At 44.1% G+C, this 277556-nt stretch overlaps 78 protein-coding genes and 3 non-coding genes across 81 annotated transcripts; 31 read left to right on the top strand and 50 right to left on the bottom strand.

Annotated features, from left to right (window-relative positions):
* Positions 1–16329: 16329 nt before the first annotated feature.
* Positions 16330–16461, bottom strand: CLUP02_15837 (uncharacterized protein; the record flags this gene model as incomplete). Its single annotated transcript, XM_049294761.1, has 1 exon — positions 16330–16461. The coding sequence occupies one exon, from the start codon at positions 16459–16461 to the stop codon at positions 16330–16332; it is 132 nt and encodes a 43-aa protein (XP_049151908.1).
* A 766-nt stretch (positions 16462–17227) lies between these two features.
* CLUP02_15836 (uncharacterized protein) lies at positions 17228–18105 on the bottom strand (the record flags this gene model as incomplete). The annotated part of the gene is made up of 4 exons (XM_049294760.1): positions 17228–17255; positions 17311–17486; positions 17543–17955; positions 18012–18105. The coding sequence occupies 4 exons, from the start codon at positions 18103–18105 to the stop codon at positions 17228–17230; spliced, it is 711 nt and encodes a 236-aa protein (XP_049151907.1).
* A 1116-nt stretch (positions 18106–19221) lies between these two features.
* CLUP02_15835 (5'-nucleotidase) lies at positions 19222–23960 on the top strand (the record flags this gene model as incomplete). The annotated part of the gene is made up of 16 exons (XM_049294759.1): positions 19222–19269; positions 19330–19515; positions 19615–19806; positions 19884–20204; positions 20269–20325; positions 20624–20718; positions 20778–20868; positions 20939–21003; positions 21077–21138; positions 21186–21378; positions 21461–21615; positions 21716–22099; positions 22158–22213; positions 22268–23174; positions 23231–23383; positions 23431–23960. The coding sequence occupies 16 exons, from the start codon at positions 19222–19224 to the stop codon at positions 23958–23960; spliced, it is 3495 nt and encodes a 1164-aa protein (XP_049151906.1).
* Positions 23961–24615: 655 nt separating this feature from the next.
* On the bottom strand, positions 24616–25965 carry CLUP02_15834 (glycerate kinase; the record flags this gene model as incomplete). The annotated part of the gene is made up of 1 exon (XM_049294758.1): positions 24616–25965. The coding sequence occupies one exon, from the start codon at positions 25963–25965 to the stop codon at positions 24616–24618; it is 1350 nt and encodes a 449-aa protein (XP_049151905.1).
* A 1420-nt stretch (positions 25966–27385) lies between these two features.
* On the top strand, positions 27386–29651 carry CLUP02_15833 (MFS multidrug transporter; the record flags this gene model as incomplete). Its single annotated transcript, XM_049294757.1, has 7 exons — positions 27386–27754; positions 27837–28226; positions 28278–28383; positions 28445–28763; positions 28819–28948; positions 29006–29447; positions 29575–29651. 7 exons carry the CDS (start codon positions 27386–27388, stop codon positions 29649–29651), a joined length of 1833 nt encoding a protein of 610 aa, XP_049151904.1.
* Positions 29652–30169: 518 nt separating this feature from the next.
* CLUP02_15832 (uncharacterized protein) lies at positions 30170–30751 on the top strand (the record flags this gene model as incomplete). Its single annotated transcript, XM_049294756.1, has 1 exon — positions 30170–30751. The coding sequence occupies one exon, from the start codon at positions 30170–30172 to the stop codon at positions 30749–30751; it is 582 nt and encodes a 193-aa protein (XP_049151903.1).
* Positions 30752–31042: 291 nt separating this feature from the next.
* CLUP02_15831 (uncharacterized protein) lies at positions 31043–32182 on the bottom strand (the record flags this gene model as incomplete). The annotated part of the gene is made up of 1 exon (XM_049294755.1): positions 31043–32182. The coding sequence occupies one exon, from the start codon at positions 32180–32182 to the stop codon at positions 31043–31045; it is 1140 nt and encodes a 379-aa protein (XP_049151902.1).
* Positions 32183–34119: 1937 nt separating this feature from the next.
* CLUP02_15830 (cytochrome P450) lies at positions 34120–36106 on the bottom strand (the record flags this gene model as incomplete). The annotated part of the gene is made up of 6 exons (XM_049294754.1): positions 34120–34285; positions 34373–34998; positions 35063–35105; positions 35168–35587; positions 35652–35778; positions 35848–36106. 6 exons carry the CDS (start codon positions 36104–36106, stop codon positions 34120–34122), a joined length of 1641 nt encoding a protein of 546 aa, XP_049151901.1.
* Positions 36107–36994: 888 nt separating this feature from the next.
* On the bottom strand, positions 36995–37933 carry CLUP02_15829 (dihydrodipicolinate synthetase; the record flags this gene model as incomplete). Its single annotated transcript, XM_049294753.1, has 1 exon — positions 36995–37933. The coding sequence occupies one exon, from the start codon at positions 37931–37933 to the stop codon at positions 36995–36997; it is 939 nt and encodes a 312-aa protein (XP_049151900.1).
* A 1007-nt stretch (positions 37934–38940) lies between these two features.
* CLUP02_15828 (major facilitator superfamily transporter) lies at positions 38941–40808 on the top strand (the record flags this gene model as incomplete). The annotated part of the gene is made up of 5 exons (XM_049294752.1): positions 38941–39171; positions 39253–39569; positions 39622–39805; positions 39857–40386; positions 40460–40808. 5 exons carry the CDS (start codon positions 38941–38943, stop codon positions 40806–40808), a joined length of 1611 nt encoding a protein of 536 aa, XP_049151899.1.
* Positions 40809–41190: 382 nt separating this feature from the next.
* On the top strand, positions 41191–41273 carry CLUP02_tRNA276. Its single transcript has one exon. It is a non-coding gene; the product is annotated as a tRNA-Arg (tRNA).
* A 189-nt stretch (positions 41274–41462) lies between these two features.
* Positions 41463–42308, bottom strand: CLUP02_15827 (glutathione S-transferase; the record flags this gene model as incomplete). The annotated part of the gene is made up of 3 exons (XM_049294751.1): positions 41463–42056; positions 42112–42192; positions 42246–42308. 3 exons carry the CDS (start codon positions 42306–42308, stop codon positions 41463–41465), a joined length of 738 nt encoding a protein of 245 aa, XP_049151898.1.
* Positions 42309–43800: 1492 nt separating this feature from the next.
* Positions 43801–48853, top strand: CLUP02_15826 (fungal specific transcription factor domain-containing protein; the record flags this gene model as incomplete). The annotated part of the gene is made up of 12 exons (XM_049294750.1): positions 43801–44252; positions 44316–46170; positions 46225–46278; positions 46332–46359; positions 46415–46482; positions 46540–46667; positions 46740–46901; positions 47002–47097; positions 47290–47731; positions 47789–48228; positions 48448–48727; positions 48791–48853. 12 exons carry the CDS (start codon positions 43801–43803, stop codon positions 48851–48853), a joined length of 4068 nt encoding a protein of 1355 aa, XP_049151897.1.
* A 26-nt stretch (positions 48854–48879) lies between these two features.
* On the bottom strand, positions 48880–53280 carry CLUP02_15825 (glycosyl hydrolase family 10; the record flags this gene model as incomplete). Its single annotated transcript, XM_049294749.1, has 11 exons — positions 48880–49619; positions 49692–49812; positions 49862–50991; positions 51067–51376; positions 51665–51731; positions 51848–51865; positions 51918–51987; positions 52068–52159; positions 52221–52455; positions 52527–52761; positions 52831–53280. 11 exons carry the CDS (start codon positions 53278–53280, stop codon positions 48880–48882), a joined length of 3468 nt encoding a protein of 1155 aa, XP_049151896.1.
* Positions 53281–54335: 1055 nt separating this feature from the next.
* Positions 54336–55607, bottom strand: CLUP02_15824 (uncharacterized protein; the record flags this gene model as incomplete). Its single annotated transcript, XM_049294748.1, has 1 exon — positions 54336–55607. One exon carries the CDS (start codon positions 55605–55607, stop codon positions 54336–54338), a length of 1272 nt encoding a protein of 423 aa, XP_049151895.1.
* A 1198-nt stretch (positions 55608–56805) lies between these two features.
* Positions 56806–57818, bottom strand: CLUP02_15823 (siroheme synthase; the record flags this gene model as incomplete). The annotated part of the gene is made up of 3 exons (XM_049294747.1): positions 56806–57001; positions 57074–57555; positions 57708–57818. The coding sequence occupies 3 exons, from the start codon at positions 57816–57818 to the stop codon at positions 56806–56808; spliced, it is 789 nt and encodes a 262-aa protein (XP_049151894.1).
* Positions 57819–58642: 824 nt separating this feature from the next.
* On the top strand, positions 58643–60829 carry CLUP02_15822 (FYVE zinc finger; the record flags this gene model as incomplete). The annotated part of the gene is made up of 3 exons (XM_049294746.1): positions 58643–58921; positions 58976–58998; positions 59059–60829. The coding sequence occupies 3 exons, from the start codon at positions 58643–58645 to the stop codon at positions 60827–60829; spliced, it is 2073 nt and encodes a 690-aa protein (XP_049151893.1).
* Positions 60830–61455: 626 nt separating this feature from the next.
* Positions 61456–64161, bottom strand: CLUP02_15821 (uncharacterized protein; the record flags this gene model as incomplete). Its single annotated transcript, XM_049294745.1, has 3 exons — positions 61456–62060; positions 62112–63828; positions 63913–64161. 3 exons carry the CDS (start codon positions 64159–64161, stop codon positions 61456–61458), a joined length of 2571 nt encoding a protein of 856 aa, XP_049151892.1.
* A 2022-nt stretch (positions 64162–66183) lies between these two features.
* On the top strand, positions 66184–67845 carry CLUP02_15820 (uncharacterized protein; the record flags this gene model as incomplete). The annotated part of the gene is made up of 1 exon (XM_049294744.1): positions 66184–67845. One exon carries the CDS (start codon positions 66184–66186, stop codon positions 67843–67845), a length of 1662 nt encoding a protein of 553 aa, XP_049151891.1.
* A 28-nt stretch (positions 67846–67873) lies between these two features.
* Positions 67874–68730, bottom strand: CLUP02_15819 (acetyltransferase; the record flags this gene model as incomplete). The annotated part of the gene is made up of 4 exons (XM_049294743.1): positions 67874–67951; positions 67979–68030; positions 68124–68640; positions 68700–68730. 4 exons carry the CDS (start codon positions 68728–68730, stop codon positions 67874–67876), a joined length of 678 nt encoding a protein of 225 aa, XP_049151890.1.
* Positions 68731–69995: 1265 nt separating this feature from the next.
* Positions 69996–71263, top strand: CLUP02_15818 (D-isomer specific 2-hydroxyacid dehydrogenase; the record flags this gene model as incomplete). Its single annotated transcript, XM_049294742.1, has 4 exons — positions 69996–70348; positions 70407–70459; positions 70524–70605; positions 70663–71263. 4 exons carry the CDS (start codon positions 69996–69998, stop codon positions 71261–71263), a joined length of 1089 nt encoding a protein of 362 aa, XP_049151889.1.
* A 465-nt stretch (positions 71264–71728) lies between these two features.
* On the bottom strand, positions 71729–72846 carry CLUP02_15817 (uncharacterized protein; the record flags this gene model as incomplete). Its single annotated transcript, XM_049294741.1, has 2 exons — positions 71729–71852; positions 71906–72846. Coding segments are annotated over 2 exons (1065 nt in total), but the record flags the coding sequence as incomplete, so codon positions are not given.
* A 3202-nt stretch (positions 72847–76048) lies between these two features.
* On the bottom strand, positions 76049–76282 carry CLUP02_15816 (uncharacterized protein; the record flags this gene model as incomplete). Its single annotated transcript, XM_049294740.1, has 1 exon — positions 76049–76282. A coding segment is annotated over one exon (234 nt), but the record flags the coding sequence as incomplete, so codon positions are not given.
* Positions 76283–80078: 3796 nt separating this feature from the next.
* On the bottom strand, positions 80079–80842 carry CLUP02_15815 (uncharacterized protein; the record flags this gene model as incomplete). The annotated part of the gene is made up of 3 exons (XM_049294739.1): positions 80079–80087; positions 80326–80605; positions 80733–80842. 3 exons carry the CDS (start codon positions 80840–80842, stop codon positions 80079–80081), a joined length of 399 nt encoding a protein of 132 aa, XP_049151886.1.
* A 1029-nt stretch (positions 80843–81871) lies between these two features.
* Positions 81872–82343, bottom strand: CLUP02_15814 (uncharacterized protein; the record flags this gene model as incomplete). Its single annotated transcript, XM_049294738.1, has 3 exons — positions 81872–82030; positions 82093–82168; positions 82288–82343. The coding sequence occupies 3 exons, from the start codon at positions 82341–82343 to the stop codon at positions 81872–81874; spliced, it is 291 nt and encodes a 96-aa protein (XP_049151885.1).
* Positions 82344–85940: 3597 nt separating this feature from the next.
* CLUP02_15813 (uncharacterized protein) lies at positions 85941–86168 on the bottom strand (the record flags this gene model as incomplete). Its single annotated transcript, XM_049294737.1, has 1 exon — positions 85941–86168. A coding segment is annotated over one exon (228 nt), but the record flags the coding sequence as incomplete, so codon positions are not given.
* Positions 86169–90659: 4491 nt separating this feature from the next.
* On the bottom strand, positions 90660–92084 carry CLUP02_15812 (pectin lyase; the record flags this gene model as incomplete). The annotated part of the gene is made up of 2 exons (XM_049294736.1): positions 90660–91475; positions 91539–92084. 2 exons carry the CDS (start codon positions 92082–92084, stop codon positions 90660–90662), a joined length of 1362 nt encoding a protein of 453 aa, XP_049151883.1.
* A 3093-nt stretch (positions 92085–95177) lies between these two features.
* CLUP02_15811 (uncharacterized protein) lies at positions 95178–95733 on the bottom strand (the record flags this gene model as incomplete). The annotated part of the gene is made up of 2 exons (XM_049294735.1): positions 95178–95387; positions 95629–95733. 2 exons carry the CDS (start codon positions 95731–95733, stop codon positions 95178–95180), a joined length of 315 nt encoding a protein of 104 aa, XP_049151882.1.
* An 11870-nt stretch (positions 95734–107603) lies between these two features.
* Positions 107604–108665, top strand: CLUP02_15810 (uncharacterized protein; the record flags this gene model as incomplete). The annotated part of the gene is made up of 1 exon (XM_049294734.1): positions 107604–108665. One exon carries the CDS (start codon positions 107604–107606, stop codon positions 108663–108665), a length of 1062 nt encoding a protein of 353 aa, XP_049151881.1.
* An 8718-nt stretch (positions 108666–117383) lies between these two features.
* On the top strand, positions 117384–119349 carry CLUP02_15809 (acetyltransferase; the record flags this gene model as incomplete). Its single annotated transcript, XM_049294733.1, has 3 exons — positions 117384–117549; positions 117619–117753; positions 118523–119349. The coding sequence occupies 3 exons, from the start codon at positions 117384–117386 to the stop codon at positions 119347–119349; spliced, it is 1128 nt and encodes a 375-aa protein (XP_049151880.1).
* A 238-nt stretch (positions 119350–119587) lies between these two features.
* CLUP02_15808 (uncharacterized protein) lies at positions 119588–121406 on the bottom strand (the record flags this gene model as incomplete). The annotated part of the gene is made up of 4 exons (XM_049294732.1): positions 119588–120043; positions 120100–120397; positions 120457–121335; positions 121390–121406. 4 exons carry the CDS (start codon positions 121404–121406, stop codon positions 119588–119590), a joined length of 1650 nt encoding a protein of 549 aa, XP_049151879.1.
* Positions 121407–123903: 2497 nt separating this feature from the next.
* On the bottom strand, positions 123904–124365 carry CLUP02_15807 (calcineurin-like phosphoesterase; the record flags this gene model as incomplete). The annotated part of the gene is made up of 1 exon (XM_049294731.1): positions 123904–124365. One exon carries the CDS (start codon positions 124363–124365, stop codon positions 123904–123906), a length of 462 nt encoding a protein of 153 aa, XP_049151878.1.
* Positions 124366–124702: 337 nt separating this feature from the next.
* On the bottom strand, positions 124703–125574 carry CLUP02_15806 (short-chain dehydrogenase; the record flags this gene model as incomplete). The annotated part of the gene is made up of 2 exons (XM_049294730.1): positions 124703–124920; positions 124977–125574. The coding sequence occupies 2 exons, from the start codon at positions 125572–125574 to the stop codon at positions 124703–124705; spliced, it is 816 nt and encodes a 271-aa protein (XP_049151877.1).
* A 42-nt stretch (positions 125575–125616) lies between these two features.
* On the bottom strand, positions 125617–126380 carry CLUP02_15805 (uncharacterized protein; the record flags this gene model as incomplete). The annotated part of the gene is made up of 4 exons (XM_049294729.1): positions 125617–125880; positions 125947–126087; positions 126185–126276; positions 126353–126380. 4 exons carry the CDS (start codon positions 126378–126380, stop codon positions 125617–125619), a joined length of 525 nt encoding a protein of 174 aa, XP_049151876.1.
* Positions 126381–126734: 354 nt separating this feature from the next.
* On the bottom strand, positions 126735–128540 carry CLUP02_15804 (uncharacterized protein; the record flags this gene model as incomplete). Its single annotated transcript, XM_049294728.1, has 5 exons — positions 126735–127071; positions 127142–127488; positions 127570–127633; positions 127690–128236; positions 128315–128540. 5 exons carry the CDS (start codon positions 128538–128540, stop codon positions 126735–126737), a joined length of 1521 nt encoding a protein of 506 aa, XP_049151875.1.
* A 9866-nt stretch (positions 128541–138406) lies between these two features.
* On the top strand, positions 138407–138802 carry CLUP02_15803 (uncharacterized protein; the record flags this gene model as incomplete). The annotated part of the gene is made up of 2 exons (XM_049294727.1): positions 138407–138471; positions 138712–138802. The coding sequence occupies 2 exons, from the start codon at positions 138407–138409 to the stop codon at positions 138800–138802; spliced, it is 156 nt and encodes a 51-aa protein (XP_049151874.1).
* Positions 138803–139715: 913 nt separating this feature from the next.
* Positions 139716–141228, top strand: CLUP02_15802 (uncharacterized protein; the record flags this gene model as incomplete). Its single annotated transcript, XM_049294726.1, has 8 exons — positions 139716–139799; positions 139853–139885; positions 139948–140038; positions 140135–140343; positions 140394–140431; positions 140521–140658; positions 140724–141119; positions 141195–141228. 8 exons carry the CDS (start codon positions 139716–139718, stop codon positions 141226–141228), a joined length of 1023 nt encoding a protein of 340 aa, XP_049151873.1.
* Positions 141229–141879: 651 nt separating this feature from the next.
* On the top strand, positions 141880–142362 carry CLUP02_15801 (uncharacterized protein; the record flags this gene model as incomplete). The annotated part of the gene is made up of 1 exon (XM_049294725.1): positions 141880–142362. One exon carries the CDS (start codon positions 141880–141882, stop codon positions 142360–142362), a length of 483 nt encoding a protein of 160 aa, XP_049151872.1.
* Positions 142363–142388: 26 nt separating this feature from the next.
* On the bottom strand, positions 142389–142598 carry CLUP02_15800 (uncharacterized protein; the record flags this gene model as incomplete). The annotated part of the gene is made up of 1 exon (XM_049294724.1): positions 142389–142598. One exon carries the CDS (start codon positions 142596–142598, stop codon positions 142389–142391), a length of 210 nt encoding a protein of 69 aa, XP_049151871.1.
* Positions 142599–143097: 499 nt separating this feature from the next.
* CLUP02_tRNA274 lies at positions 143098–143198 on the bottom strand. Its single transcript has one exon. It is a non-coding gene; the product is annotated as a tRNA-Pro (tRNA).
* Positions 143199–143455: 257 nt separating this feature from the next.
* On the bottom strand, positions 143456–144275 carry CLUP02_15799 (nucleoside-diphosphate-sugar epimerase; the record flags this gene model as incomplete). Its single annotated transcript, XM_049294723.1, has 2 exons — positions 143456–143963; positions 144016–144275. The coding sequence occupies 2 exons, from the start codon at positions 144273–144275 to the stop codon at positions 143456–143458; spliced, it is 768 nt and encodes a 255-aa protein (XP_049151870.1).
* A 1453-nt stretch (positions 144276–145728) lies between these two features.
* On the bottom strand, positions 145729–148433 carry CLUP02_15798 (fungal specific transcription factor domain-containing protein; the record flags this gene model as incomplete). Its single annotated transcript, XM_049294722.1, has 2 exons — positions 145729–147378; positions 147600–148433. 2 exons carry the CDS (start codon positions 148431–148433, stop codon positions 145729–145731), a joined length of 2484 nt encoding a protein of 827 aa, XP_049151869.1.
* A 1951-nt stretch (positions 148434–150384) lies between these two features.
* CLUP02_15797 (dihydrolipoyllysine-residue acetyltransferase component- pyruvate dehydrogenase complex) lies at positions 150385–151883 on the bottom strand (the record flags this gene model as incomplete). Its single annotated transcript, XM_049294721.1, has 2 exons — positions 150385–151443; positions 151572–151883. 2 exons carry the CDS (start codon positions 151881–151883, stop codon positions 150385–150387), a joined length of 1371 nt encoding a protein of 456 aa, XP_049151868.1.
* A 1910-nt stretch (positions 151884–153793) lies between these two features.
* On the top strand, positions 153794–159428 carry CLUP02_15796 (Sec7 domain-containing protein; the record flags this gene model as incomplete). The annotated part of the gene is made up of 2 exons (XM_049294720.1): positions 153794–155092; positions 155148–159428. 2 exons carry the CDS (start codon positions 153794–153796, stop codon positions 159426–159428), a joined length of 5580 nt encoding a protein of 1859 aa, XP_049151867.1.
* Positions 159429–159778: 350 nt separating this feature from the next.
* CLUP02_15795 (uncharacterized protein) lies at positions 159779–160952 on the bottom strand (the record flags this gene model as incomplete). The annotated part of the gene is made up of 2 exons (XM_049294719.1): positions 159779–160719; positions 160802–160952. The coding sequence occupies 2 exons, from the start codon at positions 160950–160952 to the stop codon at positions 159779–159781; spliced, it is 1092 nt and encodes a 363-aa protein (XP_049151866.1).
* A 1578-nt stretch (positions 160953–162530) lies between these two features.
* CLUP02_15794 (uncharacterized protein) lies at positions 162531–163412 on the top strand (the record flags this gene model as incomplete). The annotated part of the gene is made up of 2 exons (XM_049294718.1): positions 162531–162647; positions 162717–163412. 2 exons carry the CDS (start codon positions 162531–162533, stop codon positions 163410–163412), a joined length of 813 nt encoding a protein of 270 aa, XP_049151865.1.
* Positions 163413–164341: 929 nt separating this feature from the next.
* Positions 164342–166460, bottom strand: CLUP02_15793 (nucleoporin NUP49/NSP49; the record flags this gene model as incomplete). The annotated part of the gene is made up of 3 exons (XM_049294717.1): positions 164342–165113; positions 165166–165711; positions 165787–166460. 3 exons carry the CDS (start codon positions 166458–166460, stop codon positions 164342–164344), a joined length of 1992 nt encoding a protein of 663 aa, XP_049151864.1.
* A 35-nt stretch (positions 166461–166495) lies between these two features.
* CLUP02_15792 (Fip1 domain-containing protein) lies at positions 166496–167740 on the top strand (the record flags this gene model as incomplete). Its single annotated transcript, XM_049294716.1, has 4 exons — positions 166496–166702; positions 166779–166831; positions 166902–167143; positions 167199–167740. The coding sequence occupies 4 exons, from the start codon at positions 166496–166498 to the stop codon at positions 167738–167740; spliced, it is 1044 nt and encodes a 347-aa protein (XP_049151863.1).
* Positions 167741–168093: 353 nt separating this feature from the next.
* On the bottom strand, positions 168094–169109 carry CLUP02_15791 (uncharacterized protein; the record flags this gene model as incomplete). Its single annotated transcript, XM_049294715.1, has 5 exons — positions 168094–168317; positions 168375–168465; positions 168528–168661; positions 168714–168732; positions 168795–169109. The coding sequence occupies 5 exons, from the start codon at positions 169107–169109 to the stop codon at positions 168094–168096; spliced, it is 783 nt and encodes a 260-aa protein (XP_049151862.1).
* An 8864-nt stretch (positions 169110–177973) lies between these two features.
* CLUP02_15790 (uncharacterized protein) lies at positions 177974–179008 on the top strand (the record flags this gene model as incomplete). Its single annotated transcript, XM_049294714.1, has 4 exons — positions 177974–178223; positions 178286–178390; positions 178447–178574; positions 178625–179008. The coding sequence occupies 4 exons, from the start codon at positions 177974–177976 to the stop codon at positions 179006–179008; spliced, it is 867 nt and encodes a 288-aa protein (XP_049151861.1).
* Positions 179009–179805: 797 nt separating this feature from the next.
* CLUP02_15789 (uncharacterized protein) lies at positions 179806–180305 on the bottom strand (the record flags this gene model as incomplete). Its single annotated transcript, XM_049294713.1, has 2 exons — positions 179806–180070; positions 180301–180305. The coding sequence occupies 2 exons, from the start codon at positions 180303–180305 to the stop codon at positions 179806–179808; spliced, it is 270 nt and encodes an 89-aa protein (XP_049151860.1).
* A 327-nt stretch (positions 180306–180632) lies between these two features.
* On the top strand, positions 180633–181787 carry CLUP02_15788 (uncharacterized protein; the record flags this gene model as incomplete). The annotated part of the gene is made up of 6 exons (XM_049294712.1): positions 180633–180691; positions 180746–180794; positions 180883–181060; positions 181116–181161; positions 181194–181264; positions 181300–181787. The coding sequence occupies 6 exons, from the start codon at positions 180633–180635 to the stop codon at positions 181785–181787; spliced, it is 891 nt and encodes a 296-aa protein (XP_049151859.1).
* A 1909-nt stretch (positions 181788–183696) lies between these two features.
* On the top strand, positions 183697–185524 carry CLUP02_15787 (uncharacterized protein; the record flags this gene model as incomplete). The annotated part of the gene is made up of 5 exons (XM_049294711.1): positions 183697–183979; positions 184040–184920; positions 184982–185110; positions 185174–185254; positions 185306–185524. The coding sequence occupies 5 exons, from the start codon at positions 183697–183699 to the stop codon at positions 185522–185524; spliced, it is 1593 nt and encodes a 530-aa protein (XP_049151858.1).
* Positions 185525–186103: 579 nt separating this feature from the next.
* On the bottom strand, positions 186104–188053 carry CLUP02_15786 (uncharacterized protein; the record flags this gene model as incomplete). The annotated part of the gene is made up of 7 exons (XM_049294710.1): positions 186104–186274; positions 186331–186441; positions 186536–187155; positions 187217–187602; positions 187663–187703; positions 187768–187818; positions 187883–188053. The coding sequence occupies 7 exons, from the start codon at positions 188051–188053 to the stop codon at positions 186104–186106; spliced, it is 1551 nt and encodes a 516-aa protein (XP_049151857.1).
* A 2820-nt stretch (positions 188054–190873) lies between these two features.
* CLUP02_15785 (uncharacterized protein) lies at positions 190874–191308 on the top strand (the record flags this gene model as incomplete). Its single annotated transcript, XM_049294709.1, has 3 exons — positions 190874–191062; positions 191147–191194; positions 191249–191308. The coding sequence occupies 3 exons, from the start codon at positions 190874–190876 to the stop codon at positions 191306–191308; spliced, it is 297 nt and encodes a 98-aa protein (XP_049151856.1).
* Positions 191309–191493: 185 nt separating this feature from the next.
* CLUP02_15784 (CMGC protein kinase) lies at positions 191494–193492 on the bottom strand (the record flags this gene model as incomplete). The annotated part of the gene is made up of 3 exons (XM_049294708.1): positions 191494–191841; positions 191899–192651; positions 192704–193492. The coding sequence occupies 3 exons, from the start codon at positions 193490–193492 to the stop codon at positions 191494–191496; spliced, it is 1890 nt and encodes a 629-aa protein (XP_049151855.1).
* A 303-nt stretch (positions 193493–193795) lies between these two features.
* On the bottom strand, positions 193796–194702 carry CLUP02_15783 (uncharacterized protein; the record flags this gene model as incomplete). The annotated part of the gene is made up of 6 exons (XM_049294707.1): positions 193796–193824; positions 193896–193921; positions 194103–194188; positions 194283–194354; positions 194419–194475; positions 194583–194702. 6 exons carry the CDS (start codon positions 194700–194702, stop codon positions 193796–193798), a joined length of 390 nt encoding a protein of 129 aa, XP_049151854.1.
* A 474-nt stretch (positions 194703–195176) lies between these two features.
* On the top strand, positions 195177–198522 carry CLUP02_15782 (protein kinase; the record flags this gene model as incomplete). Its single annotated transcript, XM_049294706.1, has 10 exons — positions 195177–195247; positions 195306–195391; positions 195451–195533; positions 195604–195703; positions 195744–195823; positions 195902–196084; positions 196140–197912; positions 197975–198245; positions 198303–198411; positions 198480–198522. 10 exons carry the CDS (start codon positions 195177–195179, stop codon positions 198520–198522), a joined length of 2799 nt encoding a protein of 932 aa, XP_049151853.1.
* A 498-nt stretch (positions 198523–199020) lies between these two features.
* CLUP02_15781 (L-amino-acid oxidase) lies at positions 199021–201142 on the bottom strand (the record flags this gene model as incomplete). Its single annotated transcript, XM_049294705.1, has 2 exons — positions 199021–200520; positions 200573–201142. The coding sequence occupies 2 exons, from the start codon at positions 201140–201142 to the stop codon at positions 199021–199023; spliced, it is 2070 nt and encodes a 689-aa protein (XP_049151852.1).
* Positions 201143–204590: 3448 nt separating this feature from the next.
* On the bottom strand, positions 204591–205375 carry CLUP02_15780 (uncharacterized protein; the record flags this gene model as incomplete). Its single annotated transcript, XM_049294704.1, has 2 exons — positions 204591–204878; positions 204929–205375. The coding sequence occupies 2 exons, from the start codon at positions 205373–205375 to the stop codon at positions 204591–204593; spliced, it is 735 nt and encodes a 244-aa protein (XP_049151851.1).
* A 9634-nt stretch (positions 205376–215009) lies between these two features.
* CLUP02_15779 (uncharacterized protein) lies at positions 215010–215383 on the bottom strand (the record flags this gene model as incomplete). The annotated part of the gene is made up of 2 exons (XM_049294703.1): positions 215010–215153; positions 215276–215383. 2 exons carry the CDS (start codon positions 215381–215383, stop codon positions 215010–215012), a joined length of 252 nt encoding a protein of 83 aa, XP_049151850.1.
* An 8834-nt stretch (positions 215384–224217) lies between these two features.
* On the bottom strand, positions 224218–227794 carry CLUP02_15778 (uncharacterized protein; the record flags this gene model as incomplete). Its single annotated transcript, XM_049294702.1, has 8 exons — positions 224218–224230; positions 224314–224411; positions 224582–226443; positions 226666–226724; positions 226766–226821; positions 226854–226997; positions 227055–227462; positions 227516–227794. The coding sequence occupies 8 exons, from the start codon at positions 227792–227794 to the stop codon at positions 224218–224220; spliced, it is 2919 nt and encodes a 972-aa protein (XP_049151849.1).
* Positions 227795–229399: 1605 nt separating this feature from the next.
* On the top strand, positions 229400–230055 carry CLUP02_15777 (uncharacterized protein; the record flags this gene model as incomplete). The annotated part of the gene is made up of 2 exons (XM_049294701.1): positions 229400–229422; positions 229494–230055. 2 exons carry the CDS (start codon positions 229400–229402, stop codon positions 230053–230055), a joined length of 585 nt encoding a protein of 194 aa, XP_049151848.1.
* A 1495-nt stretch (positions 230056–231550) lies between these two features.
* On the top strand, positions 231551–233438 carry CLUP02_15776 (uncharacterized protein; the record flags this gene model as incomplete). The annotated part of the gene is made up of 2 exons (XM_049294700.1): positions 231551–231671; positions 231742–233438. The coding sequence occupies 2 exons, from the start codon at positions 231551–231553 to the stop codon at positions 233436–233438; spliced, it is 1818 nt and encodes a 605-aa protein (XP_049151847.1).
* A 425-nt stretch (positions 233439–233863) lies between these two features.
* On the bottom strand, positions 233864–234904 carry CLUP02_15775 (metallo-beta-lactamase family protein; the record flags this gene model as incomplete). The annotated part of the gene is made up of 2 exons (XM_049294699.1): positions 233864–234484; positions 234536–234904. The coding sequence occupies 2 exons, from the start codon at positions 234902–234904 to the stop codon at positions 233864–233866; spliced, it is 990 nt and encodes a 329-aa protein (XP_049151846.1).
* Positions 234905–235454: 550 nt separating this feature from the next.
* CLUP02_15774 (uncharacterized protein) lies at positions 235455–235995 on the top strand (the record flags this gene model as incomplete). Its single annotated transcript, XM_049294698.1, has 3 exons — positions 235455–235538; positions 235668–235757; positions 235819–235995. The coding sequence occupies 3 exons, from the start codon at positions 235455–235457 to the stop codon at positions 235993–235995; spliced, it is 351 nt and encodes a 116-aa protein (XP_049151845.1).
* A 32-nt stretch (positions 235996–236027) lies between these two features.
* On the top strand, positions 236028–236579 carry CLUP02_15773 (uncharacterized protein; the record flags this gene model as incomplete). Its single annotated transcript, XM_049294697.1, has 1 exon — positions 236028–236579. The coding sequence occupies one exon, from the start codon at positions 236028–236030 to the stop codon at positions 236577–236579; it is 552 nt and encodes a 183-aa protein (XP_049151844.1).
* Positions 236580–236750: 171 nt separating this feature from the next.
* On the bottom strand, positions 236751–240548 carry CLUP02_15772 (male sterility protein; the record flags this gene model as incomplete). The annotated part of the gene is made up of 3 exons (XM_049294696.1): positions 236751–238406; positions 238463–239850; positions 239900–240548. 3 exons carry the CDS (start codon positions 240546–240548, stop codon positions 236751–236753), a joined length of 3693 nt encoding a protein of 1230 aa, XP_049151843.1.
* Positions 240549–241223: 675 nt separating this feature from the next.
* On the top strand, positions 241224–242275 carry CLUP02_15771 (GCY; the record flags this gene model as incomplete). The annotated part of the gene is made up of 2 exons (XM_049294695.1): positions 241224–241558; positions 241639–242275. The coding sequence occupies 2 exons, from the start codon at positions 241224–241226 to the stop codon at positions 242273–242275; spliced, it is 972 nt and encodes a 323-aa protein (XP_049151842.1).
* Positions 242276–242324: 49 nt separating this feature from the next.
* CLUP02_15770 (fungal specific transcription factor domain-containing protein) lies at positions 242325–245581 on the bottom strand (the record flags this gene model as incomplete). The annotated part of the gene is made up of 3 exons (XM_049294694.1): positions 242325–243249; positions 243307–244882; positions 245572–245581. 3 exons carry the CDS (start codon positions 245579–245581, stop codon positions 242325–242327), a joined length of 2511 nt encoding a protein of 836 aa, XP_049151841.1.
* An 818-nt stretch (positions 245582–246399) lies between these two features.
* Positions 246400–248181, bottom strand: CLUP02_15769 (inner membrane transport protein yfaV; the record flags this gene model as incomplete). Its single annotated transcript, XM_049294693.1, has 4 exons — positions 246400–247397; positions 247467–247667; positions 247732–247900; positions 247996–248181. 4 exons carry the CDS (start codon positions 248179–248181, stop codon positions 246400–246402), a joined length of 1554 nt encoding a protein of 517 aa, XP_049151840.1.
* Positions 248182–249772: 1591 nt separating this feature from the next.
* Positions 249773–251607, bottom strand: CLUP02_15768 (sugar porter family MFS transporter; the record flags this gene model as incomplete). The annotated part of the gene is made up of 3 exons (XM_049294692.1): positions 249773–250091; positions 250156–250515; positions 250589–251607. 3 exons carry the CDS (start codon positions 251605–251607, stop codon positions 249773–249775), a joined length of 1698 nt encoding a protein of 565 aa, XP_049151839.1.
* Positions 251608–251663: 56 nt separating this feature from the next.
* Positions 251664–253177, bottom strand: CLUP02_15767 (uncharacterized protein; the record flags this gene model as incomplete). Its single annotated transcript, XM_049294691.1, has 6 exons — positions 251664–251858; positions 251946–252167; positions 252227–252455; positions 252482–252606; positions 252642–253099; positions 253168–253177. 6 exons carry the CDS (start codon positions 253175–253177, stop codon positions 251664–251666), a joined length of 1239 nt encoding a protein of 412 aa, XP_049151838.1.
* Positions 253178–253346: 169 nt separating this feature from the next.
* On the top strand, positions 253347–255858 carry CLUP02_15766 (uncharacterized protein; the record flags this gene model as incomplete). Its single annotated transcript, XM_049294690.1, has 6 exons — positions 253347–253390; positions 253502–253648; positions 253764–254466; positions 254539–255229; positions 255384–255590; positions 255704–255858. The coding sequence occupies 6 exons, from the start codon at positions 253347–253349 to the stop codon at positions 255856–255858; spliced, it is 1947 nt and encodes a 648-aa protein (XP_049151837.1).
* Positions 255859–255888: 30 nt separating this feature from the next.
* CLUP02_15765 (uncharacterized protein) lies at positions 255889–257798 on the bottom strand (the record flags this gene model as incomplete). The annotated part of the gene is made up of 7 exons (XM_049294689.1): positions 255889–256045; positions 256098–256198; positions 256260–256346; positions 256406–256751; positions 256821–257295; positions 257368–257585; positions 257662–257798. The coding sequence occupies 7 exons, from the start codon at positions 257796–257798 to the stop codon at positions 255889–255891; spliced, it is 1521 nt and encodes a 506-aa protein (XP_049151836.1).
* Positions 257799–258073: 275 nt separating this feature from the next.
* On the top strand, positions 258074–259084 carry CLUP02_15764 (uncharacterized protein; the record flags this gene model as incomplete). Its single annotated transcript, XM_049294688.1, has 2 exons — positions 258074–258967; positions 259028–259084. The coding sequence occupies 2 exons, from the start codon at positions 258074–258076 to the stop codon at positions 259082–259084; spliced, it is 951 nt and encodes a 316-aa protein (XP_049151835.1).
* Positions 259085–260405: 1321 nt separating this feature from the next.
* CLUP02_tRNA277 lies at positions 260406–260477 on the top strand. The gene has a single exon. It is a non-coding gene; the product is annotated as a tRNA-Met (tRNA).
* Positions 260478–262835: 2358 nt separating this feature from the next.
* CLUP02_15763 (multicopper oxidase) lies at positions 262836–264958 on the top strand (the record flags this gene model as incomplete). Its single annotated transcript, XM_049294687.1, has 6 exons — positions 262836–263087; positions 263140–263218; positions 263277–263358; positions 263423–264407; positions 264460–264877; positions 264936–264958. 6 exons carry the CDS (start codon positions 262836–262838, stop codon positions 264956–264958), a joined length of 1839 nt encoding a protein of 612 aa, XP_049151834.1.
* A 384-nt stretch (positions 264959–265342) lies between these two features.
* CLUP02_15762 (male sterility protein) lies at positions 265343–268981 on the bottom strand (the record flags this gene model as incomplete). Its single annotated transcript, XM_049294686.1, has 6 exons — positions 265343–267057; positions 267143–267627; positions 267681–267756; positions 267810–268497; positions 268558–268593; positions 268655–268981. 6 exons carry the CDS (start codon positions 268979–268981, stop codon positions 265343–265345), a joined length of 3327 nt encoding a protein of 1108 aa, XP_049151833.1.
* Positions 268982–270786: 1805 nt separating this feature from the next.
* CLUP02_15761 (cytochrome P450) lies at positions 270787–274211 on the bottom strand (the record flags this gene model as incomplete). Its single annotated transcript, XM_049294685.1, has 4 exons — positions 270787–271659; positions 271713–273818; positions 273891–274027; positions 274097–274211. 4 exons carry the CDS (start codon positions 274209–274211, stop codon positions 270787–270789), a joined length of 3231 nt encoding a protein of 1076 aa, XP_049151832.1.
* A 1890-nt stretch (positions 274212–276101) lies between these two features.
* On the bottom strand, positions 276102–277008 carry CLUP02_15760 (uncharacterized protein; the record flags this gene model as incomplete). Its single annotated transcript, XM_049294684.1, has 2 exons — positions 276102–276812; positions 276886–277008. The coding sequence occupies 2 exons, from the start codon at positions 277006–277008 to the stop codon at positions 276102–276104; spliced, it is 834 nt and encodes a 277-aa protein (XP_049151831.1).
* Between the last annotated feature and the right edge of the window lie 548 nt (positions 277009–277556).

Below are 277556 nucleotides of genomic sequence, written 5' to 3'. Positions count from 1 at the left end.
TAAATTTTTATAGCTTTTTTAATTACCCCTCGGGTATTATTTAGAAATATAGTATAGGGGACGGTTTAATAAAAAAAGAGGAAATTTAAAATTTTTAATAATATCGAGTTAAGAATATTATAAATCTTAGAAATTAATTTAAAAAGAAAGCGGCTATTTTAAAATAGTCCTACGACCTCCCGCTAAAGTTATTATTAGCCTAAAAAAAGGCTAAAAAAACGAGGATTTAAAAAGAAAAAAAAAGAATTTTCTAAAGGGCCGCTTAAGGGCTTTTTTTTATATTAGCTCTTAGCGCGAGATTACTAATTTTAAAAAATTAACTAAGTAATAAAAGGGATTATTAATAAGTAATAATTACTTAATTATAATTAAGTTATAAAAAAGACTACTTAAAAAATATAAAATAGGGTACTAAGAGGTTATAGAAAATAAGATTTTTAAAATATTTAACCTTACTACGTATGAGCAATAAGTAAGTATTTTTAATAAATCTTTAAAATATATAATTTTATAAAAAAAAGGGCTTAATTTTATTAATTATATTTAATAGTTTATATAGCTCCTTTACGAGCCGCCCGGCGTTTATTTTTACCTATTTTTATAAAATATTATTTTAAAAGAAGTAAGTTAAAAAAAGAAGCTATTTAGAAATTATAAAGAGTACGAGGCTTAAGAGGCTAGAAGTATATAGGATAGTAGAAATTAATAACTAATAAAGATCTCGAAACTAATTATTATATTTTTTTATAGTAATATAAACGTTTATTATTATTATTATAAAAAAAAACTATTAAAACTTACCCTTTTATATTAAATAAAAAAGAGGATTTTAGTAAGTATAATAGCTAACGATTTAAAATAATAATAATAATTATTAAAAATAATAGAAACGAGAGTAGTAATAAGATAATAAGAGAAAGCGGGAATTTCTTAAACTTTAATAAATTTATTAAGTAGTAAAAGCACGGATTTATTATAACTAACGCGCAAATTAAATATATCCTTATTAAAATTAAATACGCTAATAATTATTAATATAAGTATAAGCTAGAGTACGACCCTTAGTAAGTTAAAGTAAAAAAAAAGAGGATAAAACCCGATTTTAAATAAAATCCTAATCCTTTATAAATAGGTAAATATTAACTTAGATTATTAGAGGACGTAAATATATAGAATCGTAAATTAGCTTAATAATAAGTAAATTAATACGGTATTAATCTATTTAACTAAGGTTTATAAAAAAAAGGGGCTATAGAGGTAACCCCTATTTTATAAAATTATAAACGACCTTAGTTACTAGCTAGATAAATAGTTTATAAGTATAAGCCTAGGAATTATAAAAATAGTTAATAGATTCCTCTATAGGCGAGGGGTATTACTAACGTAATTATAATTATAAGAGCTATATAAAATACTAATAGTAATAATTATAAAGGAGGAATTTATATTATAAAACTAGGCCTAGGTTAATAGAGCGTATAATTACTTTAACGAATTTAGAAAAAGGGTAAATAACTTAGATTTCCTTTTTATAATTACTAATAAAAATCTGTTATTATAAAAGGATATACCGGGGTAGAATATAGTATTAGAAGTACGATAATTAATAATTTTACTTATTTCGATTTATAACTTATTATTATTATTAATACGAGATTCGGTACCGATTAGTTAATAAAAAAGGAGGTAAACGATTTAAAGTTATTAATAATATATAGTAATATAAGGATCGTATATAAATACCGAAAATTTAGTAATAAATACGAAGTAATTTATAAACCTTAAAAAGATCTTTTTAAAAGAGAAATTATATTCTAAGGGGAAGTATAAAGTTTTATAAGAAACCTTAATAATATTTTATAATTACTACGAAAAAGTTAGAATTAGGGAATATTAGTATTATTTAGTAATTAATATCGTATTTATAAGTAAAGCCTTTAATTATTATTATAAAGCAATACGTAATTTCGATTAAAACGACTTTTTTAATATAATTAACGTAATTTAAAGCCGCTTCGAGACTTATAATAAGAACTTAGAGCTCCTATTTAAGTTATAAGCGATTTTTTTTATATTTATAGCTAAGATAATAAAGGGTAAATTACGAATAGAGATCCTTAAAAAGGTTATTAATTAAATTAATAAGTCTGGCACGGATAGCTTTAACGAGGTAATGCGGGATATTCTTATACAGAATATAAAAAGTGAATATTCATATAGAAGCAAGAATATATGAATATAGGGGAAATAAGCGTATATAAAAGAGGTTTTTATAGTAAAGAGAGTAATATAGTTGAATTACTATATGAGAAGTTGCTTGCTTAACGAAAGGTCTAGGTAGGCAAATACACGCCTATATATAGGCATAAAAACCTCCTACTAGAATATTCCATTGCTTATTAATTATGATATAATTAATAAGCGTATACGTAAGTGAATGCGTAATCGTAGTACGTAATTCCGCCTCGAGTAAATTCCAGATTATTCAGTTACCTTCCAGTACTTTCCATTGCTTACGTAAGCTTATATAAGCAGTATTGCTTACATAATCAATACCTATAATAATCTACAGAAATCGTAGATTAATATGGTATATAGTTTGCTTACGTAATATTGATAATAAGGCGAATAATAAGGTAAACAAAGTTACCTTCGTAACATATACCCTAATTACGAAATAAGGTCGTTATTATTTATAAATAACCTATTAATAAAAACGTAGAGCTTACTAATTATAAAATCGATCGGGTAGTAAACGAGACCTCGATTAAAATTCGTTTATTATTATTTAAGCCGCTTATTAAGTACCTTAATATCTTATTTAGTTAGATTTATAATCTATACTACTTTAATATAATTAAAAGTCGCCTCGGGCTAATAAATACTTATAATATATACCCCTTGCGTAAGCTTAGCCTTATACTACTTCTTAATATTAATTATATTTAAATTAACGAGGTTAATCTTCTTACCTTACCCCTTTTACTAAAAAATAACGGTTTCCCCTTCGATTATAAAAATCTTATTATTAAATACTAGGGGGGTATTTATTATAAGGACCTCTTTTAGCTTCGCTACGAAACCCGCTTTTTAGAGCTCCTTATCCTCTTTTTTTATAAAATTAATATTAAATAGGCCTAATATATTATTAGTTTATATTTTAATAATCCTAAATTAGTTACTTTCGTGCTCTATAACTAATAAGTACGAGTTATATATAAAAATAACTATTAATAGTTAATTAATATAAAAATCGTAATAAGTAGCTTATTAATAAGTACCTAATTCTACGAGCCTATATAATAGCTTAAGTACTTTAATAATTATACTTTCTAAGTACTTACTAGCTATTTCCTTTAATAAATAGGCTAGGATTTTCCTTATAAGCCCTATAGCTAATTAGGTATATACTTAAGTAATATCACGGCTCTAAATCTCATATCTCTTCTTCTATAGCGATATTATTAATACTATTATTAATCATTAGCTATAGCGCTATATAGTGGGCAATTATATAAGTAGCGTCGCTTTTTTAACGTCGCCGTATTCCTAAATTACGTATTTAGACTTCTCGTATAGCTAAAGTATTCCTTTCCCTTTAATCTTACGAACTATTTATAATTTAAATATATAGAGGTTTATATATTTTTCTAAGTTATATAAGATAAATTAATAAACCCCTCGATTGTAAAGAGTATCTATTTTAATAAGATCTAATCCCTTATACGGCTTTTTAGTAATTATAATTATGCTTTTTTTATATAGTTTAATTACTAGCTCGAAATCGGCTTTCTTTTTTATTATATAAAAAGTATTAATTACCTCGTCGCTAGTAATAAATTACTATATTAGGGCTTACTATCGTAGTCTTTTATAACGTCTCGCTAGTAATATTAATACCCTTTTAATAATTTCCTCTTCCTCGTCATTTATTAGTACTACTACGATAATTTCGTTAAGGATAATTTCCTATACTTTTACTACGGGTTATATAGTTTCCTCTAGCTCTTCTTTTTTTTATAAGTTAGAAATTACTTTATTAAGATCTATATAGTATAGTCTAACTATTATAATTAATATTTCGAGAGGCTAATTATAATCTCTTATAACTATATAAGAGCGCTTATTAATAAAAATTAACTTATATAGCCTAGCCTATTATTAAGTAATTTCGCGCTATACTCGTATATCCGAATTTAGTAATATATCTAAATTATCCCTTATATCGGGCTTATTACGCGTAGTAATTACCTCGTTAATTTACTTTTTTATACTTACCTCGCGCAATACCTATATTATTTTTTTAATTACTCGGGCTTATTAGCTTATACTTAGTAATAATAGCGAGGCTAAGGTCGTTCTTAAATATACTCTAAATACTAATAGTATTAGTATAAGTCCGTTAGGCCCTATAGTATTGTTATAGTATTTAAGTACTATTTAGAGGTATTCGTTATTAGTAAAATCCGGATTTTCCTTTTTAATAATTCTAAACGCCCTTTTTAATTACTAATATACCCTTTTTACTTTTCTAATACTATAGTACGCTTTAACGAGTACGACTTTTAGCTATATATTATAAACCGTCGTATTATCCCTAAATTCTACCGACTTAAAACTAGTATTAGCGTCGGTTCTAATACTATTTAGCAGTCCTTAGTATATATTAATTTAGTTTTTTCGTAAGGCTACCTATACTATTTTTACTTATAAATCCTAGAGGAATTACCTTACTTAGAAAAATATAACTACGTTAATTATATATAGTACTAGCCGACTATTTAAATAGAAAATATTAATAACGATTTCTTAGTTAAAGTTAAGCTTATTACGTAATTTAAACTTAAATCTGCATAGGCTCTGCGCATTTATTTAGTATTAATAATATACTTTTATTAACTACTCTAGCGCCCCTATTTCGATATTATTATTATTTAATTATTTTAAAAAGTTATATAGCCTCGTAACTAACGGGTACCTAAATCTCTAGTATAGTTTTCTAAGCTCACTTTCTATTAAGTAATTAATTAACTTCGTATTATTAATAAGTTTTATAAACGTATACCCCTATCGTCGTTTAACTATTTTAAAATACTTACTACTAGAAATTCTGTTCTTCGTATTATTAAATATAATACCTAGTCGATCTATATTTTTTAAATATAAGAGAAATAGGGTATTAATAAGTAAAATATAAAAAGTTATCGTTCCGAAATATATCTCTACTTCTACTATACTTAGGGTAACGATTTCCTTACTTAGGCCGAAACTAATCCTTATAATACCCGCTATTAACGTATTAAACGTTATTAATATAATTTTTTATAATACCTAAAATTACCCTTTTCCTCTAGTTAACTATTATAATACCTTAGTATTTAAGATAATCCTATAAAAATCGTCTAGGCCGTACTTTTTGTTTACGTAAAATACTTATACGAGCTTAGTATTTAAAGGATCTAAATAGTATAAAAAGGACCCCTCTAGCTACCCTTAAATTTACTTAGTACTATATTCTTTTTTTTTAAATATTAAAAAAGATAGCGTCTTTTCCGTAATTATTAAAAAAATAGGCTTCGGCCTTATTAAATTCGCCCTTTTAGCCGCCTTTATATCTGTTATCTAAGGGACCTTCCCTTACTATCTATAAATAAAAGCCTACTTATTAAGAGCTTTTATTACCCTCTATTCGTTTAGCTTTATATATCCTTTAAAAGCTAACGGGGTAAAAAAAGAATAATTAATATCGTCGATTTTGTTATAATCTAATTCGTTAGTATAGGGGGTAAGATTTTCCTTATTTTCTAAATCTTTTATAAATAGTATATACTTTAAGCCGCTACTTTAGCTATTATTACTAAGTTCTATACCCCCAGATCTGCCCTTATATATAATAAAGAATTAATTAAACTAACGAGGGTTAGTTTTACTATTTACTACCCTCGACTTTTTATATTATTTATATAATTTAATATGCTCCTCTTTGGAGTAATTACTTAACTAATATTTTTTTTTTTATCAATATAGTATTACTTCTTCTATTACCCTACTTATAAGTTAAATCTCTACCTATTTAATAAATCTAGGCCTCTTTACTAACGATTACTATATCTAGCCTCTTTTCCTTTTTTATTATACGTTCGATTAACTTAATATTACTAATAAGAGCTGTCGTATACTTAGAAATAGGTTTAATACGGTATTCTTATTTTAATATTAAAACTAAATCTTAGCCTCGAGTAAAGTATCTCATAGTCTTTAGGTACTTAGTATAGGATTATTTTTATTTTTAGTATATACTAAATTATAATATAAAAATATCCGACTTTTTACTCGTTTATCCCCTTATTTAGCTAGGTTTTCGCTAGCTTATTAATTTAATTAATAAGCTTTTCGAAGATCTCTACTCGTAATTTACCCTTTATTATCCTAGTTATAAATATATAAAAAATCGCTCGTAGCTTAGATAGGAGCTCTAGGTTCTTATTATAGGTCTCGAAATAGCTTCGGATTATATTAATTATACTAAAAAAGTCGTTTTAATCGAGATTACGCACCGCTTCGTAATAATAATTAGAGGCTTTACTTACGAGTACGATATTAATTACTAAATAGTACTAGTATTCCCTAATTCCGACTTTTTTATAATAATTATAAAATATTATTAGGGTTTTTTATAAGACCTTATACTTCTCCCTAAAGTATAATTTCTTTTTTAAAAAGATCTTTTTAAAATCTATAAATTACTTCGTATTTATTATTAGATTTTTAATATTTATATACGATCCCTACGTTGCTACGTATTATTAATAACTTCGGGTCGTTTACCTCCTTTCTTATTAGCTAATCGGTGCCAAATTTCGTATTAATAGTAGTAACGAGTTATAAATTAAAATAAGTAAAATTATTAATTATCGTACTTCTAATACTATATTTTGCCCCGGTATATCTTTTTATAATAATAGATTTCCGTTAGTAATTATAGAGAGGAAATTTAGGTCGTTTACCCTTTTTCTAAATTCGTTAAAGCGATTATACGCTCTATTAACTTATACTTAGTTCTATAGTACGAATTCCTCTTCTATAATTATTATTATTAGTATTTCGTATAGCTCTTACGATTATAATTACGCTAATAATACCCCTCGCCCGTAAAGGAATTTATTAACTACTTTTATAATTCCTAAGCTTATACTCGTAAACTATTTATTTAGCTAGTAGCTAAAGTTATTTATAATTTTATAGAATAGGGGTTACCCCTATAGCCCCTTTTTTTATAGACCTTAGTTAAATAGATTAATACTATATTAATTTGCTCGCCGTTAGGCTAATTTATAATTTTATATATTTACGTCCCCTAATAGTCCGGGTTAATATTTACTTACTTATAAAGGATTAGGATTCTATTTAAGATCGGGTTTCGTCCTCTTCTTCCTTATCTTAACTTACTAAGGGTCGTACTCTAGTTTATACTCGTATTAATAATCGCTAGCGTATTTAATTTTAATAAGGATATATTTAATCTGCGCACTAATCGTAATAAATCCGTACTTTTACTATTTAATAAATTTATTAAGGTTTAGGAAATTCCCGCTTCTTCTTATTATCTCGCTATTACTCTCGTTTTTACTATTTCTAACGATTATTACTACCCTTTTAAATCGCTAGTTATTATACTTACTAAAATCCTCTTTTTTATTTAATATAAAAAGGTAGGTTTTAGTAGTTCTTTTTAATAATAATAATAATAGACGTTTATATTACTATAAGAAAATATAGTAATTAGTCTTAGGATTTTTATTAGTTACCGATTTCTATTATTCCGTATATTTCTAGCTTCCTAAGCCTCGTACTCTCTATAATCTCTAAATAGCTTCCTTAATTAATTTTTTAAAATTAATAATCTCGTACTAAGAGCTAATATAAAAAAAAAGCCTTTTAGCGGCCCTCTAAAGGATTCTTTTTTTTTTTTTTTAAATCCTCGTCTTTTTAGCCTTTTTTTAAGTTAATAATAACTTTAATAAGAGGTCGTAAGACTACTTTAGGGTAGCCGCTTTTTTTTTAAATTAATATTTAAAATCCGTAATACTCTTAACTCGATATTATTAGGACCTCTAAATCCCCTCTTTTTTTATTAAACCGTCCCCTATACTATATTTTTAAGTAATACCCGGGGGGTAGTTAAAAGAGCTATAAAGAGGTTATTTAAATTACGGGCTTAAAGTCGTACTTATAAGATCTTTATAATAATAAACTTTTCTATATACTATAAATCTCTTAGCTTAATAACTTTTATAGGGTCACTTTTATTACTAAATAAGAATATTTACGTTTAGAGATCCCCTTTTTTAATTATATAGTACTTTTTTATACTATATTATTAAGCTCGTTCGTTATATTAATTAATTAAGTAAATAGTTATTACGTAAGTATTTCTTTTTATTAATTTAACTAGTTAATTTTTAATTACGGGCCGGCTATAGAAAAATCGTTTAATAAAAAAGCTACTCGGGGTAATAGTAAAAAGCTGGTTACTTAAATAGTTCCGTTAATTAACGTAGTTTAACGTAATAAACGTCGACCTCTCGTAGGTAATAAAGGGCTACGATTACTTAATTCTATATAGTATTTAAGAATCGCCTCTTTTTTTATTTATTTTTATAAAGTTAATTAATACGAATCTCTTATCCCGTATAGTATTAAAAAGTCGTTTTTTTTATATAATAAGATACCTTATTAATTTATAATAATAGAATTTAATTACTAATTAGTATTAGTATCCTTATTATAGGGTAGTTAGTTCGAACCGTAATTAATAAAGAGATTAATTAAACTATTTAAATATTTACGTAGTAAGTATAAAAAGGAGGTTTTAACTATAGGTTAGGCTAGCTATAATAATCGTAAATAGGGCCCCTAATTAGCCCCTGCGCAGTCGGCTATATACCGCGGTTAAATTAGACTTCTAATCCGATAAATAGAGACCGGTCACTACGTTCAATCTAATACAAAAGCTTAAAGAGGGCGCAAACGCAGCCGTATATAATTACGTATCCCCCAACTTCGCCTAGACGAACTAAGGAGAGACTTGTCATTTTACTGAACCTTTCGTTGTCGTGTACTATGTCCGACATTAACCAAACACGCAACGCTGGGCAAAGCCTAAAATCGGCTGCGTCCCGAAGCACGTCACCTCACAACGCAAATAATATCACAACGCAAATCACGCTAGCACTAGATGCTAAAGAGGTAACAACACTATTTACCACCTTTAACTAGATTTCATTGCCTAACGAACTTGTCCATTAAAAAGCTCAGCGGAGATAACCTTTCTATCAGAGGCGAGGTAAGTGCTAGTTCCTTCCTTCTTCCCTATATCAACCGAATAGTAAAAAACCACGAGCCATTTTACTAAGAACTTCTGTTAGTATCCTTATTATAGGGTAGTTAGTTCGAACCGTAGTTAACAAAGAGATTAATTAAACTATATAAATATTTGCGCAATAAGTATAAAAAGGAGGTTCTAATTATAAGTTAAGCTAGCTATAATAATTATAAATAAGGCCCCTAATTAGCCCCTATATAGTTAGCTATATACTACGGTTAAATTAAACTTTTAATTTAATATTAACTTTTTTTTTTTTTTATTAATTTAATTATTACGGTTAGAAGTATAATTTAACCTCGGGCCCGTTTATTAAGTCGTCTCCCTTTCCCCTTTTTTTTTACTCTTTTTATATAACCTATTTTTCTATTTATATAATAGCTTTTTTATTATTTATAAATTATTTAATCCCTTATTTAGTACTACTTTTATAAAAATATCTACGAGGTTATTTTTATTATTAATCTAACGGATCTTAAGTATTTCGTACTTTTTATATAATTACTTAAGGGCTATAATATTAATTATAAGCCTCTTTTCCTTTATTATTCTTAATTTAATAAGGTATTTATATAGTAAGTAAGAATTAGTATAAATAACCGTTAGAATAAATAAAAAGCTAATTTAATTAGTAATCTTCTTTAGCATTATTAAAATTATATAAGAGAGGTTAACGCTATTAATTATATTATATACTTCTAACGCTAGTATATTTCTTATTACTTACTTATTTTTAGTTAACGAATAGTAGATTATATTATTATATATAATAAATTCGCTCTTACTTATACTCTTATTAACTAGGATAATAATATACCCTAATTATAAAATAAAGTTATTATTATTTATAAATAACTTATTAATAAAGACGTAAAGCTTACTAATCGCAAAGTTAATTAAGTAATAAATAAGACCTCGATTAAGATTCGTTTATTACTACTTAAGCTACTTATTAAGTACTTTAACGTTTTATTTAGTTAAATTTATAGCTTATACTACCTTAATATAGTTAAAAGTCGCCTTAAGCTAATAAATACTTATAATATATACCCCTTGCGCAAGCTTAGCCTTATACCGCTTTTTAATATCGGTTATATTTAGATTAACGAGGTTAATCTTCTCGCCCTACCCCTTTTATTAAAAAACGACGGTTTCCTTTTTAATTATAAGAATCTTATTATTAAATACTAGGGGGGTATTTATTATAAAGACCTTTTTTAGCTTTATTATAAAGCCCGCTTTTTAAAGCTCTTTATCCTCTTTTTTTATAAAATTAATATTAAATAAGCCTAATATATTGTTAGTTTATATTTTAATAATCTTAAATTAATTACCTTTATACTTTATAATTAATAAGTATAGGTTATATATAGAAATAATTATTAATAATTAATTAATATAAAAATCGTAGTAAGTAGCTTATTAATAAGTACCCAATTCTACGAGCCTATATAATAGCTTAAGCACTTTAATAATCGTACTTTCTAAGTACTTATTAGCTATTCTTTTTAGTAAATAGGCTAGGATTTTCCTTATAAGCCCTATAGCTGATTAAGTATAGGCCTAGGTAATATTACGGCTTTAAATCTTATATCCCTTTTTCTATAGTAATACTATTAGTATTATTATTAATCGTTAGCTATAGCACTATATAATAAGTAATTATATAAGTAGCGTCGCCTTTTTAATATTACTATATTTCTAAATTATATATTTAAACTTCTTATATAGCTAGGGTATTCCTTTCTTTTTAATCTTACGAACTATTTATAATTTAAATATATAGAAGTTTATATATTTTTTTAAGTTATATAAAGTAAATTAATAAACCCTTTAATCGCGAAGAGTATTTATTTTAATAAGATTTAATCCCTTATATAGTTTTTTAATAATTATAATTACGCTTTTTTTACGTAGTTTAACTACTAGTTCGAAATTGGCTTTCTTTTTTATTATATAAAAAGTATTAAATACCTCGTCGTTAGTAATAAATTACCGCATTAGGGCTTATTATCGTAATTTTTTATAACGTCTTACTAATAATATTAGTACCTTTTTAGTAATTTCCTTTTCCTCGTCGTTTATTAATATTATTATAATAATTTCGTCGAGGATAATTTCCTATACCTCTACTACGGGTTATATAGTTTCCCCTAGCTTTTCTTTTTTTTATAAGTTAAAAATTACCTCGTTAAGATCTATATAGTACGGTTTAATTATTATAATTAATACTTTAAGTAGCTAATTATAATCTCTTATAACTATATAAGAGCGCTCGTTAATAGAAATTAACTTATATAGCCTAGCCTATTATTAAGTAATTTTATACTATATTTATATATCCGAATTTAATAATATATTTAGATTATCCTCTATATTAAGCCTATTATATATAATAATTACTTCGTTAACTTACTTTTTTACGCTTATTTTATATAATACCCGTATTATTTTTTTAACTATTTAAGCTCGTTAACTTACGCTTAGTAATAGTAACAAGGCTAAGGTCGTTCTTAAATATACTCTAAATACTAATAGTATTAATATAAGTCCGTTAAGCCCTATAGTATCGTTATAATATTTAAGTACTATCTAGAGGCATTCGTCGTTAATAAAATCCGGATTTTCCTTTTTAATAATTCTAAACGCCCTTTTTAATTATTAATATACCCTCTTTACTTTTTTAATACTATAGTACGCTTTAATAAGTACGATTTTTAGCTATATACTATAAACCGTCGTATTATTCCTAAATTCTACTAACTTAAAGCTAGTATTAGCGTTAGTTTTAATACTATTTAATAGTCCTTAGTATATATCGATTTAGCTTTTTTATAAAGCTACTTATACTATTTTTATTTATAAATCCCGGAGGAATTACCCTATTTAAAAAAATATAGCTACGTCGATTATATATAATACTAGCCGACTATTTAAATAAAAAATATTAATAATAATTTCCTAGTTAAAGTTAAGCTTATTACGTAATTTAAACTTAAATCTACGTAGGCTTTACGTATTTATCTAGTATTAGTAATATACTTTTATTAACTACTTTAGTACCCCTATTTTAATATTATTATTACCTAATTACTTTAAGAGGTTATATAGCCTCGTAACTAACGGGTACTTAAATCTCTAGTATAATCTTCTAAGCTCACTCTTTATTAAATAATTAATTAACTTCGTATTATTAATAAGCTTTATAAATATATACCCCTATTATCGTTTAATTATTTCGAAGTACTTATTACTAAAAATTCTATTCTTTATATTATTAAATATAATACTTAGTTAATCTATATCTTTTAGATATAGGAGAAATAGGATATTAATAAATAAAATATAAAAAGTTATTATTCTAAAATACGTCTCTACTTTTATTATACTTAGGGTAACGATTTCCTTACTTAGGTTAAAACTAATCTTTATAATACCCGCTATTAATATATTAAACGTTATTAGCGCAATCTTTTATAATATTTAGAATTACCCTTTTCTTTTAGTTAACTATTATAATACCCTAGTATTTAGGATAATCCTATAGAAATTATCTAAGCTATACCTTTTACTCGTATAAAATACTTATATAAGCTTAGTATTCGAGGGATCTAGGTAGTATAAAAAGGACCCCTCTAGCTACCCCTAGATTTACTTAGTACTATATTCCTTTTTTTTAAATATTAAAAAAAATAGCGTCTTCTTTTTAATTATTAAAATAATAGGCTTCGGCCCTATTAAATTCGCCCTTTTAGCTATTTCTATATTTATTATTTAAAAAACCTTCTCTTACTATCCGTAAATAAAAGCCTACTTATTAAGAGCTTTTACTATTCTCTATTCGTTTAGCCTTATATATTCTCTAAAAACTAACGGGGCAAAAGAAAAGTAGTTAATATTATTAATTTTATTATAATCTAATTCGTTAGTATAGAGGGTAAGATCTTTTTTATTTTCTAAATCTTTTATAGGGGATATATATTTTAAGCCGCTATTTTAATTACTATTACTAAGTTCTATATCCCCAGATTTACTTTTATATATAATAAAGAATTAGTTAAACCGACGAAGGTTAGTTTTACTATTTACTACCCTTAACTTTTTATATTATTCGTACAATTTAGCACGCTCTTTTTTAAAATAATTACTTAATTAATATCTATTTTTTTTATAAATATAATATAACTTCTTTTATTACCCTGTTTATAAGTTAAATCTTTATTTATTTAATAAATCTGGGCCTCCTTATTAGCAATTATTATATTTAGCCTCTTTTTCTTTATTATTATATATTTAATTGACTTAATATTATTAATAAAGGCCGTCGTATACTTAGAAGTAAGTTTAGTATAGTATTCTCGCTTTAATATTAAAACTAAATCTTAGCCTTAAGTAGAGCGTTTCGTAATCTTTAAGTACTTAGTATAGGGTTATTTTTACCTCTAGTATATACTAAACTACGGTATAAAAATATCTGACTTTCTACTTATTTATCCCCTTATTTAGCTAGGTTTTTACTAGCTTATTGTTACGAAGGTAACTTTGTTTACCTTATTATTCGCCTTATTATCAATATTACGTAAGCAAACTATATACCATATTCATCTACGATTTCTGTAGATTATTATAGGTATTGATTATGTAAGCAATACTGCTTATATAAGCTTACGTAAGCAATGGAAAGTACTGGAAGGTAACTGAATAATCTGGAATTTACTCGAGGCGGAATTACGTACTACGATTACGCATTCACTTACGTATACGCTTATTAATTATATCATAATTAATAAGCAATGGAATATTCTAGTAGGAGGTTTTTATGCCTATATATAGGCGTGTATTTGCCTACCTAGACCTTTCGTTAAGCAAGCAACTTCTCATATAGTAATTCAACTATATTACTCTCTTTACTATAAAAACCTCTTTTATATACGCTTATTTCCCCTATATTCATATATTCTTGCTTCTATATGAATATTCACTTTTTATATTCTGTATAAGAATATCCCGCATTACCTCGTTAAAGCTATCCGTGCCAGAGTATATTATTATCCTAGTTAACGAGAGTATAAATAAGAGCGAATTTATTATATATAGTAATATAATCTATTACTTATTAATTAAAAATAAATAAGTAATAAGAAGTATATTAGCGTTAGAGGTTTATGGTATAGTTAACGGCGTTAACCTCTCTTATACGATTTTAATAACGCTAAAGAAGATTACTAATTAAATTAGCCTTTTATTTATTTTAATAGTTATTTATACTAATTCTTACTTATTATACGAATACCTTATTAAATTAGGAATAATAAAAGAAAAGAGGCTTATAATCGATATTATAGCCCTTAGGTAATTATACGAAAGGCGCGAGATACTCGAGATCTGTTAAATTGATAATAAAAATAACCTCGTAAATACTTTTATAAAAATAGTACTAAATAAAGGATTAAAATAATTTATAAATAGCGGAAAAGTTATTATACGAATAGAGGGATAAGTTATATAAAAAGAGTAGAGAAAAGGGAGAAAAAGAAACGACTTAGTAAACGGGCCCGAGGTCGAATTATACCTCTGACTATAGTAGTTAAATTAATAAAAAAAAGAGAAAGTTAGTATCGGATTAGAAGTCTAATTCGACTACGGTATATAGCCGACTATATAGGGGCTAATTAGGGGCCCTATTTATAATTATTATAGCTAGCTTAACTTATAATTAGAACCTCCTTTTTATACTTATTACGTAAATATTTAGATAGTTTAATTAATCTCTTTATTAACTACGGTTCGAACTAACTACCCTATAATAGGGATACTAACACTGTTAGTTCTATTACTTGCAAACCTATCGTTCGATGGTAGGCTACCCCACTCCTACGATGTGATACTCACGCACGTCTGCGGCGACCATGCCGGAGATGGCGGTTGTACTTCCTGATGAAGAAAACTGCCAGTAGTCTTTCATCCCGGTTACATCTCGCATGCAAACCTATTATATTGGAGCGGAAAGTCGGCAAATGATGCCTAAGCATGTGCCTCGTGTGGATTAGGCGGGCCAATACTGCTAAGTGGCACCCTGCGGCCCTTTCCATATGGGGCACGTAAATGCCCCGTAAGTAGAACGCATAACCGCTTACTATGAGAGCGTCTGGGTGCAAGGAGAGAATTCACACGCCTTGATATAGATAAATAAGAGGAATCGCTAATCCATCCTCACAACAATGAGAAACAACAAGGGCCTATAGTTCCCATGTCGAGAAGCGTTCTAATTTCAGAAACATCTCAAGAACCCCGTCTTTCGATGAATGACAAACATAGTATCCTTCCATATATTCTTTGATCCGGTATGGAACAACCTGAACGTACTTCTCCATGTCCCAACTAGGCTGAGCAACCAATTGTCTATAGCAACTCAACGCGTGTATCAGTGAAGTGACTTCTCGACCCTGCATCTCGGCGAAGTCAAGTCGCAACGTAAGGATCCACAGCTAGATCATGACTTACGTGGACTGAACGACCCTCTTGGGGAATATTGTGTTGCCATGATATCGGATATTCAACATCTGAGGCCAAGACTCTTCCCTGACCCAATGATCCGGGGTCGCTGCCTACGGCTTTCTTGCGTAGATCGACCAACTAGATCTCGTCAGTAGTGCGACGTCAACCGGGCTTGGTCATGTAAGCTTACATGGAAGAGTAGGAATGAACGTTCGGGTTGTTCATTACCTTCCGCACTTCCATACACAGCACTGTCACCTCTTGGGGTGTCCAATTGTGTGCTCTTGTGAAGGGTGCCATGACAAAGCCTTCCAGACCAGCCGCAAAATTCTCGTAAATTCAGTACCCTAGCTCACGATGTTTCTTATCTTTTGGCCAAGGATCACTTAGCCATTTGAATCTTTGAATGTGGACGTCTTTGAATCCTACTTCGACCAGAACATCTTTCAAACCTTTGATGTCTTGGAAAGGTCTCCCCAAAGCTGCGGCAGCTTCTCCCCACAGGCGAACGACCTTGTAGAGAACGGATTTTTGCTTGAGGGTGTCGTCATCACAGCCGGAATTGGGATTGATCTCATTGAGTTCCACGGTCTTGGGTTTCTGCTGACATGATTGGAAACGAGGTTGTAGCCTGTATTACAGATCATATGCTTGGCAAAGAATGAGAAATATTGAAGCAACCACGATACTACAGATCTAATCGCAATGATTTATCAGAATTTCGTGAATGCTTTGACTCATGTTACCCCTCTCCTCGGCCGGGGATAATCATGCATGTTGGTTCCGGCCGCATCTCCTAATGCGATTTTTGTGGGTTCCCCGCATAGAAAGATTATCATTTCCGGAGGTCCTATCGGATTGAGGTGGAAAGGCAGCCGGTGAACCCCTGATAAATATCAGGTGCATATCGTGTCATGCCGCGGCTGTTAACTGTCCCTTGTTAGTTTGGTTCAGAGCAAAACCCCTTCTATGTTGGGAAGGAAATTCTCTCAACTTAGGCACTTCAATTGTCACAACATACTTTTTTCAAAATGAGGTGGATCATCCCGAAGGATTTTCTGCACTCCCAAGTCCAAACATTGCGGCTCGCGAGGCATAACGTCAATCTAATAAGGCCAGGGCTTATGCCTCGACGGCTACCTACAGGGTACGTGACCCGAGCAAAGGGCACACCAACAGACCTTGGCATGCGCAAACTTGAATGTGCCGCCTGCAGGATCATCATTCGGACCGCATTTCTCCATCCATTACTACACTGGGGGATTCTTGCCCTGCTCCCACAAGCTTGTTCCAAATTCTTAGATTTTCCCATGAACATAATGTCGCGAAGAATTCCCCTCGCACCTAGTTGTAGCTCACATGAACATGATCCCTGTCAAATTGTATGAGCACGGATTTCTGGGTCTTCCTTCAGCACCTAAACTCACCAGTGATTCGCGGTAAAGTCGCCGCGATCATCCATACTTCGCCAACTGGACCAAGACTTGACCGAGTCTTGAGAAGGATTCCAGATCTTCTGACCCCAAATAACGTACTTGAGGTTGAGCGTCTCACGGTTGTTCATAACCCACTCAGCAATCTCCTTGCCAGAAATAGTGGGGACCTGCAGAGGGATTAGTCGCGACGTTGAGGTAAATAATCAACGCGAGCTTGACTCACACCACCAGCATCAGAGCACATCATGTCTGTCGCTTTGCCGCAGCAGTGATCCGAGTCGCCAGGGCATGTGCAGTCGCGAGTGCAGTAGATTTGCCTGACCCTCCCGGGAAATGCTGCGACGATCTTCTTTGCGCCGCTGACTGCAACCTGCTTACAGGCACCGACAGATGGAACAGTTGGGTCGCCGTAGACACCGAATCCGGTAGCAGTGGAGGAGCAGCATTTGAAGCCACTTGGTCCTGGACACTGATTGGAAGCAGATGTTCCTGCACAGTCGCTTGTCCAACGACAATTGCCCCCGCTTCCGCAGGAAGCTTTGGTGCAGCACTTGATGTTGGAAGCATCGGCCGGACAAGCGCCGTCAATCGTTGTACCTCCGTTCGAAGAGCACGAACTTGTAGTTACGCAGACACCTGAGAGAAATATCAGTCAAAAGTCTTTCATCCAGGCAAAGGTGAAGTCATCATACCGGCTCTACCACCAGAGCCATAGCAGGGCTCATTGAGCGCCGCCAGTGCGACCTGCACTGAGATGGAGGAGACGAAGAGAGATTGGTATCTCATGATGAATGTGGAAAGAATCGACTCTGGGAGACTATGCTCTAGAAATGTTTTGTTGTGTTGCTGATTCTATTCTGGCTGTCACAGACCGTGAAGCCCTGGGTTTATATACTTCGATGTTGATACTTTTCTTGCTTCTTACAGCAGCTTCTTCCCTTCCATGAGTTTGCCCGAGCTTATGCGACATAGGACATCAGCAAGGCAGCCGTAGCTGAAGGTATGTGCACGCCATTGCAGCATCCCGAGCTGAACATGAAGCTTGGCACTCGTCACTGAGCCTTACATCTGATGGATTGAAAGCCGATATAACGCCCGTCTCATCGAGATGTGTCCATTCTTGTAAATACCTCTGACCTGTTTGGTGGCGTCTAGTCCGGGGTTCGCCTCAGCCATCATTGATTAGTTCCAAATGATTAGCCATTCGCACTGTTGTTTCCCTGCAGGGATGCAGCGGGATGACCCTATAGAGCTACCTTAGCGGCCGAAACTAAGGTCTCACTAGCCTATGATAATGGGGCAGAAACGAACATGGGACCAAAGGGCAAAGGCAGGATCTTGGACGTAAAGATAGGCTGATCTTCATCAGGCCACACTCATCATAGTCAGCACGAATACTGCTCCCCGGCGTCGATGGCCATCTTGAGGAACAGAACTCGGTTGAGTATGCGAAAATATCATGAGGGCTGATTTGGTTCTTACTTTCCTTGGACTCCGTCTTTGCTGGCACTTCCAGTCTATCCAGACCCCATAGCGCAAAGTACGCACATAAGAAACAAGTCTTGAAATCCCTTGAAGATCCTGCAGATCTCGAGCCCTATAGAATGGCGTCATCTGTCACTTAGCTGGGGAAGCGAACTTGGCATTGTGAGACACTTTTATAAGACACTTTCTAAGCTGGTCCCTTGATTCGTCTTGGACCCTGTCGTGCCTGTCCCGGCACTCCTTGGAAGAAGCTACTCTAGCTGGTCAGACGGGGAGACAGATTCCCCGCTTCGTGGCGTCTATGTACCAATGTGCCATGCTGCCATGCCTTATTGAAATCTTCAGCTGGACACATGAAAAGCTTGATTATGACGTAGAACGAAGTCATCTTCAACCCTTCTAGAGACGGTGTGGAAGATGAAGATTTGGGGTTGTCTTAGCTTTACGGGAGTCGACACCTTCACTGTTTCATACCTCGCAGCTCAGAAGATTTTGTATGAGGATCCGAGGCTGTCACACTGTTAGGATCCCTTTCGCAGGGGCTGTGTTAGAAGAGTTTGCAACGGAGCAAAGCGTCTTGAGGTCGGTATCGAGATCTGGCCTGTGACTTGGGAAATCATCGTTATGTTAACCGGTGTGGCCTGTAGACTCGCCCAGCAGCACGTTGTGAAACGTTTCGCTCCGGATGCAAAGGACGAGCCCGACCTACTTGTGAGCCAAACTGAGAAAACATCGTTAACACCTTTAGATCGTTAATAAGTTGAATAGGGATCTTTCATTCGCCATGGGCTTGACCAACGTTCCGCGCAGTCTGAAATCATGTTTCCCATGGTCGCTGGCTCGGATACAGCCGCAAAGGCCATCAAGTGGACAATGCAATACCTACTAAGCAATCCTTCCACTTTCGAAAGGCTTGAAGAGGAAATTATGACAGCGATTTCAGACGGATCAATCTCTGAGCCCATCACCAACCCAGAAGCTCTGAAGCTACCCTTTCTTCAGGTAAGCCCAGGCCGCATATGACGAGTTGATAGAAGCGATAAAGCTCCTCGGCTTCGCGCTAACACTGGTCTGCTCAGGCAGTCATTTTCGAGTCCCTCCGCGTTCATCCGCCATTCACTGGGTTGCTCATGAAACAGGTCGGGCCTGAAGGCGATGTGCACGAGGGCAAATTCTTACCTGCAGGTACAAGAGTCGCACACGACACGTGGTCAGTTACGCATGATAAAGAGCTATTTGGACACGACGCCGACGAGTTCCGGCCCCAGAGATGGCTCGAAGCCGCTGACGCCACGGTTAAAGAATGGAAAAAACGAACCGAGTTGGTTTTCGGTGCTGGCAGGTGGCAGTGTGCGGGCAAAGCGGTGGCCATGATAGAGCTGAACAAGATATTTGTCACGGTGAGTGTCCCAAGCATCGTGGAAAATGATTCGAAGTATAGATAACTAAGACTTTTGATCCTAGCTCATTCGTAACTTCGAGTTCCTGCCGACGACTGCCCCTATGTCGATTGTCATTCGAGTTCGTGAGACGTAGGAGACATAACGATGGGGGCAGAAAACCTATTCTTGGAGATATGAAATGGGAGCACGGCGATATGGGCCAGCAACCAGGTATTGAAGTTAGACGGACTTAAACAGATGCGACAGCTTCTCATCAATCCTTGAAATAAAGAAAATGCATAAGGTGCCTAAACATGCTGCTCCTTTAGGTCATGAGTGACGCTGCTTCGGACATAGCGCAAGTAAATAAGCGCTCCCCCCCCCCCTTACACCGTTACGTCATGAGATACTTTAATGGCTCTTTCAACACTTCTCAGTCTGTGGCATCCTCGAGTACCGGCTTATCTAACTCTACTCTCCAGCATCGGCTGGAAAACGGAAGAATTCACCACATGTACAAGGACGGGAGTGTGTGACCTGACATGGTGACGCAAGGCGATCTTCGCTCTCGAATAAGTGTGGTCTCTCAAGATCCGGTTCTGGTGCCGGAAACTGTTCGTTTGATATCGATCCTTTCTGCGTCGTCTCGAATGACAGAGAGATTTCGCAAGTTTTAGAGAAGGTTGGGCACCGAGATATTGTTTCGAGATAGGGGGGAATGAATAAGTATATTGACTCTGCTGTGTGGTCAGCGAGTCAGTAATAGAGCCAAGTTGCGGAAGTCCAAGGTTTTGTTACTGGAAGAGGCGATGAGCAAGTAAGTTATGTTCTTTGGCGGATGGATTTTTGTTTGAAAAAAAAAACGGTTGGACCTGGCTAACATGTTGCAGCGTTGATGCTGCGACTGATTCTAGGATGCAGAATGCAACAGACAATGAGTTCGCTTGGCAGTGTTGGTGGTGATGCATCGACTTGGGCATGTGGGTCTTTACGACACAGTCGCTTTACTCGGAGATGGAAAGGTTCTGGACTTTGGTGCACCACATTCGGAGATGACCGACTTTTCTGGACTGTATGGTCAGGGTAGCAACTTATTTGAGCGGTGTAAGAGAGAATTACCTTTGAATCAATTTACCCACGTTCAACAAATTAAAGAAAGGCGCTGGCGGAATTCCCTGCAGAGAAACAGCAAGTGCTGGCCCCTGTTCTGGTGGGGCATTGGTTATAATTAGCAGCAACCTTATCCTTATCAGATGGAGTCTGTGCTCGAAAAGACGTATCTTGCCCCACTATGGCGCAGCAACTGCATCACGTGCCTCTGACCTGGCATTGGTAATTGTCTCTTTTGGTTGGTTCCTGCGTCCCCGTTGCTCCTGCACCAATCAATCGTGGTCCAATTCACTGCCCCTGCCCCGCCCCCGCCCCCGCAGTACTCAGCTCACCGCACCGTAAGGACGACGGTTGACGGACGGCACGGCACCTCGCCTTCACTCCAAAACCTAACTTTACCTCACTCACACTATCCTTAGCTCCAGCTCACGAGCAACGCTCGTTTGCGTTGCAATTCTTAATCAGTCTTCCGACTGATTCCGACTACATTGCTATTCCTAGACCACTTCTATTTCCCTCCCTCTCCATAGTACCCACCATGCCCAAAAACACCCCAGCGCCCGATGAGCCCGTCGTCACTTTCAGCTCGGGCTCCAACGCACCGGTTGCCCTGCGTCTTCTTCACCTCAACGATGTTTACCACTTGGAACCCGCGAGCGCTGAGCCGGTGGGTGGTGTTGCTCGCTTCATCACTGCCGTCAACGAGTACCGAAGCCACGAACGCTACCAGGGCCAGCCCGAGCTAGTGACTCTATTTTCAGGAGATGTCTTCAACCCCAGTCTCGAGAGTTCAGTCACAAAAGGTACAGCGCATCCCCATCACGTCTCACTTGTCTGTCACTTGTACTCATTGCGCCCCAGGTGAGCACATGGTCCCAGTGCTCAACAAGATCGGCGTTGACTGCACTTGCGTTGGTGTAAGTGGGCCTCAAACTTTACTGCTGCTTTCTCGGAACTTACATGCTTCACAGAACCATGACTTCGACTTTGGAGTCAAGCAATTCGAGCACTTGACTGCTAAGTGCAACTTTCCCTGGCTTCTCGCCAATGTCCTGGACCCGGCCCTGGGCGAGAATGTACCTCTCGGACATGCCAAGCACACGCACATGATCACATCGTCCAATGGTATCAAGATCGGTCTCCTCGGTCTCGGCGAAAGAGAATGGCTAGAAACGATCAACAGCTTGCCGCCCAACATCATCTACAAGTCGGCCAGCGAGACAGCCAAGGAACTGGTCCCGCAGCTCCGGGCTCAGGGTGCCGACATCATCATCTGTCTCAGCCATCAGCGCGAGCCAAACGACAACAAGCTTGCCGAGAAGACGGAGGGTCTCATCGACATAATCCTGGGCGGACACGACCATTACTACGCTCATAGCTTCGTCAATGGCACGCACGTGCTCCGATCCGGCTCCGACTTTAAACAGCTTAGTTACATCGAGGTTCGGAAAAGGGAGGACGGTTCAGGAAAGTGGGACTTTGACATTCTGCAGCGCGACATCGTCTCCTCTATCGCGGAAGATCAGGAGACACTAAAGCTTACCGAAGACCTGACCTCCAAGCTGAAACACAGCCTGGCCAAGTCCGTAGGCTGGACAGCCTCACCGTTGGATGCGAGATTCAGCACCGTCCGGATGAAGGAGAGCAACATGGGGAATTTCGTTTGCGACGTCATGAGGCATTACCACAACGCCGACTGTGCCCTAATGGCAGCTGGCACAATCCGTGGCGACCAGATTTATCCTCCCGGTGCGATCAGGGTCAGGGATATCACCAATTGCTTTCCTTTTGAGGATCCCGTTATCTTTATCAGAGTGACTGGTCAGCAGCTCTGGGATGCCTTGGAGAACGGCGTCTCCCAGTACCCAGCACAAGAAGGTAATCTCCATATAGCATACTACTCTCAAAGGCCCTGGAAATTGCTGACCCATCAGGCCGATTCCCGCAAGTATCCAACATCGAGTACACGTTCGACCCCAGCAAGCCAGCGGGCTCCCGTATCGTAGCAGCGGCCCTTGGAGGCGGACCGATAGAACCGGAAAAGAAGTATACACTTGCGACCCGAGGGTACATGGGCAGAGGAAAAGGTAATTTTGGAGCTTCCTGCAATCAGATTGTTAGCTGACCAAAGTAGACGGATTTACCAGCCTGCTCGTCGAGCCCGAGGGCGGAACCGCCGAGGAAATCGTTTGCGAAGAGAACGGCATTCTCATCTCCGCCATGTTGCGCCAGTATTTTATGAGCCTTCGCACAGTTGGCCAATGGAAGAACCTCAGCGAACACTGGGTCAAGGTTGCCGAGAAGTGCCACAGCCCGGTCGAGCCCCGGAAAATGTGGGAGACGCCGGCGGAGACGGGCACGTCGGACCCCAAGCCAAAGGTTGAGTCAAAGTCATGGGCTGAGTGGATGGTCAAAAGACATGCCCTAAACGTCAAGCCCCCCAAGGATGACTCCGACGAGGAGGTCGATTCCGAGGATGAAGTGGACAGCGTCGCTCAGATCGACATGGAGATGCTCATTATGCGTAAGTTCTTCGCTAGATGGGCGAGCAAGGCGGGTGTAAAGGCTGAGGTATGTGACCCTCTGCATGAGGGGGAGTTCACGGTCGACTGGACCCGTGTCATTGCACCAGTTCTAGAGGGACGCATCAAGATGATCAGCTAGACAGTTACAAAAGTTTACAAGAATAGACTAAAGTGCATTCAATGGGATTCAAAAGAGATCTGTCAATCCTCAAACGTTGCACCCCGTCTCCTGCATGTTCTGTGAGAGATCGTGGTCCTAAGTCTATCGGTACGTACTTTTGAACGGCTCTTTCCTCCGTCTCATGGTTCCCCCCGCCGCCGCTTCCGTCCCGTTCCGTGGTTTATCAAAACGGCATGACAACTCTCACTCACCTCCATCCCGTCTCGCTTGCCTTTCGGATGAACATCCCTTCAAACCTAAATCGAGTTGATCATCCGATTCTTACATGAGATAATCCTGTTTACTACTACTATTCTTCACTTGATCTCCAATCTTGCCTCTGGATAGCCAACTCACAACTTGCATCGCCACACCAAGCGTCTTGGCTGGTGCATTCTCCCGCCAGTCACATCTCCCTTCTCAGCAGAAATTTCTGATTCATGCCAAGTCTTGAATTTGTCTCCTCCAGGGCTGCTAGCGGTCATTCTTTCATATTCTCATGTCGGTCAAAAAAACTCTAGATCACATCCCTGTTCCCTACTGGCGTACACTAAGCCCATCCAGTCGTGCCAGTCTCCCCATCTACGGTCTTGGCTACATTGCAACTCAAAACAACAATCAATCAGAAACATCTCTAAACCCATGTCGAAGCCGGCTGCTGCGCCATGGGCAAGCCCTTCTTGGACCCCAACGCCTGGCCGACGACAATCATCCGCATGACGCACTCGGCGCTCTCGCGCGTCAGAACCTCCGCGTCTAGGATGGCCTCGTCCAGCGTGGATGGTCGCTGCAGGATACACGTGTACGCATCGATCCCGACGTCGTAGTTGACCCGCGCTCCTGGCCCTATGGTTCCGGCGATTGCGATGACAGGCAGGCCGTGCTTCTTCGCGCGCACGCCAATCTCTGCGGGAATTTTGCCTCGCGGAGTCTGGTCGTCGATGCCCCCTTCGGCCGTGAGCACCAGGTCACAGTCAGTGAAGAGGCCATCGAAATCGACATACTCCGCCACCACCTCATATCTTGGCCGGAGCTTGGCGCCGACCAGCCGCAAACCGGTGCCCAGCCCTCCAGAAGCCCCTCCACCGGGCGAGAGGCCCACGTTGTCGTCGCAGAGGAAGCGACCAGCCACGACGGCGAGGACTTCCATGGCTGCTGAAAGGAGTTCTGTCTGCAATTCGCTAGCGCCTTTTTGCGCGCCAAAGACTCTGGCAACGCCGTCGGGGCCAGAGAGCACGTTGTTCCAGTTGACGGCGACCTCAATGGTGACGTCCCTCACACGCTTGTCGATGCCGCCAAGGTCAATGTTCCTCAAACGCAGAAGGGACTCGCCCCCGGCAGCAATGGGAAGCGAATGCCCATCCTCGTCAATAAGCCGAGCGCCAAGCGCCTGGAGCATTCCCGCACCGCCGTCACAGGTGCCCGAATCACCGCATCCGACGACGATCCGCTTCGCACCAGCGCTCAAAGCAGCGGCGAGGAGTTCGCCGACTCCAAAAGTTGTGGTAAGGCCCGGGTTGCGAAGATGAGCAGGCACGAGACTGAGGCCAGCCGCTGCCGCCATTTCGATGACGGCAGTCTTTGGAGTATCGGGATTGTTGCTACCCAAGATACCGAAGAAGGATGCAATCGGAATGCCAACGGGGCCCGTGACGGTGACTGGGTGAAGCGTACCACCAGTCGCCGATACAAGGGCACGAGTGAAACCCTCGCCTCCGTCGACAAGGGGAACCTTGCGGACGATTGCTTCTGGCATGACAGCCAGAATGCCCGCTTCGATGCAGTCAGCTGCAGCGTCTGGCTGTAAGCTTCCCTTGAATCCCGAAGGACAGACAAGAACTCTCATGCCCTCTGGAACAGGAAGAGAACCCATATCGGCTTGGTGAGTGATGTTTTGGGGTGCGGACTCGGCAAGATCAATGGGAGATGGTGATGACTCTCTAAGATCAGGTGTTGCCGTGATGTTGTTGTGGGCAGAGTTCATTTGTTTGAAATCAAGCGAATGATGTTAGCGAGTGAAGTGGTTGCGAGAAGCGAATGTAAGTGACGTAGATGAAGATGTGAACTGACAGTGGTGTTGATCCATCCCAACGCAATTCTCAGATACAGCAATCTGCTCTCTTTATATCCTGCTGATGATGATCCGCAGTAGGCTTTGAACAAGACGAAACTAACACAACTGTAAATGGCTCTTTGCGACTTGCCCTCGGATACCATCTCTCTGGTCTCAAGCTTGAACATAATCAGCACGGGTAGTCTGGCTTGGAGTGACAAGCGTCCAGCTGCCGAGCCGTGGCGATGAAATGCTCCGCCGGTGCGTATTTTCGCAAATGGGCATGCGATCGTGTGATCTTTGCATACCCAAGGCCAGGGACCATGATGGCTTCTCTCAGCCCTGCACGTGTCCCTTGCCTCGATGGGCTGTCGAATGCAACCAACTCACAAGAGATGGCTGGAAACAAGGTAAGGCTAGGACCTGTCAACGGCTTCCATGGCGTAGCAGGACATCTACGGAGGTTACATCATGGCACAGCCTCTGAAAGCGGCAGAGCAGAATGGCAACTGCGGTGTACCGATTAGACGGTGAACTCTCAAGATTCAACTGGCTAGTATGCGTGGTATCATGATGTCTAATTCCTAGGCGTGATGCCAGGAGTAGTGAGCACGCGACCAGATTGGTTGTCCCAGATCTCGTATCTCATCCGACGACGGACCCCGAAACATCTACTCAAGGTTTCCCGTCTTAAAAGATAGTCTTCCAATCACGTACGGCCGTACCTGAGCTATAAATAAGAATTGCACTTACTTTCAGGGTTATCCTTGGGCTCATGGCATCGCTTGGGCGGAGTCTAGAAAAATGTTACTCCCAAAACGCACTCATCAGCCACAGTTGACGTAGCAATCCAAGAACCCACTCCCACCCCGCCGATCGACTGCCAAGAAAGCTTCGGCTGTCATTCTCACCCGCGACTTGGGTTGAAGATACACTCTGGCATTGCTGGGTTTCCTTGTTGCATCACCTGGCGTGATGAACTTGGGCGAATGAATTTAGGGATGTGTGACCTCTTGAGCTCGGCTGGTTCTACCGCTTACAGGAAGGCTGATTTCCTAAGCCCGAGGATATCACGCCAGAGCCGGGCGATGCTATCATGAGTGCATGAGGCGGTGCTATTTTCCTTGTCGTCTTGTTGCTAGAAGACTGGGCTTATCAGGTTTATTCACGAGATACGCTCGTTTTTTCAGTCTTGAGGAAATTCATATAATATGCTAAATGAAGTTCTATAGCTCCATACCACACACACAGACCTTTCAAAATTACCCACAACATTCGTTCATAACGCACTTTACACACTCGCTTCAAGACTTTCCAACTCTCGCTTCTGCATCTTTATTCCGTTTTTGTCATGTCTGATTCGAAACCACATGCCTACTACTTCGTTCCCCGTAAGCCGGTATCGGCAGACTCCGAAACGGGCTTCAGCCTTCACAGGACTTTAACTCGATCTCGATCTAGCCTATGGCGAGGGTGGAGTCCAGGACTACCTTCTTTCACAGAGTATGAGAGAACAGCATACAAATTTCCCTGGCTTCAAAACCCAGTGGAGGAATCTGGTTGCAGACATCCTGGGATTATCCTGGAGACGTCGGCTCATGACGATCGTTCACACTTACTTTCCCATGACGATACGCAGGCAGGACCCTCTGCAGAGATTCCTCTCGAGGAAAAGCCTGCACAGGATATCAGACCTGATGATCCTGAAGACCCAGACCTGGTATGTGATAAGTAGACCTCATCTATAGGATTTTGTACTCCGACTTGTCAGCCCAGAATTTAGAAAGCTAACCATCCTCTAGGTGACATGGTCTGGGCCTGACGACCCAATGAACCCAAAGAATTGGGCCAGGCACAAAAAATGGACGGCAACCATCTTGGTCTCATGTTTCACGTTCATATCACCAGTCTCCTCAACCATGTTGGCCCCGGCACTGGACACCCTCGCGGACGACTTTGACGTTGAGTCTGACATTGAGACATATCTCCTCATGTCCATATTTCTCCTCGCGTACGCCGTGGGGCCTTTCGTTCTTGCTCCATTGTCAGAGATGTACGGTCGTGTTGTTGTGCTTCAGTCTGCCAACATGTTTTACTTGATCTTCAATACCATCTGCGGCTTCTCTGCTTCAAAGGAACAGATGTTGGCTTTTCGATTCCTCAGCGGCCTTGGTGGAAGTGCTCCTCAGGCTGTAAGTCTCTGGTCTGTCTAGCGTGGAAACTCTTGCTAATATGATCCTCAGCTTGGTGGCGGCGTACTGAGTGATTGCTGGAGAGCCGAAGAGAGAGGCACTGCGACGGCCATTTATAGTCTGGCCCCATTTCTCGGGCCAGCTGTCGGCCCTATCGGTGAGTGTTACTACCTGCATCTTGGGTGCATCTACGGAACATCTTTTTCTTACTATTATAGCTGCCGGGTATCTGACACAGTACCTCTCCTGGCGCTGGATCTTCTGGACCGTCTCCATCGCCGATGCGGTCGTCCAAATTCTTGCCTTTCTTTTCCTTTCCGAGACTTACGCCCCTAAGATTTTGGCAATCAAAGCAAAGATGCTGCGCAAGAAGACGGGTAACGCGAATCTGCGTACAGAGTTTGATCGCCCAGACAGGACTTTCGGACAGACGTTGCGGAAGAATCTTGTCAGACCTTTCAGGATGCTTTTTACTCAGCCAGCACTGCAGATCACTGCTGTGTACAGGGCATACCTGTATGGTCTTATGTATCTTGTGTAAGGTTTCAGTTTCTCAGTATGGTAATATGTATGAAAGCTAACTTATCTTAAGCCTCGCGTCATTCCCTTTTGTGTGGAGTGAGCAGTACGACATGGAGCCCGGACCAGCTAGTCTGAACTACATCTCACTTGGCGTTGGCTTCGTGATCGGGCTACAAGTTTCCGGACCTCTGATTGATAAGGTGAGATGAACATGCACTTGCAGTAACACCTAGATTCCATTGACTCACAAATTGCAGGTCTATCGTAAACTCAAAGCACAGAATAACGATACAGGTCGTCCAGAGTTCAGGATCCCTCTCATGTTCCCCACAGCCATAATCACCCCCATAGGTCTCCTCCTGTATGGGATCGCAGCACACTTTGAAGTCCACTGGATCGTTCCAAACATCGGCGCAGCGATTCTAGCCGCCGGCCTCATCCTGTCTTTTCAGTGCGTGCAGACGTATGTCATCGACTCGTATGAGAGGTATGCGGCCAGCGCAGCAGGTGCGGCGGCCTTTGTGCGGACGATGGCTGGTTTCAGCTTCCCGTTGTTTGCACCGAGATTATATGATGTGTTGGGTATTGCCTGGGGCAATGTGCTGCTTGCTGGTATTGTCTTTGTGATGGGACTTATTGTTCCGTTCATTATGTGGAGATGGGGCGCGTGGCTTAGAAGCAAGAGCCAGTATTGCGCTGGTTGAGTAAATATCATATGTGAGGTGCGTATTGGTCTGGAGAAATGTTAGAATAGAGTTGCGATATCAGGAATGATTTACGATAGATGACTAGAATTATGATAACTCACCTTTTGGCTTCGAAACAGGAAGTATCAAAGAGCTGAGACATCATGATTGGAAACGTGCTGGCAAAGTCACTCAGGACTTGAGGCCGGCTCTATAACATTCCAGTAGTGACTGGCTTGTAGTAAAACTTCAAGGGGACGAAATATGTTATTTGTAAATGCCAAGCTCTTATCATATGAGTTTCAAGACTATCAATATCCAGAACGGACTGGTGGCCACGGTACCATCATCCTGGCTACTCTCATTAGGTTCTGAAACGGCGTGTACCCTTAGACTGAAGATTTATCATCTATCATGTGAACCCTTACGAAGTCTCACGACTACATCGAGGCCAAAAGAGTCTTTGTCGTACTCTTTCAACACGACAGGCAGTCACGAAACCATTTCTCCCAACTAGTCAAGCAGGCTGCAGCGTGGTTGACCAGGAACTTATATCCCAGTTTTTGAGTGTCTGGAAGGTATATGAGTCTCACGAAATCCTACTTTTCACCTCTCGTCCTTACCCACCTTACGACCGCCAAGCAGTCAAACATTACAAGCTCCCATTGAAAATTCTATCTCGACACTTTACTCCACATACTAAGAGTCAATAATTATCTCACTTCAACTATCAACATGCTCAGAATGGACATTCTTGACTGTTCCCGCAGCGACCTGCTCTCGTGGATAGACCTTCGAGCCCAAATCCCCTGTCCCAAGATCATGGTCGGCGCCGCCATCGTCCGCCGTGGACCCTCCGGAGCCGAGACTCTGATCCTCAAGAACAAGCCCGGCCGTGATAATGACAACCTCCACGGGATTCCCGGAGGCGAGATGAAGGATGCTGATTCCACCGTTCGAGATGCCATCATCCGGACGGTCGCTGAGTCGGTCTCTCTTCAAGTGATTGATGTCTGGAATTGCCTTCCACCTATCCTCGACATCCAGGAAGAGACGGTGGAGGATTCGACGGCCAATGGAAAAGAAACCGTGGAGAATGCTGTTGCGGGCTCGTCGTCCCAGGCTGCCCAGCGTGTTGTGATCAGGCGTCCGGTGGTTCATTTCAATTTTGTTGTCAATGCCAGAGGAGATGGAGCTGGCTTCCAGGTCAATGTGGAGGAGCACGAGATGGGGATTTGGATCGATGCTGAGAAGAGTGCCGACATCGAAATGAAAGATGCTATGAGGGACGTTGTGAAGACGGCAGTCAGGCTTTAGATACATGCGACTGTTATCGGGCTGCTGTCAGGTGGCTGCCCCGACGTGGGTGCCTAGCCTAGGTCAGCTATGAGATGAGATGAAATCAATAGACAGATCACGGGTTTGGAAGACACTACAGTTGCGTGTTTTGACTATATTAAGGGTATATGTCCAATGATTAAAAGTTCCGTGTGCTTACACACTATAAGCCATGCAACGACAGTTCGCAACCCGGGATATCAAAGCTGAAGCAAACCCATTACCAATCTTTCTCCATCATCCATCATTCACCCAATTAAGTAGACTTCCTCAAATCGACGCTCTGGCGATGTTTTTGCCTTGGACGAGACCAGGACCCTTCTCGGTGAAGAAGGTCTTGGCCTTGGCGGCGCTGACGATGAAGCCAGGCAGCTTCATCGTGTTGAACTGGCCGGTGGCCTTCTTCTTGCCAATCGTCACAAATACCTGGGGCTTGAGCGTGAGCTTGAGGTCCTTGACCTTGGTCTCGTTGCCGGTGAGGACGGCATCGAGGTTGTCGGCGAGGTGCAGCGCCTGGCCCTCGGCGCGCATAAGCTGCTTCGCCTCGAGGTTACCGATGTCGCCGACGCCCCAGACGTTGGTGAGGCCCTCGACACGGAGGTCGTGCTTGAGCTTCAGGCTGCCCTTGTCATCAAGGAGGTGCTCCGGGATGAAGGAGGAGTTGGGCCGGACGCCAAAGAGAGGCAGGTAGAGATCCGCGGTGAGGGTCTCGCCATTGGATAGCTTGATGGACTTTAGGGCGCCAGAGGTGTTGGCCTCGGTGACGCGGGCGTTGGTGACGAGCTTGACCTTGAGCTGCTGGAGGTTCTTGGCGGCGATCTTGCCGAGCTGGGGCAGGAGGCCGGGGAGCGGCGCGTCGCCCTCGACGATGAGGGTGATTTGCTTGGTAGAGCCGTAGGCGTGGCCGAGCTCACCGGCGGTCTCGACGCCCGTGGTGCCGGCGCCGGAGATGATGATGGAGTTTGCGACCTTGACCTCGGACTGGAGGTTGTGCCATGCGGTAAGGGTCTCTTCGTGGGTGCCGATGGTCTTGAAGGGGACGCCGCTGGCGAGGGATGAGCCGGTGGCGATGATGAGCTGTGCGTACTCAAGTGACTTTAGGCCCTCCTTAGTCTCAATCTGCACTGTGTTGGATGTGGCGTCGAAGGTGGTGGCCTTGCCGAGGACGAACTCGAAGGCATCCCGGGGGTACTTTTCGAAGCCGGGCTTGATTTCGTTGAAGAGAGTGTCGTCGGAGAACTCGCCGGGAATAAGACCGCGCACGGCGGCGCAGTTCCAGTACAGGTGGGTTGAGGGGGAGACGAGGATGACCTTGAGATCCTTGACCTTGGGCTGGGTATACTTGAGCAGCTTATGGGCGACGCCGAGGCCTGCGTAGCCTGCGCCCAGAATCACGACCTGCTTGACCATTTTGTGAGGTTGTTCTGTTTTTCTTGGCAGCGAATGATGAGAGGTATGAGATGTTGTTGAGGAAAAAGGGTTGGCGGTGATGAAGGTGAGATTATGTTCCCCAATCAAGGGAGAAAGTAAGCAAGGTCGCCGGTATTTGGGGGCCGGAGTTGAGATTTGACGGTCCGGGACTGCCGTGGGGGAGTGCGAGAGTGGACACCTGTGAAAGAGCACCCAACGAGGCACAGTTGCTTGGACAAAGAGATCTACGATAGGAAGAGAGGGCTCAAGGCATAGGCGCAGGGTCTCGAGAAAAGGGTGGGAGCGAGGATAATGAATGATTTTTATCGGCACAAAGGTAGAGGATCCGGTGACTTTTTAGCTGACGCCCTGGGCTTCGGCCCAATCCTTCCCATCTCATCCATCCCATCCCCAAAGATGCGAGGTACCACACGCTTGCACGCACGCCGGCATAGTCGCACTGCGGCCCGGCCTTTTCCCTGTGTGCCTGTACCTCTCGCGCTGGATGGAACCATTTGAGAGCCAATCCAATGTTTCAGACGGAGCGGCGCTCGGATTATTCAGCTCTGAGCTTGCGTGTGACAAGCGAAATTGGATTTCGTAAAGCTTGGTGTGCTTCTCTTTTCTTCTGGCACTTGGGATTTGGGATCAGACACATGGAGCGGGTTAACTGCAGTGGTATCCATAGACTGTGATGCTACATGAAAAAGACGTAGGAATAAGCCCTACTGCAGATGTACTCCGTGTCGTCAGACAATGTCCGGAGCTTGCCCAGGGCTCCAACATGCACCAACCAACATGGTAAAGGCAGGGGTCCAGGCCGAGTCAAGGCAACGGCGCGGCGGGTGCCACGGCATTAGTCAGAGGTAGCGCGCGCTCTTGAGGAAGACGGGGACAGAAGATGACTTTTCCTTTTTCTTTTGGATCATATGCTTATTGCTACATTGATTGCGGAGAACTGGCTAGATGGGCGCCTAGTGGCTGTCTACGGGCACTTTGGCTCTTTGTTTCTGTACTGTGCCACTCGGGATGCCGCGCGCCGGAAGCAAAGGTCGTGACCCAATGAATAGGCTTCACCAATCGTTGATTCCCAAGAGTCGCATCGGGTCTAGATTATCCAGCAAAAGTAGTAGATAATTAGAGTGGGAGATCATAAATGGGGACGGCTTGACTTGTCTTTTTCGGCGGTGTCTCTGGATCCTTGGATCGTTAGATTGCCTTAGTCAGGGGGCTGGGCGGCGCATTGGTAATAGTCGCGCGCGCGTCGTCTTACCTAAGCATCCAATGATGGTGAACGAAGTGGAAGCAATGAGTGGAAGCAAATCCAGGTGTGCGTGTGTCCATCCGTACACCGTAAACCCATCATCAAAGGCTTCCATGTGTTGGTTGTGTCGGCGAAGATAGAGTCCGTTCGCCGTATTTTCAGTTCCAAATGGCCCTGGCTTCGGTCCCGGTAGGCGCGGCGCTCGGGACCGAGTGGGGCGCGTTAGGCTAGATGTGGTCACAGTGTGGCCCTAAGCGCCGCACTGATACTTCGGTGGTCTCACTCTCATTCTCACTCTTACTCTCACTCTCTTCCTGTTTACTCACTCGCTCTCACTCACTCACTTAACTTGACTCGTCCCTGGAGAACTTATCATCCAATCTAGATTGCTTAACAATCACTTCAAAGATTTCTCAGGTCGAAGGTGTACTCCAAATTCAGTATGCATTAAGGAAAAATGAAGCATGTCTTCCAGAAAACCATGTCGACCACCGTGTAAGTACATGCGCGCATCAACTCAATGTCACTCTCAAGCTCGGAAGATCCCCTCATGCCGCCAGGAAGCTTTCACTATTGGATCTTCTCAACACCGAGCTTCTCGCATTCAATTGCTCATCAAAGCTTGCCTAGGAGCTATGGCCCCAAGGCGCCTTCGGCGCTAACGCTGCAGTCTTCACACCACCTCCAGACGGATGCCCTTGCTTCCTTTCTTCGGCATTGCAACAGCAAGGTCATAATCATACTCTATATCGGCATCTGTCGTCTCGTACAATCTCAACTTCGGCAGGACGCGCAACGTCATGGCAGCAATGGCCACGTGAAGCTCGCAGTATGCCAGCCTTTTTCGGTCAGCTGTAAACTCAGAAAGTTTGAACCGAAGAACAGATCATGGGGGAGCTACCGCAAAGAAATGGTGAGAAACTTACTGCATGCCCAAACACTGCCGGCTTCCTTTGGAGAATGTCAATAGGTACCGTTCCAAACCCCGCCTCCTCTGTCCGTCTTCATCAAGCCATCTCTCAGGGAGGAATCTATTAGAGTCGGGGAACACCCTCTCGTCGTGATGCATGATCCACGCCGACATACCACTCGCATAGCCTCGTGGAATGACGTGCGTCACCTCCACTGGTGATGAGGCACCTGGTGGTGTCCACGCCCCTTGGTAAACCAAGTCCTCGTCCGGTGCGATCCGTGGTAATCTCGACGGGGAACCATAACCCGTACGCAATGCCTCCATGATGGAGGCACTGAAGTATGGTAGCCTCTCCAGAGTGGCCCAGGTCGGAATCTCCTTGGGGTTCATAGTAACGGAGAGAAGCTCGGCTCTGATCTTCTCAACGACGTCCGGGTTGCGGAGCAAGTGATAGGTGCACACACTGAGGGCTGAAGCCGTCGTCTCAGTGCCAGCGGCGAGCATCACCGTTGCCTCGCCAGTGAGTCGTTTAATCGTCTTCTCTTCAGGCGGCAGGTCCGATTCTAGAAGAGAATGGATCACCGTCGTCCGGTCGCGCTTGATGCCGGCTTCATATGCTGACTTGGTCTGCCTGACCATCTCCGGCATTTTTACCTGCCCTCGTCAGCTTGTCCACCTGTATACATCCATCGACAGCTCTCACCTTGGACTGCTCAGCAAGCGCTCCCATCTTTGACGATAGCTTTCTGATAACGCCCCTGCTCGTCTTTAGCACCCACCAAGAGGCCATGCGAACACTAGTACTCACAATGGTATAGCCTCCATCATCCAGGTCGTCCACGGGAAGTGCCTCATGATGTGGATCAACTGCAACATCGCATACACTGCCTCCTTGAAGTTGGGCTCCCAATCAGCTTGTTGAAGGAACCCGAAAGGCTGTCCGAAGCAGTAATCGCTGACAATGTCGGCTGTGAAGCAGCTGTACGCCGACGCGGCTTCGAATGGTCCACGACCCTGGTACCGAAGGAACTTGTCGCAAAGTCGTTGAGCATCTTGATGGATCACCCACTCCAGTTTGGCAATCTGCGCTCTTGAAAAGTACTTGCTGGCAGCCGCTCTGCGGAGGCGATGATGAGCGTGGTCAACTGTGCCGAATCCTCCCTGGTGACAAAAATTAGCTGACTGATGAGTAACTTCGGGCCGTCTAAGGTCCCTCACATTCTTCAAGCTACACGTCATCTGTTAGCAAACCTGACATGTGTGGAACGAGGTATTGGATGGGGTGAACTCACTCTGCAGCAAACCCCTCTACAAACATTTTGGACTTATTACGCTTTTTACTTCCATTTGCGTAGATAATGTCCACAAACTCTGGATCATTACAGTGAACTTCATCTGGATTGATCCGGACGATAGGACCTAAACGCATCACATGATATCAGCATCTATCAGTCTCAAAGACGCACATGTAGTTGGAAGTTTACGAACCGTAAATCTCATGAAGACGTTTGATCTCATGCGTGAACTTTCCCCAGCGTACCACATCGAACCATATCTCATACCAGTATGTCGCACCGGCGAACTTCGGGCCAGGAAATTTTGCTAACGGGTGGAGGGTGACTCTGTAGATTGCCAGGAACGTTCCGTAGAGCAACCACGCCGCGAGCCCGATTCCAAGGATCTGAGTCCATCGGGATGTGGCCCAGAAAATTCCGGGAAAGAACAAAATATCTTTAGTGGACTCCATACTTCGTCTGTGAGGAAGACTAGACAGCTGATGTCTTTTTGCAGGGACACACTAATGAGGGGATATGGAATGATAAGGTTCTTAAAGGGCGGCCCGCGTTAGAAGGAAACATTCAGGGCTCGAATGTCTGAAAGAAATCCCCGCCGTTTGGTAAAAGGGGACCACGGATCGAGAGGAGGTGTAAGGCGTCTAGACATGTGCTTGGCTCGTGCTATCGAGAGCCACAAAGACACATATTGGCCGTTCCTGGCCATTAGGCTTTCGCCACACAAGCCTGGAGAGCCACAGCTTGAGCCTAGACCATAGCGATCTTCAAGACAAAAGACCTGGGGAGATTGCGACTCTATCACACTGATAGGACCATCTTAAAGGAACCGATGCCGTAGCACAACAACATCAGAATCCCATCAGTGTGCTGTAAGTTCTAGAGACATGAAGACTGTGGTTGGCAAATTCAATTCAATGAAACTTGAGTGTCTGAGGTGTGGGCAGAATGTCTGTCTTGAGTGCCGAGTAGCGCACCGGGTTATGGCCTTATGGATGATGTTGGTGGCTTTTTTGACTGGAATGAAGTGTAGGTACTAGGTATCAGGATGATGTCTCAAGCCACTTAGACCTAAGAGCAGCTAAAAGCGGGCTGAGCTCGCTAATCATCTTAGCTGCCAAAGCTGCTTCCAAAATACTGGCTAGACCTTTACAGGTTTCATCAATGGTGATCGATGGTTGGCATACGAGGGCGTCCATGGCGGATTTCAACTCCCACTGATAGGGTCTAGGAGTGGAAAGTTGTCTGAACGAATGGTTCTCTAGTTTCTACCGTACGTACATGATAGCCCATGGCACTTTCCCAACACAGCATTTTCCGGGGTACCTAGTAACATGCATCGACTATTTCACACGTGAGAGCGAAGCTGCAGAGACAGCTGCGAAAATCTCATTCTCCGCTCCATCCTCCAAAGGCAACAAAGGTGACCTGACAGTCGCATGCTCCAAGATTCCCCTCGCAACCAACGCGTGCTTCAGCGCCACAGTGCCCTCCATGTGCGATCCTCGATGGTACACTGCCTTGGTCACTGGCAACAGCTTGTCGTGGATCTCTCTCGCTCTGGGGTAATCCTTTGCCTTGCCCGCCTTGATCAACTCAATCAGAGCCTCGGGCGCAATATTGCCGTAGCCAACCAGAAAACCATCGACATCAAAGGCGGTGTGCAAAAGATATTCGTCATGGCAGGTGAGAATCTGGAGATCCGGCCTCTCCTTTCTGATGACGGGGATCTCAGTATCCCATCGTCTCATATTTCGGACGCCGTTCTTCATTGCAAAAACGCCAGGTTGCGCCGAAATATCGAGCAGAGTCTGCAAGTTGTACGTCGCCTTTGTTACGTCAGGATATTGGAACAGGATCAGCGGCAGCCCGCTGACCTCAAAGACGCGTTTGTACCGGTCCTGTGGGGCGCCGGGCTGATAGCCGAAGCGGAGCCAGCCGTGAGAAGGGTACAAGAGACCGGCCGAGGCGCCGGCTTCCCGGGCACGCTTAGCCTCTAGGGCCGCTACTTCGGTGCCTTCTCCCGTAATGCCGGCAATGATGGGGATGCGGTTGTCAACGGACTTGACAAAGGCTTTGATGACGGCAAGTTGTTCGTCTTGCGTCAGGAAGGTGCCCTCGCCGGCATGACCGAGAACGACGAGACCCTTGACGCCAGAGATGCTGCCGAGCCAGGAGCCGAGACGGTGAATGGCGTCGTAGTCTACGCTGCCGTCCTTGTTGAAGGGGGTGACGGGGGCAGGGGTGAGACCACGGAGGTCAAGGCCGACATTGGAACCCATGATTCGGTAAGGTTTGTGGGATTGGAAGTTTAAGGTGGTCTGAGAGTGATTACAGAGTTATGAGATTTTGGTGTCTGTATTGAGTGTGGTGAAGGCAAGTCTAAAACTACCTCCTGCAATGAAGTCTTTTATAACCAGATCATGGCAAGTTTCACACACAACTTTTCTTAGAGGCTAGCTGAGCTCGCGTTTGAGAACGTGCCGAAGTCGCGCCTACTTACTCGGATCCATGCACCCTTTCCCATGATTGAAGAAGAATGCCAAATGCTTACAGCGTATGCTTGGAGCTGACTACCAGCCCCGCTCATCCGAACCGGCGTGAGATGGGCGACTTCTTTTCCGGTCAGAATCCGAGAACACAAGTCCGAGCAGGCTCGGAACCACGACTCATGTCCACTAAAAGAGGGTCCAGAACACACACATAACAACCAAGAGAAACAGTAAGGATGATGTGAGTGCCAGGATGGGGCTTGACAAGTCCGGGCTCGTCCAATTGTCACCCCAGCCACATGCCGCAAACGTGTCATAGGTGATGTGCTCCGAACTTTGGCACGGAGAATCGCGGAACGGATACCGCGACTATCTCGCCATCTACGAGAGCAATGCATTGCACATATCCTCCCCGCTCATGGCGTCACCAGAGAGACTGAGACGAAGTTGTTTGATAAACCAAGCAGTCTTCGCACATGCATTTCCGAAATCTTCTAATCCGGGCTGTTTATGGACGCTGACGCTAAGCAGAAGTGGCTTGACGCTACTATCAAGACTGGAAAATATTTGTTTTCCGAGCCACTCGCTGCTTCGAGGACCCCGGCGCCAAGGGCAGTACCCCAGATTCCTGGGAAATTTCCCCCGCAACTCCAGACCTAGCTGTAGGTTTCACGCCGCTTCCCCAGGTTCCATAGTAGTAACTGGATATCAAGGCCTCGTCTCCCGCCTTTCAACTATAAAGCCGAGTCGCGACGACTTTCCAGCTTCAAGCAGCTGCCTAACGATCATTTCATTCTATGGAGAACTCTCTGACAAAGAGAAAGTGCCAACCAATCACATCCGCAACAAGAGAAATGGCTGTCACCAGGGTCTCTTCGGACCGCTCCGACATTGAACACGTCTCTCACGAAAAGGACTCTGTTACCCACCATGAGTATCAACGCAATGGCAACCTGAGCCCTGATGACGTTGCATTCCTCGGCAACTTCCCAGAGGACAAGAAGAAGAAAGCAGTCCGCAAAGTCGACGTGCGTACACTTTAGTTGCAACTGCCCCCTATGATACGTCTTATTGGTGTTACAACATAATCTGACTTGCATCTTCAATAGTACCGACTTATGCCGATGCTGATTCTGCTCTACCTCATGGCGTATCTCGACAAGACCAATATTGGAAACGCCAAAATCGAAGGGTTGTTAGGTAGCCTCCACATGACGGGCGTCGAGTACAACATTGCAGTTTCTGTCTTCTTCATCCCATTCGTCCTAGCCGAAGTCCCGAGCAACATGATTCTACACATGTTTAAGAGACCTTCGCTCTACATTGGTGGCATTGTCACATGCTGGGGCATCATCATGACCTGCAACGGCGTGGTCCAAAGCTATGGTGGCCTGATAGCTGTTCGAATATTCCTTGGCTTGTTTGAGTAAGCAACCACTCCTAACTGGTTGGAGAGACTACAGCAAAGATTAACTTAGGAACAGAGCAGGCTTCCTCCCCGGCGCTATTTTGATCATCTCCAAGTGGTACCTCCCAAACGAGACGCAGACTAGGATAGCTCTTCTCTATACGTCTGCCGCATCTGGTGGAGGCGTCTCTGGCCTTCTAGCATTTGCCATCGCAAAAATGGATGGTGTCGGAGGGTATGAAGGTTGGCGATGGGTGCGTCTGTAAGCCGTGAACTTTTCTTGCATATTTCTAACAACAACTTAGATATTCATCCTCGAAGGTTTGGCTACAGTGGTCATTGGCGTTATGTGCTTCTTCTTCCTCATCGACTCTCCCGCTCTGTCTAAGTGGCTTGACTCCGACGAAAAGCGCTATCTCGAATTACGACAAGAAGCCCGCCGGGTTCATCGACCGAGCGAGTTCCGAGAGAAACACTTTGATAAGCAAGCTTTGATGTCTGTCTTGACAGACTGGAAGATCTATCTCTTGATCTTTGCGAACTGGTCGAATGCGGTCCCGAATTACGCCATGAAGTTCACGATGCCGCAGATTATCAAAAATATGGGCTATACCTCGGCCAACGCGCAGCTTTTGACGATGCCCCCCTATGCGGTGGGCGCTATCTCGGCCTACATATTTTCAGTCTTTGCTGATAGGTATTCGTGGCGAATGCCCTTCATCATTGGCCCTCAGCTTTGCCTCGTGGTTGCATTTAGCATCTTGTTCGCAAAGAGCGCCGATATCAAAGACAACATTGCATTGTGTTATTTCGCCGTATGCCTGGCCTGTTTCGGGTAAGTCTTTTCATCTCAATACACCTGTCGGTCTCATATAGAAGACATTGGGGAACTAACCCAGGATCGCCAGAATGTATCCAATCCTTCCAGGAGTCAATGCCTGGAACGTAGCAAATACGCCGAGCCCAGAGAAACGAGCAATCAGCATCGGCTTCTTGGTCTGTGTCGGAAACATTGGTGGCTTGATCGGCAGCTATATCTACCTCGACAAGGAAGCGCCGACATACCCTACGGGCTTTGGAACATCTTTTGGATTTGCATCGGCCGGTATCATTGCTGTTATTGCTCTCGAAATCCTTCTAAAGAGGCTCAATGAGAAGAAGGCGCTACAGACTGAAGACGAAGTGAGGGAGAGGTATACTGAAGAAGAGCTTGGCCGCATGGGGGAGAAGAGCCCTTTGTTCAAATATGCTCTCTGAAAGAAACTTCAGCTCTTCCGGATACTCTCATAAAGTAATTTACTCAACACTGTGAAGTTTCCCGTACACGCGGCTTCAAATTGCCATAGCCATGCATTTGTGTGTCATCGTCGGACAAGAGACTCTCCTGTGTTCCTCAGAACCACTAGCCAAGCTGGGGTAGAGAACTACTGAAGAGCGCCTGATTTACCAAGTTCCTGGGTCCCATTTTCGATTATCTGACATGAACCACCTCACACGAGACCGGAAGTCTCCAAATTCGGAGTCTACTCGTGAAGCCAACTCGTCACCCACCACGTCGCCCTCAACCTCGACTTCTCAAATTGCCTGAGACTGGGAACCTGCAGCATCCACCGCAGTGGATCAACAACTCGATTATCACGGCCGGTTGGCCCAATGGCAAGGCGTCTGACTACGATTCATCATGTTATCAGGAGATTCTGGGTTCGACCCCCAGGCTGGTCAGTTGAGCATCCTTTTGCCATCCTTGAAGGGTTACTTAGCTTGCGGCAGGAAATTATTCTTTTTGGTCACATAATTCGATACTGCAAGTCATGTCCTCTCGATGATGAGTTTCATTGAGTTATATCGCCTTGTCATATTGATCGTTCATGAATCGTGAGTAGAGTATCTGTCGAAGGCGGCTTAAATTTTCTAGTATCCCAAGGACTCGTAGATGGCACCGAATCCCTTGAATTGCTTGAAAGCCTTAACCTTGGGCCCGTTCATAGGTTCCATGCCCTTGTCGCCCTTCTCCAGCGCCTTGCGATACGCGGGGCGCTCGGCAACATCCTTCAAATACCGCAAAATGTTCTTATGCTCTGACAAGTCCAGGAGAGGATAGAAACCACGCATGGTGGTCAGAGTGAAGACCGTCATGATATCCGCAGCGCTCAGGTTCTCACCGGCAAGCCACTTGTTGTTGGCCAAGCGCTTGTCAATCAGCTTGAGGGCCTGGTGGGACTTTTCTTCCATCCGCTTGCCAAAGTCACTTTGCGAAGCGCCGGCAAACAACAGGGTCATAGCGCGGCCGAGAGTGGGCTGAAGAGTACCGTTGGCGAAGTGAAACCATTCGAGGTAGGCGGCGTAATCGGCGTCATCGGGGGTACGAAGAAGTCTCGGGGCTCCGGAGCCAGCCTTGCTACCGTGGACGTTGAGAATGTACTCTACAGTTGCGCCTGACTCTCCAAGCTGGATTGGCGGTGAAACAGTGCTGTCGCGGAAATACGGTGCGGTTCCGGCGGGGTTCTGACTCGTTCAGCTGTCTATCCACTATTCACAAAATCTGCTGAAAAAGACTCACGATCTCCTTGATTTCTTTGGGCGCGAGTCCTGTGATGGGATCTCTCTGGAAGACATGCAAATCGTATGGTACTTGGAGTTCCTAGTAGAGTCTCAGTAATTACAGACCTAAATGATTGTTTGCGAGTTACCAACCTCCAAAAGCCACACAATTCTCTCTGATTGAGAAAGCCCAAGATGGTAAACTTCGATAGACATGTTGATTGCTTGTTTCGATACGACTCAGAAAGAGATAGATGCTTGAGATCGTTGATTCTGTCTGCCCCGAGGCAACACAATTGAGGGGTTGGCCCGCATCATATAAAGTAACACGTCCGCTAGGGGATCGGCTAGTCTAGAGTCTCGAGTGCCACCATGTTGACGTCAGGGGTCCAGGAGCAGAGTTCACGAGTGCAGCAAGCTGCGACGAAACGAACGGTGCCGCGGTCGGTGGGTCGAAGTTCTGGAGAGCCAGTGCAACTCTGGAAGCCGCCGTCCGCCTCATAGGAGCAGCGGACAGGGACCGACTCGGGTTGTCCGGAGTAGAGCGGGGGATGGCGGGGCAGACGACCGGATTTAGGGAGGATTCTGGTGGGGGTGGATGGACTGACCGTCCGATCGTCCGATAGACAGTCTCCTAGATCTCATCCACATCGGTGCCGAGCTACCTCGAAGAGATGATAGTGGGAGGCCGTGGGCTGCAGGCTGCTGTCTACTCGGATAATGGTTGCTCCAGTGCTTGACTTATCCCCGCGCCATGGTTTCTGAAGATTTCAGCTGCATCGTTTCTGCAGCGCTGGAGTCAATGATGATTTGCAGCAGGGATCAAAGCTCGGGAGTTGGCATACTGCGAATTTGTCATTCCATTGGGAGGGGTCACTAAGGCCAATTTGGGCCACAAGTCCGACTCTTTGTGCAAGTACTGTTGTATTTAGCTCATAAATGATATCATTGCATAATTATTTATCCATACGTCTCTTGCGAGTTTCCTGTGGGCAGAGGAAGAACCCAGGCTGTACTATCTGCCGGCTCGTCATAAGCAGTTTGATTCGTAGGCCAGATCGAGTATACTGGACGAAGTTACAAACTTACACAATCTGATTGTAAGCACAGCAACACGTGGCCAACACATGTAGTGATTGCTCGGCAACAATCCCCATTGGACAAGCGCCTTGTCGAGAGATATTATGCTTTATCAACAGCATGTGAAGCGAGGGGGCATCTTGGAAACAGACTCTGGGAACAGTGAGCCCGGACTTGTGGAGGGTAAGAAGGTTTCGATCCAACCGATTTGCTCATCCTTGCCCCGCATTTCAGCCGAGCTTTGAGCGCCGGCAAGGGGGCCGTTTGTTTGCTGTGCGTTGTGGCCGGTTTGCTTGCTCCCCTTAATAATCAGCTGGCCCCTGACTTTCGCTTTTCCGGACTGCTTTCTGTGCACAAACTCCCAGCCAGATCTGCGTGCCACACCACGCGAGAGGCGTCAGGTATCTTTTTCGATTTGTTCCGATACGAGATATCCTCCGTTATGATCCACCTACGGATTCGTCATATGCCGTAGTAAGACGAAGCGCACACACTCGGAGCGCTGAACCCGGTGTAGGAGCCGTTGTGGGTGCTGGAACCGACGTGGTAGTCCGGAGAATCGGACTTGAGTCAGTGGAGACCATCAGCAAACGCATCGGAGGGTCGGATATTCATGGATGGTGGTAGGATGGCCGACACACCAGCGGAAACAACGGCGAGCACCGACACTGGTATCCGCGATGATGCCCCTCTAACAACATCCGCCCCGACACCTTCGTCAAATATATCACAGCCGTCCCCGTCAACTCTGCCGCCGACTATTGCCGATCGGAGGAAACGCAGCTTGCCCGAGGGTTCGCCCGAGGGCCCCGAAGAGGGCCGTTCGTCATCGGCTGCTGCTGCCGCCGCTAATCGGCGAAGAAGTCACAAAGTCAGTCGCGCATGCGACTTTTGCAAATCCAAGAAGCTGAAATGCTCCGGAACGATCCCATGCGACGTCTGCACCCGGAAACGTCTCTCCTGCATCTACGACGCTACTTACCGCCGAGGTAGACCGCCGACACCTCCGCCAGCATCCAGTTCTGCCCCCGGGTTATTTGAATCCCGACTGGTCCCCTCAACTTCCCTAGAGGTGCACAGGTATGTCTTTGTGAGAACAAGTAGTGTTCGATGATGGTTAAAGTGGTAGTTAACCATTCACAGAAGACCGCTTCCCTCGGCGGCGCCTCTCCCATCCCTAGCACCGCGTGAACCACGTCTTCCCCGCCAGAGTGCGGCTCGGTCGAGAAGCCGTGATCATGTAGCCGACGAGGCGGAGGCTGCAGAGCGCAGCCGGCGCAGCGCTCTGCCAGGCTCACGCGCCTCGCCAGAAGTCGAGATTGCCGAGATCGAAGGGCAGTATGTTGACACCACTTCGAGTCTAACATTCCTGCACCGAGCATGGAAGCGCCTTTCGTCGCAGAGATCTAATACTACTGACGTTCCTGGAAACGCACCGAGCGGCGCCGAACAGCATCAGAGGCTGACGAGGGCAGGAGACAAGCCTTTCGATTCGCAGCCGTTGGACGTATCGACTCTTCCTGACCGGTTGGCCGGCTTGGACATGCTGGATTTCTACTTTGATGTTTGCGTAGTAACCTATCGATGCCTTCATCAAGGTTACGTCGCCCAGTGGTTCGAGATTCTGCTCGCAAATGCGAAAGACAGCCGTCCGCTGCACCACGAAATTGGCCACGCCAAAGCCTCTATCGTTTTGACCATTCTCGCTATCGTCACCCTCCGACAAAGCAAGGTCCGAAATGTCGACGAAGAAAGGTTTTCTCACCTTCTGCGCAGCGACGCTCTCTTTTCTCAGGCTTTGAGTTTAACGGATGCAGAGATCGGGTTGCCGAAGCTAGAGTCCTCGCAGGCACGCCTCTTGCAGGTGTTGTATCTCCTCCAAACATCTCGCATGAATCAAGCATGGTATGTCTTTGGGAGCATTCTTCCCATCATCTCGGCTTTGGGTCTACATCGGAAGTCTGGACGCAACAGGGCCAGCAGCGACAAGGACTACATACTGTCGCAGTGCCGGAAGAGGACTTTCTGGGTGGCATACACCATCGACAAGTATCTCTCTGTTGTATTCGGTCGGCCGAGGATGTACCGCGACGACGATATCGATCAGGACTTCCCTGACTGCGTCAACGATGAGGACATGACACCCCAAGGAAGATCAAGTGACGAGCCAGAGATGGATTGCCATGTTGAGAGTCTCATCTTCCACGCCAAACTCGCTCAAATCATTGACGGTATTTCTCGCGAGGTGTACTCGATTAAACCCGTTCATAAAGATGACCGTCTCATGATTGCACATCGATACGGCAAGGCTCTACACCGGTGGCGCGAGTCCTTGCCACACCATTTGGGTACCGTTCGACCCATGTCCTTAATTCCGTCATTCAGAAGACAGAACACAGCCCTCAAGCTGGCATATTGCCACGCCATTATGCACGCCAACCGACCCTTTCTTCTTGGAACGGGTGGCTCGAGAGGTGGTCAGCAATCGCCTCTAGAAGATAGTATTGATGAATGCATCACTGCAGCCAAGGCCGCACTTGAGACGGTCGACGGCATGGCTAGTGACGGGAAGTTATTCCACGCTTTCTGGTGGACGCCGTACGTCACCTTTTGTGCACTCGCGGTGGTGTACGTCTATGAAATTCAAAGAGGGAGACAGGACCCGGAAAGGGGCCTCTTTGAGCTGGCAGATCGCTGCCAGAATCACCTGGCGAAAGCAACGACTGCCGAGAGCCCAAGCCGCAGATACTCTGTCATTCTCGAAGAGCTTCGGCAAGAGGCTAGTTCTCATTCTGAAGGCCCTTCAGGCCGTGAGAGGAAGCCGACCATTGAGCGTGCTGAGCATGGAGGTGCGGAGCCGATGCAATTGGAAGAGGTTTCGGGCGCTCCAGCACCGCCGGCCGATATGGGTGAAGTGTTCCAGCAGCATGGGTTCGAAGGGATGACGAACCTCCTCAGTGGTTGGGAGACAACGGATTGGCTGGACTTAGACTCTTCGGTACACGATTTCCTCCAGAGTTTTCAACTAGGATGTTGAGCTGATTGTCTTCAGGCCTTTGCTACGTTTCCCAACTTCGAAGGATCGCCAGCTTACTGGATGCCGGATGTTCAGTGATCGCGCATGGAATGAGAGGATCGTGTCGGCTGACGAGGTTATAGCGACGGTGTACTATGATGAAGATACCAGGTGACAAAAGCTATTCGCTGTACAAAATAGTTTCTAGAAAGAAAAACCATTCAAGTCGGGTGCGAGTTGTCGGAAGAAAGGGAAGCAACCAAAGCCTCGATCGGCAACGCGGCAACCCTGATTGTCCGAACCAACCATTCGCCGGAATTAACGGGATAATAATACTGCTTCTTCACCCAGATTGCGGTGAGGTTATCTTGCGCTGTGGGGATGAAGCGGCCTGTCAAGCCGAGCCCCTTCTTTCAAGCTTCGTCCAAACTCCACCAACACTCTTCATCGCCAACTGCTTCGACGTGGGATCCTAGCTTGTTCGGCAACAGAACAGGAACCTGCAGATGCTAAGTCGCGGGAGCATCACCCGTGCCCGGCATGACCGGTAGAAACACCCTGTCGAATTACCCGCACAGATCAGCAATGCGGCATGACACCTCCTCCAAAGGCTCATCAGCCTCCGCGCTGCAAGGCACCCCCTTCGGGAAGGCCGATGCAAGAGCCACTTTGGACAACGGATACCGGCACCCATACTTTTCCAAAAGAGCCGGGTTTCCCTTTCGGAAGCCATGGCAAGTGCCGAATAAAAGCTTTTTAGACAACTCCAGATGAACCAATTTCCTTTCGCTTTCGGATGAGACATGGATCTAGCACGGCCCCCAGCCAACCGGCTAAATTGACGATGATGGCCCCCTTTTCAACACTACCCTACGAGTGGGGTAACGAGATCACCGGGTTTTACACATAGTGCATGCGGCCCCTTTGGTTCTATGCACGAGCGGCTGAAGGGAAGTCTACAAAAGTTGCCAGATGCGTCACAGGGAGCTCTGTCAACAGTTTCGTTCGTTCGACTCCGTCACCTAGGACTATAAGTAGTTGCTCAAGAACGAGCCCAAGATCGTCCTCAAGACACTGAATCGGCATCGCACTTGGTTGTAGCAAGTCCATCGCAGCTATGAAGTTCAGCACAATTCTCTCCGCTCTTGGGCTGGTCGCCTCTGCCAGCGCCGCTTCGCTGCAGCAGGTCACGAACTTTGGCTCAAATCCCAGCGGCGTCAAGATGTACATCTATGTTCCCGACAAGCTGGCGGCGAACCCTCCCGTGGTTGTGGCCATCCACTACTGCACAGGTACCGCTCAAGCCTACTACAACAACAGCCCCTACAAGACACTCGCAGATCAGAAGGGCTTCATCGTCATTTACCCCGAGTCACCATACTCGGGAACCTGCTGGGATGTCTCCTCAAAGGCAACTCTCACCCACAACGGAGGAGCTAACAGCAACTCCATCGCCAACATGGTCTCATACACTCTCAGCAAGTACAACGGCAACAAGTCGAAGGTCTTTGTCACCGGCTCTTCATCCGGCGCCATGATGACTGTGAGTCAACGTCCATAACTCAACAAGACAATGCTTGAGTGACTAATCGCGCAATAGAACGTCCTGGCCGCGACGTATCCCGACGTCTTCGCCGCTGGCATCGTCTACAACGGCGTTCCAGCCGGTTGCTTTTACACCGGTACGGTCAACGGCTGGAATAGCACCTGCTCTTCGGGCCAATCGATTGCCACGCCGGCACGCTGGGCCCAATGGGTCTACGACGCCTACCCCGGCTACACGGGGTCCCGCCCCCGCATGCAGATCTACCACGGCAGCACCGACACCACGCTCAACTACGCCAACTACCAGGAGACCATCAAGCAGTGGTCTGGCGTCTTTGGATACAACCCGGACAAGCCTGTCACTTCCTCTCAGAACACCCCTATTGCCAACTATCGCACTGATGTGTTTGGTGATCACCTGACGGGTGTTTGGGCTGTTGGCGTTGGACACACTGTGCCCATCCGGGGCGACGATGACATGAAGTTTTTCGGCCTGTAGCCGTTCTCAACACGTACAATAATTCATGGATATAGTCTGAAGGAAGCTTCAGCCGCCGCTCTGGCAGTAAATAAATATTGCGTATTGTCATGATACTTCTTCGGTCTTAACATGCATTGTCTCCGACGTGTGAACTTTGGAAGCTCTTTTATAAAGTTTCCCGCGGAGAAACGTAGACCGCGGGGACAATCTATCCCCCGTTGACGGACCGGAAGCATGATTCAGAACCGGGCCGGTATTGATAAAGGATCTCAGACCCGCCGGCTACGAGGCCGGCTCTCTGAAGGAACCGGAGGTTATGACTTCTTGACGCAGCGCTGCGGAAAAGCCAATTCGGGTGTTGCAATTTACTCGCAGATACCCAAGTTGCATATCCGCTGCTTTCCCATCCACGAAGTTGACAGTGTCCAGCTTCACGCATTATGCATTACCTTAGTCCGGACCGAAGAGCTGCAGGAGAAACTTACTGAAGGGTCCGACGTAGCGGCCCTTCTCGTGCCTCCAAGACCTCTTTCAACTTCTCCGCAAACCGCGACACGCTGACCTCGTCCAACATAGAATAGTGTTCACCCGGAACATCATAACACTGCACATCGCTCACAAACTCCCGCCACCGGCTGAGCTTATTCAGAACCCAATCCTTGCGGTCAATAGCTACCTCCTTGTGGAGGATCTGCGACAAATACATCCATGCTGCGTATCGTTCCCCGCGGCTCGTAGTCTCGAGCCAGATGCTGGAGCGAAGATGCCAAAGCTGCCCACTTGACAAACTCCTCTTCGCCGAGGCCTAACTCAAGCCAACGATCCGAGTCGCTGGGGGCTCGGAGGTGGGCGACTGCTTCTTGCTTTGAGAATGTGCGCAACATGGGGATCTGCTGTAAAGCCTGATCCTGTTCGATGAGCTTCGTGAAGTGAAATAAGTTGGCGAGACACTCTACCCAGCCGAACTGTCTCCTGCGGTGCTTTATATGCGGCGGAAGGTTCCAGCAACCGCAGTAAAGAACCTCATCACCTGCTGTCTCGAGTCTCTTACATAATTCGAAGGCAATCATGGAGCCGAACGGATAGCCTGCGATAGCATACGGCCCCTTTGCTTGGACGGCTTTGGGGTGCTGAAAATAGTAATCCGACAACTCATCCAAGGAGGCAAAAGGCGAAACACCGCTATCGAAACCCTCCGCACGGAAGGCATAGACTGGCCGGTCGTTGGTGAGCCTCATGAGGTTCATGAAGACCAGGATTTCTCTGACACCGGGATGTACGAGCCACAGCGGCGTCTTTCTGCCCTTTGACCGGAGGGTAACGACCGGGCTGCCGGCTTCATATTTCCTCTCAGATCCCTCAATTATCATAGCTAGCCGCCGAGACGTCGAATTTTTCAACTTGGCTGAGCGTGAGTCTTTCTGGTAATTGAAGCCAGTCCGAGATTAGACGCGCTATCTTGATGAGGTCCATTGACGTAGCGCCGAGCCAGAATACCGATCCTTCGATGCTGAGATGCGCCCCTTGACTTGGAAATACTCCTGTATTTCGTGGCGAATGAGTCCCTCAAGAGAAGAAACTGTCTCCTCTGCTGCGTCCTATTCTACTCTGTCGGCTTCGCTCGCTTTGCGGAGATGCTGTCTGTACGTGCCCTTCCCGAAAGCCGACTTGATCGCACCTCTTGGGCAGCTTTCCTAGTGCCGATGGCTTGAGATCAGCGGCTGTTAGGGGTAGAACGATGGCAGATGAAGACGTATGTAAGCCGATACTATCGACTAGCCTATTGCGAGTCTTGTTCCGGGCTCGGGTATCATTGTCCTCAACCGATGGTACGTAAGCAACGACAATTTGCTCTGTGTCAGATGACTGTGGCGAAGTTGAGAAGCAACAGAAAGAGCCCGGAACTGCCCCTTGTATCAACTCTTTCTCGAAATGGTGTTCCAGCTCGTCTGGGGCGTACTTCACCTCGTTGATGATAATCGCATCTTTGGAGCGTCCCCAGAGGATTAATTGACCGTTGTGGTTGACACAAGCAACATCGCCAGTAATAAACCAGCCATCACTTTTGAAGGCGGCCGCAGTAAAGTCGCGATCGTTGAAGTAGCCGTCAAATATTACGTCGCCGGAGAGTTCCAGAAGCCCAACCTGGCCGGCGTTTGCGGATGTAGATGGAGAATTGCCATCTAAGAGTCTCACTCGCAGCTGTAGCCCAGGGACGCCTTTGCCAACGTCAAGATGTTGGTGATTTTGTCCTCGATCATACGTCGGGCAATTTGCGTTATTTACACACCCAGCACAAGTTTCTGTGACTCCAAAACCCGGGACGATGATGTCTTTGCGAGCACTGTAGTTCTCGAGTTGTGTCTGGAGTGTCTCGCAGACATCCACTGTGTTTGCTTCCCCACCCGAACCAACCCATTGCAAACATCCGAGATCTAGATCTCCATCCCACGACGATGTTTGTTCCAACACGAGCTCCCTGGATAACTTCGCCAAGAAAGAATGAGGGGTAAAGGTTCGCGAAACCCGGTGGCGGCTGACTATATTCAGTAGCTGTACAGGGTTGGACAGCACCTCGTCCGCGGGGAGATGCACTTGGGAGAGACCCACGTACATCGCGAGGAGATAATTCTCGGCCAGGCACGCTACGTGGTCCATGACGATCCACTTGAGGTAGGGACCGCCGCTGTGTGGTCTTGCAGACTTGGCTTTGCCTCCTAGCGAAACCAGTATTTGATCATGGCTGAGTTGTACCGCCTTGGCTCTCCCAGTCGTACCTAATGTCGGCACCAGAACCGCCGGGTCAGAAGCAGAAGAACTGTCAGGCAAAGGTAGCAGCGGCATCAATCAACTCATCCTAGCAAGACTTTGAGAAGTTGTCTCGGCAACCATTAACTTCTTGGCAAAGTCTTGCAAACAATATGAGCCTGAAAGCGACTGAGGTACTATGCAGAGCGGATCCTTCAACAAGATGGGGAGATATGAGAGGTACTCTGATCGACCAGGCTCAAGAATCGAAGTGGTTGAAATTGCTGGCAATAACCCTGCGATTACAGTCGACCAAAACCAGATGATGGTGTCCAGGATGTTGTCGAGGCACAGCAAATCAACATGGTGTTCTCCGCCGATGCCAACGGATGGTGGGCACAGCCGAAGGAGAACCTGAGCATTTGCACGAGCCAGACAGAGCAAGTCTGAATATAACACGACTGTCGGCACGAGATCTCCAACTGTCTCTTCTGCTCCATAGGCTATAATTCATTGAGATGTAGACTCAGAGGCATTTAGAATGAGGCCGATGAGGGTTGGTCCTTGTCCAGCCCTTTCGGCCCGGTTCAGGGGCTCCATTGCTTCGAGAAATATGGTAAGGAAGTCATGAGTAGAGGCTCAGATAGGAAAGAATGTTGCGGAGAAAATGGCTATCACTCTCAATCTACACCGTCACCTAACGATCCTGCGTGCGATGTTCCAGTCGTCAGCATTCGAAAGCATCAAGGCCAGATTAGAGGGGGAGAGACTTGAACAAGAATAGACGCAAAGACACTTTGGATGCTCTCGGGATCATTTACCCGAGCCTATCTATTATCGATGAACCTCAAAGGATTTGTTTGGCAATTCTGTGTGGGTGACTACCTGTGAATACCCAGCAAACTGCGCGGGGTGAGTGCAATATTAAGCCACCATGCATTCAGCGCAAACAAACTCAAGGTGAATCACGTCGATAGAGTCTTGATTGGATGGCCCGGCTAACCAACGTTCCTCGCCAAGCTGACCTGTTGCAACACAGCCGGATGACTAGTTACTTCCTAAGCAAAGATTGAATTTGTTCATAACACAGTCCTATATACGGCACAGCTGCCAAAAGTTCCAATTTGTACATGAAGACAGAAACCGTACAGGTTACCGAGAAGCACCCGAGCCCCAATTCGCATCGAGGAAGAAGACCTACTGCAAAGCAGTAACGACCGCGTTATAAGCTGCCTTGGGGTTAAAGTTGGCATCAAACAAGAGCGGATTATTCTGCGCCCTCCAGCTGTCCGGGTCACGCACTCCCCAGACCGTGATACCAACGCACTGCGGAACCTGCAGACAGGCCTTTGTCACAGCCGTGTAGTCAGCCGCGCTGGCGCCGACAATGTCCAGCTCCGTGATGGCGACCTCCTTGACGCCACTGCCGGCGAGGGTCTGCAGCGCGCCAAGAGCGTTGCCGCCCTGGTTAGCTTGGAGATGGGCTTGGGAGCCTGGCGCGTAATCCGTTAGTATTCGTGCATGGCGACCAAGGAAGAGTGTGTTGGACTGGCTTCACACGTACCGATACCGTCAATGGGGATGCCCTTGCCGATCCACTCCTTGACCTTGCGAGCCATGGCCTGCGTCTTGGCGTAGCTGGCCTGGTCGAGGTTGTAGTCGTTGATGTATAGCTTGGCATTGGGGTCCGCGGCCCTGGCGGCGCGGAAAGCGATGCCGACAAAGTCCTCGCCGAGGACCTGCGAGAAGACGGAGGAACGGAGGGAGCCGTCCTCGTTGAAGATCTCATTGACAACGTCCTGACCACACAAGGTTCAGTAACGTTGGTTTCCTAGAGAAGAAGAATAAGAAGGTGGACATAGACTCACCCAGTGGTAAATCTTGCCCTTGTACCGGCCAACAACAGCCTTGATATGGTCCTCAATGACAGTCGTCAAACCAGCCTTATCACGGACGTTGTTCACCCAGCCCGCAAGCTGGGAGTGCCACACAAGCGTATGCCCGCGGACAAGCTTGCCGTTCTGCTGCGCAAAGTTGACGAGGTAGTCGGGCGTGGCCCAGTTGAACTGGCCGCGGTTGGGCTCGATCTGGTCCCACTTCATCGAGTTCTCCGGCGTGACCTGACCAAAGTTGGCCTTGATGATGTCGGCGTTCTTGCCGGCAGTCAGGCGGTTCTGGTCGGTGCAGGTGCCAAAGTATTGCTTGCCTTTGGCCTTGATCAGCTTGTCGATGGACTGCGAGGCCTGCCTCTCCTCGAGGGGAGCGGCGAGAACGGTGATGGGTGCCAGGAGGCAGACGAGGCTTGAAGAGAACTTCATTGTGAGTGATGAGGTGGAAAAGAGTGGACCGTGGTGCTGTGAATGGTGTATTCCATTGTCTTAGCTAGCCGCCTTTATAGAGCTGGAAGTCGTGCTTCGGGTAGATGGAGGCTCTCAAGCCAGCACATTTGGCTGAACCTTAGATGAAGGACCGCCCATTTGCTTAAACTACCACTATGCAATAACCATAACTCGGATTACTTATTTGGGCACGAATCAAGGCCAATTTAGGGACTCGGAAATGCAAAGTCCAGGATCTCGGCCCGTTCTGGAAAGCCAAGCTCGGTGGTAACAAGCCGTAATGGCACGGATGGTGTTATTCATCGTGTAAGAAGCGGATACCAGCCGTCCTGGAAAAAAGGCACTCCCCCTGGTAATGCGGGGAATAAGCATGGGTGATGGCGGCTGAATGTGTTAGTCCCTTGCGGGCATCAGACTGTGACATTACCCAAGGGAACTAGTCATGGCTTGGACATGGCAAGACGCACTCAGTGGCAGCGAGCTGGTCATGCAGTGGTCTCGTGCTTTTCAGATAGATTGCTAGCTATTGCGAAGGGCGGCTGAAATGAGGCGCCTAGGTAGCATCCGAACTTTGCGAGATCCGAGTTTGGCGAGCCTCGGTAGCTGCAAGAGGCCACCCTTGTCTGATGCGTACCGAGTGAAACTCCAGGGTCTTGGCCACCACTGCTGCCGCTTATGAGAGGCCTTCCACCATTCCTCCGGGCTACTTGATGTGCCATGTAGCTTTTCGGATGACCGGTATACGCCATAGAGCCGGGGAATTATTCTAGATTGATGTAGATTGTTCTTATTTCCCAGAAGGGGCACGTAATTCCCCGTCCTGATGATCCCACCCCTGGAGGGTCGAAGGGCGTAATGAGTATCTTACATCCGCTCTTACGGAGTGGAAGTCATAGTCGTGGCTCTGAATCAAAGTCCCGAGTCGAAGGTCCGTCCGTCTGACTGCTCTCAAGTATGTGAGAGGGGAACTGATGCAGCAACAAGATTGTCTGCCCTGTTCATAGTTGTACCGAATTTGACGAGGCCTCGATGGATCAGGAGTTGGCGCTGGCAATGAGATCGCTGATCAAATTTTTGACCGGTTCAAACACCTCTTCATCATCGCCAGGTGGTACAAACACCTTGACGCGCCCCTCTGAGAGCACGAACCCGCCACAAGCAATCTTGGTGACTCTCACGCCAGGATGGAAGAGATTCAGGGCGAGATGCTTTTCCAAGTAGGCACCCAAAGCATGCAAGAACGCTTCGTCATGCTCCCCTTGGCGGTCAACCCATCCCCATCCTTCGTCCGCCTTGCCGCCCGCGAGCTTTTTTCTCTTTCTAGGATCCTCTTGGTAGCCTTGAGTGAGCCCTGCCTTGTTGATAATCGTCGGGTTCGTGAGCGTCATCCCTTCCTTTGTAAACCGCTTGAGCTCCTCAGCCGGTATGATGATGTCGATTGACTTGATTCCGAGCCCGTCTGGGGGTTGTTCGTCAGTGCCATCTGAGGTCACTGCGGGTGGTATGTAGAATCCCAGGGTCAAGACCATGTCTTTTGCCAGAGGGCCCTGTGAGGGGAGACCGGCATCTTCGATCCAACGTTCCCATGCCGTAGTCAGGCCTTTCGTACCCAAGCGTAACGAACTAATCCGGCAGTCGAATGTGCTTGACAGAAAGTCAACGATAACTGATTTCAAAGGTGCAGGCATGCGAAGGAGAAGCAGAGGTAGATGCAAAAAGTGCCTGTCATGTTTTGTGCCGCTGCTGGTAAGCAACCCAGGCACACCGAGGCTATTGGCCGATTGCAGTTCGGCAGTAGGCTCTTCCGTGATCTTTTCAGAAAGTGATGGTAGCAGCACAGCTGTGCACAGCGCGTTCTCGTATCTCATCTCGAATACAAGGCATCTCTTCTTGCGAACGGTTTCATCGGTCTCGACACCATCGCTGCTAAGATCCCTGCTCAGATCGGGGTCCGTATCGTCCGCGCCGCCTAGTAGAGCTTCAACGCCGACCCATCGTATTCCAGCTTTTTCCAGCGGGCCGGCGCGTCCTAGAGAGCTGTCGCTGCCTTCCAGCCCGACCTGTACACCTCTGACGACATCTCCCACGAGCGTGTCGCGTAAGCGCTGCGACAGTGCCTGTAATCGAGGAAAGCTCAGGGTGTTGGCGCCGACGTACAGCGGCGATGCGCGATGGGTAGAAAAGGTGGTGTTGAAGAAGGGCGGAGGTGGTTCGCGCTCCTCGAGGGACGATGGAGATGGTCTTTCGGGAAGTACTTCGGAATCGAATTCGGCCGCGGCCGCACGAGGGCGACCACGAGGAGGCATTGCGGTGAGCCGGCGAGGGTGCTGGCGACTCGGGGAATGGGTGCGGAAACGGTGATGTCTTAAATTGGTACTTGGTGCAATGATGACGCGTTGGTGCTGGCTGAGTCTGCGACTTTCTCGATTGATAGCAGGTTCGTAGGAATTGTCTAAGTAGAATGCGCGTCGGTCTGCGATTTCTCTCGGTGTTGTTGATTGTGGGTTTCGCCAAAGCACGCGGATGCTGTGTGCGAAGTAGCTGTGATGCGTAGAAAGTAAGGAAGATGGCCTGTTAAAGCTAACGTGGGGCCAATTGGCGATGGGCACTTGGGGATGGGCAGACAAGATATTGATGCCTACAACGATGATACAGGTGAATGTGTGCAGCAAGATGGTCCGAGCTAGAATGAATACACTGTGTATTATGATAGAGGAACTTCGTCCAAGGTTATGAATGGTGTGAGAGGTAGAATTGAATTGCAGACTTCCCGGGCAAGAGGCGCAGTGGCGAAAGGTACCCGGAGGCAGGTACCTTTGTAGAGCACCTGCACGCCGTGCCGATTTTGTGGATCCATCGGCGCCAGCTCCGGAACCTTTGTCCCGAACGGGTTTGGAATGAAAACACCCAGGATGGTCAAATCGATATCACTTCTCATAGAGTCTCATCATTACGGAATGGGGGATTGTGTTCAAAATGATTTCAAGGCTATTCGCTAAGCTGGACATGAACGCGCCTACCAATGTTCTAGAGTGAGTGGAGACTACCCAACACCACCAATCTAGCTGCTTCCACAGTTGAACGTCTTCATAACAAATTCCAGCATAATGATTAGGAGAAAATATCGTATGAGCCTTGAGATGAAAATTGCACACTACATTTCGAACCCAAGCCCAGCCAATCCATGCTAGACCACATTCGCCAAGTACAACATATCTCCCTGAGCTCTTATCTCAGTCGAAAGGTATGAAGTCAAGATGCAGGCTCGATAACGCGCCTTCTAGTCTTCTTTTCCGCATAGTAGTACACTGCTCCAAGCCAAAGATTCTATGCCAGTCATGCCATATTGCGCCTGGCCCTTTTTTAGTTCCGAAACCTTTTCATGTCGTGAGATGTCGCCAATGAAGCACTCTAGATAACTCCAATGAAAAGACGCCCAATATCGCTCAAACACCCATATCCAGTATGTATGTACACAAGATATGTACATGTCTTTGGTATGTATCATGCGCCTACGGAAAAACCAAAGGACCCGTCAAACACGTCCATCTTGTTGAAGCCAGGGTTTTCCCTCATGGCTAAGAGGTCGTCGATTGTAGGCACCTCGTTTGTCGCATAGAATCTGAGAAGGTTCTCCATGTCCTCGTCGGTGAGATCGCAGATTTCTTCCCAGTCGAACTTGTTGCTGACTTTGATCATCCTGTTGCTCAATTGTAAGCATTTCTTACAGTAACAGTAAAGTAGAACTCCCCAGACAAGGGTTCAGACGTACCAGCCCATGCGCTTAGGGCTTTCCTCCGAGTTCGGAGCCATTTTGCGCAGTTTCGCTCTGAGTGTACCAATGGCCTCGATGGCGTTGCCGGCGTTCTTGGGAAGTGACTTTGCGATATGCCGCCGGATGATGGCAGCCAGTCTGGGGCCCTTGCCATTGGTGCTAACCATAATCTGAAGGGGGCCGTCACGGTGGACACTGCCAAAGTAAAAATCGCATTCTGGGGGTACGTCTGCGATGTTGGCGGGCACTTTGCGCTCCTTGCACAACTTCCAGATTACAGTAGAGGCGGCCGGGTCGTCAATGGCAACAAGAACCATGGCTGCGCCATCTAGGTCAGAGGGTTCGAAGAGACGATCGACGTGGGTAACTTGGGCTTGTTCAACACGGTGGGCTACTTCGGGGTTGAGGCCAGAGGCGGGGCAGACAACGGTGACATTGGCATCGGCATCGAGGCAGTTAAGGATCCGACCGGCGGCAACCTGTTCCAGACAGACAATTAGCATTCAACAATATGGTAAGACGGCGATAGTATGGCACGAGGGAAGAGTCATTTCTGGTGTAAGAGAGAGAGAGAGAGAGCTCTAGCTACGCCGCGGAGATGCCGCAGCATGGGGTGTGCAACATAACGTACCTCGCCTCCTCCAACAACCAGGACCTTCTTTCCCTTGATCTGCCATGCCAGAATCAGACTGCCTCCGCCCTTGACTTCGGGGAACTTCTTCGTTGTCGACTTGGCGGCCATGTTGTGTATGTGTAGTGCGTGGTGAAGGTGGTGGTTTATGGGACGAGATTTGACTCTGGAGTTCCTCGATGACGAAGGCAACTTTTTGGGCAGCAGTTTTGGAGAGATGCAGCTGCCAGGTCGGGGGCGATAAGGCGCAAAGGCCGTCGATAAGGCTGGCGTCCCCACACCGAGGAACGCAATGGCGGTCTGCACGATAGATGTATACCTCGTCCACGGCTCATCATGGGTGTTGATAGAAGTACCTCTGTATCAGTCGGCACACGGCTGCCCCGCCTTCCCCCTGTCTGTAGGCCCTGGTCAGCGCGTGTGTCCACTAGCGCAGCCTTTAGCGCATGTCTTTAGCGTCCCGGTCTCCAAATCCCGCCGAATGCGTTGCTCCCCAACCCCTGTCGTCCTCCCCTACCGCCCTGCCATTGCCTGCCATTGCCTTTCCCGCCCGCCGTCCGCCTGCCGTCCGCCCACTGCTTTGCTGCTGATTCTCTCCAATCCCTGGGCAGGGAAGAGGCCTGACGGGCTGCGAGGGAACCTACAACTTGGAACTGCAACTGGAACTGGAACCATCCTGCCCTCCACTGAGGTGCCCGTGAGCTGAGGTGACGGGGCCATCACCCGTGAAGACGAACCACCGCCACGAACCACTTGCACTTGCGACCTGCGTCTGTCATCTGCCATCTGCCATCTACACCATCAAAACCCCCCCGCCCTTCCAACACACTCAAATTCCGATCCCGCCGAGACAACCCGAGCAAACGAACATCGACGTCCCCTCCTTTCCACCTCCGATTCATGGTCTCGTAGCTATCGTCTTCCCGTTTTCCACGATGTCCGGCCGCAAGCTGGGAGGCGGCCGCATCTTGGGCAGCGGCAAAGGCCTCGCCCCTCCCACGCCTCCCGCCATCAACGGGCACCAACGCACACCCAGTCCCTTTGCTCCCTCAGAAAGCACTCTGTCGCTCAACTCCTCCTCGGCTTCGCCTCCAGTCTCGAGCCCTTTACCCGACTTTGCCCAAGATGTTGGTTCCAACATTAGTGTTGGAGGCCCCTCTAGAGCCGCTACTTCCAGTTCCAAGCTAGTCTGCCCAATATGTGAAGAGGAAATGGTCTGTTGCAACGTTTGTCGTCCATGAGAGAGGCTTGCTAATGGTAAACCACAGTTGACCCTGCTTCAACTCAACAGGTGAACTTGTCTTTGCGTCCTTGCGACACTGAACTCTAGTCTCTGACCCTCCCTCCTCAGACACATCGACGATAACCACCAAGAACTTCCCGAAGTCGAACAAGATGAGGTCCGCACCTGGTTCGACAAGCAGGTGCTCAAGGCCAAACGGTTCCAACCACTGTCTATAATCAACCAAAAATTGCGAGGTCTCGACGTCTTCGAATCCAACGAGTCCCTGCCCATTGCCCCGCCTACGACTGCGGAGCTCATTGAGGGACCGATAGACCCGGACGAGCTCATTACACGATCGCATTGGCAACGACAAACGAGCAACGACCGATGCACCGACCCGACGTGCGGGAAAGGCCTTGGAGCTGTCAATGGAAGCATCAATTGTAGGAATTGCGGCAGGTTATTCTGCGAGGAGCACACCATGTACCAGATGAAGTTGTCGAGGTCTGCCCAGCACGACCCCGTGCGGGGATACTGGGTCCGAGTCTGCGAGACGTGTTACAAGTCGAGAGATGGCTACAACGACCACAACGGTGTCCTGATTGATCACACCTCAACGTTTGCCGAGATGCGACGGAAGAGGGTCGAGAGGCAGAATCTCGAAGTGGCTAGGCTGGAAAAGCGTTTGACCAAGCTGACGCAATTGCTTGCGAATGCGCCCGAAGATGTCACAACAAATGGAGGAAGTCTGCTGTCGCCTGTCGCCGCCCTTGCGGGTCAAAAGAACCAGAGGAAACTGATTGAGCAGTCGGTTGTTACTTGGGAAGATGACGCCTCCGTCACGCAATGCCCATATTGTCAACAAGAGTTTGGATCTTGGACGTTTAGAAGACACCACTGCCGCATATGTGGCAGGGTGGTCTGCGCCGATCCACTTACAGGCTGCTCGAGTGAGGTGGGCTTGAGCATTGCCAGTCGTGAGTCTCAATCTACGGCATCATTTTCACGCGTGTCGCGCCTAACAGTCTCAGCTACGAGCCCTGCGACGGAGAAGCCTCCAACAGCGGCACAGCCTGGCCAACTCAGCATCGACGTTCGCATGTGCCGCGAATGCAATCACACAATATTTGCGAAGCGCGACTTTGCGTCAACCATCTCCCACAAGCCAGCTGACCAGCGAGCATACGAGACATTGTGCCAGTTCGAGCGCGGTATTCGCCAGCTTATGCCCATCTTCCAACGAACATTACTTGCTCTCCAGCCAGAGGGGGACGATGGGGCCGAATCATCAAAACCACCTCCCACACATGCTCAGATTCAGGAGGCTTCCAAAATCAGGAAACGCCTTACCGATGCGTTTACCAAATACGATACGGCCGCCCGTCGACTCCGCGATATGAAGACTACCTCCAAGACACAGCTTCGCTTACAGCAAGCCGTCTACGCTGCCGCCTCTACGTTCCTACATACCCATATGTTGACCCTCAAGTCGGTGCCACAAATCCTACGCTCTCGTTCATCACAGGCTTCTCGCCTCCGAGCCCTGCAGTCTGGCAACGTGAATGGGTCCTCGTCGTCCCTCCACCTCTCGCCCCTCCGTAATCAAGAGCTCGCCGAATCCGAAACAGCAAGCCAGGCAAGCGAGACCAGCACTGCCGTATCAGCGCTCGAGACGGAAGAGAAGGAGGCTCGTGAGCGTTTAGTGGTCCTGGAGGAGCAGCGCTTCATGGTGCAGCAAATGGTGGACTCTGCTCGGGATGCGAGACGGTTTGAGGAGGTTAGTGCGCTTACGCGCAATGTGGAGGAACTGAACAGGGAGATTGAGAGAGCCAAGAAGTTGGTGGGCGGTGTTGAGGAACGATGGGAGGGCCTTTATGCGTCTGGCCTGGCAAGGTGAGGACTGTCACGACTAGACTGCCTGGGAAAGACGAAAGCAGGGAAGGACTAGTCAGAGGAAAAGCAAGGAAAGAGGAGAAGGACAAGCGATTCGATGCTTTTTTATTTCAGAATCTCACAGCAGCATTGCAAGGCGTTTTGGGGAGGGAACAAACAAAGTCAAGAAGCTTGGTACCACCACCACCCCTGGGATACCTTATTTCATAGGTGGGCAAAACATTCATAAAATAGCTTAGGCATGAGGACGTTTTGAAAAACCTCATCGAGTCTTGAAGATCGAAAAAGACTTTGATTGTTGAAAGCCTCATCTTGTATGGCCAAGACGAATAAATGATATCATGATATTCTGAGCTGAGCCTCGCGCGCGCATCTCCTGATTTGCGTTCCTCACTCCCCTCCAACGCCATTGAGTAAAATAAAACCAGGCAAAAGACCACCACTCCTCTTTCGAATATATGAATACTTGCCAAAACGATCGGATTGGCGTGAATAAAAAAAAATGGATGCTTCTCCAACATAGGGGTATGACAATATCCACACAAAATAGCTCTCTCTCTCCTGAGAGCACTTCTCTCTCTTCTCTTTCCATCCTGTTGAGACGCAACACCACACAGTAGGCAGAGTCCCTTAGTGCACCACACCCTCGACGCCGCCGAGGAACCGCCTCACACGCTCAACTTCCAACTCGCCCTTTTCGCTCTCCACCGCCCTCAACAGACCATCAACGACAGCATCGACCTGGTCCTCGGGCTCCCCCGTACACATGGCCACCACGCGCCGGTACTTGACCTCGAGGTCCTTGCTCCTCCCCTTGAGCGCACCCGCCATCTTGCGCGTAACGTCCCGTCTTGCCGACACGGCGCTCAACCTCGCCTTGAGGGTCGCCGCCGAGGGCAAAAGGCCGCCTTCGCCATTCGTGCCGGCCGTCTCGAGCGCCGCGCTGAGTTCCGTCTCCCACGACGATGAGAGGGCATTCGTTCGCCCCGCCCGATTCTGTTCCTGCGTGAGGCGCACTTGTTCTTCTTCGCGGGCGTGGCTCAGGTTTGAAACTTTTTGCCGCGCCAGTTGCTGCTTGCGCAAAGTTGCTTGCATGGCTTCGAGGTTTCTCTTGGCCTCGCCTAGTTGGGCTGATGTTGTGCGGAGGGTGGTGTGGAGAGACTCGATGACGGCCTGTTTTGACTTCACTTCGCTTTGGAAAGTCGAGCTTGCTTCGGTAAGGAGATGTGTAATCGCTGATGGAATGTCAGTTTGGTGATGTGGTAGAAGGGGGACATTAAACTTACATGAAATAATGTCATCACTGCTTTCCTTTGTTGGTTCACTGCTGACGAGTCCGTTCTTCTCGACATCTCCATTTGTTGCGTTGCCGTTGGCTCCGTTGATGATCTTGGAAGCTTCGTCCGCAGGTTCACCCCCGATGCCAAAGTCTACGGGCCGCAGACCAGCGCGGTTGGCAATTTCGCCATCAGCGCCGACCTCTAGCAGTTGTGAGATGATGCTTCGGTTGCCTATCCGTGCTGCGATGTTCAAGGCCGTGTCGCCGGCATGATCTTGGGCATTGACAATCTCCGACATGAAGCGAGCGATACCCATTTTGGGCTGTGATGATGGCTGAGATTGTGAGCTGGCTGGAGCGCTCTCTCCCTTTCCATTGGCAGCGAGTTGCCCGTTGGGATTGCTGCCCTGTCGCACGACCCATTCCAGGAGGCTTTCGAGGTAATACCTGCTTGCGGCGTTCCTGCCCTTTACGGCGCTCGTCATGGCAATATGGTGCAAAACGGTCCGTCCCTTGCTGTCGCGAACCTCGATGGTGCTTCCGAGAACATCAAGGAGATCGGGAAACTGTCCCAGGTCCATGGAGTTTGTCACAACACATGCCCTGACCAGAGCGGTCTCTCCAGAGGCATTGACTCGAAAAGGACTGGCGCCTGCTGCAATGAGGGCCCGCAAGAGAGACATACGTGATAACGTAGCCGCCCAGTGTAGGGCAGTGTGGCTTTGCTGGTCGATAGGCATATCCAGTTCAATGGGGGCTAATGTCCGCAGCATCTCATGCTTTGACTGATCCGAGGTTGCTGAGTCCATGAAGAGGCTCATGAGCATGCTACGCTTCGCCTCCGCATCAGGGGACATTTCGAATGGTAAAGGGCTCAGAGGGCTGTGGCCGTCGTGTGGCGGGGCATTCGCTTGAGAGTAGATGAAGGATTCGTTGGGTTCTGTGGGCGATCCGGGGAACTGGTTCTGGTACATCTCCATAGAGTTGTTGTTGTATCCGAAGCTGTCTTGCGGTGTCATGGTTACCCGCTGTCGCTTCCTAGGCGGCTCTGGGCCATCAAATTGCTGACTTGTTTGCTGGGTCGAATAGGCCGAGTCGTTCTGGTTACCGTAGTCGGAAGCGAAGCTTTGCTGTGAGTTGCCCGGGAAGTCATCGCCATTCTGCATAGAGCTCTGGCGGCTGAAGCTGGGCGCCTTGGTGGGTCCGTTACGGCTTCTCGGGCCAGGCGAGTCGAATCGTGCCTTGCTGATAGCAGCGACAGCGTGCGACGCAGTGGTTGAGATATTTTTGAAAAAGGTGCCGTTGAGACCGGCCATGGCATTCGTCCTTGCCTCGTTCCCGGCATTGTACATTCGTTTCCTCTGCGCAGCCATGGCCTGCTCCTTGGTCGGGGTATTGAAGTCTCCTCGGCCTGCCACTCCTCCATCCTGACCCATGTCGTACGTTAGCAAGGGGCGCAGGACCTCCTCTACGCCGTATTGACGGCAGACTTCGACGCCTCGGTCGAACTTGATCCAGGTGCCCTGATATTTTCCGTATCCTCCCTGGACCTTTTCGTGCTCGCCAGTCTGGATCTCCTTTTCGAGTATCTTTGTGCGCTTTCCCTTGTCGACACCGGCCACTTTGAGGATTTGTGTGGCATTGAGCCAGCTGTCTTGCCGCCTGCGCATAACGGCGACACCATTAACTTCCATCTCGTAGACGTCGACACCGGAATAGACGGCCTAGTTGCGCTTGTCAGTGCGACTGTCCAGTGTGGTGAACTGCGACATTGGGGTAGCGCGACCACACGCAAGACCGGTACTTACGCTGTAAATCTGCGGGGCCTCATTGGCGAGCCTCGAGTCCCCTCCATAGGCTCGGTAGCCGCCCTGAGATTGCTGGCTCATTGTGAAAGACTGTTGGGATGATGGCTGTGATTGCGATGCGGAAGGCATCACTGCTGTAGAAGCGGGATTCCCGCGATTATCTTGGTGTCGGGCGGTGGACAAGGAGGATTTGCGGCGGGAATTGAGGGAGTGGGAGGGTTGGGCAGTTGTGAGGGTGGTCGAAGACATGTGCCAGCGCTAGCACATTGGCAGCGAGCAAGCGATGGCAAGGCGATGTGATCGGTAGGCGGAGAGGAGGGGAGAGGGGTTGTAGAGGAACGGAGCTCTATATAAATGAGGCGATCAATCGACGTTGAGAGGTATGGCTTGGCCTTGTAGTTGTAGAGGTTGAGAAGATGAAGAGGTCACAGAGTGGATTTGGGGGATGCGCTGATTCGAAATGCGAAATGCGTGCAACCGCGGCCGTCTTGTTCCCTTTGGTCTTTGGTTGGGGGCTCGTTGTGCGGTGCGTTGCTTTGCGGTGCTTTGCGTTGCGCCACCTTTGACCGGGTGCTTTGTGTGCGTTGTGCTGGGTATCGACTGTCTCCGTACTAGGTATGCGGATGCAGTAGCTATGCCACAGGTAGCAGTAACGACGGATGATGGAAGATCAAAGCAGGGCAGCTGGAGGGACAAGCAGCAGCAGCAGCAGCAGCAGAGTAGAGTCGTGGGTTGTGAGTGGAAGGATGCGAAGGCGAGGTTTGGGTGGTAGGCGGCTATTCTCCAAGGGAGAGAGAGAGAGGTGTCTTTCGGGTTCGAGCCAAGAGCAGAAAGAGGCGGTGGATTTGAGGTTCAGAAAGGCGCAAAAAAGTGCCACCAAAGGAAGAAGGATGAGGTTGAGATTGGAGCGTCCAGACAACGGCAGACTGGAGAGCAAGTGGATATCTGACAGAGTTCACAACTGCGAGTATTCGTCGCTCTGGTTGCCGGGTCCGAAAATGAAAAAGGGCCCGCGGCACTGGGCCCGAAATGGGAATTTCAATTAACGGTGTTGGGGACGTGTCTGTTTCGCGAGGGCGTGTCTTGCGATGTGAGCGTGTCGCGCGTCTCAATTTACGGCACGCTGTGCGCTCGCTGGCTGGGAACCTGGAAGTAGTGAAAAGGAACGGGGGCAGACGGCTGACTCAAGGGCGGGAACTTGGGAAGGGAGGAGGGGGAGAATTGGTGCTTTCCCATGTGTTAAGCGAGATGCACAGGCCACCATTCTCACGTTCACCAATGCATTACCTAAGGTAAGGTACTTACTAAGGTAGGTAGGTACGCAAGGCAAAGTACCTTACCTTGGGAACGTACCTACCCATCTTTCTGACTGTGCGCCGACCCCCAGGAGGCGGAAGGTTCCTCCTGGGCCCCTGCTTCCCTTCAACGCGTTCTTGAAAGTGGAAGGAAAGGGCGTGACGCGTCTCACTCTCGACTCACTGGGCAGGCGCTGCTTCCATTCACGGCCACACTTATCAGACCTCTTATCGCGTCTCTGTCACCTCCCCCCCGCCCTGAGGGGTCATGGAATGGAACTCAAGCATGGTTCTCCATCTCATAGCAGAATGAGGGGCAGTCAAAACGCTCATGTCGAGTCTCCCACTCATCCACTCATCCGTCACCTCATAAGGCAAGGTACGTACGGAGTACAATACCACGTGTGCAATGCTTTCAGTCACGTATAATCAAGTAACAGCTCACCTTCCCTATTGTTCTCATCGGTCTCTGAGTAGAGACTTGATCCTGCACTTGGCGTAGGAAGTAAGACAGTGCCTTGGACTTTAGCTTTTAGGCAAAAGTCATGTCACTACCTAGTCCTATACATCCCTACATATCTACTCCGTGTCTTGTTACTTGTCTTTGTGAATTCTCAAGTTCAGTGTGAGGTAAGCCGACCGCCAACCGATTAAAGGCCCCACATCCGGAGCTTGGGCCAATCGGACTCAGCCCAGCCGAATCAACGAGCCAACGGGGAGCAGCGGCGCAAGAGGACGGTGCAGGTGCAGGCCCTGTCAGGGCAGTTTTTTGTAAGGTAGCTTGGTGCTCCTCTGCATTGTCATCTGCATGCATCCTGCTCGACATCGCACATGCGTTTCTGCCCGACCTGGCAACAACCACGATGAAGAAAAGACCAGCCTCGCCCTAACCTCCTCACCTTCCGATTGACCTTTCCTCCCTCTTTCGCCGTCCTGTCCGTCCTCTGCGACGAAGGCCTTCACCGATACCGCCGCAATGCAGACTCGAATACCTTTGCCACGGCCAGTGCAGCCGTTGCATGTCTACCGCCACCTGCTGCGCTCTGCCACCTACTTTCCTCCCTCAATACGACCGTTCCTCGATCATCGCATACGGACGGCTTTTCGAGACGAGCGGGACAGAATGGCTGAAAGCGAGCTCAACATTGCCGAGTCCCTCAACTCAGCAGAAGCTCGAGAAAGGGAAGAGGACCGGCGCAAAAAGGTCCTTGCCGACGCAAAACACAAGGTTCCTGTACTCCAGGCTGCCGTTGAAGGCGACCAAGCCCGTCTACGGCGTGTCATGTGGCATGCCTTTGGCCGACTTGGCAAATCCCGCCGCGAGCTTATGGCCACATTTGTCCAAAAGGCGCCGGATCCCAAGGCTGACCCTGCCAAGCTAGAAGAGCTCGCAAAGAAAAAGGAAGAGCATAAAAAGATGATGGAAAAGCGCGCCGAAATCCATCCTTGGAACCGCGAATACACCTGGGACGAGCCCACGCCCTGGCTTCGGCAACATCTCAGTCCTATGGAAGAAAATTGGGACCTTCCCAAGCTGGATCGATACCTCAGGGCGCAAAAGAGCCACCAGCGTAACACCACGGGCGCCGCCTTTCCTAGAGGCACAATCGGCGATCTTGATCCAGAAAAAGATGTACCCGAGAAGGACGGTTGGGGCCGTCCAGTCGCATTGCGAAGAGTAACGAAACTCACAAGAAAGTTCTGGAAGGCCCAGGCCGACAAAATTATGCCTCCGGTATCCCAGGCAAATTGGGAGTCTTTACAGCAGCTCGCATCCGGAGAGGCGCCTCCTGAGATGTACAGGATGTTGAGACGACGGCCTATCGCCGGCGGCCCCGTCGAAGCGCCTCAAGATGCCATGACTAGCGAGCGGTCTTCGATACTCTCTGGCAACGATGGAGACGAATGGGAATCGCAGGAACCGCGGGAACCGTGGGAGTGGCAGTCTTCCGCCCTAATCCCTGTTCGCGAGACTGAACGACCAAGTCAACGAGAACTCGAATTGCTCACCGGCGAGAAGGACCTTGGACCATATTCGCAAGCACGTCACCTCCGTCTTGGACACAATGAGAAGAGAGACCGAATTGTAATTGAGAATGTCAAACGCCGCGCCTTCTCCAAGCGCGCTGTGCGGCGTGAATATCTCAAGATGTGGCAGGCAACCTCATATATGAAGGGGGGCCAGAGCAAATCGGCAAGGCCTGTGTGGGGTCGCGTGGAATTAGAACTGCCCGTGGTCACTGCGACGCATCATCATTTCTTCGGAGGCGTCGATGCCCAAGGCCGCGTACCGAAACCAGAGCGACACGAGTCTACAAACACGAGCAGTACTGTGCCTGAGGATGAGAAAGCCCAGTCTAGAAGTGCAAAACAAGTCAGTTCTGGTGGTGACGCCGGTGCGACTGGCGAGCCTCGGTCTAAGTCGCCTGATTCCGAGAAGCCCGGAACTCCTGGCGACTTTGTAGCAAGGCCCCGTGACTTTAAGAATCCCAAGCTATCCAGGCCTCCGCGTCAACTCGACAGCACGGCAGGTAGCTTTGGAAACTTCAAGCTCTCCAAGTCTAGAGATCACAGGCAGCGAGACACACGCGACACCAATTCGAGTGACTCGAGGAGAGCATCTTTGACGTCAAAATAGGCGGACAAATTCATTGGTATGACAGACGTCATACCGCCTCTAACATACCCATCAAGCCAAAGGCGCCCAGGGAGGCTAGAAAGCCGAGATATCGAGAGTCCGTGTACTAGAATGGCCGGATCATTTTTCTTACAGGCAAAAGAATGCCACAGATAGTGAGGGAGAGCATCTCAGAAAGGTATCCTCTGGATTAGCTGTGTTGCTGGTCTCATACTTTAACGATGTATTATATGACTGTAACTATTTTTTCTTCTTTCGGTAGAGACTGGCCTCCTCACGAATCAAGCAAGCCAGCCAGCTTCGGCAGGGCGTCGCCATCGACGCGCATGCCAACCCAGTCGTTCATGGCCTTTGCGCCAATGGACTCGTAAAACTTGATACTCGGCTCATTCCACTTCAAGACGGACCACTCGAGCCGCCCGCCCTCCATGGCGACGACCTCCTTGGCCAGCTCGACGAGCAGCCGCTTGCCGTAGCCCTTCTTGCGCTCCGACAGACGCACGTAGAGGTCCTCGAGGTAGACGCCCGGCTTGGCGCGCCAGGTGCTGTAGTTGTAAAAGTAGAGGGCCATGCCGACGCCCTCGCCGGCCTCGTTGAAGAGGAGGAGGCAACGCGCGGGTTTCGACGGCGATGTGGGCTCCGTTTGGGGTTTGCCTGGCGTGTAGGTTGTTTCCTGGGGTGACGAGGGCGCAAAGGCGACTGTGGCGCCGAGGGTCTCTTCTGTGGCAAGGACGCTGTCGAGCTCGTGCTCGTAGTCTGCGAGCTCTTTGATGAGGCTTAGGATGGTGGGGATATCTGGTGGGGTGTCAGTCCTGGGCCCCGTCTGCCATGGTTCTGGAGATGGAGTGCCTTACCCTCCCGGCGGGCGTGTCGGACAGATGCCATCTTCAAGTGTACAAGATGGTCGCTACTGTAATTCTATGATGAGTGAGACTACGATATGAAAGACTAGCAGAGCCTCAAATGTCGTGATCGAGAGGCAGTATTTGTATCTCTACTGTATTCTACAACGTATCCATAAGATGTTAGAAACGATCGTCAAGGGCGCGCCTCATGTCATGTGGTGGGGAAGCTTGTATGCAAGGTCCCTCAGTTGTCCCGGCAGAATTGAGTCGTCGTTTTCACCGCCTGCTTGGATGTTTCAAATGGGCTCTCATGATCGTACTCATCGGGCTACACGAAGAGCAAGCCTTAATGAGTCTTTATGAGTGTCTATAGCATCTCATTTGATCGATGAAGTGTCATAAATGAAATCGCCAAGAGCATGGGTTTTGGTTGTGGAGTTGAGCAGCGAAATCACTCTTATCGTGAATTACAAAGCATCAGCGTATCATTCCGAAGACCCCGGTCGATTAGAGTACACTGTCATATGTCAAGTCATCGATGCAGGTACTGGGAGTGAATGAAAGTCTTCCGTCTACTTCAAAACCCAATGGCGTTCTTATACGCACAAATGTATGAGGCCCGGCGTTTAGAACGGGAGCTGAGACTGATATCCGGCGGGAGAACCGTATTCAACACCGCATCTCTTGCCCGTCGCCGACACCGGTCCGGGACGGATTGATAAGTTGATGCTAATACACCCAATGCCGCTTCACAATTGGACCAGGACGGTCCTTATCCTTGCTCAGTGATGATGACATGGACGATGTTGCCGCACGCCATTGACCGAGCCGTCTGAACCCCAAGAGCGCCCTCTCCCCCCAACACAGTTCTACAGTGAGAGTAGTACATAGGAATTAAAGTCCTTGGCTTGGTTCATTGGTGTTCCCCCCACCCCGGCCATCGGTCGCATCGGCGGCTTTCCGACCTGCCTGTTGCGCAATTCGACCCTGCGATGCGCAAAGCAGCTCCCCGCACCCCGACGAATCCCATAAAGATGCCGATGGTGGGATTGAAAGTGCGACGGTTGGAGATTTGAGAAGCTTGGCCTGCTTTACTGTGCGATCATCAGCTGAAACGAAACCAGACCCTCCAATCCCGTCGGAGCTTCTCAGACTCTCAAACTCACACAAACGGCTTTCATCTCATCCCGAGTTTACCTCAGCGTTGCTTTATAAGCTATAAAACCAAGCTTATCGCCCAACTTCCTCTCTCACTCCTGAGATTCTCCCCCTGAGGCGTCCCTCATAAAACAACCCACCACACCAATGATCATGCTCCTCCCGCCACCGAACAAGACCCTCAAGGGTCACAAGCTTCTAGTCCTCTCGCAATTCCCGCTGCCGCAAGAATGGCTTGACAGGGTGCGCGCCGAGTTCCCCGACCTGAAGGTGGTGCATCACGAGCTAGGCTGGGCCGACAGGAAACCAAAAGACAGCTTCAACCATGATGAGTGGAAGGACGTGACGATCCTGCTGACTGGCAGCGCCCTGCCCGCCATCGAGGACGCGCCCAAGCTGCACTACGTCCAGCTTCAGAGCGCTGGCGCCAATCACATCCTCACAGACCCGTTGTTCAAGGATACGGATGTGAGCTTTTGCACGGCGAATGGTGTCCATGGGTGAGATTTGTCGTTCAGATTTTTGGATGAGAGCTTCCTACTGACATGAGAACCCTAGACCTCAGATTTCTGAATGGATCATAACAACATTCCTCTCGTTCCAGCATCAACGTAAGACATACCACATCGCAATCGTAGATATTCCCGGAATCACTCATCTAACTTCAACGCCCAGTTCCTAAATATATCGACAACTACCGCTCCGGCCACTGGCAACGCGGCAACGATTTCGTAGAAGACGCAGTCGGCCGCACAATGTAAGCCCCCTCACTCATACCCAAACGCCCCAGGACCCATTTCTCACAAATGCTCAGAGGCATCCTCGGCTACGGCAGCATCGGCAGACAAACCGCCCGCGTCGCCACCGCCCTCGGCTTCAAAGTCCACGCCTACACCCTCCACCCGCGCCCGACCCCCGAATCCAAGCGCGACGACTCCTACACGCCCCCCGGGCTCGGCGACCCGGAGGGCAAGTTCCCCTCCAAATGGTTCTCGGGCGCCTCCAAGGCTGACCTGCACGCCTTTTTGGGTTCCGGGCTCGATTTGCTGGTCGTCGCGACGCCGTTGACGGATAAGACGAGTCACCTGCTCTCGGCCGAGGAGTTTGGCATCTTGGCGGAGAAGAAGACGTTCATTTCGAACATCGCGCGTGGTCCGATTATTAATACGGATGACTTGATTACGGCGCTGGAGGAGGGGACGATTCGAGGGGCGGCGCTGGATGTTACGGATCCGGAGCCGTTGCCTGATGGCCACCCGCTTTGGAAGGCGAAGAATCTGTTGATCACGCCGCATATTAGCGGGTTGTCTACGAGTTATGGGGACAGGGTTTTGGGGATTTTGGAGTTGAATTTGAAGAGGTTGAGTGAGGGGAAGAAGTTGGCTAATCTTGTGAACAAGAGGGAGGGATATTAGGTCGCTTGTGAGAGGATGGGTCGCGGTAGAGGATGGGTCGCGGTAGAGGATGGGTCGCGGTAGAGGACTGTAATCTGCGATGAATTGATGAAAGCTAGAAGAATATCTCAAATTGACTCTTTTTTCAGATCATGAGGCAGTGTTCATGTTTAATGTGCAAGCATCGATGTGGCCTCGTGTCATCACCACCACCATCCAAAGACATTCAGACATTCTCTCGCTCAGATTTCACGCCACATATTAAGGAAAAGACGTACTACTTGCGCTACTCAATTCGAATCGTTGATGTTTTGCAACTATCGACGGCCTTTGGTTACGAAGAGACTATTCTCATACGGGAATGCCACCAAGGCGCCACCGTCATCGCTACTGTAGTCGACGAGTACCAGCTTCCCATGGAGTACAAATTGCTGGTAGTTTCCACTTCTGCTGCCCCTTTACTTTGAGCACTTCATCACCGCACAATTAGACTGCCGCAACTATAGGCGTAGGCTCCTTCTGGTCAGACGTCTGGTAGCTCGTTGATGGCTGCTCGTCACCAGAAACCGCAGTACTATCACTGTGCTGAGCTTTGCGTATCCTCTTTTCCCTAGCAAAAAGTTAGCTCAAGGCCTTCCACTGCTCATGATCAAGCGAGCTTACCCATGAGAACCTAGCAAAAGCCTCACAACCTGCGTCATGATAACCAGCAACACAACCATGACGGCAGAGTACACATAGCCCTTGGGAAACCTTGGGGCTTCGACGGTTGGGTACACAAACAGCGGAATCCACGCGTTTGTAGATGTGGCGATGGCCGTCATGAGGATCAATGTCAAAGCCCGCTCCTCAATGTTGTGTTTGAGGATGATGTTGGCCCATCCGTACAGCACCGAGGAGACCGCAACCGCAGAGTATGTGGTGCTAAATGCATACCACTTTGCGGCTTCCGGCACGTTCCAGATGGCCAATATGACCAGTCCCGAGAAGTTGATCGCTGACGCCAGAGTGATTGCAGCAGGGCGCCCAATCCACAAGTCTGCGCTAAAGTTGATGAACAGAACGAAGAAGATTCCCAGCCCGGGGCTGAGCGCGGCCAGGTTATTCATCTGAGCTGTGCTGTATCTGCCGAGACTCTTGATCCACAGCAAGAACGCCGCGCTGTTTGCACTGGTGTTGAAGAAGAGAATATTCCAGATGATCAAGACGTAAAATCGCCAGTTCGTAAAGACTCGTTTCAAAAGGTTCAAGGAGAAGGGTGTGCTCTTGACTGATGCGCCAGCCTTTTCCAGACGCGAACGTGCCAGCTCGAGTTCGGACTCCTTCATGAGCAGCTTGTTTGGCTTTGCAGGTGTTCCGGGCCAGACAAAGTATCCGATTACCGCGAGAGGTAGTGTGATGATTGCGTTGATGATGAAGAGCCAGCGCCAGCCGGCTAGGCCGTGGGTCCCGTCGAGGTATGTCACTGCTGCGGCTTGCAGTAAGGATGCTGTCAAGGTGCCAAGCGTAAGACCGATATAGAAGATGCCGCCTCTGCGGCCGATCTCGTCGCTTCGATACCATGAACCGAGGACGAAGTGAACTCCTGGGAAGTACGAGGCCTGCTCTGTATGTTAGTGTTAGTATCCCTATTACAGGGTAGTTAGTTCGAACCGTAGTTAACAAAGAGATTAATTGAACTATCTGAATATCTGCGTAATAAGTATAAAAAGGAGGTTCTAACTATAAGTTAGGCTAGCTACGATAATCGTAAATAGGGCCCCTAATTAGCCCCTATATAGTTAGTTATATACCGTAGTTAAATTAGACTTCTAATCTAATACTAACTTTCTCTTTTTTTTATTAATTTAATTATTATAATTAGAGGTATAATTCGACCTCGGGCCCGTTTACTAAGTTATCTCCTTTTCCCCCTTTTCTTTACTCTTTTTATATAACTTATTCCTCTATTTATATAATAACTTTTCTACTACTTACGAATTACTCTAATCCCTTATTAAGTACTACTTTTATAAAAGCGTTTACGAAGTTATTTTTATTATTAATCTAACAGATCTCGAGTATTTCGTACTTTTTATACAATTACTTAAGAGCTATAATATTTATTATAAGCCTCTTTTTTTTTATCGTTCTTAATTTAATAAGGTATTTATATAGCGAGTAAGAATTAGTATAAATAACTATTAGAATAGGTAAAAGGCTAATTTAATTAGTAATCTTCTTTAGTATTATTAAAATTATATAAGAGAGGTTAACGCCGTTAACTATACTATAAACCTCTAACGCTAATATACTTCTCGTTACCCGCTTATTTTTAGTTAACGAGTAATAGATTATATTGCCGTATATAGTAAATTCGCTCTTACTTATACTCTCGTTAGCTAGGATAATAATATACCTTAATTACGAAGTAAGGTCGTTATTATTTATAAATAACTTATTAACAAAGACGTAGAGCTTATTAATCGTAAGGTTAATTAGGTAGTAAACGAGACCTCGATCGAGATTCGTTTATTATTACTTAAGCCGCTTATTAAGTACCTCGACGTTTTATTTAGTTAGATTTATAACTTACGTTACTCTAGTATAGTTAAAAGTCGCCTCGGGCTAATAAATACTTATAATATATACCCTTCGCATAAGCTTAGCCTTATACCGCTTTTTAATATTAATTACGTTCGGGTTAACGAGGTTAATCTTCTCGCCCTACCCCTTTTATTAAAAAATAATAGTTTCCTTTTTAATTATAAGAATCCCGCTATTAAATACTAGGGGGGTATTTATTATAAAGACCTTTTTTAGTTTTATTACGAAGCCCGCTTTTTAAAGCTCCTTATCCTCCTTTTTTATAAAGTTAATATTGGATAGGCTTAATATATCGTTAGTTTATATTCTAACGATCTTAAATTAGTTACTTTTATACTCCGCAATTAGTAAGTACGGGTCGTACGTAAAAGTAATTATTAATAGTTAATTAATATAGAAATCGTAGTAGGTAGCTTATTAATAAGTGCCCGATTTTGCGAGCCTATATAATAGCTTAAATACTTTAATAATCGTACTTTTTAAGTACTTACTAGCTATTTTTTTTGGTAAATAGGCTAGGATTTTCCTTATAAGCCCTATGGCCGATTAGGTATAGGCCTAGGTAATATTATGGCTCTAAATCTTATATCCCTTTTTCCGTAACGATACTATTAGTACTATTATTAATCGTTAGCTATAGCGCTATATAGTAAGCGATTATATAAGTAGCGTTACTTTTTTAACGTTATTGTACCCCTAAATTACGTATCTAGACTTCTTATATAGCTAGGGTATTCTTTTCTTTTTAATTTTATAAACTATTTATAATTTAAATATACGGAGGTTTATATATTTTTTTAGGTTATATAGGATAAATCGATAGACCCCTCGATTACGAAGAGTATTTATTTTAATAAGATCTAATCCCTTATACGGCTTTTTAGTAGTTATAATTATGCCTTTTTTATATAGTTTAACCGCTAGCTCGAAATTAGCTTTCTCTTTTATTATATAAAAAGTATTAATTACCTCGCTACTAATAATAAATTACTACGTTAGGGCTTATTACCGTAGTCTTCTACGACGTTTTATTAATAATATTAGTGCCCTTTTAGTAATTTCCTTTTCCTTATTATTTATTAATACTATTATAACGATTTTGTTAAGGATAATTTCCTATACCTCTACCGCGGGTTATATAGTTTCCCCTAGCTCTTCTTCTTTTTATAAGTTAGAAATTACTTCGTTAGGATCTATATAGTACGGTCTAACTACTATAATTAATATTTCGAGTAGCTAGTTATAATCCCTCGTAATTATATAAGAGCGCTTATTAACGGAAATTAATTTATATAGCCTAGCCTATTATTAAGTAATTTCGTACTATACTTATATATCCGAATTTAGTAATATATTTAAATTATCCTTTATATTAGGCCTATTGCGCATAGTAATTACCTCGTTAACTTACCTTTTTATACTTATTTTACGTAGTGCCCGTATTACTTTTTTAATTACTTAGGCTCGTTAGCTTATACCTAGTAATAGTAATAAGGCTAAGGTTATTTTTAAATATGCTCTAAATACTAATAGCGTTAGTATAAGTCCGTTAGGCCCTATAGTATCGTTATAGTATTTAAGTACTATCTAGAGGCATTCGTCGTTAATAAAATCCGGATTTTCCTTTTTAATAATTATAAACGCCCTTTTTAACTACTAGTATGCCCTTTTTACTTTTTTAATATTATAGTGCGCTTTAACGGGTACGACTTTTAGTTATATACTATAGGCCGTCGTATTATCTCTAAATTTTACTAACTTAAAGCTAGTATTAGCGTCGGTTCTAATACTATCTAGCGGTCCTTAATATATATCGATCTAGCTTTTTCGTAGGGCTACCTATACTATTTTTACTTATAGATCCTAGAAGAATTACCCTACTTAGAAAGATATAGCTACGTCGATTATATATAATACTAGCCGACTATTTAAATAGAAAATATTAACGACGATTTCTTAGTTAAAGTTAAGCTTATTACGTAATTTAAATTTAAATTTGCGTGGGCTTTGCGTATTTATTTAGTATTAGTAATATACTTTTATTAACTACTTTAGCGCCCCTATTTCGATATTATTATTATTTAATTACTTTAAGAGGTTATATAGCCTCGTAACCGACGGGTACCCAAATCTCCGGTATAGTCTTCTAAGCTCACTTTTTATTAAGTAATTAATTAACTTCGTGTCGTTAGTAAGCTTTATAAACGTATACCCCTATCGTTATTTAACTATTTTAAAGTACTTACCGCTAGAGATTTTGTTCTTCGTATTATTAAATATAATACCTAGTCGATCTATATTTTTTAAATATAAGAGAAATGGGGTATTAATAGGTAAAATATAAAAAGTTATTATTCCGAAGTACGTTTTTATTTCTATTATACTTAGGGTAACGATTTCCTTACTTAGGCCGAAACTAATCCTTATAATACCCGCTATTAATATATTAAGCGTTATTAGCGCGATCTTTTATAGTACTTAGAATTACCCTTTTTTTCTAATTAACTATTACGATGCCCTAGTGTTTAGGATAATCCTATAGAAATTATTTAGGCCGTACCTTTTGCTTACGTAAAATGCTTATATAAGCTTAGTATATAAGGGATTTAGGTAGTATAAAAAGGACCCCTCTAGCTGCCCTTAGATTTGCTTAGTACTATATTCCTTTTCTTTAGATATTAAAAAAGATAGCGTCTTCTTTTTAATCGTTAAGAAAATAGGCTTCGGCCTTATTAAATTTACCTTTTTAGCCGCCTTTATATCCGTTATCTAAGGGAACTTCTTTTACTATTTATAAATAAAAGCCTGTTTATTAAGAGCTTTTACTACCCTCTATTTATTTAGCTTCGTATATTTTCTAAAGCCTAACGGGGCAAAAAAAGAGTAGTTAACCTCGTCGATTTTATTATAATCTAATTCGTTAGTATAGGGGGTAAGATCTTCTTTATTTTCCGAATCTCTTATGGGGGGTATATGCTTTAAGCTACTACTTTAGCTACTATCGCTAAGTTCCGTGCCCCTAGATCTGCCCTTATATATAATAAGGAATTAATTAAACTAACGAGGGCTAGTTTTACTATTTACTACCCTCGACTTTTTATACTATTCGTACGATTTAGTACGCTCTTTTTCGGAGTAGTTACTTAACTAATATTTATCTTTTTTATAAATATAATATTACTTCTTTTATTACCCTACTTATAAGTTAAATCTCTATCTATTTAATAAATCTAGGCCTCTTTATTAGCAATTATTATATCTAGCCTCTTTTCTTTTCTTATTATATATTTAATCGACTTAATATTATTAATAAGGGCCGTCGTACGCTTAGAAATAAGTTTAGCGTAGTATTCTTATTTTAATATTAAAGCTAGATCTTAGCCTTAAATAGAGCGTCTCGTAGTCTTCGGGTACTTAGTATAGGGTTATTTTTATTTTTAATATACGCTAGATTATAATATAAAAATATCTAACCTTTCGCTCGTTTATCCCCTTATTTAGCTAGGTTTTTACTAGCTTATCGATTCGATTAATAAGCCCTTTAAAGATCTTTACTTACGATTTACCTTTTATTATCCTAGTTATAAATATAAAAGAAATCGCTTATAGCTTAGATAGGAGCTCTAGGTTCTTATTATAGGTCTTAAAGCGGCTTCGGATTACGTTAATTATACTAAAAAAGTTATTTTAATTGAGATTACGTACTACTTTATAATAATAATTAGAGGCTTTACCTATAAGTATAATATTAATTACTAAATAGTACTAATATTCCCTAATTCCGACTTTTTTATAACAATTATAAAATATTATTAGGGTTTTTTATAAGACCTCGTACTTTCCCCTAGAGTATAATTTCTTTTTTAAGAAGATCTTTTTAAGGTCTATAAATTGCCTCGTATTTACCGCTAGACTTTTAGTATTTATATACGATCCCTGCGTCGCTACGTATTATTAGTAACTTCGGGTCGTCTACTTTTTTTTTTATTAGCTAATCGGCGCCGAATTTCGTATTAATAGCGGTAACGAGTTATAGATCGAAATAGGTAAAATTATCGATTATCGTACTTCTAATACTATATTTTACCTTAGTATATCCTTTTATAATAATAAATTTCTATTAGTAATTATAGGGAGGAAATCTGGGTCGTTTACCCTTTTTTTAAATTTATAAAAACGATTATATACTCTATCGACCTATGCTTAGTTCTATAGTACGAATTCCTCCTCTATAATTATTATTATTAGTATTTTATATAGCTCTTATAATTATAGTTACGCTAGTAATACCCCTCGCCCGTAAAGGAATCTATTAATTACTTTTATAATTCTTAGGCTTGCGCTCGCGAACTATTTATCTAATTAGTAATTAAGGTCGTTTACGATCTCGTAGAATAGGGGTTACCCCTATAGCCCTTTTTTCTTATAAACCTTAGTTAAATAGATTAATACCGTGTTAATTTACTTACCGTTAAGCTAATTTGCGATTTTATATATTTACGTCCCCTAATAGTCCGGGTTAATATTTACTTACTTATAAAAGATTAGGATTCTATTTAAGATCGGGTTTTATCCTCTTCTTTTTTATTTTAACTTACTAAGGGTCGTGCTCTAGCTTATACCCGTATTAATAGTCACTAGTGTATTTAATTTTAATAAGGATATATTTAATCCGCGCGCTAGTTATAATAAATCCGTGCTTTTATTACTTAACGAATTTATTAAGGTCTAAGAGATTCCTATTTTTTCTCGCTATCTCGCTACTACTCTCGTTTTTATTATTTTTAGTAATTACTACTACTTTTTTAGATTACTAATTATTATACTTACTTAGATCCTCCTTTTTATTTAGTATAAAAGGGTAGGTTTTAGTAGTTCTTTTTAATAATAATAGTAGTAAACGTTTATATTATTATAAAAAGATATAGTAATTAGTCTCGGGATCTTTATTAATTACCGATTTCTACTATTTTATATATTTTTAGCTTCCTAAGCCTCGTGCTCTTTATAATTTCTAAATAGCTTCTTTTCTTAACCTATCTCTTTTAGGGCGGTATTCTATAAGAATAGTTAAAAATAAATACTGGGTAGCTCGTAAAAGAGCTATATAAGCTATTAAGAACTATATAGGCCGTTAAGTACGGTTAACGAAATTAAGCCCTCTTTTTTATAAAATCGTAGATTTTAAAGACTTATTAAAAATACTTATTTATTACTTATACGTAGTGGGGTTAAATATTTTAAAAGTCGTGTTTTTTATAGCCTCTTAGTACCCTATTTTATATGTTTTAAATAGTCTTTTTCGTAGCTTAATTACGGTTAGGTAATTATCGCTTATTAGCGATCCTTTTTATTACTTAGTTAATTTCTTAAAATTAGTAATCTCGTACTAGGAGCTAATATAAAAAGAAGCCCTTTAGCGGCCCTCTAGAGGATTTTTTTTTTTCCCCTTAGATCCTTATCTTTTTAGCCTTTTTTTAGGCTAATAATAACTTTAATAAGAGGTTATAAAATTATTTTAGGGTAGCCGCCTTCTTCCTAAGTTAATTTCCGAGATCCGTAATACTCTTAACTTAATACTATTTAGACCTCTAAATCCCCTCTTCTTTTATTAAACCGTCCCCTATATTATATTCCTAAATAATACCCGGGGGGTAGTTAAGGGAGCTATGAGGAAGTCGTTTAGATTGCGGGCTTAAGGTCGTACTTATAAAATCTCCGTAGTAATAGACTTTTTTATATATTATAAATCTTTTAGCTTAATAACTCCTATAGGGTTACCTTTGTTACTAAGTAAGAATATTTATATTTAAAGATCCCTTTTTTTAATCGCGTAGTGCTCTTTTATAATATATTATTAAGCTTATTTATTATACTAATTAATTAGGTAAGTAGTCGTCGTATTAGTATTTCTTTTTACTAATTTAACTAGTTAATTTCTAATTATAGGCCGGCTATAGAAAAGTTATTTAGTAAAAAAGCTGCTCGGGGTGACGGCGAAAAACTAGTTACTTAAGTAGTTCTATTAATTAATATAGTTTAATATAATAGACGTTAACCTCTCGTAAGTAATAAAGGGCTATAATTACTCGATTCCGTGCGGTATTTAAGAATCGCTTCTTTTTTTATTTATTTCTATAAGGTTAATTAGTACGAATCTCTTATCCCGTACGGTATTAAGAGGTTATCTCTTTTACGTAGCGAGATACTTTACTAATTTATAATAGTAAAATTTAATTACTAATTAGTATTAGTATCCCTATTATAGGGTAGTTAGTTTAAACCGTAGTTAACGAAGAGATTAATTAAACTATTTGAATATTTGCGTAATAAGTATAAAAAGGAGGTTCTAACCGTAGGTTGGGCTGGCTACGATAATCGTAAATAGGGCCCCTAATTGGCCCCTGCGCAGTTGGCTGTATGCCGCGGTCGAATTAGACTTCTAATCCGACAGTTAGCTTTAATCCAAGACGGCCGAGGTAAAAGAGAAAATTTACTTCGAAGATGGCCACCATGAATCGATATGCCATTATTTCCGCGTAGCTCTGAGCACGATACTGCAGCAGGGTGAACAGGCCCCAACCCAGATCTAGGGTCGGAACAAGCACATGCATCGGAACTCTTGGAAACAGGTAGATAAACGGCAAAAGACCGACTACGTTGCCCACGACGAAGATGGTCTGGAATTGGACGAGCTCATTGCCGTGGAAGCCGAGCTCATCGGCCATTCCAGAAACGTAGGCATTGTCTATATTGTTGTTAGCTGCAATGGAAAACCTTCAAATTTTGTCTTGAAGGATCGCTTGCTGATATTGATCTGGTCGATGTACTTGACCCAGTAGATGATGCTGCGGATGTATGATCAGTCTTGTCGAAGGGACCATGCAGAAACATCGAGACATACAAAGCATATGGTACGATGAGAAAGTCGAGTTTGAGGATCAGTTTCCTCTCCTCTGGGCTATCGGTAGGTGCAAACCAGTGGTACCAACGGCGAATCGACGGAGTTGACATGGCGTATGAGTCTGAAGTCGGATTTGGACTTGCAACAGTACCGGAAGGAACTATCGATACCAAAGCAACATCCTTTACCAAGGAGTATCTATCGTTGCGACGTTCGACGAAACCTCAGACAGATGATGCTCTGGTAAAGTCGTCAACACCGCATCGGAGCACATCACCAGCGACCGTGGGTCGGGGTTCTCCCGATGAGGATCCAGACTCGCGCACCCATGGCAAAATGGCTCGGCAATAAAGAGGATGTAGTTTTTTTCCCGATAGCTTATCTGGTCTTTATATCTGCAAGTTGTGGTTGGACGACGACCTTTCCTTTGAATATCGTTTAGACGTCTTACCGGGGTTGTTGGGGATGATGCCATCCTGTGTAACATTGCGCGAGCGGGTACGCGGCAGTTGGTATTTTCTTTCCGTGCAGAAACGTAACTCTTGGTTAGAAGAGATTCTACAGTAAGTTTAAGACCCCAGACTCTGCATCCAAGGCCCTAAGCATCTGCCCACAGTCTCCATACCAAGCTCATTATAGGCTACGAGTTTGCTTTCTGAGCCAAAGATAGTATATTTAAACACCTCTTTAAAGTTTGGGCAGGGTTCACTACTTTGCTGTGGCCCAAAGGGAAATAGCCAAGATTATAGAAGCTCAATTGGGAACTATTGATAGGGCATCTTGGTAAGGATCTCTTAAGTCTATTCTGTACTGTAAATTGCCCGATCTTGCCTGGTTTGGGCGCTTTCTCTTACAAAGAGTCCACAGAGGCTGAAGACTAAACCGGCAAATATTATAGGAATGAAGCAGTCGTGATCTCAGCAACGAAGAGCCGTATGACGTATAGGGGTCCACAATTGCACAAATACAAGAGGTGGAGCGTTAAAACAAACAACTGAAGTCTATTCAAGTGTGGTATATTAATTCACGCATCTCGGGTAACAGGTTCAATTTAGCTCATCTCATTCGAGCAGTGATTTGAGACTGAAAGGCTTGGCTACAAAACATACGGCTGATCTAAGCTACCTTAATCAAGCTCCTTACTCGCTACCCATAGCACCGGCAGCAATGCAGGCGTCCGAGAAGCCATCGCCGTCCATCTGCTTGGAGGGGGAGTTGCAGACACGGTGACCATCGCTGTCGCCGAGCGTGCAGTCGGAGCAGAAACCGGGGCAGACCTTGTTGGTCACAGCATCGTTCTAATTCGCTGTCAGTTTCTGTGTTTCGAGCACCGGGCCTTGGTCTGGAGTCAAGAGCTTACGGGGAATGCGAAGATGAACTGGCCACTTCCAGAGGCAGTAATGCAATGAAGCTGGGTGTGATGCTTGGCGGTGACACTAATTGATGATCTGTTAGCCACAAACTTCTGGAAATTTGTATTTCATGCGCCCTGTCGTAAAACAATAGAAGAAGAGAAGGAGGTACGAATGGGCAGAAGAGAATAGGGATAGCGTACCCAGTCGCGGTAGCGAGGATGAAAGTCATCATGGCGGTCACGGTAGAGAACTGCATTTTGAGAGCGAAGTAGGTAGGGCTGATTGCAAGAGAGTTCGTTGAAGTGAGTGAGTGATTCTTGAAGCAACTGTTGACTGTTTTCTTGAGTTGTGAGTTGTGAAAATGATTATTGTAAAGAGGAAAATGTAGATACTTAAATAGCTATTGCTTGGCATGTTAGTAATTCATAGTCGAAGGGTTTAACATACTTGAAGCAATCGCCGGGTTCAACTAGATCGGATCTCCAGTGGTTCCCGGTACTGCCGCAAGGCTGAGATGTGCGATGATAATGTTCACGACTCAAGAGAGTGGTGAACTGGAGACAAGGCGTGGCCTGAGCCACGGCAGGGAGCGAATGCGAGAGCGAAAGTGGGAACAAGAGGCAGTGAAACCCACGATTCGACGAATAATTTTGCTATTGCTTTATATTAGTATCCCTATTACAGGGTAGTTAGTTTAAACCGTAGTTAACGAAGAGATTAATTAAACTATCTAAATATCTACGTAGTAAGTATAAAAAGGAGGTTCTAACTATAAGTTAGGCTAGCTATGATAATTATAAATAGGGCCCCTAATTAGCCCCTATATAGTCGGCTATATACCGCGGTTAAATTAGACTTTTAATCCGATACTAACTTTCTCTTTTTTTTATTAATTTAACTACTACGGTTAGAGGTATAATTCGACCTCGGGCCCGTTTACTAAGTTATCTCTTTTTCCTCCTTTTTTCTATTCTTTTTATATAACCTATCCCTCTATTTATATAGTAACTTTTTTATTACTTACGAATTACTCTAATCCCTTATTAAGTACTACTTTTATAAAAGCGTCTACGAGGTTATTTTTATTATTAATCTAACGGATCTCGAGTATCTCGCGCTTTTTATACGATTACCTAAGAGCTATAATATTTATTATAAGCCTCTTTTTTTTTATCGTTCTTAATTTAACGAGGTATTCGTATAGTAAGTAAGAATTAATATAAATAACCGTTAGAATAAGTAAAAGGCTAATTCGATCGGTAATCTTCCTTAGCGTTATTAAAATTGTATAAGAGAGGTTAACGTTATTAATTATACCGTAAACCTCTAACGCTAGTATACTTCTCGTTACTTACTTATTTTTAATAAACGAGTAGTAAATTATATTATTATATATAGTAAATTCGCTCTTACTTATACTCTCGTTAGCTAGGATAATAATATACCCTAATTACGAAATAAGGTCGTTATTATTCGTAAATAACTTATTAATAAAAACGTAAAGCTTACTAATTATAAGGTTAATTAGGTAATAAACGAGACCTCGATCGAGATTCGTTTACTATTACTTAAGCTACTTATTAAGTACTTTAACGTTTCGTTCGGTTAGATTTATAGCCTATGCTACCCTAGTATAATTAAACGTCGCCTCGGGCTAATAAATACTCGTAATATATACCCCTTATATAAGCTTAGCTTTATATCGCTTCTTAATATTAGTTACGTTCGGGTTAACGAGGTTAATTTTCTTACCCTACCCCTTTTATTAAAAAACGACGGTTTCCCTTTTAATTATAAGAATCCCGTTATTAAATACTAAGGGGGTATTTATTATAAAAACCTCTTTTAGCTTCGTTACGAAGCCCGCTTTTTAAAGCTCTTTATCCTCCTTTTTTATAAAGTTAATATCGGATAGGCTTAATATATCGTTAGTTTATATTCTAACGATTTTAAATTAGTTACTTTTATACTCTATAATTAGTAAGTACGGGTTATATATAGAAGTAATTATTAATAGTTAATTAATATAAAAATCGTAATAAGTAGCTTATTAATAAGTACCCGATTTTGCGAGCCTATATAGTAGCTTAAGTATTTTAATAATCGTACTTTCTAAGTACTTACTAGCTATTTCTTTTAGTAAATAGGCTAGGATTTTCTTTATAAGCCCTGTAACTAATTAGGTATAGGCCTAGGTAATATTACGGCTCTAAATCTCGTATCCCTTCTTTTATAACGATACTATTAGTACTATTATTAATCGTTAGCTATAGCGCTATATAGTGGGCGATTATATAAGTAGCGTTGCTGTTTTAATATCGCCGTACCCCTAAATTACGTATTTAGACTTCTCGTATAGCTAGGGTATTCTTTTTTTTTTAATCTTACGAACTATTCGTAATTTAAATATATAGAGGTTTATATATTTTTCTAAGTCGTATAAGATAAATCGATAGACCCCTCGATTATAAAGAGTATTTACTTCGATAAGATCTAATCCTTTATATAGCTTTTTAATAGTTATAATTACGCTTTCCTTACGTAGTTTAACCGCTAGCTCGAAATCGGCTTTCTCTTTTACTATATAAAAAGTATTAATTACCTCGTCGCTAATAATAAATTACCGTATTAAGGCTTACTACTGTAGTCTTTTATAACGTCTTATTAATAATATTAGTACCCTTTTAGTAATTTCCTCTTCCTCGTTATTTATTAATACTACTATAACGATTTCGTTAAGGATAATTTCCTATACCTCTACCGCGGGTTATATAGTTTCCCCTAGCTCTTCTTCTTCTTATAAGTTAAAAATTACCTCGTTAAGATCTATATAGTACGGTCTAACTACTATAATTAACATTTTAAATAGCTAGTTACGATCCCTCGCGACTATATAAGAGCGCTCGTTAATAAAAATTAACTTATATAGCCCAGCCTACTATTAAGTAATTTCGTACTATACTCATATATCCGAATTTAGTAATATATTTAAATTATCCCCTATATTAGGCCTATTACGCGTAGTAATTACCTCGTTAACTTACTTTCTTATACTTACCTCGCATAATGCTTATATTACTTTTTTAACTACTCGGGCTCGTTAGCTTATACTTAGTAACGGTAGCGAGGCTAAGGTCGTTCTTAAATATGCTCTAAATATTAATAGCGTTAGTATAAGTCCGTTAGGCCCTATAGTATCGTTATAGTATTTAAGTACTATTTAGAGGCATTCGTTATTAATAGAATCCGGATTTTCTTTTTTAATAATTCTAAACGCCCTTTTTAATTACTAGTATACCCTTTTTACCTTTCTAATACTATAATACGCTTTAACGAGTACGACTTTTAGCTATATACCGTAGGCCGTCGCATTATTCCTAAATTTTACTAACTTAAAGCTAGTACTAGCGTCGGTTCTAATACCGTCTAATAGTCCTTAGTATATATCGATCTAGCTTTTTTATAGGGCTGCTTATACTATTTTTATTTATAGATCCCAGAGGAATTGCCCTACTTAGAAAGATATAGCTATGTCGATTATATATAATACTAGCCGACTATTTAAATAGAAAATATCGACGACGATTTCTTAGTTAAAGTTAAGCTTATTACGCAATTTAAACTTAAATCTATATAGGCTCTGCGCATTTATTTAGTATTAGTAATATACTTTTATTAACTACTCTAGCGCCCCTATTTCGATATTATTATTACTTAATTACTTTAAGAAGTTATATAGCCTCGTAACCGACGGGTACCCGAATTTTTAGTATAGTTTTCTAAGCTCACTTTCTATTAAGTAATTAATCGACTTCGTATTGTTAATAAGCTTTATAAACGCATACCCTTATCGTTATTTAACTATCTCGAAGTACTTACTACTAGAGATTCTATTCCTCGTATTATTAAATATAATACCTAGTCGATCTATATTTTTTAAATATAAGAGAAATAGGGTATTAATAAGTAAAATATAGAAAGTTATCGTTCTGAAGTACGTCTTTACTTTTACTATACCTAGGGCAACGATTTCCTTACCTAGGCCGAAACTAATCCTCGTAATACCCGCTATTAACGTATTAAGTATTACTAATACGATCTTTTATAGTACTAGGAATTACCCTTTTCCTCTAGTTAACTATTATAATACCCTAGTATTTAGGATAATCTTATAGAAATCGTCTAGGCCGTACTTTTCGCTCGTATAGAATGCTTATACGAGCTTAGTATATAAAAGATCTAAGTAATATAAAAAGGACCCCTCTAGCTACCCCTAGATTTACTTAGTACTATATTCTTTTTTTTTAAATATTAAAAAAAATAGCGTCTTCTCTTTAATCGTTAAGAGAATAGGCTTTAGCCTTATTAAATTCGCCCTTTTAGTCACCTCTATATTCGTTATTTAAAGGACCTTTCTTTATTATCCGTAAATAAAAGCCTACTTATTAAGAGCTTCTATTACCCTCTATTCGTTTAGCCTTATATATTTTCTAGAGCTTAACGGGGTAAAAAAAGAGTAGTTAACCTCGTCGATTTTGTTATAATCTAATTCGTTAGTATAGGGGGTAAGATCTTTTTTATTTTCTAAATCTCTTATAGGGAGTATATACTTTAAGTTACTACTTTAGTTATTATTACTAAGTTCCGTACCCCTAGATCTACCCTTATATATAATAAGGAATTAGTTAAACCGACGAGGGCTAGTTTTACTATCTATTACCCTTAACTTTCTATATTATTTATACGATTTAGTATACTCTTCTTTAAAGTAGTTACTTAACTAATATCTATCCTTTTTATAAATATAGCATTGTTTCTTTTATTACCCTACCCGTAAATTAAATCTTTATCTATTTAATAAATCTGGGCCTCCTTATTAGCGATTACCGTATCTAGCCTCTTTTCTTTTTTTATTATACGTTCGATCGACTTAATATTATTAATAAGGGCCGTTATACGCTTAAAAATAAGTTTAGCGTAGTATTTTTATTTTAATATTAAAGCTAGATCTTAGCTTTAAATAGAGCGTCTCGTAGTTTTTAAGTACTTAGTATAGGGTTATTTTTATTTTTAATATACGCTAAATTACGGTATAAAAGTATCCGACTTTCCGCTCGTTTATCCCCTTATTTAGCTAGGTTTTCGCTAGCTTATTAATTTAATTAATAAGCCTTTTAAGGATCTCTACTTGCGATTTACCCTCTATTATCCTAGTTATAAATATAAAAGAAATTGCTTATAGCTTAGATAGGAGCTCTAGGTTCTTATTATAAGTCTTAAAATAGCTTCGGATTACGTTAATTATACTAAGAAAGTTATTTTAATCGAGATTACGTACCGCTTCGTAATAATAATTAGAAGCTTTGCTTACGAGTACGATATTAATTACTAAATAGTACTAGTATTCCCTAATTCCGACTTTTTCGTAATAATTATAAAATATCGTTAGGGTTTTTTATAAGACCTTATACTTCCCCCTAGAGTATAATTTCTTTTTTAAGAAGATCTTTTTAAAGTCTATAAATTACCTCGTATTCGCTGCTAGATTTTTAATATCTATATACGATCCCTACGTCGCTATATACTATTAATAACTTCGGGTCGTCTACCTCCTTTCTTATTAACTAATCGGTACCGAATTTCGTATTAATAGCGGTAACGAGTTATAGATCGAAATAAGTAGAATTATCGATTATCGTACTTCTAGTATTATATTTTGCCCCGGTATATCCTTTTATAATAATAGATTTTTATTAGTAATTATAGGGAGGAAATCTAGGTCGTTTACCCTTTTTTTAAATTTATAAAAGCGATTATACGCTCTATCGACTTATGCCTAGTTCTATAGTACGAATTCTTTTTTTATAATTATTACTATTAGTATTTCGTATAGCTCTCGTAATTATAGTTACGCTAATAATACCCCTCGCCCGTAAAGGAATTTATTAACTACTTTCGTAATTCCTAGGCTTACGCTCGTAAACTATTCGTCTAATTAATAAGTAAGGTCGTTTATAATTTTATAAAATAGGGGTTGCCCCTATAGCCCCTTTTTCTTATAGACCTTAGTTAAATAGATTAATACTACGTTAATTTACTTACCGTTAGGCTAATCCGCAATTCTATATATCTACGTCCCTTAATAATCCGGGTTAATATTTACTTATTTATAAGGGATTAGGATTCTATTTAGAATCGGGGTTTGTCCTCTTCTTTTTTACCCTAACTTATTAAGGGTCGTACTTTAGCTTATACCCGTATTAGTAGTTACTAGCGTATTTAATCTTAATAAGGATATATTTAATCCGCGCGCTAGTTATAATAAATCCGTACTTTTACTACTTAACGAATTTATTAAGGTCTAAGAGATTCTTATTTCTTTTTATTATCTCGCTATTACTCTCGTTTTTATTATTTTTAGTAATTACTACTACTTTTCTAAATCGCTAGCTATTATACTTATTAAGATCCTCTTTTTTATTTAATATAAAAAAGTAGGTTTTAGTAGTTCTTTTTAATAATAATAGCGGCAGACGTTTATATTACTATAGGAAGATATAGTAATTAGTCTTAGGATCTTTATTAGTTACTAATTTCCGCTATCCCGTATACTTCTAGCCTCCTAAGCCTCGTACTTTATATAATCTCTAAATAGCTTCCTTCCCTAACCTACCTCTTTTAGGGCGGTATTCTATAAGAATAGTTAAAAGTAAACGCTAAGTAGTTCGTAAAAGAGCTATATAAGCTATTAAGAACTATATAGGCCGTTAAGTATAGTTAACGAAGTTAAGCCCTCCTTTTCGTAAGATTATAGATTTTAAAGACTTATTAAAAATACCTACTTACCGCTCGTACATAGTAAAGTTAAATACTTTAAGGGTCGTGTCTTTTATAGCCTCTTAGTACCCTATTTTATATTTTTTAAATAGTCTTTTTTATAACTTAATTATAGTTAAGTAATTATTACTTACTAGCGATCCCTTCTATTACTTAATTAATTTTTTAAAATTAGTAATCTCGTACTAAGAGCTAATATAAAAAAAAGCCCTTTAGCGGCCCTTTAAAAGATTCTTTTCTTTTCCCTTTAAATCCTCGTTTTTTTAGCCTTTTCTTAAGTTAATAATAACTTTAATAAGAAGTTATAAAACTATTTTAAGGTAACTACTTTCTTCTTAAGTTAATTTCTAAGATCCGTAATACTCTTAACTCGATATTATTAAGATCTCTAAATCCCCTCCTCCCTCGTTAAACCGTCCTTTATATTATATTCTTAAGTAATACCTGGGGGAGTAGTTAAAAGAGCTACAAAAAGGTTATTTAAATCGTAGGCTTAAGGTCGTACCTATAAGATCCCTATAATAATAAACTTTTTTATATATTATAAATCTCTTAGCTTAATAACTCCTATAGGGTTACTTTTACCACTAAGTAAGAATATTTACGTTTAAAGATCCCTTTTTTTAATTACGTAATACTCTTTTATATTATATTATTAAGCTCGTTCGTCGCGCTAATTAACTAAGTAAGTAGTCGTTACGTAGGTATTTCTTTTTACTAATTTAACTAGTTAATTTCTAATTACGGGCTAGCTATAGAAAAGTCATTTAATAAAAAAGCTACTTAGGGTAATAATAAAAAACTAGTTACTTAAGTAGTTCTGTTAATTAATATAATTTAATATAATAAACGTTAACCTTTTATAAATAATAAAGGGCTACGATTACTTAATTCCGTACGATATTCGAAAATTACCTCCTTTTTTATTTACTTTCGTAAGGTTAATTAATACGAATCTTTTATCTTATATAATATTAAAAAGTCGTTTTTTTTACGTAGCGAGATACTTTACTAATTTATAATAGTAAAATTTAATTATTAATTAGTATTAATATCCTTATTATAAGGTAGTTAGTTTAAATTATAATTAACGAAGAGATTAATTAAACTATTTAAATATCTGCGTAGTAAGTATAAAAAGGAGGTTCTAACCGTAGGTTAGGCTGGCTACGATAATCGTAAATAGGGCCCCTAATTGGCCCCTGCGTAGTCGGCTGTATGCCGTGGTCGAATTGGACTTCCAATCCGACACTTTAAGTCGCCCACAATTGAAGCTTTCATCCCGGGAAATCGGAACATAAAAAGCTTTGGTAATCGAGGCAATTTGACTGTTCGTCTCATAGTCAATAACGGATATTGTCCGCCGCCGCGGATCAATCTCACCTTACCCAGCCCACTAAGTCAGGCAGTTGTCAAATTACATGCGCTAGTTATACGAGCTGAAGCTCTAGAGACTCATGATCCATGCATGGATAGTGGTTTCAGTATTCACATCAAATCAGGAAAGTATTCGCCTCCAAAGACGTTACCTGATGCAAAACGCTGACATTTTCTACGTGGCTCCAGGCCATAAAAATATAGTTCAGAGGAAAAATATACATGCATGGATCCGATGAATCCGAAATGATATTACAAAAGGGTGGGTATCGCAACTCAATGCCGTTACCCGTGATTATGTGCGCACCTGTTCCCTTTCTTGCTTTTGGCCGTGTCTGGTTGACTTCATTCCATCGACTTAGACGCACTGGGAATACCAGTCGTTGACAAGCTGACACTTGCCAGATGCGCAGGTAGTGGCACCGGAGTAGCCCTGGCCACCGCACTGGCCGTACAGGGCAACGGATCCAGAAGTCGCAGCCTCGGAAGCCTTGGGCGCAGCAGAAGCGGATGCTACGGGAGCGGCCGAGGGAGTAGTCTCGACGGTATCAACGGTCTCGGCAGCAGCCTCAGTTGTAGCATCGGAGGAAGACGAAGCGCTGAGCTTGCCCATGCCGGCGTTGCTGGGGACGGTGGTCTTGATCGCACTACCAGCTGCGGCGCTGGCAATGGTGAGACCATCAAAGTCGCTGAAGAAAGAGGTATCGGTGTACTTGAACGCGTCGGTGGTGTCCTCGAAGACGTTGAGTTCGCACGCTCTGCCCAGCGCAGTCTTGCACTCCGCGGCGCTGGTCGCATCAGGAGCGGTGAAGAGCTTGCCCTGGTAGTCGGAGACGAGCTGGTTGACGTTGATGAAGGCGTTGCCCTCGAAAATACCGCGAGCGGTAGCCTCGCCACCCTCAATGGCGTGTCCCTTGGTGTCCTCCCAGACGTTGTTGACAGCGTGAAGCAGGGTGGAACCGCTCAGGGCGGGACCACGACCGGCGGTCATGTACACGTAGTTGTTCTTCATGGTAATCTGGTCGTCTTTACCAACCATTTCGAAAGTCCAGTAGTGGTATCCATCGCAGCCAGTGGAGTAGGTCGAGTTTCCGTTGATGAAGTTGTTGGATAGGGTGATGCGCTTGCTAGCAGTGAAGCCGAACACGTAGTGCTGGCGCCCGGGACGGGTAGTCTTGATTCAAGTCAGCTTTCAATTAAGGTACAAATACTTAGATTATGGCAGAATGTGACTTACCGTGACGTGGTCGACCCAGACAAGGTCAGCGCCGGCGAAAGAAAGAGCGTCACCACCCCAGACGTACTTGTGGTTCAGGTCGGTAATCTCAATGTTCTGGATGATGACGTTGCTACCCTGCATCCTCAAGCCCTTACCTTTGATGACGCCCTTGTTACCGACACCGATGATGGTCTTTTTGGACCCGACGTCGATAGGCGTACGGGCGGCCTTGTACCAAGTGTCCGTCTCCTTGGTGGAACTGCCGCAGTCATCCTGGATGATTCTCTGGCAAGCGGCGCCGGTGCCCCAGCTGGCGCATGCTGTGCCGGTCTCCGTGCCCTCGGACTCGGTAAAGTCATACTCTTGGGAAAGAGCAATGACACGGGGCTCGTCGTCGGTAAGGTACTTTGTCAGCTCGTCAATGTCCTTGGGCGTGACGGCGGCAAGACTTCCACCACCGGTAACTCCGGCCGCGAAGCCCTCCGCCTTTCCGCTCACGGTCTGAGCGGAAGTCAAATTGGCAACGGCCGCCAAGACCGCCAAGATGGTTGTAGCCGACTTCATTGTGTCCGAAGGAGACGCGGAACCCGCGGAGATTTTGGGAAGCGGAAAAAGTATATAAAGACCGAGAAGAGAAGGAGAGTAGATAATAGTGAGTTCCTGAACTCAACGAATGGACAGACTCGATTGAGACAACTCGAGACCAAAAAAGTTAAAGAGAGACTTGAGGAAAACCCAACAGCAAGAGAAAATATGTTGAGAAACACCGAGCCTCATCGAATTCATGGGAGGCGGCAGCCTCTGATAAAGCATCGATGCCAGCCATTCCTCGTACGTGAACACGGTAAAGCCCTTTAGCTCACAAAGATGAGGAGTCTTTCTACCTGGAACAGACCACGCCTGTCACTTAAATTAAACTGACAGATCGAAAAGCTGTAAGGCGCTCCCCAGAAGCCCTTTGATTGGTTAGTTACAGTCTTGCTGCGGCGCGTGCGCCCTACGCGCCCCCCTGAATGGGACACAAAGTCTGCTCGATTGAGAGTAGTGACGTCTCCTCCACGGCCCCATATGCCAAATGCAAGCAAATATCTGCGGGTTTTCCTAATTATGTTCTATTTGGGCAAGGCGGTTGTGATGCTAGCTAATGAACCTGCGCGGCCTTTCTCCGTCACGGGAAACCTCCTCGACCCAACGCAGCTCACACTCGCAGCCGTTGGGTCCAGCAAAGTGTGTTCCACATTGCGACTATCTCAGCAAATGCGAGAAAGAAATTGGCCGGTTGATGCCGTATCAAGCCAAAAGGAATGTATCGCTGAGAGAAAATACTGAGGGTAACGGCGTGAAGGGGCCGTAGACAAGAGCCACTAAACTGGAGTTTTGGCAAGGGTCACTTTCGTACTCGTAATTTCTCGTGATAGAGGAGCTTCTGTCTTGCTAGTAGCCAGCAGCGGCTTCTCCGCCGACGGCTAAGGAGCCGATGTGAACGCTGGCTTTTTGAGCATCCGTCTTGTTTGGGTTTTTTGTAACCATATTTGGGAAGAACCTAGATTCCCGATGCTTTTCAGCCATCGCACTACTCTCAGTCATTCGGAGAGTGTACCCCGCTTGCCCCAGACTCGGTGGAACTCCTACAAACATCACTTAGCGATCTCAAATAACGTTTGAGTTAGTACCAATGGTAGAGAATTTCCGAGTATCCCATCGACTGCTACAAGGCGACAGTACAATAGTCTCCAGCTTTTCTCTAAATTCTCCGAGATATGAATTTTTTGATTTGCGGATATAGTAGAAATAAATCGGAATAACGCCTGATTAGTTCTTCCCCCGCACTCGGATGTACTGTCGCCTTGTAGTAGTCGATGGGATATCCCGTGCTGGCAGGTCGAGATCCAATATCAAGTGGGCCCCGTCAATCAGGGGCAAGGAGTAGCGTAAGTAAACGGGGAGACGGGATATGTCCGAAAATCTTGCAAATTGTTCCTGCACTGTGATTAGCGAGGTCAGAAGCTTTGTGTGCGCTTGACTCTGGATATAACTGCCAGATCAGGTTTAGAAACCTCCTCACAATTTCCGCATATTAAATGCTTTGCATATCAGTTAAAGTAATAAACAAGTATGTAGCAAGGTTTGATGACGTCGAGCACGAATAAGAAGTTGCCGTCGTTTTTTTTTTTTTTTTTAACCAAATGATGCTGAGGGACGGTCTTGGCATGGGCGTTGAGGCGTGTTTGCGACCGTGCTTATCTATGAATCAACGTGCCTCCTTCGTCGGCGTTGGACCTATCGATAGGGTTATGGTTGCAGGCGTCTTGGTCTTTTCAGTTATGTCTCAAGTCAAAGCTCTGCATGAAGACTTGACTTGCGTTTTCAGCGACCAAAAGTCAGTGAGTAGATCGATACATCATTGGCTCATACCGAGTTGTACGCGATATAAGGTAATCTTCACAAAGCTGTAACGCTCTTGATTGTACGAACATACGTCATGCGAGTATATAAGGCATAATTGTGACATTATCGCATGGATAGAACGCTGTCAAATCTACTAGCAGAATCAGTTGTCACAGTCTACCTAGATGTTGTTCCTGAAGCTGAAAATCGATTCTCTCATCCAAGGTTGTCGTCGCTTCGATAGGGATGGACACCATAACATGCGACGGGAGACGTTCAGTTCCGGCCCGGCCTCGGGATGATGCGGATCCAACATCCAGGTGTTGCTGTGCGTACGGGACGGGCACTCCCGGGACTGGGCATGACCGCCATGTGGGATACCGGCGAGCAGTCGCTAGCGCGGCCCGCATGCGATGTTCCCAAACGCCCTCCGTGCTGCATCATCGCCTCTTTCTTTGTTAGTGACTCGCTAAGTTTTGGCTCGAGGGCCAGCTTAAAATTGATTCCGCGTACAATTTCTCTCCTGAACACCAAATAAATCCAGACTCGAGAATCATAGAAACTCCTCCACGTACGCCGGACCCTATCTTTCAGATAGGTTTCCATATGGAGAAGTCAGCAAGAACAGACTCTCTCCCAGCACACATTTCTAGCCGCCAGGAGCTATTTTATCATCACCGTATTATCGCGACCACAGTCACTTCGTTATGGGGCGGCTACAAATAGCATTTCGAGGACATAATATATGGATGGTACGGACTATGAGATGCCAGTTTCACGTTTGACAAAGGTAACACAAGGGGCGGTTTGCGGGCCTTGGGAAACGGCGGTCCTGACATGCCGGTTAAGGTCCTTGCCTTATCGGGCATTCTTCAATCAGCTATCCCATTCTGAATGATGAATCAACCTCAAATTGCTTGTTCTCTCTTGGAGTCCTCAGTCTCTGAACAAGGTATCATATGGATGGTCGTAAGCTACAAGAAAATTTCAAGTACACGATAGTGGCCATAACTTGTGTCCGTCATAAGTATCCCATCCGTCTATCCATGTGTCATGTGCGAGAACTAGAAAACTCGATCCGTTGCAGGGGAGGAAGTGACGGGGTGGGCTGGCGGCCACCTCTGGTCAACCCCGACCAGGGGAGGGTCAAGTATTTGAACGGAAATTGCGTGATGGAGTTGAAGAAGCGATGATTAGAGAGGACATCTTAGATCACAAGAGCAACCCCGCCCGCGTTAGTCATTCTGTTCTAAGTAGTCTTCATCGAAATCATTCCCATAGCTCTGAATCGCAAGAGTGTTGGTCTTCAGCTTGACGCCTATCACTGGCATCACTGGCTAGTCTCAAATGCCCCCATAATGTCTCAATAAGAGGCGTAGACCCATCGACATGAGATCCATGACATTGCATACGTTGACGTCTATTCGGAAGGCAACGCCGATTTTGAACCCACATGGCAAGAATACTTCGTGATTGTATCTGGTACCTTCATGGCGTGGAAAATATGTTGATAGATTAACAAGTATGAGACACGTGGGTGGTCTCTGCCCAATTCCAAAACATTCCCGTGAGTGTCCCCAGAAGCTTTTCCGAGACTTTTTCGTTCAAGTATCAGCGGTTGGGTCCTCCATTATTTGCACGCCGGGTCGTCTTTGCAAGTGAGCTGTTAACCAGTTAGAGTTTTCTTATCACTTCATCTAAGCCGAGAGCGTGAACCTACGTAGCAGCAAAGCGCATAGTCTCGACCCTCCAGAGCGGGAGGAGGGGCCGCCGCGACCTGGGTAACGGCGACAAGGAGAAGGCTGACGACGGTGAGAAATTGCATGTTGAATCAGAGGATGAGTCGATGGGCGTGACTAGAGTAATTGAGTTTGTTGAAATGTTATGATGCGAGAAAAAATGAGATCGGGTAGCGTGAGGCTAAGGTGCCTTTTATGCTTTCTGCTAGACCTCCCACTGTCTAGAGAATAAGGGAGTTGTAAGGATCGGGATCCAAGCCAAAAATCCCTCATCGCCTTGACATCATTTGATCTGCCCAAGGCCTGGCAATTGTTGTCAAAATCTGTTCCGATAATCTTATCAGATCCATTCCTGTCGTGGCATTGGCCGATGAAAGGGCCATTGGCCCTGGCTGTATCCATCCTTGGTACCACGATTAGAGAAACTATGGGGATAATGTGTGCCAGAGTCATTGAGCATCCGGTGGGATGAACTGGAACTAAGCTGGTGGCTGGAAGATGCTCCCACTTGCCGCCCGTGGCTGGTTGAGGTTTGACTTGGGTGTAAATGTCTAGCTTAGAGATTGACCCCACGTCCAATCTCCCTTCTACACGCCAGACAAGTCCAGCCCAAAAGTAGCCCCGAAGGTGAGTAAATTCTTCTCGTTCAGCTGGTTTCTAATACGGGAAACGTGTGGGAACTGAGGCTATCGCGATAGTTACACGTGTACTCCGGACGCACGAAAATATCAGCACGGGCAGCATTCGCCTATGGTAGATGTTTTGGGATGTTCTCAACTCAGACGACATCAAGTTGTTCATCCAGGAAAACGTAACTTCAGGAAGAACTATTTCACACCGCTCAAATGAGTCTGAGACATCAGGCCTGAACGCCACGTTGAGAGGGAATCAGCAAAGACCATGGCTTACTAGCTGAGATTCTGGGATTCTGGGAACGAGAATTGATGCAAGTAGAAACATTACAGATGATCGTAGTAGCTTTCGCTTCCTCATTTTTCTTTTCTCGCTTTTCTTCGCGCGCTCTTGAGGTCCTAAGCTGAGATGACTGTAGTACAACTTCCGCAAGGCCTCACAAAGTCGGTCGAAAGAAAGTTTCACTCATCGCCACCTCCGGTCTCAATCACATCCTCATACCCGATGTCAACTCTGCATGACATAAACTCATAATTTATTCATTTGAATCATCAGCCCAACCAGCAAAAACTAGTCATCTAGCTCAACGGCACGGCTCGGGACTTTGCCAGTGTCGCGTACAATGACCTGACAGAACCGTCTGCGCTCATTTTTTAACACGGGCAAGGATCTAATCGAACAGCACAATCTAAGAGACCGTATCCGGACCTTCGTCGCGGACGCGGCAATGAACTCTAACGACGGCAGTAGCGCGTTGATCCGGCAGATGTGAGACTGTAACTGGTAACCGCAGCCAGATGTGTGACATAATGCCCGCAACGGCCGTATATAGCCAGTCTGTATCCCAGAACCACCCAGATATGGATGTGGCGAAGATCTCAGTGGTGTCAAGCTTGGTGGACTGACACTAGATCAAATCATTTACCTCAGCCTCTTCATAGCAAGCAAGGGAGATTGAAGTTCGACTAAGACGAGTTCACACCACCATACGTACTTTTAGGCTGAGAAGGAAGGCGAAGGTTGGAATACTATGAAAATATCCTTTGCGATTTCTCCTGTTCTTCTCACCGCCCAGTATAGTATTGCTTTCGCGGATGCCCCGTGAGGGGGCCTTCAACCGTTTGCTTGAGGCTGATGATCTGCGCCTACCTTGTTCAGGAGGAGGCGGATAAGGGGGGACCGGCGATGTCACGACCCAATATTGCTACATATAGTAGCGCAATATGAGTCTGATTATGTCCTATAACGAAGGCCATAGTGATGTGTGCTCGTCTTGAAAATTGTGAGTCGGTGCGGCGTGGGGTCTACCTCATTATCGAACAAAGTTCAACAAAGTCACCGGTCCTTCGGCAATTCCTGTCGGGGAGCCTCGAAACTTGGTGCTTTCAAGACCAGGTCGATTACTCAACGATGAAATAAGGTGTTGCAACAGGTTGCCGAGATAATTAGTCAGTGTTGCACTGCGCAAGAAACTTTCGACCGTGACTACTATCTGTGCGCCCCTGTTTCGTGTTGACTTGGTGGATCCAGAATTCCTATTATACTATTATTGTTCCTAAGGGCAACCTGACTTTATCACGATGTTGGCACATCGAAAGGAATGGTCAAATCTCTTGGCAAAGGCGACGACAGTTTTACAATACCGTGGTCGACTTCAAGTGGACTAAGATGGTCCTAGACTAGATCCATCAATATCGACGCATATCTCGTCAGAAGTCGTCTTGTGCCCTGTACCAGGATACTTCCTGCACTTGTACCACATAGACAGACCCCACAGCTAGCTTGCCACAAACCAGCTAAAGCATCTGTCACGTAACAGGGATAGTAATCGCATCTCACGAAGTGCCCGTCACGTGCTGAATCACGTGTCTATCTCAGACATCGTGTATATAGACCTTTTCCTTTTGTCTATTTCCACTTTGATAGTTAAGCCACTTTTACCACACTCCGTATGCCCATTGCTGCGTGCCATAACTCGTGACAGCATCCTCCTAAGGCTTCGGAAAGCTTCCTGGCTAGGTGAATAAGTATTATGTGCACGAGCCGAGAATTGCGATACTAAACTTGGATCCATGCGGCCCGCTGTCGCCCATTCCCATGGGCCAGAAACGCCTGTCAGCCCATCATGAAGAGTGGCAGTGTTGGACGGGGCCACTAAATGGCTTACTGTTCATCCAGAGGCTGAAACCCTTAACAAGGTTGTTCCTCATCGTCTCCATGTTGGTGAAACAGGAGCAGCCAATCGGTTTTCGGCCATCGAACGACATGGGGCCTCGGAATCTAAGGATGGCCTTTTCTCTTTTGCCCTCCCTCCCCCGTGATTGTCATGAAGATCTCGGAGGAAAAGCACACGCTATTTGGATGTTTACAGATCAGCGTTAACGCTCATTGCTGTGGGCAGCATTTCTGTACGTGCTTTCCCCCCAGACCGGCTCCGCGAGTATGAGACCAAAAATACGCTCTACATGTGGTGCCGATAGACAGGCAAATGCGTCAAAAAAGTTGCATTCAGTCCCAAAGTTCCAATCAATGTCAGAATTTTTCAAGACGCTATGCTATAACTTATCACGGGACTACCGAAAGGTGTTTGTCCTGTCAAAATAGCCAAGTCTTCGGCCTCCAAACGAGTCGAGTCGTTGAGTTCATCCGGATCGCTGCTTGCCAAGGCGACATGTTCAGGGGGTTACAAGGACGCCGAGCTCCTTTATGCGTTGAGAAACGCCTTGAACACGACACACAGCTTTGACAAGTCGCTTAACGATGTTCACTAAGTTGAAAGCCCGCCGCCGGCGGTGAAAAACAGTCCGCATAGTGCGGGCTGTTCATGGATACCGAATTTGAAAATTTGTGATAGGGCTTAGCATCAGCCCAGTTATCATGGAGAAATGGAGTCTAGAGCTTCTATTCCATGGCAAGCAGGGAACCGGTTACAAGACCGCTTCGAGGCCTTCCTAGTCACAATAGGGGGCATACACTGCGTAGGCTAGAGGAACTCTATTTTTGTCACGTAATAGGGATAGTAATCGCACCTCACAAAGTGCCCGTCACGTGCTAAATTACGTATTTATCTTAAATATTATATATATAGACCTTTTTTTTTTATCTATTTCTATTTTAATAATTAAGCTACTTTTATTATACTCTATATACCTATTATTACGTACTATAACTTATAATAGTTATAAACCTAGCTCTTAATTAAAACCTTATATTATAATAATATATTTATTAATACGATTCTTATAATCTTTTTAAAATAATTAACTTACTTATACCCACTTTAACTTAAGCTCAATTAATTAGTTACGATAGTTAAATTAAATAGTTTAATATACTTCGTATTATAAATAAGGGCGTTAGGGTTTAAAAATACGTCGACTTAAACGCTCTAAATTTTAATATATTCCTTAACCCCTTTATAGTACTTATTTTACCCTTAGAATTCGGATAATTAATTATAACTTATAATAAAAAAGAATTATAAGCTTACTAAGCTTATTATAAAGCGTTTAAAAATAACTAAAAAAACTAAGAAATCCTTTATTAATAGCTTTTAAATATAACTCTTAATACGAACTTTTTAATTTCTTTAAATATAAGTAATTTATAAAACTAAGCTAGGTTTCTTTTTATAAAACTAACTATACTACTTACTTTACGTAAATAAATCTATTCTTATATTATATTTATAAAAAGGATTTATATACTCGAGAGTATTTAAAAATAATAAGAGCTTAATATTAAATACGAGTAACTTATAGCTTATAAACGTAATATTATTAATATATATATTAAAGTCCTTATTTAGTAATTAATAAAATTAGTTAACGTTATATTATATAAATACGTATTTTAAAAAATTACTAAGAACGGCGCTAAGTTTAATATATAGTAAATCGTTAAATATTTAAAATAAAAATTTACGCCCCCCGAATTAGTAATAAGGAATACGGTTCGAGAGGAGTATTAATAAGCCCTTAATAAAATAAGGACCAGAATTAACCCTTAATATTAATATAAAGAGTAGTAATTTACTTATTTCTAAACTAAAACGTACGATATTTTAGAAATTAATAAAGAGATTATTATACTTAACTTCTTAATTATAATTAAGTTTAGACTTAACTTTATATAAGGCTAATATATATATAAAACTTTTAGTAAATTAATAGCTTTTAAAACGTATATAAGGACCCTTAAAGAGATTATATATATATTTAGCTTAGTAACTTAAAACGTATATACTAAACGACTTTTAGGTTAAAGAGGGGCTTATTTTATTTTTATTAAACGCTCTAACTTAGTTAATAACGTAAATAATAAGGGTAATATTATATACTTTTATAATTATATATACCTATAGCGCCCTATAGTATACTAAAAATTAAAATAAGTACTTATAAACTAAAATACTAATAAATTATTAATACGAATACTAAGGAGCTATATAAAAGAAGTCCTCGTTATTATTAAATTAAGTAAATAGAAATTACTTTATAATAAGCTTAAGAAAGCTAATTAGCTAAAGAATAATAAAACCCCTAAGAAACCTAGGTTTTTAAAAAGATTTTCTAATTAACTTATAGCGAGTTTATTAATAAACTAAAACGAGGGCTATATAGTTATTATATTTATAAAGAGTTAGGACTTAGAAATAAACGTAATTTTTAATACTCTTATAAATAGTACTTACCCCCTTTTTTAAAATATAATAATAAATAGTTATAGAATAATATATTTAGTTAATAATAAGAGCTTATTTAAACCCGAGAGTTATGTATTCTTAAGTAATAAAAACTATATTAAATTAAGAACTATTATATTACTTATTATTATATATAGTACTCGTATTATAAAGGGCGTCCTAAACGGATTTAAAAAAAAGGGAACTTATAATTTAAAGCTTTAAAACGTTATTTATATTAAAGGATTTTATATTAATATAATCTTAAAGACTTTATTAAATAGAAGCGCATTTTAATACTACGGTTTAGATTATATTTTATAATAAGGAACGCTTTATAAGAGTATTATTAAAAAGTAGCTTATTTAAAAGAATAATTTAGTTTTTTTCGAATATAAGCTCCTCTAATCCTATCCTTTTTTCGTAAACTTTAAGCATATTTTATAAAGCCTAGCTAATATTATATTACTAATTAACTATAAAAATCTTTTTACTTATATTAATATACTTATAAAAGGTTTAATAGCGCGCTCTTTTAGTACTTTAAAATAGGTTATTTTAAACTTAATACTCTCTATTAATTATTATATAAGATTTAAAGTATGCGTATTAAACCTCTATTATAAGTTAAGTATAAAATATATATATTATTTAAAGCTAAGATAGTAGTTTTAAAAAGACTACTTTTAAAAAAGGCTTTATGGCTATAATACCGTATATACTAAGATCTTTTTTATTTTAAGTTATTTTTTAATAAACAATAATATATATTTATAGCTTTTAATAAATATAATAAGTAATTTAAGGGGTTCTTTTTAAGGACTAAAATAGAAGAAGAAGTGCTTTTTATATTATAAAGCCTCGAAGTAGCGATTTATTATTAAAAAAGGACTTTAATCTTTTTTTTTAAAATAATAATAAAACCGCTCTTTTAATTATAAACGTTAGATATGTATATAAGACGTAGTATAGCGAGCTAGAAATTAAAATAGAACTTTTATTTTTATATATAAAAGAACTTATAAGTAATACTAAAAGAGTAGGTTAACTTATAATTATTAAAGCTTATAAAATGCGCCTTTTTACGAACCTTTTTATAAATTTATAAGATAAAATAGTACTAATAATAATTTTTATTTATAATATTACCCTACGAGAGGCTAATAAAAAAGATTTGCTTCTTATAATAAAAATTAATTAATAAAAGCGGTATTAATACTAGTAATAAACGGGTTACTAAGTATAGGATTCTAAACTAATTACCCCGTATTTTAGTAGCCTTTATATATATAATTATTAAGTATATCTTTTTTATAAGAATTATAAGAGGGGTATATATTAAAAAAGTTTAAAATACTTCCCTACGGGTATATAAAATACTTAGTTAGATATATATTAAAAACGTATAATATATATAAGGTCTAAATACTCGTACTTAAATAGGTATTTATTATAAAAAATATTAAGTTTAATAAAAAAGTTTTTTATAATCCTATATATAAAAAGTAAGCTATTATAAGCGAGTAAGTAAATTTAGTAATCTAAGAAATATAAGAACTCTTTAATATTAATAATAAGTTAGTTCGAGTACTTAGGGAAGTAAATTTAGATTTCGGAAATACTAGTACTTAAAATAACTTTATAATTAAGGATAGTATTATTATTAAATTTTTAATTATTTAAGACGCTAAGTAACTAATAAACGTACTTTAGGGTGCGGTAAATAAGGCTAAAGAGGCTAATATAGTCTTATTATTATTATTAACCTCTAAAATAACCCCTTTATATAAGCTTAGGGGTAGGGGTAAAAAAGGGGATATAATAACTAAGTTATAAACGGCTTTGCGTAGTTTATAATCCTTTTTATAAGCGCTTATATATATTATAAAAGTTCTTAAGCTTTTAATTCTTAATAGCTCTTAATAAAACGCTAAAGTACGTAATAAATAAAGTACTAATTATAAAAAAGTAATTCCTAATACTAAAGTCGATATTAATAAAGAACTTTTATAATAAACTTTTATTATTATATAAGAATAGAGCTTATAAGAACTACTTTATTAAGTATTAAGTAAAGCTCTATTAAGTTTTAAATATTTAAACCGGGCCCGTAAACCTCTATAATACTTTAATAATAATATTTTCGTAACGCTTTTATATTTAAATATAAGAAACGGTAATTATTATAACCGTTTCTAAGATTACTTTTTTTTTATTTTTATACTTAATTAATAAAAAACTATAAAAAAAAGTAATATAAGATATATAATATTTTATTAAGTAATAAAAAGAGTAGTTTATAGGACCTATTTAAAGCGCTTTAAAAGAGTTTAAAAACTACAACTTATTAAAATTAACTTTTAAAGCTTACTAAAGAAGTTTAGTAATATTAAATATTTTTTATTATAACTATAAAAGCTACTTAAAGATATTATAAACGTAAAAATAAAAAAGCTAAGGGATATTAGTATATAAAAAGAGATTGACCGTAATCCTAAATAAGGGATCCTATTTTTATTAAAGTAAGTATATATTTATAAGTACGATATTAATAATAAGGTTAGTAAAGTAAAAGTACGTATATATATAAGGGGGGATATATAACTACTTAACCCCTTATAATATACGTACGCTTTAACGCTTGTTATAAAAGCCTTTAGGCTTATAATAATAATAATTACTTAATTCGACCTTAAAATAAACTAATATAATATTATTAACGTATTCCTTAACGTACTTCTTAAGAGCGATAAGTTAGTAATTATTAAACTCCTAGAGGGATATAAAGTTATTAATAAAATAAATAAGCTCTAATACGCTTTATATAGCCTTTAAGACTTACTAATTCTCTAGTTTTAAACTTTTATTTCTATACTTCGTAATATAAATATAATATATAGCTACGAGGAGATTTATATTTACTAAACCGTAAATAATAAAGTAATACTAATATTTTATATTAATAACTTTATTATTCTATATTATTAAGATAATTAAAAAGCGGCTTAGGGGATTATTAATAATATAAAAGAATATATTAACCTTAAAGAAAATAGACTAATTAATTATTTTTTTAAAGTACGGATTTTATAAAACCGTACTATTTATAAGGTTTATTTTATTTATAATATATATATTAAATAAGTTACTAAGCGCTTCGATTTTATAGATTTATTATATTTAGTTACCCTTCTTTTTTAAAAAGAGTTTAAACTAAACGAGGGGTAGGTAATAAAAGAAGAAATAAAGAGTTACTAAAAGAAGGTTAGGAGTATATTTTATATAGCTATTATAATTAAATTAGACGTTACTTTTACTTATTTATAATTATTACGGTTCTTAACTAACCTAAGCGTAACTTATATTAAAATAATTAATTATTATATCCAATATTTTTATATAACGAGATATTTTACGCTCTATTATAATAATATACTAAGTACGTAATTATTATTTTTAGTTAGAAATATTAGTTTTATAAATAACGAGGTAATACGATAATTATTTTAAAAATATATAATATTCCTTTTTAATAGCCTAATTTAATAGAAATTAGTACGCTAAGTAACGGTTACGACGTTAACTACCGAAGCTAAGCTTTTTTATTTTAAAGAAATTATAAAAAGAACTATAGCTTTAAAGCGCCTTTTTAAGGATATTACCCTTAACTTAGGAAAAGTATAGTTAGTTAATTATAATAATTAATAAACGATTTAATTTATTATAAAAGAAAGAAAAAGAATAGTTACTTAACTTTGCTATATTAATATATAGAATATATAGTTAAAATAAGAGTACGCTAGAGGTAGCTTTGAGGTTACTTATATATTAATAAAAAATATATTAATAAATAGACTTATTAAAAACCTTTTACGAGCTAAGTTTAAATATTTTTATATACTTCTTAACCTCTACGATGCGCAAGAAGTTATTATAAATAATTAAAATAGTTAAAAATAATTAATTTAAACTATACTTAAAAAAACTCTTATAGCCCGAAGGCCTAAATTCTTAAAATAACTTTACTTTATAGGGTATATATATATAAAAATAAAACCCGGGCTTATACTTATTATTTAAACTCTTAGTTTACGAAGTATATAATTACTAAGAATATAGCGTTATTAAAAAAGAGGGTTAGTATACGTACTAAGAAATACGTTTTATACGCTTTAAAGTTTATAAAACTAAGAGTAATAGGGGTAATAAGGAGTATAAGAACTAGAATAATTATTAAGTTAATAACTTAGGGTATAAAAACGGGTAATATAATAAAAAGTTAGTTATAAATAATTATAATAAGTATAAAAAAGGACCAGGGGTGCGCATTAAGGAAGTCCTCTATATAAAAGCTAATATAATTTTTATATATCCTCTAATTATTATATATTTAGTAAATAATATTAAAGAGCTTAGTAATATTTATTAAAATTATAATTAAAAGTGCGCTTTTTAATAATAAAAAAAGACAATATATTCATAAAAAAGGGAGCGCTATTTATAATAACTTTAATAAGGGCCTAGGTTATTAATTATAAAACGACTAATATATCGATATACCCTTTAGCTAAATAGCTATTAAATTAGCGTATATACTAACTATTATTTTTTTATAAAATAATAATTATTATTTTTAAAGTTAATATATTAGAGGGCTATTTTAAAATAAAATAAGTACTAAATCTCCCGTTTTTTAAGAGCCTCTTTTTTAAGCTTTTTAAGGACTAAGTATATATTAAATAGGCTTAAAATAATAAAGAGAACTATACTTATTACGGGGAGTACTTTAGCTTCTTAGCGTTCTTTTTTATTTTTTATTACCTTTTTAAAAAAAGTTAATTTTATATTTTTTAAATTTTAAAATAATATTAAATATAAACTTTTAAAATAATAAGTATATAATATACCCTTTTTAAAGGGCTTATTATCTAAACTAATCTTATTTTTATTTTTAAATTTTAAGGGGGGGATAGGTAAAAGCTTATTAAAACTCTTATTATTATTTTTTATTTTATTATTATTTTTATTATAATTATTAAAAAGAGCCTCGAACTTAATAAAGTTTTTAGTATTTTAATTAATAGTTTTAATATTCTCTTAGTTAGAAAAGAAGAGCTTAATAACTAAGCTTTAATAAGTAAATAAGAAGTTATAGGGGGGGTAACGACTTAGAGAGGCTCGTTAGTATTATTACCTATTTAAACTTTTAATAAACTATATAATATATATATAAAAAGTATTATAGAAATTATATAAAACTTATTATTATTTTTAAATATATTAAATATTTATATTTAAAATAAAATTAGTAAACGATTTAATAATATAAGCGCGCGCGCGTAGTAAATAGGAGTATTTATAATAATTATAAGAGGTTAAAAAAAAAAGATAATAACTAAGTAACGCTATAAGAATTTAAATATATATAAAGCGGCTAAATAGCCTCGCTCTTAGTAATTTATATATTAAAAATAATAAAATACGTACTATTTTAAGTTAGGATTCTATTTATTTTAAATAAAGGGATATATTTATAATAAACGCGGTTTAAAAAACGCGTATCCCTTACGTTTATTTTTTATTTTTTTATATTTAACTAAATTAGGCCTTTATAAGGGTATTTAGAGATTTTATTTTAGGTATAATAGCTCCTTAATAATAGTAATTAGAGGGTATATTACGTAATAAGGATAGTAATCGTACTTTATAAAGTACCCGTTACGTACTAAATTACGTATCTATCTTAGATATTATATATATAGACCTTTTTTATTTATTTATTTCTATTTTAATAGTTAAGCTACTTTTATTATACTCCGTATGCCCATTGCTACGTGCTATAACTCGTAATAATTTTTGCACTAACGCTACTCCGCATCTCTGCTTAATTCTATAGTAGCTAAGAGTACGTACGTCCCCTCAGTCCGACGTAAAGAGCTTTAATTCGTAAGAGGCAAAGTTTCGAGCCCAGTGCATATTTCGAAAAGAAATCCTCGTAGTAGTCGGAAATTAGTTAATTTAACTCGCCAGTGTCATTATCAACTAGAATGCCTTCAGAGTTGTATCGGAGAGCTTTTCCGTATGTGCATGGATCCTAGTTGTCAAGCATTGCCAGTGTCGATCCCTCGTCCCGCCTGGCCGGTTTTAGAAGTAAAGAATTGAATTCTACAGTCTTCTTAACATGCATGCTAAGAAGTCCATAATAACCTTGTTAATTCACTTTACGAAGCATCGAATACGGACTTGGCAGCTGAGAATAGCATCGGGCATTCGGCCTTTGTACTGCCAAAGTGTCCGCTCGGCGCCGACTACCATGGAAAAGGCTGGCCTTACTTGGCCAGGCGCAATATGGATTCAATCAAGAGGCTAAGCGAGGTGATGGATTGGCATTATCAAAATTGATATTGAGGAGTGATCATGATGACCGTACATGGAATGAGAACAGTTCCATTAGTGTCATGATGTTATAAAAGTCTTTGCTTGTCCTCGAAAATATGTTGTTCTTCTCATCATCACCTCAATCAGATCAGTCTTCCATCGCAACAACGAGTTGTACTTCCTTCATTTTTTTGTGCTTTTTATTCACTCACTTAGGAACTTTCCTACCACTTTCACTTACAACCAATTATTCGATTCACAATGGCCGCTATCGGAGCAGTTGCAACCCTCGGCACCGCCATTGGCAATGTCGCTACCTTTTTGGGGCTCGTCTCATCGGGCATTGGCATCATGTCGGCCATCAACACGAAGCCCAAGGAGGTTGACTTCTACACCATCCGCATGGAAATCGGAGACAACCAAGATGCCGCGGGCAACCCTCCTTCCATCATCCTGTCCGACTTCTCCAACACCCAGATCTTTGGTGTTTTCGAAGGAAATAGTGACAAGCCCGAGGACCAATGCCGCAATAATGGTGACTCGGAACTATTCAAGGGCCTGAAGAACGCTGAGGCGCCTATTCAGAGCTTCAAGACCAACAATGGTTTCAACCTCAAGTCTCTCGATATCCAGCCTGGTGGCAATGCCATCTGCGTCTCCAACATCATTCTCAAGGGAAGTGACACCCAGGCAAGACGCGACGAGGTCTTCATCCCTGTTGGTGACTTGGGCTTCCAGTGCGGCCGCGAGTGGAACTGGGGCGCCGTCCTCAATGGTGTTCGCCAGCGCTGCATCTGGCTTGACGGTCAACCCGACGGCACCAACAAGCCCATCCAGTCCCTTCACCTCGACATGGAGAACCTTGCCGGTATCTTCAATAAGGGCAAGAACGACACACTAGCCAAGACCACCTTTGAGCAGGCTTGCAAGTACGTTACCGACAACGTGGGACAGGTCGCAAACCGCAACAGCTGCAAGGAGTCCTTCAGCAAGCGCTCTCTTTCCGGCAAGAACCAGACCATTGATACTGTTCCCTTCCTTGAGGAGATTTCTGGATTCTTCAATGGCAAGGACGAGTCGCTGACCAAGTTTGCCGGTGCTCCTTTCATCACCTCCGACAACAAGATCTGGGACTCCACCAAGAAGGCCTTCACTGACGTTTCTCCCAAGAGCGTTCCCACCAAGCGCTCCCGTCACTTTGCCCGCATGGAGGAGAAGAGGGGTCTGGCTTCTACCTTGAAGGGCGAGCGCTGCGAGTATGCTGCTAATGGGGCAGCTCCAGTGTGTAAGGTTGTCAAGGAATTCGCCGTTGGCTCTGCCTGATTTCAAACGTTCGGTTCCTTGATTGATTGGATCATTTCTTTGTTTTTTTGTTCAGCCTTGTAGATTGTTTGTTTAGATTTCTTGAATCGCACTTCGCTTTTTAAAAACGTCTGCTGAACCATTTAACGTGTGTTTGCTAATCATTTGTCAATTCACACTCTATCATGGGTCAACTCCTCTAGCTTATGACGAGTAGAAAGTGAAGTACAAGCAGACCAATCATCTATTGAAGCTACGGGACTTTGCAAGTGAGGTGAGATTAAGGTGACACTTCTCTCGGATCGAAAGGGCACTTAACTTTAAGGTGGCAGGGAAGGCAGCAGGGATGGTCCAGAAGAACTTTCAGTTCGGGTTGTGGGGTGCCTACGCCATCAAGGACCTACGGAGTACACAACATGGTATTAGTCGATCATTTGCTTGGGCAGAATTATTCTACCGAAAACACTATAGATCTGGCGCTTGATAACGATTTTCAGAACGAGCCACAGAACGTTTCAATTACCTTGGTGTCCTAGAGTCATTCTTCGCTGCGGTTGAGCAACTTGCCTGCATAAGCATCAGGCAAGTCGCGTATGGACCCGACTTCTGCGTTGTCATATTGTTCGAACAGAACTCAAACCCATTCATTAAACAGACCAGAGAATCTCACGTCAGCTGAAATCAAATAGCCGAAAACGTGTATTTCCTCCATTCCCAGCTGATAAGACTGCCGATTGCGAGGGTTTCAGCGAAAGGATCAATGTTCATCGTCGCTTGCCGCTGCTGGGGGGCGAGTCAGCAGCTACCTGACAGACTCACTGTTGGCTTCACGAGGTAATGTTATACTCCTAGTTCAACTAGCAAGACAACCAATCGGGGTAGACTTCCTCTTGAAAGGTGACCTCGAATCCTGAAAGGGGAAACGGCCCCCCTGCGACATCAGACCCCATGGGGCTTAGAGCTTGGGGGTTGTTTAACTTGGCGAGGCAGGCAGCTAGACATTTGTCTTGGCACGTAAGCCGCCAATACTTCACATCGCAGCGGTCAAGACCTCAAAATTTGCCAACGTTAGGAGGCTTATTGAGAAAGAAATTACTACGGGGCATTTCCGATCAGGCAGCCATTATTTTCTCATTGCAGAAGTTTGCTAATAGTCTGAGCTCGATCATGTTCAGGACGGCCAAGTATAAGTATGTATTAGTATCCCTATTATAGGGTAGTTAGTTCGAACCGTAGTTAACGGAGAGATTAATTAAACTATCTGAATATCTGCGTAGTAAGTATAAAAAGGAGGTTCTAACTATAGGTTAGGCTAGCTATAATAATCATAAATAGGGCCCCTAATTAGCCCCTATATAGTCGGCTATATACTACGGTCGAATTAAACTTCTAATCTAATACTAACTTTCTTTTTTTTTTTTTAATTTAATTACTATAGTTAGAGGTATAATTTAACCTCGGGCCCGTTTATTAAGTCGTCTCTTTTCCCCCCTTTTCTTTACTCTTTTTATATAACTTATCCCTCTATTTATATAATAACTTTTCTATTACTTACGAATTACTCTAATCCCTTATTTAGTACTATTTTTATAAAAGCGTTTACGAGGTTGTTTTTATTATTAATCTAACGGATCTCGAGTTTTTCGCGCTTTTTATACGATTACTTAAGGGCTATAATATCTATTATAAGCCTCTTTTCTTTCGTTATTTTTAATTTAACGAGGTATTTATATAGCGAGTAGGAATCGGTATAGATAACTATTAAAATAGGTAGAAAGCTAATTCGATTAGTAATCTTTTTTAGTATTATTAAAATTATATAAGAGAAGTTAACGCCGTTAACTATACTATAGACCTTTAACGCTAGTATATTTCTCGTTATTTACTTATTTTTAGTTAACGAGTAATAGATTATATTACTATATATAATAAATTCGCTCTTACCTATACTCTCGTTAGCTAAGATAATAATATACCTTAATTACGAAATAAGGTCGTTATTATTCGTAAATAACTTATTAATAAAGACGTAGAGCTTATTAATTATAAGGTCGATCGGGTAGTAGACGAGACTTTAATTAAGATTTATTTATTATTACTTAAGCTACTTATTAAGTACCTCGACGTTTTATTTAGTTAGATCTATAGCCTACGCTACCTTAGCGTAATTAAAAATCACTTTAGGTTAATAAATACTCATAATATATACCCCTTACGCAAGCTTAGCCTTATACCGCTTTTTAATATTAGTTATATTTAGGTCGACGAGGTTAATCTTCTCGCCCTACCCCTTTTATTAAAAAACGACGGTTTTCTTTTTAATTATAAAAATCCTATTATTAAATACTAGGGGGGTATTTATTTAAGGACCTCTTTTAGCTTCGTTATAAAGCCCGCTTTCTAGAGCTCCTTATCCTCTTTTTTTATAAAGTTAATATTAAATAGGCCTAATATATTATTAGTTTATATTCTAACGATCCTAAATTAATTACTTTCGTACTCTACGATTAGTAAGTACGGGTCGTACGTAAAAGTAATTATTAATAATTAATTAATATAGAAATTGTAATAAGTGGCTTATTAATAAGTACCCGATTTTATAAGCTTATATAGTGGCTTAAGCACTTTAATAATCGTACCTTTTAAGTACTTACTAGCTATTTCTTTTAGTAAATAGGCTAGGATTTTCTTTATAAGCCCTGTAGCCGATTGGGTATAGGCCTAGGTAATATTATAGCTCTAAATCTCGTATCCTTTCTTCCGTAGTAATATTATTAATACTATTATTAATCGTTAGCTATAGTACTATATAGTAAGTAATTGTATAAGTAGCGTTACCTTTTTAACGTTACCGTACCCCTAAATTACGTATTTAGACTTCTTATACGGCTAGGGTGTTCCTTTCCTTTTAATCTTACGAACTATTCGTAATTTAAATATATAGAGGTTTATATATTTTTCTAAGTTATATAGGATAAATCGATAGACCCTTTAATTATAAAGAGTATTTGCTTTAATAAAATCTAATCCCTTATACGGCTTTTTAATAATTATAATTATACTTTCTTTACGTAGTTTAACTACTAGCTCGAAATCGGCTTTTTTTTTATTATATAAAAAGTATTAATTACCTCATTACTAATAATAAATTACTATATTAGGGCTTACTACCGTGGTCTTTTGCGACGTCTCGCTAGTAGTATTAGTACCCTTTTAGTAATTTCCTCTTTTTCGTTATTTATTAGTATTATTATAACGATTTTATTAAGGATAATTTCCTATACCTCTACTGCAGGTTATATAGTTTCCCCTAGCTCTTTTTCTTTTTATAAGTTAGAAATTACCTCGTTAAGATTTATATAGTACGGTTTAATTACTATAATTAATACTTTAAATAGCTAGTTACGATCCCTCGCGATTATATAAGAGCGCTCGTTAATAAAAATTAATTTATATAGCCTAGCCTATTATTAAGTAATTTTATATTATACTCGTATATCCGAATTTAGTAGTATATTTAGATTATTCCCTATGTTAGGCTTATTGTGCGTAGTAATTACTTTATTAACTTACCTTCTTACGCTTACTTTATATAATACTTATATTACTTTTTTAATTACTCGGGCTCGTTAGCTTATATTTAGTAACGGTAGCGAGGCTAAGGTCGTTCTTAAATATACTTTAAATACTAATAGCGTTAGTATAAGTCCGTTAGGCCCTATAGTGTCGTTATAGTATTTAAGTACTATCTAAAGGTATTCGTTATTAGTAGAATCCGGATTTTCTTTTTTAATAATTCTAAACGCCCTTTTTAATTACTAATATACCCTTTTTACTTTTTTAATACTATAGTGCGCTTTAACGGGTACGACTTTTAGCTATATACCGTAGGCTATTATATTATCCCTAAATTCTATTAACTTAAAGCTAGTACTAGCGTTAGTTCTAATATCGTCTAGCGGTCCTTAGTATATATCGATTTAGCTTTTTTATAGGGCTACCTATACTATTTTTACTTATAGATCCCGGAGGAATTACCTTACTTAGAAGGATATAGCTACGTCGATTATATATAGTACTAGCCGACTATTTAAGTAGAAGATATTAATAATAATTTCTTAGTTAAAGTTAAGCTTATTACGTAATTTAAACTTGAATTTGCGTAGGCTCTGCGCATTTATTTAGTATTAGTAGTATATTTTTATTAACTACTTTAGTACCCCTATTTTAATATTATTATTACTTAATTGCTTTAGGAGGTTATATAGCCTCGTAACTGACGAGTGCCCGAATCTTTAGTATAGTTTTCTAAGCTTACTTTTTATTAGGTAATTAATTAACTTCGTATCGTTAGTAAGCTTTATAAACGTATACCCCTATTAGTATTTAACTATTTCGAAGTACTTATCGCTAGAGATTCTATTCCTCGTATTATTAAATATAATACTTAGTTAATTTATGTTTTTTAAATATAAGAGAAATAGGGTATTAATAAGTAAAATATAGAAAGTTATTATTCTAAAGTGCGTCTCTATTTTTACTATACTTAGGGCGACGATTTCTTTACCTAAGCTAAAACTAATCCTCGTAATACCCGCTATTAATATATTAAGTATTACTAATGCGATCTTTTATAGCGCTTAGAATTACCCTTTTTTTTTAGTTAACTATTACGATGCCCTAGTATTTAAGATAATTTTATAAAAATCGTCTAGGCCGTACTTTTTACTCGCATAGAATACTTATACGAGCTTAGTATTTAAGGGATTTAGGTAGTATAAAAAGGACCCCTCTAACTACCCCTAGATTTGCTTAGTATTATATTCCTTTTCTTTAAATATCAAGAGAGATAGCGTTTTCTCTTTAATTATTAAGAGAATAGGCTTTAGTACTATTAAATTCGCTCTTTTAGCCGCTTCCGTATCCGTTATTTAAGGGACCTTCCCTTACTATCCGTAAATAAAAGCCTACTTATTAAAAGCTTTTATTACCCTTTATTTATTTAGCCTTATATATCCTCTAGAGGCTAACGGAGTAAAAAAAGAGTTATTAATATCGTCGATTTTATTATAATTTAATTTATTAGTATAGGGGGTAAGATCTTTTTTATTTTCTAAATCTCTTATAGGGGGTATATACTTTAAACTACTACTTTAGCTACTATCGCTAAGTTCTATGCCCCCGGATTTACCCTTATATATAATAAGGAATTAATTAAACCGACGAGGGCTAGTTTTACTATTTACTACCCTCGACTTTTTATACTATTTATATAATTTAATACGCTCTTTTTTAAAGTAGTTACTTAATTAATATCTATTTTTTTATAAATATAATATTACCTTTTTTATTACCCTATCCGTAAGTTAAATTTTTATTTATTTAATAAATCTAGGCCTCCTTACTAGCGATTACTACATTTAGCCTTTTTTTTTTCTTATTATATATTCGATCGACTTAATATTATTAATAAGGGCCGTCGTATACTTAGAAGTGGGTTTAGTATAGTATTCTCGCTTTAATATTAAAGCTAGATCTTAGCCTCGAGTAGAGCGTCTCGTAGTTTTTAAGTGTTTAGTATAGGGTTATTTTTACTTCTAATATACGCTATATTACGGTATAAAGATATTTAACTTTTCGCTTATTTATCCCCTTATTTAGTTAGGTTTTTACTAGCTTATTAATTTAATTAATAAGCTCTTTAAGGATCTCTATTCGCAATTTACCCTCTATTATCCTAGCTATAAATATAAAAGAAATCGCTTATAGCTTAAATAGGAGCTCTAGGTTCTTATTATAAGTCTCGAAGCGGCTTTAGATTGCGTTAATTATACTAAGAAAGTCGTTTTAATTAAGATTACGTACCGCTTCGTAGTAATAATTAAAGGCTTTACTTATAAATACGATATTAATTACCGAATAGTACTAATATTCCCTAATTCCGACTTTTTTATAGTAATCGTAAAATATCGTTAGGGTTTTTTATAAGACCTTATACTTCCCCCTAGAGTATAATTTCTTTTTTAAAAAGATCTTTTTAAGGTCTATAAATTGCCTCGTATTTACTATTAGATTTTTAATATTTATATACGATCCCTACGTCGCTACGTACTATTAGTAACTTCGGGTCGTTTACTTCCTTTTTTATTAGCTAATTAACGCCGAATTTTATATTAATAACGGTAATAAGTTATAAATTAAAATAAGTAGAATTATTAATTATTATATTTTTAGTACTATATTTTGCCCCGGTATATCCTTTTATGACGATAGATTTCTATTAGTGATTATAAGGAGGAAATCTGGGTCGTTTACTCTTTTTTTAAATTCGTAAAAGCGATTATATACTCTATCGACCTATACTTAGTTCTATAGTACGAATTCCTTTTTTATAATTATCGCTATTAATATTTTATATAGCTCTTATAATTATAATTACGCTAATAATACCCCTTATTTATAGAGGAATTTATTAACTACTTTTATAATTCTTAAGCTTACGCTTACGAACTATTTATTTAGTTAGTAGTTAAGGTCGTTTATAATCTCGTAGAATAGGGGTTACCCCTATAGCCCCTTTTTCTTATAGACCTTAGTTAAATAGATTAATACCGTGTTAATTTACTTACCGTTAGGCTAATTTGCGATTTTATATATTTACGTCCCCTAATAGTCCGGGTTAATATTTACTTACTTATAAAAGATTAGGATTCTATTTAGGATCGGGTTTTATCCTCTTCTTTTTTACTTTAACTTACTAAGGGTCGTGCTCTAGCTTATACCCGTATTAATAGTCGCTAGCGTATTTAATTTTAATAAGGATATATTTAATCCGCGCGCTAGTTATAATAAATCCGTGCTTTTATTACTTAACGAATTTATTAAGGTCTAAGAGATTCCTATTTTTTCTCGCTATCTCGCTACTACTCTCGTTTTTGTTATTTTTAGTAATTACTACTACTTTTTTAGATTATTAATTATTATACTTACTTAGATCCTCCTTTTTATTTAGTATAAAAGGGTAGGTTTTAGTAGTTCTTTTTAATAATAATAGTAGTAAACGTTTATATTATTATAAAAAGATATAGTAATTAGTCTCGGGATCTTTATTAATTACCGATTTCTACTATCTTATATATTTTTAGCTTCCTAAGCCTCGTGCTCTTTATAATTTCTAAATAGCTTCTTTTCTTAACCTACCTCCTTTAGGGCGGTATTCTATAGAAATAGTTAAAAATAAATACTAAGTAGCTCGTAAAGGAGCTATATAAGCTATTAAGAACTATATAGGCCGTTAAGTATAGTTAACGAAGTTAAGCCCTCTTTTTCGTAAGATCGTGGATTTTAAGGACTTACCGAAAATACTCATTTATTACTTATACGTAGTAAGGTTAAATACTTTAGAAGTTATATTTTTTATAGCCTCTTAGTACCCTATTTTATATTTTTTAAGTAGTCTTTTTCGTAATTTAATTACGGTTAAGTAATTATTGCTTATTAATAATCTCTTTTATTACTTAGTTAATTTTTTAAAATTAATAATCTTATATTAAGAGCTAATATAAAAAGAAGCCCTTTAGCGGCCCTCTAGAGGATTCTTTTTTTTTCTCCTTAGATCCTCGTTTTTTTAGCTTTTTTTTAGGCTAATAATAACTTTAGTAAGAGGTCGTAGGTCTATTTTAAGGTAGTTACTTTTTTTTTAAGTTAATTTCTAAAATTTATAATATTCTTAACTTAATATTATTAAGACTTTTAAATCCCCTCTTCCCTCGTTAAACCGTCCCCTATATTATATTTCTAAATAATACTTAGGGGGTAGTTAAGGGAGCTACGAGGAGGTTATTTAGATCGCGGGCTTAAGGTCGTACTTATAAAATCCTTATAATAATAGATTTTTCTATATACTATAAATCTCTTAGCCTAATAACTTTTATAAAATTACTTTCGCTACTAAATAAGAATATTTACGTTTAAAGATCCCTTTTTTTAATTACGTAGTACTCTTTTATATTATATTATTAAGCTCGTTCGTTATACTAATTAGTTAAGTAGGTAGTCGTTACGTAAGTATTTTCTTTTATTAATTTAATTAGTTAATTTCTAATTATAGGCCGGCTATAGAAAAGTCGTTTAGTAAAAAAGCTACTCGGGGCGATAATAAAAGGCTAATTACTTAAGTAGTTCTATTATTTAACGTAGTTTAATATAGTAGATATTAACCTCTCGTAAGTAGTAAAGGGCTACGATTACTTAATTCCGTACGGTATTTAAGAATTACCTCTTTTTTTATTTATTTTTATAAAGTTAATTAGTACGAATCTCCTATCCTATATAGTATTAAGAGGTCGTCTTTTTTATATAGCAAGATACTTTACTAATTTACGATAGTAGAATTTAATTACTAATTAGTATTAGTATCTTTATTATAGGGTAGTTAGTTTAAACTATAGTTAATAAAGAGATTAATTAAACTATTTAAATATTTGCGTAATAGGTATAAAAAGGAGGTTCTAACCGTAGGTTAGGCTAGCTACGATAATCGTAAATAGGGCCCCTAATTGGCCCCTGCGCAGTCGGCTGTATGCCGCGGTCGAATTAGACTTCTAATCCGATAGTATGATTGTTCTGTGCTTGCATGCAATCCTCACGATCAGAAGAATCACCTCAATCAGCTTGCATCTCCTCATTAGTTAACTCGCCAATCCCAAGTTTTAAACGAAAATCATCCATCCAGTCAACATGGTCGCCCTCAAGAACGTCGTCCTCGCAACTTTCGCCGGCTCTGCACTAGCTTGCGTCGATTTCGTCGCAAGCATCAACAACTTCCAATATGCCACTATCACGCTCACAGACAATGGTCAAAAGGTTTGCAGCGTGAACGGATACGGCGACGTTAATGGCTGGCGTAAGTTATTTTCACCGCACTCTGACATGGCAACTATGCACCAATAGCTAATTGTAATCTCAAACTTAGGTCTGAACTGCCGCTCTGGATACTCAGCATACATGCGCTTCCGTGATGATGTTGTGGAGTACTCTGCGCCGCATGGCTCGTGGACATTTGCGACAAAGTGCGAGTACATGGCTGCACCTGGCGCTGGAGCTGCTGGTATCAATGTTTGCACTGCTAGAGTATTTGGCTGTTAATTTGTCAGAAAACATTTGGGAGCGCCAAAAAGAATTAGATCAATTGGATGGAAAAGCCTGAAGCTACCATGAATGCGCCAAGTGTTTATGACGAAACCAGTAGGATGATTAGTTGATGCCAAGCATCTTGAACTCTTTCTTGTTGTTAAACACCATTGACTTTCTACTGTTCCGTAGGACGCTGTGAATCAAAAAGTGCTAGCTGCCTAGCGTGGGTCTCAATTCTTACCTCTAGCGGCATTCGGCCTCTGGGACATGGTCAGTCTTTCTCGACCAGAGTCAGCCGTCTGAAATTTCACAACTTTCTCCATTCTCACTTAGCTCTTGGGCTCTGACATTTGAATCCATAAGAGCCTATGTTGTCATTCAACTTTACATTATCATGAACTAGATCAATCGTGTCTGTTAATAAGGGTTAAGTTAGCTCGGGCACTAGCAAGAAACATGGAGTTGACGACTAAATCGGGGGTTTCGTCTCCGAGATGCGGAGTCTAGTGGGCCATACCAACTTGGGGGCATTGGATGATTCATGCGTCCAGGTTCAACTCGGGTTGTCCGTTTGTCGTGCTCAAGAGAAGAGCTTGGCAAAGGTGCTGACTTTTTCAGTTTTCAGTAAAGACACTTTGTCCACTTAAACTTCGTTCCATGCAGAAATTGTAGACTCATCAACCAAACTCGAGACTCATTGGAATCTTGCGCAATAACACCGCCTCGAAGCCCCTGCGACCCAGACTTTAGCATTTTGACCCCGCCATTTGAAGTCTTCAACCGCGATTATTACCCCGCAGAAACCATGGCAAGCACCACCGTCGCGGGGCAGAACTATGATGTCCGCATCGAAGTCATCTCCCAGCCCGAGGACTTTACTCAAGTCACCGAGGTCGTCCGAGACGCATTCGGTCACCAAGCTCGTGATGGTGTCTACCTGTCCATGAACCCCGGCTGGGATACGCCGGAAGGCGTGGTTCGCGGCGCCGGTCGCATGGCTAACCGCTTCAAAACCGTCAACCAGAACAACAAGGGCGACCCCAATGTCGTCTTCCTCAAGGCCACCCTTCCGGATCCCGAAAATGCCGGACAGCGCAGAATCGTAGGCATGGCAATCTGGGCACAGCAGTCCGCCATTGAAGGTCACGGCGATCAGCCACCGAAAGACTTGATCAAGGAGCTCGGGCTGGAGTCCATCTTCCCCGGCAACGAAGCCGAGCAGCGATACGCCGCAGCCTGTATGGGATCGCTGCACAAGCGACGTGAGGAGGTCATCGCAGAGAAGGCGACGGCGGCTGAGCCGGCAGTTTTCGTGCTGGACATGTGCGCCGTGGATCCCAAGTTCCAGGGTAAGGGCATCGCCAAGAAGCTGGTTCAGTGGGGTCTCGATGAGGCGAAGCGACGTGGCGGGCTTGAGCTACTCTTGGAGGCGTCAAGTATGGGTAGACACGTGTATTCCAAGCTGGGTTTCAAGCAAGAAGGTCCAGAGATCGAATATGACGTTGAAGAGCGATTCGCGCACCGAGACAGACCTTCGAATATTTTCATGAGGACTGGAGACGGCCAGTGACGTTCTGAAGGGGAAAAGGGACACAGCTTGGTATTCTAAACAATAGCTCGAACAAAAGATCTGTTCATCCTCGTAATATCTCTCAAGCTTTGAAATAGAGGTCTTTCAGAAGGGGAAAGCAGACGCTCATGTGCCACACGGCAAAGTTACAGCCGATTCTATGACCTTACACATGGATTATGTTCAACGGTATTATTATTAAAACTATAGACGCAAGCAACTATGAAACTATAATGGCCTAAACGGCGTTGGATGTAGTTTCTTGCTTGGTGTGATGTTCGGAGAAAGGTCTCTCATCGCTTGCCTTCTCAGTCGGGTTGCTGTTGTCGGTGTGGACCGATGCTCGTTGGAACGCGGACTCGTCTTTATCCTTGCGAGTGATGTAGCCTGGAGGCACCCACTTGGTGGAAGAGTAGGGCTTGACGCTTGGGTCGCTGTACATTCTGTCGACGTTCTCGAGGGACAGCATTTTCGTCTCGTAGAGGAAGAACCATACGAGGAAAGCGGCGGCTAAGTTGCAACCAGCAAAAACGAAACCGTATGCGAAAGAAATACCGTTGGTCGCGAATGGTGTCAGGAACGAGATGAGGAAGTTGCCCAACCAGTTACCGGCGGTAGCAAGAGATGCCTGCTTGGCTCTAGTTCGGAGAGGGAATGTCTCTCCAATGACGCACCACGCCATAGGTCCCCAGGTCTATAAGATAGATAGTCAGTAAGGAGAATCGTTAAAGTTGGCAGGGGGAAGCTTACGCTAGCAAAGGAAGCAATGAACATGCAGGCCGAGACGATCATCACGATGCCACTGGTTGCGCTGGTTTCGGGAGGAAGGGCAGTGCCGACAGAGGCGAAGATTGTGAGCCAGGCAAACTGCCACAGAGCACCAATAAACATGGGCCAGCGTCTACCGTATCTCTCAACAGCATAGAGACCATAGAAAGTGCACACGACGTTGACGGCACCAAGAATAAGCTGAACCATGATCGGATCGTCAATACCAGCCGACTCGAAAATTTGTGCTCCGTAATAGAAGAAGTAGTTGATACCGGTCCTATGGTGGATGTTAGACACTGTTCTTTGACATTGAAACTTCGGTGGACGGCAACATACCACTGCTGCAGGAAATGAATGCAGATACCCAGGATCGTTCTGTAGACGGTCTTCGGGATTCCAGAGGATCCAGTGAAGCACTCAAGCCAAGTACCGTAGCCCGTCTTAGACTCCTCCTCAATGACCTTGAACATTTCCTGGAGATCCTTCTCGACGGTCTCGTTGTGCGGATCGTCCTTAAGACCACGGAGGCGCGCCATGGACATGCGAGCGCCTTCCCAATCCTGACGACCTGCGAGCCATCGAGGAGATTCGGGAACGGCGAGGATTCCCAAGCCCAATGGCAGGGAGAAGCCAATACCAAGGCCGATAACGATGCGCCATGAAGCATCGGTTTCCTGGATGTTGCGAACGCCGAAGTTGATCAAGTTGGAAATGAGGATGCCGAAGGTGATGAGAAGCTGGTAGGATGCGACAACAGCACCACGAATCTCGCGGGGAGAGCACTCTGACTGGAACATGGGCACACCGATAGACAAGTTGCCGACTCCCAGACCAGCGATGAAGCGACCCATCATCATGTGAACCCACGAGTTCATGGCTGTGATCTGGATAATGTTTCCAACGATGAAGATACTGACACCAAAACTCAAGCTCCTTCGCCGGCCCCACCAGTCGGCTGTGTAGGCACCTGAGAGCGCACCGATGAGAGTACCGATACTCATGAGCGACACCATTAAGGACTGGGTGATGGGAACCCATTGTGGAATACCGTCGGCGTCTGGTGCACCGGTTGCGAAGCGTCTCTTGAAGTCCGTGAACAGAAGCATAGATGAAATTTGACCGGTGTCATAACCGAACAGGAAGCCTCCTATGCTGGTGATAACACCAAGCAAAAGCGACTCGATGCCGCAGTCGGCACCATTGATGCGAATGGACCTTAACTTGGGGTTAGTGACTACCAGAGTGTACAGTGCAACGGCTCTTTCTTACTTCTTGCCCAACCCCATGTTTTCAGATGCTCTTGTACGGAATCGAGATCGAGCTTGGGTGGAATCTGGAGCAGTGTGTGAGGGAGCAGAAGCTCTTCGCTCAAGAACTCATGCAGATGTCCTAATAGTCCAGTGAAGGAGTAGCGGAGATAGGATGAAAGGTCGGCTCAAGCCCAGTTGTGTGGGAAAGCCAGAGAGCGTGGGAAGTGATTCTCATGTCTCTCATGTATGCACCGTGATGGCTTTATACTGCAGCCACATCCTGCCACTTCGCAGATGTGGACGAGCCTGAGTCGGCTGACCGACTATAGTGATTGGCAACGATGCTATGACGTTGCCCCAGAGGCCGACTCGGTCCTATCCTTTCTCCATACTGGGGCGCAGACCGGCAAGGTTGATGAAGGCTCGATGGAAGGTGTGGGAAGACCTTGGGAAGTACTTGTTGTATCCGTACATGGACACAATCCACTTTCATCCCACGCCTTCATCTGGGGGAGACAGGAAAGGCGCCACCCACGCGACTGACTGTCGGAAGCCCCATGCATCGACAATCCGGGGTTGGAAGGGCGCCGCGCATTCCACCAAGGCAGGACTTGGTGTCTGCGACTCGTGCGAGCTAGAGAGCTCGCAGTGCCAGCGAGTTGAAAAGCTCAGGCCGGACAATAGACAAGCTGGGCAGGGCGAAAAGTACCTGTTCATGGGGCTCACTCCGTCGACAATGGTTGGGAGACTTGAGGGTGAGGCTTCGGATCGGCTGCTTGGCCCCCGTCATTGCCGACAGCGAGACAGGGGTACGCGGACATTGGCATACGGAATCGATTTGTGAAGCCAAGACACCGGCTTATGCCGCCAAGATGAGTCCACGATGGGAGGCCAAGCTCTCAAAGCGCGACCGAGTCTCCCTGGAAACTCTGCAAGACTGCTGATTCTTCCACCTAAACGAATGTCAAAGCCTGCAATAGGCGAAGGCGGAACCGGCAACGTGGGGCCGGGTTTGCACAACGCGACGTCTTGGAATTGAACACCAGGGAATAAAAGGTAATGACGATCCCCAGACCCTCACGTGCGAGTCAGACAGCGGCGCGACCGACCTGTTTCTGCTTGTTCAGAAGTCTATTGTGCTGTAAGATGCAGCCGGGTCACTGGATTACTCCGAGACAGAATGTGACGTGCCTAGACTGTGAGCGCAACGCGTCTTGTAACTTAACTATGGACTTCCAAGGCTGCTGGCTGGGCGAATGTTGGCAGTTAGCAAAGTTGTGCTTTTTCAGTCTGGGCAGACTAACAAGTCAATGCCATCCCTGCGATGCCCCCGTGATTCAGCGCGCTGGACGCCTCTGGCATTACCTAAAGTGTTGCTTGTTGCTCCATCTTGAAAAGCTTACCATCGACAGTCAAACAACTGAAAGCATTTCGCTACAGGTTTCTTTGACCCTCATAGGAATACTGAGATCGACTTGATGAGGGGAAAGCATAGCTGGCAACTTTGATCTGACAGTTTGCGTCTCGTCCGCTGGACAGCTCCTGTTGGCCTTCTACAATGACACAGGTTCTAGCTTCATGGTCTGATAGCTTCACAGTACAGTTCAAAACTTCCAGTATGTATGCTTCTCCGCCCATAATGCTGGAGCCTCCATGGGACATCCGTTATGTAGCAATACTTCTGACAGCCTCCCATCGGGGCAGCCGGGGAACTTGACCGCCATGCGCGGAGCATCGGGGCCCCAAATTGCATGCCCCATTCTCCGCAGTTTCGGGGTGGAATGTGGAGTGTAACGGTCCGATTGCGAGTGGGAACCGCCCAAGACTCTCGCTGTATTCAACGGACCGACTCGAACGTCTTTGATGGGGAAAGGAGAAATGATAAATGGAGAGCGATGTCTTGGCTTTCTTGGATTTCACACGTCTGCTACCATCTATTTCGAGTTTTCTCCATCCTTTTGCTCAATCGCCGGGACTGATTCCCCAACCACCCCCCCAGAATCATGTCCAATTCTCCATGTTTTGCACCATCTGATGACCGTCCCGAACTTTTCGATGCTTGCCTCGACGCCTCCTGTTCATCCCGCACTTCAGTCTCACCGGAGAGCCTCCGAGATCCTCCGCAAGCCTGAGTTTGGGGAGAAAGGGGTAAAAGAGGGTCGTGGTACCACCGAGTCGGTGAGCTTGAGCGTGGCCTCTTCTAGAACAAGTCTCTCACAGGCTGCGGCAGCTGACCGACCATTCTTTCCACTGAATACGGACGCAGGGTCGGGACGATTCGGAAAAGTGACCACTTTGCAGAACGGAAAACCACAATTGCGTTCCACTTGAGTCCCCTGTGAAAAATTATACTGATCAAGTGGTAGACAAATGATTTTTCATTCTCTTCTGGGCGGCTAGGGGTTGGCTACGATTGTAGGCTGCATATAGCCAACTATGGTCAACTCGAGGAGGAAACTCCTTTGGGGTTGCTATCTTCCCACAGGGCTAGGGAACCACCTTTTCCCCAGCCGAGAGCATTGAGACCAAACTCTCAGGTTTGAGCCTCAATCCACATGAACCACAATTCCTTCCCTGAAGCCTGGAGAGTGTTCCTGCCAGTAGCCCTTCTGGTTGGTGTAGAGTCGCTTCCCTGTCGCCTCATCCACAAAGTCGCAGTTGAAGTGTGTATGACCGAACGCCAGACCTTGATATTAGGGCTTTTCCAACAATCTTCGTTTCGCCAGTCTGTTTGAAAGTCAGATTTAATGTCGCTTTGAGCATAACAAGGTTCAACAGCGCGGATATCTTCGGTCGGACTGTAGTGCGTGAAGATGACAATCTTGCGTTCAGAGTCGACGGACATGGCGTTGACTCTGCTGTTCAACCAGGCTAGGTCTTGCTTGTGCAGTTGGCAATGCTCTTCGACAGTCCAGCCATCGATTTCGCGGAAGTCGTTTAGGCTGTTGCTGACTGGCGTCTCTTCGATGATGGGGCATTGGAGAATAGTGTGCATCCCAGTACCGTTATGTGGCTGTCTGAAATTCGGTATTCTCGCTGATACATGAAGACGAACTCGCCAACTGCGCTTTCAGGATTCTACTTCCGTTCACTTCGATTCGCTTTTCCGAATTTGCCCAACGTCTCCCACGCGTTATCCCAGCTAGAGCTATATGGCTCATGGTCGCCAAGAACATAGAAGACAACGCGAAATTGGTCCAGCAGTACGTGTCTCATCCTCACTTATTCCTATCAAGTTTGCATCCATCGATATCATATGGTATGCAGGCATTGAGCCGTAAATACCCTCAATTAGAAATCAGAATTGACCGACACCAGAAACTAGAATACTTCTAGTAGGAACTAGCCATGGCGCTCAGCCGGCCACCATCCATGACCATGATCGAACCATTCGAATAGCTGCCGGAACGACTGGCAAGGTAGAGTATTGCTCCGGTCATCTCCTCATCCCCCCCAAACCTCCTCGCAGGAATGAATTTCGTATCATCAGGAGACTCGGTCTCTGGCTTGCGGTCACCGATAAGCCCAGAAGCAATTTCTGAGGGGAATACTGGAGTTTATTAGTTTTGCAAAATTGAGATGCAGAATCAGAACGGCAGTACTCACACCCAGGGGCGATCCCGTTCACACGAATCCCATGTCTAGCCAGTTGGCTGCTGGCCTGCTTAGTGAGCTGCATTATAGCAGTCTTACTAGCCAAGTACGGGGGCGTCGAGGAGAAGTGCCGACTGAAAGCCGAAATACTGCTCGTGAAGATGACTTGGCTCTGGATGGCGATCACGTTGCTGCCTTCCTGGTCTGGCTTGCCGAAACCACCCTTGAGAGCATTCTTGTTACCGGCATCAAGGAGTTCAAGGAAGGCTGACATGGTAAAAAAGGCAGCCGTGATGTTCACATGCAGAACCTCCGTCATTTCCGTCATGGAAAAGTCATCGAAGAGAATCTTCTTCAGATCGGAAACGGAATGCGCTGGGTTAAAGCGAACAGAAGGCCCAAGAACACCTGAATTGGCGATAACGAGGTTGACATAGCCGACTTCCTTGGTGATACGGTCGACAATGGACTGGAGGTCTTCCTTTGAGGTGACATCGCACTTGTGGGGGATCAGGTTGGGATGTTCTTTGGCTGCATCTTCAAGCACCTCAAGACGACGCCCAAGGATGTAGACCTTGGCGGCACCTTGAGAGACTAGGGCCCTCGCCATTGTGACGCCGATACCTAGGTGCTGTCTTAGCACTGGGCTCATCTACGTCTTGCCGGAGGATGCATACCTGTCCCGCCACCTGTAATCACGGCGACGATGCCGTCGACTCTGAAAATCGCGTTCGAATTCATCGGTGCTTCTTCTTCTACTGCAGTCCTTGCAAGATTGTGAAAGAGCAGTCGATTTCGTTGATGCAGGTCGGGGATTGATCCCCGCGATGTTGTCGGACTTCTCCATCATATATACTCCAGCCCCCGCGCCAATGTCCGGACAACAGAGGTGGCGCCCATAAGGTGTAAGCACCTCCTGCAGCCACATCCGTGCCTTGTACTAGGTTACGGCTTGGACTTCGAGGACAAAGAATCAACGGACCGCGTCTGGATAGACATCCTTAGCCAATTGTATTCTTCGGTGATGTAGCCCACTTTGTTTCGTTAAGTCGCTCAAAGTAAGAGCTCTGATTGTTGTCTGAAATGAGCGACTTGTAAGCGACGACTTCAATATCGGCAACAGCTGGCAGGAAGGATTATGGTGATCATTGGTGGTCAGCTGGGTTTACAAATCAAACACGTTTACAAATCGGAGTGCTTTACAAATTCAATCAGTTTACAAATCGAATCTGGCTGGAGCAAGGCGGCGCTCCTCCTGCGATAAACCGACACTCGGCGGCGCTCCACCTCAACCTTTGATTGTAATCTTTATCTCATGACGACGGATCACCTAGATTTGCAGTCTCACTAAGCTCATCACATCACTCTACCCTAGTGATCAGACTGACTGCATGTCTTCCCTTTGAGCTTCGTCATGTCGTCGGCGTCCAGCAGCCCTTACAGTACTAAGCGCGCTGCAAAGTACTAAGCCTACAAAGCCTACAAGAATACGTAACGAAACGGACTGTTATTATAAATATACCATAATTAAGGTGATAAAACTTCAGGCTTTTTCAAGGCCGCTCGACGTGGTAGAAGTGGGCATCAAGCCATGCTAGCCGCAGCAATGAGGCTTTATATCTCGCAGGTACATGCCGAAATGGGTGTTCAGTTAGGATCAAGGTGATTGATGTTGTGTTTGAAAACATATACTATTGATTCTGCGCCTCTGTATATGTTTCTAACTCTATAATTCTGACAGGGGTCTTCTATACAACACAGCGTGTAGGTCTAGTAGATGCTCCAGTCACCATTCATCTTCAGGTCAGGGGTGTGAATTCCCCGCTTCTCTTTCTCAATCTCCTCTTGCATGGTCCAGTTGGGTTCCCATTTGAACCCCTTGGGAAGGTTTGTATGCTCAAAGGGAGTGCCATTCTCGAGATGACTGCGGCCTTCGGCAAACTTTTCGGTGGCGTACTTCGCAGGGTCGTGAGTCCATATCCATTTGCCAAGTCCCATTGGGCCCCCTTTTGCGGCAGACTTCATGACCTCTTCAAATCCACCCTTCCGGTGCATCTCTCGTCGATTGGCGAATCCAAGACGCTGGAGGGTAGAGGCGCGTCGAATGCTATTGGTTTCAGGCACAGTCAGTTTGGCTCGAGGGACCAGAGGCCATATGCATATAGATTTAGACGTACCGCAATAGTTCGTGAACCTTAGTTCCAATGTTGGCGTCCCTCTTTCCGGCAAGCCGCAAGCATTCAGCCAGAGATTGAGCATCCTCCAGCGCTGTAGATGCGCCAGATATCGAAGATGGAATAAAGGCGTGCGCGCTATCACCAAGCTGAAGAATCCGACCCTCGGGCGATGTCCACTTAGGTTGAGGATCGCGCCAGCAGAGCTGCCATTTGACGATGCTGTTCTCGGGGATGTTTCGAATGCCTTCCAAAATCAAAGGGTCCCATCCTTCGGTGACTGGCAGTTTACTAACAAACTCATCGCCAGTGATGGTCTCGGCCCATGACTCCGATGCAGTCCCATCGTCCTAGAACGATAGTGATTAGTCGTTTCCATCTGTCAGGAGAGCAAAACTAGTTGCGAGTGTGGTCCAGGAAAAGCGGCATACCGGCATCGTGATTGCGATGACAATAGAGTCATTGGCAGTGATGAAGATGCAATGGAAGTCGCCACTATAAAACCAAAGTCAGCATACTGATGAGTTCATCAAGTGTCGGTAAGAACTCACCCGGAATGAGTGCGAAGATCAGGCCTCGTCGTCTTGATCAGTTTCTCATAGAGGTTCTTGTTTTTCACCGGGTCAAGGCGGTAGAAGATGCGGCAAATGACGAATCCTGTGGGAACGGCTCTGATTGCTTCTCCCATGACCACTTTGTGCGACTTGGTGCCTAGACCATCGGCAGCAACCACAATGTCAGCCGTGAGTCGCTGGCCATCAGCTGTGACAGCAGTGCCTGTTTCTTCGGCAGCATTCTCAATGTAGTCAACGACATTCACGCCAAACTTGACCGGGATGCCTAGACGCATGCATTGGTCGTAGAACATGATTGACATGCCCGGTCGGCTAACCATAGTCCTGATTCTCAGGGGCCAAGCAACGTGGGGCTGGACATCGTCTCTGTTGTACTCAAACTCTTGAGGTTGACAGACTTCTTGACCATCAAGTCTTCGGTATGAACAGAACGCATCCCACGATTGGCGGTGATACTCCTCGAGCATGCTTGGGTAGTCCTTGAAAGTTGCGAGAGCAGATGGTCCAATGAAAATCACGTCGCCTGTGTCCGAGTGTCAATTAGTCCATTTATTTCTGATTATTCGTTATTTCTGCTTCATGTATCAAAAACATGGCTCACCAATTGTAGAGTTTTTGCTGTTCTTCTCCACAACTTCGACATCGTGTCCTTTTTTCCAGCACTCGAGAGCGGTTAGTAGGCCGGCAGGCCCACCACCGACGATGAGGACCTTGAGTCCTGTAGATGGCCATCGGAGGACGCCATCTAAGAAAGTGCTTTCGTGCGTTGGTTTGGGGACACCGTCGTGTGCAGAATCGCCGTTGGTTTGTTGGGCTATGAGGGTCATGGCTGGCGCTTTTCCCACGATTGGCCTACTGGAATTAAGGGTTTGATGAAGCTATCGTTGAATCAAAAGAATTGTGTTGGTGTGATCAAGACCTTTAAGACCAAGATCTTTAGCTTATATATTTCTCCAAGCCAGCGATTACTCGATCTCAGTCTTGACTAGAATCTCCCGGCAGTTCAGTGACGGCTTACACGGTCAGAAGACGGAGCGCGTCGAGTGGGGCTCGATATTGGCGGCATTACGATTCTGGCCTGCACGGCCGACGGCTCGGGACGTTAGTCGCTCCCGATTCTCGGTAAATGCTGTATCTGTATGGAATAGGCCGCCCAGGGTTTCCCGAAGCCGTTGTGGAGCGCGTCGGGAGCAGGCCATCAGCAACCAAACCCTTTCTCTGTAGGATAGCCTGGTCCAAACGATCAATGATGATTGGGCGAGCTGAATCGTATACGCCATTGCAGTAAGTCTCGAATCCGGGGTTGCGTGAACACAGGTAAACTGACCTGTGGGGGGGGGGGGGTTAGCTAACTACCCTATATATTTTTAACTTTTTATCCGTATACTATAGGTTAGGTTACGGGCTATATACTAAAATAGAAATTTTTTAACTTCTCCTATATACCTCGGATAGAAATTATAATTATACTAAAATAGTTCTAAATCGGTTTAGGACCGATTTAGAACTTATTTAGAATAGCTTTAATAAATTTATTAAATAATATAGGTATTTTCTTTAAACTTAAATTATTAATACTACTTTTTAACCCTTATTACCTTAATTAATAAGTACGAGATAATCTTAATATATTTTAAGAATTCTATAAAAGTAGTAGTTTATTTAAATAAAAAGAGGTAAGACTTTTTTTAAACTATTTCTAAATCTATTCTAAATAAGTTTAGAACCTTTTTAATAAAACTTTTAAAATATTACTTATTTTAATCTCTATTGAAGCTACTATAAGCGGGTACTAAAACTAATAAAATAATCGCTAAACTATAATATAAAAAATTATATATTATAATTAATTAATATGGTATTTAAAAATAAATAAAGAAGGTATTATATACTATATCGATATACGTAATTTATATTTAAAGGATATTAAAGCGTTATAGGGAACGGTATATAATACTTTTTAAAGTCGTTCTAAACTATTTCTAAACTAATTCCGAACTTAATAATTTTAATATAATAATACTCGTTTAATATCTCTAAAAACTACTATATCCGCTTTTTTATAAAATTAAGTTTATAAACGCTTTATATATTATTATATTAATAATAAAGCGTATTTATATTTTAACTAAACTTTATTTTATTAAAACTATACTCGAGTTATAAAAAATATAGCTAAGGATATTACTTCTATACGTAAACGTATTTATAGGATATTATTAAAAAAAAGATTAATTATATAAGTTTTCTAAATCGATTCTAAATTAGTTTAGAAATAGTCCTTATTAATTATTTCTATAAGTAAATAAAGGTATAGCTTAGATAATTCGAAATAAGTACTTCTTATACCCCATTTTATAAAGATTATAATATAGAGGTTATTAATAATTAATATAATATATATATATTATTCTAAACTAATTCGCAACTTATTTAGAACTAATTCTAAATCTCTTTAGTATATTCTTAGTACTTAATTACTTATTATATAGTATATTTATAAGAATTTATATAGTAATAGCGAAAACTATTATATTAAATTTCCTTTAATTAAATACTAAGCCTATTTATTTTTAATACGCTCTATATTATAAAAAAAAGAGGTTAATATAATAAGAGGAGATAAGTATTACCTTTTTATAAATAATAAGTAGAAATTATGATATTATAATAAGCTAGTTCTAAATCTATTTTAAATATATTCCGAAGTAATTCTAATATAATTTAGATATAAATTATATTATCCTAGAAGAAATTCTTTAAATATTATATTTAGTAAAATAGAACTATTAAGTACTAGTTAATATTATTATAAAACTAGTAATTATTTTAACTTCTTATAATACTTATAAATACCCCCCTCTACTACTTACCTAAATACTTAAGAGTATTTATTTAGAACTTCGGAATATTATAAAAAAGATTAGTTAACTAGGAAGCGGATTAAATAAGGAAAACGTTTTAAATATATTTAGAATTAGTTCTTAACTATTTTTAGATATATTTTTATAATTAAAGAAGCTTACTAAGCTTTATAATAAATTTTATAGTCGGACTATTATAAAGATTTGCGGTGCCCTTAGTAATACTAATTAGTTTATAAATATTATATAAATATAAAAAGCTCTTTATTTTTTAGCTAAGTTATTTCGCTTAGCTATATAAAACGAGTATTAATATATATAAGCCCGTTATTATATTAACGTAAGTATTTTATAAAGCGTTAAGAACTATTTCCGAATCGACTCTGAATCTATTCTAATTTCTTTTTAATATATTTAATATTTTAATAATAATAAGTATAATTATATTTATATTACTTTTTATCTAGAGCAAGCTAAACTTTAAAAAAAGAATACCTTTTTAACTTTTTAATTAAATACGAATTATAAGTATATTAAGGGCTATAATAAAGTTAAGGTTATTTAGGGCTAGTATAACGAAGTTTCTTAAAAAAAGTTCTAAAGCAATTCCAAATTTATTTCGAAATATTTCTAAACTATTTACTAACTTTTTAAATAGCTATTCTATTCCTCTGAGCTTTTATAAATATAGAGAGTACTAAGATATACTAAAGGATATATTAACTCGTTTTTTAAATTCTTAAAGAGCGTTTTAGGTATATTATTTAATAGAAATATCTTTCTAAATATAACTAGGGGTTATTAAGTATTATTATTAACTAAGATTATTTGGTTTATGATGTTATGGTTATGTTGTGGCGTCGCGTGAGGTGGAAGGTAGAAGATGAGATAGTCGCGGTCGGGTGGGCAGCTCGCTTGTCTAGGCAGCTCGCTTATCATGTACGTTATAAGAACTTAATAAGTAAGTTTATAAAATCCTTTTATATAAGGTTTAGAATCGGTTTAAAACTAATTTAAAAAGGGTTCGGTTAATATTTATTTCTTAATTACGATTTATAATATCGCTCTTAAGAATAGTAAGTTAAAAGATATATTCGATTTTACTTAGTTTATTTCTACTATAATATTAAGAAATACGTTCTAAAAAATCGCTCCCTAGACTTAAAATAAAATTAAATAAGGAGTATTTTATTTTATTAATTAAAAAAGGACTACTTTTTATTATATAGGTAATTACGAAGTAAAGTAATTCGGAACTTATTTAAAAAAGGTTTATAACTAATTCGGAATCAATACTAAGTAATCTATCGATCTTACTTTAGGCTTAATATAAATCCTAGAGGAATATTATAATTAGACTTAACTAGACCTATTTATAAATACCTCTTAAGGATTAGGATAAGTTTTATACTTATATTAATATTATAAAAGCCCTTTATTAAGTTTCGTATATATAGAGTAATCGTTTCGTCCCGTTATTAATTTATATTTAGAAATAGGTTAGGATCCTTTTAGAACTAATTTAGAACTAATTACTATATTTAGATCTAAGGAATATAATAAATATCTTTTTAAGTAAAATACTCTTTTTTTAGAATTAAGTATTTATTTTATTTAATAAGATATATTTATTATTAAAAAATATCGTACTTTAATAAATTATTTAAATATAAACCCCTTAGAACTATTTATAACTAAATTTAGAACTAATTCTAAATTAATTTAGGAGCAAAACATTAACGTCGTTTAGAATAATAAGAACTAGCTTTATATAAATAAAATATAGGGGCTTATTAGTAATTTATTAAATTATTACTTCGTAATTTTTTAAGCCTAGTACTTTTTAATATAAGTTTACGTAGCTAGTTAAGGTCTTAAAATCGGTTATAGTTATAATAAAGGGTATAAAATCTATCCCTAAGCCCTTTAAAACTCTTTTTAAATAAATTACGAAGTCTTTTTTAAATAACTTCTTTTAGTATTATTTATTAAGATTTATATTATATATCTACTATAAATTTACAAAGTAAGGTTATTTAAAGTTAAAATAAAGATATTACTAGGCATTATACTTTATTAAATATTTAAAAAAGGGAGCTACGTTTAGAAATAAGCTAATTAAAGCTTAAGGAAAGAAGATTACGGTTATAAGAACTATAATAAAGACTTTAAAAATAGTTTAGAATCGATTCTAAATTACTTTAGACCCTATTCCTCCTTGTTTTATAATAATTCTTAATAATAATATAATATAAAAACTAAAAACTAAAGTTTAAATATATAATATATATATTATATATATTTAATAAAGTTATAGTTATTTAATAATATAATATATTTTATAATTATATATTAAATATTTCGCTTATAATACTTTTTATTAATATACTTAATAAAGATAATTAAATAATAATATAATATAATATAATTATTACTTTAGTTATGTTTTTAAGTTTTAAATAATTTAATATTATTTTAATATATATTGGATTTAGTATTTAGTATACGTATTACAATTTAAATAATATTCTAATATTATTATTTAAAACTATTTAGTTTATAATATTATAAAGAAATTAAGACCTATATATTATTATATTTTTATTTTTATTATTTTAATTACTTATATTATTAAGTATTATTTAATATAAAGTAAATAGTATTATATAAATAATATATAATTATTTATAATAATAAATAGGTTTTATAATAATAATAAAGATAACGTATATAATAAGCGAGCTACCTAAATAAGCGAGCTACTTACCTAACTATAACTATCTTATTTTTTACTTTCTACCTTACGTAACGCTATAATATAATTATAATATTATAAACTAAAAAAACTTAGTTAAACTTAGCGATCTAAGCTATTAAAAAAACCCTAAAACTAAGTATTTAAATAGTAATTAAGATCTATTTAGTCCCTTTTAGGACTTTAGGTACTTATTTAAAAAGCATACTTATATAATAAAATACTATACTAAACTCATAGAAATTAACTACGCTTAAAAAAAAAGCTAGTTAAGTATATTTTTGACCTAAATTCCTAATCGTTTCTTCCTCGTATTAGTAATATAAAAGATATAGTTAATTAATTACTCGCTAACTACGACGTACCCCCCGTTAAGAAGCGCTAAGTTTTTAACTTTATTAAGTACTAATTATAGCTCTAAATACGATTTTTTTATAAGTATAACTATAAAAAGGCTTAATACAAAAACTTAGATATAATAAACGCATAGTTTTACTTCGTAGCGAATATAATTACGAAATATAGTATCGTAAAGTCCGATATTTATAACTTTAACGAGATTAGTTTTATAATAAGCTAGATTATATTTAGAATAGTCGTTATAAATATAAAAAGGCGTTTAAATACGAAAATAATATAACTTAGTAATTGTAAATAGGTTATAATTATTTAAATTATTAGCTTATTAAGCTATAGCGTCCCGCTATATATTATTATTATAAGTAAATATTATCTCTTTACTTAGTAGATAAAATCTAGTTTATTACGTAATTAGGTTATTATAATATTTAAAAACGGCTAAATAATAAATAAGAGAGGCTTAAATTAGGTAAAATACTTTAAAAAGTATATAAAACTACGTATAAAAGGTCGATATTACTTCCTTATTATTAATAAATACGAAAATTACTACTTTACGGATTTTAAGTTATATTATAAAGAGAATAATATCGTTACTCTTTATATACTAACTTATTCGTTTTATTTACTATAGCCTTTAGATATTAAATATTTTAGGCTTTTAAAAATAGTATATAACTAAGGAATTAAAGAAAAAATATAACGGAGTAATACTTATATTACGAAAGAGGACTTCTTTTTTACGTTTTATAGGGTATTTATATAAGCGATTATAAAAAAAATATTTAAAGAGGATTTAGAAGAGCTAGGCTTATACTTTTAAATATAAAAAGTATATTATTTAAGCTTAATATAAAGTTATATACTCCGACGCCTCTAGGATCCTTCTTAATAATACTACTAGCCTAGACTTCTTAAATACTAAATAACTTAATAAAAGTATTATTATAGTCGTAACTTATTAAAACTTAAATTACTTATTATTAAAATAGCTCCCTAACTTTAATTATTAAAGCTATTAAGTATTTATTAAAGGGGGCGCGAGGATTTATATATTAAATTATTTTATTAAAGTTAAAGTATTAGATCTTTTAAAAGGAAAATAACCTACTTAGCTAACGTAAGAGGGCTAAGAAAATACGTTTTAAATAAAGAAAAAGTCTTATAGTAATTAAGAAAAAAAACCTTTAATTATAAAGAGAGGTAATAACCTAGATTAAAAAAGAAATGCGTCGAAGTAGTAGTCATTAACTAAGGACTAAAATAGGTTAATAATAATATAGCGTCTATAAAAATACTAATTATAATACGTAAATATATTAAATTACTAAAGAAATATTTAAAAAAGAGGATACTAAATAGTTTTAATTAAATTACTTTTCTAAGTGCTGCTTTTTAATTACGAATATAATATAGTTATGATTAGGTAGGTAGCTCGCTTATCTAAGTAGCTCGCTTATTATATACGTTAAATAAATATATATATATATATATATATATATTAATACTATATAATCGATATTAAGACCTGCCCGAGTAGTTAGTAAAAGTAGCATATATATATAAATATATATAATAATAATAAAAATATAAATAATAAATATAATAATTATAATTTTAATTATATTATATTTCGTAAAATATTCTAAAGAATAAAGGAAATAATACTAATTTAAAATAAGTAAATATATATTTAACAATAATACAACTATAAATAATACCTATATTTTAACATAAGAATTCTATATTTAATAATATTAATAAAGAGTAAAATAATAATTTTATATAGAATAATATATTATTCTTCAATAATAATATAAATAAATATATAAATATTACTTATTATTAAAATATTCTTTATTATATTAGTCTTATTTTAAAACGTAGTTAATTAAAATAAAGATTATAAATATATATATTATATATAAAGTTTATATTTTAATTAAGATAAAATAGAAAGTAAACTAATATTTCTAGCACGTATAGCTTTAACGAGGTAATGCGGGATATTCTTATAAAGAATATAAAAAGTGAATATTTATATAGAAGCAAGAATATATGAATATAGGGGATATAAGCGTATATAAAAGAGGTTTTTGTAGTAAAGAGAGTAATATAGTTGAATTACTATATAAGAAGTTGCTTGCTTAACGAAAGGTCTAGGTAGGCAAATACACGCCTATATATAGGCATAAAAACCTCTTACTAGAATATTCCATTGCTTATTAATTATAATATAATTAATAAGCATATACGTAAGTAAATACGTAATCGTAGTACGTAATTCCGCCTCGAGTAAATTCCAGATTATTTAGTTACCTTCTAGTACTTTCCATTGCTCACGTAAGCTTATATAAGCAGTATTGCTTACATAATCAATACCTATAATAATCTACAGAAATCGTAGATTAATATGGTATATAGTTTGCTTACGTAATATTGATAATAAGGCGAATAATAAGGTAAACAAAGTTACCTTCGTAACAATATTAGTTATATATTAAAACTTTAATTTTATAATATAATAATAAAATATTAAAATAGTTTTAAATCCGTTCTATATTAGTTCTAAATTAATATTAAGAAACTACTTATAATAAGTATTTTTTAAAAGGATAAAAGTATAAACTACTAAACTAATTCCGAACTATTCCCAAAACGATACTAAACCGGTTCTAAATTACTTATTATTATCTTTATTTTTATCCTTAGTATTACCCTTAACCTTAGTATTTTTTATATTATTATTCTTATTTTTATTTATAATATTATTAAAATCAATTATAATAGGATTTTCTTAAGTAAAGATATTTTTCAAAAAAGAGGTAATAACCTCCTCTTTTTCTACCTCCTCTTTAACCTAAGAGAACTTTTATTAAAACTAATAAAAACTATTAAGCTAAGAGGGGGGGTAGGCTAGATAGTTTAAAATTAGTTTATAATTAGTTCTAAATTAGTTCTAAAATAACTTATACTTTTTTTAAGAACTATAAAAAGTATATTTAAACTTAGTATTTATATTAGTAATACGACGTATAATAATTATATTAAGCTAAGTAAAAAATAAAAATTAATTTAGAATAAGCTAGGAATTATTTTAAAATTATTTATAACTTCTTTACCTCCCTTATTATATATAAGGACCTCTAAGAGTGGAATAGAAAATTTAGCTTTCTTTTTTAAAAAAAGAGTAGAGAGGGGGCCGTAGACTTTACGGTTTTTACGGACCTTTTTTAGCTTATTATAAAAAGCTAAATAAATAATTAGTTAACTAATTCTAAACTAGTTCTTAATTAGTTCCGAAATAGTTCTAAACTACTTATTTAAAGCCTTATTATTTATATTAATTAAATTAGTACCTATTTTACGGCTCTTAATACGTATTAAGATATTATTAACCTTATACTTATAAATATAAATATAAAAATTACTTTTAAAAGTAAATTAAGTTTCCTAAGAGTTTAGAATTAGTTTAGGATTAGTTCTGAATTACTTAAGAATTACTTATGGTTATATAAGTAACCTTTTTATTATTAATTAAAAATCTATAATATACCTTACTAAGTATAAGCTTAATCTTATTATTTTAAATAATTCTAAATTAGTTCTAAACTAGTCCTAAACTAGTTCTTAATTATATACTTTATTATACTTAAAAAGGGGTAGGTTTTTATAGTAAATAAGATTACCCTTAGGGCTAAGAATACTTAAATAGTAGTCCTAATACGCTTCTTATTTAGAATTAGTTCCGAACTAATTTAAAAATAATTCTAAAATACTTTTAAAAAATATAACTTATTAAATACTTATAAAAGATTATAATAAGTAGAATTAATTCGGAACTGGTTATAAATTAATTAAGGAGCGAAAAAGTAAATTAATAACCCTCTTTATAGAGGGCTTAATATAAATAAGTAATAAATAAAATATAAAGCTAATAGGGGTATAATAAGGGCTATTTATATAATAAAGTAAGAGGTATATAATTAGTAATATAAGTTATAATTAGTAAAAGTAGTTTATACTTAGCTAAGGATTTTTTAACTAATTAAAAATCCGCTTAGTTAGTCCTATAGTAATTAAACTAGTTAATTAGAAAATTAGTTAGGTTACGTCCTTTTTCTTATAGTTAGGTCAGGTAACCGGGGGGGCTACAGGTTAGTTTACCTATGTTTACGGGGTTGCCAGTCTTGCAACTGTCAACCCGACGGTTTAGCTGAACTCAAATAGCGGGACTTTGAGATGATGGATCGGGGTAGCCCCGCTGGTCTACAACTTCGGACGGGTCCTGCTGAAAGCTTGTCTTCAAACTGACACATTCGTGTGATTACCCTAGCTGATTATTGCCAACGAGCTGCTTCAAAATACTCCATGCCCCCCAGTTGCTCGTGCTGTTCCCTCTTTGTCATGCTCAAAATCCGTCTCGGGCTTCATTGCATGGCGCACACCCAACGAATCAACTTGCTTGCGCGATCCAGTCGCCTTTCAAGCCCGATCGTCCGAACTCTGGGTGTACGAGTATGCATGAACTATTATAGAAGGGACCCCCTCCCGAGCCTCCTGCAACGACACCTACTCTCAGCCTCATTAGCCACATCCAAATGAGCCGCAACGTATCATCCGTATGTGTCAAAGTTTTGGAAAGTACCACGAAGCAAAAAGGCTGCTGCAGCTGGTAATTGTCGGAAATGTCCCTGTGATGTGATCCAACGACATGGCTTCCATGCACGAGCCACCATGCCACGCATCAAACATCACAACCAACTGCATGATGTTATTGTACGAGCTCCATTCTCTCTGGGAGATTCGCTGTGTTACGCGCGTTGCTTTCTTTTTCGCGAACGTTTCCTCGCTGAAAAGAGTATCTTCGCCGTGGTCCCGCATAATTGAATCCGGTCAAGCAGAGAGGCAGTGAGAAGCGTACAATTGTCTGTACTTTGGACCGCATTAAATCACTTACACTAGCTAGGAAACGCATGCCTTCAAGTGGCCTTCAACCCCCTGGCCTAATGATCCCAGATACAAGGAACTGGGAATCTGGAACACCGAACATTTCTGCAACGGCTTCGAGGCTTTGAGGCTTTTACCATGGCCCCTCTCACTAAGGTAGGGCACATCATTGGACCTAGGAGGAGGTTCACCTGCTTCTCACTGATGGGCGAAAACATTTGAGAGATCGGCATATCCATGCCAACTTGCCAATGTAAGTCGTTCTTGTCTCTCAGGCGTTGCTGCTATCCCGCCTCGAAGCTGACAACGTGGCCTAGCTACTCTGCGTTTGGAAGAGGGCCTGAGGAAGACAAAGTGGAACCAATCTGAGGTTACCTGTCCTAATGAGGTCTTTGATTATGGTGATAGTACTAAAGAAGATTTGAGTTTGTCTCAATCTTGGAAACAGTAACCCTAAGAAGATGCACCCGTTCGGATACTTCGCTTTTTAGAGGCGACCCTGCCGGATCGAAATCGGCCGTGCTTGTCATCTTGAGAACCTCTAAATCCCAACGACTATATGAAATCACCCAGTTGTTGCAGCTTGTGGTGAAGCTCAATTTACATACTACCATGAACGTCAAATCACAGTGCTATCTTCCAGTCTGCTCTTGTCGTGAAGAGTTATTTTCGTAATTATGAAAAGTGATGGAATTACCAACGCACTCACAAACAATTGTGCACTGCATAATTTTAAATATACGGTATACCCTGCATCGTGGCACCATACGAGCTCCACGTCGTACTCTACCTGGCCAATTCGTCCAGATTCGTGCGTTGGTTCCATGTTTACGAACCTTGCATACGCCGTGAATAGTATCTTCGCCGCCAACATGCATACTTGTCTCCAGCCAAGGAGAGGGGTAAATAGAAATTAATCAAGCCTCTTGTGCACACCTGCTAATCGTATCACTGTTGTGATCTCCTCATCCTTAAATCGAAAAAAAAACTCTTAAGGAAACATTGCCATTTCGTTCAGGGTGAAAGACCTGATCTCAACCTTCGACGCCTTTGTTCTTGTTCCGTTTCCGACTATGTCCAGCAACACCATAAGCGCAGCCCCTGCAGCCGCGAACCTGGCCACCGTCGAAGGCTCGGGACACATCGTTCCCCAAGATGTACAGTGAAAGACACAGGACCTCATCTCTTCTCAATCGTTGACACGAATTAGGCCCCCGATGACAACGCGTCGGAGCTTAGGGAGGTGAGTTCGAGTCTTGGTGACTGTATTCTAGACGACATGGTCAAGCTAATGATCAATAACAGAGCATCGCTTCATCAAGCACGAGTATCGCCTCCTCCATTCTTGATTATCGAATCGAAAATGGTCGAACGTACCACAAGTACAAAGACGGCCGTGAGTATTGACCCAATGGAACATCGGCAATAAGAGCAAACCTGACGTCGATGACGCAGAATATCATATTCCCAATGACGCATCGGAATCTGACAGACTGGGTGAGTCCCTCTGTTCAACTGGCCTCAACTAAGCTGATAAGCAAGCCATATTTGCAACACAACCTTTTCCTTCTGACCTTGGATAACAAGCTGGGTCTCGCACCTCCGAACGCCCCCGACTCAAAGGTGAAGAGGGTCCTTGATGTCGGCACTGGCACTGGAATCTGGGCAGTTGACTTTGGGGAGGAACACCCTGAAGCTGAAGTAAGTACTGATAGATGCTTTTCATGGTATTAAGCTAATGGCAGAGACAGGTCCTCGGCATTGATCTCTCTCCGTCTATGCCACAGTTGTAAGTACCTGGTATAAAAGTCAAGTTCAACTAGCAGCCATACTTGGGACTGCATTAGCACCTGGTTTCAAGACACTGACACCTTCAAGCATCCCTCCTAATGTCAAGTTCGAGATTGATGACCTAGAAGAGCCTTGGGTCTACTCGAAGCCGTTCGATTATATCCACACAAGGGCGATGAACTCCTCAATCATTGATTGGAAAGTCTACATCAAAAAGTGCTTTGAGTAAGAAGCCCTCGTCGAATACCCAGACTAAAGTGAAATATGCCTGTTGACTCATGCTTTTGCAGCAACCTCAAATCGGGAGGTTTTCTAGAGCTGCAGGAGTACGACGTGTTCGTCAAGTCCGACGATGGTACCTTGAAGCCGGAACATGCTGTCTCCAGATGTGTCGACCTGATATACGATGCATCCATCAAGTTTGGAAGGCCCTACCAGCACATCGAACCGCTTGCAGAGATGATGAGAGAGGTCGGATTCGTTGATGTTGCAATCCAGAGCGACAAATGGCCCTTGAACGCATGGGCTAGGGACTCTAAGTATAAGGAATTGGGCATGTGGAACCACGAGAATATGTCCTCTGGTGTTGAGGGCTTCACCATGGCCGCTTTTACTCGCATACACAACTGGACGAAGGAAGAAGTGCAGGCCTTCCTGATTGATGTCCGGAAGGACCTGAAAGACAGGTCTATTCATGGGTACTGGACAGTGTTGGTAATAAGTTGGTCCTGAAATTGGTATTAGCTGACATCTCATGATAGTTACAATATTCACGGAAGAAAGCCAGAGGCATAAAGAAAGGTGGACAACATTGAGGAAGCAGATGATCTGCCGAATGAGAGTGATGTCATTTTAATAAGGGATATCTTGCGTACATGTACCTTAGCTGAGTAAGTAAGTATGGAAGTGCTTGCTAATGAAAAGATTAGTGAAACGAATTTATTCCATTTCGTATCCTGTACAGTTGAAGATTTTGATCATTGTCCCCTGCTCGGGTCGTTCTCATTTGTCATTGAGTGATGCTGCATTTCCACCTGACCACAACGCTCTGGTTTTCCAGGTGTTCGTACATGGACGAGCCGTGGGCGGGAGAGAGCTTGTCCTACGTTGTGGTATCAAGGTGCTTCCTTGGCAGAGAGAGACGGGTCCTGAGGACATCCAGAAGCCACCTTAGTTTGGCAAAAAACGGTAATCGTGAAGCTTAATTGTCTCCTTCCGGGGAAAGACCAGGAATTGTAGAATAAATTGCTTTCACGCTCCCACTCAAAGACGAGCTTTTACCTGGCTGGATGCAATCTCCTAGAGGATGCACCCACAATTCTGTTCTAACCTGCTTGAGAAAAACAACACCACGCTTTCTCGCCATACACACCAAGTCGTGTCATCAGGCCTCAGCGCAACTGAAGTACACATCAGAACAGAATCATACTTACACCAGACATCAAAATGTACATTCCGGAGGCACGTGTTGACTACTTCTTCGCCATCCACGACTTCAGCATCTCCGACTCCATACTCAAGGCCATGGAAGACATGCACGGCGATCCTTGGGACATGTCCCTCCCTCAAGCGCTCTTCTTGATATTTCTCAGCTTCCTCTTCTTCGGAAGCATAGCGCTCGGAACCAACATTCTCGTGGCCTACCTTGATGCCCGGTACAATCCACCACAATACTACTACGGAGACAACCTACGAACGGTGCCCAACCTGCGCAGCTTTAGGGATCAATCGGAGCCGCTCCCTCGATATGAGCGCGAGGACTCTACTGCGAGACCGCTTCTTGCTTTCGAAGGGAACACCCCGCCTCCCGCCTACGGTACCGTCTTCCATATTTCCGCGCCATATGAGGACAATGAAGGCGACGAGGACTATTCGGCAGAATCTTCGCCGGTTGCACCAGACAGCAGCTATATTGCTTACATGGTGTAAGGCATACTACATCTCCTTGCTACTTACTACATGGGCCGACCAAGCGATGCAGCTAGAGCGTATTCCCTAGCAACACACGCCGCCCAGCTGCCAACCATCTGTCTTAGATTGGTTCGAATGTTGAACATCGCTTTCCTACTTTGAGTCGAGACGTACTTGGGAGCTCCTAGGTCAAGGACGACAAAACGGAATACGGGGATAGGTATGGGGAAAAAGGCATGCTGGGATGATATCATAAGAAACGGCAGAAAGGTTACAACGACCAGAAGAGATCCGGCCTCGAGGTCTTGAGGATTTCGTAATTCAGCGTTCGGGCGTCTTGGCTTCCTGGTATCGAGGCGTCTCACCCTCTAACATTCGTTTGATATGGGAAGGGGCTTTTGGGTCGTTGGCAAGCATGCCGAAGTGAGAGTCCGGCTCCAGATAGCTCGCATGGCGACAACAATACATGAGTTAGCCCGCATCCACTTCATGCTGACTGACCACCCATTGTCGCACATCGTGTCACCCACTAATGTTTTTTCGCGAATGTTGCTGTGTCATGTCAGCCAAGTACAATCTTGACATGAGTGCCTTAACTTCGTGTTAGCTGTAGTCTTTCTAGACCACAAAAGGGGTTATCTGGCCACAACCAAGTCAAAGCGACGAAGCCGTCGCTCGCAAACATTGAGGAATGACCGTCAGCCAAAAACAAATCAACCTTGACACGATATATCAAGAATTGGCAAAACGGAAGGGCTCAATCGGGATTCGAACCCGAGACCTCGCCCAATTTCACGCTGTGCGCAAGGATTGGTAAACCCGAAGGGCGAATCATACCACTAGACCATTGAGCCAGGGGATCCCTGTGGGATCCAATGAGTGGTTTCGGCTGGCGACTTGGCCCCAGATCGAGCATTATGTAGTGTTGGGGTTTTGCAATGCGACAAGTTGATCGTCCATGTCCAAAGATGCGAGCGCAAATCAGTGTAAACCCTGAACATTTAGACAACCGGTATGGTGAGTCATAATTCAACTGCCAATGGAACGCAATACTACAACAAAAAAGCTACTTTACACGTCGGCACTGGGATTCATATCTCACGGGGTATCTTCACTGCAAACCAGCCAACCTTCTGAAGCCAACATTCTCCACGACCCTCAATCCGCCGTTAAGCGTAATAATCCCCTTCCCGCCCGCAGTAAGTCCGTCATCCATCTTGCCCATCGCCATTTCACTCATGAATTTGCCCAAAACTTCTGTCGGGCTGACAAAAGATGGCATAGTTGTTCGAATCACGGGGCCGAGGAACATATTCATGGCGTTGTACAGCGCGCCGGCGTTGGGCGCATAGGTCTCGACGGCCTTGTGGCCGGCCTTGTCTACGAAGGCAGGGCGGACAGATTCGGCGCGCAGACGCGGGTTCGCGGCGCGCATCTCGGAGAGGAGGGTCTCGGTCTCGCCCTTGACTCGGGCGAAGATGGCGCTGAAGCGGCCCGGCGTCTGCGTCGCGCCCTCGCCTGAGACGTAGATGAAGCGGAAGGGGTCGTTGTTCGGCGGTAGGTTGGCGAAAGCCTTTGCTGCTTCCAAAGTGTAGTCCTTTGTGATTTTGACATAATCCCTGTGGCCGTGTAAGCACTTCTCGTAGGGGTGGTTGGAGGGGTTGTGCTTACTCTTTGCTGACCTTGTTCTGGCTGATGCCCAGTGCCCACACAGCGCCGTTTGCGCCCTTGAGCTTGTCGAGTACGTCTGCGTCGTACTTTTCAAAGTCCTTGTGGATGATGACATTGATTCGAGGATCTTTTGAGGCTTCGGCCATGGGGATTGGGCTTCTGCTGAGGATTGAGATCTTTGTGATGTCCTTCATCTTAATCATGGCATCGAGAACGCCTGAGCCTACAAGGCCAGTGGCTCCAGTGAGGATGAGATGCATCGTGTTAGTAGTGTCGGTTGAGTCGTGCTTTAGAGATGACAACAACGTCAGTGTGGAAATGTTCACTTCTGCTAAAGTGCCCTGGATATCAAAAGTGAATAAGATGAGAGAGTAATAATCTACATCTCAGTCAGGTCAGCAGCGATCCGGCCGTCTTTTCAATCTCAGCCGTCTAAGACGGAGCGGGCGGTGCGGCCGCGTCCTGCGGACATTGAATCCACCCTGGCGGCTTAGCAGACGAATTACAGAGTCATCTGCCGGCGGAAGGCGTCCCGGAGTTAGCGCCATCGCCATCTCGCGGCGCCTGAAATACGTGCGCGGCTGCTTATGGAACCTGCACCAAGGCAGTAAGACCTCAAAAGGACCAAGTCCGAGGCTTAGGGGTCCATGAAGGGACTTCTGTTCGTCTGACGGGATATTGTTGCACCGCATGGTTGCTAATTCCATCCAGTCATAGTCACAAATTCCTTGACTGGTGTGAGGCATTCATCCGATTCTGACCTACGCTGGCCAGCTACGTCTCAAAACTCACGTCTAATTTCGCCTTGGTACCTAGCTCTAAGAGGAGGGCCATCAGCAAGCGCCGCTAAAGCCCAGGTTGCTACATGCTGTCGCAGTCGCACTGAACTGCAGCTAAAGTAGGTAAGCACGTAAGGTACTTCAGAGCATTAGAGTAGAATGCAGCAAGATTCAGCTGTTATTCCCGCCAAACGCCGAAATTACAGAATCTCCGCAGCGGAAAATATCACTCACAGCCATGCTGAGACGATTGTTCATCCATCTTTTCCAGTGGACTTCGGTGTTCTTCCGTCCGGTTGGGCTTTTTTCTTTTTACTCTTGAATCCTACACGTTGAGTTGTTCAAAGTCGAACACTTGTCGTCAGAACTTGGCAAGTGTTCATAGTCTAGCATCTTCTCGCCTATTAGCACATGATGAAACCCTCTATCAATTCTTCTTTGGTGTATTCGCTTCTCCTATAGCTCTTCAATTCTACCCCGTTGCGCCCTCGGAGCGCACTTGCCATCTCCCTTTTTTGCCGATTCTTCTCTGCCTTAGCTTCATCGGCAATAAGCCCCCAAGCACTAACTACCTTTCATAAGGTTGTCAACGAAGAGGAGTAATTTCTCGTGAATAGATTTCGTCTCTGGCTTGGTCTAGTCTGATCAAGGACGCGGTCTAGGACTGAGCTGAGAGAATTGATCTCCGCCACTCATTTTGTCGCAGGAAGACGCAATGTTACAGAGTTGTGGACTGACTTTCGAACGAATACCATGACAGATGATTGTATACTCGTTCCAAAGGCAGTATCTCCAATAGATTGAGTGCTGCATCATGAGAACATATCAGGCATGGCGTTGAAGTTCATAATGGAAGCGAACCCGAACCCATTATTGTCCTGGAATCAAGTTAGAATGCGGAATCAAACCAGTTTGGGGCTTGTAGGAAGAATGTTTACCAAAGATGTGCCCCAATCCAATCCCCAAGCATGTCGACGCCGGCATCAAAGTCCATATCCAAATCGTGGACATCGGGCATGCTGACCCCTTCCTCAGTTACATCGCCTCCAGCCAACTCCTTGAGCAAATCATGGCACTCCTTAACACGCTCCTTACACGCCTCTTCGAAGAATTTCTCAATCTTTTCATCACTGACACCCTGCTCCAAGCCATGAATATGAGCAATGAGAAGTACACTCAGCGCGTGGCCCTTGATGTTCGTCTCTCCCGACCGAATCCGATTCCGCGACCAGTCGTACACAGCGTCAAGAATACCGCGCAGCTGATATTCAGAGCCGCTGTAGAATATGGAGTGCCCATTCCTCACTTCCTCCTCCTTGATGTTGATGAGCTCCAACCCCAGTGTCATGACGCCTTGGAAGGGAACAGATCGGTAAAACCCGGCACCATTAATAGTCAACCGATGGAAATCCACCTCCGACGGGGTCGCAGGCTTCATCGTGGCGCCAGTGCCAGACTTTTCAGGTGCCAGAAAGGCAACCTCACACAGTCGCAACGCCGTGTCAACGACCATCTTACGAGAGAAGTAGTAAACGGGGTTCCGCAGCGCCAGCGGGGCAATCGGGTGGTGCAGGGCAAAGAAGAGCCGGTACGTCAGGGTCTGAACATATCGCAGCTGAAAAGAGGTGACAGACGGGTACGCCTTAAGCTGCTGCATCATCTTTTGGAGCGATCTGCTCAGTTCGTTGCTATGTCGGAGGGTCTCTTCGTAGACTGTATCTGAGCGGAACTCGTTGACGCGCTTTGCTACAGCGAGACGAGCTGCGAATGTTCCGAATAATGCCAGCGGAATCGTCATCTGTGTGTGTGTACCCGGATCCCTGGGCACAGGGAAGGCGGACTCGCCATCTTCGACGAGTTGCTCGTCATCTAGGTTTGCCGGTAATTCAGTGTCGAAGTGGTCTAATGAAATAAGAGGCGGGCCTCCAGAGTCGACGCTCGTCTGCAGCGTCATCTCCAAGATCGTGACCCAAAGCCTCCGACGAATTTCAGCGCGGTATGGAGACATTTTGATGATTGATTTGGGATCGCGATGCAGTCCCATGTACATAGCCGTTCGGAGAAGAGCACCAGCGCCGATCCAGGTGAGATCACAGCCAATATTGGCCGTGTGACGAAGATGGTGCATCAAGCATCGGATCTGAAGTCCTGGAATAGTCATCTTGGATTTTTCGCAGGGGGCAATGAGCCAGAACATGGCTTCCCAGAACCACTGAATGGCCAGATTTCTGAGGGTAAAGCGTTCGTCATGCATTGTGGCGCCGATGCCCATGCACAGCTGCATGGTGATGATGAAGGAGTCGCTCGCGTCGGAGGGGTTCAGCCAGTACTTTTCGTAGTCTGCTTTGAAGGTCGGGACGTGGACGATGCGGTGGATGCACTCAAAGGTGCGCAGGTAGTTTCCGATGAGAACATCTGCTAAGTCTCGCGAGGGCATGCTCTTGCCAGTCGAGATTGTGCTGAATGAGGGGGTCCGGCGGGCTTTGATGATGCGGCCTAGCTTTTTGCATCTTTCTAGATCAACATAGAGCTGAGACGATCGACGGTTCTCAAACTTCCTTGCAAAGTTGACGAGACGGTACAACTGTAGTAAGTGTAAGTATCTACCACGCTGATAGAATGTGATAAGGAGTGTGTCTAGATCCTCATGCTGGACCAGAGTCTACAACCATAACTGGACGATAGCAGAGCAAAAAATAAGAGACAGGCGAGCGATGAGAGGCAATTGACCCTTAGGGAAATAGGAGGGAATAATGAGGAGCGGCTTGAATCAAGATGACTTGGAACGAGGAGATTAGTACTAACCATATCAGCAGCATTCATCCAATGACTCTGCCCAAAGTAACGAGTCTTGCTGACGCAGCCACGACTATACCTCAACCCTTCTCGGAGACCAGGCGTAGGTTGAGGTATATCTTCCTCCCTAGCACCGTACTTCACAGTGAGATCCGACAATTGCTGCTCAAGTTGCTTCACCCGATCAACCAGAGAATTCACCGTCGACGAGGAGCCGGGGCAACTTCCAGGAGTCGATGCCGTCTCCGCTCTCACGCTCACGGAAGCCGGGGGACGCGAAGGGTTTAGCGGCCGCCAGATCCCAAAGTCGGAGAATCCGCCATGTTCACCGGGGTCAGTGGGGTTGAAGAGAGGGTTTCCGTCGAGTGTTCTTGGGTCATGCGTGGTGGGAGATGCCTCTGACAGGGGCCGAGAAGTAGGGATGATCGGTTCCGGGAACCCGAGACCCGATTCGCTGGCCTTGGTCGAACCGTGGACGGGGTCTTTGAAGTTTTCCAGCCGTGTCCGAGTGGGTAGAGTGGTATCTGCACCAACGGCGGGAGAAGAAGTCACCGGTGGCCTCGCCCGCAGGGATGAGGGCGCGGGAAGGACAAGGTCTGGCAGGCGGAGAGCCGTGTGGAGAGAACCCTCGTTAACTTCAGCCCCATGTTTGGGGCTGTTTCTAGTCGTTGGCTTTGCTTGCGAGGTGTATGTGCAGACGGCGTGTTTGGATCGGATGCAGGTGCTGCAGGGGAGGTTCCTATCGCAGCGGACTTTCCGACGGCGGCATTGTTCGCATGCCAGAGCAGGCCGACGCCGCTTCTTCGGCGCCGAGGACTGATCTGGGCTTCTCAAAGTGTCCATACTGGGCAATACTGTAGGTCTCTGGCTGGGGAATTGAGGATTTGGGGATCAATACGATTGCAGGACGCGGGCTGGGCGAGCGTGATGGGATGCTCGGCTTTTTGAACTGAGTCCGAATTCTGCCTTTGTAGACGGGGCCCCGTTTACCGAAAGCTGTTGCCTGGACCGATAATCGACCGATCAAGGGTACTATTGGTGTAGATTCCAAGAGATCTTATCAGATGATCAGATAAATGAGAGTTGTGAAGAGGAGGAGGACGATGAATTTGAGGGCGAAGAGAGTAAGACGGAGCTTATCCCCGACATGTCGTCGGGATTCTTGCGCTTGGGGATCGTTTCGCCCGCCATACACCGAGGTTTCCAATGATCTGATTGGCTCAGAGCACCGGCACAGAATTCACCGAGCTGCTTTTCAATTTGCCGACTTACACGATACCCCGAGAAGGATTCAAAGAAATCACCGAAATCGACACCTGATACATCCACGCGGTTCCTGAGAACCGGCGGCTGTAGCACGGCTCATTTATATTTTCCACGAGATGATTAAAGCTGTGCCCGACCGAGTCAATGTGGCATGGTAACGTAGTCGATATTACTAGATTTTCCACTTGTGCGGGTCAAGCTAGATTATCTTGCGTTTTGCCTTTACATCTACCGTTGATATCAGAAGTTTCGGTATTTCAGAGAACTTGACTGAGAATGTTTGTTGAATCGACACAACTTACACTGCCTTTTATTTTTGCTTTATATTGCCGCAATGGACAAAGACCTGTCAACTTCGACTTTTTCAAAACCATCAGGATAGAATCATAGATGTCTCGGCAGGGAGAAAGATTGCAGCGCTTTCTTCAATGCGCTGGACGTCTTCGTTGGCGTAGAAACATATGACCATAATGCCTCGAAGCAGGTGTAGACGACTGATGAGTATCATATCACAAATGTTCAAAATGGCGACGCTCAGCTGGAATAGAGGTAACGATTCAAGGTACCCTTTTAGAAATTCATCAGGCCCCCCCAAGAAGCATACCCGGGGGAGCGGAGTATCAGCTCCATTATCGGTCCTAGTATTGTATTCATCTTCTTTTGCGAGATATCTGCGACATCTCCTAAGCAACTTTAGGATTGCATCCGAGAGAAAATCTGGCATAGGCCGTGGCTGACGCAGTCTTGATCAAATGCTCAGACACATGGAAGAATAATGTTCAAGAGACTAGCAGCAATATGAGGAAGTGACCTTTCCCAACTTCTATCTCGCTAGTATCAGCTGGGTCATTTACTTTGAACTTATGAGGCCGATACCGGCACTAAAATTGACGATTCCTTTCATTGACTGGATTAACAAAAAAGCTCCCAAGCGATGGCAATATCGTGAAAGCAAGATATTGACATGTGACTGGGCCTGGAGGTAAGGTAGGCCGTCCATCTCTGATCACAGGTCAATGGCCACTCCGGTATCGATGCGTTCATCCGATCTTGAACCAGTTCGAGTTAGCGCGCCAAAAGCCACGTTCCTGGCTAGTTGGCTGGTTTTATCAAATACATACACATCACAACAAAAGGCGGAAGATGGCGGGGACGGTTGAGCTTTTCAACGGTAACTGCTTGGATTTCTAGGTAAAATGGGAATAGGAGACCAAATGTACAAGACAGAAACCTCTTCCGCACCCGAGATGCAGCATTAGTTCAGGAGATCATTGTACACGGGAAGTAGGTTGTGGTAGGGGGGGGTTCGTTCCTCGTTCGCCGCCGAGCAGATGGTGTATGCTTTCGGCCCATCTTTCACTGCCCTCCGCTTCCTCCCTTTGGCAAAAAGCCACAGGTCATATCCATCGGCCTGGATTGTCTATAATTCTCTCACGCCGGATACGCCTCTTCGAAACTTTCACATCATGCCTCTTTTTTGCCTCCGCACGCGCAACGCAACGTCAACAACAACGACAGCAGATTTTGCTTACAAAAGGAGCTCGAGGGGGTTCTCGAGGACCTTCTTGAGCTCCTTGAGGAACTCGGCACCAACGGCACCGTCAACAACCTTGTGGTCGAAGCTGCCGGTGATGGTGATCTGGTCATCAAACTCGACGCCGGTGGTGCCGTCCTCGGACAGAGCGGGGACAGCGACCTTCTTGGTGGTGCCGATGGCGAGGATGGTGGACTGAGGGGGGTTGATGATGGCAGTGAAGCTGTCGACGGCGTCGTTCATGCCCATGTTGGAGATGGAGATGGAGCCGCCCTGGTACTGCTCAGGCTTGAGCTTGCCGTCGCGGGCGAGCTTGGCGAGCTTCTTGACCTCGGAGGAGATACCCTCGAGACCGCGGGCCTCGACACCGGTGACGATGGGAGTGATGAGGCCAGTGGGGGTGGAAACGGCGACAGAAACGTCGACAGTGTTGTGCTGGCGGATGACATCGCCGAGCCAGCTGGAGTTGGCCTGGGGAACCTTCTTGGAAGCGACACCGATGGCCTTGATGAGGAAGTCGTTGACCGACAGCTTGTACTTGCCGTCAGAGGAGGCGTTAAGGGCCTGGCGAAGCTTGAGGAGCTTGCTGACGGAGATGCTGGAGGAGACGAAGAAGTGGGGGTTGGTCTGGGTAGACTCGACGAGGCGGGAGGCAATGGTCTTGCGCATGCCGCTGATGGGGACGTCCTCGTAGGAAGCGCCGGGAGCAGCGACAACCGGGGAAGAGACAGCCTTCTTGACATCCTCCTCGGTAATCTTACCGCCCTTGCCGGATCCCTTGACGTCGCGGATGTTGATGCCCTTCTCCTTGGCGAGGCGGACAGCGGTGAAGGAGGCGTTGGGCTCACGCTCGAGAGCGTTCTCGAGCTTGCCGGCGGGCTTGTTGAAGTCGTCGGAGGAGTTCTCGGGCTCGGGGGTAGGGGCAGGCTTGGACTCGGACTCCTTCTTGGGCTGCTCCTTGGGGGCGGGCTTGGACTCACCACCAGCGTCGGCGGCGGAGAAGCCCTCGAAAGCGCTGACATCGGTGCCCTCCTCGACGAGGACGGCGATGGGCTGTGAGGGGAGTGTCAGTTTGCGCGTACATCATGAGGGTGTTGATGATGTTGATGAGCATAATGGCGATATGCGCCCGACCGGACTCGACGAGGGGAATTTGGAACTGGGTATCGGGGTGGACGTACGTTACCGACGGGGATGTCCTTCTCGCCGGACTCCTTCAGAAGCTTGGCGATAACACCCTCCTCCTGGAACTCAAAGTCCATCTGGGCCTTGTCGGTCTCGATCTCGACCAAGACATCACCAGGGGCGATGCTGTCACCGGCCTTCTTCTGCCAAGATCCGATATTTCCCGCCGTCATGGTGGGCGACAGAGCGGGCATCTTGATGACGGTGTGCGGGGGGTAGGAGGCGTAACATCTCAGGATCTGGGAAGAGAGGTTGGTGCGGAGGAGGGTGTTCTGACGAACAGTCCGTCTCAGGACTGAAGAGATCATGGTGAATAAATAGCTCTCGCGGGCGGCGCGAAAGCAGGGAGAAATTTGGCGATGGTTGGACGGCGGACCGGGCTCGGGGGGGGAGGCGACGATTTAAGATGATGATCCTTTTTCAGAGGAAGAAAGGACCGTCGACGTCGAACAATTTAAGCCTACGGGGCAATTGAATGACGGGATTGCGCGAGACGAAGAGAAGGGGGGGGAAGAGGGAGAGGAAGAAAGGCGACGCGGGATTATTCTGGGACGGCGAGGTTGATGCTCGAGATTGTCGGACGGGAATCTTTCCTTGGGGCTGGAGTTTTTTGCGTTGAGCTCCGTCGCTGGATGGAGCTTGGGGCGCTAGGCCGAATCGGGAGCTAGCGCGTCCCTACAAAATACGCCGCAGGGAGGGACGGCCGTTAGGCGCACGTTGGCTCACTGAAGGGCACTGGGCGAGGCCTGGACAACAGTGGTCCAGTGGACAATACTCCGTAGGTAGCGCTCTGTAAGTTTCGCCGATAATTGTGGCCGGTGCTTAACGCCAATGGGCTAGGGCCAACAGGGTCCGCGATCGCTCTGCTCGCTGGGCGGCCTTGATTAAGACCGAGACGCCTGAGGAACTTTTCGGACTTGAGATGGAGGAGTGGAAATAGCCCGGGAAAACAAGGGACCTGGCGGAGTACGAAGTACATACTTCCATGCTGCAAGAGAGGCCGTGCGTCCAATGAGAACAGACAATGTTGAGAGCAGTGCGGGCCTACGGTGATTGTGCTCCATTCATTGGGTCATTGGCCGTAGGTAAGCACAGCCCCACGTGACACAGCTGATAACACCGCAGATAAGACTCGGATAACAGACGCGACGATAACACCTCATCTTCCGTCGACCTTCCTTCCATTCCTTGTGACAAAAAAAAAAAGAGAAGTCCAAAAGAACACGGATGCACTTTGCTTACCTCAGCTTCCAAGCTCCACTTCTGCCTGGTCTAAGATGTCCGTGCCACATCTCCAATTGCTGACATAAGGCAATTAAACAATGAAGAGGTGGCCGCTCCCTGGTGCACGCACGCCTTGCTCAGTCCGCCACGTAAACCAGATGGCTCCGACTTCTTGCTGCTGCTGGAGTCCTCCTGACAAAAAAAAAAAAGAACGCTCCATGCAGCAGCTACATTAAATCGACCAGGGCCACCTCGGATTACAGTGCCACCATTCACACATTACACAGTGTTCGAACGTAGCCCAGCGTTTCCTCACCCTACGAGCAGCTCTACTGTAAACCAAGAGCTCACAGTGCAAGCCGTCAAGACCAGCACATGAACTCAGGTAGCTCCAAGTGCCAGGTCCCATTCCCCAAGCTAAGCGTGGGACAGAGCCAGGGGTCCCTCCATTCAAAGAAATTTGGACCGTCATTGCCATCTCCATCCTACGGCCTTTTACCTGTGCTGTCCAATTCGCGAGGACTAACAGACTACGGATACAGTACAGCATAGCGGTGTTGCTTCGTATTGCATTTCTCGAGAAGCTGGGGCGACCACTCCATCACCACCAACCTCGGAACCCATCTCCACCAACGCCATCACCACCACGGTCAGCAATACCTACTACCGACCGCACTACTGCGTAGTACCATCCTCTTCTGCCAGAACCCCCGAGCTTCGATGCTGCCGTCTCCGAAGACGCCGGATACACCACCAAACTAATAGACATCAACCTGGGGCCCACCCCTTGCGTTGCCGTCCTCTCCACGTCGCCCTGCATATGCGCATGCGCCCCTCGATGCCCGGCCCAGCTTACCTACATACCTTGCCATTGCCTTTGCTACTGCAACACTTCTAGATCGGCGTCTCGACTGTCTCTCGAAACGGAAACCTCTCCTGATCACGAACCGTCCCTCGACTCGCGAATGGCACTTGGTGTCTCCAGTGCTCCCCCATGAGCTCCCTCAAATTCCTCGTCTCCTCTCTGGAGGCCATTGCCGCTTCCAAAGAGGCCCAGAGGAACAAGCAGCTCACCGAATCCCTCCAAAAGACCCTCACTGCCATCAAGGAGAGCGATCCGAATTTCCCGGACCCCGAAATAGTCTTTGCCCCGTTGCAGCTGGCAACGCGCACCGGCAATGTCCAACTAGTCACCGGCGCCCTCGATTGCATCGGAAAGCTCATATCATATTCCTACTTCAGCTTGCCGACCACAGCAGACGGCCACCAAGATGCTCCCGCCGACAGAGCCCCCCTCATCGAGCGAGCAATCGATACCATTTGCGATTGCTTCCAGGGAGAGACCACCGGCGTCGAGGTCCAGCTCCAGATTGTCAAGTCGCTCTTGGCCGCTGTCTTGAACGACAAGATTGTCGTCCACGGTGCCGGTCTGCTCAAGGCCGTCCGCCAAGTCTATAATGTTTTCCTCCTGTCGAGGAGCACTGCGAACCAGCAAATGGCGCAGGGAACGCTCACGCAAATGGTTGGCACCGTCTTCGAGCGCGTAAAGACAAGATTGCACATGAAGGAGGCCCGGGTGAACCTCGAAAAGTTGAAACACAGCTCGAGCAATGTCACCTTTGAGCAGGGCGGTTCTATCAATGGCACCACCGTCGCCGAAGAAAAAGATGAAGAGGCAAACGGGGAGCAAGAGGAAGATTCTACAGCGGTCCCTATTTCCGAAACCGAAAAGACCCCGGCCGAAAGCGAAGAGAATGGCAATGGGAAGCTCACACTCAAGGATTTGGAGCACCGCAAGAGCTTCGACGATTCACACTTGGGCGACGGCCCGACTATGGTGACAGAGATCAAGCCAGGAAGGAAAGCAGCCCGATCCGTATCCGAGCAGTCCACCCCCGAGTCGTCCCTTGAGGATAGCCCCGAAGCCCTGGACGCCGAAGACGAGGTGTACATCAAGGACGCCTACTTAGTCTTCCGATCCTTTTGCAACCTTTCCACCAAAGTGCTGCCCCCTGATCAGCTCTACGACTTTCGCGGCCAGCCTATGCGCTCGAAGCTCATCTCGCTTCACCTTATTCACACCCTCCTTAACAACAACATTGCCGTCTTCACTTCTCCTCTATGTACCATTACGAACTCCAAAAGCAACGAGCCCACGACCTTTCTTCAAGCAGTCAAGTTCTATTTGTGTCTCAGCATAACGCGCAACGGTGCCAGCTCCGTCGACCGCGTGTTCGATGTCTGCTGCGAGATTTTCTGGTTGATGCTCAAGTATATGAGAGAGTCCTTCAAGGTTGGTGCTCAGATACTCTCCGTGCTCCTTATCATGGTGCTAACATGCCTCCAAGCTGGAAATCGCAGTATTCCTCAACGAAATCTATCTCGCCCTATTGGCACGGCGGACAGCTCCCATCTCTCAAAAGGTGTACGTCGTCAACATCTTGAACAGGTTTTGCGCGGATTCGAAGGCCTTGGTGGAGACGTATCTCAACTACGACTGCGAGCGCAGTGTCGACAACATTTTCCAGACCATTATCGAGGACTTGTCCAAGTTTTCAACAGCGTCAGTTCCTGTAACGCCCGTTCAAGAGCAGCAATACGAGGAACGAAGCGCAAAGAGCACGTCAGCAGGCGAATGGCAGCTAAGAGCCATCCTACCACCGCCCCTTTCCGTCGCACAAATCACGCCTCATACCGAACCCGAGAATGAGATTCCCAAAGAGTACGTCATGAAGCGGGTGGCTCTGGACGCCTTAGTGGATTCTCTGAGGTCAATGGTGGATTGGTCCGCCGCTGTGCGGCAAGACACCAACGGCGTGAGGCCAGATGGCGAAACGAGAACTTCCGAAGATCTACGTCCTTCGATTGATCCGAGCATGTACGACAATCCGTCCCGCTTCGAAACCCCTGCGCCCTCGACGCCCGTCATGGAGGACGATCCGGCGTCGCTGGAGAAGGCCAAGGCGAGGAAGACGGCCATGAACAACGCCATTAAGCAGTTCAACTTCAAACCCAAGAGGGGCATCAAGCTGCTGATCGAGAACGGCTTCATTCCGAGCGACAGCCCGCAAGATGTCGCCAAGTTCCTGCTTACCGAAGAGCGTCTAGACAAGGCGCAGATTGGCGAATACCTGGGAGAAGGCGACCCTAAGAACATCGAGACCATGCATGCTTTTGTCGATGCCATGGATTTCACCAAGAAGAGATTCGTCGATGCGTTGCGGACATTCCTCCAGTCCTTCCGACTCCCCGGAGAGGCGCAAAAGATCGATCGTTACATGTTGAAGTTTGCTGAGCGCTACGTGATGGGCAACCCGAATGCATTTGCCAACGCCGACACGGCCTATGTTCTTGCTTACTCTGTCATCATGCTCAACACCGATTTGCACAGCAGCAAAATCGCCAAACGCATGAGCAAGGAGGAATTCATCAAGAACAACCGCGGCATCAACGACAATGCTGACTTGCCGGACGAGTACCTGCTGGCCATTTACGATGAGATTGCGAGCAACGAGATTGTTCTCAAGAGTGAACGTGAGGCGGCGGCTGCGGCTGGCACTGTCCCACCACCATCGACTGGAATTGCTGCTGGACTGGGCCAAGCGCTGTCGAACATGGGCCGAGACCTGCAACGAGAAGCCTATCTACAACAGTCGGAAGAGATTGCGTTACGGTCAGAGCAGCTCTTCAAGACTCTCTACAAGAACCAGAGACGGAACGCCCAGCGGTCTGGTGTCAGGTTCATTCCCGCTACTTCTTTCCAACATATCGGCCCCATGTTCGATGTCACATGGATGTCGTACTTCTCAGCCTTGTCCAGCCAGATGCAGAAGACGCATAATCTTGAGATTAACAAGCTATGCCTTGAGGGAATGAAGCTTGCAACAAAAATTGCATGCGTTTTCGACCTCTCAACGCCCCGGGAGGCCTTTGTTTCCGCGCTCAAGAATACCACCAACCTGAACAACCCGCAGGAGATGATGACCAAGAATGTCGAGGCCCTTAAGGTCATCCTTGAGCTCGGACAGACTGAAGGCAACGTTCTGAGGTCATCATGGAAGGATGTCCTCATGTGCATCAGTCAACTTGATCGCCTACAGCTCATCACAGGCGGCGTGGACGAGAGCGTTGTTCCCGATGTGTCCAAAGCTCGGTTCATGCCTCCACAGCGGGAAAACACTAGCGACTCTAGATCTTCCACGCAGTCCAAGAGGCGAGGAGGCCGCCCAAGGTCTGGAACCGGCCCGCAGGGCTTCTCCAGCGAAATTGCTTTGGAGAGTCGATCCGACGAGGTGATCAAGGCAGTCGACAGAATATTTACCAACACGGGCAATCTGAACGGAGAGGCTATCGTCCACTTCGCAAAGGCCCTGACAGAAGTCAGTTGGGATGAGATCAAGGTGTCTGGTTCCAACGACTCTCCACGAACTTACAGTCTGCAGAAGATTGTTGAAATCGCCTACTACAACATGACGCGTGTGCGTTTCGAATGGAGCAACATTTGGGACGTGTTTGGAGACCACTTCAACCGGGTGGGATGCCACAACAACATTACCATTGTCTTCTTTGCCTTGGACTCGCTTCGACAGCTGTCAATGCGGTTTATGGAGCTTGAGGAATTGGCTGGTTTCAAGTTCCAAAAAGACTTCCTCAAGCCCTTTGAACACGTTCTCGCAAACTCCCAAAACATTGCTGTCAAGGACATGGTATTGCGTTGCTTGATCCAAATGATCCAAGCCAGAGGTGACAACATCCGCTCTGGATGGAGGACAATGTTTGGTGTCTTCACGGTAGCTGCCCGCGAGACAAACGAGAGCATTGTGAACCTTGCATACGAGAACGTAACACAGGTCTATAAGACCAAGTTCGGTGTCGTCATCTCACAAGGTGCTTTCACCGACTTGATTGTGTGCTTGACCGAGTTCTCCAAAAACATGAAGTTCCAGAAGAAGAGTCTGCAGGCGCTTGAGAGCTTGAAGTCAATCATTCCCCGTATGCTCAAGACGCCTGAATGCCCGCTGTCTCAAAAGGGACAAAACGCCGCTGGAGAACATACAGCATCAGCAGCGGACACACTGCAGAGATCACAAAATCGGACGTCAGTAGAGGAGGGATACTGGTTCCCGGTTTTGTTTGCCTTCCACGACGTGCTGATGACGGGCGAAGACCTCGAGGTACGGTCGAACGCGCTCGAGTATTTCTTCGAGGCCCTCCTCAAGTACGGCGGCGAGTTCCCACCAGACTTTTGGGATATCCTCTGGCGCCAGCAGCTGTACCCCATCTTCATGGTGCTGCGGTCGCGACCGGATCTCAATAATGCACTCAATCACGAGGAGCTGTCTGTCTGGCTCTCCACAACCATGATTCAGGCACTCCGGAACATGATCACACTATTCACGCACTACTTTGACGCATTGGAGTATATGCTGGACCGCTTCTTGGAACTACTAGCCCTCTGTATCTGCCAAGAAAACGACACTATTTCCAGAATCGGCAGCAACTGTTTGCAGCAGCTTATCCTGAAGAACGTCACCAAGTTCACAACAGAGCACTGGGCCAAGATCGTGGGGGCGTTCTGCGAGCTGTTTGCACGCACGACTGCTCACCAGCTATTCTCGGCGACCACCATCAACTCGACAGCATCCATCGATATGCCGCCCAACGGATTGGAGTTCTCGGGCCCTCTGAGTCCTACCGAAGCGTCAATGGAGGAGGACAACCTCAAGATCAACGGAGCGGAAAAGAACGGCGAGAACTCTGACAGCAACTCGAGTGATGCCAACCTCGGAAGCATCAACGAGGATGACCTGAAGACGCCGACCGCTCCAGTCGCACCCCAATCCCAACCCCCGCTAGAGGAGTTCAAGCCAACGTCAAACCTGCAGCAGCAGCCAGTCGTGGTCACAGCGGCCCGTCGTCGCTACTTCAACAGAATCATCTCCAGATGCGTGCTACAGCTGCTCATGATTGAGACGGTGAACGAGCTCTTCAGCAACGACACCGTGTACAACCAGATCCCGACATCGGAGCTCCTTCGCCTGATGGCACTGCTTAAGAGGTCGTACCTCTTTGCGAGAAAGTTCAACGCGGACAAGGAGCTGCGCATGCGACTCTGGCGCGAGGGGTTCATGAAGCAAGCGCCCAACCTGCTCAAGCAGGAGAGCGGAGCGGCCGCTACGTACGTCGCCATTCTCTTCCGCATGTACGCAGACGACAGCCACGAACGCACGGCGGCGCGCGATGCCATTGAGCAGGCGCTGGTGCCGCTGTGCAAGAGCATCATCAAGGACTTTGTCGGTCTCGAGGAGGATAGCCAGCACCGCAACATTGTCGCTTGGCGACCCGTGGTGGTCGACGTTCTTGAGGGTTATGCGGCATTCCCTGTGGACGCCTTCCAGAAGCACATTAAGGAGTTCTACGTCATGGCCGTGGAGCTTCTCGGCAAGGATCTCACATCGGACCTCAGGACGGCGCTCTTGCTCGTGTTGAGACGCGTGGGCGAGGTCGGTCTCGGTATTGAGGGGATGGCCAAGGTGGAAGTGGATCGAAGGGACAGCATCATCAGCAGCGCCACGGAAAACACCGTCGACGGGCCCGAGGGTGACGCCTCGGCGAGAATGAGGCGCTAGATGTTTGTGGAACTTTTGTTTGGAAGGAAACACAAAAATTACGGCAGAGAGCACGCACATGGTGATGGCGTAATGGATAGACTGTAGGAGAGGATCATTTTTCAGTGTAAAATTACTCGACCCGGCTCGGATCGTCGAGGGGGTGTTTGTTCGCAGTTCCGTGTCCATATTTGAGATATTCTACTCACCGTCCCCCCATATCCTGGTGGGCCTGTGATCGACCAAAGTCGAACTATTATTAACAGAAGCTGTTTTATTCCGTGCTTGCTTGTCATTATGCCCCTTTTTTTCATGATCCCTAAACGCCTATTTCGCTTCTTACTCAAGTGTCTAGGTGTGCGACACGTGCCTCAAGCTAGAACGTCCCTGATGAATGTCCTCAGTGCCTCGGATTCCTCCGGCACAGTCCGATCCGGCAGACTACGAAGAGCGTTCTTCAACAGATTGTCATCTTTCGTCGCCCTCACCAGATCCTTCAAAATACCCATCGTCCGATGCGAGTGCTCCACCACGCGCATGACGCTCAGCAACGTCTCGAAAAAGTCAATGAGGTTCAGGTGCATCAGCGTATCGCTCTTATCCACCATATGCAGCGTCGCGAGCTGCAGGAGACCCGTCTCAGGCGAGCCAGTCAGGTCCGGGAACTGTGACACGCCTACTTCGACGATGTTGAGGGCCGCTAGGCGGGGGAGGATGCGGAGGATGCGGCCTTGTGCTAGGGAGAGTTGGCGCTCTGTGAGCGTGACTTGCTCGCCTTCTTGTGTGGGGCACGGGTCGACGCCCTTTGCGAGGGAGAGGACGAGACCGAAGAGTTCTTTATCGTGGAAGATGCGGCGCCACATTCGTCCTTGGCCCGGCGCTCTCCTCTTCACGATTTCACTCGCAGAGGAACTGGGGAGATGACTCGGCGGCGGGAGCTCGCAGTCTACGTCGAGCAAATCGCCCAACACGCGTCCCGCGCGCTCGCCAACCTCGACTTGGGGCGCAGACAACCAGCGGCGGAGGAGCTCTTCGACGACGCGGGGCATGAGGGAGAGGATTGCTGCGTCGGAGGGAGAGGCGGATGCTTTGGAGAGGATGGCGAGGGCGAGGAGGTTCGCGTGCGGGGAGGGGGAGCGGAGGGCTGCGAGGAGGGAGGATTCGTCTGCCAGTTGGAGGGTCTTGGTGAAGGGGACGGGGGCGAGGAGCTTTATTGTGAGGGAGACGATCTGTTTTGGGTCGTGGGGGGTTGTTTTGAGGATTGTTGTTAGAGGGGGGAGGAGGCGTGGGAGGAGGGGGGGTGTGTTTGTTTCTGTTGGTTTTGTTAGTCTTCGATTTCAAGAGCGGATACGAGACAGAGAGTAGGGAGGAGAATGGAGAGGATGGGGGCTGACCGTTGAGTTGAAGCTCTACATCGTCGAGTAGCTTTGGTTCGAGGGGTGTGTCTGGGGAGGCGACGAGGTCGTCGAGATGCTTTTCGAGCTCGGCGAGGCCGGATATGGGGATGGAATTGGCGGACATGTTGGGGACGATGCGTTCTGTCATCAGTAGGTGGTCGTGATTGTGTTTGTCGTCAATATTGTGTGGTGGCAGAGCTGTGGTGGTGTTTGCGACAGAGTTGTGAAGCTCGGGAAGCTGTCGATGATGAACGGACTGTGAGCGTTGGAGATGGCGGGGGAAAGAGAGGGAAGGAAGCTCGGTCTAAGGGTCCCCGGACGCTAAGATAAGATAAGCACGAGTGACAGGCTGCTGGGAGTTGCGTGGACCTGCGTGCGTGTAAGAGCCTCGTAAGACCCCACCCCACACGACGGATCACCCCCTACGACAGATCACCCAATTCGGTACAATTCAGTCAAAAACCACTAATTCTACCTACTTCAGTTTATGATATTAAAAATATATACAAAATACTTTTAGATATATAATATATAGTTTTCTTACTAAAATAATTTTTATAAATTATAATCTATTATGATTATTAAGATATCATTAAATGAAATATAACATTTTTTACTATATAAAAATACGATTTCTAACTTTATGAAAAATAAATAAAGCTAAGTATTTTAAAATACTATAATTTTCCAAATATTCTTCTTAGCTTAAATATACTATTTTTAGCATTATACTGATTATATAAGCTTAGGAAATTTAAGTTTTTATAAATACTACTTATTATAATATAACTTAATATTTCTATATAATAATACTTATATTACTAATAAAAAACTATTTATATAAGTTCAATTTAAATCTATTAAAAATAATCAATTTTAAAATTTTATTTTTTCTAATAAATAAAAGAGTTATATAATAAAGTATAATGTTAGTGTTTATATGGAGATTACTAATAAACACTAACATTTCAAAGCATATTTTAAATCTAATATTATTACATAATATAATATAAAATGATTTTTTCTAAATATCTTTCTATACTAATTATATTTTTTTATAGCTTGTGTATTTTTTAAAATATTTATTTTTTAATTATTCATATATATATATAGAATAGCGGTTTTGGCTGAATCTGGCCGAATTTGGTGATCTGTCGTAGGGGGTGATCCGTCGTGTGGGGTGGGGTCTTACCTTAGGTGCCTGTTAGGAAGCCATGAGTGACAAATCTGATGGTCTAACAATTATTCAATGGGTGTAAATCTTAATCTTGTCACAAGTTATGGATGATCGTATGCCTACGCCGAAGTACGGTCGGGAACATTGAGCCTCAAGAGGTACCTGAGGGAAGTACCTTAGGAACGGAGCCGAGTTCTGGACGGCGCCGGGGCGACGCCGGTGCCTGAAAGCGCCGGCAAGCGGGGCACAGCGCGTCACCCACCACGGTGCAGTGCACCTCACCTCAGGTGCGGGATGGACCCCGCTAAAAAAAAAATCCAAGGCTGCCGATGCACTGCAGCGCCGCCGTCCCAAACCGAACTGCAGCTTGGGGTTTTTTTCTCAGAGACAAAAAAGAGAGGCTGACTCCAACTATCACCAAACACCACGCACCCTCGCTCTGACGCATACTTTGCCTATCGCATTCCCGATCCAACAACCGCCTTCACAGCTTCAATCGCCAGCTCAATTACGAAACAGAGTCTTCTGATATAACATAGACAGGTTACAATGTCGCGCGGTGGTAGAGGTGGTGGCCGCGGCGGGCGCGGGGGTCGCCAGGGCCCCCAGCTATCGTGGGACAACGGCGAACACGCACCCGACACACGACCCTCAGAGCTCTTCCCCGTACGTACACGAATCCAATGATAGATCTTTCAATCCCATGCTGTAAGTCACTAACTGTTGAAACACCAGGCCTACGCGATCCCCACAGCGAAACCCGTCACAGACCACGAACAAGCAAACGTAAACGCCTTTCTCCTCTTCCGCCGCCAATTCCAAGACGGACCCCTCTACACCCGCAAGCGCACCTGGGGCATGGACCCGACGAACACCCGCAAGCTCTACGGCCAAGAACAAGTCAACGCTAAATACGGCGTGCGCACCCGCGCCACGGCGGACCCGTTTAACGCCGTGCCGACCTACTCGCAGAAATTCACCCGTCCCGAGCGCGCACTCCCCGACTTCGGCGGACGGCCGTTTTGTAAAGAGTTTTTCCCGCTGGAGCTGCATGAGACGCTTGACGGTGACGACGTCGCGCCGGGGGAGAAGAGGAGGGGTGGGGAGGCGAAGAGGTTGCGGTTGAGTCGGATTACGGCGCTGCCTACGGCTGAAGAGATGTTTCATGTGAATGCGGAGGGGGATGACGACGGAGAGATCGGGCCGGATGGAGCGAAGAAGAAGTTGGAGGCGCTGGAGAGGATGGGCGAGGCTGAGGGAGAGGGTGGGGAGGAGGAGTGGGAGGAGGGCGGGGAGGAGGAGCAGGATGTCGAGTATGATGACTCTGATGCGGGTGATTACGACGCGGAGAATTACTTTGACGACGGCGAGTTTGGCGAGGATGATGGCGGCGGGGATGATGAGCATGGTGGTCGGGAGGGCTCGTACTGATTTTGGCTACCTACTGAGAGTGTACGCCTACGGCCAAGACTGAGGCGACGACGAAGACGGCGAACATGGCAAAAGTGGAGGTATTTGCTTAGAGGCCTTTTTGCTACTGCCTCAGACCAGTTGTCACCAACGGACGAGACACGAGAGGCATCACCGGGCGTTTTGGGCGGATGAACGGCTTTGCTGAGCGGATTACAGCTCCCTGATACCCAATCAATTAAATACCTTATATCAAGGTTCAGACTATAAAATACAGACAATTTTTTGCAATTCGCAGTATCGTACATTGAAGTACCTAAAGGTGTTTACAATAATTATGTAAACAGAGACAAAAAGACAAAAGCTCAAGTGCCCAGTTCGTGAATCGAACTGGGCACCCTACGAAACCCTCCATCTGAGAAGACTTCTCGGGATTTCATCACCAAGTTCTTTACTAACGGACCAGGGCGTTATACCGCTCGACCATGGGGATCGAGTTGGCTTGGTTGACGAACGAAGCGCTGGACCTGAATGTAAGGGTACTGAACTGTTGCGTATTCGTCTCGTGTATTCCTGTGATGTACGGACCATGAGAACGAATCGCTTAGAGGCACCGATCGGGACGACGGTGATTCATCCTCTTGGTCGAGCCTTGATATTGAATCAGCCTATGCGTCTGGACTATCAAACCGTCTCTCACCGCGCTTGCTTCCCATCAAAGTTGATGCAGACCATATCCATCACATTCTGGGATCTCAATGTCCAAGCATTACAACCTTACGACCCTCAACCGCGGCCACATCTGCCCAATGGCTTTCAATGCTTCATTTCGCCAATGCTGCCGGTATATAATTCTTTTCCCCAACCTGAACGCCGTTTGCTTCCCTGGACCGTGGCCTTCCCTTGCATACTATGTATCCACAAGACACTTCCATCTTGATTCTGCTCTCTCATTTGGTGGGGTATTGGCGCTGGAGCTGAGTGAGCTTCTCCCGTACGTCCACAATGCTACCCGCGGCCTCGTAAATCTTGTCACCCATCATCTTGATCGTCTCCAACAGGTCGAGAACCATGTTAAAGGCCGGCACCTGGGTCTGGTCCCGCAGCGATCGCACGCGCTCGTAGAGGCCGTGCTCGACGCCAGGCATGTGCTGCTCCATCTCCTTAATCTTCTGGACCTGGAACTGGCTGAGTTCCTTCAGCCGGTCGGCCTCGTTGGAGAAGAGGGTGAGAACGTCCTCGAGGTTGCGGTCTTGGTTGCCGTTGGTCGTATTGCCACCCGATCCGCCGCGGGTGAGCCAGGTCTGGTGGTAGTGTGCAGGAAGCTTGAGCTGATCAGCGCCCGCGAACGCCATCTTGGCAATGTCCGCGTCTGACTTGACCAAGTCCTTGAGGTGTCCCAGAGTGACGATATCCTCGTCCAGCGTTGTCTTGACTCCCTCGTACTTGCGCTGGAGCCAGTTGACGTCGTTGGTAAGTTGTGCGAGGTCACCGCCGTGTGCGGCCATGAAGCCTCGAATTTCGGATGCGTGCGCCATGAAGCGCTGGATCATGAGGTCGCAGTTCTCCATTTCGGACTGGATCGATTGTTCGAGGTCGTTGAATCGCGTCGTGCCCTTGATATTTGACATGTCTACTCGCACGCCCGGAACGCTTTGCTGCGTCGTCGACTGACCCATAGTTAAGCCGGGAGCAGAGCTACCTGCGGGCTGAGTTTGGCCGCTGTATGTCTTGTTAGTCACTGGTCAGACGCCTTCTACGGGATGTCACTTACAACAGACTGCCGGGCTTAGGCTGGTTCTGAGCCTGGCTCTGTCCGAAGAGACCACCACCCGTGCCTTGGTTCTGCTGGGTTTGCTGTGCATTATTGCCGCCGCCAAAGAGGCCTCCTCCTGTTGACTGTTGCTGCTGCTGGGGCTGCGCTGTGCTCGCACCAAAGAGACCGCCCGTCGCCGGCTTCGCGGGAGTTGCACCAAAAAGCCCTCCACTCTGCTGCTGCTGAGGCTGTTGTTGCTGTGTCGCAGCCCCTCCAAACAATCCTCCTCCAGTCTGCTGTGCAGGCTGCTGGGTTTGGGCGCCTCCAAAGAGACCGCCGCTACTTTGCTGCTGCTGAGGTTGCTGTGCTGGCGCCGCTCCAAAAAGGCCACCGGTGGCTGGTTGTTGTGGTGTTGAAGGCTTGTTGCCAAAGAGTCCTCCTCCTGCCGTCGAAGTGCCGCCGAAAAGACCGCCCGTAGCAGGCTGTGTCGTCGTCGCCGTCGTCGAGGCTCCAAAGAGTCCTCCGCCACCGCTGGGTGCGGAAGTTGTGGCATTACTGGTGGTGCTAGAAGAATTCGCATCTTTATTAGCTTCCACGGGTCTACAATGAGCAAAACATAGCAAGACTCTTTCAACTCACCCTGCATTGGCGGCACCAGTGTTGATGCTCAAGCCACCAGCCGATCGTCCAAACATCTTGAATTTTTGTTCAAGTGCGCCGATATTGGGTTGTCCAAGTGTGTCCTTGCGAGCCGCGGGCGCGTCGGTCCTCGAATTCGGAGAGTTGGGTGAAAAAGGTAGCAGTTGGTGATGGCCTTCTCTGGTTGAATTATTTGTTGCTGCTGGTTTCTGCTTCGCGATATTCGACGGGGAAGAATTGGCTGCTGTTTTGGCGCTCGGGCCATGGGCAGCTTCGATAGCTCCAACAGCGAGCGTTGCCTCGTCCGCTTTGGTGGTAGAATGCGACGGTCTTTCATTGGCTAATCGGCGTCGTTTTTTACCGACTGCCGGATCCAACTGTGGCTCGTCGAGGTCCATTGTTTGTGGCTGGTGGTTTACCAAAGCATTCCGGTGTGGCACTGTCGGTGGCGCGTGCTGTGGCGTTTGCTGCTGGTGGCGGCCTGGGCGGCCCTTGCTGTGTGGTGGCCGCCGTGGCCCTCTCGGTGGTGGTCCCCTCGGCGCGCCAGAGCTTAGAGCTCCAGGCGCCAAACCACTGAATGCAAAGCAACCCGCAAAAGCTGCATCACCAACACCTGCATCTCCATTCCCACCTCTACCCGTACCACCGCCACTCCCTCTCCCTTCTTGAGACATTGCCGACAACATCGTAAGACGTAAACACAGCTAAAATGGACATCGATGAAGACGACGATTTCTACGCGGATGAGGCGTCCACCGAGCAGCCCACTACAAACACAACAACAGCCGAAAATGCTGCTGCTCCTCCACAGGAGGCGTCGCCAAAAGTAGAGGCACCAGAGAGCAAATCAGAAGAGCTCGAGGAGGGCGAAGAGGAAGACGAGGGCGGCGCCATGGATGAAGACGAGGATGATTCTGTATATACCCTCCCTACCTTGCACATTCGTTTTGTACTTGTGAATTGGCGACTGACTGTTCTGGCGCTTTCTCCAGGATATCGACATCATCACCGAGCGCAAAGATGGCACAAAGGCTGCACCCCCGACGTACGTCCCAACTTCTGTCCACCTACAAAGACATGAAGCTTTTCTGTGCCTTTGCTCACATAAACAACAGACAATCCCGCTACAGCGACATCAGAAACATCCCACAAAGGTCAGCCTCCAACGACATGGCTATCAAAGCAGCCCCAGTCAAGGAGGAGGATTCCGTGAGAGCCTCACCCTCCGACCTCCCTCTCGGTGTCCCCAGCGCCGACAAGGCTGCTGCCGCGGCTTCCAAATCTACGATTGACGTCAACGCGAATCCCGATTACCCTCCCGTCGGGAAGCCCATCACCGCGGTCAATATTGACGAGGGTAAGAACGGCCACTCGCACCTGCTGCGGTGTCGTGTCGCTAACATTGTCTGCAGACTTGACCGAGAACGAGAAGCCCTGGCGCAAACCCGGTACCGATATCAGCGACTACTTCAATTACGGCTTCGACGAGTTCACGTGGGCACTCTACGCTGCCAAGCAGGAAGCCGTTCGTGGAGAGTTCAGCGGCGACGCCATTGCCGCCGGCCAGAAGAAGATGATGGAGGACTTTGGCATGATGATGATGGGCGGAATGAACATGCCCGGCGGAGGCGCCGCGCCTGGCGCCAACGCGCAGGCTGGAGGCATGCCCGGAATGGGTGGCATGGACGGTATGCCGCCCGAGATGCAGGCCATGATGCAGCAGATGATGGGTCAGGGCATGGATCCCAGCCAGATGGACCCCTCGCAAATGTCGGCCATGTTCAATGGCATGCAGGGCCAGGCTGGCAACGCTGGTCAAGGCGGGCAGGGACAGAACTTCAACCAGGGCTTTGGCGGAAACCAAGGACAGTACGGAGGCTACGACCAGCAGGGCATGGGAGGCGGCAACCGCGGCGGATTCGGCCGAGGCCGTGGCGGACGCCGCCAGTGGTAGTCACCCTCTGCGTTCCGTGTATGTTTACAAAGATGTGCTGGTTATGTATGTCCAGCCCGGCCGGCGTTTTGGGAATTCGGTGGTGAGGTCACACATGGTTTGCTGAGGAAAGTTCCGAAAACGGGTCGCGGAACGGCAAAAGCAGGCATAGATACCCTGACAAGTCATCTGGCATTTCTCTCGAGATTCTTGCTTCTATCTGTGTACACAAAGTGATTTGTCCCCATCCGTACAACAGAGCTTGTTTGCCCTGTCCCTAAATCTGCTTGAATTTGCTTCTAGTAAAGCTTGAGCAGTCTTGTAAGGAAAGATTCTCATGAAGGCTTTCTCAATCGACCTCTCCGGCCGACACCTCAAAATACATCGGCAGTGATCTCTTTGCCGGTAGCGATGGCCAGCTCAGACCTCTTGACGTAGTGCCGGTTCGCGTAGTCGTCCGCGGCATCCAAGTTGATGCACGTGTGCGATGACACGATGTCCACGTCGGCGCCGCCCCGGGTCTCGTTGAAGGAGTACGTGTTGAACGCGAGGTTGGCGTTGCAGAGAATGTACTGCTTCAGGAAGTCCGCGCAGTGATCTATCAGACTTTGTTAGCTACGTATCTCTTATCACAGAAGTGGGAATTTCGACATACTAATGTGTGCGTGCTGCCACTTTGGGTCGTTCTTCATCTTCATGTGGTCTTCTTTGTAGTACTCGGGATAGGTTTGCTTCCACATGAGGTGCTTGAGCTCCCGTCAGTCATGTTCACCGAGCGCTTGAGAGGGATGGATTTCAGAATACTTACCACGCAGTGCAAGGCGTGAACGTACTCAAACACGGCCAGAGTACCGTTTTGAGCAGAGGTCGAAGCCCGGAGGGGCTCTCTAGTTCTAAATTCGGATTTGGGAAAGTCCTCGTCGGGAATGAGCATGAAATGACCTAAAAGGTTGAGTCAGTCTTGCCGTAGTGAGAAAGGAAAGCGGCCACTTACGCTCGTCGATGAGCTTGTCCTAAGCAGCATCTAGCTCCGGAGACGGACCTGAGGTATCGGCCTCCTTGAACATCGTCGGACCTCTGATCTCTTCGAGATTACCCACATCTGGAACTTGCATATCAGCACCGCATTCTTGACTTTGCTGAAATATTTCGTACTTGTTCGTTGGTTGTGGGAGTGTTTGCTCTGGCGGAAGTGATGAACACCGGTAGCGGAGAGAAGAGCCACGGAGATCAAGAAAAGAAGCACCTGAGATACGCTGGGTGACCAGAATCGATGACGCGGACTCGGTTCCCGACTCTGTTCCAACTCTTCATCTTCCAGATGAGCATACGCGGATTTCTCGACAGGGCGGACGAGGCCAGCCAGACGGTCAAGACCATTCGGTTGCATTGCGGAAAGCTAGATCTCTGGATTCAATTGAGACGCTCTGATGAGGGAAGTCAGTGTATGGCTTCGCAGAGGAAAGTTTGTACAATAAGAGAATCTAAATTCGTTAAAGAAACCGGGCACTCGGAGCCCGTTGGTACGATGACATGCACTTTCATACATGCATCTGTGAGGGCCCCTTTTAAACGAAGCGGCAAAGTCCGGCGCGGCGGTCGAGTTGACTCTGCCGATTCTTGATAACGGTCTTGTTTGCTCATTCTCGTCGATCGTGACGACGAAGGAAGCTCCTGAAACCCACATCGCTATCATGTTTGCTCCCCGCCTTGGAACTCCTTGGAAGCTATTCGTAAGCGATTATCACGACTTTTGCCCCTTGGCAGATCCCGCCATCGTCACCACCACAGCAAAATCAGGCGGTAAACGCGGGAATCCTTCTTAATCCGACGATAACTCTGACCTCGTTAAAGACTTTTACGGTATGGTTCTGTTCAGGGTGTAATTCCTTCAGCAAATGTTTATAAGCTGTGATTAGCTTATTAGAAGTTGTCACGTAATAGGGATAGTAATCGCACCTTACGAAGTGCCCGTTACGTACTAAATTACGTATCTATCTTAAATATCGTATATATAAACCTTTTCTTTTTATTTATTTCTATTTTAATAATTAAGCTATTTTTATTATACTCCGTATACTTATTATTATATATTATAACTCGTAATAATTATAAACTTAGCTCTTAATTAAGACTTTATATTATAATAACGTATTTATTAATACGATTTTTATAATTTTTTTAAAATAACTAACTTATTTATACCTACTTTAGCCTAAGCTAAACTAACTAATTATAATAGTTAAATTAAATAGTTTAACGTATTTCGTATTATAAATAAGGGCGTTAGGGTTTAAAAATACGTCGACCTAAATACTTTAAATTCTAACGTATTTTTTAACCCTTTTATAATACTTTTTTTACTTTTTAAATTCGGACGATTAGTTACGACTTATAATAAAAAAGAATTACGAGTTTATTAAGCCTATTATAAAGCGTTCGAAAATAACTAAAGAAATTAAAAAATCCTTTATTAATAGCTTTTAAATATAACTTTTAATATAAACTTTTTAATTTTTTTAAATATAAATAACTTATAAAACTAAGCCGGTTTTTCTTTTATAAAGCTAGTTATATTATTTACTTTATATAAATAAATCTATTTTTATATTATATTTATAAAAAGGATCTATATACTTAAGAGTATTTAAAAATAATAAGAGCTTAATACTAAATATAAATAACTTATAGCTTATAAACGTAATATTATTAATACGTATATTAAAGTCTTTATTTAGCAATTAATAAAATTAGTTAATACTATACTATATAAATACGTATTTTAAAAAGCTATTAAAAACGGCGCTAAGTTTAGTATATAATAAATTATTAAATATTTAAAATAGGAATTTATACCCCCCGAACTAATAATAAGAAATATAATTCGAAAAGAATATTAATAAGCCCTTAATAAAATAAGGACCGGAATTAACTTTTAACGCTAATATAAAAAGTAGTAGTTTATTTATTTCTAAACTAAAATATATAATATTTTAGAAATTAGTAAAAACATTATCGTACTTAACTTCTTAATTATAATTAAGTCTAGACTTAACTTTATATAAAACTAACGTATATATAAAACCTTTAATAAATTAATAGCCTTTAAAATATATACGAGAACCCTTAAGGAAATTACGTATATATTTAGCTTAGTAACTTAGGACGTATATATTAAAGGACTTTTAAATTAAAGAGGGGCTTATTTTACTTTTACTAAACGCTTTAACTTAGTTAACGACGTAAATAATAAGGGTAACGTTATATACCCTTATAATTACGTATACTTATAGCACCTTATAATATATTAAAAATTAAAATAGGTATTTATAAACCGAAACGCTAATAAGTTATTAATACGAATACTAAGGAGCTATATAAAAGAAGTCCTCGCTATTATTAAATTAAATAAGTAAAAATTACTTTATAATAAGCTTAAAAAAGCTAGTTAGCTAAGGAACGATAGAACCCTTAAAAAACCTAAGTTTTTAAAAAGATCCTCTAACTAATTTATAATAAGCTTATTAGTAAACTAAAACGAGGGCTACGTAGTTATTATATTTATAAAAAGTTAAGACTTAGAAATAAACGTAATTTTTAATACTCCTATAAATAGCGCTTACCCCCTTTTTTAAAATATAGTAATAAATAGTTATAAAATAATATATTTAATTAATAATAAGAGCCTATTTAAACCTAAAAGTTACGTATTATTAAGTAATAAAAACTACGTTAAATTAAGAACTATTATACTACTTATTACTATACGTAGTATTTATATTATAAAGGGCGTTTTAAATAAAGTTAAGGGAAAGGGAACTTATAATCTAAAGCTCTAAAACGTTACTTATATTAAGGGATTTTATATTAATATAGTCTTAAAGACTTTATTAAATAGAAGCGTATTTTAATATTATAGTTTAGATTATACTTTATAATAGGGAACGCTTTATAAAAATACTATTAAAAAATAACTTATTTAAAAAAATAATTTAGTCTTTTTTAAATATAAGCTCTTTTAATCTTATCCTTTTTTTATAAACCTTAAGCGTATTTTATAAAGCCTAGTTAGTATTATATTAATAATTAACTATAAAAAACTCTATTACTTATATTAATATATTTATAAAAAGTCTAATAGCGCGCTTTTTTAGTATTTTAAAATAGGTTGTCTCGGACCTAATACTTTTTATTAATTATTATATAAGACTCGAGGTATATATATTAAACTTTTATTATAAGTTAAGTATAAAGTATATATATTATCTAAAACTAAAATAGTAGTTTTAAGAGGACTACTTTTAAAAAGAGCCTTATGGCTATAGTACCGTATATACTAAAATCTTTTTTATTTTAAACTATTTTTTAATAAATAATAATATATACTTATAGTTTTTAACGAATATAATAAGTAATTTAGGGTTTTTTTTTTAAAAACCAAAATAGAAGAAAAAGTACTTTTTATATTATAAAGCCTCGAGGTAGCGATTCGTTATTAAAAATGGACTTTAATTTACTTTTTTAAAAATAATAATAAAACCGCTTTCTTAATTATAAACGTTAAATACGTATATAAAACGTAGTATAGCGAGCTAGGAATTAGAATAGAACTTCTACCTCTATATATAAAAAACCCCGTAAATAATACTAAAAAAGTAAGGGAATTCGTAATTACTAAAGCTTATAAAATATACCTTTTTATAAACCTTTTTATAAATCTATAAGACGAAATAGTATTAATAATAATCTTTATTTATAATATTATTTTATAAAAAGTTAATAAAAGAGATTTGCTTATTATAATAGAAATTAATTAGTAAAAGCGGTATTAATATTAGTAATAAACGGGTTACTAAGTACGGGATTCTAAACTAGTTACTCTATATTTTAATAACCTCTATATATATAATTATTAAGTATACCCTTTTTATAAAAATTATAAGAGGAGTATATATTAAAAAGAGTTTAAAGTACTTCTCTATAAATATATAAAATACTTAGTTAAATATATATTAAGAATATATAACTTATATAGGGTTTAAGTACTCGTACTTAAGTAAGTATTTATTATAAAAAATATTAAGTTTAATAAAGAAGTCTTTTATAATCCCGTATATAAAAAGTAAGCTATTATAAATAAATAAGTAAATTTAGTAATTTAAGAGATATAAGAACTTTTTAATATTAATAATAAGTTAGTTCGAGTACTTAGGGAAGTAAATCTAGACTTCGAAAATGCTAGTATTTAAAATAACTTTATAATTAAGGATAGTATTATTATTAAATTTTTAATTATTTAGAACGCTAAGTAACTAATAAACGTATTCTAAAGTACGGTTAATAAGGCTAAAGAGGCTAATATAATCTTATTATTATTATTAACCTTTAAAATAACCCCCTTATATAAGCTTAGGAATAGGAATAAAAAAGGGGATATAATAACTAAGTTATAAATAGCTTTATATAATTTATAATCCTCCTTACGAGCGCTTATATATATTACGGAGGTTCTTAAGTTTTTAATTCTTAATAGCTCTTAATAAAATATTAAAATACGTAATAAACGAGGTATTAATTATAAAAAAGTAATTCTTAATATTAAAATTAACGTTAATAAAGAACCTTTATAATAAACCTTTATTATTATATAAAAATAGAGCTTATAAAAACTACTTTATTAAATACTAAGTAAAGCTCTATTAGGTCTTAAACGTTTAAACCGGGCCCATAGACCTTTATAACGCTTCGATAATAGTATTTTTATAATGCTTTTATATTTAAATATAAGAGATAGTAATTAGTATAACCGTCTTTAAGACTACTTTTTCTTTACTTTTATACTTAATTAATAAAAAGCTATAAAAAAAAGTAATATAAAATATATAATATTTTATTAAATAATAAAAAAAGTAGTTTATAAGACCTATTTAGAGCGCTCTAGAGAAGTTTAAAAACTATAACTTATTAAAGTTAATTTTTAAAGCTTACTAAAGAAGTTTAGTAATATTAAATATTTCCTACTGTAATTATAAAAGCTACTTAGAGATATTATAAATATAAAAATAAAAAAGCTAAGGGATATTAATATATAAAAAGAGGTTAATTATAATCCTAAATAAGGAATTTTATTTTTATTAAAATAAGTATATACTTATAAATACGACGTTAATAATAAGGTTAGTAGGGTAAAAGTACGTATATATATAAGGGGGGATATATAATTACTTAACCCCTTATAAAATACGTATATTTTAATACTTATTATAAAGGCCTTTAGGCTTATAATAATAATAACTACTTAATTCGACCTTAAAATAAACTAATGTAATACTATTAACGTATTCCTTAATACGCTTTTTAAAAACGAGAAGTTAGTAATTATTAAACTCTTAAAGGGATATAAAGTTATTAATAAAATAAATAAGCTTTAATACGCTCTATATAGCCTCTAAGACTTATTAATTCTTTAGTTCTAAACTTTTATTTTTATATTTTATAATATAAATATAATATATAATTACGAAGAGATCTATATTTACTAAACCGTAAATAGGAAGGTAATACTAATATTTTACGTTAATAACTTTATTATTTTATATTATTAAAATAATTAAAAAGCGGCTTAGGGGATCGTTAATAATATAAAAAAATATATTAACCTTAAGGAAAATAAACCGATTAATTACTTCTTTAGAGTATAGATTTTATAAAACCGTATTATTTATAAGGTTTATTTTATTTATAACGTATATATTAAATAAGTTATTAAGCGCTTTAACTTTATAAATTTATTATATTTAGCTACTCCTCTTTTTTAAAAAGAGTTTAAACTAAACGAGGGGTAAGTAATAAAAAAAGAAATAAAAAGTTATTAAGAGAAAGTTAGGAGTATATTTTATATAGTTATTATAATTAGAATAAACGTCGCTTTTACTTATTTATAATTATCACGGTTCTTAACTAACCTAAGCGTAACTTATATTAAAATAATTAACTACTATATTTAATATCTCTATATAACGAGATATTTTACGCTCTATTACGGTAGTATCCTAAATACGTAATTATTATTTCTAATTAAAAATACTAGCTTCGTAAATAATAAAGTAATACGACGATTATCCTAAGGATATATAATATTCCTTTTTAATAGCCTAATTTAATAAAAATTAGTATACTAAGTAACGGTTACGACGTTAATTACTAAAACTAAGTTTCTTTATTTTAAAAAAACCGTAAAAAAGACTATAGTTCTAAAGCGCCTTTTTAAAAATATTACCCTTAACTTAAAAGAAGTATAGTTAGTTAACTACGATAATTAATAAACAATTCGACTCGTTATAAAAGAAAAAAAAGAATAGCTATTTAATTTCGTTATATTAATATATAGAATATATAATTAAAATAAGAATATATTAAAAATAGTTTTAAAGTTACTTATATATTAATAAAAAATATATTAATAAATAAACTTATTAAAAACTTTTTATAAACTAAGTTCGAATATTTCCGTATATTTCTTAACTTTTATAATATATAAAAAGCTATTATAAATAATTAAAATAGTTAAAAATAATTAATTTAGGCTACGCTTAAAAAACTTAATACTTAAAAATAAATAATAAATAGAACTTAAATTACGGCCCAGAGGCTTAAAATAAATAAAATAAAAACCTTTTATAACTTAAAGGCCTAAACTCCTAAAATAACCTTATTTTATAGGGTATATATATATAAAAATAAAACCTAGGCTTATATTTATTATTTAAACTCTTAGTTTATAAAGTATATAATTACTAAGAGTATAGTATTATTAAAAAGAAGGGTTAGTATATATATTAAAAAATATATTTTATATACCTCGAAGTTTATAAAACTAAGAATAATAAGAGTAGCGGGGGGCATAGGAGCTAAAACGATTATTAAATTATTAACTTAGGGTATAAAAGCGGGTAGTATAATAAGAAATTAATTATAAATAATTATAATAAATATAAGAGAGGACCGGGGGTACGTATTAAAAAAGTCCTTTATATAAAAACTAATATAATTCTTATATATCCTCTAGTTATTATCTATTTAGCGGACGATATTACGGAGCTTAGTAATATCTTATTAAAACTATAATTAAAAGTACGTTTTTTAATAATAAAAAAGGATGATATATTTATAAAAGAGGGAGTACTACTTATAATAACTTTAATAAGGGCCTAGGCTATTAATTATAAAACGATTAGTATATTAATATATTTCTTAACTAAATAGCTATTAAAATAGTACATATACTAGCTACTATTTTTTATAAAATAGTAACTACTATCTTTAAAATTAGTATACTAAAGGGTTATTTTAAAATAGGGTAAGTACTAAATCTCCTATTCCTTAAGAGCCTCTCCTTTAAGCTTTTTGAGGACTAAATATACGTTAAGTAGGCTTAGAATAATAAAGAGAACTATACTTATTACGGGGGGTATTTTAACTTCTTAGCGTTTATTTTTTATTTTTTATTACTTTTTTAAAAAGAATTAGTTTTATGTTTTTTAAATTTTAAAATAATATTAAATATAAACTCTTAAAATAATAAGTATATAATATACCCTTTTTAAAGGGTTTATTATTTAAATTAGTTTTATTTTTATTTTTAGGTTTTAAAAAGGGGATAAGTAAAAGCTTATTAAAGCTTTTATTATTATTATTTATTTTATTATTATTTTTATTATAATTATTAAAAAGAGCCTCGAACTTAATAAAATCTTTAATATTTTAATTAATAGCTTTAATTTTTTTTAATTAAAAAGGGAGAGCTTAATAACCGGGCCTTAATAAGTAAATAAGAGGTTATAAAAAAAGATAATAACTTAGAGGGGCTCGTTAATATTATTACCTATTTAAACTCTTAATAAACTATATAATATATATATAAGAAGTATTATAGAAATTATATAAAACTTATTATTATTTTGAGATATATTAAATATTTATATTTAAAATAAAATTAGTAAACGATTTAATAATATAAGTACGTGCGTATAATAAATAGGGGTACTTATAATAACTATAAAAAGTTAAAAAAAATAAAAAGATTTAATTAAGCGACGCTATAAGAATTTAAATATATATAAAGTAGCTAGGTAGCCTTGCCCTTAGTAATTTATATATTAAAAATAATAAAATACGTACTATTTTAAGTTAGGATTTTATTTATTTTAAATAAAGGGATATATTTATGATAAACGTAGTTTAAAAAACACGTATCCCTTATACTTATTTTATTATTATTTATATTTAACTAAATTAGGCCTTTATAAGGGTATTTAGAGATTTTATTTTAAGTATAATAGCTCCTTAGTAATAGTAATTAGGGGGTATATTACGTAATAAGAATAGTAATCGTACCTTACGAAGTGCCTATTACGTATTAAATTACGTATCTATTTTAAATATCGTATATATAGACCTTTTCTTTTTATCTATTTCTATTTTAATAGTTAAGCTACTTTTACTATACTCCGTATGCCTATTGCTGCGTGCTATAACTCGTGACAGAAGTGTGCGTCTGTTGGTTGTTAATTAATGATGACACGTTTTGGTCTTGGACCCTTGCCCCGGCGTTCCGGTGCCGGGATTTGGATAGGGTTTTAGGAGATAAGTATGTGGGTTTCGTGATGTCTGCGCCGCTGGCCACGGAGGGGTTGAGCAAACATCACGACGACAATGCGGTCTATTGACGTGTCCGGGGTTGAAGGTGTGAGGGGTATCTGTGACGATTTGACCCGGACGAGACGGGGACTCGGGGAAGAGTCCGCAGGCCTCGGAGGATTCGGTGACACACCCTCAAGTATCCGCTCGGAGGCAGTTTGCTTTTCAGATGCCAATGGCGTGAATGCAGTTGGATGCGTGTGGTGCTAGAGATGGTGTTAGAGATGGTTCTTCCTACCTTGCATTATATCACCTATTTCGATATGCAGGTTTGCCGTTGATAGCTGGTCGCAAGTGACAAGTGATGAAAGAAGCTGGCAGACTCATCGTCTAGCACAATGAGGAGGACCTCACGCTGCCCGCGGCCATCGTTCAAGTCATTTGTCTAGATCAACTGAGATTTCTCGTGTCGCCACTCTTCTCGAGTCTCTCTCCTTCGCAAGAGCTTCGCCAACATACTAATGACAGCGCGCAGATCTTCAATCCCAAGACAACTTCAAACTTGTTTTACTCTCACCTTCTGGTTTTCTCACAGTTGCGGAAAGAGCCATTGCAATGGATCGACACTCATCTGATACTGGCGCCAAACTACTAGTCGCAGAGGTGAACGACTTGGAGCATGATACACTCTGCAGCCGCTGTGAGAAGTCCATCACGGGGGAAACCTCTTTGGGTTCCTGGTATCTGAAGCTGCTCTTGGTCTTTCTCCTATGCCAGGTCCCCATCCTGGGGCTGAGCTTCCTTGCATTCCATGCCTTCCAGAGAAATACAAATGCCACGATCCAAGGCATCGACCAGCAGGACTGTAAGAAGCTTCTTATGGATGCATCTGGTTCAATCATCACAAGTTAACGCATGCACCTAAAGACTTTACTCTCGAGAGCTACAACTCCACCGAGAAGCTCTACGACATTGTAGATGCTGCTGATAGATCACCGGAAGCAGACGCATTCTGGCATGAACTTCAGAAGAGTAAGCATCCTATTGTCCTTGACGTAGTTGACATGCTCGTAGCTAACAATGAACAGCCGACGGCATAGTCGCGGTCCGTAGCGAATGGGCGAAGGAAAAGGCTCTGCCTGACACAGTCTCTCACCCTGATGACCCGGCTTCCAAGATCTATCAAATCAACGTCTTTCACGCACTGCACTGCCTGGTACGTTCAGAGACCTAGAACTCTCGGTCGCTTGTTACTAACGTAAGCAGTACCGCATCAGGAACAGACTCACATCGAACATACCACTCGAGAAGTGGCCGCGCAACGATATCCACACCATGCACTGCGTAGACCACATCCGGAACGACTTGATGTGCCACGCCGACATCTCGCTCTCGGGATCAGACGAGTACGTCTCTTTCAACTCGCATGGCTACAATCAGAAGTGCAGAGACTTGGGTGCTCTGCAAAGGTGGGCGAAACGACACAGCTGGGCCGGGTATAAGGATTACCTGGAAGGCGTTGTTGGATATGATTTCAATGACGCGGAGCGGGTGAATATGGCTACGGCTGGGAAAGGGCACTGGAATAAGGCACAGAGCACGCTAGATAAGGATACTGGGAAGATTGAGCTTTGGTTTGAAGAGGACTGAGTCAATAGAAGTTCCACAAGTACTATCCCCGCAGCACATACTCTAGCTATGGAATGTTTGCATCCAAGCAGGCATCAGATTATCAAATTCTTGGATGCTCGGAAGCTTCCTAGATCCTTGAGCTCAGGAGATTCCTTTGGCGAAGGTCTTCATGGTAACTTTGGGTGGTTTTATAGTTTAACGTGAACCAATGTCGGTTAAGCGACCTATATTCCTCAAGGCCTTGGAATAGTATCGATTCGGAAGGTTGCAGGTAGCAGACCTGAACCGCGTCTTTCAGCCAGGTCCATGAGCCCGCGAGGACTGTGCTGCCCCCATCTTCTTTGTAACGAGGAAACGCCAAGTCTCGGCCTAAACATGCAAAGAGAGAGCAAAGAACACCCTAACTAGCAACCTTATCGAGTACCCGAGGCTCGTGTGGGGATACTATCCTCTTGGTGAAGGTACATGGACAATTGGACACGGCAGTTGTGCCGAAGAAACACATCACATTTTGAGACCCTTGAAAGACAACGCAGGACCCGAAAGACTTCAAAGATTGAATTGCTTAATTTGTGCTACGAAAACAGTGCTATTGTCGTTCGTTGTTCCTGCCTTGTGCATTGGCAAACTCCTTGCCCTTGACTAGTCGGCATCTAATGCTATACGTTCTGGAAGTGAGCAAGTAACCCGTCAAATGCTTGCCACAGACTAACTCCTATAGGTTCATGAACTAAGATAATGGCTAGTCAGATGCCGCTGAAACCGTTAAAGACGGGATAACCGAAACACAGCCATACTTTCAAGCTTTTTGTGAATCAGAAGCATTCAACACAAGCAGTCGAGGCGTCTGTCGTGGCATCTTCGACCGGGCCCTCGTCGCCGAATGAGGCAATGGAAGGGCTCGCGTAGATGAACCTGGGTTCGAGGTCTGCCTTGGGCTGGACTGGAGCAGCGAGAATAGATGCCATGATGGCGGCGATAGGAAGGAAGACTCTAGCAAAGAACATTTTGAGGCTGCTGATTGAGAATATGGGCCTTGATGTTGATGGTGCGCAGATGAAGAAGTCGCTGAGTGTATCCCTGGACGAGGGAGAGTCATGCCTTTTTTAAGCTTTGAACCGATAGGTTTGAACAATGTTCTCAAATATCATTGAAAAGTCAGGGAGTCTTTCGATGAGCATAGTGCGGCACGAGTCTCATCCTTTCCTCGGGGGGGAAACACCAACAGCACCGTCGGTCTTTGGGAGTTGGGGTCTAAGGAGATAAGCGCCAATGTGATATGTGTGATGTCTGTGGTTTCCAAAGCAAACCGCATGATGTTGGCTGGACGGGCTTTGTTCTGCAAGATCCATGTCCAGTCACATAGTGTTAGATCGGACTAGTATTGACACGTTTGGCGCCCGTCCTTCTCCGCCTGACGCCGGGACCACGAGTTCATCCAACGGTCTTACTCACCAACGGGTAAAGGACAAGGATAAGGTAGACAAATGATACCAAATATAAAAGGACATGTTCACGCGTTGGCTCGATAGTTTCAATCTGTGTGCGGGCGTTTCCTCTAGGGGGGCCGGGTGGGTGGCCCTATTCACATTGGGGGGGGGGGGGGGGGCGAGGAGGGACGCCAACAGCTGCGTCATCCAACATGCATACCAGAAACGCCATCAACAGTCGCCAAGCTCAGGATAACTTTGAATGCGGAAAGTACCTCCTAGTATTAGCAATAACTAGGGGAGACTTTTTGATACAATTGATTAGGAAGCTTCACCTGCCATCGTGGTGCCTGCCTTTGACCAGTCAAACCCATGTTTGTTTGTGCCAAGGAGATGGCTTTACGCCAGAAAACGAAGCAACCAAAAACCGTTGAGTTTCAAGACAAACATGATATTTGATAGTTGATATCTTGGAGAATTGTGAAGACGGGCGGCAATACGGGAAAGGAAGGTGGCAGAATGTTCCCATCTCAACTTCCCTGTGCTTGCCTCGAGACCTCGCCCCTTACAATCTCGTTCGAGATCTTTCTTCCTCTTCCCGCAATTTATTCTCTATATCTCACCTTTCGAAGGCTTCCAAGTAACTTAAATCTAAGGTGCATCAAAGAAAGGTCCTTTTGACCCCGAAATCTCAGTCGCCAACGCATCACTCATCGATTCTTTTCATGACGAACTTTCAAGGTGACCCCGAGGCTGACGTTCTTCTCAGCAAGAAACACAGTCGGGTCAAAATCGAATCTTCGGTGGACCGACGTCGATGCCACCTTTCATGATTTCTTTGCTGGTCCGCTTTGATCACCCTCCTGCTGTTCGCACTAGGCGCTTTCAGCCATGAATACTCTTTGTTGAGCATCGAACCCTCTCCGCACACGGTTCCAATACACACCTGCGGCTCAACGGTCCCCGAAGCAAAGGCGAATGGCTGCGTTTTTGATGTCATGGCATATGGCTGGGTTCCTTCCCAGTGCTATAACGGCGACCTCGTCAGCACGTACAACGCATATGATATGAGCCCCTGGGCATTCGACAAGAACCTCACCAAGCCAGCGTCTGAACAGGTGCTTATGGCTGGAGAGAGAAGAATTCTCTACACAGATCTGCGCTTCCACCAAGAGCACTGCTTCTACACATGGCATAATCTGCTCCACAGCGTCGAGCATCAAAGGCCACTGATTCATAACCTGTCAGCGTCCACCGAACATAGACACCACTGCAAGGGACTATTTTTGCACGGGGAAGCGCCAACGGGCCCTGTCGTGCCAGCATTCTTTCATTGTGTGGATATGGAAGAGCCGGTTGTGCTTTGAGAACACATGCATGAGGAGAAGTGAGATTACGAGCCGGAGAGTGTGTCCCATGATAAGGGGTTTTCATATTGATTTGGACTTCGGATGGCTGAGGCTTGTATTGGAATGAACATAAGTCCCCGATGCCTCTCTCTATTCGTGGTGATATGGGGGTCTACGCATTCTCCGTCTCCCGGCTAGCTGAGAGACGCGCCAGGAAGCTTGGTCTGAAGGTTTTCTTCCCGTATCACAGGTTCACAACTGGACATCAACATAAACTCACTCCTCTATCTTAATGGAAAAGAGCAGCTCTGCAGCCACAATTTCAAAGCTTTCACCAACAAATCAATTCCCTAAATAACAAATGTGACTGTGGAAAGCTTTACATGACTCACTTCTCTCGGCAAGCTGCCTGTCGAATCAATTGCCAAGATCTTCCGTCTTCTGTTCTTTGCCTGACTTCACGTCGCTTTTATCACTGACCGCGTCTTTTTCCTTCAAACGAGATATCTACTGCTGGAAAGGAAGAAGGATTCTGTAGGAGACACGGGCAACATATCTAAGATTGATCCCACCAATCTGGAATCGTCAGTGAATCACTCCCAGAGAGCTCTTCACCTGAGATCATATGCACTTTTCGCAAATCCACCAAGGGGCCAAGCCTTATTGGCATTGATCCGGATGATAGTGGACTCTTGTAATGAGCACATTCCGTTATTAAATTGAGCTATCCCATGGCATGTATTGGTTGATCACGATGCCCGATTGACGTTTCATGCTTTCAATGTGTTGACTGCACTGCCCGCCCAATCTAGTCGTCACAGTTTCCAATTCTCGGCTGCCTTCCGTGGGTTTTTGCTTCAAAATCGGTTTCAGAGCGTGGTTTTCCTTTCTATCATGATAAACTTCTCGCCATGTCTAGGAGTCCTTGCTAACTTAGAGTGATGAGGTGTGTTTGGCGGAGGCATGGGAGTTTCCAAAACTGAAAGGCTGTTGTTTCTCAATAACAGCAAGCGTGCCTTAACTTGACTTGTTAATACAAACCATGCTCAATGCGGAAAATTCACTTTCATCAAACACAGACTCTTGGTAAGAAACAAATGAACCCTATGATACCACTCAATATAAGGTATCAATCGCCCCTCACGGGCAAAGAAACATATATGACGTCCCCCTTCCCCCACGAATCCCATGCTTTCCCAACACGGCATGAGAACGAGAAGCCAACTACCTCATATGTAATGAGACCATCTGGCACAAGGCTCGAGGCCCTCAAGCTACGAGTTTTTCTGAGTACCTCCTTTCTGTTGTTGACCATGCGCAAGATGGCGGTCCTCGCGGGGGGCAAGTGCGTCTCTCCCTCTCCGCTCTCCCTCTCCGGGTAGCCAGCCTCTCGTGGAGGTCGACGGTCCTTCTCATGGCCGCTAGCTACAGCAGCTCTCATCTGTAAAACTCGATCACCTGTAACGCTAATAACTGTCTTCAGATTCTGTTAATCCCCTCCGGACTCGCCGGCAAGGGTGGGACAACCGTCTCGAATAGCCTATCTGGGAGTAGTTGAGCTTCACATCTCTTCGTCCTGTATCATCAAGAAGGTTGTTTGTGGTATTTGATTACCTCACAGAGCTCGGGCCAAGGCGAAAGTAGACTAGATCCACAATCGCTGGGCCCTAGTAGAGTACCAGACGAAGGTGAAGGTATTCCCAGCGATTCACTCCAGCCGCCCTGGGGCGGTCTTCTTCCTCTGTCGGCCCTTAAATAGAGAACTTCACTGCAATGGATTCTCACTTTTCCATATCTCTCTCCATTCCCCCACCGAAGACGTTCGTGATAGCCCGACTTCCGCGATCTCAGTCCTCTTTCAATACTCCTTCTCGACACCGAGCATCCTCCAGCACCTTTTTTCTCTCTCTACCACGCATTAGTCCTAATGTCGTATCCCGGTTCACCAGAATTCGACGCGAAAAATCTGGAAATGTCAGACATTCACTTCCAGGGTTTCGGCATGCTTAACAACGGCCTTCCTAACGACCTTACCCACGAGAATGCGCCGGACGCATTAGAATGGTTCGATGAGAGTCTGATGGATGAAGTAGTGGCATCAATGGCAGTCCCTGAGGCAGAAGTATCGCCGTTCGAGGCGGACCTAAGCTTCATTGATGATCTCGCCGTGCCTTCTATCGAAAAGAAATGGATGTTTGATCTCATATTCAGTAAGTTGGCCGGGGTGGCCTTAATAATGTTTCCGTACGAGACTGACATGGCCATCGTAGACGACATCATTCCCTACAGATTCAACGATCACTTTCGACTGTTCCCAAACATCGAGTTCTACCGAGTCCTTTTTTATAACCGCTCAGATCTCATGGAGATCTGGGGTTTTGTCGTCCGATTCCACGACTGGATGTCAGCAGTTGCAGCATCGTCTCCTCATCAGGCGGACGAAGCCATCGAGGCATTGAAGTTCCGTGCGACTTTCTACGGCTGGCCGGGAATGCTGCAGAAAGTCTCAGTCCCTGAGGCGCAACCAGCCGAGAACCTTTCTGCCCAGCAGCAGCAAGAGCTTGCTATCGCATCGGCACCACCGACCGCAACGCCAAGCAAAGAGGCCACAGAGAAAAGCCCGAGAACTCAGCCACTGGACCAGGCCGAACATCAGCATGCCTTGTTGAAGAGCGAATTAACCATCGCTTCAACCTTCCAGCACAAAGGAATTGTACAGAGCATGGAGCACTTCAAGGAGCTCGACGATGCCTATGGGCGGTACATCAAGAGGGCAGCGGGAAATGCCCCACAAGACGATCCCTCTTGGCCAGTCTCATCGGAACAGCAACAAGCGTATGTCAAAGTGTTATTTAATAGTATAACCGATACCAGCAACTTCTTTGAGCTAAGAAAGGCTCGTGAGCGTCTGGCAAATATTGCGGGAAGTCAGGAACGCCAAGAGCCCGATGTAGCAGAGAACCCCAGAAAGCGCCACAGAGGTCCCTGTGGTCGGCATAACAGTGAACATTCGTCAGCAAGGCCTAAGGGTATGAGTAAGACAGACTGGGCCCTTGTGAATTCGCAAAGTACACCTGTGGATCTCCTCGAGGCAGTTATTCACCACCGCATAACTGCCATTGAGGTTGAGTTGATTTGTTGGAGGCTTCTGGTAAGTTATGACACAATGGGTGCAATGACGCCCTTTATTCCCTGGCTTATCTTGTTCTTAGAAATGCGCCATGAAGCAACAGCTGGGCTATACCATGCGTCCTCTCTGGTCCGGACCCAGAACTGCATCTACGTGGGAACAGTTCAACACTTTCTCGCAAAGGTGGTCGTCAATTTGCGAGAATCTCCAGGTTAGTGCTTCCAGAGACAAATATCCCCAAATCTTGTCTCTATTCTTTGCTAACATTCCAAAGGACTGCAAGATGATTATTCACTCGCTTACCCGTGCAGACTGGTTCTGTAAATTTGCAGGCGCACCATCCAAGGAACGAGGTGTAAGTCTTTGTGAATGATTACGGTTTTGAACAGGACTGATACCGGGACAGGCGAAGCTGAGTAATGATCTCTTGAATGGCCGCCGAGATATTCAAAATCAAGTTGGTCGGGATACAATCAAAGAGAAGACTTCTCGACAGGACTGGATTACCTCGGACGACTTTGAGATTCGGGACAAAGCTGGAGAGCTTGTACTCAAGGGGGGCCACTTGGGTGACAGAAAGCGTCGAGCATTGGCTATCAGGAGTCAGGGAGGCATCAGCGGCTGATACAAACCTGCCGTTTGAGGAAGTTAGATCATGGCAGGTTGATTGGTTGATAGATAACTTGTTGCTGGTCGAGATAGTCGACGATGGTCAGAAAGCTTGACTAGCGAAGGCTGGTTTCTATCGCATCAACTCTGGTGTCTTGAATCAACGAGAATATAAGAACGGTCACTAGATACAGAACACCCCACAGCAGTATCATCGTACCTAGTATCATGGATCTCAAAACATGATCTGGGAAGACACAAGCGGCTGTCGATGAATAAACGATATGTGCCCACACCTTGTATTAAAGTTGCCACGAAAATTTGCAAAGGTGTCATGACAAGTGGGGTGATTCTCCTCAACATAAAGAGTGAATGCAGCACCTGAAGTGAACGGTGTACTCGAGTATTTGAACACCGGCAATTCAAGCTGTGCAAACGAGACCCTTGATCCTAGACACCTCAAGATGTTCATCTCGATCCAAATCGCAGGGCCTTTAATCGTAGCTTGCGTTCATGGGATCTGTTGGGACCAGCCTTTGGCATGATGTACAGGAAACGAGTAAATTATATTTCAAATTGAAGATTGAAAAAACTATCAGTCTATAGTGTACCTCTTCTTTCGTGATGAAAGAAAATACCACCAGAGGAAAAGGGTGAATGCAGTGAAGATGCCAGTGATCAGGAAGTAGATCCAGATATAGCTTGACACTATGGAAGTCTTTCCATCTTCTGGGGACCAGTTGAAAAAGGTCATGGAGAACAAGGACTGTGTTTGTTAGCTTGGTTTCTATAGATTCGGTGCGTTCCTCAGCTTAGCCTTACCGCGAAGAACGTTCCAGGGAGAAAGACCATCGTGAGCAAGGCAATAGAACGCATTTGTTTGGAATCCTGGCTAGTTGCGGTTGCAATGTCTACATTGGTATCGCCTTGCGCCTGTGATAGAATTTAGTGAACCAATTACTTGACATCTATGATGTCGGAAATAATTGGAAAAACAGCCTGAGTAGGTAGATGTAAATCGACTTACCCACTGCGTGGCAATCGTCATTCCTTCAATACCCACTGTGCAATCTTGGATCTTATCTTCATGATCTTCGATGAGAAGTTGTAGTTGATCATGGATCATTGCCCCAGTCCTCTCCATTGATGACTTCATGGCTGCGTCGTTCCTCAGCTGGTTCTCGCATTTATCCTGCCAGAAAACACCCTCGATCATCTCCCCTTGATGAATTCTTGACAACTCGGCAACCTGTTCCGCCATCTTGCGGAGTTGCTCCTTCCAAATTCTTAAACTGTTTCGGAGGTTATTTGTGTTCAGCCATGCGTTTTTCCGAGATTCTCTCATTTCGACCTCGCGGGGTCCACTCGAGCCCCCAACACCTGATTTGAGTATTTCGTCTTCGATGGCCTTCACTGTCGCCTTCACCACTGTCTTCATGCGGTCACTCTCCAACTCGGCAAAGATAGCTGGGAGGACAAGAGGATATGAAGAGTATTGCTTCACTCGGCTCAATCTACCGAGTATGTGTCGTTCAATATTCGCTGGACACCCGAATAATATGGCGAAGGTTAGTTGTGTATGTGGGAAATACGTTGCTGTTAGGGCCATGTCGTCTGCCCACGTGTTAGATGACCTGACTTGGTACACTATCCCAAATGTTAGAATGATAATTAAGTCCGAATCAGCCAGTTCAGACATAATCCCTACCTACTGAGGGATGGCTGACCGAAGTCACATCCCCAAGCTTCGTGGCGATGTAAGACCTGGAAAAGAGAGGGACATCCGCACGGCTAACAGTTCGGGCGATCGAAGAATGTACGAAGAAACGTCTGCATATGTCCTCAAATGCGCTCTGACAGAAGGGTAGCTGGCGCACCTCTCTTTTCCCGCCTTTCATAACCTTCTCTGGGTCGGCGTAGCGGCTGTCATCTGGAACACTAAGACCAGACGAAATTTCATCTTCGTTCTCGAGACAACCGAATTGAATGTCTTCTTTGCCGATGGCTTCCTGATTGAGGTCCGAAAAATTGGAATCTTGGAGGTGCTCTGTTCCAAAAGACCTCTTCGCGGCTTCGGCGGGCTTCTGTGCTATTCTTCGTCGGAATAGCAGGTCAGATAGAATTATTCACCAGGAAAGGGGACGAAAACCATACATGAGCACAAGGCCAGAGTCCTTATGGACTGACGGGGTGTGCTAGATAGGTTCAGCAGTGTAGCCACCCTCGAGACCAGCCACCGGGCGAGAATGGAAAATTTACCGTCTTCAGCCATGATTGCCAATCTTCTGGCGTTGTGTTCGATGTGATGACCTGGGTATTGGTTCACAATGAGCTTCTTTAACATTTGGCAAGCAGAGGATAATATTGGACGAACACGTTGATCTCTGAGAAAACTGGCCACCGTCGTTTTCTGCTGTCCGTACCGAAAGACATTTTGAAGGTCTGCTGTTTTAAAGCTTCCAGTTTCCGAGGCCCATTCCATTGTCACGGAGGATTCAATGTATAGAGGCTCCGGTTTGTCTTCAATTGAGAAACCTGGCAGCATTTAGGAATGAGAAAATTGTCACATCAGCAGCTTATCATGGTGTGCTGGCCGTGACTCTCTCGCGATGGTATGATGAGTCAAGCAGCCACAGGAGCCTGCTTCAAGATTGCGGACAGCCTGAGGTGATGCAGCGTCGGTGGGGCCTGGTCGCTGCAGTCTTGCAGGTGCACTACAGAGTCGTGTAACACAGGTTTCCTGTTTTATGCATCAGGCTAACTAATAACATTGGATTCTCATCTTATCTGAGTTGCATGACTACCGCCACGGCGCCACCGTCGTGTCGGTGAGAGCATAGGAAAACGATATGTGACGGCGTCCTCCATTTCAGGTGTTCGTATAAGCCTCAGGGTGACCCATCATAGACGCAACTTCCACTCAGCGGGATCATAGAAGAATGGGAAATTGCAACACTCGGCAGGCAGCCTGCTCCACTACGTGATTTGCCTCCTTGCCAGCGCTAAATGAGTTGCGTGCTATGGTGGTGGTAAGACCAGCAATTCCCTCTTGCCAAGAGGTCGTAGCCTACTTCGGCCCACACAAGTGTAACAGACCACGATGATTTCAGTCGACGCTATTTGGTCCGTCCGCTCGCTTTTTTATAATACGGCATGCGCATGAATGCTTCGTGTCACCGCCGAGTTAACAAGAGCACATCTCATTCCGTGTTTATAGATGGGAGTTGAGCTATTTACTTAGGTACTAACGTTCTTACTTAAGTAAGTCGACCTACCCCCTTTTGGCCACCCCCCCCTTTTGGCCACCCTATTAAAACATAGTATCAAAACATCGCTACTAACTACACTTAATTAATTAACTATCTTTTACTACTATAATAATATAATTATTATTCTCCCTAGGTAATTTAACTCCTATAAGTTAACTAAGACTAACTAAACGGTTACTAAAGTCCTCTTAAGCTCTTTATATATCTTAAATATTTATAAACTTAGTATTTAGGTCTATTAATATACTCTTCTTTTTCCACGGCCTTAATTAGTTAACTTTAGCTTTTAAAACTCGAATATAGTACTAAGATATTATTAGATAGTAGGCCTACTTACTAAATACTTTTTTTACTTTTCTAAATAGTAGTCGTTAAGTATTATAGTCTAAACTAAGCTCTATAAATAACTTTAATTATTCGTAGAGCTCGCTAGCCTTTTTAAGTATTAACTAGTTAATAATAAACGTTACTAATACTTAGTTAATAGTTTTTCTAGTATTACTAGTTACTTACTTAGTATTTATAGTCTTTTTAGTTAGTATAACTAGGTTAGGTAAGACTATTAGATTAGTAAGTAGTCTAGTTATATTAGGGGGATATAGTTTAGTTACTTTTTATTTACTTCGTATATTTAATAACGTTAAACTAACTAAACGAGCTTTTTAGTAGTAATTTAAGAAGTACTATTTTTTAATAATAGTAGAATTATTTATTATATCCTCCTTACTAAGCTCCTTTTTATACTTAGATTTAATAAGTTTAAAAATAGCTATATTTAATGGCTAAAGGATATAGGAAGTATATAGTAATAAGAATAGTAAGTAGACGTTATTTTTATAGTATTTTTATATAAATTCTATTGTTATATAACTCTTATAGCTATTTAGAACTAATAATCGAGGCTTATTAAATATACTAAGCCCCCTAAGGGGGGGGGTCTTAGTTTATAATAAGAATACTATTTTTAATTACTTAAAGGTAGTCTTATTAGTCGTTTAGCTATTATTTATTATTATAAACTCTTAACTAGTATAAGGGTTAAGTTTAAATAAAAACTACTACTATTATACCGACTTTCTTTTATATATAACTAGTAGTTTAATAGCTCGATTATTAATAAAGATATACTTAATAATAAATACCTAAGTATACGAATTAAGCTCTTTTTTTAATATTACTATAGTCTCTACTTTACTTAAAACTAGGCTATTAAATCCCTTACCCTCTAGGATATTAGTCTTATTTATATTATACTTATTAACTTATTTAATATTACTAATCTCTAGTATATTAAGTAATCTAAACTATAACTTAATTATATTAATAATAGCCCTATTTAGATACCTCGAATTAATAACACGACTTTTCTAAACCTTAATTAATAAGTTCCTCTTTAAAAAAGCGTCTATTTATCTCTTTTTAAGAGGATTTATATCCCCTTAGGATTTTAAAACTTGCTTAATAAATTCTATAAGCTATTTATAAGTTAGTATAACGCCTAGATTATACTAAATACGAACTTATTAAGCTAGCTAGTCTTTTTATTATAAAAAAAGCTTCTAAAGGTTTATAAATATTATTACCCTTATTTAATAGCCTTTCTTACGGTTATAAAAAGTTATCTTTAGAACTCTAAACTTAATTAAGGCCCGATTAACTAAGAGACCTCTTTTAATAGCTTTAAGAGCCTAAATAATTTTATTTTTAGTATACGAGACTATTATATATTAATAAATAAGTATATAAAAAAGAATTATATTTAGACGATTTTTATAATTGTTATAGTAGTTTGAAAATCGTGGGTAGGGTTTTAATGCGGTGGCTGGGATGGAGAAATGGGGTGGCCAAAAGGGGGGGATGGCCAAAAGGGGGTGGGTCGACTTACCTGACGCAGGTAGGCAACCACATTGGGAGACGGCACTCCTAAGTCACATTTCGGCCTGAACCGCTGGGCGCTTCGCAAGGTTCTCGAGGAACACTCCACGTTTTGTTTTATGTAAGTTTCTTCCTACGCCATCTTGACTGACAGGAACATTGTTGCCGTCTAACTCTGTTCAGTACATCCCACTTCAACTAATCTCAAAAGGTAAGACAGGATGACGAACTTCCTGTTGAAACTCAAAAAGGGAGCCAGGCAGCTTCTGCCTAGCTATTTATCCACAACGACAGCTGAGAAAGTCGAAGAAAATATGGAAAAAGAAATCTTTGAGGGCAGATACACTGATGAATCTGTGGTTGCGCAACATTTGCGGGCAATCTTTCCAGGCCAAAGATTCCAGATCTCTGTGAGAAATTCTTTCAATCTATAATTAGGTTTTACGCTGTCCTTCGTACTTAGAAGTGCTGACCACAAAGCTTGGATTTTTCAGTCAGAGAGAGGCAGAATATTTTGCAACATTCCGCGCAAGCTGACACCGGTGAGGATGTGATACGTCAACCCTGGAGACTTCTCATCTGAACTCTCTATGTAGGCCGAACAAGAAGTCATAGCGAAAGCAATTCGAGCAGATCGTTACGCTCCTGTTCGTTGAAAAGAGAATTGTGCATAGTAAACCTCAAGTCAAATACCAATGTCGTATTGCATAGCAAAATCAAAGTTTAAACATTGTAAAAAAAAAGAAAAAGAATAACTGCTCGTGATTATTAAGGGAACTTCGGAAAGATCCGCCAACGCCTTCCTGGCAACCTGCTGACTTCCAATAGTCGCAGACCCATTCTAGGTACCAAGAGCCGGTCTTGTCTTACCACTAAAACCCTTGATGATCCGATTGTCGTCGACTGGAATATTGGCGATGTGCTTCTTAGCCATTTCATTCAGACGTGCGTGGGCAGGTGAAATGGCCGGAACTTTAACATTTGAAGAAAATGGCGTCAGGCAGTAGGCCTTGGCCTCGGCCTCGGCCTCGCACCTGCGCTCCATCTTTCTCAAAGATTTCAATAGGTCTTCGCTGGTAATTCGTTTCAGATCCTTAGATTGAACAATTAGGAGTTGGGTTTGAACCAAGGTGAGCAATTCGTTGATGAATTGGGAGCAGGATTGGTGTCCACGCAATCGGTCGAATTCCTAGCAGATTTATCAGCTGATGCAACCTGTATTTGGCGTGGTACACCGTTGACGAACCTTTGTTACACTCTCCTTGATATTGAAAGCATACTGTTCCCCGGCAACTCGCAAGATTTCGAAATAGATAGGCGTATCATGGCTAGTGATGTATGGAGACATGCGCCTTTCCCTGAACTTCTCATATCCCTCCCACCCGTCGAGGACCCAGACCATGAATTCGAGGATGAGGCATCCGAGAGTCCATATGTCGAAAGACCGAGAGATGCGGCCTTTCACTCCTTCCATATCGCACTCGGGGGGTCTGTAATTTGGAGAGAGGGGGATGTTTTCGCCAGGTCGATTGGAACGACTTTCCTGCCTATGTGTGCGTGTAAGGCCAAGATCAGAGAGTACTAGTTTGCCTAGGCCTTCGGACTTGAACCATAGAACGTTCTCAGGCTTTATATCGCCATGTCGCCCATAGAGAGGCTGCCCGTTAGGGTGTCGTAGATTTTCGTCTTTAGGATCGTGAATGAAGCTCAAAGCATCTGTGATGCCACGAATTTGGCCCACTGTCCAAAGAAAGAAACGATGATTCCTCTTAAGTGCTGTATTTCTCTTCCAAAAGTCGAGTAGATCGCATTCGGCCCAAGGGAATAAGAGAGAGTACTCAAGGCCGTTGTTGGTGTGACGGCTGAATGTGGCGAGGAGTGTAACTATGTGCTCATGTCTTCCTCCGAAACGCTTCAACTGCAGAACTTCTTCGTCGAATTCACTCTTGTCTGAGATGTACAGTCTTTTGAGAGCAAAGCATCCCGGTGCGGCTGAAATCTTGGATTTTGTGAGGTCAGAATAATGCTGTGATATTGGAGCCAGAACATACCTTCTTGAGGCTTTTTTGAAACCCATGCTGCCAGGCGTGGATGACAATTTGCTTCACCTCTCCGAAGCCACCACTCAAGTTCATCGTAGTCGAACCATCCGATGCAAAGATGGAGACAGGGTTGGGTATTTTGACCCACGGGAGTATGTGAGCATCCTCGAACTCGTAGTGAGACACTTCGCCCTTGCTCGGAGATTGTGCAATGTAACGGACAAACAGACGACACTGTAAGATATAAAAATTGTCCCCATCGAGAGTGTCCCATTCACCAAAAGGCAGATTGGGTTGGTTATATCTCTGATGTTGATACATTCGAATTTCGTGTTGGGCTAGAGGTAACTTTTCATCACTGAAGCCCGCGTCGACAAAATTCTGGATGGAAGAAGCTTGCTGCATTAGGACAAGGATCGCAAAGATGAGACGGTACTTTTCAGGAGCTCCATTCAGCCCAAGAATTCGGCGAGTCCATTCTCGACAGAAATGGTCGAATTGAATCTTGTTATGTACCTTGGTGAGTGAACTTTGTCCGAAAACATGCCGGACAATGACATAAACGGTTTCTTCATCGAACAAGTGCTCGAAAAGCTTTCTTGGCCAGAAGTAATGATTATGGTCCGATGCGATGGGCGACTTGACCGCTTTGTTCCAGACTCTGCTTCTAATTTGTCGCTTCAACTGAGCGTCGTTCTTGATGACGACAAGCTTTTCTAACCGGGGTAAGGAAGGTGTCAGCCATGCTGTGATGTCGGTCGCTTGTTGAGCTTCAGCAGTTCTGTCTGTGTTAGCCATCGCGAATGACGTAGATATGAGCGAATTTTTTGATAAGAGAGAAGCAGGCTTCGAAAATATGAGAATCTTTTGAAAGGGCAGCTTCAGACCTACTTACTTCTCAGCGGTCTTGACATAAATATTGAAGCCATAGTGCATCTATATTACAACTTGGGTACACTGGGGGTTTGGAGATCATACGAGGGCCTGTCGCGCCGATGATAGTTTCAAAAAACACACTACACCCTCTCCAATGCAGCTTACCTCTGGCTGTCGCTCTAAAAGGGTAATTGCTCTGATAGCCTAGTATGGGTGGCTTGAAATTTAGGTCTTGTGCCATGATTTGAAGCAGGCTGTGACAGCAGTGCTGCCAACCTCCCACCCTTACGAAAGCAGCCACATCCTGCCTGCTTTTGTGCCATACGGACGATGCAGTTTGGGTGGTGTTCACTGGACAATTATGCATGCATGCCCAAGTGTGCAATGTTAGGCAATAAATGAATTATTTGTAGACATGATAAGTCGAGACATCTCTCAGTCCAAGTCCATGCATAAAGGATCGCTTATCTCAACAAAATTAGGTCTTTTTCTGTACGGCTCAGCTGTTCTCTGTGGTGTAACACACCCTCACATTTGTGAAAAATCAGACAGCCGGAAGTTTGTTAGGCATTTGCCTAGGAGCCATGAACTGAGAATTGGGTGGAAAATCATTCGCAACTATCGCAGAACACAAGGTAAAGAACATGACTTCCAGCCACACTCGGTACCTAGACTAAGTAGGCATGCGGATCATTCTTCCCTCCCGCATCACTATATGACACTGATCTACATGGCTCGAAGCTTTGCCATTCCCATTTAATGAGTTCCAAACTTTTGGACACGACTTGAACGATTATCAGCATCTATCATGAAGCGAAATAAGAGACTGGGTTGCAGCCTTGACTCACCAGATCCAAGGGGGCGGATGAGGTTTCTGCTCTAATACAGTACACGTTTTGCCTTGTCTACGTGAAAGTCTCAGCTGATAATATCTTTGTTGGGTGCTTCTTTTGCTTCCTCTGATAGATGGCAAAGAGACAAGGTGCGAATTTGTGCTCCGCTGGGGACATACTTCCACAGAGAACTTCCCAGATCCGTATTTCTCCGTTAAAAGATCTGACAAGCCGTGCAAGCTCTGAACAGATTTACAATCAATAAACTGCCATTCACAGGTGGAACCTGGGGATGACATGGTCGTAATGACTCGGGGTGAAGACCGTGAAGATATGATTCCCTAGATGATGTAGAGCTCTAGGCAAGAAAAGGGATACCTAAATACTTGTATGTGAAGGGGAAGATATTGGATTTACAGAGAAGGACGAATTTACTGGAGTTTTATGGCTGATAATGATGGATGACTGAATAGGGCTCTATACTATGAAAAAGAATCTGAAGTGAAAAGCGACCTTATCTTGAGTGATCAATTCATTTGTATTTAATACCGAGAACGCTCTAGATTTATATCCGCTCAAATACATCATGACAGGAGGAATCGCTGAGGATCTATTCTAAGCTCCGAGTCCGCCTATCCCTTCTAGAGCGAAAGGTTCGGAGTGGCATGGGGACACTTCCGTTCACTGGTCAGCCTCAGCTGTCACTGCCACCACAAACCACCCCTTCTTATGCGGCGTCTGAATCACGCTTTTTCCATTTCCAATCTCATACAATGAGGCTGAGCCTGAGATATCCTGGAATCAGTCCTATCAACGTATCTTGGCGTAATCAACAAGGCGGTCGGTGTGTCTGACGAGCAGGCAACGCCCAGTCAGCATGCAATGGATGAGTGGATGCCGAGCAATGCCATCATTTTCCGTTACATTATTGGCAGGTCTCAATTCAGCTTAGCAGCGCCTCATTCCCTTTCCAAACAGAATCTCCAAAGTGTTCGTAGGCCAGAAACCCGAATTCTTGGTGTAAATCGCATATACACATGACAAAAGGTACCCAAGACATGAGAAGCGAGATAAAGGAGACAACGGCGTCCATGATCATTATAGAGTACGAAAGAGGCACTGAGCCATTGGTACATGTATCTGATACAAGCTGGACCTCTTCTCCCAATATAGAAGTGAGCGTGAGCCACAAACTCCGAGGCCATAGTTATGTACCAGACACCACGAACAGCTAAAGCTGGTCACGCAGCGCACTCGGCTGGCGTCCTGGCTGCTACCTGTGTCCGCACCTGCCTAGCTGGTCAGCCTCCCGCATCATTTAAAAGATTGAGGCTGTGTAGCCTTTATTTTGAGAATTCAACTGAACTGGTTCCCTGTAATACAGTCTGAAGTTTTGGAGGAAGAGACAAGTAATAAGGCTGTCTGACCAATGGTACAATATATGTCACATCATCTTCCTTCACATCTAGCCAGTGAAAGGTACTTTGGTTGATCAAAGCACTACCGAAAGCGATCTTTCGACAACAAATACTACATGAATCCAGATGACGAATTTCCTGTACATTCAAAAGCACATAAACCATTTGATAGCATCGGATCGCTCGCTATGAACAGGCCAATAGAACATGATAGTGCTATCGCCACTGATCAGACGCAGTATTTGAAAGAGACTTGCACTATGGTAGGTCACACGAGTTCTGAGCTCAATCATTTGCTGAAGATATTTCTGAGTGTAGAAACTTCCCTTCAGACTTTCTATCGGAAACGCGAACGACGTTTTATCCCCGTCCATTCCTACAACGAGACTGGAGGAGACCGGACAAAACTTATCCTTGACAAACTCCAGAACACCCACAGGATACCGAAGATTGAATATTGAGGACGATGATATCAGTATTCATACACAAGATGACCGAGGATACGCGGCTGCAGAGAAGGTTCTCAGAAGAAAGGCCACCATTGAAGCATGCCACAGAATTGTCGAACCCGCTGAGTCGGACTTTGAGCAAATAGGTTCTCAGTTTCTACTTACAGCCCCCCGCCCAGCAGGTCTATCTGCAGTCACTGCAATGGCACGAGATGTATCCATGTCGCTGGAGTACTACGCCGGAATATTCCAGGGACCGCAATGGTTACCAGTCAATCAGCTGTACAGAATCGTTACTGAATATTCTGTTGTCGAAGCATTGAAGGAATGCGTTACAGATGTGAAACTTTCTGAGAGCGAACTTGAGAAATATTCGAAAGCTGTCTGCCCTACCAACAGCCTCCACGGGGGCGTTGGTTCTCGAAGCATGTTTGCCATCCTCGCGGTCTTGAGAAAGGTTAATGAAATTCGACAATTCATTGACCTCGGGCTCTCTGATAATGACCTGCCATTCAGGGCAGACCCAATTCATTCTAGACCGGATGGCCAGCTATTTCCAAAAAATCATACTGTCGATCATCAAAATCTGGGACAAACGTTCGGACGCAATTGGGATCTCAAAGACTGGGCCGCATTCTCAAAATATCAAACGGCGATGCGATCACCGTTTTTTGCGATTGATCTCAGCGAGAGGGACAGGATTATTCCTCATTATGAATTGGATGCCGAGACAGTGCTTCCCTTCATTGAGGCGTCCCCTGTCCCATCGTCTAACATCACGTACCACAGCATGGTGCAGCGAGTACAAATTCACCTGCATCATTATACGATGCACAAGGTGCCGGGTCACACCCGTCAACCAGCAGGCATCGAAGAAGTCTCTCTTCAGTTGGGTACATGTGTTGAGGAGAATCCATATTTTGCAGTCAAAGAACTTCTTCCCGAATATGGCGACCGACAAAGCAATGAGATCAACTTCCGCGAAGAGGTACGAGCTTTGGCCAAGACTGTTGGTTTATCAAGCCATGACCATGTCATTAAACTCCTCGCAACTTGGAGAAGAGGTGACAAGTGGAGTATGCTCTTCCCCTGGGCTAAGAGCAATCTCAAAAACTACTGGAATCAAAATCCTCCCCAGAGATCCCCGGGTTTTGTTCAATGGATATTATCCCAATGTCGAGGCCTTGCAGAAGGTCTTCAGAAGATTCATAGAAGTCCATCAGAGCACGCCAAAGACTTCGGCATTCATGAAGACATAAAACCTGAGAACATTCTTCTTTTCGACAGCCAGTCAAAAGCCTATGGCATTCTAGTCATCAGTGACTTTGGCTATACTCGTTTCCACGGCAGAAGTACTCGGTCAAACACCCTGATAGTAGGTACAAGCCCAACTTACAAAGCACCAGAGGCCGACCTTGGAAAGACTATTGCAAGGTCATACGATATGTGGTCATTTGGTTGTGTGTTACTAGAGTTCATTACCTGGTATTTAAGAGGGCCGGCAGGTATTCGAGATTTCATCGACCGCCGGAATGAGGACGATGAGAGACTGATACCCGGTTGCTCTTTGGACAAATTCTTCAATATCAACAGAGAAGATGGTTTGAAAGACAAGCCAGAAGTCAAAGGCTCAGTTCTGAACGTAAGTAAAATCGATGATTTTTGTTTGATAGGCACTGACTGTTGCTCTCCACACATATGTAGTGGATCTCTGAATTAGGGTTAGACACACACTGTAGTGACTACCTCAAAGAGCTCTTAGCCCTCATAGTCACAGAGCTCCTACAACCTGACCCGAAGAGTCGAGGAAAGTGCGATAAGGTAGCCGAGAGTCTTAGGAGATTGGAACAAAGTTGCAGGTCCGGAAGCCTCGAGTTTCTCACGGATCGAAGTGCCGGAACACCGAGTATGCTGTCTACACCAGTCACACCATTGTCTAATGATTCATGGAATGATTTGGTGAATGATGGTTTTCGTGAGCCTACAGTCTCTGCAGCATATGAATCTGGTCACAGTGACACCTGGGCCTCAGGTAGTGATCGCGAATCAACCGACATGATTCATCGATCCAGGGACAGATCTGACACGACAATCTCCAAGATCGATTCTCGTCTCGGAATTGGCGAAGGAAGTTTCCGCCAGTCAAGGTTAAGTGATCATATAGAGGAAGAGCTCACAGAGAGAACACCACTGGTGACAACCATTCCAGCATCATATCGATCAAGCAATTTGTACAGCAATCCAGGTTTTGAAGGACTAGGTCCATATTGTAATCAAAGGGACCAAGATATAGACACAGAGGATTCAGTTAAAACTTCAAAAGGGCCTTGTCAAACACAGCAAATGAAGCCAAGTTCTGGTACGCTGAGCGAAGTTGAGACTGAGAGTGGCTCTCGTTGGCAGGGATTAAAACAGATATTGCGATGTTGTTTTGCGTCATTGGAGGACTCATAGATGTCTTCATTTTCCGTTAGAACGGTCGAGTCAAGTCGGTAGTTTGTTGGGCAATAAGTCTTTCTCTACGACTGCAGGCTCCTTTTCGCTCGTTCATTCTAAGGATCTCGTTGAGAATTGCTAAATATATGATTGAAATGTCTTTCTCACATGAACGCCTCAGAACCTCACAGCCTTTGATATTTTGCGGAGTTCCAAGACGAGACGAAGCATGCAATCGGATTCCGGGCTTCTTAGGTCATAAGGTATTATCAACGAGTCGTTAGGTCTCTGAGCTATTTGAGCTAAGTAGTATTCTACACACTGATCCATCTTGCCATCCAAGTCTTGGTGATTTTCTTAGCCTCATCAACCAAGCCAAGGTCCAGTAGCATCTGAACAGTACCACGTGTAGAGCTCTCAAGAGCACTAAAGACCCATGAATGTGTGAAACTGGTGTGTTCGCCAATGAAAACAGTGTTGAATTCAGTCTGCCAGAAGGCCGGCAGGTAAAGCTGCTGCTGAGGGACGATGGGAACAGCAAAAGCTCCTGCATGATGCTCATCTTGTTCCCAGCAGTGACGCTCGTAGTTTCCAGTCCACATCTCATCGGCAATGGGCCCGTGAATCTCGACCATAGCGCGCTGGATGTAGGCAATGTGCTCCTCAACAGGCATGGAGCAAGCGACAACCGCGTCAGCGTCGGGCGCATAACTCGTAAGCATGACACCAGGGCCCGTTCCGTTGATGTTGTAGGAAGGGTAGCAAATCTGGCCGATGCCGTAAATATCGGTACGTCCACAGCCACCGATGATGGGGTGCTCGAGGTGCTCCCAGAAGCGAGTCTTGTACTGCATGGCAACCTTCACAGCACCCAGGAAGACTGTGCGCTCAATGGCACGGCGCATCAAGCTAGAGTGAGGCGGCAGCTCCCAGTACTTGAGTACGTTGAACGGTACGCTGTTGAAGACATAATCAAATTGTTCGGTCGTAGTGTTCTTGGACCAGGGGTTGCCTCCAGTCTCACGCCACGTGACGTTGAGGTTGTTGGAGTCCTCGTTGTACTTGACACTAAAGACCTTGGTTTTGTAGGCGATGCGGTCTTTGATAATATTTTCAAACGCAGCGGGGAGACGGCTGATACCTCCATCAACGGTGCGCCACTCATTGGCCAGAAAGTAGACAGTCTCGAACTCCCACATGGGCCAGACGACGTGAGACGGGGTAACCTCATCGGTCACATTCAGGTCGGTGTTCATAACGTGGAGGAGGTACTCGACCTCAGAGAAATCGAACATGCCAGTCTCAACAGCCTCCTTATGGGCCTTGAAGACATTGGTAGCGTAGAACTTCCGTCTCTCGGGCGTCAAAGCCTTGAAGTCATCAAGAGCCTGGATGGCTTCCTTGGCTGCGGTAGCGTTGGAGTAGGTCGTGTTGGTCATGAGGGAGGGGTCGGCGGCGATCTCCTTGCGACCGGGGACAGTGCCATCGGGACGGCGCTCCTTGGTTGCAACAGGGGCATTGTCGGAAACCTGGATCCACGGGATGAACTTGACTTGGAGAGCGGGATCCGCGTCAGCGTTAATCTCGTTGAGGACATCCGCCAGCTGGTAGATCATCTTCTGATCGTTGATGGGGTAGGTCTCGTTGGTTTCAGCATCGTAAATGCTGTGCGGAAACCGCATAGGTCCTAGCTCGTGGTGCTGATGCTCGTCCGGAGTCGATCCGTTCAGGTAGGTGGTGCGAATACGTCCACCGACTCTTTCTGAAGACTCCAGAATCTTCCAGTTATGAATTCCTACTGAGTCGAGTAGCAACTGTGGCTCTAGTCAGCTTCTTCTCCCGAATGAAAGGTCTATGAAAACTTACGCCAGTGTGCAGACCGGAGATGCCGGCGCCCAAGATACCAAACGTTTTGTTCTTTACCGATGCAACAAACACATCGTCGGGTTGCTTCTGCTTGAGGTACTCAACGCCATCAAACCAGGGGCCCATTGGGTCCGTGGCCTCGGCGAAAGTCGCACGCTTTCTCATCTTGCGACTCTTAACAGAGTGTTCTGAAGAGCGGCCGACAAGCTGGCTGTCAACAAAGGCGTGCAAGCATCCCGAAGACACATCCTCAGGCACCATCCAGACAAACTTTGTAGGCCTTTGATCTGTCCATTCCAGATGACGCTTTGCAGCAGGGTGAGAGCCAATGTGTGTCCGCCCAATCTTGTGATGGGCTTCGAAGGGGGATCTCATTCCGCAATCACCATAGACAAGGGATAGCTCTCCATCGAGAGGACCATTGTACTCAATGTTGATGTTGCGAACTCCGTTTCTCTCGACTTCAAACGGACCCCGAAAAGAGACCGTCTCGCGGAATACGGGTTCCGCAACAGCCGTCTGGCAAAGACTGGCTGCGGCAGTGAGGAGAGTTGACCAACGGGCAGCCATGTTGACTATGGCAGATTTTGAGAGCAAGCTTGACAAAAGGTGAGAAGTTCAAGAGGCTCAAGGCTGATGCGCGTGATTAAAACCTGCTCTTTATATGGCTGTCTGCCGAACGCTCCCCTACCTTGACTATGCATGAGGCTCAACCAAGTGAGGTTTTGATAAGCACCCGGATGGACATATTGGAGGCTTAGCAGATCTCTAAAGGCTGGGCATCATCTAATTAGATTGACTCAAGTCCCGTCACCGAGGTTTTCGGGGTGCGGAGGTTGCGTTTAGTCGAGTTTTCGTGTCATGTTGCGCAGGACCGGTTACCGACTATCAGGGCACAACTCCGCAATCACTGTAACAACGTGGGAGACATGCCCGAAGACGGCACAAGCGACCACAGAGAACGTGGAAAATTCTAATCGCGCATAGGTCATGACGGGGGTCAGAGTTCTCGCTTCTTTGGAGTTCATATCGTTGGTGTCTTGGCGGGAGGGACGCTGTTTGGGCCCGGCCTTGTTTACTATCCCGGCATCGGAACCGCGGGGAACCCCAGCTTGCTTGCGAGTTGCGGAAACCGACCATCGGCTCTTGTGTATTCTGACGCCTTATCTTGGATGAATTCCGACCGTGTTGTCGCGGCTTGACCTGCATGGGAATGGCACCAGATTTGCGTGGCGGTGATGACGAGCGAGAGCAAACGATGGGAAAAGGAAGTTGGATAATGTAGAGACGCATTCGCTTGAGGGGCGTTAGGCAATGGGTTGCGGTGCAACTCCAGATAATGGGGACCCCGTGGTGGATATCCGGAGGCCCGATACCCCATCAGGCAAGTCAAATACTCGAACCCTTCTGGGACTTGAGTCGTCGCCAACTGCCAATGTCTAGGACTCTTCGGAGTTGCGGATTTCCTTCAGTCTTTCGTTGAAAGGATGCTTTAATTGCTTACTAGAGCTGCCGTTCTTTGAAACTTTGGTAGCTTCGGCCGAATTTCACTGCGAATGTTACCACTACAAGAGCTTAGAGCGGTGTACATGTGGGTCGCCGGTTAAATGTGTCAATTCTCATTGCCATTGCCAAGACAGCAAAATCGGGGTCAACAAGGCCGGATCTCTTGGCTAGAGATAACTTATCTTCATGTCAGCAATTGCCGGTCGGATGCGAAGGAATGCGTTATTATGCGAAATTTTGCTGCGAGAGACTGCATGCATTTTGACACCGGCACGGTCCGTTCTTTCATACCGGCCCGTATGACATGGAGATACTCCTCACGGTACCGACTTGACTTGCTTGGAGGTAATCTTACTACAGTCGCATTCGTCACACCCATAGCCTACAAGTTCGTGTCCCTAGGCTTGCTCGGGGGGAGCTTATGACAGCGACGGTGTCATGGGTTGAGCGGCTCTCATATACCTTAATCATCAATTGCTTTTCGGCCCGCAAACCTACCTAGTGTAACGGTTTGTCTCCTTCCTTTAGCAAGCAATCAATTGAAGAGATAAGTAAGGTAGAATCAGCTATTAAGAACAATGAGGGTCTTATATCAGGGACTTAACACCCATGCAGACATCAAATCAGCTACTCGTCATTCTAATCCTGCTCATGTTGTTACCCAGATCATGCCTTTGTACGTATTTCGCATGCAACTCCTCCGTTGTGCGAGTAAGTGAATAAGATCCTGGAAATCATATAGCACATCTCTCATGCAGTTTTAAAGCAAGCTTTTGAAATCCTCAACTAGTCAATGAACAGCAATTGCCATATTTCATGGTACTCATACCACGGTTGACGGTCAACGTTACACCTAGCTCGTAGAATCAAAAGTATCATCAAGTATAGAAAGCGAATCCGAGGAACTTTATATCACATTACACTCTCGAACTCTTCTTATTAGACAGCCTCGTTATCCAAAAGCTTGTAGAGTCATTCTCACCTTCAGGAGGTGCGGATATCCTTGTCAACCGATTTAGCGGAGGAAACTCGGGAGCAAATCCGCGGCCTATTCTGCAGGTTCTAATCTAGTCCGCAAATAAATCCCTTCAGCTCACATAATAGGCTCAGTATTTTGAGGCTTTTAAGTGAACTCTTGTCTTTCATTACTTCCGTGCTTTCCGTACCTTAGCTTTACGAATGTGAGAGAGAGTCAGTTGTCACTAGTCCAGAAGCGGGGTAAGCATCACGTCTACACCTTTTGCGACATAGGTACGAGAGGATAGCATCGGGAATGATGAAAATTTTATTACAGCATTGGCGTGGCAGATCTAATTCAGGAGCGTAGATACGTGACGGTAACTAGTTGGAAGGCAGTACGTTGAGGCAGCCACTAACATCCGCCATGACCTCTTCTAGGTTGAACGCCACCTGAGATATGTGACTGCTAACTTTGCGCCTGTCGAATTTATAGTTAGAGGCTCTTAGTCTAGCCGTAGTTGATGATTGGAACCCTTATTTTTCTTTCTTTTACACGTCGGTAAATGCGTTTTTAAGCAAACGCCAGATGGATTCAAACGGCGATAGCGCGTCCTTGCCATCACTCATCCTCTTTCTCACGTCCGCCTAGTCACGGTGTACAACTTTTTCAGTTAGCCTTGATGACTGACTTCTCTTCAGAATACTGGCACAAAGAAGTCGTTAGACTTTACCGTTGAACTGTCTTCCCATTGCCATGGGATGCATGCTTGGCTGCGAAACATCTGGGACAAAAGATCTGCAAGCCCGCATTCTAAAGAACAGCCGATGATCACTTACCTTTGCGCTTATATGATAGACCAGTAAAAGTCGGATATAGATGCCGATATGACGAGATGGCCCCAAGGTTGTGGGTTGCTTCTCCAGGAACCACAAACCTCAAGCCTGGTGCCTGGGTGAGTCTTCGTCTGAAGAAGCAAGAGGCCGTTTCAACCCACCCATTTTTCTTTTCTTTCTTACAGACGCTTTGAGTTTTTGAAGTGGTGTGTGGCCCGTGAACCAGCTTTACCATTGTTTCGTTTCACGTTCCAAGATTTGGGAAATCGTCAAGTGCTGCCGGTCTTTCGTCCGGCGCAGGCAGCGCTCGCGCACTAGAAGAGTTATCAGAGTTTGGAAGTCGTCTTATTGCAAAGTTGACGAATGTCTTACTTTCAGGGGTAGGTTTTGCGCGCGACGATTTTGAGACAGAATGTTAGGATGCTGTTTCCCTGTATAATCCTCATCCGACCACAGCTGTAGTTTCGACATTTTCCACCTATTCCTTACATCTTCACTACAAGAGAAGAGACAGGGGTCAGTTTGATCGTTGAGGCATTTTCAATCACAGGGAAAAGTCACGATGAGGGCGAAAAGGCGCAAAAAAGTAGAAGGACCATACTCCAGCTAGAGCAGGCAGTCGTGTCTCATTATCAGTAATCCAGTACTGTTACATGTAATCCCTCAAAGACCACTCCACCCTTTCAATCTTAGAATATGTGCAAAAGGAATGACTAAATTACTCCTCGTCCTCGAAGTCGGTGGCCTCAATGGCCATGGCGCGCTTCATCATGCGCTTGAACTGGCGGTCAGACTCAGCAACAGCGCGAGCGAGGTTGCGGCGAGCGGCGGCGGGGGTGTTGCCGGCCTGAGCCATCTGGACGGGGACGACACCACCGAAGGGGCCGGCGCGAGCGGCGTTCTGGCAACGGACCAAGCAGACGTTGTTCTGGCCGGCGACGGTACCAGTGCAATTCTGGCCAGCGGGGATCTCGGCCTTGATGGGGAAGTCGGTCATGGCACCAGCCTGCGATTGTTAGTCTCGGGTGCTTTCTGTAGTAGGGTGAAATGACTTACGCGGTTGCGGGAGTTCTGGCCGGGAACGGTGACGGGGACGTTGATGTTGGTCCAGGTGGCGCCAGTGGCATCACCGTTGATCATGCAGTCGTAGGGGCCACCGCCGTCACCGTTGACCTGGTGGACGGTCATGTCGATGGTGCCACCGGCACGGATCTGGGGAAGCTGGTCACCAGTGGCGGCCATGATGGCCTTGGTGCCAGTCTCCAGGTCGTTGGTGCCAGCACCGACGGTCTCGCCGAAGGTGTCGGCGGCCTCACCCTTGAAGCGGGTGGAATCGGCCTGGAAGGGGTCGCGACGGGTTCCGTCACGAGGAGTGCTGAGATCAACACCGAGGGCCATGCCAGTGCCACCGAGCTCGCCGGTAGCGCCGATGATGGCACCGTGGCCAGCCACCAAGTTGGCGGCGGCAAGGATAGCGGTAGCAGCGACGGTCTTGAGAGACATTTTGACTAATAGTTAAGAGATGAATGAGATAGTGCTCCTTGCCAGAGGAGTGTAAACGAGTAGTATCCTGCCGGAGGAGGTATTAGAACCGAAAGAGAGAAGAGACTGCTGAAAAGCTAAAGATGTTGATGCTGATGATAAGAAGAGATAAGAAAAGGTTGGGAGGAAATCAGTTGCTTTTATACTCGACATTCTACGATGTTAAGTCGATACTCTACAGTATATGTCACGAGTTATAGCACGTAGCAATGGGCATACGGAGTATAGTAAAAGTGGCTTAACTATTAAAATAGAAATAAATAAAAGGAAAAGGTCTATATATATAATATCTAAGATAAATACATAATTTAGTACGTAACGGGCACTTCGTAAAGTATAATTGCTATTTTTATTACGTAATATACTCCCTAATTACTACTATTAGGGAGCTATTATACTTAAAATAAAATCTCTAAATACCCTTATAAAGGCCTAATTTAGTTAAATATAAATAAATAAAAAATAAGTATAAGGGATACGTATTTTTTAAACCGCGTTTATTATAAATATATCCCTTTATTTAAAATAAATAAAATCTTAATTTAAAATAGTACGTATTTTATTATTTTTAGTATATAAATTACTAAGGGCGAGGCTACTTAGCTACCTTATATATATCTAAATTCTCGTAGTATTACTTAGTTATTATTTTTCTTCTTTTTTTTAACCTCTTATAATTATTATAAATACCCCCGTTTACTACGCACGTGCGCTTATATTATTAAATCGTTTACTAATTTTATTTTAAATATAAATATTTAATATATTTAAAAATAATAATAAGTTTTACGTAATTTCTATAATACTTTTTATATATATATTATATAGTTTACTAAGAGTTTAAATAAGTAATAATATTAACGAGCCCCTTTAAGTCGTTATTTCCCTTTATAACTTCTTATTTATTTATTAAAACCTAGTTACTAAGCTCTCCCTCTTTAATTAAGAAGATATTAAAGCTATTAATTAAAATACTAAAGACTTTATTAAGTTCGAGGCTCTTTTTAATAACTATAATAAAGGTAATAATAAAATAAATAGTAATAATAAGAGCTCTAATAAGCTTTTATTTATCCTTTTTTCGGAGTTTAAAAATAAAAATAAAAATAGTTTAAATAATAAGCTCTTTAAAAAAAGTATAATATATATTCATTATTTTAAGAATTTATATTTAATATTATTTTAAGGTTTAAAAAACGTAAAGCTAGCTTTTTTTAAAAAAGTAATAAAAAATAAAAAAGAATACTAAAAAGCTAAGGTACTTCTTATAATAAATATAGTTCTTTTTACTATTCTAAGCCTATTTAATATATACTTAATCCTTAAAAAGCTTAAAAAAAAGGCTCTTAAAAAACGGGAGATTTAGTACTTATTTTATTTTAAAATAGCCTTTTAATATACTAACCCTAAGGATAATAATTATTATTTCATAAAGAATAGTAGTTAATATACGCGCTATTTTAATAACTATTTAGCTAAGGGGTATATTAATATACTAATCGTTTTATAATTAATAACCTAGGCCCTTACTAAGGTTATTATAAATAGCGCTCCCTTTTTTATAAATATATTATCCTTTTTTATTATTAAAAAGCGCACTTCTAATTATAGTTTTAATAAAATATTACTAAGCTCTATAGTATTATTTATTAAATAAATAATAATTAGAAAATATATAAAAACTATATCGGCTTTTATATAAAGGACTTTTTTAATACGTACCCCCGGTCCTCTCTTATATTTATTATAATCGTTTATAACTAACTTCTTATTATATTACCCGTTTTTATACCCTAAGTTATTAACTTAATAATTATTTTAGCTCTTACGCCCCCTATTACTTTTATTATTCTTAATTTTATAAATTTTAAAATATATAAAACGTATTTCTTAATATATATACTAACCTTTTTCTTTAGTAACGCTATATTCTTAGTAATTACGTACTTTATAAACTAAGAGTTTAAATAATAAGTATAAACTTAGGTCTTATTTTTATATATATATACTTTACGGGGTAAGGTTATTTTAGGAATTTAGGCCTTTAGGCTATAAAAGGTTTTTATTTTATTTATTTTAAGCCTCTGGGCCGCACTTTAAGTTCTATTTATTATTTATTTTTAAATATTAAGTTTTTTTAAGCGTAGCCTAAATTAATTATTTCTTAATTATTTTAGTTATTTATAATAGCTTTTTACGTATTATAGAAATTAAGAAATATATAGAAATATTCGAACTTAGTTTATAAAAGGTTTTTAATAAGTTTATTTACTAATATATTTTTTATTAATATATAAGTAACTTCGAAGCTACTTTTAGCGTACTCTTATTTTAACTATATATTTTATATATCGATATAATAAAGTTAAGTAGCTATTCTTTTTCTTTTTTTTATAACGAGTCGAATTATTTATTAATTATCGTAATTAACTAACTATATTTCTCTTAAATTAAAAGTAATATCCTTAAAAAGGTACTTTAGAGCTATAGTCTCTTTTATAGTTTTTTTAAAATAAAAAAGCTTAGCTTTAGTAATTAACGTTATAACCGTTACTTAGTATACTAATTTTTATTAAATTAGGCTATTAAAAAAGAATATTATATATCCTTAAAATAATTATTATATTACCTCGTTATTTATAAAGCTAATATTTCTAATTAAAAATAATAATTACGTACTTAGTATATTATTATAATAGAGCGTAAAATATCTTATTATATAAAAATATTAAATATAATAATTAATTATTTTAATATAAGTTATACTTAGGTTAGTTAAGAACCGTAATAATTATAAATAAGTAAAAGTAATATTTAATCTAATTATAATAGTTATATAAAATATACTCCTAACCTTCTCTTAGTAACTCTTTATTTCCTTTTTTATTATTTACCCCTCGTTTAGTTTAAACTCTTTTTAAAAAAGAGGAGTAACTAAATATAATAAATTTATAAAATTAAAGCGCTTAGTAACTTATTTAATATATACGTTATAAATAAAATAAACTTTATAAATAATACGGTTTTATAAAATCCGTACTTTAAAAAAGTAATTAATTAGTCTATTCTCTTTAAAGTTAATATATTTTTTTATATTATTAACGATCCCCTAAGCTATCTTTTAGTCGTTTTAATAATATAAAACAATAAAGTTATTGATATAAAATACTAATATTATTTTTTTATTTATAGTTTAGTAAATATAGATCTCTTCGTAATTATATATTATATTTATATTACGAAGTATAGAGATAAAAGTTTAGAACTAGAGAATTAATAAGTTTTAGAGGCTATATAGAGCGTATTAGAGCTTATTTATTTTATTAATAACCTTATATCCCTTTAGGAATTTAATAATTATTAACTTCTTATTTTTAAAAAGCGTATTAAGGAATATATTAATAGTATTATATTAATTTATTTTAAGGTTAAATTAAGTAGTTATTATTATAATAAGAATAATAGCTTTTATAATAAGCGTCGAAGTATATATATTTTATAAAGAGTTAAGTAGTTATATATCCCCTTTTATATATATACATACTTTTATTTCGCTAACCTCGTTATTAACGTCGTATTTATAAATATATACTTATTTTAATAAAAGTAAGATCTCTTATTTAGGATTATAATTAACCTCTTTCTATATACTAATATCCCTTGGCTTTTTTATTTTTATATTTATAATATCCCTATATAGTTTTTATAATTATAATAAGAAATATTTAATATTATTAAACTTTTTTAATAAGCTCTAGAAGTTAATTTTAATAAGTCATAGTTTTTAAACTCCTCTAGAGCGCTCTAAGTAGGTTTTATAAACTATTCTTTTTATTACTTAATAGAGTATTATATATCCTATACTACTTTTTTCTATAGCTTTTTATTAATTAAGTATAAAATAAAATAAAAGTAGTCCTAGAAATAGTTATAATAATTAATATTTCTTATATTTAAATATAAAAGTATTATAAAAATATTATTATTAAAGCGTTATAGAGGTCTATAGGCCCGGTTTAAATATTTAAAACTTAATAAAGCTTTATTTAATACTTAATAAGGTAGTTTTTATAAGCTCTATTCTTATATATTAATAGAGGTTTATTATAAAGGTTTTTTATTAACGTCGACTTTAGCGTTAAGAATTATTTTTTTATAATTAATACCTCGTTCATTACGTATTCTAGCGTTTTACTAAGAGCTATTAAGAATTAAAAGCTTAAGAACTTTTATAATATATATAAGTACTTATAAAAAGGATTATAAATTATATAAAGTTATTTATAACTTAGTTATTATATTCCCTTTTTTATCCCTACCCCCGAGCTTATATAAAGGGGTTATTTTAGGGGTTAATAATAATATTAAAACTATATTAGCCTCTTTAGCCTTATTAACCGCACCCTAAAGTACGTTTATTAATTATTTAGCGTCCTAAATAATTAAAAATCTAATAATAATACTATCCTTAATTATAAAGTTATTTTAAATATTAGTATTTCTAAAGTCTAAATCTACTTCTTTAAGTACTTAAACTAACTTATTATTAGTATTAAAAAGTTTTTATATTTTTTAAATTACTAAATTTACTTACTCGCTTATAATAACTTACTCTTTATATATAAGATTATAAAAAGCTTCTTTATTAAACTTAATATTTTTCGTAATTAATACCTATTTAAATACGGGTACTTAGACCTTATATAAGTTATATATTTTTAATATATATCTAATTAAATATTTTATATACCCGCGGGGAAGTACTTTAAACTCTTTTTAACGTATACCCCTCTTATAATTTTTATAAAGAGGGTATACTTAGTAGTTATATATATAGAAGTTACTAAGATATAGGGTAACTAGTTTAGAATCCTATATTTAGTAACCTATTTATTACTAGCGTTAATACCGCTTTTACTAATTAATTTTTATTATAATAAGTAAATCTCTTTTATTAGCCTCCCGTAAAGTAATATTATAAATAAAAATTACCGCTAGTACTATTTCGTCCTATAGATTTATAAAGAGGTTTATATAGTAGTTTTTTCTTTTTTTCTTTTTTTTCTAGCTTTATAAGCACAAAAGATCGACCTTAATAAGATTACGCTTTTAAAAGAAATTATATAATATGATATACTTTTTAACTATATAATACGTATAATATATCCTAAGCACGCGCTCAACGTAATATAGTAATTTTAATATAAAAACTACTATTTAATTTAGGATAAGTAAGCTACTTTTTATATAGTAGCGCTAGTTAAAAAGGTTAATAATAAAAGTTAGCCGTAATAGTTAGCTATAATAATCGGCCGTAATAATTAGACGCGGCCTTTTTTAATTATAAAGGTTCTAAACTTTAATAACGACGTAGAGGTTTCCGGAGAAAGGGCTAAATAGGCTAATATCTACTACTTAGAGCTCGTAAAGATTCTTTTTATCTTTATCGTTTTTAATATTACCTAAAGCTACTCTCTATTTAAACTAAATAAATTTACTAAACAAATCTACTAAACAAATCTACTAAATAAATCTACTAAATAAACCTATTAATATATAAACTAGTATTCTAAAAATACCCGTTAATAAGTCTACCCCTCTCGGGCTAGGCGCCCTCGGCTAGCTCAACGCTATAGCTATTATAACTAATATAAGTACGCCCGAGGATCAATAAAATACTTTTTAATAATACGGAATTTAGCTAAGTAATAATATAAACGCCGTAAATAGCTAGGTTAGTACGGATATTAAAATCCGGTATATTAATACTAACTTAGTTATAATAATTATAATAAACGGGCTAGAGGTATATAAAGTTAGAGTAATAAGCCGGCGCTTTAAATAGCTCTTATAAAACCCCCTAGGTAATAATAATACTTATATAAAAGAATAGATTATACTAAACCTAGCTACTTACGTAGGCTAATACTAAGAAGTCCTATATACGTTAGAATAAGTAAAGCTCGCCCTATAAGTAGCTAGAACTTAAGAGGACTTTACGTAGCAGAAGGTTAGGAGTTTTAGTTAGTAATTAAGTATAGAGCGCATTATACCTAGTTTTTCCTAATAGTAATATATAGTACGGCCCCGGCGGATTGCTCTATCGGGGGGATAAAGAGGTTTATAAAAAAGCATATTTTATAAGCTTTAATAATTACGAGTTAACTTACTTTTTTAGTATTACTTACGGGTTTTTTTATATATAAAAGTAGAAGTTTTACTCTAATTTTTAGCTCGCTATACTACGTTTTATATACGTATTTAACGTTTATAATTAAGAGGGCGGTCTTATTATTATTTTTAAAAAAGTAAATTAAAGTCCCTTTTTAATAACAAATCGCTACCTCGAGGCTCTATAATATAAAAAGTACTTCTTCTTCTATTTTAATCCTTAAAAAAAAAACCCTAAGCTACTTATTATATTCATTAAAAGCTATAAGTATATATTATTATTTATTGAAAAATAGTTCGAAATAAAAAAGATCTTAGTATATATAGTACTATAGTTATAAGGCTCGTTTTAAGAGTAATCCTCTTAAAACTACTATTTTAGTTTTAAATAATATATATACTTTATACTTAACTTATAATAAAGGTTTAATACGTATACCTTAAGTCTTATATAATAATTAATAAAGAGTATTAAGTCTAAAATAACTTATTTTAAAGTACTAAAGGAGCGCGCTATTAGACCTCTTATAAATATATTAATATAAGTAACGGAATTTTCTATAGTTAATTAGTAATATAATATTAGCTAGGCTCTATAAAATACGCTTAAGGTTTATAAAAAAGAATAGGATTAGAGGAGCTTATATTTAAAAAAAACTAGATTATTCTTTTAAATAAGCTACTTTTTAATAATACTTTTATAAAGCGTTCCTTATTATAAAGTATAATCTAAACTATAGTATTAGAATACGCTTTTATTTAGTAAAGTCTCTAAGACTATATTGATATTAAGTCCCTTAATATAAGCGACGTTCTAAAGCTTTAAATTATAAGTTCTCTTTTTCTTAAGTCTATTTAAAACGCCCTTTATAATATAAATACTACGTATAATAATAAGTAATATAATAGTTCTTAATTTAATATAATTTTTATTACTTAATAATACGTAACTCTCGGGTTTAAATAAGCTTTTATTATTAACTAAATATATTACTCTATAACTATTTATTATTATATTTTAAAAAAGGGGGTAAGCGCTACTTATAAAAGTATTAAAAATTACGTTTATTTCTAAGTCCTAACTCTTTATAAATATAATAACTACGTAGCCCTCGTCCTAATTTATTAATAAGCTTGTTATAAGTTAGTTAGAAAATCTTTTTAAAAACTTAGGTTTTTTAAAGGTTCTATTATTCCTTGGCTAACTAGCTTTCTTAAGCTTATTATAAAGTAATTTTTATTTATTTAATTTAATAATAATAAGGACTTCCTCTATATAGCTCTTTAGTATTCGTATTAATAACTTATTAACGTTTTAGCTTATAAATACTTATTTTAATTTTTAATATATTATAGGGCGCTATGGGTATATATAATTATAAGGGTATATAATATTACTTTTATTATTTACGTCGTTAACTAAGTTAGAGCGTTTAGTAAAAATAGAATAAGCCCCTCTTTAATTTAAAAATTATTTAATATATACGTTTTAAATTACTAAGCTAAATATATACGTAATCTCTTTAAGGGTCCTCGTATATATTTTAAAAGCTATTAATTTACTAAAGGTCTTATATATACGTTAGCCCTATATAGGGTTAAGTTTAGACTTAATTATAACTAAGAAATTAAGTATAGTAATCTTTTTATTAATTTTTAAAATATTATATATTTTAGCTTAGAAATAAGTAAATTACTATTCTTTATATTAGCGTTAAGGGTTAATTCCGGTCTTTACTTTATTAAGGGCTTATTAATATTCCTCTTAAACCGTATTCTTTATTACTAATTTAAAGAGCATAAATTCCTATTTTAAATATTTAATAATTTATTATATACTAAACTTAATACTATTCTTAGTAGCTTTTTAAAATACGTATTCGTATAATATAATATTAACTAATTTTATTAATTATTAAGTAAGGATTTTAATATACGTATTAATAATATTACGTTTATAAGCTATAAATTACTTACATTTAGTATTAAGCTCTTATTATTTTTAAATATTCTTAAGTATATAGATCTTTTTTATAAGTACGGTATAAGGATAAATTTATTTACGTAAAATAAGTAATATAACTAGTTTTATAAAAAGAAACCCGGCTTAGTTTTATAAGTTATTCGTATTTAAAAAAGTTAAAAAGTTCGTATTAAGAGTTATATTTAAAAGCTATTAATAGAGGATTTTTTAATTTCTTTAGTTATTTTTAAATACTTTATAACGGGCTTAATAAGCTCGTAGTTCTTTTTTATTATAAGTTATAACTAATTATCTAAATTTAGAGAGCGAAATAAGCGTTATAAAGGGGTTAAAAAATACGTTAAAATTTAGAGCGTTTAAGTTAATATATTTCTAAACCCTAACGCCCTTATTTATAATACGAAGTACGTTAAACTATTTAATTTAATTATTATAACTAATTAGTTTAGCTTAGGCTAAAGTAAGTATAAATAAGTTAATTATTTTAAAAAGATTATAAGAATTATATTAATAAGTACGTTATTATAATATAGGGTCTTAACTAAGAGCTAGGCTTATAATTATTACGAGTTATAGTACGTAATAATAAGTATATAGAGTATAATAAAAGTAGCTTAATTATTAAAATAGAAAAAAAAAAAAAAAAGGTCTATATATACGATATTTAAGATAGACACGTGACAGTATGCCCCCCCAGCACATGAAAGGCAAACTTAGCAGAATATTTCCTACGTCGCCTGCACGATGCACCTACCGTCTGGTGCCTTGCAACCCTTGGAACCGACACCAGCCCCAACATCAAGCATATTGTTTAGACTGTAGAGTGGGAGAGAAAAGATGAGGCCAAACACCGGCGAGAACGACCGCATCTCGTGATGGAGACAAGTTCGAAACTGGGCCCTTTCCGATTCGGATCGTCGAAGGGAGGCTCTGTGTGGGAGCCGACAAGGGTTCGAACCTTGTTGAAGAGCCAATCGCATCGCGATCGCGTTGTCCTCCCCCCTCCTTGAAGAGGGCAGGGAGGGGAAGAAACACTGTCGCAGATCAGAAAACGTTTGTCGCACATCCCTGGTGTGCCTGGGAGGGAAGATGATGTTCCAGGATCTGCGCCACGTATTATTCCAGGGCACGGGAGGGAATAGCCCAGATCAAACACACCAGACCCGTCTCTGTCTCCCCCGTTTTGGTTGGACTAGTTTGGTTTGGTTGGTACCGCACGTTGGCGAGACAAGAGAGGCCGTGCGGAGAGTCTGTGGAAAGGCGACTCAACAGAGGTGATGCTTGCCCTGCGGCGCGATTTCAAGTCTCGAACCTGCGCTCGGCCATTGGGTACGTTCGTCCATAGTGGAAGCGTAATCGTGAGCGACTGGGAACCAAAGAATGGAGAGAGACGCAGAGATCTCTGACGGCTATCATCTCAATCTTCTGGAACAAAGGCCCCTAAAGCCCACCCCGTTGCAACTTGCTGTGTGAACTTGGACAGCGGACGATAGTGGATACGCCAACGATGAGAAGTTGAGATGTCATGTTGGGCTTAGCCATGCCCGCAGTGTCGTGCCTGACACCGGTGCTCAATGCCACTCTCTGCATATTGGTGTTTTACGGATGGAATACCGAACTGGGACAGAGACGGATAGAAAATCACCAACGGGCTGAGAGAGGCGAAGTCCCTGCAGAACGCAGCGATGCTATGCATTACTACGTACTCTCAGCTGGGCACCGCGGGAGCTAGCGCTTAGTGCCAGGTACGCCAGGGCAAGCTTCACCACTCCCGTTTGCTTGTCTCTGCCCTTTGGCGTGCTGCCCCGTCTCATTGGTCTTCTTGGATTTAGACTTGACTCGGCTGCCCGAAGTATCCACACAAAGTAGCATTCGCACCACTCCGAATAGGTTGAGGTGGTAGGAAGGGGAAACAAGGAGGTGGCCCGCCAGGAGTACGGAGTCACGGAGGCACGAAGGCCTCCAGCCCCGGAAGGAGGCTGGGGGATTTGATCGCCGACGACATGGCAAAGGAGGCAGGAGGGGCGCTTCGTTTCGCTGATCATTGTGAATCAATACTGCCAGCCGGGCACGATTCCTAGGAGACCATCGCATGAGCCGCCGGTGGTTTCCAGGACTGTCGTTGCACCGCCAGGCGTTTCTCGTTTCTGTGGATCACCCATCGACCCTGGGGAAAATCAGTTCCAGGGCCAGGCGATGCGAATGTGGCCCTGTTCACATGAACACCTTGAAAGATCCGGGGGTGGCCAGGGACAATAGGTGGGCTTCATTATGGGGGAGACCTGGGCAGGGAGTATCGGTTGCCTTTTGCTCCGATGCAAGCATGGCAGTTCTAGACGTCCTGACAGGGAACGGAGGGGCAAGTTGATACAGGGGGGGCCGTTGCGCTTGGATCTTGCGGGCACTGCAGACACAACCATTGCCAGTACCACACACGCAGCTCACGCAGCTAGGACTCGAGAGCCTCAGCCAATCCATGGAGACCCATGGAGAAGGGGGCGCGGCTGGCTGAGTCGCCAGCTGTGATTCGTGTTGTCCGTGCTACACCGCAGCATACCTGGAACAGGAACTGGTCCACCCCGCTCGAATAGAAGCGCGGAGAAAAATAAGCTTGGCAAAAAGAGTTGTGTCAGAAACACGATGGCGAAATCGGGTCTCTACTGGGGGCTTGTATCCCAGGATATGATCGCATTGGGAAGCATGGGACACACAGAAGACGCCCGTTTGCTATTCTGGTTTGTGGGCAACAGTCGCCTCTATGCCATGAGGCGCACATTCTACTGCGTAAGGTCCCACGGTCCGATCCCAGTCATTCATACTTGGACGAGCAGTCGGGAGGTCCGGCTGATGCAGAAACCGAGAAGGGTCATGTCAAGATTTGATAGGTAGGAACATCGACACACTTTCAGGCAGCCTCACGGGCAATTGAGCCTTCCAAGACTTATCTTTAGTTGTGTTTAGTCGGGTGCTGTAAAGCTTGTCTACACGGAGCTTTTTTGCCGCCTTGCGTAGCACTGGCATTTGCTCAGGCCTCTTCTTGTACACTTGGATTCTTCGCCTTCTCCCGGATCGGAGCCGAGAACCGGCTGGGCGGTCCCACTCTCTCGGCCGATTCCGTCTTCCGTGGTGGATCTCCTGTCCCGTGAGGCCCCCCCCCCCCTAGCTAAGCCTTCGCCGCAGTGATTTCCCTCCCATAGAACCACAATGATTTGCATTCCCGCGCCCGCGATGCTTGCGTAGATCAATCATCATCTGGCAAACCAATCGCAATACAGCGCATAGTGTAAAAGGGGGGAATTCCTCAGCCACAGTAAGGCCTGGTGCGAGTCGCCAGGCCCGCTGTGCGCACGAGACCTGACGCGCCCCTGACGCCTCACGCGGGTTTGATCTTCGCTGCCAAGCTGCCAAGACACCTCAAAACTCGCCCTACCCCGAGCCATGCCTGCAGTACTCGGGTGCCAGGCGGTACATGTAGCCATGGGAATCCTATGGCCCGGTGGGATGGATGGCAAGAAGATGCGTAAAGATGCAAGGCTACTACCTACGTCAGGTACAGCCAGGACTACCTACGCGAGGTTGCATTACATGCTAAGAACATACTTTACGTAGGGCAGAGAGGCATAGCAGGGGGCTAGTTATGACCACCACAGCACGGAAGAAAGCCTGTGAGGGCAACTCTCTCCGATCCTCTCTGTTGGTATATACGTAGGCAGGTTAGACCTTTTGGTTACGACTAGGTTAATAGGTTAGTATAGGTCTATTGCGTGTGTATAAGAGGGGAAGATCGTGGGTAGAGCCCGCGGTCCTTTAGTAAGTATAGGTAAGTAAAAGGGTCCGTTTATACGGGCCTAGACTACCTACTTATTACCCCTACCTAACTACCTAATAGGGCCCCTTTTTTACTTTATAATCTAATATTAGTAGTCTTTTATTTTTATAATAAAAAAGGCTAGAATAGGGGCTAGGTCCCTTACTAATGAGAATTAGTAATAGAATTTATAATTAATCCTCTATTTAAAAGTACCTAAAGCCGTATACTAAAATTTTAATATAGCTTTTATTATAATTATTTATATAGAAATTTTAATATCCCCTCTTTCTAATTACTTCTTAATCCTTTAATATATATAATTTATATACCTAAACTCTTTAAAAATCGTTAAATTTAGCATAGTTAAAAAAGAGCTTTTTATTAGTTTAACTACGCTTTAAATACGTACGTTTCTTTCTAAGCCAAAGCCCGAGAGGTATATATATTTACTAAACGACTTATTACTTATAGTATATTACTATTTTAACTACGTATTATTTATTCTTTTATTTTAACTATAATAATTCCTTTGTTAATAAATCGTTTAAAGGACTTATTTAGTATACTCTTTATAAACCCGTTAGCTAGGTTATTATCGCTACTAATTTAATAGATCTTATAAAGCTCGCGGCGTTTATATAATTACCTAAGTACTATAATATCTATTATAAAGCACTTTTCCTTCGTAATACTTAGTTTAATAAGGTATTTATATAATAAATATAAATTTATATAAATTATAATAAGGATCTTTAAAACGTTAAGTTATTTAATAATAAGGTCTAGGGTAGTTAAAATAATATAAGTGACGTTAACGCTTATGACTATTCCGTAAACTTCTAATACTAATATACTCTAAGTAATCTTTTTATTTTTTATAGAGCTATAGTAAATAATATTATTGTTAATTATAAAGCTCTCGTTAGTCTATTTTTTATTTATAAGGATAATAATATAACCTAGTTATAAGGTATAATTAGTATTATTTATAAATAACCTATTTATAAAAATAAAAAGTTTAGTTATAATTAAATTTAATAATACGAATATAAGCCCTCGGTCTAAGTATTTTATTTATTATTTAATACGACGGTTTAGTATAGCGTAGTTAATAAACGATAAATCTACTTAGTATTAAGTAATAAACGACGTATTAAAAGCTATTTTTAATTAGTAAATTAATACGATATAAGTACTTCGAGCTCGCTATTTAATAAATTATTATTTAGTATTTAATACTAAGGGGTTAACTTACTTAAGCTTCTTCCTTTAGTTCTTCTATTTAAGTACTATATTAATACTTTTTAATAAGATAATCCCGCTATTAAAAATAAGTAGCTCGTTAGCCGATAGTTATTATTTTAGTTTAGTTAGTAACTTAGCGCGCTTAAGCTCGGTTTCTTTTTTTTAACTAAAAGTCTTATTTAATAATTTAATAATATTATCGGTTTATATATTAATAATACTAAATAATCCGCTTTTTTTTATTAAAATTAGTAAGTATAGATTAAACGTAGATATTATTATTTAAAGTATTTTTAAATAATACTTATTATATATTATTTATTAATAAGTACTAGATTTTATAAGACTATATAATAATTATATAATATATAAAATAGTGCTCTTAGGATATAAATAACGGATCCGAGCTAGTAATTAAATAAAAACCTTATAATAAAGAGGTTAGCTTAATTATATATATACTTAAATAATATCTCGTAATTAAATAATATAGCCTTTTTAAATTAGGGTCGGGGCTAGGGTAAGGATTAGATATTAACTAGTTCTTTAAATTATTAATAATTACGTAAAGATCTTCTTTTTTTTCTTATTATTATACCCTTATATAACTAAATAAGACTTTTTAATAAGGTTAAGTCTTAAGTTCTTAATCTTATTAACGAATTAAGACTTAAATATCCTTATATCTCTATATTTAGGGCTAAGTTAAATAAATTTAATTACTCCTCTTTTTACTAGTCCTAAAAGCTCTTTATTAATAAATTCTATAAAAAGTGCTCTTAGGGTAGTAATAATACCCTTATTACGGAGCTTAGTAACTAGTTTTAAATTTACCTCCTTTTTAAATATAAAATAGGTCGTAGTTATAAAAGTATTACCGTAGCTATGCTATATTAATATTTTTTTAATCTTTTTATTCTATAATAAAAGGTCGTTATTAATTATAATAACGATCTTATTAAGGACTTTATTTATAATAATATTATTATTAATTAGTTAGTTAATTACGGGGATTAGTAAGTAGTTAATATGCTTTATTATCGTAGCTAGTAGCTCGGGGTCGACCTTTTTTAAATACTAAGGTTTAATTATAATAGCTTAAAAGCTTATTAGGCCGTAAGGTAATTCTATTATATAAGTAGTATTATTTATTAAAACGAGCTTAAATAAGCCTTTTTATCCCTTACTTTCTCGCTAGATTTTAATATTTAACTATAATAATAAATTAATAATATAAGAGATATTTAGTTTATTTTAAATAGCTAGTACTTCGCTTACTTATTTATTAATATAAAGTCTACGGACTTCCCTTATTACTTTTTTAACTATTTCTATATATTAAGTAATATTTAGCGATAATAAAGATTTATTAAAAATACTTAAAAAAGCTTTAAAAACGAGGAGTATAAAAACGAGGCTATTTAAGCTAATTATATTATTAACTACTTTAATTACGGCCTAAAGTATAGCCTCTGCGCGTATTAATAAGTACTTATTTTGAATAATATCGTATACCTTTTTAAGTATTACGTAGTATTTCTTAGCTTTATTAATACTATTATAAGCTTCAATAGGTACTTCTTTAACTTTAATAAATATAGATCTAATAAGAAATTTAAACTCTATAGTACTAAAGTTCTTATTAATATTTATAATAATTTAGTTTAGCAAACCGAGGTAGATATCGATTTAATATAGCCGAAGAGCCTCTTATATATACTTCGTAATTATATTTATAAAAAACCTTACTATTTAAAAAGAAGTAGTAATATTAACGACGTAAAGTACTAGTTAGTTAATACCCTTATAATTTATTAAATATATTACGTTAATTACGACTTTATAATTAAAATTATAATTATTTCGTAAAGTAAATTTAAATTAGCTAGGGGTAGTAGCGTTAAGTTAGTATTATTAATAGATCTTTATAAGCTTTTTAAGGGCTACGATTTTTATATCGTTACTAAACTACTAAAATCGCTTTAGAAAACGAGGAACTAAAAAGTAGCTAAAGCGCTAATATAAGTAGTATAATTCGCCCTTTATTAAGTAGTTAGTAATAGCTTTCTTATTATTAAAGAGTAAAAACTAAGAGTATCCCTATTTATAAATAATAAGTACTATAATATCTCTTTTAACTAGTAAGTTATTAATATTATTAAAGTATACTCCTAGCTTATTTATATCCCTTAAGTAGTATAAGAAAAGAGTATTAATTAGTAAAATATAAAAAGTAATATTATTAAATAGGGTACTAACGACTATAAATCTTAATAACTTTACGGGTTTACTATTATTAAATCGAATACCTACCTCGCCGGCTCTAGAGGTATTAAAAATAACTTCGGGTCGTTATTATTATAATACAAAGAGTTAAAAATAGCCCATAATTAAGAATTTTATAATACTAATATTAAGTATAATACTTTAGAAGTCCTTTAATAAGTACCTCCTATTTAATAAAAAAGAGGTCGCTAGTTTTATAAGCTTAATTAACTCGTTAATAAAAGTAGTATTAATAAAGTTATACTCTATTACCTAAGTAGCGAGGATATTTATAAAGGTTTTATTATTAATAGTAGTTATAAAGTATATTATTAAGATCTAGACTTCGTCCTCGTAGTTATTTTTATAATTAAAGTCGAGGTTATTAAAGTATTAAATTATAATATTATTATTATTATTATTAATAAGGGCAGTTCTTTTATAAAAAGCGAGGAACTATAAGTATAAACTCGGTATAGATCTCTTATTTCTTTCCTTATTATCTTTATACTTCTTATATACTTAACGTTACTCTTCTTTTAAGTACTTAGTTAACTAATAGCCGGTTTTATAATAGATAAAATACTTTTTATTAATAGTACTACGGCCGCGTTAATTCTGCTTATTAAATCGGATCTCTTTACTAAAGCTATTATAAGTACGGTCGGTTTAATAAGTAGCGGGGACCTCTTTATTATAAATATTATTTTAGAAATATTATTATTACTTATTATAGTCGCGCTCTCTTTTTATAATATTAATCGAAGTACTAAGTTAGTAATAAATATTAATAAATATAAATACTAGGTTAAGTATAATAAGTCTATATTTTAATATACTACTTACGTAGTAAAAGAGTTAGTTATTTATATTAAAAATAGATCCCTAAGTAGCTAGCACTTTATAGAGGATTATAATATAGTTAATTAGCGCTTATAGAATTTATTAGTTCGACTTACTTAGGTTCTTACGAACCATAGAGTATTAATAAAAGTTATAAAGCTTAGCGAGGTAGTTTTAATAGCTCGTAAGTAGCTCGAAGTATTCTTAGGTCCTTTAGTATATTATATTAAAACTAAGCAGGTTAAAAGTACTACTAAGTTAATTAAAATAAAAAGTTAATACCCTTCCCTTAAGTATATTTAAGAAAGTATTAGAATAGTATCGTTTATTAATTCTCGCTCGTTAATATAGTACTTTAAAAATCCAAAGCTTTTTATTAAAAATATTATACTTTTTATTATTATACTTATTTTTATTATTATAAAGCTTAGCGAGGTTAATTAATTAGTAGGTATTAGGTATAATATTATTTTTAGTTTTTATATCGAAATATAGTATTTAACGGGATAGATTTTATTATTAAATAATAATAACTTTATTCTTTAGTTCTTTTTCTTTTTTTTTTTAAAAAGGCGGTAGGTTAGTTAGTTAATAGCGAGGCTAAGGTCGGAATTTTAATTACTAAGATTAAGCAAGTTAGGGTTATACGGATTCTTTTACTATCTCTCTAGCTTATTAAATAAAATTATTAGTATTTACTAACTATGGGAGTAGTAAGTAGAGGAAGTAAGGATCGTAATATAATATATTAAAATATTTAATACGGTTATAGTAGGCTATAATCTCTTTAAAAGTCTAAGTAAAGAAGTATTAAGTATTAAGGGCGCTAATAATCTTTTTTACTATTTAACTACGATTTTTAATCGTTAAATTAATATTATTATTTATAAAAAAGTCTCTTAGCTTCTTAAGAATTATACTTTTTATTTTTAAAAAGTCCCCTATTTCCTAGCTTTAAAAGTCGGTCTTAAAGTTCTTTTATAACTCCTTACTTATTAGGCCGTCTCGATAATAGTATTTTATTATATAAAGGATAAAGGTATTAAGCTTTTTATTATTTATAAGGGCGGGTATAATATTAAATAAGCCTTATTAAGTTAAGTTAACGTAGTCTTATTAACGAATTAGAATTAAGTATAGTTTTATAATTTAAGAGTATAAGTAGGCCGGAGGTAATATTAACTAATCGTTAGACCCTTTTTACTTATTACTAGGGCTAGTAATTATTATAATATATTTATAAAATAAGTTATATAGTAGAAGATTACTATAAGATATAATCGTCGTATTATAATTATAATATAACGTTAGTTAGGTTAAAAAGAGTAATAAGTCGGTTATAGCGATTATTTTAATAATAATAAGTAGGCTACTATTACTAATTAGAAAATTCTACTCTTTTAACAAGGTATATAAACGGAAGGTTACTAAGGTTAGTAAAAGGTCGTAAAAAGGGAAAAAAGGCCTTTTATAACCGTACTTCTAATAGTAAATAGAGGATTCTATTAGCTACTAATTAGTAATTCTTTTTAGTATTTCTCGTACTTTATTTTACTAATCTAGTCTCAGAGCTTTTATTAAGTTAAAAAGAGGTAGATTTATTAATAATATAAAATAGATCCCTATTACTACTACTATTAAGATCTTTTTTTTTCCTTAGTATTTTAAAATACTTTATTATTAGCGAGAGATTTATTATTAACGTACTTATAATTCCGAAGGTCTTATTATTACTAAGTATTAATATATTAATAATTATTAAATTAATCTCTTAGTAATTAATCTCCTCTTACTTATTATTAATTTAAAGTAGCGCTTAGTTATAATATATTTAAAATAGATTCTTTTGTAAGTAGTTTAATTAAAAGGAAGTTAGTAATAGTAATAAGGCTAATAAAAATAATATTAATAATAGAGGCGAGGTTAATAGTAGTAATAAAGTAGTTAATCTTTTTATAATAGTAGTTTTAATAAAAGAGATCGTATATAATAAAGCGCGCTCTTAACGGCCCGTAATTAGTTAATTAGTTATTAACTAGCGGTAATAGAAGAGAGCTAAAGTAGTATAAACTAGGCCGCTTATTATTAAATAAATAAATAGAACTAAGTTAATAAATTAGAATAGCTAGCGAGGTAAGTTAAAGCTATTTTTTTTATAGTTATATCCTTATTAACCTATAATAAAAATATATATATAATTTAACTACTAATTAATATTAGTATATACGTAAGTAGGTTAGACCTTTTAGTCATAACTAGGTTAATAAGTTAGTATAGGTCTATTACGTATATATAGGAAGGGAAGATCGTGGGCAGAGCCCGCGGTCCCTTAGTGGGTATAGGTAGGTGGAAGGGTCCGTCTGCACGGGCCCAGACTGCCTACCTACCACCCCTACCTAACTACCTAATAGGGCCCCTTTTCTGCCTCGTAATCCAACACTCTCGGATGGCTCCAGCTGTGAAAGCTTGTGTTTGGCGAAGTCTTCACCCAAAGTCGCTAGTCGAGAGTTCATGCATCGCCCAAGGGACGAATCGTACTCATCGTATGTCCCTCGTCATGAGTGGTTTAGCATTCTCTACAAGTGACGGAAATGCAGGTCCACGGTTTCTATTTCGTGAGGCACGTTTCTGACATATGGAAAATTGAGATTCTTCAGCCTGTAGTCTTTGAGGTGCTCCTGAGTCAAACCTTTTCGGGAATAGACTCTCATCGATTACCTTCATCCTAATATCTGATGCTCGGCATGAGACGCCCTACTCCATCGACCGAAGTTTTTTTCAGAAGCAGGCACCAATCCTTTGACTGCGCCCATCTTAACTACGCTCGTGCCGCGAGCAGTTCGCTCACCACCGCTGAGATCTCGCCGTCTATACTTGTCGCCAACCCATCTGCCTCCAAATCCCATGGGACGGCCGTCTCAGGTCCTTTGCCTACCCTCACAAGCTTCACTCTTCCCCCGCCTCTTATGACGAGATCCTCGTTAGGCCATCTCAAGACCCCCGGCGTCGACATCCCTACGCCAAGCTCTAGGATCACTGTCGTCCTTTCCTCACGATGCACCACGTCCCGGCGGAACTGCTTCCATCTCTTCTCCCCATCCTCGAAGGGTTTCTCGTTGAACCAGTGCCCTGCCCTCACGCAGATGTTCATTTTGCCGTTGCAGAACTTGCAAAGGGGGACCTTGCTCGGTTCTGTCAGTATTTGAGATACTGGATCTAAGAACGCCTGCGCATCTGCAACTAAAGGTGCCGATGGCACTGTTGCCTCAGGTCGGCAATTTGCCAGGCACTGGAAAACCGAATACGATCCTTGAGGGGTAGAAAGTCTCTCTGGTGATAACCCGTTTGCGACAAAGAGACCATCGGCGTTAGACGTCCTCACATGCGCGTTTTCCCCAAACCTCTCAAGCCATGAAATGAGCGTTCGGTACATTCCGGATTTTGGCCAAGACGTGACCATCGCCAAGTGGGAGAAGTAGTATCCCCAGCGAACTTGTTCCGTTGGCCAGGAGTTGAAGCCAAAGACGCTGTACAGAGTTCGCAGCCCATACTTCAAGAAACCGGGAAAGTTCTTGGCAAACAGGGCCGACGAAGTGTAATCCAGCCCATCGGAAGCAGAGAGACCGGCACCGGCACTCACAATGACTGCGTCAGCCGCGTCCAGCCACTGCCTTGCCCGGTCCAGCGAGTCGCACTGGATCAGCGGCGGATGATTCGCATTTGCCGGCGGAGTAAAAGTCGGCGCTGCCCGCCCCATCCATGAAGTATACGGGGGAGAAGCCAGGATTTCCTGGTACACGGCATGATCTGCGTCCGTGAAGGTGTTGAAGATGATATCGGTGATGGACGTATCCTCGTGGTGCTCAAGCCAATCTGCGACCGCGCTGACCGCCACGGCTGCTGCATCTCGCGCCGGATAGGCAAACAAGCCGGTCGAGATGCCGCATAACGCGACAATCTTCCTGCCACCCGGCGTCGCGGGCAGCGGTTCGACTGTGTCAAGAACGCTGCGATAGCATTGGGCGAGTTGGAGAGTCTCGTTTGTCGTTGGTTTTGAGCCGCGTTGCAGTTGCGGCCCGACTGTATGCACCACATGATTTGCTGGTAGGCAATAAGCGTCTGTGACTATCGCTTCGCCCGGTCCGAGTTCACGGCCTCTTTCGTTCATGACGCGGTAGCACTCGTCCCGTAGACGGGGGCCGGCAGCAGCGTGAATGACATTGTCTATACAGCGGTGTGGTGGCTGGAAGCATCCGAGGCCCTGGCTGTTTGCGGCATTGGTGATTGCAGTGATGCCGGTGAGAGTCGTGATGTCACCTTTCCAGAGCGTAACTCTAACGCTCTTATGGTTCGCTCGTTTGAGTGTTATTGTCGGTTGAATAGAACCCGCTAATGTCAGGACACGATGGGATGCCTGCTGCTGTAGGACCGAGTCTATCCCGACCAGAATGTCTTCCGGGAGCGGTGGGTCCGGTGTGCGGACACAGAGTAACTGGTGAAGCAATTGTAGATGTGTAGGGGGCTCCAAGTCGTCGAGTTGGTCCTTGATATGACGGAGGTGGTGGTGATGATGGCCGTGATCGCAGTTGTCATGATCTGAGTCAGCGCCTGAGTCCGCTTCGTTCAGTAGGTGGACGAGAATTTGCTGTAAACTGTCCATGCTTTGGCGTTTGTTGTAAAAGTTCTTCGCCTCTTTTGATGCACCTCCAACTTCACCTCAACAAGGGGACACTACTCTCTTGTAAAATTTATTTTAGTTCACATGGCAATATCGATTTCAAACATGGCAAAAATTCGTTTGTGAGACTGTTCATTTTGGTTCCGATTTTATCTTGCTTTGGTGAGCTGCCGGAAGCAATTTGCATCCGACCGTCGACATCAAATGAGAACTCTCATCGGTTTCTGGAATACTTTGTGAAGCAATAGACTCACCAATGTCACAAACGTTCTGGCCATGGAAACGAGCGCTAAATACAGGAAATATGAGTAGACTGGAGAGAAGGTCATGTTCTTGTCAAACACTTGCATTTACAAGCTGCATCCGTTGACCTGATATCCGGCAAGTCCACCCGAAAACCCGTAGTTGTCCTTTCTCGTTATTAGCAATTCTCACCGCGCACGATAACGCTCCACTTCATCTTGTCAAATGCCTGTCCTGAGGATCGCAATACGTTAGGTGAGTTCCTCTTCGCGCAGGATTGCAAGACCTTTTCAGCCCCCTGTGCAATGCCGTCGAATGTTCTCATGGTCTTTGGTTTGTCGTCCTGTAAAATCTCGACTCAGCTTTGCATGTAGAGTGTCGTCTTAAATTCTAGACTCACGTCATTACACCACCAGATGGCAGTTTTGAATTCGCAAGTCATAAGAGCGCACTTTCCCCGGCCGACCTCGAGTTTAGCCCTCCTGTGCCGGATGCGTTTGAGTTCGTTGATGCCATCTTTTACAACGGCGACTGAGCCCAAGGGAAACTTATGACAGACGACATGCGAAATATCGAACTTGTTCGGCTCTTCTAGGGCCGATGAGGTGGTAGGAGAACCCGATTCAGGGCCCAAGACCTGCGCGTACAGAGAGTTGTAGGACCGAAGATCCGCCAACACCTCCTGAACTGTTCCATTCAAAACGACTTTCTCGGCTCTCGGGTTGATATCATCTTGAAACTCCCACTCTGGGATGATAATCTCATACCCTTCAATAGGGGCCAGGTTAGTAGTTGCCGATCCAAAAGCCTAGTGTAATGTTAGGAGTAAATCATGGAATGGCCCTAGAATCTTGGGCATACCGAAACGGCCAAGGAAGCAGCGATAAGAGCTTGGATTTGATGGAAGCGCATTTTGATGGAATCAAGTGGTTGTGTAACGAATGCAAATATCTGGACTTTAGTCCGAAGGCTGTCAGTGTGTGAATCGTTGTAGACGAAGATCCTACAGTCAAGGTAAGCGGGATCAAGATAAAGTGATCCATTAGAGAACCTTGAGGCCTCAACGGATATAAATGACCGCTTGTATCTGTGGAGCTGAACTTTAACATGCGGATGTGGTTGAAAATACCGAACAGACATCTTCGCTTCCTTCATTGACGCTACCTTAGTGGCTGCTTGAGGCCTTAGAGGTGCCGTCTTTTCGACTTTGGGTCCATCGGCAGGAAAGTTTCAAGAACGCTTTACACGCTCAAAATAGTACTTTTTTATCTTCGCCTATATCTTACATATCTTCTTCTCGTATGTTTCTAGATAAATACGATTGCTTTCAAAGTAAACAGGTTCATACCCTCGAGCGCACAGCGAATCTGTACTGTTCTTCTTACTCCATACAACCATGTGTGCTACGATAATGGGAGTATTTCTCAAGGACTATTAGAGAGACGCATTCCTTTAACAACTGCGTGAGAAGTATAAAAAAGTCATTACATAACTATATAGCAGCTAAAAGATTCAATTTTATGGTTGAATATTATAGTATCATTATTAGTATCATTATTAGTATCATTAATACCCCGTTGATAAATTAGAAAATGCTGTATACTTTAATCCAAAGTTAATAATAATCATTCTAGTTGGTTCGTTGCATGTGTGCAATCTTACTATCAAGTCAAGTATTTAACGTTGCGGTATCCGAGACTTCGGACTCTGACACATCTATGCTGCTCCCATAGCTAGTGACACTATAGGTCATGAGAGTAATGCTTCTTTCACAAACAGCTCACCTAGGAAAGTGCCGCCTTCAAGTCACCCTCTGAGAAGCAGAGTGCTGATTTTAAATAGGAATGAGCTCAAATCTGAGACTCTGGAACATTGCTTGGCACCTCCGCCATCTGAGTGCCAACATCTTAATATCATGGCGGCTTGCCTGCGTAGTCATCGGTTCGTGCGCATTTCACCTCATACAGCCACAGAGTGATCGGCTACTGCGTGACCGCAGACGCTATCATGAATAGGAGGAGGTTTTGATCAGCAATTGAAGGCGCACTGGGACCAAATTTGAGTCGTGCACTTGCGATCAGGGCGGAGGCCAGGGGATGCTTCATTGTTCTTGTCACATTGCTTGTGAAACCTTTCCAGATTTGCTTCCGATTGCCTTCAGAGATAGAAAGGATGCGTAATTGTTGTGACTGGAACTTAGCTCGGTCCTCCTCTCTCGAGTTGCCTCAGTCATCCTTCTGTTGTCTGGTCGTAATGCCGCTATCGCTTTCCTGCTTGTGCAATTGAGGTATCCCTTTCGACGAAATCCGAGAGGAATATTTCGCATTTCAATGAGATAATAGGCGCCAATCCGACTGTGAGAGAAAAAGAAGGATGGGGTTCAGCTACCTAGCTCAACGCCATCGTAAGGTAATATCATGCATCTGAATTCGTTTCTGGCATGGTCATTCGCTCAGCCGCACGAATCTTTAAAAGTCTCAGCTGATTTGAACCCGCATTAGCACTTGATCTAAAGAGAGCTCATAGATGCATTCAGTTAGCTCAGGTATTCCACAAGCGAAAACCCCTGTGCAGCATTCTTTATCCACTTATGTCCTGGGACGTGCTGACTATATAGTTAAATACTTACAGACGTTCCTGCCACGAGCTCAGTCTAACCCCAGATTTTGAATCCAACTGCTCAACATTATCGGACAATTTTTGTTTGCAATATTTAATCGTGAAGGTCTGTTAGAATCTTCCAACATGGAGGTAGAGGTCCCTCGTCCGTGAGTTATATCCCCTCTCGCACGCAATGGACACGTTTCCTTCCTTTTCAATCCCAACTGACAGCAATCAGCACCGCAATTGACAGCATCTTCGTATACCTCCAAAGAAACTATATCAACGTGGTTGCCAAGTACAATCAAGACGGCGGTTGGGAGCCCTGGCTACAAAGTGAGCTCGTCGACTATATCAAGGCGAATGGTATTGGGACGCAGCGTTATGCTGAGAGAGAAGAACATATATGGGGCGCCCCCTACGCTGCCGATAAGGTAGACATCCTGACGAGCTATCAAATTGAAGGCCAAAGTCATGTTGAGGCCATCGAGCTCAAGTGCGCGTCGACCCGCCAGGATGAAAAGCCAGGAAACTTGGCGCAGCGGATGCAGGCAGACATCCGGAAGTTGCAGAACCGGCAGCAATACGTGAAGAAGTTCGTGAAGGCGGATCAGCAGCTCATGTATGGCGTGTCCTTCGGGATTACGCTAGACGAATCGTCGGCTCAGGCTACCGAGGAGGCCCTGCTGAATTTCCCTGGTGAGAGCCTTATTTCGCGATGGGATTGGGGCCCCAAAGGGGGCAGTGCCGTGGGCAAAACAATTACAGTTTGGTCATATTGGCTCTATCAATGGAGATGAATGAGAGAATACCTGTTTCAATTTGGTAGTGCGGGTAATTACTAGTAGTCAACAACGCTGGCAGATGACTTGAGAACACTAATGATATCGAGCATGTGGTGAGACGTTTAGCAATCATGTACATCGGACATTTCTCCAATGGAAAATAGACAAACGGTCTTCAATTGCGATTATTAACTTGTCCACAACTTGTGCGTTTGCTGATCTTTCCAATAAACAGAAGCAGTACACCGAAGAAACTCACAGGGTGTTAGGTCTCGATCATTACCAAGGACTCGACAATGCCTTCCACTGACACCCTAATCCTGTACTCATGTGTATATCAGCTAGGGCCTGAGTAAGAATAGCGGGAGCGCGAACTAGCGCAAATCTGAGTATTGTGGGCTCCTATGGTACCGGTAGAGTTGCTTCGGTAAGCGAGAAGCAGACTCTAGTGCCAAGTTTGCACCTTCGACAAACGCAGAAAGCACCCGCTTCCGTGCAATTCCCATCCCACATAAATCGTTCAGCTGGCCACAATTGCAGTGGATCTAGACTCTGGGCTATGTTGCTTCTGGACATACTTAGCGCAGCTTGCCTAGCTTGTCTTGATAATCACACAGTCTGAGACAATGGCAGTTCAGCTTTGCAGCGCAGCCACCGGGTTGGACAAACAAATCCATATGACAGCAATCAAATTTCTGGATTAGGCACAATGGCCGACCACTATCACCACTTCACTCTGCCACGCCGCCGAGCCTATGCTCCTTTGCATCGCCTGAGGAGACTCAGACGGACATACCCATCTATTCTATTGAGACGAGGATGTATGCCATCAGAACGCCAGGTGGAACCACCGCGAGCTATTATTTCCTTGGTTTCTAGCTGAGAATGCCGCCACATTCGCTGAATGCGCCTTATGCGGTGATAATGAATGCCCATTTCTGATAGAATTTTGGTAATGTGTTAAGCTAATGGCGTTGGGAGACTTTCAATCACACCTGAGGTGGGGTTGGTTCCTTGCTCCTTGCATTATAAGCAGCAGGTGGCACGGAGTCCTGTATCCAGGTAGCATACAGCTACGGGACAATAGTCCAGACTCTTCTGAAAACGGCATCAATATCTCGATTACAGTCAAACCGTTCACAGTCAAATAGTTCGATTGCTTCGAAACACCTGATTCGTCTGAAACCGAGAATGCGTGCCCACCGCACACTATGAGTTCTAGACATTTTCGAAGACCGGTGTTTATGCGGTTATGACTACCTAGTAGGGTTCTCTTAGCTCGCCACAGGATGTTCAGAGACTTTAACCAGATCTATATAATCTTTTCTATCCGCCCTGATAGTCATCGCAATATCACCAAGCAGTCAGTTTACTTCAAAGGCCACTACAAGTTGTAGATTCAAGCACCTCACAAGTACTTGTTACTCTCTACAGCCATTGAAATTCGAACAACCCTCTGCACCATTCACACTTTCATACTAAACAACACTTCGACTTCGAATCATTCAATATGGGTGCCGGCGCGTATCTTCAAATTCTCAATGGTACACCGTACACTTTTACTAATACTGCTCCTGGTCATGATGGATACCAGATGAACAAATGGGACCCAGGTGCTTCAATCTCTCCAGGTACGTAACGTCGCTTCTTGGTTGTTTAGAATCCAAATATGCGGCGAACATCCCAACTGATTAATGACAGGGACTACCGATTTTTCTTACTTTGAGTTTAAAGAAACTATTGGCGTTAAAGAAAGCGACACACAAGTCACTAGCACTTATACAGTCGGTGATACGGGGTATTCTTTCAGCATTCGAGCAAATGATGACCCTCCGAGATTGCTTGCCAGGATCGATGGGTTTTCGACTCCCACGATGCCAGAAGGTGAATGGCTCATACTCGGCTTTGTCCACAACGGTAGCAACCCTTTCGTGCTTATCGGCACTATCAACAACATGTTATCCTCATTTTCACAGCCCGACTGGATGCACCAAAACTTGGCTACTTTGGGTACTTTACCCTTGAAGCAAATCTGTATGCCAGGAAGTCATGATGCTGGCATGGGTGTTCTTAACCCAGATGGTTTGACTCAAGAGGGCAGTGCCGCCGTGGCTGGTGGTATCATTCAGACCCAGCCAACCACTATTTACCAACAGCTCGTGAACGGGTCCAGATATCTTGACGTCAGGCCGGTCATGGCCGCGGAAGGTGACTTCAGAGCCGGCCATTTCTCTTCGAACTCGACTATCGGTGAGGTTGGATGTTATGGTCAAAGCATGAGCGATATTGTTTCCGACATCAACAAATTCACTCAACAGTATGCCGAGCTGATTATTTTGGACCTTTCGCATGGATACGATTCGACAAACGATTATGCCGACCTATCAGTCGGCCAGTGGTCCACACTTTTCACTCAGCTGACCCAGGATTTGTCTAATCTCGCGTTGATCAACGCAGACTACACAACAGGACTGGTGTTCAACAATACTTTGAGCTCATTCATTGGAAATGGGACGGCCTCTGTGTTAGTCTGCCTTGATGTGGACAACATCTTACCTGACTCCTCATTCCAGGGGAAGGGCATCTTTTCCCAAGCAAACTTACTCACGTACAACGTGTATTCCGACACTACGGATGTGAATAAGATGAATCAAGATCAGCTTTCAAAGCTTGAGAACTATCAGAAAGACACGACTGGCCAAGTCATCGATCAGCTTCATCTTGTGTCATGGACCTTGACGCCATCAAGCCTCACCGATCCTACCATACAGGAACTTGCTGGCAAAGCAAGTATACCCTTGTCCCAAAACCTCCTTTGGGCTTGCACGCAGTCGGCTTTTCCTAACGTCATCCTGGTGGATTGGGTTGAGAATACCAACACGACCGCGCTAGCTATGGCTATCAACAAAAAGGTTTACGGGAACGTCTCTCCGAATCCTCCCGCTCCCACCCAGCGATATGTCTCAGCTCTCACAGTCCAGGCGTCCAACGACTCGAGTTTCTTCCCGCCTGGCACTTGCGTGGACGAGAGTGGAGATCTGGGTAGCCCAGATTGTAACAATAGTTTCGGTGGAGAGTATACTTACGTCGTAAAATCATTTACAACGGACCCATCCCAAGCCGTCACTGGATTAAGCATTGAGATCACTGGCGATAGCGATCCGGCACTCGGAGGGGACTTGGCTAAAGGAGCTGGCGGCGACTTCCGGTATGTGGTCACTTCGCAAGATTTGAAGTTGCCTACCAGGATCAGTGAAGTACAGCTATGGAGATCTCCCAACGACTCTGTTTCTCTCGCTGATGCGATTAATGCTGGATGGGACGGAATAAGTACAGACATCAATCATGGGAGAAGTGGCGCGTACCTGTATCTTGTATGGAAAGATGTTCAGGCCTGAATGCGACTCATGTCGAAGAGTACTATAGACTGGGGGTTTTTTATCGGTTAGCCCGGTTTTCCCCTGGTCAGTTTGTACGTAATGTTTGCTTTTCGTGCTTAAAACAGTAGGAGTCAAATCGAATTGTATAACCCTGCTATAAAGGACTATTACGATCTATATACGTATATGTATACATTCTCATTGTCCGACCGATTGTCAGTCAAAGACGGAATTCGCTACCATTCATTGGCTCATACCCCTACTTATGTCTCCTTGACTAAAAGAGATCAGTAATATAAATACATGTAGAGAACGAGTTGGTTATAGACGTCTTGTTCAAATTTTAGTCGCAGGCCAAAGCTATAATCTTAAAACACCTTTTATCCGATAGGCTTAGGCTTAGAACTTAATTTTCTTTAGTTCTCGTCTACTGTGACACACTATCACAGGCGCCAACCATCCAAGACATTCGTATCGTTATAAACAGTCAAGTCGAAGTAGTGTACTTGTCGTTGTCCACCTCGGCCAAAATTCTCCGACGTGATGTTGAGCAAGGTAGCCGAAGTTGTCGAAGACGTCAAGTTTGTCAAGCCAGGGAAAGCAGCCTCTATCATGCTCGAAATTTCCCGCGGGGTGTAAAAGTCGGGACCCCTGGCTTCGATATTCTTCTGGAAGAAAGAAACATAATCTCTTGTATGATGGACATCGGCGAGCGCACTGAAGGTAGTGGACGCCAGCGCGTGTCCCGGTATGACAAGACTAGGTCTGATGCCCGTGATGAAGTCGAGGGTCGTGAGCCAAGACTCTGTAAGGGCGGGCGTAAGAAGATCGGCGAGCCAGGCATGCATCTGGTGACCGTAGACGACGTCCCCTGCGATTAGTGTCTTGGTAGACGGAATCCAAAATGAAGATAGATCAATAGTATCGCCGCCAATGTTCTTGAGTATTTCGATCGGGCACTTTTCGTCGCCTGGGAGGGTGAAGAAGGAGAAGTTGTAGGCAGTCGGAATCGCGGGGACGGGGGCGATGATGCCGGGGCCATAAGCGGCAGACCAGAATTCAGTCTAGAACTCTGTTATTAGCATTGCTTTCGAAATTCAAACAGGAATGCTGACTTTGTTGATAGCCTCGTTCTGGATCCCATGCACCGTCTCTGGCGTGGCGTAGTGCTTGGCCTCAGGGAAGTGCTGAAGGAATGCTTTCCCGCTCAGATAGTGATCAGGGTGATTATGCGTTGTGAAAGCCGCCAAGAGAGGTTTGTCAGTTGTGTTCTTAACCCATTGAGCCAGGGTTTCCGCGTCGGCAACGGCAAGAGGCAAATCGATGATCGCAGCGGCTTGAGAGCCAATGATCAGAGACGACACAACATCCAACGAGAACCCTGGGCTGATGTAGCTTTCGACCTTGAGGTCGCAAGTGCATGACGCAAAAGCCTTCTCAATCACTCCTGATAGAGCGACGGCGGTGATGATCTTACTAAACATGACGGTGTCGGTACGTCTGGTGATGGTGAAAGAGCAAAAGACCTTGGTGAACTTTCTTTCGATGCATCAAATGCTCCAATCTTGGAGATCCGGCGCTCCTAATTTTATAAAACATCAAATTACGTTTGCAGAAAATTCAGTCTTTCAATCTACTTCCGAGTCTTGGCCAAATATCGAGTGTCCTTAAGGCGACTCGGATGTATTTTTGCAGTGGAAGAGTCGGAGCTATTTTGTTTCCGTTGCTAATTTTTCTCAACACCTTCACTTATAAGCATCAAACATACGGGCGGTGAACAATGCCCTTTAAATCGAATTGGTTATTGCGACAGAGAACCCTTAAATCTTCTACAGCTGAATTGAAGATTAGTGATATTTCGTCAAGCGGATTCCTGTTGTATGCTTATAATCTCTCGATTTATAATATCCGGGACTTCCGATCCATCGGAGACTGCGCACCCTTGTCCTAAGAATAGTCTGCGGTTCCATGAGAAGATTTCAGGCTTCTCAGGATAGATAACAAAGATTTCTATTTATATTTGAGGTTGAGACGATGCGGCGACTTTTGCTGCAATTCACTATCCAGTGTTGTGACCTCAAAATGACTACAAGATGTTCAGAAAACAAAGAGCGATCTGTGTGTGAAAAAATAACTAATATTTTGATATGACATTGGTACAAGGAGAGGAGAATGGAAGAAAGGGAGGCCCCCGAAAGTAGAATATGATGATGGTGATAGGAGGACAGACACGTTTCACGTGTCTAGAAAGCAGCGCGACTCGAGCCTTTAGAACGCGTCTTAGAAAAATCTCTAGTCAAGTTTGCAATTAGACTGTTCATTTCCGATGGCCTTTGTGTCTTGTCCCGAAGAGATGGTAGCCGCAAAACTTTGACCCTCTAAGTGCGTTCTGGCCTAGTCCTCGCCGCTGTTCGAGTCAAAGCATTTGGTCATGACACGCCATCATCGACAAAGAACCACAGACCCAATCGTTCCAGAAGTCGGCTCCTTCAACGGCCGTGCCTGGAGGCTCATAACGGCCATCCCCACGACCTCGTATTCCGGCACGAGCAAGGGTGACCACTCCTCATCGTGACCTTTTCAGCAGCCCGCACAGGTGTCATCACGATGTCGGACATCACGCCAATAGAAACGCTCTCAGGCATGAAGAAAGTGTGCTTGGCAGATCTACCGATTCTTCTTCGTCAAATACCCGACATCATGTTCGAAATAGCCTCCCACCTCCCCACGGAGTCCGCCATGTGTCTGGCCCTTACCTGCAAATCTCTTTACGGTCTCCTGTCTCAGACGACCCTTCCAAAACTAAGGACAAGCGACAAGAGACTCAACAACTTCCTCTTCCTCATTCTCAAGGACATAAGCAGTCAAGAGCTGTACCTCTGTCATCACTGTACGCAACTCCGACACTGGATCTGCCCCACGGGGATGGGCTGCTCAGATTGCCCCTCCATCGGCAAAGGGCAATTACTTTGGAACACGCCCCATGGGAGACTAAACGAAAAGATCCATTCGTGTATCGGCGTATCAGCATATTTCACGTACACCGTCAACGGTTCAGAAGACAGGAACGACAACTCGAGAGTGGTCATGCACCGGGATCGGGGAGGATGGCGATTATGCTGTAGCAAAAAGCTAGATGATGTGCTTACGACTGATTGATTCAACATCACGATTGATGACAAGGGCGACCAGATGCGACAGGAGGAATTCTGAGGTTATACCAATTTTATTTCTCAAACGCATAAAGATTTATCATGATTACATGCACCGTAGCACCCATTATCCTTAACGCCAATAATATGCCCTTGTAATGCTTTACCTAGCAACAATTCAGTTCAATCCAATCTGTTCAAGCAGCCACTTGGCCTCTTCAAAAACCTGTTCCGGTGTGCCCTCAGCTTCAACGGGGAGGACATCCAACTCCGCGACACCGGCAGCCTCATATACCTCAACCTGTCCCTCGACCATGCTCGCCAGCATGTAGTGACCCTTGCGCTCGTTCATCCTGCTAACAAGCGTCTCAGGACTGGCCTGGAGGTCGAGGAAGACAACCTTGACGCCCTCCTGCTCTGCAAAGACGCTTCGCAGGGTATCGCGATACGACTTCCTCAGAGCCGAGCAGCTGACGACGACAGAGTCGTAGCCCAGATCTCCGAGGGCTTCAGACGCTCTCTTACCAATGCGGCTAAGCCATAGAGACCGATCCTCGTCAGTCAAGGCGACGTTGCTGCCCATCTTCTCGATGGATGCCTTGGAATGCAGAGAGTCGCCCTCGATGAAGGGTGCCTTAAGAGAAGAGGCCAGAGAGGTAGCCAGCGTAGACTTTCCGCTGCCGCAAGGGCCCGCAATCATGACGACCGTCTTGGCTGAGACTTCGTTCTTTTTGACCCAGTGGTTGGCCTTGAAGTATCGGACAAAGTTGTCGACAAGCTTCTGATCCAACACGGGCGCTTGGGCCAGCGCCCGTGAGAGAGAGCAGGCATTGTCGGTGACATACGTCTTGGATGGCGAGAACTCGTCCTTGTCATACTTTGACGCGAAGAAGTCGACGAGCTTGATTGGCGGGTTGGCGGCGGGATCCGGGTTTGAGGCGCGCAGGCGACGGATCCACTCCTTGGGCTCGACCTCTTCGAACTCGAGGCCAGCGGCCTTGAGGGCAGGGAGGAGATCGTTGGTCCAGCTGAACATCTTGGGGTTCGCGACGTTAGTGAAGACGCCGTCTGCGTCAGAGAGGGAGATGTCGATGACGCCTTGCGCGACGGTGTCTACAGGCAGCCAGGAGGGTGTCTCTTGGAGTTTGGGGAGGGCGCCGACGGTGATTGCCGTTTGGAGCATGAGGGGAATGGCTTCCGTTGCGTTCCAGACGCCGTGTTGGGTGTCTGCGACGATCTGGCCGATGCGCAGGACGCGGGACTTGATTCCGGCCTTGGTTGCCTTGGCGCAGAGGTGCTCGGCGACGACCTTGGACTGGGCGTATCCCATACCCTGAGCCCATTCGAGATCGGGGACGGATTCGGGGACGGGGATCGTCGTCGCGCGCGCGACGGTGCTGACGGAAGAGCAGAAGTTGAACGAGGCAGGGGAAGATGCTCCGGTCTCGACGTCGCCGGCGGCCTTGCACAGGGCGATGAGGTGGTTGACGCCAGCAATGTTGCCCTTTGCGAAACTTGAGAGGCGCATGTTGAAGTTGACTGACCAGGCGGCGTGGATGACGAGGCGGAGATCCTGCTTGACCTGGCGGTACAGTTCGTCGGAGAGACCGAGCTTGGCATCGGCGAGGTCAGTGGACAGTGCGACGAGCTTTCTGCGGGAGGAGGCGGGCAGCGCGTGGTAGAGCCTGCGCTGGATGAGGGAGCTGTTGACGCGGCGGACTGCGTCGGCGTCGGAGCTTGCACGGGTGAAGCAGTAGATGGTCTTGATGGTCGGGTCTGCGGCAAGCTTGGCGACAATATGCGCTCCGAGAGAACCAGTAGCGCCGGTGACGGCCTATGGGATGTTAGTACAGAGGTGCGAGAGGGACGTTGCTTGGGATATCAACTTACGACTGAGGATCTAGAAGCTGACTCGATGGGACCAAAGTTGCCGTACTTGTCAATAAGCTCTTGCATCTCGCTTTCGATGGGAGCATCGGCCTGAACGCCCTCTCCAGTACCGAGACTGTAAAGGTAAGCGCTCAACTTGTTGATCGACGGATGATCAAACACAACAGTCTGGCCAAGCTTGTTGTCGCCAATGTCAACCGTCCTCAGGATATCGGAACGCATTTGGATAGCCTGCAGGGAGTCGAGACCAAGTGAGAAGAAGTCGGTATCGTCATCCAGCTGGACCTTCTTTGAAAGAGTCTGGACGAGGCCCTGGCGGATGAAATCTTGCAACTCAGGAACGCTAAACTTCTTCAAGTCGCCGCTGGCCGCGTCTGCATTGTCGTAGACCTCGTCAATATCCTTAGCGTACCGCTTGTAGAAGGCCTGGCGAATGACGCTGCCCTTGTCGGTTCTGGGATACTCGCAGTCGTAAGGGAGAAGCTTGATCATGTTCTTGGAGACACGGGCATAGGCCTCAACGGACTTGCTCGCGCTCTCTACTACGGGCCAAACAATCTCAAGAATCTCATCATTGCTCTTGCCAGCCAGCGCCGCAGCTGGAACGACGAGGGCACCGAGAGATGGGCGACCGACGCCGAAGATGACGCACTCTGTGATGTTCTTGTTGGAGCGGATCGTGCCCTCCATGTGGACGGGGTTGAACTTCTCGCCGTTGACGAGTGCAATGGTGTCGTCAAGTCTGGCAATGTACTTCCACGCCTTGGGGATCGTCGGGTGAGGCTCAAACAGATCCTTTGTGCAGTACGATCCATCCTCCTGGTTCGTGGCTACCTTGGCAGGCCAGCCGGGCAGGACACAGCACTCAAACAGGTTCGGACCGCGAGGAATCCACTTGAGGTACGGCGCGAGCTTCTCGTGCTCGCGAACATAGTTCCAGACCTTGTCGTTGGGAGGGCGGAAAGACGTCATGAGCTGACCGACCTCAGTTGCGCCGTAGTGGCCGACGAGGTTGACGCCGTTGTTGACGAGGGTGTCGCCGAGGTCGTCGGGGCAAGCGGAGCCGCCGTACATGACGATCTTGAGCTGGCGGAGCAGGTCCATGCCCTCGTCTGTCTCTGCGAGGAGCTTGAGCGCGTAGGGCACGCCGTAGAAGATTTCAAAGTTGTGCTTGCGCATGATGCTTGTGAGGTGCTCTCTGGTCAATGGGAGATCCGCGTTGTACAGGTGTATGGGCTTTCCGCAGTAGATGGCGCGGTACAGATTGCAGATACCGTGGTTGTGGTACAGGGGTAGTGTGATGAAGGCCTTCATGTTCATGCTGCTGGAGTAATTGTGGATGGCCGACTTTTGAGTCTGGTAAATGGGCTTGGGCAAGCCAGTCGAGCCTATGAAGGTCAGTGCTGCTCAAGAGGCAATACATGGAATACAACTCACCACTAGAGTGAATGATGTAGATCAGGTTGTTGGTCTCAACTGAGAGATCACGACCATAATCCAGACGGGTATCAGCATGGACTTCGATGGGGAAGTCAAACGTTGACTGGCCGGCAATCTCAAAGACATCAAGATGAGGCAAAGTCTGCTTGGCTCCCTCGGCCGTCTCGAGGTACCTCTTGTCAGCCAACAGGAACTTGGCACCTGTAACGCTGATGAGAGACTCGATGGCCTCCTGTGAGATTCTTGTTGACAAGAAGAGCGTCGTGTGTCCAAGCTTGGTCAAGGCCAGCATGGTGACGAGGTAGTCAAAGTTGGAGGGGCCAAGAACAGCCACTGTCGTGGGCTTCTCATCTGAGTTGGGACGGCTAGGGATGCGCTGCTCATAGAACTTTGCAACACGGTAGGCAAAAACGTCGAGCTGCCTCATTGTGTAGTCGACATATGTGATACCCGACGAAGGGTAAGACACGATGACTTGGTCAGGTTTCGACCGGGCGCGCCGGCGGACCAGCTCGTCCACAGTCTTGAGCGTTGAATCGTCATTGTCCAAATCCTGCACGGTAGCAGCGTCAATGATGGGATTCGCGTCCAAGCTGGAGCTCGGGAGCGCCGCGCTCGTGGGACCGTATACTGAGGGGGGACTCATGGTGGACGATGTTGCAGGTGGTTCATCCAAAGTCGACGATGAGTGTTCTTCGGATTCTTGATGATGAGTCGATGACCACCCTGCTTTTGAGGTTGCGGATGGCTTGATGAGTGGTTCATGTGCCACCCTTTTGAGAGATGGAGAACGGCTCCGCGGCCCAGGCAAGACCGTCATTGTTCCGACGCCGATGAAGTGAATTCCTCAACATCCGCCATGCTGATACCCTGCCTGACGCTCTTCCGAGTGGACCACGCTTGTGGCGATCGAGGCGGGACAGAAACCTGGAGGAGGGTCTCCGTTGGTGGGGGAGGCATGAATCCGTTTCCCCGCTCATTGCTGGGGTTAGGTGACGGATTTTGAGGGCTCCGCCGACGGGTTTGGACGGATTCGACAAGGGTGTGACTAGCTCCAAGGAAAAGAATCCGCCAGTCTGAATCACAACTGCGGACTCGGTGGTGATGGAGTCGTTGGGAGCCACATGTCTTGATCCAGTGTCGATGGCAGAGTGGCTGAAAGCGATTTATTATCTGCTTGATCTTTTCCATCAAGCGACCTGTTTTGGGCACATTATTATATAATTACAGCTTGATTTGTGTAGAGTTCAACAATTGCGTCCATACCAGCCACGGATAAACGCCATTAATCCTTGCACATACACCAAGAAACTCTCTCAAGATGCCTCTCGCAACACACTTCACACTCAACACTGGTGCAAAGATCCCAGCAGTGGGATTCGGCACCTGGCAAGCTGGACCTCACGAGGTTGAGCGTGCTGTTGAGACTGCCCTGCGCTCCGGCTACCGCCACATCGACTGCGCCGCCATCTACCGCAATGAAGCGGAAGTTGGTGAGGGCATTCGCAAGAGCGGCGTGCCTCGTTCAGAGATCTTTGTTACAGGGAAGCTGTGGAACACCAAGCACGCACCCGAAGATGTCGAGTCCGGTGTTGACAAGACGCTCAAGGACTTGGGGACGGATTACCTCGATTTGTTCCTGATGCACTGGCCAGTGTAAGTCTCATTCTTTGTTCATTTATGCCTGTTGTTATGCAAGAGATACACAATAAAGCATGTACTGACCTCATTTATAGAGCATTCAAGCCGTCGGATAAATGGTTTCCCATTGACTCCAACGGCGTCTTCGAGCTGGCCGACATTGACCCCGCGGAAACGTGGGCAGCCATGGAGAAGCTGGTCCAAAGCGGCAAAGTCCGCGCCATCGGTGTCTCCAACTTCACTAAGCAGCGCATCGAGGATCTTCTGACAAAGACCAAGACGGTTCCCGCCGTCAACCAGATTGAGGCGCATCCGTACCTCCAACAGCCGGATCTGCTCGAGTTCTGCAAGTCAAAGGGCATCCAGCTGGCCGCCTATTCGCCTCTGGGCAACAACCAGACGGGTGAGCCGAGAACGGTGGACGACCCTCTTGTGGGTGAGCTGGGCAAGAAGCTCGGCATTGACGGCGGCCAGTTGCTTGCTTCGTGGGGTGTGCAGCGCGGCACTGTCGTTCTGCCCAAGAGTGTTACCCCTAGCCGGATAGAGTCCAACTTCAAGGTGCAGGAGTTGCCGGCGGATGCCTTTGCGCAGTTGAACGGGCTCGAGAGGAACAAGAGATTCAACTGGCAAACGAGATGGGGTTTCGATATCTTCCAAGAGCTGGGAGAGGAGGAAGTCAAGAGAGTAGCCCAGGAAACGGGTCCTGAGAACTTGACAAAGTTCACCATTTAGAAGACATAGATCAATGCAAATATTATAGACTGTATTTAAGTCCTGACCCCTAACCTCCTATGTCCGGCATCCAAGCCAACGGATTTGAGTCAATGTCCAGGTATGGGCCGAAAGCAGAAGAGTCGAGGTCTAGCCAATCGGTCGTCTGCCACTCATCGAGCAAGTTGGATCCAAGGAACCCTGCGTCGCCCTGGTCCATTAGATCAACGGGGCCAGACTCGGTACCATACCCATCGTTGAAGTCGAATCCGTCGGTCGTGATCGACGCTCCTCCGTTCCCCCCATTCGCCTGCAGAGGCGGCACATGCATATCTGCAGACAGCGCAGCCACCCGAGGAGCAGAAGTCCGGGGTGCCTGTGAAGCCACCTGAGTTTGCCGTGACATCTGGCCGAGACCCTCTGTCCTGAACTCTTCCAGGATGATGGCGTACCGGCGGCTGGGTGAATTGGACGCCGTGGCGTGCGCAAGATGCGTCTGGCATCGCTCAGCCAGATCCATGAGCTTCGTATGCTTTGCCTTTCCCTCACCCTCAAGCGTGATGCCTCGCCTCTTCTGCTGGATATCCCATACATACGTGACCAGCAGGGCGCAAAACGTGACGTACTGCGTCCACCAAAAGGCGTGGAAGATGGGCCCCTCGGCGGCCATGCCATCTACTGTCTCGAGCACCGTCCTCGCTGCGCCAATACACTCTAGGATCTGTGTCTCGCTGCCGGAACTCAAGTTACCTAGGAGAAAGAGGCGGTTTGCGTGCATGATGGCGTGGGAGTAGGCCAGTTTGAGTACCGTTGCTTGGCGACGGAAGCTTGGGATCAGCATGGAGGGGCGGATCGACCCGAGGTGAGGCGGGAGACTGGCGCGCCATTCGTGAATCTTCTTGCTGAGGCGGTGTGCGGCGGCGACGCGTTCTTGTTCGGAGATTGCTTTTATGGAGTAGACTTCTCTTGATGTGTTTCCGATGATTTGCGCTATCCTGTCAAATGTCAGTACTTGTACGCAGAGAGTGTGATCAGACATGGGGCTGACTTACTTGGCATGGAATATCAGCGCGTCAATGTGACAGTCTGAATGTTCCTCCGATCTCTCAATGGGTCCCTGTGCAGTCATATCCTCGTCGTCGATCCCATCCGGGTAGTCTTGGTCAATGTCATCATCATGGAAGTGACGTGGACGGCCGAATATGACGCCCAGGTACTTGTCTAAAACGTAGCTGGTCCAGAACGTCCGCATACGACACTGCGCCTGGATGTAATCCGAGTTGCCCGGCGTCAAGTGCCGCTTCTTAGCCGCTTTTCTGTGCATACCCAGCGCAGATATGATCTGAAGCGCGTTCCCAAAGGTGTACCAGGCGCGGTTCATACGCGACGTGGTTAGGAGGTAGAGAACCTGAATCAATCGCGACTGAGCTGACTCTAGCCGAGGGAGCCCCGTCTCACGCTCTGTAAGCTGCAGTGCGACGCAAAAGAGTTGGTCACTACGAGCCAAGGATAGAGCCTCGCCTTCTGGTGAGTGAAATCCCTTGGACTTTTCGTTGTGAGCGGTGGCAATGGCAAGTGCCGTAAGGACGATGGACGCTTTACCCCGTCCAATATCCTGCCAGACGGCTTTTCCGTGGCGGAGGTTATTGATCATGGTCTTTAGCCATGCCTCGACGGAAGGGCGGTGCAGCACACGGTAGGTCGCGATGGAAACATCAAAGTACAGTGCCAGCAGATCCTGAATCTCTCTGGAATCCGGAAGCGACAAGTTGGCCACATCCTCGTCAGTAACAGGGGGCAGCGGCTTATCACCAGCCAGCATGAGTGGCTGGCTGTCGGTCGAGGCGTTGAGTTCGTCCGGGACGATGTTACTCTCGTGTTTCGAGAGCCGCTTCCACGCCCTGTGCAAGAAAGTCACACCCGACGTCGGGTCGAAGATCTGGCCCTGGATCTCAGCCATACCAAGCTCGGGCGAGGCTCGCGACGCCGGGCCCTGGCTCTCGCGTACATGTCCCCTCAGCGAGCGCGACGGCGCGGCCGGTGCAGCGACGTGTTCTCCGCCTCCCTCTTCAGTAGTCCGGTACATAACAGGCGGCTCCTCGGATCCGGATACGGCATTGGAACCTGTAGACCACACAGCTGAGGGCGGAGGTGTCGGGGGTCGACCGCGGGAGTACTTTGCATCGTAGACGCACGTGAGGCCCTTTCTAGTACACTTGTCGCAGGGGATAGTCCCGCTGCACCGCGCCTTGCGCTGCTTACAAAAGTCGCACGCGCGGCTGACTTTCTGCAATTTGCGGCGATTCGCTGCGGCGGCGGCGGCGGCGGAGGAGGACCCAGTGCCAGCCAGCTCATCGGACAGAGGCGAGTGCTGATCGGCGGCGGAGCTAAAGCTTCGTTTCCGTGAATCTCCACGGGGACTGCTAGCTGCGGCGGCTGAAGCGGCCGATGAGGAGTGACGGCCATCGGGAGCCGGACTTCCCGGGCCGGGGAGAGGACGGCGGTACTCCGGGGCGTCCATGACCGGGAGGCAAACGTAACGGGATGGAGTCGACGGACTTTTGCAAGGGTCCACTCCCTCTGCTCTCCTTTTCCTGTTATCTTGGCCGTTTGGCTTTTCTGATTTGTCTGCTTATGCGCAGTGTCCCAGTGGAGCGACGAAAACGCACGCACGCGGTTACGCCCGCGCGTTGCGCACAGTGAATGGGCGGGTTACCTTGGGGCAGAGGCGGGAAAGGGTTCGAGACTCGAGGAGGGAGGGACTGGATGGAAAGTCGGAAAAGAAGGAAGAGAGATGGGACAGGAAACTTGAGCGCAAATCGACGGAAAACGGAGGGGATTTGTCTGGGGAAAGACAAGAGTTTCTGACTTGGGGGGAGGCGGGGGCCGCTACGACGACCAGGGACAAGGGTATCTTTTCCCCCGCTTCCTCCTCATCTTTGCTGCGGGGGAAGCACTAGGGTGCACATAGTCTTCCTCGTTTGTTGACTTGATAGTTGCGGCGTGTTCGGTTCGTGGGTATGCGATAGATCCGGGGTTGTCCGGGGTACTGCTAGATCCGACACCGAGGCGGATTCTTAGGATTTATGGGGAGAGGAACCAGAGGATGAAGGAGAGCCCGAGTTTCCCCGTCATCAGAAGACGCCTTGCAGCAATCATCAATGTGATGTAACAGTTAACAGAGCGGATGAGGGAGTAGCATTCTCAAACGGCCAGTATCACCTGTCGAATTTCCGCATCTGACTTCTTCGGCACGTCTTCCGACTTCCAAGATAACATCTGCATGAGGGTTGTAGCCCATCACGATACCTCCTTACAACCGATCATTACCGGCAAGAGGCTGACAGCTCCTAGGAGTCAGGGATTCTATCGGGATGTCTCGGCGTGCGCCAAGAGCGAGTCAGTCGTTGGACATCAGAGTGTTCAGGCTGAAGAGGCGTAGCAGCTGGAGATTGCTCATATAGCTTGGCAGGCACATGCTTGGCACGTGGACACGGCACACAATGTAGTTCTGAGTTGATGCGTGGAGCGTACGCAACCACCAAGGGAGATGAGTACGCCTGGTAACTATTTCACTTTGTAATCAATAGTATCAGAGTTTTTGATCGACCTTGACGGCATTGATTTCCCATAGGTAGAATTAAGGAAGTCTCGAAATGAAAGTAATTGATTTCAATTTCACGGGCTTTGACACGAAATCAATCAAGTTAGCGGACAAAGTTTTGGCACGTATTGCAAGGATTTAAGATACTTATGATCGATGAGCTGTAAAAATTACTTAAGTATCTTTACAATAACTCGAAAAGTAAGTCACTTATTCTGCTCAGACTTATCATAGGCTCAGGGTTATAGTAGATGAAGATGTCTAGGTAATTTCAAACTCTCAACCAAGCCTCTGCAGAATTGCAGCACGTTACTACTCAAGGGTCACAGTCAGGTAACGGGACAAAGCTGAGATATTTGGGCCAGAAAGGATTGCTGTTCATTATCGGCATTAACAATCGCTATTTACTCGGGAAAAATAGTAAGTGTCAAAAACATCCTCGCGCCTCACCCTACATTTCCTCCACAGCCATCAACCGGACATCGAGACTCAGTCTCCGTCATCCATAGTCCGCCTGCCCTACGGCATCCTCGCATAGCTCCTATAGAGTGTACTTGAAGTGAGGGCTCTTGTCACCCATATCCATAAGCTGCTGCTCCGTGTACTTTGCCCGAATCTCCTCCTCGGACATCTTGGCTTTCCTATCATTCCCCCACTTGTAGCTCCATTCCAGCAGCAGCGCAACGATCAACCCGCTGCCGCCAAACGCCAGCGACAGCCCGAAACCGGTGTAGTACTTTGGCTTTTCGTTGTCGAGATACATGTAGCTACCAATGATACCATCGATGTTGCCCACGCAAATGTTGAAAGCCACACCGATGGCGCGGCGCGAGGCCGGGGCGAGGTTGTTCGCCGCCCAGGAGGAACCCGCGGGCTGGATGGGGTAGATACCCATGCAGGTGATAATGACGCCGACCATAGCTCCCGCAATGTTACCGGACAGATCACCCTTGAAGGAGATGATGACGCCGTAGCCGATGGTGATGAGACCCATGGGGATCGCGACGAAGGGCATGCGCCAGTAGAACCTGTCCGACAAGCGTGCGAAGAAGATGGCCGAGGCAGCGCCGCAAAAGTACGGCGGAACCGTCATGAGCTGTGCGGCTGTGTTGTTGAAGCCCATAGCCTTCGTGATGGTCGGCAGCGTGAATTTAGTGCCATACGAACACGCCGAGGTGGCGAGGAGCGCCCACGCCTGCATGTACAGCCGCCAATTCGTGACAACGGCCTTGAGGTCGTGCCACTTGAACTTGTCCTCCTGCTTCTCGTCCTGGAAGCGCCCACCCTGCTTGATGAAGTGCTGGATCTCGAGGAAACGGATTTCTTCGGGGGTAAGCCACTTCCCGCTGAGGGAGGGGCGGTCGATGAGGAGGAAGAAGGTGGCGATGCCGAGGCCGACGGTGAAGATGCCTTCGAGGATGAAGATCCAGCGCCAGCCTTCGTAGCCGCCTACGCCGTCCATCTTTGCGATTGCGGCGGCGAGGAGGCCTGAGAAGGCGCCGGAGAGGGCGGATGTGCAGTAGAACCAGGCGATGCGAGCTGCTAGGTCGCGACTTTTTGAGTTGTCAGTTGAGTGTTTCTGGAAGAGAGAGGTAATGGAGAACTCACGGTAGGTACCAGAATGTGCAGAGATAAACAGCACCAGGGTAGAAGCCGGCCTCAAAGACACCAAGGAGAAGACGCTGAGAAGACCAGCAAAGTTCTTCACAACGCCGTGACAGGTCATTATGACACCCCATATCGTTACGAGGGTACCAAGGTATACGGATGGACGATTGAACTTTTTGAGGATGATGTTGCTAGGAACCTCTACATAGGAATCAGTAACTTGAAGTGAACCAGTATAGTCTGAATGGAAGGGGGTAAAATGTACCAAGCAGGACATAAGGAACGAAGAAGAGACTGAGGGCAATGTTCCACTGCACACCGCTAAGCTTCAGGTCCTCGGCCAGACCTTCAATCTTGGCATTGCCAATGTTGGCGCGGTCGAGATGGGAGATGAGATAGAGAACCGCAAGCATCGGCACCAAGCGAATGTCGATCTTTTCTCTCAGTGTTAGCAATCAATCCCACTTCGTTTCGAAGCAATCCCCATGCTGTTCCCAGACGATGCTGCTGTATGAAAAACCAAACATACCTTGCGAATCGTCTTCTTGCGCTGCTCCGGCGTGAAATTGGCATAAAACTCGGCATCGTCCTCGCTGAGCCCCAGCACGCGCACATCGTCGATTATGCGCACCACAGGCGCCTTCTCCGAGTCGGACTGGGCGTCGTCTTCTCTGTCGTCGACGAAGGAGATCTCCGGCTTGTCCGTCGTCGACATTTTGCACGGCCTCTATGTTTGAAGTCTTTTTTTCGGCTACGTTGTTCCGGCTGTAACCGTTGCCGTTGGCGGGTTGCGATATGATACACTTGACACTGTAAAGAAGAGAAATGAAGTTGGAGGGATGTAGAGGAGGAGGGGGAGAGGGAAGAAAAAGGGGATGCTTCTGGCCTGAAGAAGAGAGAAAAGGAGAAGCAGCAAAAGGTGAAGCAATGATCTCGAGATGTACGCTCATATGTATGCGTCGGACGACTACGAGGTAGGAGCAAGGGAAGGTAGTCAAGGCTAGGTGGCTCAAGGTAAATGGAGGCTCCAGGAAACACATAAGCGTACAAACCCGAACGAGACAACCAGGTACAGACTTGGCACAACCACGGTGTTGGATCCTCCCAGGAAAGCCGCTACTCCATACCACTACTACCACCTCTGGGCTCTTGGCCCGGCCCATTCTCTCCCCCTCGGTCTCTGTCTCTGTCCATCTCGCCCGTGCTACCCTGCTCGGTTGCTCTAACCTCCCCCCTCGAGCCGTGATGGCTGTGTGGGGTCCCCGCAATCGCGGAGACCCGGCCGCTGTGGATTTGTGAACCCAATGGACTACGTAGATTAAGTGTAGTGGATAGCAGTTTGAAGCCGTGAGAGAAGGTTCGCATATGCTCGCTGGTGGATATGTTTATCCGTCGAAATTTTGACGGATTTCCAAACACGCACCAAAGACCAAAGGGGATGGAACCACTTTTAGTCGAATGTTGCTGGCATTTGTCATGTAAGAATATGGACATGACGGATTTGTACCCACTTTGCCTTGAGCTTTCCTCGTGGCTGTTCTCTAGCCCGACGGACTTGTCTCAAGTCCTCGTAGCTTGTCGTTCTAAACCCCAGTCATCTTGAGAAACAAAATGATGAAAGATTTCAACATGACCTAGGTTATCGGTTATTGTCAAGTCACACGGTGACATGATGGCATCCGTGCGGTTCCGACAGAGAGGAACAAGCTAACGGACTTGTCAACCATCGGTCCACGTCAATCTCGAGCCGATGTGTCTCTCGAAAAGCTTCGCCCGGTCTAACAAAGAGACAGACCCAAGTCAGAACTGACGACTATCCGGCAGTTGGAGGCTGCGGAGAATAAACCCAGCCAACCAGCCACCGCGACGGGCATGCTTAATCCCCAAATCCCCCGAAGTCGATCCCTCTGGGCGCAACCCCCTCCTCTCCCCTCCCCGACTCAAATCCTCCCGTCTTCTCCCGCGATAAACACACCCTCGTGCGGGGAAAGTGTGATGCGGGGGACGACGGACTTTGGAGATAGTCGACCGGGCGCTGACAGTCGCGTTGTCTTGGTGGGTTCACGCTATGTGGATTCGTACAGTCAAGATAATGCTCGCGAAGGAAAAGAGCAAGTCGTAGCGGATTAACAATTTCGTTAGAGATTCATATACTTCGTCGGAATTAAATACATGCATTACAGCATTACGTTCTTTCGTCCATCATTTTCATAGCCAATGTGTCTCTCCTCGCTAGGCACTCGGTGCGTCATCACACAGCACCACACCAGCGAGAGACAATAGCAATACCCTCCACAATCAGCACTCTACACCTGCACATCCTTCTCAGAGTGCGAGACGCGAATCTGCTGGTGATAGTTATTCATCGCCTTCTCGTCGACGGCGCCCTCCTCAAACACGTCAACAGTGGTACCCTCGAACTTGCGCGCGGCAACCTTGTGCTCAAACAGCTTGTCCAGCTCGGCGTAGGTGCGGCCGCGGGGCTCGGGGACGCGGAAGTAGGTGTACACGCAGCAGAGGAAGCAGATGCCGCCCCAGAAGAAGCCAGTGTAGTTTTGCCAGTTCCAGGCGCTGGGGTTGAGCATGTACGGCGTGAGGACGTTGTTGATGATTCCGACAATGTTGCTGTGGGGACAGTGTGGTTAGCATGGGTTCGATTTTCAGACCGGAAAGTGCATCGGGAACTTACTAGAGGTTACGGCCAAGGACGACAGTCTTGATCTGCAGACGACGCGACGGCAATTCACTGACGAGCGAGTAGCACACGGTGCCGACGGTGAGCTGGTAAAAGAGAGCCCAGACCATCATGATGGAGCCCGTCGCGAGCGCGCCCTGGTCGCGGTGTTCGGCCGGCACGAGGCCCAGGAAGCCGAGGATCATGAGCATGCTGCAAAGACCGCAGAGACCGTAGAGGTACAGCGTGCGACGGCCGATACCCCACGACATGAGGAACCACGCGCCAAAGACACCGACCATGTTGATGGCGTACTGGCCGAGCGCAAAGTTGTACGAGTTTCTGGTGGAGAGACCGGCCTGCCTGAGGAAGTATCTGCGTGCACCGTAATGTTAGTCTGGTGCAACTAGAGCTCAAGCAACAAGAGTGCACAAAGGCAGAGACTTACGTAGAGTAGTTGGAGAAGGAGTTGCCGCTGAGGTTCTGAATGGCCCAAACCATGCACACAATCTCGGTGCGGCGCAGGTCGACGCCCTTGAAGCAGTCCAGGTAGGATGCGCCCTCGGTAATCTTCTCCTCAATCGAGTTGGTGTGCACCATCATGGCGACCGTCTCGTCGGCGTCGAAATCAGTCTCCTTGTCTCTGCTCGTCAGGCGCAGCAGCGACTTCTTGGCCTCGTCAATCTTGCCCTTGCGCACCAGCCACCAGGGCGACTCGGGCGCAAAGTAGATACCAATGGCCAAAGGCACCGGCCACATCCACTGCAGCGCGTAGGGAATGCGGTATGCCCACTCGTCCTGGCGGTCGAGCATGGAGACGATGACGCCGATACCAATCTCCTGGCCCATACCCCAGCAAAAGTTGACATAGGTCGTCAGGTAGCCGCGCAGGGCGACGGGGCAGACTTCGGAGGCATAGGTGATGCACAGCGTCTGGAAGACACCCCATGGGATACCGCAGAGGATCTCGGCGGCGAGCAGAGTCTGAACGTTTTGCGCGGTGAAGAAGATTGTGGTGAAGGCGGCGACTAGCAAAAGACATGTGATGACGGTCCACCTGTAGCCGAAGCGTTCCGAGACCCATCCGTTGATGAAGAGGCCGATGATCTCGCCGACGGTGGCACCGTTGCTGAGGCCGGCTTGCCACGGCGCAGGGACCTGGTAGGATCCGTCGGCGGTGAGGACGCCGTACTTTTGGTTAAATTGCGGGAATGCGTAAAAGTTGCTGACGAGACTGATGTCGTAGCCCTCCATGGCGATGCAGGTGGAAATGAGCACACTCCATGCAATGGCCTTGGGGTAGAGCTTAATGCCCTGCATCAGAGTCATCTTGTGCTCCTTGTCCGTGGCCGCTTTGGCGTTCTGGACAAAGTTGCTGGCGAGTTTGGCCGAGTGGTGATCGCCGATCTCGGCCGAGACGCGGTCTGGTGCGGCGACCACATCATCGTGCGCCGATTTGGACTCCATCGTGGATGGGCTTTGGAGGAAGGGTTGCGTTGCGTGGCGTGGCGGAGTTGTTGTTGTTATTGACAAATGTTCTCAAGGAGAAACTGAATTCTCTCGAGGTTCTGCGGCGATGCACACACTATCGCGTGCTGCAATGGGGAGATTGCGCGCACAACGTGGAGATCGTTGAAGCGTTGCCAAGGCTGGCGTTGAGCAGATGTGGTGAAGAAAAAGAGCTCTGAGAAAGCGGCTGCGCTGGGAGATGCTGCTTGCTGAAGAGGAGATCGTCAAGAGGTGGAGATTGAGGGGGGAATCGCCGGATGTTATATAACAACAAAATATTCGCGCGCGACGGGAACGAACGGTCCTGGATTGTGTGGGACGATGGCTACGGGCCTACGGCTTCGATGGGAAAACCCACAAAAGAAAGGGCTCGAATTTTTTGACGAAGTGCGAAAGACTGGGGCCGGGACATTGAACTCGTCTGGTTGTTTGATTTGATTTGTTCCGTTCGGTATCGCGCGTCCTCTTTTTTTGTGGTCAAACAAACAAGGGCAATCTTCCGATAGACCAGTCGTCAGCTATTGGAAGGATGAGGAGAATCCTGTGCCGAGAAGACCAGGGGACTGGTCAAAGTTACCGAAGCCGTCGCAATTCGCAAGGGGCCTTTGAAGTCTTTGGCTTCTTGGAGACATGGAAGAGCAGAAAAGGGAGCTAGCCATTGGACAGATTGGTTCTCGTCGGCGAGGGGTACCCGTTCATCTTTTGATGGCAGATGCTGGGGCAATTTGGGACTTGGGCGAGATAAGGTAAAGCGACGTGACATTTCTGTCGTCGGGGTGCCGCCCAAGGGGGGTTGGCGTGTTTCTCTGTGTCATGACAGGGTGCGTTCGACATCTGCCAGGCCGTCAGGTTGGGACGGAGATGGGAACCCTTTGCTGCCATTGAGTTTGTCTGGGCCAACTCTAGCGTGCGGGGGAAGTTTGAGCGTCGCCATGTTGGTGGTGTCGAAATGGTCAGCTGAGCGGCCGTTGAATCGTTGGTTGCGTGCAGACCCAAGCCATCGGGAAGAAGTCCATGGCTGCTGCAGCAAGGGAGGGCGGGGAAGAAAAGTCCAGGTTCAGCTTTCGGGTCAGTGAGTGCGGCGTAGTGAGGGTGAGAAACAAAGATAGAGTTGACGCCGGTAATGTGGGAGGGAAGGGCGGACGAATGAAAAGAAAACTATTGAGAAACTCGTTCGACTTTGCTGAAGAACCAGAGGCCCGGGAACAATTGAATCCAAGAGCCCAGAAGAGCCAACAAGAGTCTTCAAGTATCTGCGCCAACTTTGCTTGTTGGCATGACACAGTTTGTTGGCAGTTGGGTACCGATAGCGAAAAAGAGAGAGCGCTGGGGAACCGTCGGAGTGGCTCGGCCATCGGCGTCTGGCTGGCCTTTTGAGACTGGCCTGAAGTGCCCAGAAACTGGCAGAGTCTGAACTGGTTAAAAAAGGGGTCCCTGACTCTCTCTGTGTCTGTGGTGTGTGTGTGTGTGCTATGTGTGTGTCGTGAGTGGAGAGGTGTCGTCGGATGTGCTGCTGACCAACTCGCATCCCCACACACGTCACTGGTCGTCGCCCCGGACTCAAGCTTCAATTCAATTTCAGATCTGCTCAAAAATCGAGGGGCTCCCCCAGATCTTCTCCATCTTCCCCGGGTTTCAATCATTTCATTGCAGCCTCAACTGGGGGCTCGGAAAGAATTGCAAGTGGCACAAGTGCCATGCCGTCTCCCGAAGCGCCTGATTCGCTAAGTGCCACGACCTGGTGAGTGAGACTCTGCTGATCCACCCGAGGAGGGGCGGGCCTCTCGGGGAAAAACACCTGTTTTGGAGGCGTCAATTTGGAGGCCATTCGCACCGACGGCGACACGGACAGCGGCGCCGCTCACCTTGAGACGCGGGGTGACGAGCAGATTTCGGCGAGAGATGAAGGCAATGAAGCTCTCGCCGGTGATGGCAAGGTGAAGGAAGCTCCAGGGTCTTCGTCGACGCCGTTGCCATCAGCTGCTCCAGCTGAGAAAGAGTGAGGAGGTCGGTTGCGATGGCTCTGGACTCGGTCTGTGAGAAAAGAGGCAGCTGTGGAGAGAGAGAGCCGGTGGGAGAGAACCGCAAAGTTTGACAGATATATCATGATCGAGGAAGAGGTTGCTGACTGTGTTTGATCCGTGCAGCGAGCAGTGTCGCGAGCAGCACCTGCGATGTGATCGAGTGCTGCCCATCTGCGGGCGGTGCCTGATGACAGGGCGAGAGTGCAAAAAGGGCTACAAGTTTCGCGCCCCCAAGCACGCCGTATTCAGAGAGAGCCACAAGTGGCCTGCGCCGCCAAAGAAGCTCAAGTTCATCGACGAGACTCGCGGTGTCGAGCTCGGCGAGGACCTCGACAGCAACGAGTCCGTTCACGACTCGGCGCCAGACGTTGACGAAGTTGGGACAGAAGCCACAACAGAAGTCGCGTCCACTTCGCCAGGCACGGCTACGGCCGTAGACTCGACAGTCTCTGATGATCAGCGTCGGCCGTCAATATACGCAGCAAAGGCGGCGAGCTGGCCTTTGCCTGGAGACGAGAGCCGGCCCGGCGCCAAAAGCGTCGTTGATGGCGGCGACGTGGTGGACGAGCCCGTTCAACCTCCGCATCGAATATCGTTGAGTACGCCCGGCGCCGACAACCACAGCCAGCACGGTAGCCATCGCGAACATTCTGGCTCCGTCGTGAGTCTGCCGCCGGTGCAGTCCATGTTGCCGCCGTTGGAGGGCATATACACCGATCGACCGATATGGCCTATCCAAGGGCGAAAAGAAGCCACGCTGTTCCGTCATTACGTGGACAAACTTGGATTCTGGGTATGTTGAAATAGCTGCGGGATGGCTTGCTTTTTTGAAGCAACGAAGAAACGACACTGACCGGACCACCAGCTCGATGCGTGTGATCCCTCCAGACATTTCGAGGTCGAAGTACCGCAGCGTGCCGGCTCATGTCCCATCTTGCTCAACGCCATCTTCGCCCTTGCCTCGAGGCATCTGAGCCTGACGAGCGCGTACGACTCGCTGGCATCGAACCGGTACCACGAGCAGTGCCTCAACTACTTGATCCCACTGCTGGACCACGCAGGAACGGTGTCGGACGAGAACTTGTTTGCTGCAACAATCATACTTCGCGTGCTGGAAGAAATCGATGTAAACACCCTGGGCCAGGACACGCACGGCCACCTGCTCGGAATTCACGCCTTTGTCAACGCCGGAGACCGATTCCTTATGCCGGGAACTTTGACGGCGGCATGCTTTTGGGCAGGACTGAGGCAGGAGATCTACAGCGCCGTCATCAACCAACAGGTGGTCCGAATGAACCTCGGTCATGCCATTGTCGACCGATCCACCACCCCGGCCGACGACTTTGTCTGGGCAAATCGTGCCATTGTCCACTGCGCCGATGTCCTCAACTTCTGCTTCGGGTCCGAGGCGGGGTCGGTGCTGCAATGGGGCCAGCTCGAAATGGCAAACAGAGAATGGAAGAACGCGCTACCGCCTTCGTATACTCCCATCTTCTTCCGAGAGAGGACAGATGAGGAGGCTTTCCCCGAAGTATGGTACCAGAAGGCTTGTCATAGTGAGTATACCCCTGGTCTGGTCCCGGTCTGGTCTGGCCTGATCTCGGAACTGCTCCCGGACACGGAGAGTATCTCAGATATCCGACGATCCGGAAGGCTGGCTCATGGCCAACCCTCCTCTTCAGGAACCGCTTACTAACAACTCCTTGGTAGTCATCGCTGTCCAACACCACATTCTCGCCGAAATGTACCTCGTGCTGTTCAATCCGAGCATACCACGAGTCGGCGGCGGCCGCAAAGCTGCTGAGAAAAGGCTGACCCAGCAGATTCAGGATCTCCTGCGGAGTCTCTGTGGAATTGGCATGTGCAACCCATGGTCACCGCCGGCCATGTTCACGGCGTGTATGGGTATAGCCATCGGTACGTTTTACTTTTTTGTTTCCTCCCGGTTCTTCTTTCGTTGCTTTTTTCCTATTACTGTAGCCTTCAAATTCGAACGTCCTGAACAGTAGACTAATTTGGGCCTCCTCCAGCGGGTGATCGATTCGACACCAAACATGACCAGGAAGCTCTGCTGAAGATGCTCAGCATCACCGAAAAGGCCCACGCAAGGCCCACGACAGCGGTGCGGGATCAGCTGATGCACGCATGGGGCTGGTTGGACGGGGAAGCAATGAACGAGGATTGAGGAGGAGCACAGGGTGACCGCCCACTCCGCCTACCCCAGACCGCAGAGGTTGGGAGAGGCGGGGTTCAGAGACATGCGTAGGCGAACTGGACTGGCAGGCCAGTCGCCGAGAAGATGTTTGATGAAAGCCTCTTCCATTGGATCACGATAGTGACTGCTGGCGAGACACGAGAGAGATCGCCTCTCACTGGGATTGGATGTGGATCACAATAGACTTGGTGCATGGGGCTGGACTGGACTGAACTGAACCGGACAGAACTGGATACGTCCCCCGGACTTGGATTTCGCTTGGTTTGCAATCTGTGGATACCCGACTTGATAGTGTAGAAGCGTCATGATGCTGTGTTTGTAGCGGCAGGATCTGGCTGGCCTGGCTTGGCTGGCACAGTAGTATAGCGTACGATGCAGGTTGAAAGCAATCGGACATATTTCGCAATTCCATCTGCTTGGTTCTTCATTATCCGCGGGTTATCGCTGGCCAATCTGGTCTCGAGAGTGTCTGATTTCAAAGATAGTGATGCTCACGGCCTCCCCGCACACGGCGCACACGGCGTTCCATCCACATGGCGCCCATATACGAATAGATGAGCATCGTCGTGTAATGCCGACTGGTCTGAGCTTGAAACTGACAGCTGCCGTGGCACATTGGAACACGTAGGGACCATCCAGATCCCGCGGGGTTGTTTGGGAAGCGTGGGGAAGCCAGCAAGTCTTGGCCAAGCTCGCCCTGGATTACCGTCAGGGACGACATTGGGAAGGAGGCCCCGAAGCTGTGACGAAGATTGATGTCAGACATGTTCGTTTTGGGCGAATCGAAGGTTCCGAAGCCAAGAATCTCGGGAGAAGGCCGGGACGGACACCGGGTGACGGTGAGGGGAGAGGTCTGACAAGGCCTGGGCAAGGGACCACTGGGATGTCCCCTCCGGCAAGTGTTCTATATCCAATCAGTAGGAAGCCATTACTGAAAAGAGGAGAGGAATCCGCGGGGATGGAGATGTCCTGCATTGAGCGGGAACGGCGTTGGTTGGCGTTGGCAGGGGGGCATCGAGGTCTGCGTGGCAGCCAAGTGCCAAAAGAGGGAATAATCAAAAATAGTCTGCAAATCCCATGATGAAGGCGGCGGGGCCAGAAGGTCTCGTACAAGTAGGGTCGTGGAGGGGTGGACCGGGGGAAAAGCGATTAAGCTTTGCCGCAGAAAAAGAATCCAAGATTGGCAGAGACGCAAGGGCGCCGTCACATTGCATCGTTTCTGGCCATCCCGGAATGCGGTTGGCGTGGAGTCGTGGAGGTCTGGAGAATGGGCAAAGCGGGATTGAAGGTGTGGAAGAAGCGTTCGAGCGTTTGCGACTAACAAGGATGGCAGTCGTGTGTCTCGGGATTCTTTGCCATTGTTGTCGGGAGTTGACGAGAGGTCCAAACTTTTGGAAATTCCAGCAACTTGCACGAGTCTCCATATGGTCCCAATGAGGATTAGTCAGAAGACTGTAGAGTCATGTGAGGTCATGTGACCGGAGATTCTGGCTGCTTCTGTTCCGGCGAGTGAAGAGTGGGTCCATTTCTGGATTTGGGTGGGGTCCTCTTCCGGCAAGAATTCGGCGATTTTCTCCTCTTCCAACTGCGCAAAACTTGGAATCCCCTCGCCGGCCTCGCCTTTCTTCGTCGCAACGTCGCAACTCTCCAGGGCCTCTCCACAGATCTGAAATCTTGCCCCGTCTTTCCTGCTCCATCTGGATCATAACCACTCTCCGCGGGGCATAGTTCTGCACGGGCAAGACAAGGGCCATGCAGATGACGACCCTTCACGGCAAAAACGTCAACTCGGGCTGCTTGTCCAAGTTAGCCTTTTGCCCACACCAGTACGGATGGATACCCGGTGCTGCCATGACGAGGTACTTGGCCCGAATACTGCGTCTGGCGGGCGATACTAGGTACCTCGCCATGTCCGAGTTTTTTCCCGTCCTACTCCTTCGTTGCTCTTCTTGCCCTTCGTAATCTTCATCTTCCGTGATCTTGTCTTCAACAACATATTTAAAGACTATCTCCAGATACCTATTTCTCCCTCTTTTTGCTCATCATCAAACCAGTCTTCAGCATTCGAGTGATACCCCCCTTGGAAAGATCATCACATATCGACTCTTTCTTCATATCGAGCTGTAATCTTTCTTAGACTTTCTGTACCAAACTCTTCTTTCCGACTTTGCAAACTACCGTCACAATGGCTGCTGCCGTCGCCACCCCTTACGTCCGCACCGACGGACACGCCCTCGAGGAGACCACCGACTTTGTCGAGGAGGTCAACATCCTCAAGGACCAGTACAATAAGGCACAGAACGACTTCGAGGGCGAGTCCAAGTTCGACTCAGAGAAGGACAAGACCGCTTTCCGCCAGTACGAGGATGCTTGCGACCGCGTCAAGAACTTTTACAAGGAGCAGCATGAGAAGCAGACCGTCGAGTACAACCTCGCTGCCCGCCAGAAGTTCGCCATCGACCTTACTGGCAAGATCCCCTGCCGCGATGAGATGACCATCTGGGAGGCCATGGAGAAGCTCAACACCCTCATCGACAACTCGGACCCCGACACCGAGCTCTCTCAGATCCAGCACTTGCTCCAGACCGCCGAGGCCATGCGCCGTGACGGCAAGCCCCGCTGGATGCAGCTTACCGGCCTGATCCACGATCTCGGCAAGCTTCTCTTCTTCTACGGAGCCGAGGGCCAGTGGGATGTCGTCGGTGACACCTTCCCCGTCGGATGTGCCTTTGACAACCGCATCGTCCTCCCCACCACCTTTGAGGGCAACCCCGACAACACCCACCCCGTCTACAGCACCAAGAACGGCATCTACGAGCCCGGCTGCGGTATTGAGAACCTCATGATCTCTTGGGGCCACGACGAGTACATGTACACCGTCTGCAAGGAGCAGTCCAAGCTTCCCCGTGAGGCTCTCGCCATGATCCGCTACCACTCCTTCTACCCCTGGCACCGCGAGGGCGCCTACCGCGAGTTCATGAAGGAGGGTGATGAGGACCTCCTCAAGGCCGTGCTTGCCTTCAACCCCTACGACTTGTACAGCAAGTCTGATGATGCCCCCACCGTTGAGGAGCTCAAGGTATGTCTTACTCAATCCTACCCGGATCTAAATTTCATCATGAGACTAACAATTTGATAGCCTTACTACATGGAGCTCATTGATGAGTACTTCCCCACCAAGGTCATCAAGTGGTAGACATGCCCTTTCAGATTGTCATGTTACGACGGGTACGAAATGAGATGGGACCTTTGGCATACACGCCCTGGGACATATGTTCATGTCGCTAGAGGCACGGCGTTTTAATTGGGATACTTGATGATACATTTGAGCGGTCTTTGTGTGTGCGTATGAGATAAAAACATGGCCAGAAGAAGCCTTGACGAGTCAACTGAAAGTACTCGAGTTCAGGAAGTCTAGAATTCTTTTTAATAGACTAGCGCTCTGAAAAAATTGTTGCAGCGCACAAAGACCCGGACCATGTGATGTTGCCTTCACCTGTCGATTCACTTAATATAGCCAGGTATCGCGAGCAGCTAATCTTGTCGTGATGCATGAACTCACAGTTTGTCTGTGTTTCGTCACACCCACCCACACCTAGATACAGTCAGCTGCTTCACTCATCTCATGACTCTTATCTTTGGCAGCGTAGATGATAAACGCAACTCATCGTGTCTTTCAATCCCAGAACTTCATCTGACTATTTATCAACGCAAGTGAGATAAAGTTGCTCGAACATTCACCTGATTCTCATCACCCTCTTTTCAATCCGAAATCGAGCTTAATACCGGTGGAGTTAGTGTAGTGATCTCCCTCACTAACGGCAATTCAATAGATCGTACTGTTCTACATATTATGTATCAACACGCTGGTTGTTTGTCAACCCGAACCTTGGCTTGGATTCCTCATCGAACACCTCGGACCGTGGTATTTCTCTCAACGCCAACCCATAGGCGCACCAATTGAATGACTGCTTACGAATCGCCACATCAAGATAACAAGGGACTTCTGATTCGGCCCCCGACTTAAAGCAGTTATCCAATGGCATGATCCCATTGCCCCACCCTCTCAGCGACCGGAGGCCCCGATCATTATCCGTGTCGGTAAGGCCCACATCACCGAGAGCAGGGCCCGCTTACGGAGCCGGTCGGGGCATTTGTCTTTATCCTTACCCCAGATCGTCACATTGAGCAAAACATGCTGTGCGACTTTTCTTTCTTAGGCATAGAAAAGAATTCAGACTTTGCAACTCAGGCAAACTCGAGGCAACTCATCAAGGGAGTGGCAGGTGTTTCTCCCCACATATGCCACATGTCTCGAACTCCTAAATTCACATGATGTGAGGCCAATTTCACTCCAGCCCTGAGGCCAAGTCGTGCACTTACCAACGACCCACAAACGCACCCACAAGCACACAAAACTGTAGACATCGTGACTCAACAGAGAACGATCCACAAATCCAAAGCCATAATAAACACCTTGTGCTCTCGCCCTCGACATCGACGAGTACCCATCATCAAGCACAATAGCTCAGGGGTAGAGCGCTGGGCTCATAACCCAGAGGTCCCTGGATCGAAACCAGGTTGTGCTAACAACACTTTTGACTTTTTGGTTTCCTAGTTCTCCAGAATCAGAGTGCACTTGCGCTCTCTTTATATCAAGCACTGGTGGTCCATTTCCACGGATCAGACCGACTTCTTTCTCGATTCTTCCAAGATTCAAAGCATGAGGCCATCACTGACTGTGTTTGGACAAACTAGACAATGTGTAAAACTGCCGGCCTGAGAGTCCTTCAGAGCACGAGTGAAGCATGTTTCTTCAAAAAGTTTTGCCTGGTGGTGTTTGCGCCACCACTGACCGTTCTCTAGCCCTTACGAATTGGTTCATCCCATGTTTCCCAACCCACTTGACCAGGTTTGTCGACTCAAAAGACAGCCGTCCGCCGCCCTCATAAAAGCGCAAGCGCGTATTATCCTCTATCGCAATGTCATTGGGTCAAACTTGAGCCTCATCTTCGCCGACTTGGCTGCAGCTTTTACTTAGCCTAAACATCTCAAATACGCACTTCCGCCCGCCACAAATAAATGCCACACCAAAGAAGGCGAACGGGAATTTCCGGAATGCTTTACAACGCTCATCCAACGTGTACCAGCACCGCGGTTCACGTCAGATTTGACACCCGCACGTCTCCTCTGCTGAGTCCTCAGGTAAGAAAGCAATGTGGCGAGGGAAGACAAGAAATCGGTTACCCGCCCATCGAACAAAGTCGTTTTAGACGTTTTGGTTCGATCCTCGGGCAGAAGATGAAATCCTTCAAAGTTTTCGATGCTCTAACCCTCAGCAGTCCTTCTCATACATCCGCACGGCCAATTTTTCGAGACCGTCGACCGCGCCACATGCGCCGGCCGAGGGTTGGAGGGGCACTGTGCCTAGCTTCGAGCTTCAGCCTTTCTTCTCAGAGGTGAAATGTTCGTGGGGGAAATGGACTGTGAAGCTGAGTAGAGAGAGGACATAGCGAGGCGACAGATGCACGTTGCCGCTTGCCGGTGGCCGAGCGCTCGACATTTTGAGAGGTGACGGCGGTTTTGATACATGATATAGCCACACTGCTCAGACCTTTTTGCTGCCAAACGCAAGATACGCTTTGCTTGCGCAGGGCCAAGACACGGCCGAAGACGACCGCTGCGTTCGACGAATCGACACTATGGGCTGGAGAAAGCACATGAAGGAGCTTGAGCAGCGACATGATTGCCACACGGGAAGACGGGGTCTAGGCCGTGGCGACTTTCTCATATTTGGTAAATCCCGGGGTAGGAGCCGTAGGATCTACCGGCTAGGGAATATCATACAGGATCCTCAACCTGGAGCCGCATGATTTGACAATAAGAGAGACGCCGCGAAACATCCAGCGGCGCTTAGAGACGCGCAGCTGACGAAGAGATTGTGGCTTTTCGAGTTTCCTGATGAATCATCATGCAACCGCCAAACGAGACTCCTCCGTCTCAGCAGACGCGCCTGTCTCTTTCTCTGATGCCGATATACCCTTGGTCACAACGGGAAGTCATACGAACCCGAAGGCCGCCCGAGGGCTGCATGGTGGCGGCCGTCTAACCTGAACCCCCATACCTCTCCTCAGATTGCTTCTCGCCTTGCAGCCTGCCTTCAGTCTGAACTGGTCCCCCTCGCATGCCTGTACTCAGCAACCAGGAGAGCGGACCTTGGTTCCGGCTGCCGGGTAGAAGCGAACATGCATTCAGAGTCACCCACCTCGGGCTTGTCTGACACTCGTGATAACCGCCCACTAAGGCGGCCATGGACCCAAAGACCGCTTGGTACCCGGGACCGACTGTCAGGAACTACACACAATCCAATCCAATCCAACCGCAGTAAACCACACACACGCTCACTCCCACTCAGACAGTTCCAAACATCATCCCATCTTACCTTTGCCTTCCCTCCCCAGCCCGAAGATATTGAAACTAACCCGCCGTCTTGGTGCCGCTCGCCTTGGTATAAAGCTCTCTGGTTGGTACGTGGGTGTGTCTAGGAACGAGCTCCTTCCTTTCCGCGGCGCAAAATCTAACAGTTTCCTACGTTTCGCGACGCTCGACCTAAAAGGCTAGATCACGGTTCGTCCCCGAACGACAGCACCGTGCCCTCTTTCTTAAGGTTAATCAGGCGGTGGCCAATATCACAGCGCAGGTTTTCTACCTTATCTAAAGGTTGCGTCGACCGTTGGAGAGTTGGAATTTCTGGAAGCTCTTCTCTTCTTTTATTACGTCGAACGAACAAGGTTGTGGTAGAGATTAATACTGGGTGGACTAGGTAAGTCGTCTCCTCTTAGAGTGCCACTTCATGAAACGGGATCCTCGTTGACTGACTCCTATGTAGGGCAACTCGAGCAGACATTCATAGCCCTCGGCATACGCATTAGCCAAAGACAGTCAAGATGAAGTCAACACTCTCCAAGAGCGCGCTCTTCTTCCTCTATGGCCTAGCAGCAGCCGTCCCCTCACCGTCGTCCAACACTGGTGTCTCGAGGAGGCAGGACAACGCACAGCCTGGCTCATCAACCCCTGCGGACTCTAACCAAGGGCCTAAGTCTTGCAACACTGCCGACAACAGACAGTGTTGGGTTGAAGGGTTTGATATCAAGACTGCTTACGAGGAGTCCATCCCAGATACTGGTGTGACGAGAGAGGTTGGTTGACGCGTGTACTCTGAGGGTTACACCGTGCTAACGAGTTGGACAGTATGACTTGGTTCTCACCGAGCACACCTCTTTCCAAGGTCAAGATGGCATGACCAAGAACACGGCGATGTTAATCAATGGTAGGCTACAATCTCTCCTTTCTTCCACATCGTTGTGTGCTCACTCAAGCCCTTATAGGTGGCTTCCCTGGCCCGAACATCAAGGCAAATTGGGGTGATAAGATCAAGGTCAGGGTCGTGAACAACTTGAGGACGAATGGGTAAGTAACAGCAGCTATAATGCGCACCCACCTCTAGGATACTGAATCGCTGACAACCCCACAGAACCTCAATGCATTGGCACGGCCTGCGACTTCTGAACAACAACCAGAACGATGGTGTCAACGGTATCACCGAGTGCCCCATCCCGCCAGGAGCCACCAAGACCTACGAGTGGCGTGCCGAGCAGTACGGTTCATCATGGTACCACTCGCATTTCTCCGACCAGTATGCCAACGGTATCGCCGGTACCATTCAGATCGATGGACCTACCTCCAAGAACTACGACGAGGACCTCGGCACCTACTCCATCACGGATTGGTATTACAAGTCTGCCGACGAGATCCGCTCCACCTTTACTGCCCCCGCTGCCGTTCCCGCCAGTGACAATATCCTCTTCAACGGCACCAACATCAACAAGAACGGCGGTGGCAACTACTCCCGCGTGACGCTCAAGAAGGGCAAGTCTCACAAGATCCGCCTCGTCAATATGTCCGTCGACAATACCTTCACGGTGAACCTCGTCGGTCACAAGATGACGGTGACGGGAACCGACTTTGTCCCTGTCAAGCCCTTCGAGACAGACTCACTCTACCTGACCGTCGGCCAGCGCTACGATGTCATCATTGACGCTGACCAGGACGCCAGCAAGGCGTACTGGTTCAACGTCACGTTCCCGTCCAACAGACTGTGCGGCACGTCCAACATGAACAAGCCTGCTGCCATCTTCCAGTATGAGGGTGCGGCAAACGGCCTCATGCCCAAGGATGCCGGCAAGGCGCCCACCGATTCCCAGTGCCAAGACAAGACGGACTTTGAGCCCATCTACAGCGTCGACGTCAACTCTACATCGTTCGCCAAGACACAAGATGATACTCTTGACATTACCGTAGACACGAGCAGGACCACCGGCACTCAGCAGGTCTTCTGGAAGGTCAATGGCCAAAACATGGACATCAACTGGGACCAGCCGACGCTTTCTTACCTCGCCAAGAACAGCACCGACTACCCCGACAACTACAACGTCTTCGAGGTTCCCGCCGACAATGCTGTAAGTTTCCCCGTATCGTCCATCCCGGCACCACCAGCTAACATTATCACAGTGGGCATTCTGGGTCGTCGAGAACCTGTTCCCCGCCCCTCACCCCATGCATCTTCACGGCCACGACTTCTACATCCTAGGCCACTCCGAGCCGGCCTCCAGCGGCCGCGGCGACGGCGTCCGCTTCAACGCGCAGACCGACGTCTCGAAGCTAAACTTCAAGAACCCGACCAGGCGCGACGTGACCACCCTCCCCGGCCGAGGCTGGCTCGTCGTCGCCTTCAAGACGGACAACCCCGGCGCGTGGCTGTTCCATTGCCACATTGCGTGGCACGTCAGCCAGGGTTTGTCGGTGCAGTTCTTGGAGCAGACTGACAAGATTATGGATACTGTCCGGGCTCAGGATATGGATGATATGTGCAACCAGTGGCAGACGTACTCGAAGAAGGCTCCTTACCCCCAGACCGACTCTGGTCTGCGTAAGCTTAAGATGTAAAAAGGCCCTGGATGGTATCACTCATGGGAATTTTGCAAAAGATTGTAATGGACTGTTTGCTTGATTGTCTACTTGTTGGATCATTTGTGGGAATTTGAGTGGCGTAGCGGTCGGAGCATGGTCATGACTGTGGGAAAGAAGGAGCATCATAGATAGAAATAACATTCATGCTAATCATCGTCACTATTACTTCGCAGTCCTGTGTGCTAAATATGGTACATGTTCAGCCTTCGTCTCCCTCAGGATGGTATGATACCTCAATTCGACCTTGAGAGATACTAATCCCGTCTTGTTAGGCACAGATGCTTGCCTTTGCATTTGTACGCCTCGTAGCACTGTACGATGCGATAACTTGACCAAAGGTCTAGCACATGTTTTGAACGAGATTTCGTTCTTGATAACTTGTATTCAATTTGTACAAAACATTTCTAAGCCAAGATCTAGGCCTCTACAAACGACCGACACGAGCCGAAGGGCTCTCAAACTTCCACTGTCTGCACCAATGAGCCATCAGCTCCGGCGTCACAGGTCCAACCGAGCGGAGCGCAGGACTGCAAGCCACAGTTCTCGTAGTATCGTGTGTCCTCGTGTTCGGTATATTTTCTCCCGCAGAAGCAGCGCCTCGATAGAAGTCGACCAGTTTTAAGCCTGGATTTCGATCAGCGCCAAGCGCTCCGGGTGCAGTACGACTTGCTTCCAATCTCTCTACCCATTCCTTGAAGGGGATGAGGTCAGGAAGTTGATTCCTTCCGTAGTATTGCTGGATAGCCGGGACCAGCTTCTCAAATGTTGTGATGGAGGGGTTGCTGCCGTGGAAGTACCCCTCGTGGTAGTCTTTCGACTCCTCAGTCAGGCCGCCGATATCTAGGATCATTTTCGACATTGTCTCAACCGGGACCCAGGCGGTTGTGTTCATACCGGATAGGTGTCGCGGCAACGCCTTGAGAACAAGACTGCTCGCGATAATGGAGGGCAGCCACTCTTGGCGGCTCCAAGCGCCGCCATCAGCAAGCGGCCCAGCAATCTGACCAACACGAACGATAGCCAGAGGGAAGTCTCCGACTTGGGCGGCGTCCTCGAGGACCATGCTAGAGATCAGCTTACTCTGGCCATATCCAAGACCTGAGATACCATATTCCCGCAGGGACTTCTCCGGGACCGGGCCACGGCTTGCATCCCATTTGCTAGTGGTACCAATGGTCGACACGAACACCAGCACGACACGCTTCTCTGCCGTGGCAGCAAAGTCAGCCAAATTGCGACATCCCTTGATGTGCGGTTCAAACGCATCGAGAGGCATGTTGAAGTTGACAGCCCAAGCGTTGTGAACGATGCGGTCCGCCTCTTTAAGGAGGCGAGAGTAGACCTCTTGCGACAACCCCATATTGGTTTGCGACAAGTTGGTGTGGAAGAATTCGACCTTGCCGCTCTCTCCTGGGCTGGCTAGGCCGCGCTCCTTCATGGCGTTGGCCTGCTTTCCGGCACCGCCGTCGGTTGACCTGTTGAAGCAAATGACCTTCTTGACGTGTGGGTTGCGAATCAACTCATCGAGCAGGTAGCATCCCATGTTTCCGGTGGATCCGGTGAGAATGACAGTCTGCTGCTCCTTTGCTGGCTCAGGGCGTCCAGGTTTGGCGTGAATCAGGTTCTGACGAATCTTCTGGTATAGCCTGTCCATTGCTTGGTGATTCTCGCTTTCACTCGCAGTACTACCATTGGCCTTGCCCTGTCCAGATCGCAAAATGTGACCAGCAAGCTGGTGAGGACTAACGTGAGTATACATATCGCGAGCCTCAATAGTCGTATCACTGTAATGCTTATTCGTAGCGCGCAGACTAGCAGTAATGAAACGTGCAGCAGCAATGATTTGCAACGAGTCCATGCCCGCGGCGAAGAAATCAGTGTCAGACTCCAAGTGGGGGACGCCGAGGTGCTCGCGGAGGAGCTTCTCGATGGACTTGCTAAGCGCGGCCTGGGAGCTCAGATCGAGGCGCGGCACCTTCGAGAGGGGAACCTCTCTCGGATTAGCGTAGAGCTCTTCGATCTCATCGGCGTAAAGCTTGATTGTCGCCGATCTCTTGAGGGTGCCCTTGTCCGCCATCAGGAACGGCTTCTCGGGATTGGACACGGTGATCAAGTGCCGAACGATCCGACCGTGCGTAGCTTTTATTCCCGTGTCAGCGCTACGTTTTCTCCAAGGATGGATGGGTGTAAGTGACGTTAGTTTGGGTGTAGTGGAGAGACTTACCAATTGTCTCATTAGCCTCGGCAACTTGCGGCATGATGCGGTCAATCAAGTCGTCAATCTCCTCGTCCGTCTTTGGCTGCACAAAGGGCTCTACGATTAAAGCTGGCTGGAACTTCTGTGCTCCTACTATGAGGGCAGCTTTCACCGCGGGGTTCCCGGCAATGATGTCTTCCATTCTCACGGGGTTGAGCTTCTCCCCGTTGGAAAGATTGATGATGTTGTCGGCACGGCCGTGAAACTTCCAGTGGTGCGGCATTGTCGGGTGAGGCTTGTATAAGTCGCTCGTGGCATACTCCTCTCTATCGGGGAACGTGTAGAAGATGCCCTGGATCGGGATCTGCTTCGACTTTCTGGTGATCACCATCTCGTAAACGTCCTCGTCAGACGTGGCCTTTCGGAACTCGACCCCGGAAAGCTCCTCATTATAGATGAAGTACTGCCACAGTGCCGAGTTCTTTTGATAATAGATGCAGAATGGTAGAGTCCTGGAATTCTCAGCGTGATGCTTCTTGAGATTCAAAGATTCGAAGACACATACTCAGTAGCACCAATAATGTTGAGCAACTTGACACCGTTCCTATATAGAGTGTCACCGGCCTCCTTGTTGAGGGGACCTAGCACGTTGTAAGTACTCAGCCTCTGGTTTCTGTCCTTCACGGGGACGTACCTCCACCAAAGCCAACAAAGTTAAGCTTCTGCAGTACCTCAATTTGATCTGGACGATGGACCATCTCCTCGAGTAGAGATGGAGGTAGCGCCGCGCTCTTCGCACCCGTCGCTTTGAGAATCTCGATGGTAAGATCAGGTGTAAGTGGGCGGTCAGGGAACGGGAAGATGATGGGCTTGTTGCTGAGAACCGCAGTCCCAATGAACCCATAGACGCCTCCGGCGTGGAATAATGGCACTGAACGTGTGAGCTTCCGTGAATGGTAATCGATGGTGCACTCATAGTACTCACTGGGACTGAAGTGTACGTCCGCCAGCGACTCCATTGCCCGCGCGATGGGGATCGTGCCATTCCATTCCGGGAACTGGTGCTGCGCATCCGTCAAGGCGATGGAGCCATGCTTGGTGACAATAGGCTTTGGGAGACCTGTGCTACCGCTGGTGTGGAGGACAAGGAAAGGATCCCATTCTGCATCTGCAGCAGTTTTTGTGTACGGTACGTTTGGTACTTGGGGCTTGGAGAGAATATCGTGCAGAGGCTCGATCTCGATCTGCTTCATGTCCCAGTGTTTTACCCAGAATTCGACAACAGACTGGTGTGATGGCGGACGCACCACCAGTCGGCAGTCAGATAGCTTGAACAGATTCAACTGTGCCTCGAGAGGGTTTCTAGGAGACACGAATAGGGCCTGCTCGGTATCGTGTCAGCAAACTGTGTACATATCAAACTAGCACAAGGAGAAGCTGACCTTGTATCCTGCCTTGATGCAGGCAACGGTCATGATCTACCATCGCGTCAGCTAGGGGTCCAGCAGATCAGACAGAAGATTTTAGCCGTCCACGCACGCAGTATCTTGCATCATTTGGGCCAATGTAGGCAATTGTCGGAAACGTGTTTGGCGCAGGAACTCCGCAGTTGTCTAGAAGGAAGTGCGTGATGTAGTTGATAGCATTCGCAAAATCTCTGTAGGTGACAACTCTCCACCCATCCCGGGGCTCCGACGTGTATGGCGTTGAGAAACACGTCAGGTTAGGCTCGTAAGCAGCCCTCTCGTCAATGATGGACGGGAAAGTCCGCTGTCCACAGACGGAGAGAGTCCTCGGCTCCGTGACTTGAACGGTAGTTGTGGCCATTGTGATTTTCGTCGATGATGATAAATAAGGGTAGAGCATGGCTTCATAGACGCACCATACCAACTCCCGAACTCCAGAAATCGACGAGACCAAAGCGCGCTCATATACTGTTTCCAATCCCTCGGCTGCAGTCTGAAAGTTAAGACGACACGTGACGAATCGTGGTATTTCTAAGCATTTTGAGGGGGAGATAACAAAGAGACTTTAAACCCGCAAGAGTCTATCTGTTGGGATGACCTCTCCGGCGTTCTGGACACAACGTAGTTGCGGTTGTTACAGAGTTCCGCCAGCGGCAGCCTCGGTCGGAGGGTAGGTCTAACTTTCCGTTTCGGCCGCTTATCAGCGTGGATGGCAGAATAAAGCAGCCGATAGGAATGATATTTTCGGGACCGTCTTCGCATAAAGCCTCGATCATTCGGCGCCGAATTGTGACGTACTCAAGTTTTTGGACGAGTGAACGAGGAGATGGCAGCCCACGGCTCTTCTCAAGTGCATGGCTATCCGGATATGAGACGATGAACAATAACATCGACATTATTCCCGATAGATGATATGACTGAGAAGTATCTATACTTCGAATGAGCGCGATGGAAGCCATCTTCCTTGTCTAGGCTTTGTCCTGGGCCAGCTTTGGGCCGATCCTGGACGCCATAGCTGACGGTAGGATGATTCCTCGAAATGACCAGCCTTGAGATTGAACCACTCGCCATCTAAAAACCCGTTCGACACAGAATGGCCGCTTCTCGAGCTCGGGGAAGACGCCGAAGCTCTCGGATGCGATCAAGTCAAGGCTCGTTTCTAGTTTCCTGAGAGAAATCAACGATGTAGCTCTACCTTGCAATATGCTTGCAATATGAGAGACAACAACGTTTCGTCTGAGCTACTGACTCGTTCGAGATCTCCCCGACGCCTCGGCAATTTAATCTTTCTCGTGCGGGGAAGCTCTACATATTGGCCATAGCTTCACGCCAGACAGTGTATGTAGAGTGAAGCTTTCGATCGACGCGAGAGGCCATAGAGGTTGGCCAGAAAATATTGCCGGTGAAGTAAGTAATTTCAGCAGCTCGCAAAGTAGATAAACGAGAAAACAAACCTTCATGGAAGCTTGTGAAGCTTCCAAAGCACTAGTTTCTGCAATGCAACATGCAAAGATCTCACTCATTTGTTACAAAATCGAAGGACGTCAAAAGTAGCGCCGGAACCAGATACCAAACGCGGCCCAGGCTCCCGAAGGAGCAACAAATCTAACACCAAGACACCGTTTATGACACACAGAAAATGGGACCTCCAAGTCTAGGAACCCGGGGACACCTGCAGGACGGCATCGGCACTTGTTAAGGCCCCCCACGGTCCACATGTTAACGTTCTTCAGTCGCGCCGAATCGCATCGGCAATGCTTGTCCTTCTCCCGCGTCCGGACTTCCGGCATCTGGTTTGAGTTTCAGTGGCCGAAGTCAAATTGGTTCCATTGGACTGTCCGTCGGGGGAAGTGGAGCGCGAGCTCCGTCTTGCCGTGAACGGGGAGGCGCCGGTCCCCAATTACTTGATGAGACTGTCAGCTTTCGCTTTTAATGAATGGGCCGATCGTGTTTGTGCGTTCATCTATCACGTTCAGCAAGCGGTAGATCATTGAAAATTACGTACATTGAAATCTCGGTCTCGGATCTTGTTGATGTAGTGGAGGCTTATGTTGGTCAAGGGAGTGCTGAACCACGAATTCAAGGTAATCAATTTGCTTGTTCCACCTGGTATTACATGCTTGTAACCAATGCCCCCCAACTCCTATCCCCTTCTATAGTATGACGATGTAATGAAATCCCATAAGCCGTCGACTTTTCCACCGTCTAATCAAACACATCCGTCACGTAGCGGATATTCCTCAGCGCCTCGAACCATTCCTTGATGCTCTCCTCGTCCGTCTCCACACCCCTGGCCTTCTCCATCTCAACCTTGATCTTGAGCATTGTCTCCTTAGCAGACTCAGCCACACCACGCGAGCCACAAACGTACGCCTTGGAACCCTTCTTCCACAAGTCGACGAGCTCCTCACGATCCTGCCACATGCGATCCTGCACGTGCTTGCATCCCTCGCTCTTATCGCAATCGCGACTGAACGCGCGCCGGACAGAGACGGCACCCATCTCTTCCCACTTGTCAAACTCGTCACGGTACAGATCGTCCTCCTCGGGCGAACGGCATCCGAAGAAGAGCAGCGCGGGCGCGAGGGTGCGGCCCGCTGCGAGCATGGTGGCGCGCTCCTGGATGAAGCCGCGGAAGGGAGCCAGACCGGTGCCGGCGGCGACGCAGACCATGGGCGTGTTCTCGGCATCGGTGGGGAGGCTGAAGGCGGCGTGGGATGGGCGGATGGAGACGTGGAGGCTGTCGCCCTCGGCGAGGGAGTCGAGGTAGGAGGAGGCGACGCCGATGTAGGGGCCCTGGCCTGAGAGAGAGGGCTCGTTGAGGACGGAGAAGGTCAGGGTGACGTTGTTTGGGTGCGCCATCGGCGAAGAGGAGATGGAGTACTGTCTGACGCGCATCGGGGGCATCATGGACAAGAAGACGCCGATCGGCAGGTCGATGGAGGGGTGGCGCTCGAGGAGGTCAAGGACGGAGACACGCTTGCCGCTGACCTCGTCTGCGTAGGCATCGCCTGAGAGGCGGTTCAGCTCGGTCTTGGTGGCCTCGTCCTTTGCGTGCTCTGCGAGAACAAGGATGTTCTGCCATATTGTTAGTATCGATGGTCACGGTAGGTAAAGAGGATGGCTCTTACTCTTCTAGTAGCAGGCTGCGAAAGCTCAACGTAAGAGCTCAAGAGGTCGTTGGCGGGCACGGAAGTATCGACAGGGAGAGAGGTAGGTCCGTCGGTCTTGATGCTAAGGTGGGCATCACGGGCGATGTGGAAACGACGCATGGCACGGTAGACAGTCTCCTTGGGGTTGATGGGCAGAACGGCAAGATAGTCGCCAGCAGTGTAGGTCATGTCCTCGGGGAGCTTGATCTCAACATGCTTCTTGATGCTCTTGGGGTCGCTGCCCTTGGTGAGCGTCGCGGTCTTGGTGACGGTGGCCTCCTTGACGTCCTGGCGCAGGGTCGAGGTTCTGGGGTTGCTGATGACAACACCCAGTCCCTTGGTCTTGCTGTCCTCGGCAGAAGAAGTTGTCTTGTACTTGCTGGTCAATGAGGGCCAGAGAGTCTCATCCTCCCATGACTCAAAGTTGGTGAAGACCTCGCCGCTCGATACATCCGTCAGACCAACTTCGGCCAGGCGAGTCGCACCGAGCTGCTCGAGGGTAGTGTCGACCAACTTGGGAACACGGTGGAAAGTCTGAACCCAATCCTTGTGGCCGCAGCCAAAGACGGCGTAGGAAACGTCCTTGAGAGGGGACTTGGCCTTGTCCTGTCCCTCGATCCAGGCCACGAAGTGGCCAGCATTATCGGGAGGCTGGCCCTCGTACGACGCTGTGATGATAACAACGGGTTGGTCAGTAGGAAGGCTGCCGTTGGCGCTGTCCAGGCAGTCGATCTTGGTGGCGCGGAAGCCGTGGGATGCGGCATCGGAGGCAACGCGCTGCGCCAAAGCCTCGCAGGTTCCGCTGTTGGATCCGTAGAGGATCGTCAAAGGCATTCCCGTCTCGGCGCCGGCGGCAGCTCCGTTGGCCTTGGCCTGCTCGGCGGGCTTCTCGCGCTCGGCGAGACCGGCCAGGCGGCGCTCCAGAGTCGTCGGGGTGAGGTTGTCGCGAAGGATGGCGCGCATGTGCATGTCCTTGGGCTTGATGGTAAGGGTCTGCTTGACGCCAAAATGGTAGTTGGGGTCCAGCACAAAGTTGAAGTTCTGGAGAAGCATGACCATGACCAAAAGGGCCTCTTGCCAGGCAAAGGGGCGACCGATGCATCCTCTCATGCCGTTGCCGAACGGCTTCCAGCAGTTGGGGAACTCCTTGGTGATGCGGTTAAAGTTCTCGTCCATCATGCGCTCGGGCTTGAACTCGTTGGCGTCCTCGCCAAAGACTAGGGGATCGAGCTGGGATTTGGCAAGGAGGTTGACAATGGTCTCGCCTGCGGCCACGGGGTACTTGCCACCAAGCACGGTATCTTCAAACGCCTCAACTGAGAAGACGGGGATCGTGGCGTTGACACGCAGGGTCTCGCGGAGCACACCGTTGATGTAGGGCAGCTTAGACATGTGGTCGACCTTGATCTGTCCCTTGCCAACAACTTCGTCGACCTCCTGCTGGGCCTTGCGGTACGCCTCGGGGTGCTTCAGCAGCTGGTAGAAAGCGAATGACAAGAGTCCTGACGTCGTTTCGTGACCGGCGATGAGGAATGTGATCAAGTTATCCATGATACTCTCGTCCGTCATCTTCTTCCCGGTCTTCGGGTCAACTCCCTCAAGCATGGCCGTGAGCAAATCCCGGCGATCGCTCTTCCCTTCCTTCCTTGACTCGAGAACTTCTCTGGCCGTGGTTCTGAGGGTGTCAATGTCCTGCTGGAACTTCTGGTCCTTTGCGCTGTAGAACATGGCCGGGAGCGGGAGACGACGCGACTTATTACCGGCTTCGGTCAAAAAGTCGCCCATGGCCTCAATGAAGGGATGAAGAACGGGTGAGTAGTAGCTGTTGAATCGGTATCCCATTGAGCATAGGGCCAATGTGTCGAGCGTCAATCGCGTGAAATCGTCCGTCACCATGATTGCCGATTCGGGGCCGTATCGCGCCCATTTTAATGCCAGCTGGGTAGCGATGTCGTGCATCTCATCGAACATGCCGCGAATCGAAAGAGGGCCGAAGGCGGGCATGAGCACGCGGTGAGCGATGCCCCAGTTCTCCTCGCCCATTTTCGCTGTGAAGAGTCCATCGTGGACACCTGCTCTGACTTGCTATTCGGGAATGAGTATGACCACCGTGTACATGTACAGACTAATGATATGAGTCTAGCTTGGCAAACTCACATTTAATGCCGAGTTCACGGACTTCTTGAACCGCTTCTCATCGCAAGTTTCATTCACGAGCTGCTGTGTCGAGACCAGGACAATTGAACGTCCTGGGAATCTCAATCGGTAAACCTCGCCTTCAGGGGCGCATGTCACTGTCAGCTGCACGCCATGAATAAGATAAGAGGGTCTGGCTCGCATGAGTCAGGGGGTTCATCACTCACCATACTGGTCCGCAAGAGACATCATAGATCCCAGGGGAAATTCAGAGTCGATCTCGTTGAGGTTGCCGAGGAATGGCAGTCCGCCGGGCTCTGGGATCGGTACTGTTTCCGACATGTTGTGTACCTATGTATGTGTTTATCTATTCGTATGCGTATATTGTGAGTGTCGAGGGTGTGGTCTTGGTCCTCGAGCGTTGTTGGTCAGTCAGCTAACTGAAAGATTTGAATGCTTCTATGTGGTGAGACAAAATCCAGCAACAGGAGGGGATATCGGCCTGATAATATTCAAATTCGAGAATCGCCTGAGCCCCTCCAATTCATGTATGTGGCTAATCTCTCGAGCTTGTCAAGCGTTATGCCTCGGTCCCATTCTCATGCGTGGAGCACGAGGATGAACGCTGATATCATGGCCGAAAAAAGATTTCCCATTTTCCCACTTTTTTCGCTCACGGCAAGTTGAGCGACAGGTGGGCCAATCCCGGTCATCTCAATGGTCGAGATGAACGCAATCGTGCGGATTCGAGCCAGCTTCGTAGCCCAGCTCGGCCATCCCGTCCGTCCCCGTCTCTAGTGAAACATGGCATTCGGCGCCAGTCCAATTCCGCGCCGACTTGCTTCAAGCGTTCTCTGCCCTATGGAATGCCAGCAAAGTAAGCAGTGACACTTGGCCACTGAGTCGGGGGGCTCTATAGACTCTTGGAGTGTTGCATTTGTTGGTGGGCGGTGAAGCCAGGGGTTCTTTTCACTCCCGTCCCCCCCATGCAACGAGACGGATTTGGCATCCTCGTCCCGCGATCTTGGTCCATAACACTGTATGTACTGTCTAATAACGTGAAGGCACTTCGTTTAATGATTAGACGGATCTCATAGAATCAGTGCCGAAGAGACCGACTGATGAGACCATTCCCAGTGCGAATCTAACCAGAAACCAACGCGCCCGCCCACCGGCACCCACCCGTGTGCTACCACGGCGCCACCCACCTCCCAACCCATTGGATCCCAAGACTAAGGCCGCCAGGGTGGTTTAGTCCCGAGATCCGTCGCCTGCGAGCATCTACGGCGCAGCAATGGACAGCTGCCGCCGTTATTACGGCGAATTCTCACAGCCCATTTGCCGGCCGTCGAGTTGCCCCATCCCGCTCCGTCGGCCAAACCGATGCTTTTTGCCCTCCCGCCCCGGGTCAAGGCAGTCAACGGGTTCGTTCGGCGGACATGACGCCGTGCGCCCGCCATTGATGATGGAGTCCTCTCGGAGTCCAGTGAGGTTTCCGTTGAAAGCGGCTGCCCGTTGTACGGAAGACTAGAAAAGTACTCGTCCGTCAGCGACTCATCGTCAATTCCACCACTGCCAACGTAACCCCACGCGACCTTGCATTCCCTCTCGTACGTTCGTTCTCGCTTGCCTGTTTGCGGGGAACAGAGACACCATGACGCAGGGAGACGCCTTCTTGGCGCGTCAGTGTACGAACTTGGAGCACGAGAGTTTAGGACTGCAGCGGCGCAGATCAGGAAAAGATCCGGTGCGCTGACACGTACACGAAGCTAGTTCCATGCAGGCCAGGAAGTGGGATGTAAGCACAAATTCACCGCCGGCCTTTGGACCCAAGCTCCCAACTCCTGCGGGACTAGTATGGAGTTTTGGATGTCGGTTTTCCTGGAGAATTGGTTGAATCACGATAGAGCCAATCGAGGTTTTTGTATTTCAAGTGCTGGTGACAATATGTCTCAAATTGTGATTTACGCCATATGAGCTGAGGCTTTCGGGCTCTTTCGAGGGATTATGCATGATCCAGAGAGTGGTTCGATAATAGGGCAAACTCTGCATGAATTAACCTCCTCGATCGACATTTAGCCACAACCCAAACTATGGATGTCTCCGCGAGAGTTCACAATCGCAGGGCTACAGCTGCCTTTCGCAGGGAATTGTCTTCCCGCTCTAAATGCAACTAAGGCTTTCTCGAAGTCTAAAGCTATTGGATTGAGTGCGAAGCTGAGAAAATCTGCTTCATCGCCACCAGAGGTCGGTGTATCTGCCGAGAGCGACCTCACCAGGCTCGAAAAGACCATGCACGGAATCCCAGCCGGATTTGAGCTGGGCTACGGGCAGCCATTTCAATCTAAGCCGTTCCACTTCGGCCGACTTGGCTTCGTCGGCCGGCAGCAAGCCACATCTAGACAAGGCCCGCTCCGGAGGCACCGTTCTTCGACCGTTCTTGAAAACGTATCTAGCAATTGACGATGCAAAGACAGCCTTCTGAGGATCTTTAGTCTCAATTCCTCCGTGTTTGTTCTTCTTTTTCCTCGGGCCTGGTTGCATCGCGTACTCCCCCGGCACAAATACATCTGCTTTGACAAAGTGTGACACGAGATATATCCACTTCTCATCCCATGATAGCACTCGCGTCCATAGCTCGTACTTTTCGTAGGGCGCAATCTCCTTAAGCCAGACGCACTGCACGCTGCCGAGGATCATGATGAAGTGCTTAGGTCCTGGGAACGGGTTGAAAGGTTCCCGGAAGAGCACTAGGCTGATGTTGCCGCGTGACATGTCGAGGTCCGTAAAGTAGGTCGAGTTAGACTTGTGCATATTGTAGTCACACTCCAGTAGCGGCGATCGCGTCGCGGAGATGGCTGGGAGGAAGAGGCACCGTGGGCTTAGGTACTTTGGAGGCGCGTTGTCTGTTAGACGTCGGATAAAGGCGCGTAGGAATCGGATCTGCGAGATGTGACTTAGCTGCGGAAATCCTTGGTGGGAGCTTGTTTAGAGCTGTCCGTTGTTTTCCACTTACGGTCCAGAAAAAGTGCCAATTCTTGATGTTGGCGAGGGCGAGTCCGATCAAGAATGATCTGACGCTTAGGAGCGACAAGGCCATCTGTCCGCAAGAGACCAAATGGTTCCAAAGATCCGTCATAGTCAACAACTCGCAACGACTAGGGACTTAGGCACTTTGAAAGATCTTTCTTCAATAAACCCTGTTGTTTCAGTGGATTTGGAGTGTTGCTGATTTCGATTTCCAGCGAGGTTGTTCGTCCGCCCCTTTCGGCATTGGACTTGATTAAATACCTTTGTAGCGAAGCTCCATATTGGGCATTTACATTTATTGACTCTTCACAAAGATTCAGAAACGACCCACGTCTGTTGAGATATCATCGAGCCAGTTGTTGAGGGCTTCGTCCATCGACAACTAAACTGAGTGTTTGGAGTAACCAAGTACATTGTACCCCGCCTGGGAGCCTCAAGGAACAGCAAGAACGGGTCATCGCCCAAAACAGAAGCCAAAGCCGCATTGAAAATTGATGATTCTTGGTTTATACAGAAACTTCTTCTGACGGAAAGATGCCCCCTTCGAGTCGAGAGACAAACGGCCCTCGGCTGGATGTGGGCCCTTGAGCTCAGGGTTGACTTGCATCAGACCGAGTAGCCCGTCTTGTAAGTTCAGCATGGCTCAGCTAGATTCTT

This window comes from Colletotrichum lupini, chromosome 8 (assembly GCF_023278565.1).
Source record: "Colletotrichum lupini chromosome 8, complete sequence".
In the NCBI taxonomy this organism is placed as follows: Eukaryota; Fungi; Ascomycota; class Sordariomycetes; order Glomerellales; family Glomerellaceae; genus Colletotrichum; species Colletotrichum lupini.
This window is presented reverse-complemented; position numbering and strand designations above follow the sequence as displayed.